The following is a 266296-nucleotide window of genomic DNA, read 5'->3' as shown; positions in this document are numbered from 1 at the left end:
CAGGAAGAGGCTCGTAAGTCAGCTCCAAGGGCCAGAGACGCACACCCCCGTCCACTGCCAGGAGAACACAAGCGCAGGCTTTCTCCCTCCTGCGGACACGGGAGGCTCAGCACCAGGCCGGGCAGCAGACCCGCTGAACGTCAGCCCCCGTCCGCAGCTCGCTTCCCCGTTCGGCCCCAAAGACGCGGGGGCGGGGGGGTGTGTCTGCAAAATGACGGCCCCCTCCCTCCCTCCCTCCCTGCAGCTGCGACGAGACGAAGGTCTGAGCCAGGAAGGGAGGCCCCAGGCAGGGGTTCGAGGGCAGGGCCAGGTCAGAGTAGCCTGTCCACAGGCAAACCCCGCCGGCCGCGGGAAAGCCACAGCTACCTGGGGCTGGAGTCAGAGGGGCCTGCGACCATGGCTGGGAAGAAAGATTTTTACCGTTGCACTAACCTGAAAGCTAACTACAGACGTGGACAGAGAACCCCAGAGGCACCGGCAGCATCTCTGCCTGCCGCCAGGAGAAACCGCGCATTTTCGCTTCACATTATGATCAACAGGCGTCTTGAAACATCGGTCACGTGCGTCACTTGACTTGAAAGGTCTATGATCTTGTCGTCTGACGTGTTAACAACGAAACCCACGCTGCTCTATCACAATCGTTTAAAATACACGTTTCAATCAGAATCCGCTTCCCTTGCGATTCCGTGTGCTTTAGGAATTTAAAAGCATCTCCGGGAAGGAGTCCGTGGCACGAATGAGGGCAAGAACGCCGAAGTGGACACAGAGAAGGCGTGGAATGGGACCCCAGCTCCGGGGGGAAGTGAGAAGGCGTCAGGAAGACCCGAGAAGGGAGCCGGGGGCACAAGAGGCGCGGGCGCTGGGAGGCAGGCCCCGCAGGGCTGAGAGGAAGGGCATCCACACGGTCGGACCAGAGGGGAGACCACCGCCAGGAGCACACAGAGGCCGTGGACCCCAGGCTGGGGAGGACAGACCCCGTGGGGGCGGGGGCGCCTCGTGCACAAGAGTGAACTTGTGGGGGGGCCGTCGGCTGAGGTATCAGGCACAGGGAGCGACTTCTGGGACGGAGGCCAAGCTTCCCAGCCTCCCCCCATCCGCCCCGGGGCCGGAACCGCGTGAGGTTTCCCACATCACACTTCAGGACTCAGTGACCACCACGCAAGCGCTGTTCTCGCGATCCCGGGGCAGAAGGCCTAGAACCACTCCCCCTGGGACCTGGAGGGCACTTTCCCGCAATGCGGGAGGGTCCGAACACTTCAAACCAAGAACAGCGACCGCCCCCACGTCTCCTGATTCCCCTGCTTCCCCACGGACGACGTTTCCTAGACAGCAGCCGAAGGCCCGACCAGAGCGGCCCTGCCCTCTCGGCCCACTCCTGCTCACGGTCCCCCCCCACCAGACTGCGGCGCAGAGCGGGCTGAGGCCCACGGAAGGCTGCGCCCGTGAGCACGATAAAGCTCAGCTCGCTAACACGGCCCTGACGACCCACAGGACACACCGAAGCAAGGGCTCAGGCGGGACATTCCACCTGAAGAGCGGGCACGGGCGCGCACACAGCCCCAGGGCATGTCCCACGTGTCCCAGTGCACGGAACCACTCGTCACCTTGGCGAGGAGAGGCAGAGCCCCTGCGGGGCTGACTGCACAGCCTCGGAACGCCAGAGGGGCGGCATCCCGGACCGGGAGACCACCGCTGCCCTGGGAGCTTCCAGGGACGAGCCAGAGGACAGACAGACACTCCAATGGCACGTATCCGTTCCTCAGTCCCGGCTGCAAGGTCCTCCAAGTACAAACCGCCCCAGGAGCCTTGTAGATTCCTGCCCGACATGCTGGCAGCCGACGAAACCAAAACCCTCAGCAGAGGGCCGTTCTCCAGAGGACACTCTATTCTCAGCAAAATAAAGGCACACACGCCCTCTAACGACATATGAAGTCCTGTTAGCTCTGGAAAGGGCCCTCAAACTTCTGGCCCAAACTCCAGAAACTTACGGACGAATTCTCCACACTCACAGGGACCATGAAGAGACACCAGTGCAGGAAACATTGGACATCCCAGAGTCCCCGACTATTTGAATCCTGGCCGGGCAGTGACAGTTTCTCCCTGCGTCTCACAGGTGGGGGGCAGGGGGTGCAGGCAGACACAGATACACCCACTCGGAGCTGGACCAACGGAGCCCTGCAGTAACACCTCCCTCCTCTGACCAGAGCGGGCTCTGGCACAAAGACCCAGCCTGCATCATCCGAGCGGTTCATTTACAGAGCATTTTAGAAGAAAGGCAGAGTTGACGGAACTCAGTAAAACTTTCGTTAGAAAAACAAAACAAAAAAACCCTCGTACGGGTCATGACGGAGAGAGTTTAGTCCGGAATACGCGTTAATACAGGGAAGAAGTAAGTCCGAAAGGCTTCCTGGAGGAAACAGCAAGAGCTGTAGGCACCAAGTGAAAGAGGATCAGAGGAAAACGGGCAGGGCAGAAAGGGGAAGGAGCCCCGGCTTCGGCAGCAGACCCGGGTTCCGATCTTTACCGATCTCAGGCAAGTTGGTTTATCTGTGAGCAGGAAAGGCTACGAGGTGGCGCGGTCCCATCTGCGGAGTCAGGTGACCGTGCGCTCAGCGGACAGGGGCTCAGAATCCTCTGCTGCGGGGTCTGAGCTAAGACAGCGAGGGTTACGCGGGTGGAAGAGGACTGTGGGTGCATACTTACTTTGAGAGACCCACAGGCCCGAGGAAAGTAGGTCATGCAGGCCTTCATTCCCTCCAGCGCTGAGAGCTCACACTGTGGGCAAAAGAGAAAGTCAGGCCGAGGCGCAGAGCCCAAAGCCCCCAGCCCCCCGGCGCAGGCCACCACCCCTCACGCACCGTCCTTGGCTCTCCCTCCCTCCCCTCCCCGCTCCCCCCTGCTCCCTGCACTGTAACCCGCTGGAGGGTGGGGGGCCGGGAGGGGTCTCACCTCCGGCCTGAGGCCCAGCAGGGAGGTGAGGAGGCCGGGGAGGTGGTTCATGGAGATGTCCCGGAAGAGCGTGGGCAGCTGGGCCGCGTAGCGGAGCAGGTCCCTCAGGACGGCCACAGCCAGCTCCATCGTGGGGGGCGGGTCCTGGGACTAACGGAAACGACACCCATGCGCCTGAGCTCGCCGTCGCGGTTGCCAAGAGGCAGGGCGGCACGGGAGGCAGGACACACAGGGCTGCTGAGAAACACCAGTTACGTCACCGTTGCCCCAAACCCACTAGGGACACGGGGAACCCCAACGTGGCGTGTTTGTCTACAGAAAGGATGCGGGTCTGCACTTTAGTATCACGGGCATCTGGGGACTTGAAATGTGTTCCGAAAGGAAAGAAACAAAGCCAGGCCTTACAGATCTGACTAATGGGAAGATGTCGAGTTTCTGGCTCCCCCGACTGCGCTTCCCTACTGGGAATGGAGGAGAGCACTTCTTGCCCTGAGGACAGCCTCAGCCACAACAAAACCGCCCCGTGTCGCCAAGCGGGCTTCGGCCTGGCTCACACCTGTCCTGGACTCGTGGAGAAAGAAACAGTCTGGATTTAGGACTTCCCTGGAAAATTAACACGTATTACGGGAAACAGAGTCGGCACCTGTCTCCCACTAGACCCGAGGCCGCAGGTACAAGATGAGTAGGAACACTTAGCAGGAAAGTAAGAACGGGGGCGGGGAGGGGGCAACTGGGTGCCGGGCTTGGAGGAGGGCATGTGATGTGATCAGCACTGGGTGTTACATGCAGCTGATGAACTGCTGAACGCTCCATCTGGAACTCACGATGTACTATATGTTGACTAACTGAATTTAAATTAGAAAAATAAAAAGTAAATTAAAAAAAATAAGAATGGAGGGCCCTCCAACACTGCCCAGTATCCCCCCTGCATTTCGGTCCCGTTAACCAGCCCCTCCACTCACACCTTCTCCCACCGCTGTGACCTTCACAGAAGCCCAGGGACGGGCAGGAGTCCCCGGCCAAGCCTGACACCGCCCCCTCCGTTCTCACCACCCTCCCTCCATCCTGTCACCCAGCGCCTGTCCCGCACGTCCAGCTAGCCCCTCAGAGTCCTCTGCACGCAAGTGCCCCCTCCGTAAACACCCTTCCCGAGCCCCGCCCCCTGTGAGGCCCAACATCTGGATTGTCTGGCTTCCCCACTTCCGTTCGTTCTCCCGAGCTCCGCCGTCTCCTAACCCTTGAGCTGCTAAATCTGAAACAGGATTCCATCCTCACCTCGCTCCACCTCAGACAGGTCCCACCTCTTCCCTCCGCGCACCCACCCCACAGCCCTGCTATCCCGTCTGCGGCGCATCCTCTCAGCTCCCCCTCCCCTACCTGGCCGTGTAAGGGGGCGAGCCGGCACATCCGGTCCACGGAAGTACCCGCGCTGCCACCCCTCCCCTCTGGGCCTGGCCGTCTGGGTGCTCTGAAATCTGGGAGTCATCCTGGACACGCCTATCCCACCATCGGGACCTGCCCACTTTGCCTCTAACCCTCTCCTGAACTCAATCAACTTCTCATCATTTCTGCCTCCAATCTGGCTTTCTAGTCCTTTCTCCACACAGCGGCCAAGGTAGTACTTCCAAACGAAAATGTGATCATGTCATCACCACCACCACCTCCTCCTCCTCCTCACCCCTACTCAAAACGTTCCATGAGGGACGCCTGGGTGGCTCAGTCGGTTAAGCATCTGCCTTCAGCTCAGGTCATGATCCCAGGGTCCTGGGATCGAGTCCCGCATCGGGCTCCTTGCTCGGCAGGGAGCCTGCTTCTCCCTCTCCCTCTGCCTGCCCCTCCACCTTCTTGTGCTTTCTCTCTCTCTAATAAATAAAATCTTAAAAAAAAAAAGACACACCTCCCACGAATTCCAAGTGTTCTAAGAATAAAAACCAAGCTCCCTAACATGCCCAGGCCACCACACGTGGTTTGGTCCCCACTCCAATCACATTTCTCTCCCCCCTACTCCAGTCACATTTCATCGACCCCACTCAGCCACACCAGCTTGCTTATAATTCTCCAAATGGGCCAAACTCCTCCTCTCTCAGGGCTTTTGCACACTTACAACACGTTCTTAGCCCAATCGGCTCGGAAAGGCCCTCCCTGGACCAGTGGCCCAGAGCGGTCCAGTCTGACTCGGGTTCTCTGGTATGTCTTCTCAGGGAACTGCGCTCTTTACCCCCACGGCACCTGCTGCGGTGCCACTTCAACCCACTGCGCCTCCTTCTTCTGTTTGTAAGCAGGCTCCATGCCCGACCTGAGCTGGAAAATCACCACCTGAGGTTGAGAGTTACCGACGGAGCCGGCCAGGCGCCCCACTGTACGTTTATTCTAGTGAAGTCTCTTCTGCTAGAAACGGGATCGGCAAACGGTACAGTCTGTGGGTGCCTGTTTTTGTATGGCCCACAAACTAGAAATGAGTTTTACATTTTTAAAGGGCTAGAAAAGAAAAAAAGAAACAAAATGCAACAGAAACCATATGCGGTTTGCAAAGCCGAAAACATTTCCTATCTGTATCCCGGAGCAGAACACGGAGAACCCTCAAGCCTGAAACTAAGATAACATTGCACGGCCAGCTGCACTTTAACAATAAAAATTTTCCTAAAGAAAAGTTTGGCCAAAGATAGGACAGAAAACTACCTTCAGATTATTTTGTTGCAGGGGAAATAAAAGGAGTCACATGGTCAGCAGCATGATTTAGAGAATTTCTGAATAGACAGAATTCTGAGTATGTTGAGGTGTTCAGCACCTACCTAGTATAACTATCTGAGAAAGTTTCCAGGAGTTTAAAAACTCAGAGGCTGATTAAAACTGAATGGGATCTGAACACTGCCACATACGTTTACAACTATGTAAATAAAGAACAATAAATTGCAAGAGCAATATAGAGAATTAAAATGCTCTGATCGCAGGTGAAAATTAAAACAGAAAAACTACAACAGAGTAACTATGGAAGAAAAACATCTTCCACTCCGATACGTGGATTTATGGATTTCTACGATGGGCTGCCACATAAGTACTATTTTTTTATTTTTGTCAAAGATTTTATTTATTTGACAGAGAGAGACACAGCGAGAGAGGGAACAAAAGCATGGGTAGTGGGAGAGGGAGAAGCAGGCTTCCTGCCGAGCAGGGAGCCCAATGTGGGGCTCGATCCCAGGACCCTGAGACACTGAGACACTAAGACCATGAGACCATGACCCGAGCCGAAGACAGACACTTAACCGACGGAGCCACCCAGGCACCCTATCCTCACATCTTTTAATATCTTTGGTTGATGATTACATCTTAAACTTTTAGGGTAGATATGATTATATAAATGCTTCCAAAGTGTTTGACAGCCAAAGCCTCTCTGAGCTCCAGACCTTCCTTTGTCTTCAGGAACCCAAAATGATGATCTCCCTTGTCCCAAGTCGGCACCTCCTCCAGCGTTTCCCACCCCTTTCTTTCTTTCTTTTTTTTTAAGATTTTATTTATTTATTTGACAGAGAGAGACACAGCGAGAGAGGGAACACAAGCAGGGGGAGTGGGAGAGGGAGAAGCAGGCCTTCCGCCGAGCAGGGAGCCCGATGCGGGGCTCGATCCCAGGACCCTGGGACCATGACCTGAGCCGAAGGCAGACACTTAACGACTGAGCCACCCAGGTGCCCATAAGTACAATTTATTGATCTGATCCAAATACATCCTCTGAAAATGTGAATACCAGCTACTGGAATGAACCATTAGGAGATGGTTTACATGGTGTATTTTCTGAATAAAATCGTTTTTTTTTTAAATTTACTATCTGCAAACATTTACTTCATGGGAAATTCTCCAACCCCCCATGCTGGACTCCGAGCCCACGCCAGTGGGGTCCAGGGTCACCTGACCACTGTCCCCCCAGAGCTTAGCACTCAGCCCCCTGTGCTCAGAATGTGCTTGCTGAAGAGCTACGTGGGGAGATCATCAAAGCATGTAAGAGCTGAAAAATCTGAAAATGTTAAAAGAGAAAGAAGGGAGCAGGGAAAAAAAAAATAAATAAATAAAAATAAAATACCTGGAGAAAGGAACTTTCGAGATGTTGCATGTTAGAAAAGCTAGCGAGGAAGTGAAATCGGTCAGTGGTTGCAGTATGTGAAAGATCGAATGAATTAAAATTACCCCCTGGATAAAAACATCAAAAAGTTTACAGCCGTGTTTGAAGCTCACGCTCTGCTCCCTGCTGTCTGGGCGCTGCCTCGGTCCTCAGGACTCGGTGTCCAGGCCGGGGACGTGCGCGGGCCGGGGACATGTGCGGCCGGGGCCTGAGGCATGGCGGCGGGGCTGGGGGTAAGAACCCTTACCTGCAGGACCTGCTGAATGCTCCGGAGCCAGGACACGCAGTGCTGCTGGAACATCTCCGTGGGGCTCTCCCCCACCAGCAGGGACAGCAGACACAGGCCCTCAAACCTGACAAGGAAGCATCCAGTGACGATCCGCAGCGGCTGCCATGCTCCCGAGAACGCTGGTCACCGCGCTGGGACGCTCACGGGGCCAGAGCAGACGCCACCTCCAGACCCTCGGTGCTTTCTAACTCCCGAAATGCCTGGAGGGCTTGGGGTGAGGTGTGGGCAGCAAGGAAGCAAGGACCGGAGCTGATCCCAGGTGGGACAACCCGGAGGCCGGAACAGGCGGGGCTTACCCCAGGGGGGCCCAGGAAAAGAAGGAAACGCTCCACCCTCTCAACGGAGAAGTCTCTTTGAGCCCACGGGGTGGTGACAATGGATGGACAGACAAATGGACAGCCCGCTTAAGGAAACATCCCCCTGGAGAAAAAAGAGGCTTAAAGACTCACCGGGTTTTGATGGAACCGAGCCGTGCATTACTGAGACCCACCAACGCCCCGACGGCTGACAGGTTCTGGGGGAGCAAACAGGGAAGCGAGTCAGGATTAGGACGCTAACGACAGGGGAGCGCTTCTCTGGGCCCTTCCCTGCCCTCACCTACGAAGCCTCTCCTGACGTCATACCTCCTCTGAGCCCGAGGCCCCATTTTCAGCAGCTGACACACAGAAGCCTGTGCCTCGGGCCTTCCTCCAGGCCCGTCCTGCCTCATCCCTTCTCCCACCTCCCACCCAGCAGGTTAGGGCCCCGCAGGACAGCCCAACTCAGCCCAGCAATGCGCCTCCCTCAGCTCGGTGTCCCTGGACGGCGACCAGTGCAGATCCCACACACGCCTGCTGGATGGACCTCGTCTGTTACCCTCTTCCTTCACCCCAAGCCCTCCTTGTCCCGTTCCCGGCTCCCCGAAAGCCGTTAACCAATGTCAACACAGACCCAGTCAGCCAGAGCCTCCTTCCCTCACATTCCAGGGGCCCTGAGATAGGTTTCCTCCGCAGCCCTCCCCCCAAAAGGCCACGCTCCTCTCGTGGCCCCTGGACCTCCCTAACTGGGCTCATCACTCATTCTCCCGACAGACACGTGGAGTCAGATGAAGGAATCCAGAGCCGGACAAAATAAACAAGGTCGCTCCTCTCATGAGGGGTAATGTTTATTCACTTATTCCGTCAGTGTTTATTCAACGTCGACCTCACCCGGGACATTGCTGTAGGTGCCAGGGAGCTTGTATTCCAGGTAGAGGAGGCAGAAAATAAACAAACGACCAAACACGAAACAGTGTGTGGGATGCGCTAAGTGCCCTGGAGCGGAATACAGCAGACTCAAGAAGGAGCGAGGGCCTGGCGCAGGGGAGGGAGATCGTGTTTCACGCGGAGCAGGCACAGGAACCCTCCCTAAAAACGCCATTTGAGCAAAGTGGAAGCAAGACGCATTCCTATCCGCATACCCTGCTGACGGGGTCGTAAGATGGTGCAGCCACTTTGGAACATTCTGGCAGCTACTCCGAAGGTCACACAGCACACGACCCAGCACTTCCACGCCCGGGGACACGCCCAAGAGACCGGAGAACCTAGTTCTCACCAGAACTTGCACGAGAAGCTCACAGCATCACCCCCAACAGCCCCAAAGTAGAAACAATCCACCAAGTGGTGAATTAATGACAGAATGTGGCATATCCACGACAGAAGAGCTGTGGCCATTAACAAAAAAAATGAAGTTCTGAGACACAGATAAATGTTAAAAACATGATGCTACATGAAAGATGCCAGACCCAAAAGCCACATGTTATAGAATTTATTTATATGAAACGGTTGAGGTAGCCACACCCAGAGACAAAAAGTAGAGTGGCTGCGGGGAAATGGGCAGTGACCCCCATGGGGCACAGGGCTTCCTTCTGGATGGATGACATGTTCTAAACCCAATCGGGGTGGGCACGCCCGGCCAGCGCAGGCGGGGAGCACTCGACCCTTGATCTCGGGGCTGTGAATTAGAGCCCCACGTGGGGTCTAGAGATTACTCAAAAAATAAAATCTATAAAAATAATAAAAAAAATGAATAAATGAAATTGATCATGGTGATGGTTGCTACAGAAGAGCAAGGAGGCGAACTGCGGCGAGGGAAGAGTGAGCAAGAGGCAGAGGTCATCAGAGTGGAAAGTCCCGGGGGCAGGGCAGAGGTCTCAGGGTCGTGCAGGCAACGGGGGATCTGTACTCTGAATAAGCTAAAGGCCACGGCGGGGTGGGGGGGAGGGGGCACAGTGATATTATCTAACCTAAATGTATTTTTTCAAATACATCCGCAACACTTGAGTCGCTTGCTGGGAGGCAGATGCAGACGGGAGGAGGTTGTGGTGAAGATCCAGGGGAGAGGTGACCCCCCTCAACCAGCGCAGTGATGCTGGGGACACGGAGTGTCAAACTCTGGATCTCTTCTGAAGGTAGAACCAACAGGACAGGGTAACAAACTGGACATGGGGGAATACAGAGAAGAGGCAAAGACGATTTCAAGATTTTTAGCTTGAGCAACTGGGCAGATGGAGTGGTGGGTTCCTAAAAGGGGGACTCTGCAGGAGGCGCGGGCTGTGGGGGAGAATCAGAAGTCCGGGCTCAGATACGAGAAATCTGGGACACCCACCTAACATCAGCTCGGACGTGCCAAACAGGTGCATGGCGGGCGGGGCTGGATGAGGAGCGATCGCGGCTGGAGCATGAATTTGGAACTTTGGCCGCGGACGGGGTCAGCTCACCCAGGGAGAGTGTGAAAGAGAGGAAAGCGGTAGGAGCACGGGGCTCTTGGGCAAACACTCAGAGGCCGGAGAGGAGGAGGAACCAGTGAAGGCAGAAAGGACGGACGGGAACGGTGACCGGAGACTCAGGACAGTGGTGTCCCAGAAGCTGAGAGAAGTTTCAAGAAGGAAGGAGGGACCAACTGTAGGAAATGCTGCAGACCCTGGTGGTCTCGGGCGGTCTTCGAGAACTGCCACGTGACTGGGTAAAGGGGTGATTCAGCCAAAGGGTAGGCTGGGAGCCTCAACGGAAGGAGTTGTAGGGGACGGCCACTGTGGGAATGATTCGTTCAGGGCAGAATCTTCCACGGATAAAACACGAGAGCGGAAGGTTGACGAGACACAAGACGTTGCTATACTCTCCCCACAGGACGCTTCTTACAGAAAGAGAAACCACGACTTCACAGTGAAGAAACCTGGCAAATGCCACCTTAACCCAGTGATCGAAGACACACACCAGTAACCGGAGAACCCCGTGTTACACACCACACACCCCCACCCACGCTGACGCACCAAAAACACCTTGCTGCAGTATTCCTGCCAAAAATACAACCTGCGTCAACCACCAGGACACTGCCCTGAGCCCGCACTCAGGGAGAGCCTGAAAAATACTTATCCTCTCTCTCTTCGGAAACGTCGCTCTTCAGACAAAGCCCGAGGAGCAGCTTCGGTTTAAGGACGCCAGAGACAGGGACTCCTGCACCGAGCCCTGTACCCCATTCCCCTCCTTTGGCTAAAAGACACCTTCAGGACAACGGACAAAACTGAAGGAAAATCTGTGGATTAGGTAACTTGTCGTATCAGTGTGGATTTTCTGGCTTTGATGGTGGAAGTGTGGTTAAGGCACATCCTCTCTAAGGCAGAACAACCTTAGAGATGAAAGGGCACCACGCCTGCAACTTACTCTTACAAGGACCCAGAAAAAATGTGCAGAAGATGATAAAACAAACATGCATTTAAAATGCTGACGTTTGGAACACCCCGGGTGGCTCAGCTGGTTAAGGGATCGACTCTGGGTTTCAGCTCAGGTCATGATCTCAGGGCCATGATGTCATCAGGCTCTGCACTCAGCGGGGAGTCTGCTTGTCCCTCTCCCTCCCTCGCCCTCTAAAATACCTCTAAAATACGTAAATAAATCTTTAAAAAATAAATAAATAAGATGTTGATATTTGGGGCATCTGGGTGAAGGGTATACGGGAATTCTTTTAATTATTCTTTCAAATTTTCCACAAACTTTGTCATTTCAAAGCAATGTTATTAAAAAAAAGGAGAAGAAGAAGAATGGGAGAATCGGAGACAGCAAGTACAACAATTCTTTTGAGGAGTCTTGCCATGAAGAGAAATGGGGCAGGAGACGGCGGGGTTGGGGGGTGGGGGAGGGGGGTGTTAAAAGCAGCTCTGAGCGGTGCGCTGACAAAATGCTCCGACAGAGGGAAGATCATCCTGATGAAGTGGGGGGACAGGGGCTAGATCTCATGCACAGAGGGCTGGCCTGAAACAAGGGCATGGACCAGCTCACCCCTCGCCATGGGAGGGAAGGCAGAACGTATGGACACAGATGCAGTGAAGCCGGCAGATAACCCACGGGACTGCCCATCCGACTGCCTCTACCTTCTCGGTGAAACGGGAAGCAAGTCATCAACTAAGAGGGAGGGTGCAGAGAAGGAGTCAGAAGTTGTCTAGGATGGGACGCCTGGGTGGCTCAGTCGGTTAAGCGTCTGCCTTCGGCTCGGGTCATGATCCCGGGGTCCTGGGATCGAGCCCTGCATCGGGCTCCCTGCTCTGCGGGGAGCCTGCTTCTCCCTCTGCCTCTGTCTCTCTCTCTCTGTCTCTAAATAAAATCTTTAAAAAAAAAACAAAAACTTGTCTAGAAAAGCGGAAATGCGGCAGGATTGCTGGGCAATGCTAGGGTCCCCTGGAGGTGATGATGGCCGTGCGTGCTAAGTGAGACCAGTCCGCAAGGAGACCGGTTCTTCTGCAGTCACAGTAAATTCACCACAGCCGTGGTACTGCCAGGCACGTACAACCAAGGGAGAGGGGCAGCACAGGGATTATAATGGAATGTAAACTGGGTAAGAAGGGAAAAGAGAACACGACAGACAATAAACAGGTTAATTTTCAAATGCTGATAAATGCTAGGAAGAAAACAGAATAGGACAGTGTGGCAGAGAATGCCCAGAATGGGACGGACTGGGACGGGGTGGTCAGGAAAGACTCCTGTGAACAGGAGCACAGAGGCTGAGACTTAAGTGAGTTCACCCTCCCATGAGTTTCCCGAGTTTCCCAGCGAAGAGCCAAGGAGCTGGTGAGCAATGTCCTCAGCATACTCTAGAAACGAGGTTAGCCTGGGCAGCTGGAGTACGGTCCAGAAGTTGTACGAGATGAGGTCTGGAGGTTAGCAGAGGACACACGAGGCAGGGCCTCATGCAATGATAAATTACTGTGTGGTTCTGAGCAGGAGAATGTTGTCATCTTATTGATATGAATACATGTTTTTTAAAGTAGGCTCCATGCCCAACATGGGGCTTGAACTAACAACCCTGAGATCAAAAGTTGCATGCTCTACGGACTGAGCCAGTCAGCACCCCTTTTATTGATATTTTTAAACAGATCACTGGCTACCGACTGGGGAATGGAACAGGACAAAGCCCTGGGGATAAAGACAGAGTAAGACAATCCATCCTTCTAAGAACGTGCAGTTTTAGGGGAAATGAGATGTGGGATGTGCTTTAAAATGCTGGGGGAGGGGGCAGAGTTGGGAGGATGGGCATGAAACTATGTTGGTAAGAAGTTCATTGTTAAATTTGGGTGACGGGGAAAGCATAGGGTGGGATGGTTTAAAATACTATTTTTTTTTTTTTGAAGATTTTATTTATTTATAGAGAGAGCACAAGCAGGGGAGAAGCAGACTTCCTGTGGAGCAGGGAGCCCGATACGGGATTCGATCCCAGGACCCTGGCATCATGACCTGAGCTGAAGGCAGACACTTCACTGACTGAGTCACCCAGGCGTCCCTCAAAATACTATTTTCTCTACTTTTGTGTAATCTGAATTAAGTTCCATCTTTTTTAATTACACATAAAAACAAAGCAAATCAAAGCCTAGCTGTTTGGTGTGAAGGAAGAAGGTTGTATATACACATGAAACGAATAAATACATCGTTTCAATACGTTGCAGGAAAGACAGCTAAGGTTTCCCAAAGGCAATGAGAAGCACAGAACTGAGAAGATTTTTGTGGGGAGCAGGGAAGCAGCACAGAGAGGGACCCCAAGCAGAGAACAGTTAAGTGCAAAGGCCTGAAGCCAGGAAAGCCCAGCTAGTGATGGATTTTAAAGCACGGCAAACGGGATCAGAATTTTACTTGAGGAAGCTCACTCCAGCTGCCGTGCGAGAAATGGATGAAATGCCACAAGACTGAGGCAAGAAGACAAGTCAGGAGACTTGCTATAAGCCACACCAGAAACTGTGAACGGATCCAGTCTCACTGTGCAACTACGAGTTCACAGTACCTACAGGAAAGCAAGTTGTGATTCAGCCTAAACGGATGGCCCAATCAATGGATCTCTGTCCTTCCAATAAGCTCCAAGCCTATTTACTTACTTTATTTCTCATCTCAATTAGACTAGAAATTCTCCAAGGGAAAAGACTATGCCTATCTGTCTACCCAGAAACAAGAAACAGTAGCTAACGCATAACAGGTACTCGGTAGTGTTTGAATGAAAACATGGGGAAGCAAAGCAAACCCTCCAGGTGGCGGCACCGCAAACCCTGTGAACCGAGAATCCAATACGAAAGACGAAAGACGTTAGCGAGAAAAATGGCAGGATATGCCCAAAAATGTGGCACTGGCAATATTAAAGGGGGAGTCTAGGTTCCCACATCACCCTTAGCTTTGCTCTAAATTCTACTAGGCTTTAGACACTTGCGGAAAACAAGCAAGACGTTGCGTTTGTGAGCTTGCCTTGAGGGGGGCAGGGAAAGCTTGGGACGATGAAAGAAAGCACACATGTACAGACAGAAGAGACAGTATTTCAGAAATACTTAAACCCACGTGAATTAGAAGACGGAGATCGAGAAGAGAAAACGCGTAATCAGTTCCCACTCCCCAAAGTGGGCTGAGATAGCAGAGATACAGACCTGGCAGCCTCCACAGTGAGGAGTAATGTCAGTATCAGCGATAAGACCGTCCCTGACCAATCTGGGGCTAAGCTCAGAGAACCACCCAAGGTTGTGACAACCCTCTTCCTGGAAGGAAGCATAGTGCTGGGAAGGTCCCAGTAACAAACATGGGACAAAGAAGACCTCATGTATATGGATCTTGAGGGGTGGCTAAAATTGGGGGGGAAGGCGGCTAGGAGAGGACGGAGGGCAGGGGCTTTTAAAGGAGCACCTACCCTCAGACATCACGTTGGACACACTATGCCTTCTTACAATCAGTGCTTTCACCTGGGCGAGAGGACACGGTTCAAGCTAGGACCAGGGCAATGGGAAGGATATGGAAAGGACTGGACAGATCTGAAAGCTACTTAGATAATAAAATCAGGGGTGCCTGGGTGGCTCAGTCGTTGAGCATCTGCCTTCGGCTCAGGTCATGATCCCAGGGTCCTGGGATCGAGCCCCGCGTCGGGCTCCCTGCCCCTCGGGAAGCCTGCTTCTCCCTCTCCCACTCCCCCTGCTTGTGTTCCCTCTCTCGCTGTGTCTCTCTCTGTCAAATAAATAAATAAAATCTTTAAATTAAAAAAAAGATAAAATCGGGGTGCCTGGGTGGCTCAATCGTTAGGCGACTGCCTTCGGCTCAGGTTGTGATCCCAGGGTCCTGGGATCGAGCCCCGCATCGGGCTCCCTGCTCAGCGGGAAGCCTGCTTCTCCCTCTCCCACTCCCCCTGCTTGTGTTCCCTCTCTCGCTGTGTCTCTCTCTGTCAAATAAATAAATAAAATCTTTAAATTTAAAAAAAGATAAAATCGGGGTGCCTGGGTGGCTCAGTCGTTGAGCGTCTGCCTTCGGCTCAGATCATGATCCCGGGGTCCTGGGATCGAGCCCCGCATCGGGCTCCCTGCTCAGCGGGAAGCCTGCTTCTCCCTCTCCCACTCCCCCTGCTTGTGTTCCCTCTCTCGCTGTGTCTCTCTCTGTCAAATAAATAAATAAAATCTTTAAATTAAAAAAAAAGGTAAAAGTGGGGCGCCTGGGTGGCTCAGTCGTTGAGCGTCTGCCTTTGGCTCAGGTCACGATCCCAGGGTCCTGGGATCGAGCCCCACATCAGGCTCCCTGCCCCTCGGGAAACCTGCTTCTCCCTCTCCCACTCCCCCTGCTTGTGTTCCCTCTCTCGCTGTGTCTCTCTCTGTCAAATAAATAAATAAAACCTCTAAATTAAAAAAAGATAAAATCAACAGGACTGCATCATGAGAGAGGTATGGGAGTAAGAACGTGTTTAGGATGACATCTGGGCTTCTAGTTTGCGGAACTGAATGGATGTTAGTACACAATCCTAAGGACCCCTTCTAAGCCAGCCTACAAAGCTCTGCCTGACCTCTGCGTTGGCCCCCCATCAGCCTCACTGCGCCCACCGTCTTCCCCACCACCTCTGAGCCCCCCCACGACGCCCCTCTTTTCACCTCCTTCCTACCACAGGACTTGCCCATTCTCTCCCCCTAGCCAACCCTCCACCCATCGGGGAGGTGCGGGTCTCAGCTTAAACTCCAGCGCCTCAGGAAAAGCTCTGCCATCCTCCAGGTCAGCTTGGAGGTCCCTACTACGCGGTCCTCACAGGGATTCGCGACAGTGTGTTCACGGCCACCGCGGCTGTGAGCGGAGCGCCCGGGGCTCAGCCGCAGTAAGAGCTCGGTCGGTATTCGTCGTCCCCATCCGTTGCCTCCGTCCGGACCACCCCAACCCCAGACGCGCGAGGGAGCGGGGAGACGGGGCATCCAGCCGGCGGCGGGGCCCGCCGAGCGACCGCCAACAGCCCAACGGCGGAGCAGAGGCCCTTCCTGTCCCCCGGGTTTCCGCCGCCCGCACTCCCGCGGGCTCCGGCAGGGGCGCCCCCGCCCCCGCGCCCCCGGCCCCCCAGCTCCCCAGCGGGGCCGCGGGCGCGCGGGCCGCACTCACCTGGGCCCCGCCCACCGTCCCATGCAGCCGCAGGAGGCACATGAGCCCGGGCAAGTGCGGCGCCGAGCGCACCGGGGGATGCGCGGGCGCCACGGCGCTCCCCGCGCGCGGCTGCAGCAAGCCGGACACGCTCTCCAGCAGCAGCAGGCGGAGGCGCGGGCCCGAGCCCGCCGCCGACGGACCCCCGGCCCCGCCGGGCACGCCGGCCGCGGAGCCCGCCGAGGGCCCGCTCAGAACGGCTGCCGCCATCTTCGCCCGGGCTCCGGTGGTGGCGTGGCGCGATGACGCAAACGCACCGCGACGGGCGCCTGGTGGGGAGGGGGCGCGAGGAGGGGGCCGCGGCCCTGCGCGCCGGGCGGCCGGGGGCGGGGCTCTGCGCGCCGCGCGCCAGGGAGCATGCGCGGGCGCGGTGGGCGGGGCGGGCGGGCCACGTGGGCCGGACAAAAGGCGCGGGCGGCCCCGGGCTGAGCCGAGCCGAGCCGCGCGGGGCCCGGACGCGCGGCCGTCCGCGCGCCCTGCGAGACAGGGTCCAGGGGCAGCGGCCTCTGCCCCGGGCCCCCGCCCAGTGCAGCGCCCGCTTTCCGACGCCGCTCCGCGCACGGTCACGCAAACACGCGGTCCGTCTTGCGGGAGCAGCGGCCGCACCCGGCCTGTCCCACGAGGTGCCCCTCGTGGCCGCTCTACGCCGCTCTCCCAGGCTGCAGGCTGCAGTGCAGTGGGCGCGCCGTGATTCGGTTCTGCCGCGTCCCTGCAGCCGCTCCGCTCCCCCCCGCGCGCACCGAACGCTCCCGCACTCCCCTCTGCGTGCCTTTCGTGCGCGGGGTGGCCTAATACTCCGAGGGGAAGTCAAGGCTGAGGGTCGCCTTTACTCCCCTCTTCCTGCCCCTCTGTCCAATCCGTCTTCAAGTCCAGCTCATCGACGCGGAACGGCTGGTTTTGTCTCTTGTTTCTCCATCTCCGGGCCCCTCTGGTCCCAGCCACCATTCTCTTTTTTTTAAGATTTTATTTATTTATTTGAGACAGAGCATGAGAGGGGGGAGGGTCAGAGGGAGAAGCAGGCTCCCCGCCGAGCAGGGAGCCCGACGCGGGACTCGATCCCGGGACTCCAGGATCATGACCTGAGCCGAAGGCAGTCGCTTAGCCAACTGAGCCACCCAGGCGCCCAGTCCTGGAATTTCTTGAATGGAGCCAGCGCAGTGCAGGGGGAAAGCAGTGGGCTTGGAATCAGACGAGGTGGCTCTAGACCCAGGAAGAACAGAATGAATCCAGACTCCCGAGGTGGGTGGGAGGCCCCGAGGACACCTGGGCCTGTGGGAGATGTTCATCTATCCCCGAGGGGGTCCTACAATTTGTCTTATTTTTAATATTTTAATTTTCCTTGGGACACCTGGGTGGCTTAGTCAGTTAAGCATCTGACTCAGGGTTGGCTCAGGTCATGGTCTCAGGGTTCTGGGATCCAGCCCCGTGTCAGGCTCCTTGCTCAGTGGGGAGTCTGTTTCTCCCTCTCCCTCTGCCCCTCCCCCCCCAACAATACATTAAAAAAATATATTTTAACTTTCCTTGGTGCCCAATCCAGGACTTTCTCTACCACATCATCTCTAGGTTTTTATTATGGACAATTTCATATGTACACACATAAAAGACAATATGAACCCTCATGCATCCAAGTGTCCATATTCCAGCCTCAGTGATTATGAACACAGGGTCAGTCTTGTTTCTCTGCACTTCCCATCTTCCAGCCTATCCCTGCCCTCTTCATCTGCTCACTCATTGAGTCAGTATCTCTTTATTTTATTTTTTTAAAGATTTTATGTATTTATTTGAGAGAGAGAGGGAGAGGGAGAGAGCACGAGCAGGGGGAGCAGCAGAGGGAGAGGGAGAAGGAGCACCCCGCTGAGCAGGGAGCCCGATGCGGGGCTCGATCCCAGGACCCTGAGATCATGACCTGAGCCGAAGGCAGACACTTCACCGACTGAGCCACGCAGGCGCCCCCCAGCCACCATTCTCATCGGGCCTCTTACAAAGGCCTCTTCCTGGCTCCCCTCTTGGCCCTGTGTGGTCCCTTCTCCGCAGAGCATCCAGAGTGGTCTTTCTCAAGTCTTAAGCCAGCCCTTGTCACCCTCTGCGTAAAGCCCTTCAGTGGCTTCCAAATAGGTGACTGGCTCCTAGCATCCATATGATCCGACCTCCACACAGACCACAGGTAGCCTTAGTCTCCCTGTCTTTTCCTATCCTTGAGCCAGACTAGCCTTCTCTCTACCCTCCAGCAAGCCCACTCCCACCACATGCTGCTGCTTCTGCGTGGAGAAATTTTTCTTTCAATCTCTGATACCCTCTTGCCATCCTCAAAGAGGGCTTCTTTAAGTAGCCCCCACTCCAAGCCCCTTCACCCTTTACCACATCACCCTGCTAATTTTTTTTTAAATAACTCATAACACTATCTCAAATGTATTTCTTTCTTTCTTTCTTTCTTTCTTTTTAAGGATTTTATTCATTTGAGGGGCACCTGGGTGGCTCAGCCGTTAAGCGTCTGCCTTCGGCTCAGGTCATAATCCCGGGGTCCTGGGATCGAGCCCCACGTCGGGCTCTCTGCTCCACAGGAAGCCTGCCTCTCCCCCTGCTCATGCTCCCTCTCTCTGTATCTCTGTGTCTCAGATGAATAAATAAAATCTTTAAAAAATAAAAATAGAAATAAAATACATGAGAGGGGTCTTCTCTTCCTCACTATGTTAGTCTTATCACCTAGAATAGTGCCCGGCACATAAAAAGGGCTCAACAGGGCGCCTGGGTGGCTCAGTTGGTTAAGCAACTGCCTTCGGCTCAGGTCATGATCCTGGAGTCCCGGGATCGAGTCCCACATCGGGCTCCCTGCTCGGCGAGGAGCCTGCTTCTCCCTCTGACCCTCCCCCCTCTCCTGCTCTCTCTCTCTCAAATAAATAAATAAAATCTTTAAAAAAAAAAATTTAAAAAGGGCTCAACAAATATTTGTTGAGTGAATAAATGAGAGTTGGATGAAAGAAAAAGCCTACTTTTAATTTTGACAGGAACTGGCAAAATGCCATCTAGAAAGGTTGCCTTGACTTAACACCCCTGCCCATCGTATGAAATAGTGCTTTATGCAAAATCCCGATACTAGGTTTATTAGTGGGTAGGAACTCTTCGTAGATGTGGGGAGTTATTCTCCATTGTTACGTGTTGCAGGGTCACAAGAGGCTTCTTCCAATTTGTCATTTTATTTATTTTAATCTCTTAGTCTTCTTGAGGTAGGGTGTTTCGATGAAGGCCACGGACTCTGAACTAGACTGCTGGGTTCGGACACCAGCTTTGCCTCTTGCTAGCTGTATGAACCTGCAAGTCACTTAACTGTGCCTTCACTTCCTCATTTGTAAAGCGGGGATAATTATAAAACCTTAATGCATAGAGCTGTATTAAATGAATTGATATTTGTAAAGTGCTTGGAACAATGTCTGGCACGTGGTTAATACTATAAAGTGTTAGGTGGTATTATTTATAGCCCTGGGGTTTGATGTCTTGTGAGGCTTTTCCTAACTTCCAAGGTTATAAAAATATTTTCCTGTTTTTCTCCTAATACTTTTATAGTTTTAATTCCATGCATTTAGATCTTTAACCCATCCGGAATTTATTTTAAGGTGTGAGATGGAGAGCTATCACTTTTTTTCTCCCAAATGAAGAGCCAACTGTCTCAACCCAGTTTAGTGACTATGCCATTCTTTCTCCATTGACTTGAAACGCTACCATGTGAGTCTGTATCTGGATCCCATATTCTCTTTCACTGCTCTGTTTCGTATTATTGCACCAATAACACAATTTTAATTATTGTAAGTTAATAAATTACCAGGTAAGACAAATGCCTGCTTTACTCTTATTTTTCAGAATTATCCTAGCTAAACTTGTGAGTTGATTCTTCCGATTGTTTGGAATCAAGTTCCCCCCAAAAAAGTCCCACTGTCATCCATTTACTTCTAAAGACTAGTCAAGTGCAGTAGTGAGGAGGGGGGAGGGGATGAGTAGAACAAGGAGTTCGATCTGTAACTGGGAACCATCACTTGAGATAACTCACTACCTTTGGATCAGCCTCCCATTGCTATTTTGATACGGTGTTAAATTTATACACCATTTGCAGAGAAATGACGGCTTTATAGTGATAGGTTTTCCCACCTATATATGGTGCATCTCTTTCATTCTTTCTAGCCTTCTTTAGCATCCTTCTAAATTTTTCTTTATATCAGTACTTTTTAATAGAGTAGATTTCATGCCATACAGACCACTACCTTTCAGTCCCAAAATCATTTTTTAAAAAAGATTTCATTTATTTATTTGACACAAAGCGAGAGAACACAAGGAGGGGGAGCAGCAGAAGGAGAGGGAGAAGCGGAGCAGGGAGCCCGATGTGGGGCTCCATCCCAGGACCCTGGGACCACGACCTGAGCCGAAGGCAGATGCTCAACCGACTGAGCCACCCAGGCGTCCCCCAAAATCACTTTAGATATGTAGCAATGTGGATCTCATTACCTTCTGGTCATGACTCTTCGACTAAAGTGATTCATGAGTCTAAAAGAAATGTATGCTCTCAAGCTTGAAAGGGATGAAGGGTGAGCTTAGAAGGTGGTGACAGAACTGAGGGCTTATGTTTGAACCTTTTTCTTAATAACTTATTTTCTTTAAATTCAATTAGGTAACATATAGTGTATAATTAGTTTCAGAGGTAGAGCTCAGTGATTCATCAGTTGCGTGTAACACCCAGTGCTCACTCCATCACATGCCCTCCTTCATGCCCGTCACCCAGTTACCCCAGCCCTCCACCCCACCCCCTCCAGCAACCCTCAGTTTGTTCCCTATAGCTAAGAGCCTCCTATGGTTTGTCTCCCTCCCTGACTTCGTCTTATTTCCTATCAGGTAAGACATTTGGACCTTAAAGATGATCTCAGAAACCATCTCGCTGTGCGTATTACTTTTTGTTGTGCAGAAAAGTGGAGGGAGAAGTGTGAAGTTAGTTCATTTGAGTGGGAAAGACAGGGGGAGAATGGGAAAAGACATGGAAGAAGGAGAAATATATTAGCTCCTTAAATCCCGAAATGTCAGGCACCCATCATCCTGCCCCAGGTCCAGTCCATTTTGCCCTAGAATAGCTCTTCTGCCTGGCCCCTCTTCTCCTCTTGACTAGTTTTAGTCCAGACAACCTTGCCCCACTCTCTGCACCCTCCACATTGCCCAGAATTATCCTCCTGAAGGAGAAATCTCATTGTGCCAGTCTTTCGCTTAAAAAAAGCCAGTACTGGATCCGAGTGTCCTCCTCCAGGGACGACCTCGGTCTTGTTCTTTCACCTGCTATACAGAATCCTTCACACTCTGTTCCAGTCCTCCTCCTCCACCTCATCTCTCCTGCGGTGGGACCCCACGAACACTTCTTCAGAAGAGGATGTACCTTGCCTTTATCTGTCTTTGCAACACCCTTTCTCAATGTCTGCCCACCCTTCAGAAAGATTGTCCTCGAATGTCTCCTCCTCTGGACAGCGTCACCTCCCTCCACCCTGCCCCAGTCAAGCGCTGGTAGTCGCTTTGTCTTCTGAGTCATACCTCCATTATAGTATTCTTGGGATCATAATACCTGTTTCTGTGTCTCCTGAACTGTGCTAGGAAAGCAGAGGCCATGTGAATCCATTGCCCAGCACAGTGACTGGCACGAAATAGGCATGGATGCATGCATGGATGCATGGATGCATGGATGGATGCATGCATGGATGCATGGATGGATGCATGCATGGATGCATGGATGGACGGATGCATGGATGCATGGATGGGTGCATGGATGCATGGATGGATGGATGCATGGATGGGTGCATGGATGCATGGACGGGTGCATGGATGCATGGATGCATGGATGCATGGATGCATGGATGCATGGATGGGTGCGTGGAGGCATGGATGGATGGATGCATGGTTGCATGGATGGGTGCATGGATGGATGGATGCATGGATGCATGGACGGGTGCATGGATGGATGGATGCATGGATGGGTGCATGGATGCATGGATGCATGGATGGGTGCATGGATGGATGGATGCATGCATGGATGGGTGCATGGATGCATGGATGATGGGTGCATGGATGCATGGATGCATGGATGCATGGATGGGTGCATGGATGCATGGATGGATGGATGGAGGCATGGATGCCTGGATGGATACATGGATGGATGCTGGCTGGGATGCGAGTAGATGGAAGGGATGGGTAGTCCGAGAAACCAGGCAGAGTAACCCCGTGGAAGATGAAAGACAGACACCAGAGGGAGCTGACACACCACAATAAAGAGGCGGGAGGGAGGGCCAAAGAAGGCTGCGAGTACTGGGGTGAGCGGCGCGCCCCGAAGCACAGCATCACGCAACTGGAGCCGCTCACCCACGTGTGCACCCCCTCATCCGTCTTCCCAGACTGTGCCGGAGCTCCTTCCTCCGCCCCCACCGCCTCCCCCGCCTCCACCGCCACTGAGAAAGCAAACAAAGGGGAGGGGACCCCCGCGGCGTCCGGGGCGCAGGGAGCCAATCACGGGGCTCTCACCTCCCGGCAGGCGGGCGCCTTCGTTCCGGGGGGCCCAATCGGCTCCTACGGGGGGGCGGGGGGGCGGAGAGAGGGGCGGGCAGAGCGGGGACAGCGGACCGCGCGCGCCGGAGGGACCCCTCGGGAGCGGCGGGGCGGGGCCGCGGGGGGTGGGCGCGGGGGCGGGGCCAATCACCGCGCGTGCCTGCGCCGAGAGGGCGGGCGGCGCCGCGGCGCGCGCGGTCCGGGCTGACGCATCTGGCCGCGGTTCCCCGGGATCGCAAGGGGGCCGGAGGGGCGGGGGAGACGAGAAGGAGCGGAGGGCGCGCGTGCGCAGTGGCGCGGGGAGGAGCAGGGACCTGGCCGCAGGCTGGGAGGCTGCGAGCGAGTCGCGAACCGGGCGGGCGGCGGGCGGCGGGCGCGCGCACCATGGGGGAGAAACCGGGCACCAGGTAAGGGGGGTGGGGCCGCGCGGCGGGACGTGGGCGGCGGCTCGGGGCGGGTGCCGGGGCGGCCCCGGGACAGGGACACCGGGGAGAGACCCCGGGGGCCGCACGCCTGGGTCCCTAGGGGGCAGCCATCTGGGGCCGCACGCCTAGGTCCTCGAGGATAATGAGGGGGACGCATGCCAGGGCCCTTGCGGAAAGCGAGGGCTGAAGGGGCTCAGGAAGCCGGCGTCTGGGTCCTCGCAGGGATGTGGGGGCCGGACAACTGGGTTCTCCGGTGCAGCCTGCGATGCAGGGGCGGAGGAAGGAGGCGCAGGTGGCCGGCCCCGAGGGGTCGGGTATGGGAAGGCTGGATGCCGGGAGGGTTCTCCACCCACCCCCAGACTCGTGCCGAGCTGCGGGAGAGCCTCCTGTCCAGTACCCCACAGGCAGTCGGGCTGTCCCAAGGGCCAGGTGGCTCTGCTTCCAAACTTCTGCCTTCCCCCGGGTTGCTAGGAGCAACAGCCTCATCTTGGGGGAGCAGAGTGCGTGACGACCCTCCCCGCTTCTGGGCCTTACCCCTCTTCCCAGAGGTGAGGGAGGGCAGTATCTGCCCTGGGCACGCCATCCACTCCCCGGATGTTTTCTGTGCAATCGAGGCTCCTTCCTTCCACTGATACCCCGAGTTCTCTTTTTTGGTCTCTAGCAAAATCCACTTCCTGTTGTGGGCCAACACCCCCAAGGGGATAGTGGGTGCATGCCCGAGTCCCTGGGGAGCAGGAGCAAAAGAGGAAAAGATTGGGGCTGTATGCCTCTATCCAGACGGGATCAGGAATGGGGCCCTGGTCCCAAGACACCACTTGTACTCCAAACATTATCATTTCAGCCCCACCGCTCCCCACCCATAGAGGAGGAGAACCCAGGCTTCCGAGCACCAAGTTGAGTCGTATCAGAGAGATGATCGGAGGGCGGACTGGTGTCCTGGATTAGGGCTTAAACACCCCCAGAGAAGGGGAAGTCGCTGACTCGAGGGAGGCCCCCAGTTTCCGTTCTGTGGTTCAGGGAGGAGGATGGATGGACCAGAGGGGGGCTGCTGACTTGGCACAATTCCTGCCACCCCCATCTAATTCTGGGCCACAGGAAATGGAGAGAACATCTGCTGTCGCTGGCCCCCTCACTGGGCACCTCTGGGCACCCCCACACTCTGCCTCCTTGGCCAGCCTTAGCGTACAAGCAAGCGTACCTTGCTCCCTAGCGTCGCCTCCCAAGGGCAGGTGGCCCTGCAGGTGCTCCAGGGCCATTACCCCAAAAGCACAGTCTGATGGCTTTCTCCCTAATAGGAGGAAACCCTGGGACAAAGAGGAAAACGAAGCGAAGGGGAGGGGGAGCTGGATGATGCCATAGCTGTCTGCCCCCAGGTTGGGTGCTTATTCTAGCTGCCACCATACCAGTGTCTACTCTCCTTTATTGGATGGGGATACCTGGGGGCCACCATACCCTTTGTCTTATGGCCTTTGGACAGTCTGACCTTCTAGGAAGAAGTGGCAAGTGAAGTTGTTAGAGCAAAACTGGGGGGCGGGGGGTGCTGGAGGAAGGATGGGTCGGTCGGCAGGACTTCAGTTTCTACTAGCCGAGGACCTTTCCCAGGGATCGCTGCTGAGGCAGAGCGGATTGGGATGAGGAAGGTCAGACCTGCAAGCGACCAGAGCACAGGAATCACTAGACACCTACTTATGCTCTCAGCAGTGGGGAGAGTCCAGGCTTAGACTGTCTCAGCTCAGGGGAGCGAGTCCCCTGCAATTCAACAAATTTCATGCCAATTGCAGAGACGGGAGAGTATAACGGTTTAGTGATGAAGAGCATGGGCTCAGAGCCAGAGTGCCTCTGTTCATCTGAGTCCCACCAGTTACACCCTCTGGGGCCTTAGGCTAAATCCTTCAGTCCCTGTGCCTCGGTTCCCTCACCTGTAGATTAGGAATACTGGGTCGCTAAGAGTATTAAGTGAGATAACACACACGGAGCCTTTGAAACAGGGCGGAGCGTGGAGCATTCTCCCGACCCATGTCAGCCGGCATGATCGTCTCTCTCGTAGGGCCGGCGCCATGCTGGGGGAGCCTAACTGAACACAGCTCACGGCCATCACACCACCAGTGAAAGAAACATAAGCTAGTGTGACAGGAACCCCCCCCAAAAAAGGAGTAACCGGGGTCCGGGCTGGGTCTGCTTTCTAACTGGGTTTCTTCAAAAACAAATAGGCTTTGAGGCTGCTGAGATCAGGGATGGGGACAGTTGGAGGTTCATGGAGTCGGGTCACCCTTGAGTAGTGCCTATAAGTAGAATCCATTTTAGGGGCCAAAGCCAGGGCCATTGCCCTTCTGGGTACTCCAGCTGTCTTTGGAGCTAGAGACGGGAGACAATGGAGAGAGGGTTTGGTCTTAGAGGCTCCTACAACCTGCCCATTCGGACCCCCCTAGGGCAAGTGCTCTGGAAAGAGCCTGGGTGTTTCCTGTGGCAACCAGGGGCCATTGCCACGGGAGGAGGGGACCTAGTGAGGGTGGAAGGTGGGGGGGGGGGCACCACCGCTGCGTTGGGAATGGGAATATCAAGGACCTGTGGTTGCCCTCCTTCTGGGAGGAAGTGGGAGGGGTAGAGTTGGCAAAGCCCCAGAGCCTGCAGGCAGAGTCCTGGGTGAGCTCTGCTTTCTCGGGCTGGTGTGGGGGGTCCCTGCCGTGCGGTCTGAGGGAGTGGGGTTTCCCTTTCTGTTTTATTAGGGTCTTCAAGAAGTCGAGCCCTAACTGCAAGGTGAGTCTCCCATGCTGCTTCTCCTCCCAGCCCTCTCTGGGCCCCTGCAAGGCCCAGCCTGCCCCTAGCCGATCCCCAACCCCTAGCTCCCCACTTCCTGTGACAGCTAAGAGCCGACTTCCTTCCCTCCTGAAGCCCCTTGCTGCAAAGGCCGCTCAACCTGAGCCAGACACTGGGCTGGGTGGGCACAGGTCCGGGTCCCTAGGCAAGATGAAGGGGTAGGAGCCAGAAGCCCTAGGCTATACCCCTCTTGGGAGCCAGCCCAGGGTTCCTGGGCTGTGAACAGTCAGCAGCCCCCAGGCTATGGCCTGTGTGTCCCAGAGCCCCTTGAGGGGAGCCAGTGAGACCACACCCTGTTCTCTAACTGGCTGGGGGTGGGGGGGCGCGAGTCCTCCCCAAGCCCTCTCCCCACCCCACCCCACCCCACCCCACAGACACTCATACACACACTTGCCTGACTTGTGGGCAGAGGTGCGAAAAGCTTCAAGGGTGGGTAATCTGGGGAACCCCACCACTCTCCGCTTCTGACCCTGCTGGGAGGAACCCCGGGGCTACCCCAGCCTGGGAAAAACCGGGGCGGGACAGTCACTCTGAAGGGCTCTGATGCCCCGCACCCTCGTGCCCCAACTTCCACGTGCCCCTTCCGTATCCTCAGCTCACCGTGTACTTGGGCAAGCGGGACTTTGTAGACCACCTGGACAAAGTGGACCCCGTAGGTAAGTGTGCCCAGAAAGTACTGCTGGGGCCCCCAAGATGGGGAGAGGTTCCCGGGCCCAGGGATGGAGGCGAGGCCCTGACAGGAAGTGAGCTCGTGTGTCCCTTTCCCAGATGGTGTGGTGCTCGTGGACCCTGACTACTTGAAGGACCGCAAAGGTACTGGCCTGAGTGTGGGGGGGCGCCCAGGGGCGGTCAGGGTGGCCCAGTGGGGCGGGCTGGCCCTGACACGGACCCCGGAGAGACAGAGGGCCAAGACAAAGAGGGAAGTCGGGTTCAGGCAGGTTGGATGCTGCTGGGGACTGGGGGGCTGGGGCTGGAGGGGCTCCTGACGGCCCCACCTTGCCCTCCCGCGCAGTGTTTGTGACCCTCACCTGCGCCTTCCGCTATGGCCGCGAGGACCTGGACGTGCTGGGCTTGTCCTTCCGCAAAGACCTGTTCATCGCCAACTACCAGGCCTTCCCCCCCGTACCCAACCCACCGCGGCCCCCCACCCGCCTGCAGGACCGGCTGTTGAGGAAGCTGGGCCGGCATGCCCACCCCTTCTTCTTCACAGTGAGGACGCCCCTCACCCTCTGCAGGGCAAGGGGTCTGGGACTGAGTTGGGGGAGGGGGCTGAGGCACCTGTTCCGGGCAGATCTGGAAGCAACAATGAGGAGGAAGCCCTAGACCACCCCCCCCCCCGCCACCTGCAGGGTCACCCTTGTCTCTGCCTCCTCCCTGGGGCCCCTTCCTTCTTCCTCTCTCACCTCCCGGGACTTCTCATCCAGCCTCTTAGTGGGAATTGGGAGAAAGATTTGGGGGCTCTCTGGAAGAACTGAAGCCTCTCCTTGCCTCCCCACAGATCCCCCAGAATCTGCCCTGCTCTGTCACTCTGCAGCCAGGCCCCGAGGACACGGGGAAGGTACAGCGGGAATGGGTCCGAGGGCTCAGGGGACAGAACGGGCTCCATTAGGAGCCTGGGACACACCGAGAGGGGGGCTGTCAGGGAGAAGCCAGATGGGACATGCCCCCAGTGGAAATATGGTTTATCTGTTCACGGGTGACTCTGGGCATTCACGGGTGAGTATAGGGGCTCACCTTGCAGACAGGACCGACGCTCTGCCAGGTACTGGGTCTTTGGGAGGCAGAGGACGAAGCCCCAGGCCCTGCACTGCTCAGAGCAGACCGCGATGGGGCAAGAGTCCCTGACGAAGGCGAGGGGAGAGGAAAGGAAGGGCGTGGGGGCCGGGCCCTTGTGTAAGATGTGACCTTTTCTCCTCCCGAGGCCTGTGGAGTAGACTTTGAGATTCGAGCCTTCTGTGCCAAATCACTAGAAGAGAAAAGCCACAAAAGGTGAGGGAAGCAAGCTCCCCTGTGCTGTGACTGTCCCCCCCCCCAACTCCCTGGAGCCCCAGGCCCAGGGAAGGCGGTGGTGGGGGTCTGGGTGTCTGAGGACCGTCCCCTCCCACCCCTCCTCCCCACCCCCAGGAACTCTGTGCGTCTGGTGATCCGAAAGGTGCAATTTGCCCCAGAGAAACCCGGCCCCCAGCCTTCAGCAGAAACCACACGCCACTTCCTCATGTCCGACCGGTCCTTGCACCTTGAGGCTTCCCTGGACAAGGAGGTGGGGTGCAGGAGGGTGACGCAGGTGTCCCCGTGCAGGGGGACCCTGGGGGAGGGCTGAAGCCACCTGCCAGGACAGTGTTTTTAAAGAAGGCCGCCTCAGCTGGGCGTGGGCGTGGGCTTGGGTTTAGAGGGAGACCAAGCCTCCGGGTCTGCGCGGGGGGAGGGCGGACGCTAATAATGGGACCAGCGCAAACAGATCGCGTTAACTTGACCCCCTCCCCTCGAAAGCTCTACTACCACGGGGAGCCCCTCAGTGTCAACGTCCACGTCACCAACAACTCCACCAAGACCATCAAGAAGATCAAAGTCTCTGGTAGGAGGTGGGGGACAGAAGGGGTCTTGGGGGCGGGACTTGGTGCCCACGTGGCTCCTGGTGTGATCTCAGCCCAGGGACACCCCCCAGTGCAGGAGGCCACCCCAGAATGTGACACAGCCCCGGGGGGGGCAGCCTGCGCTCCCAGCACGGCTGCTTGACCCCACCCCACCCCACAGTGAGACAATATGCGGACATCTGCCTCTTCAGCACTGCCCAGTACAAGTGTCCCGTGGCTCAGATCGAACAAGAGTGAGTAACACGACAGCCCGGTGCCCACCTCGGGGCAGAGGAGCCGCCCTGGGTGAATGTGAGGTGGGGATCGAACCGTCCCCACCTCCAAGGGCATCCCCTGCATGGGCAGCTGGCTCTGAGCTGCTCATTTTCTTGAGCGGCTTGTTACCTGGGGACCCAAACGGAGCCAGGCTAGCGGCAGGGGAGAAGCCGCTGGGGGCGGGAGCGACCTCCTCACCGGCCCGCCCCCCCAGAGGCTCGTTCTCCTGTCCCCACTCCCCAGTGATCAGGTGTCCCCCAGCTCCACGTTCTGCAAGGTGTATACCATCACCCCGCTGCTCAGCGACAACCGGGAGAAGCGAGGTCTTGCCCTGGATGGGAAGCTCAAGCACGAGGACACCAACCTGGCTTCCAGCACCATGTGAGCGCGGGCTGGATGGGGGCGTGGGGGGCCAGCTGCGTGTCAGGCTCTGTCCTAGGCGCCAGGGCGCCATCGGGGCCAGAACGGACCAGAGATTCTAGAGGGGGAGGACAGACAGATCAACGGTGAAAGGCACAGCATGCCGAGTGATGAGCGTGGAGAAGAAGCAAGGCAGAGGAGGGAGGGGTGCACCGGGGGCGGGCAGCGTGTGTGCACTTTAAAGAGGCCAGCGGGGGGAGGCATCCCCTGGGCCTGAGTTCTGAGGAGGGACCCAGAGTAAGTCGGTGACACGGCCACACGAGGAGCTCTCCGGGCGGAGGGACCTGCAGGCGCAGAGGTGGCCCAGGCCCGGTCTCTGCGAGGACGCGTGGGAGCAAGACGGTGCCGGGCTGTCGGGTCACAAGGACGACGGCCTCTACCGCGAGACAGGAGAAGCCACGGGCGGGGTCCGTGCAGAGCGGCGCCGCGGGGAGCTGGGCCGTGAGAACAGCACAGCCCACGCTGCTGGAGGCCACTGCCCCGGGATGTGGTCCCCAGAACCTCACGGGAGCCGCAGGGGTGGGCCGTGGTCTAGCTCCCGCCTCGTTGCAGCGTGAAGGAGGGCGCCAACAAGGAGGTGCTGGGCATCCTGGTGTCCTACAGGGTCAAAGTGAAGCTGGTGGTGTCTCGCGGCGGGTGAGCGTGCGGGGCAACGTGGGGCGCGGGGGTCTCCTCCGGGTGCGGCGGTGTTGGCCCTTCATGCGCCCCCCCCCCACCGCAGGGACGTCTCTGTGGAGCTGCCGTTTGTTCTTATGCACCCCAAGCCGCACGACCACATCACCCTCCCCAGGCCCCAGACAGGTGAGCGCAGCACCCACCCCAAGCCCCCCGCGAGACGGTCTGAGGCCAGGCCAGGGGAGACATGCTGGTGCGTGAGGCACCCACCCACCCACCCCCTCTCCTCGCCTCAGCTGCTCCTGACACAGATGCCCCTGTGGACACCAACCTCATTGAATTTGATACCAAGTAAGAGACTCCTCCCCCGCCTTCAACCATTGACCTCTGTGGGCAGAGACCCCTGCAGCCCCCGAATCTGCCCTCGCCCCTGGGCAGGGAGGGCTGAAGCACCGAATGCCGACGGCGTAGCCTTCCTCCCGAGGCTGCCCGTCACCTTCTCACCGACGCACCCAGTCCCGATGCAGCTCTTGACACCCCTGTGTCTGGGAGGGGAGCGGGGGGCCGGGATGAGGGTCTGGAGCCCGCACCTCACCCCCCTCCTCCACCGTCAAGCTACGCCACGGACGATGACATCGTGTTCGAGGACTTCGCCCGGCTTCGGCTGAAGGGGATGAAGGACGAGGACTACGAGGACCAGTTCTGCTAGGAGGAGGGGGTGGGCGCTGCTGGGGGAGGGAGGGCCCCCGCCTCTCCACTCCGCAGCTCCCCAGCCCCCCTCCTCCCCTCCCTCCCTTGCCAGTCGCCCCCAGACACGCACTGGACCCATCTCTTGTAGAACATGGGCATTACTCTTTGGACTCCAGCTGTGCCTCTCCCCAAACCCCCCAGAGGGTGGCAAGCTGTGTTCAAACCTAAATTTTGCAAGGGGGTTGCTGAAAAGACAGTAGGGAAACTGGGGAGAAGGAACCCCCGCATTCAACCTCACACCAACAGCTTCCCTTTCCTTCGAGAGGAGACTCTCTTCTGCAGGGGGGCGGGGGGGCAAGGCCATTTCTTTGTTTCTGAGCATAAAGAAGAAATTAAACCTTTTAATAGGCGGAAGTGTCTGTGTCTTCTGTGCGGGGCTGAAGGGGCAGACGGGTGCCCATCCGGGACCGTCCTCTGGGGGCTGAGCACCCGGCCAGCCAGCTCGCCGGGCCCAAAGGTGGTCAATCAATGTCCCAACCACTGGGCTGTCGTCCGCTCCAAGGTAAACACTGGAACTTGATGTGCTCGGTCCAAGCTCAAGGGTAGAGTTTGGGTAAAGCCACAGTCCGCTGACGCATTTACGGGGGAAACAGCCACTCACTTCCCCGTAGGCTGGCCGGCTCTTCCCTCTCGCCGCGGAAACACATGACCGGGTGGTGACCTGCTGTGGCCGGGCGCTCGGCTCGGGCTGCCCGTTCCTGGGGCTCGGTGGGAGCCCGGCGGCGGCCCTCCTGGGACAGAAGCCACGCGATGTTCTGTGGGGCCACAGGGAGTCACGCCTATACGGGCAAGTCCCAGAAGCAAGGTCCCACCGCGGCTTCTCGGACGTTCACAGGCACTCCCGGACACTGGGCTACGGGGTGGGAGCGACCCTCCACGGACCCGGCTTGCCCCCCTCCCCGCACTCCCACTCCTGTCGCCCAGATTTCGTCTCCTGCGTCTCGTAAGGCTCATTCGTTCCCTCCGTGAGCAGCCCGCCCTGGAGTCCCTATCATGTGCCGGGCATCGTGGAGGGACATCGCAGTGACCAAAGCCACCGTTAAATCGTTCCCTAATGACCTCGTGACGGTATCCCTGCTCCAAAGGAGAAGTCCGGGGGCGAGGAGAACGCACGTCAGGGAGTGCTGACCTAGGCTGGGGTTTGGGGAAGATGTCCCGGAGGGAGGGACCTTGGAGCAGAGAACTGGCAGATGAGGAACGGGTTGGAACCTTCTGGGTGATGGCAGCACCACGTGTGAAGGCAGGAACGGGGCAGAGACAGCAAGGCAAAGTAGTTCCAGATGGGGCCGAGGGGGCCTTCGGTCTCTGGCGCCTGACATCTAATTAGACCGCTGTTTACCCACGGATTTAAGCGCTGCCAAAATGCCAGGGACCTTGCTCGCCCCTACCCCACACAACCTGGTCTTTGCCACACGGACGAACTGCCGGTATCCTTCTGATTCCCGTGAGCCTGCTCCTTGACGGCTGAGCTCTCGGCCCACGGAGCTCAGCAGGTTTTCAGGTGAATCAGAACCGCCCCCCCCCCAGCCGAGGGGGGGGCAAGATAAAGACACACCGTCCCAGGCTCTACCTTCCTGGATTCTGATCCAGCAGGTCCCAGGAAGAATCCACGCATCTGGATCTTGAATTAGCACACAGTTTGAGAAACGATGTCTTTTTTTTTTTTTTTTTTAGCTTTTCATAAAGTTTTTAATGTATTTAAGAAGGTAAAACATGCACATGGTGGAAAGAAAAAAAAAAAAATCCAAACCGTATACGACAGTGAAAAGAAGGCTCCCTCCTGCCCCTGATCCCCAGCCTCCCATTTCTCATTCCCAGAGGCGACCACTAGCACCAATCCCGTTATTCTTCTTCCAAAGATACTGGTTGGACTCAGTCATATCTGTACGAGTATATTTCCCCCTTATTTTGAATAGATACTAGCATGCTATGACCACTCTCCTATACCATGCTTTTCCCCTTAATGGTGCATTCTTTTCTGTGTCGACACATACTGAACTTCCTTATTCTTTCAATGAGCTGCATGACTTTGCATTCCCTGGATGGCATTTATTTTTACCAGTCTCCTGCCGAGAGACTTGTGAAGGGGGTCTGCTCTTTTGCTAATGCAAACACCAGTATAATCATTATCCCCAAAGACAGGTCTTTTTTGCACACAGGAACTAGATCTGTAGGACAAATTCTTTTTTTTTTTTTTTTTAAGGATTTTATTTATTTATTTGAGAGAGAGAGAGTATGAGTGTGAGTAGGGGCAGGGTCAGAGGGAAAAGCAGACTCCCCGCTGAGCAGGGAGCCCGATGCGGGGCTCGATCCCAGGACCCTGAGATCATGACCTGAGCCGAAGGCAGACGCTTAACCGACTGAGCCACCCAGGAGCCCCTGTAAAACAAATTCTTAAAAGCAGACTTGCGGAGTCAAAGACCGTGAGCATCTTTAGGATCCCGCCAATCAAGCAGGTGAAATATGGTATCATCTGAGTTTTAATTTGCATTTGTTTGATTATGAGTGAGGATAAAACCTGATTTATTTGGGTACTTTTTTTTTTTTTAATGTACTCTAAGGGCTCTTTATATACTAAAAAAAATGAGCCCTTTGTCATATATTTTGCAAATATTTTTCCTGGTCTGTCATTGTCTTCTGAATTTGTTTCTAGGTTTGTATTTTTGGGGTTTTTTTGTTTTTTGTTTTGGTGTTTTCACAGAGGAAAAAATCACATAACGTAAAATGAACCATTTGAAACTGTTCAGTGGCATTTAATTCATCCACAGTATTGTGCAGCAACCCCCCCAGTTGCCAAGCATTTTGCTCCTGATATTTTTAATAATTCACTTTTTAAATTTTACGGTACACAATCATAATCACTTTTTTAATGGCTTCTTGGTTTGTTTCGTATGTGTGTGTGGCCAAGCTCTTCGCCCATCTGTTCCCTGGCAGTTTGGCGCCTTTCTTTCCAGACTGAACTCGCAGCCCACCTTGCCCACTGCAATCCCATCCTCTAGCTCAACTGCTCCTCCTTTCAAACACCTGCTCTCAGACCCCAGCCTGGGCTCCGTCCCACCACCACCCTGCCGGCCCCGCCTGCCTGGGTTAGCAAGCGCCACCACAGAAAAATCACACAACTGGACATATCTGTTCATTCAACAAGTAATTTTTAACACATCCTAGGTGTCAACACTGGGCGCTGGGTATACATTTGGGGCCGTTGCCCCTAAAGGGTCTCTAACCTCAGCTGGGCCCTCAATTCCTGATGAGCCTTTGTCCCTTGCCATCTTCCTGGCCACCTCCCTCACCACCTTGCAAACCTTCCTGTTTTTCACAGAGATGAGGCTGCGAGGGACGAATGATTTCAACTTCCCACCTCCTACCCACAAACACCAACATGGATCCCAATTCTCTCTACAACCAAGGTCAAGCCGCCTCCTCCCGTTCAAAGCTCGTCCCTCCACCTGTGCTCAGGTCTCTCCCCTCCCACCTCCTCTGAGACCCCGATTCATCCCACCACCCGCCTCTCTTCAACCTCTGCCTCTCTCCACTGGTTCTTCCTCCATGGTGCATAAACCCACGCAAGTCTCTTCTACTCGAGGAAGGAAGGAGACCAAAGAGAAGACACTCCTCCACACCCAGGTCTCTTCCACATGAAGTAAATCTCTACTCGTTTCCTCTCTACCACTCGCTTTTAGTGCGTTGTTATTTTCAAAGTCATATATGCACACGGTGTAAGGGGTCGGACACAATCACAAGGCCTATACCCCACCCCTCTCCAACTCCCTTCTCCTCAGAGGCAGCTACCTTCACCTCCTTCAGATGTTCCTTCTGGTATTGACCTCCATATTCCCAAACAACCTGCTCACTTTGCTACTTTCTGATTTTCGTCTTAAGCATCTCTGGCGTCCTGCTATAGGAGGGGAAGACTGAGCTCCCTTCTGCCCCTCTCCCCCACAGCAGAATACTTTCCCTCCTGCCCCCGGCATCCCATACTCCCAAGAGAATGGTATCAATGGAGGTTAGATCAATATTCAATATTTATACTTTCAAGCCTACGCGTAAGTTATCCAGAGTCGTCCTGATGACCTTTCTCTTCTAGCGCCAGGTGGTCTTCCCTGAATCACTATCATTTTAAGAACCTGTTTATTCTCTGAGTTCATCCCTAATTTTGCCCTATACTCTCCTCGGAAAGTCTATATATGCACTCATTACGTTCCAAACAAAGCAGATGTTCCTCTCTTCCATCTCCGTGAAGAAGAGAAGCCTTCTAAGATCTGCTCCATTCCGATCTCGATGTTCTTCATGCCTGTCACCCTGCATCTCCCTTCACCCCATGTTCTTGTTCACCTCTCTGCAGCACCAAAGCCTTACTCAGTCTCTGGATCCCGCAGCTTTCTCTTCTGGGTCTACATCTAATAACCTCCTGAGAAAGGGAACTCGGCAGAAAAATTTGCCACCTCTGGACATACCAAAATGTCTTTATTCCATCTTCGTTTTGGCTGTTGTGAGAGTCCACGTCTCCCCTAAAATCTCTTCCTCCGTGCTGTGAGGACAGAAGCTGGCCACCTAGGTAAGGACTGGATTTCCCAGAACCCCGGAGTTGGGTGAGACCATACGACTGTTTATTCAGTGGAATGTGAGTAGGAATTATCTGGGCTACTTCCTAGTCAGACCTCTGAGCCAGGGTCTGCCTCCCCCACGTTTCCTCCTCCCCCTCGCTGCCAGCTACGACAGGGCAGACGGCGCTGCCCCAGAGCAGTGTCCCTCAGAGGTTACTGTGCATTCAGATCACCTGCGGAACTTCAAACCCAGATACCGATTCGGAAGATGTGTGCGGGGCCTGCAATTTTGCAGGTCTAGCGAGCTCCTAGGTAATGTCAGTGCTGCTGGCCTCCAGACCACAGGTTGGAGTACAAGACCCTACAGGATGGTAGAGTTGCACTGCTCGTCTTGATCTCTGGATGATCTGTGCAGCATGCTGAATTACCCGTGCTGGGCTGTTCCATGGGGGAAAAAAATTAAGTTCTATGTTGTTGAATTGTTGCATTTTTAGCCTTCATCCTAGCACAGCTGGAGTACAGAATTCCAGATTGGAACAACTCAGTAAATAAACTTTCATTTAATCCCTATTTTCTTTGTTTTTTAAGTTGTTGTGTTGTTGTTTTTTTAAGTTTATGTATCCATTTAAATAATCTCTACACCCAATGTGGGGCTCAAACTCACTACCCGGAGATCAAGAGCCACACACCCTTCCAACTGAGCCAGCCAGGTACCCCTAATCTCTGTTTTCAATACAACTGTGCCCTGGGTGGGCCTTTCACACCAAAGACCCTCTGTTTTCCATCTTCAACAAAGAAACCTCCAGGAATCTGATGGGTTGGGATTGAGTGGTTGCACAGATGTATGCATTAAAGGAGAAGATCGGGGGGGGGGGGGCGGGAAGGGGGGGTCTAACTACTTCAAATAATCCTCCTCATTTTAGGGGCGCCTGGGTGGCTCAGTTGGTTAAGCGACTGCCTTCGGCTCGGGTCATGGTCCCGGAGTCCTGGGATCGAGTCCTGGGATCGAGTCCCACATCGGGCTCCCGGCTCAGCGGGGAGCCTGCTTCTCCCTCTGACCCTCTCCCCTCTCATGCTGTTTCTCTCTCTCTCTCTCTCTCTCTCTCAAATAAATAAATAAATAAAATCTTTAAAAAAAGAAATGAATCCTCCTCATTTTAGTATCACCTACACCCCAGTGTACATGATGCCACTAATTTAAGAGGAAATCAAGTTGCTTTTAAGCTTTCTCCACTGCTGGCTTCATTACCACTTCACTACTAAATCAGTCACCACTCACTCTTCTGTCTTCCAGCTTCTATCTAAAGTTTTGCTATTAATTCCCCCCTCTCTCTCTTTGACCCCTTAATAAAATCCCCTTGTTCTTTGATTAGGATTTTAAACAGGAGTGAAGTTGAATGCCAGGTCCCTCAAGCCGAACTGAAAGTCTCCATTCATTTGCTAACCGTGTGCCAAGTGGCTTCATTCCCCTTCTTCCAGGGGGCGTCCAGATTGACCTCTCCAAAGAAGGTAAACCTGGCCATAACACACTTCCTGAAGACCCTTCAAGGGCTTTCAGAACGAGGTCCACATTACTCCGCTCGCAAGCCTTTTCCTGATCTGGCTCCCACTCCAGCCTCGCCGCCGCCACGCTGCCCTCGCTCCGCTCAGACTTGAATCCCCGGTGGTACCTGGGCGGCGCCAGGCGCCCCCTCCCCGGCCCCACGCCCTTGCCCTTGCCTGCGCCGCTCGCCTTTTCCGCTGCAGCCTCCCGTCCACCTGGCTGACCCGCAAGACTCGGCTCCAGCAGCGCTGCCCCCCAGAACCCTCTCTCTGGGCTCCTGCAGGTGCACCTGCGCACGCCCCGGAGGAAAGGTCGACCTCGCTGTCACCCGAGAGCCCAGCCCATTCGTGCCGCATCCCCAGACCCGGCCGCGTAACCGGCGGCCCGAAAGGGAAGGGGGGAGGCCGCAAGGAGCCAGCTCCGGGGAACACGCTGCTAAGCCTGGGTGTCAGCGGGGCTCCCGCCCGGGAGGAACAATGTAACACTCACCGATCCGCCCGACCCCGGGCCCCGACGGACGGCGGAGCGGGGCGGGCGGCGGAGCACCCCAGGGCTCCCATCACCCTCACCCAGCACCAGCAGCCGCGCGGGCACTTCTCGTAGAAGACACCAAGTCGAGGCCCGGGCGCGTCGCGAAGGCGCGAGGGGCTGAACGACCTCCAGCGCTTCACCACCGCCTCTTCCCACCGGTGGTCGCGACGGGGCGGCGGCGGCGCAGACCGGGGCAGGCGCTCGACACCCTGGGAGTTGTAGTTCCCCAGGCCAGGCAGCGCCGAGCATCCTGGGAACTGTAGTCGCAGCCCCGCGCGCGCCCTGCGCAGGCGCAAGCCGACCGCCGCTTCCGGGCTCAAGCGACGCGCTTCGCGGAGGGAGAAGAACCCCGTGGATTTGGGGGGGGGGCGCGCCCCAGAGCCGCGATGGCCACCTACAGCTTGGCGAACGAGAGGCTGCGCGCCCTGGAGGATATCGAACGGGAAATCGGCGCCATTCTCCAGAACGCAGGTTCGGACCCAACGGCCCGCACCTGCGCTCGCGGCGGTGGGGGGGGCGCCAGGGGCCCGCGGGGGCAGCCCCGGCCCTCTCCGGCCAGCCCGGCCCTCTCTTCGCCCCCGCAGGTACTGTGATCCTGGAACTGTCCAAGGAAAAAACCAACGAGCGGCTCCTGGACCGGCAGGCGGCGGCCTTCACGGCGTCGGTGCAGCACGTGGAGGCGGAGCTGTCGGCTCAGATCCGCTACCTCACCCAGGTGCGTGCGGCGGCAGGTGCTGCGCCCCGCCCCGCGCCCCGCCTTGCCTGGGCCTGCGGCAGCCCTCGGGGCGGGGCTTTGGCCCTGGGGGCCGGCGGGGACACCTTTGCAGAACCCCGCCTTCCAGGGTCGGCCTAACGCTCCGGAGGGAAGATACTGAAGGCGGCCTTGCCGGCTTCGCTGGCGCGCATCCCGGGAGCCGCAGGCGGGGAAGTCCTGGGAAGGGACTGGTGACCAGTGCCAAAGCCGCAAGACCGTGCGCTCAGAACCTTGACCTGACCCCGGGGCCTGGAGCGGCAACGCCCCGAGAAAAGGGACAGGGTTGAGAGGGTTCTCGGGTCTCTTACAACAGCACCCTTCATTAAGTTTTTACAACGTGCCAGACTCTGCTTTATCTAATCCTGCAACAGCTCTAGGAGGTAGTCAGGCGAACCCACGTTTTACAGGTGAGTTAACAAGTTCAGGGATTTACCTTGGGCCACCCAGCCACCTCCCATGTGCCCGAACGGCTTCACATTCGGGGAAGAAACGAGACAAGAGACCTGACGCTCTCTGGGTTGGGGAGCTGGGTAAGGGAAGGGGTGGGTCACTGATCCATGCGAATGTCCTGCAGGTGGCCACGGGGCAGCCCCATGAGGGCTCCAGCTACTCTTCGAGGAAGGACTGTCAGATGGCCCTCAAGCGGGTGGACTACGCTCGCCTCAAGCTCAGCGATGTGGCCCGAATCTGTGAGCAGTTGCTGGAAAACTAGGCCGACCAGGCAGAGCGACAACTTGGAGGAAGGCCACCACACAGCACCCGGGACAAAACCCGGAGACCTGTAGCGTGGGAAGTCAGGGCTGCCACATACCGGCCCTGCTGGGCAGAGCATCTGAGGACAAAGGGGCAGAAGGTGGGGACGGAGACACTTGGAGATCAAGCCGGCCCGCGACGATGCCCTGGCCCTTCCAGCACGTACACACCACGAAAGTGCTGACAAGCTCAGACAGAGAGATTCAGACTCCCAGCACACTTTCTCAAACACCCCGTGTCCCTACCCCGGGCTTCTGCAGACTGGACCAATGAAGACACATTCTTCTTCCCATTGAAAGAGATAAAAGAAGAACTAGGGGTTTTAATAATAAAAACAACAGCCATGAAAACAAGGAGCTCAGACTCTCACTGGAACATATGTGGGTGATACGGGGATTGAGGAAATAAAACCAAACTGCATGGTGCCTACTGAGGAGGGAGGAAGAGGGGGAGGGCCCAGGCCTGCAGTGGGGAGTCGGGGGAGGAACAGCCGGTGTGTGAAAACAGACTGGGTGGGACAAGGGGGCGGTGGGACCCTGGGCGGAGGGGCTGAAGCCAGGAACCATGGTAAGGGGGCAAGGGCATGAAGCCAATGTCTGCAGAAAGAAGAGTCAATAATTATAAAAATAATCTTTAGTAATTAAACACATAATTTGTCTAGGGTATTACAGTAAAAGGTAGATTTCACATTATAGCATAGGAAAAAAACCCAGGAAGGGTCTACAAGAGGGCAGTGGCCAGATGTTTGTATATTAAACATCAAATAGCTATGGAATGCCAATTAGGTGCTAGAGATTATTTGAATATGTTAATTACAGGCATATGGGGCTGAATAAATCTCAGCGTCTACCCTTATGGGTTTCCACTCTCAGCTCAGGCTTTGGAGTCTGATGCTACGGGTATGTAAGGAAGCTGCAAATCTGGAAAAGATAAGGAAATTAAGATATCAGCTCTGAGATTAAGGAAAGTTGGGGGAACGGCTTGAGCTGGGGAATTAGACCCCAAAACATCACCCATACAACCTAGTACAGAGTAGGTGCTCCGTAAAGATCTGTGAATTAAATGAATGGCCCCCACCTCCCTCCACAGGTTCATCTCCCCCCTAGCCTGCTCCAGCTGCCATCTTACGTTGCTCCAAGCCCTGCCTGGCTCTGAAGGTCAAGCACGGGTCCCTGGGCCTGTGACGGCTTCCTTTCCTCCCTCCCTATTCTGTAAATGTCCCTAGCTGACACTTCTCATGGCCTATGGTCCACGGTGCAGACAGCCTGCATAACTGTCTGCCTGGGGCAGGTTTCCAGCCACCCAGGAGCTACTGGGGGCAGGATCCCTGCCAAGGAAGCTCCGAGTCCCCGAGAGAGGGGCCCGGAGGCCCCGCTTACCTGGAGACTGCGGCAGCGAATGGGCCATCCTCTTGCACAGCACGTACAGGAGGACGATGGTGAGAATGAAGATGATGGCCAGGAGGGACAGCACGGGCACCATGGCTGAGGTCCCTGCTGAAGGCCCCACTTTTTCTTCCAGCTGTTTATGCCTTTCCCCAGCCTCAGGCCCAGCCGCCAGACTGCGGCCCTCAGTGGATGTAGCGATTTCATTGGCACGGGTGAGATTTTTGTCCAAGGACCGTGCCCCGGCTGGAAGCGTGGGCTGCACAGTAGACTGCGAGGCGGGTGGCGGGTACGTCTGAGCAGGGGAGCCCGTGTCTGAAGGTGCCCTTTGTGTGGGCTCAGGAACCTGGGTGCTGGGAGGAGGTAAATGCTCCTGGGGGGCCGCACTGCCAGAGTTAGCGTATCCACATTCTGGAGAGGCGAGAAGTAAGGAATCATGGCTATGAGATGAGGGTACCAAGTGAAGAAGCAGTCCAAGAAGAGGGCAGACCGCAACAGGGAAGCACTGGGACAAGCACTGGGAAGGGCATGCCTCCTGAACGGGGAGGTGGAGAGACCTGGGTTGGAAGCCTGGCTCTGCTATGGGGCGGGGGTCGCCGCACGACCTTGTCCCTTGTCTCTTGGCCTCCCTGGGACGCCTTTCTTCCAGCTCTGGAGCAGGGAGGATTTTCCTACCAAGGGCCACAGTAGCTAGGAGGATTAAGGGAAAGCCTGCGTGTAGGTCTCTAGCCCACAGGGCAGTCTGTGCGCCCCGGAAGCTACACCAGACAATTTCTGCTGCGACAGGTTAGAACCTTTTGTGTATTTATTTTAGGAGAAAAATGCAGCCGGCGCATCAGCTTTGTGACTTCACAGACGTTATTGCTTTAGGACAAGTTGCTAGTTAAGTTTTTTAAAAGTGGCATGTGTACACACAACAATTTATTCGTCTTATTGTATGTAAATTTTACCTCAAGAGAGGAAAAGCACAATAAAGTATTGAGCTCAATAATGCACATGCTGGGGCGCCTGGGTGGCTCAGTTGGTTAAGCGACTGCCTTTGGCTCAGGTCATGATCCTGGAGTCCCTGGATCGAGTCCTGCGTTGGGCTCCCTGCTCTGCAGGGAGTCTGCTTCTCCCTCCGACCCTCCCCCCTCTCATGTGCTCTCTCTCATTCTCTCTCTCTCAAATAAATAAATAAAATCTTTTAAAAAAATAAAATAAAATAAAATAATGCACATGCTGAAATGCTTGGGGATGAAGTGTGGTCATGCCTGCAGCTAACTTGGAAATGCATTGCAAAAATAAGGTGGGGGCGCCTGGGTGGCTCAGTCCAGGAAGCATCTGCCTTCAGCTCAGGTCCTGATCTCAGGGTCCTGGGATGGAGCCCCCTTTCGGGCTCCCTGCTCAGCTGGGAGTCTGCTCCTCCCTCTGCCCCTCTTCCCCCACCCCCCGACCCCCGCTCCTGCACTCTTTTCTCTCTCAAAATCTTTTTTTTTTTTAAGATTTTATTTATTTATTTATGAGAGACAGAAACAGAGGGAGAAGCAGGCTCCCAAGGAGCGGGAAGCCCGATGCGGGACTCGATCCCAGGACCCTGGGATCATGACCCGAGCCGAAGGCAGACGCTTAACCATCTGAGCCACCCAGGCGCCCTCTCTCAAAATCTTTTAAAAACAATAAGGTGCATTGATGACGCATAGGATAGACAGATGGGCGTGGACTAAAGCAAATATAGTTAAGGCGCTGTAAAACTTGATATTGTAAAATATAAGTTACATTTGCTGTATTTTGTACCTACCACATAAAAGATGTGAAATACAAATATATAAAAGCCAAATACCGTAGAATCTAGGTGGTGGGCCTATAGATGTTCCCTGAACAATTCTTTCAACTTTTGTGTAAGTCTTTAAATTTCCATAGTAAAATACTGGAAAACAAAAGTAGTGCCTTGCTTTCAAGAAAAAAATAAGAGCACAGGAGGAACTGGCAAAAATCAGGACAGCGATGGTTAGCGACATTGGGTGAATTGGGGTCTAAGGAACTTGGGCTGGCACGAGGTACAATAGGAACGCGAGGTGTCACGGGGAGGGGACAGAGGCAAAGAAGATTGTAAGGGGCAGACCGCTGCCCTGGAGACAGACCCCAGGGAGGAGGGGGAAAGTCGTACCTTTGCGATCAAAGCAGCTCATCAACTGTTGAACCCACGAATCTTTGCTGCCCCCACACACACTCCGGGCCTGTAGCTGGAACCTAGGAAGGAAGAAAGTGGTCTCAGCTCTTTCCTCGTTCCAAAGATGTGAAGTCACTGCCAAGAGCCAGTGAGCCCTGTCTGCCCAGACTGGGAAATTCCCAGGTATGTGGGAAAGGGAAAGCAAGGTATGGAGAATTTCGGGGCGAACGGAATCCTGGGAGGGGGCTAGGTCCCCCCAGGAGTTCCAGGTGGAGCAGCGAGGGTCCTGGAGGCCCCCAGAGGCGTGGCGCTCCCAGGGCTCGGGGAGACTACCTGACGTAGGAATTACAGCGATCGTAGGCTCTCAGGTGTTTTCGGAGATGTGCCATGAACTCCGCCATCGGAGGGCGGCCGGAAGGAATCGCTTTGTGGCAGTAACAACTCCCGATGGCGCTGCCCTCGTTGCCGTCGCCTGGGGTGTGGGGCGCGGGGGCAGACACAGGTGGTCAGCGCAGGTTCCCCGCCCAAAGGGCGCCCCCCCCGCTGGTACTGCGCCTCTTCCTTCGATCCGATCTGACCCCGGGCGCAACCCACACCTCACCCCCCCAAACACGGCCCGAACACGGCCCGGACCCGGGGGGGGGGTCCCCCAGCCTGTGCCCCGCCCCGGCTGCACGGGGACCCCGGCTCGCCACTTACTCAACGCGACCCCGCGGCCCTCGGCGCCCCCGTCCCTCCGCGGACTCGGGGACCCGGGGGCCAGCCCGGCCCCGGACGAACCTGGCGGAGGCAGCTGAGCCAGCACGAAGAGGAGCGCGAGGAGCCGGGCGCGCCAGGGCCGCCTCATCCCGGGGGCCAGGCGGGGCCGGGGCGCCGCGTCCAGCGCCATCGTCCCGGGCCCGCGGGAACGCCGGGCAGCCGCGGCCGTCGGCGGCGAGGCCCAGTCCCGGCCGGGGTGTGGGGGCAGCGCGAGCGGGCGGCGCCCTCCTCCCGCGCTCGCAGCGTCCGAACCGACAGCGCGGTCGGTCCTGCGGGCCCGCGCGCGTCCGCCGCCCGCCGCCGCGGGGAAAGGCCCGGAGGCGGGGCTCCGCGCCCCCGCGCCCCCCGTCGGCCCCGGGCCCCCGCGCCCCCCGCGCCCCCGCGCCCCCCGCGCCCCCGCGCCCCCCGCGCCCCCCGCGCCCCCCGTCGGCCCCCGGCCCCCCGCGCCCCCGCGCCCCCCGTCGGCCCCGGGCCCGCGCCGAGAGGACGCGGCCGGGCAGGTGCCCGCAGAGCGAAAGGCGAGCGCGGCGGCTGGGCGGGGCGCGCGGCGCGGGCGGCGCACCGCCCGACTCAGCCGGGCTCCGGACGCCGTCCGGCCGTCCCCAGCTCAGGCCGCAGGCCCGAGGACTCGCAGGCGCGGCCGCACGGCTCCTTCCACCCCCCGGCGCTTTCGCTTCCCGGCCGGGCGCCGGCGCCTCGGTCACATGCCCGGTGATGCCCCCGGGGAAGTCCGCGAGCGGCCGCAGAGCCGGCCCGGCCCCCTCCGCGCGAGCCGCGGGCGCACCCCCCGGGTCGCGGGCCGCCCGCGGGCTCCGGCCGCCCTGACGTCACGCCCGCCCCGCCAGCCCCGAGGTATTTACCTTCGAAAAGTGGCGGCGGCTGCAGGTACCGGAGTGGTGGAGCGGCCGGGAGGGCTGGGTCCGCGGGGGCTCCCCGCCGAACCGGTCCACGCCGAGCGGATGCCCCGGCTCCGGGTCCCTCCTCCCACACCCTACAGACGGATCCAAAACAATCCCTCCTCACCAAGCCCTTCCCCATAGGATTAGCCCTCCAAATCTAGTCACAAGTCAGACCCTACTTTGGAGGGGTTGAGCCTCAGATTAGGCCCAAATACCATCTCACTCCTGACTACTCGTCTTAAACCCTGCTTGCCCGCTTCCAAGCCCAGCCCCCGTTCTCACCCTGAACTCCCACCCTTAGCCCTGAAAAGTTGTCTCAGCTGGTAACACCCAGAGGCCCCACCGTAAGGGACCCTCAAAGCCACACACCCCCCCCATTTGGGGACCCAGCCCCAAACCCACCCCTACCCTCTCCCTCATCATACATCCCTTCCTCTGCTCAGTCTGGGCCCAGAACCTGCGGCCCTGAAGACATGGAGTTTGTGTCTGGATACCGCGATGAGTTCCTTGATTTCGCTGCCCTCTTGTTTGGCTGGTTCCGAAAGTTCGCGGCAGAGCGTGGGCCTGGGGGGGCCCGCCTTGAGGGCCGCTGGCGCCAGCTGGAGGCTCAGATCAGAAGGCTGCCCCAGGACCCTGCCCTTTGGGTGCTCCATGTCTTGCCCAACCGTAGTGTGGGCATCAGCCTGGGGCAAGGGGCAGAGCCAGGCCCTGCACCAGGCCTGGGGGTTGCCCGGTTCCTGGGAGATGAGCCCCCACTCCACCTGCGAGACCTAAGCCCCTATGTCAGTTTTGTCAGCCTGGAGGAAGGGGAGGAAGCAGAGGAGGAGGAGGAGGAGGAAGAGAATGGAGAGGAGGAGGGTGCAGGCATGGAGAAGGTAGATCCAGAGGAGGACGGGGAGCCAGCCCCCACCAGCAGGGAGTCCCCCCAGGAAGCAAACCCTCCAGGGGAGACAGAGGAGGCTGAGCAGGAGGCAGGAGGCGGCGAGGATGATTGCCGAGAGGACAAGGCAGAGGACGAAGCAGGCCCTGAGAGGAGGAAGGGGCGGAGAAGTGGTAAGAACCCCCGGCTGGGCCTTCTGCCCTTTGGAAGACCCCCTCTACCAGGAAGCCTAGCCAGAAGTCACCAACGGTGGCCTACAGGCCATTCTGGCCGGAAAAGCTGTTTTCATTGACCCACAATGTTTTTCGTTTTGTTGGGGTTTTTTTTGAGCCAACATTTTATACATTGACAGAAAAAAATTCCAGAAAGTTCCAGCAGCAGGTCCACACTTCTGCATGGCCACACACACCCCAGCACTGTGCAGCAGGCGTCCCCTTCCGATGAGGCATCCCCTCTCTACCCTCTCCCCTCGGTTCACTTAGTTGACCCGCCTAGCCCCTGTAGGCATGACGTTCATACTCCTGACCCTGACCATCTTTGCTGCTCCCCGCCCTTGACTTTTCCCTTCTTTCCCAGAGGCTGCCCCCCTGCACCTCTCCTGCCTCTTACTGGTGACCGATGAACATGGCACCCTCTTGGGCATTGACCTGCTAATGGATGGAACCCAGGGGAGCGCAGGCAAGGGCTCAGGGACCGAGAACCTGGTTCCTCGGGCCTATGCTCTCCTCTGCCACAGCATGGCCTGCCCCATGGGCTCCGGAGACCCTCGAAAGCCCCGACAGCTCACCGTGGGAGACGCCCAGCTGCATCGGTACAAAAACCTGGTATCTGAGGTTGGGGAGGCCTAGGGATCTGGACCCCTGAGCCCCCCAGCCTGACAGTCTCCACCCGCATTCAGAGACTTGGAGCGTCTGGTCCCGAGGCTGGGCGTGAAGTTAGCCAAGACGCCGATGCGGACGTGGGGTCCCCGGCCAGGCTTCACGTTTGCCTCCCTCCGGGCTCGAACCTGCCATGTCTGCCATAGGCATAGCTTTGAGGTGAAGCTGACACCTTGGTGAGCAGCCTGAAGGATGGAGTGAGAGGGAGGGAGACCCCCAACACTCGGGCAAGCAGAGAAAGCTGGCAGGGGGGGGTGCAGCAGAGAGAGTGAGGGTCCAGGAAGTCGATGGGGAGAAAAGCAAGCTGTTAGGACCAGAGTGAACAGAAAAGCAGACCGGATGATACATGGGCAGCTGTAGGACACAGAGCAGGCCGAGGACCTGCAGAGATGAACGCTGGGTGCCCACCACCCCCTGTGACCCCAGCCCCCAGTGTAGTGCCGTCTTGTACTGTGGAGAGGCTTGTCTCAGGGCCGACTGGCGCCGATGCCCAGATGACGTGAGCCACCGATTTTGGTGCCCGAGGCTTGCAGGCTTCATGGAGCGGGCCGGGGAGCTGGCAAGTCTGCCTTTTACCTACACTGCAGGTACCACAAGGCCATGGGGCTGGGGGGCGGGCGGGACTGAGACAGGGGTTTGGGACTGGGGCTGGGCGCCTGGGTGCAGGGTCCCGGGCCTGCAGGAGAAGTGCTTGGGGCCGGACCGCAGGAGCGAGGCCTGGATGCTGGGGGTTTAGGGCTGGGGGTCAGAGCCCTGGGGCTGAAGACAGGGTCTGGAGCTGAGGAGTGCGAGGAGCCTGCGTCCCTGAGAGAGCTCAGGGGATTCGGGAACAGGGGTGCATGCACTTGCTGCCCAGCTCTGCCGGTAACTGGGGACCATGAACTAATCACTTGAATTTTTAGACCCTCAGTTTCCTCACCTGTAAAATGAGTATATTAACCAACGCTAAACCCCGGGGAATTGTCACAAGGATCCCGTGGGTTCGGTGGTGTCTGCTCTGCTGTAGATGCTCGGAAATGTTGGTTCTCTCCAGGCCTAGAACCAGCTTCAGACCCAGGGGCCTTGAGAGAAACTGAGAAGAGCTATAGTCTGGGGTCCTAGCCCCCAGGCCCTCACCCCCTCCCCTCCTCCCTCTCCAGAGGTGACCAGTGAAACCTTCAACAAGGAGGCCTTTCTGGCCTCACGGGGCCTCACTCGCGGCTACTGGACCCAGCTCAGCATGCTGATTCCAGGCCCTGGCGCCCCGAGGCGCCCCCAAGGCAGCACGCCAGCCCTGAGCCTTCTTCTTGGTGGTTCGTGGGGCCTCTCTTCAGGCATGGGCCCCTTAGCGCAGAGGGAAGGATGGGGGAGAAAACGGTTGTCCGGGCCCCAGATAACCCCTCCACGTACACACCCAACTCCATTACCACCACCGTGGCCATTTCAGGCCTTTCCCCAATCCTCAAAGTAGTCACCACTGCCCACCCCATTGGGAAGCCCCATCCACAGGCAACCTCCCATTCCTCTTGCTGCAGCTCCAGGGAATACAGCTCCTTTGGAAGGAAGAAGGGGAAGTGCCGGGTGGGGGTCTCCCTGACCCCAGGATCCTCTTCTTCCTTCCATTCTTTCAGGAGATCCCTACCAGCTTCTCCAGGGGGATGGGCCCGCCCTGATGCCTCCTGTGCCCCCAGATCCACCCAGGGGCGTCTTTGGTGAGCTGGAGGGGCTCTGAGGGGGCAAGAGGTAGGGACAGGGACTGGAGTGCCAGCAGTCTGAACGGCTGAGAAAAAGGAGGCTCTTAGACTGGAAGGGGCTGCTGGGGTCCAGACCGGGGCCAGGTCCCAGTAACCCGCTCTCCCCAGGCTCGTGGCAGGATTACTACACGTGGAGGGGCCTCAGCTTGGACTCCCCCATGGCCGTGCTTCTCACCTACCCATTGACTGTGTATTACGTCATCACCCACCTGGTGCCCCAGTCCTGTAAGGAGAGCAGAGCGGCGGGACCGAGGGGGGCAGGGAGCTGGAGGGGGACAAGAGGAAGGGAAGACATCTTCTTAAGCGGCTAACTTCTCACCCAGTCCCTGAGCTCAACATCCAGAACAAGCAATCACTGAAAATCCACGTGGTGGAAGCCGGGAAGGAGTTCGACCTGGTCATGGTGTTTTGGGTAAGTCCCTCCAGGACCCGAGGTTGGGCATTTGGGTGTGGAGCTGGCCGTGGGGTGGGACCCTGATCTGTCCTCTCCGTCCTTCAGGAGCTCCTGGTCTTGCTCCCCCACGTGGCCCTGGAGCTGCAGTTTGTGGGTGACGGCCTGCCCCCTGACAGTGACCAGCAGCATTTTACCCTGCAGAGGGTGAGGGCTGAGGGGGGGGCGGTGTCCTCCTTCCTTCTGCTCTCCCCTTGCCTAGCGCCTCCCAGTGCCCTAACTTCCAGCGGTGTCTCCACTCTGCTCCTGGCTCCCCAGGATGGCCCAGAGGTGTCTGTCCGTCCTGGTTCCGGGGTATCCGCGCGGCTCAGCTCCAGCACTAAGGAGAAGGGGGGCCGCAGGGACCTGCAGATCAAGGTGTCTGCACGGCCCTACCACCTGCTCCAGGGGCCCAAACCCGACCTGGTTATCGGTAAGAGCCTGGGGTAGGAGTGTGGGGACCTGGGAGAAGGCCGAGGGCGACAGCTTCCGCACGCTCTCCCGCTCTCCCTCGGTCTGCAGGATTTAACTCCGGCTTCGGTCTCAAGGACACTTGGCTGAGCTCGCTGCCCCGGCTACAGGTGGGGGATGGGCCAAAAGGGACCTGCTCTCCCCTCCTGCCTCCACCCCACCCCCCTTCTCCGATAGCTGCTTCTTCCCACCCTCTGCTCCAGACCCGGGCGCGCCCAGGGCCCTCCCGACCCTGTCTGTCTGTCTGTCCGCCCGCCTCGTGCCTCCCTCCCTGTCTGTCTGTCTGGGTCCCCGGTTTCCACCCCCGTCTGCGCCCCTGGCGCCTGGGGAGGGGCTGGGCGGAGGCGCCGCTCCCAGAGTCAGAGGCCCGCGCCCACCGCAGTCCCTCCGAGTCCCGGCCTTCTTCACCGAGAGCAGCGAGTACGGCTGTGTGATGGACGACCAGACCATGGCGGTGGCCACGGGAGGGGGCACCAGCCCCCCGCGGCCCAACCCCTTCCGCTCCCCCTTTCGCCTGCGAGCCGCCGACAACTGCATGCCCTGGTAAGGACCCGCGACCCCCGCGGGGTCCTCCGCCCTCCGGGGACCCCCTCCCCGCGACCCCCGCCCCCGCGGGCCTCCACCCCGCGCGCACACGGCGGGCTGGATCCGGCTCCCACTCTCCCATCCCCAGGGGCGTGCTCAGCCCGCGCTGCCCTGCCCCCGACGCCCGCCCCCGCCCCGCCCCGCCCCGCCCCGCCCCGCGGAAGCCCCGCCCCTGAAGGCGCCACGCCCCCTCAGGTACTGCAACGCCTTCATCTTCCACCTGGTCTACAAGCCCCCGCAGGGGAGCGGGGCCCGCCCGGCGCACGGGCCCGCGCCCCCGGTCCCGACCCCCGCCGCGCCCCCCGCCCCCGCCCGCAGGCGCCGAGGGGAGAAGAAGCCCGGGCGGGGGGCCCGCCGGCGCAGGTGAGGGCTCAGGTGTGGCCGCCCAGCCCTCCCCCGCGCACCCCCGGGGAGGGAGAACCGAACCGCTCACGGCCCGGGGGAGGCCGGTTGGCGGAGCTCGCAGAGGTTAATAAAAGTACTTGTTTGGAACCAGCGAGTCACGGACGCTCTGGTTACACACCCATAACCGGGTCGTTAAACGTAGAGGGAGGAAAAGGACTTCGGGATAATTCATTTTCCTCCAGCTTCTTTCAGCCCCTCGACGGCTGTCCCCTCTTCCCTGCGGCTCCGACTCCGACCCTCCTTGGTGATCCCAAACTCCTGATGTCTGTGTGTAAGTCACTGTAGGCCCCAGTGACCCTCAGGGGCCCGCACCAAGGCAAGGCAAGACCCAGGGGCGGAGAGGGGCTTCTCACTAGCGGGCAGGGGACGCACACGAGCTCCTGGGGGCGCACAGGCCTTGGTTTAGGGGCCGCGAAAGGCCCCCAGCCACCCACCCGTGGGCCATCCTTGTCCTTCTCTCATTCCTCATATGCAACGAAGAACCAGCTTGTGCTGAGTCCACTGCGAATGTCACTCAAACCCAGTTCATGTCCGCTCTCACTGCCCACTCGACGAGTCCGGCAGAGAATTCTTTCTAGGACAGTACTTACCTGCTTAAATCCCTCCGGTGACTTTCCTCCACTCTTAAAATCCCCTGAGTGTGGGCTGGGTTTAGTGACTCAGTCATTAAAGTACAGAAAGGGAAGAGTAATGGAGAAACTTGGCAGACACCACCTTGACCAAGTGATGAAGGTTAATGAGCGTAAGTCACGGGGACATCATGTGCTCCCTGACATGTTGCAGTGAGAAAGCCACATCACCTTCCTATTCCTCCCAAAAATCCATAACCTTGGTCTGACCCTGAGAAAACAGCAGACAAATCCACACTGTGGGACAGTCTACAAGATGCCTGGCCGCTCTTCTTCCAAAGTGTTCCAAAGTCATCGAAGGCAAAAAAAGACCCAAGAAACTGACAGACTGGAAGGGAGTACGGAGACGTGACATCTAACTATGATGTGGTCTCCTGGATTGGATCCTGGGGCAGAAAAAGGACATTAGTGGAAAAACTGGAGGAGGAATCCAAATAAAATCTGTAGGGTTTAGCTAACGGTATGGTGTCGATGTTAATTTCTTCCTTTTGATAAACACGCTATATGTCTTACAGGTTCTTCTCTCCCTTTCTGTCATTCTCTTTTATTATAAATATTTTGGGCGTCGAAGTTTCCAAATACACACAAAAGCCCAGAGACTGCATCATGAATCTCTATGTACCGGTCTCTCAGCTTCAACAATTATCAACGTTTTTCTTATTTTATTATTACTTCTTGGGAATCTATGACATAAGAAGACACGTGTATATATTTGGTCTTGTCCAGGTTCCTGGCACAAGAGCTTCTGAAACCCTTGGAATCTCCTTAGTGAAAGGGGTCTTGGGTTATTCATCATAAGCTCTTCCAACCATACCTGTGTTTATGCTAATGAGGTGACCCTAGGTGGACCCCTACTGAACTTCACGATGGAGGCCGCCTGCTAGTAATAGTGTGAGTAGAGTGCTGGAATTTTCACCCCGCTTTTCAACCGCCAAGGAGTGGCGAGGGGGCTGGAGACTGAGTTAACCGCCAGGATTTCATCAATCACGCTTACGTAATAGAACCGCCATAAAAACCCCTAACCAATGGGGTTCAGAGAGCATCCGTGTTGGTGAGCACCCTGAGGTAGGTTCTGAGGGTGGTGCAGCTGGGGAGGGCGTGGGGGCTCCACCCCACCCCACTGCCCACCCCTTGCCCTGTGCATCTCTTCCATGTGCCCGTCCCTCAGTTGGTAATAGGAAACTGTGTTCCTGAGTGCCATGAACCATTTTAGTAAATTAGTGGACCTGCAGAGGGGGTCACGGGAACCCTCAATTTATAATCAGTCGGTCAGAAGTACCGGAGACCGGGACTTGTGCCTGGCATCTAAAGTGGGGACGGCCTTCGGGGATTAAGCTCATTCTGGGTACTTAGTGTGAGACTTGACTAAAGAGAACGACATCCTGGGTGCGAAGCCGCACTGGCCAAGCAATTTCTCGCCCCACAGGCCGCTATCTGGGCAGGTGGAGAATCGGTTGGTGTGGGGAAACATACACACACACACACACACAACTTTGGGTGTCAGAGTGCCGGTAGTAAAAACAGCTAATCGTTAGTGTCAGAAGTGAGCTACACTAGCCTTCGCTCACAGAAACATGTGGTTTGGGAAGAGAAAGGAGGAAGGGTAGGGGATGAGGAGCCCTTACCTTCCTGGGTGGCCACACGCTCACTCCCGCTGCGAACAGCAGAGAGGTCTGCACTCAGTTACCCAGGGTAAACCGACCAGTGGAATTTAGAATTGGACCCAACCCCCAAGGAGCTAGTTCCCTGGTTGCCTAAGGAAATGGAAACTAGTAAGAAAAATGGGAACCACACCATCCCTTGGTGATTATCTGTAATGGCTAAAATAAGATTTGGGGCGCCTGGGTGGCTCAGTCGGTCAAGCGACTGCCTTCGGCTCAGGTCATGATCCTGGAGTCCCTGGATCGAGTCCCGCATGGGGCTCCCTGCTCAGCAAGGAGCCTGCTTCTCCCTCTAACCCTCCCCCCTCTCATGTACTCTCTCTCAAATAAATAAATAAATCTTTAAAAAAATAATAATAAAATAAAATAAAATAAGATTTAAAAAGAGTTCTAGTTTGGGCTTTGGTGCTAGACGGAGCTCAGGTTTTGGTCAGCCTAAGCTTCGGCTGCTAGCCTCAGAGATGGCCACAGAGAGTCACCGAGAAGGCTGTCAATGTGGGGGTGGGGTGCAAAACCACAGAATTACTGAAACCAGACACCAGCGGGTATAGCGTGAAAGAGTTGCCCCATTTTGTAGATTGGTATCATCAACTTCCTGGAGAACCTTTTTAAAAGTGGATTGTGAGGGTGCCTGGGTGGCTCAGTCGGTTAAGCGTCTGCCTTCGGCTCAGGTCATGATCCCAGGGTCCTGGGATCGAGTCCCGCATCGGGCTCCCTGCTCAGTGGGGAGCCTGCTTCTCCCTCTGCCTGCCGCTCCCCCCTGCTTGGCTCTCTCTCTTTCTCTATGTATCAAATAAATAAAATCTTTAAAAAAAAAAAGTGGAGTGTGAAAGAGACTAACTTAAGGGCAATATCCTTGGCTTTAAATGCTGCAGGGTAGAACTGGGTGGACGCAGGACCCACAGCTTCCTCTTAAATCCCACAGGTGGTTGCATGCAATCCAGACACGCAGGACATTATTCCTGGGGAATAATCCCAAAGCCACCCAGCGGCCACCAAGAGTCCCCTCTTTGGCACACACTCAGGGACGGTGGAAAAGGCCTAAGTGTGAGTAACATAAAACCCTCCTCTCTCCCCTATTACTCGGGAAATTCCAAGATTTTGAGAAGCACCGTGCCAGGAACTGGGACAAAGACCAAATACAGATTAGTCTATCGCAAGATCACACCCCCGCCCCCCAGCTTCTTTCCGGAGTGTTTGCGACCACAGTCTAGACATTCATCATCTCATGTGCATCTATAACTAACAAGGGCTCGTCACAGATGTCGTACCCAACAAAATCAGCAAGTACCCTCTAATATCTTACGACACCCAGTTCACATTCAAATGTCTTTGATTATCTCAAAGGCGGCTTTTACAGCTGATTTGTTCCAAGAAATAAACAAGGTCCACAGGTGGCTTTGGCTGTTGTTGTCCCTTCGGTCTCTTTAATCTGTGAGGGAATTCCCTCCCTTTTCTTTCTTTTTGGTTTCCATGTCACCGGTTCGATGGGAAACAGAATCTTCGTCCCGTAGAATCTTCCTCATTCTGCATCTGGCTGATGGCTTCCTCGGGATGTTTTGTGCTGTGTTTTTTTGTTTTGGAGGTTTTTTGTTTTGTTTTTTAATTTCCTCATTTATCTTCCTTCGTTCCTGTAAGCTGGTAATTAGATCTAGATGGGAAGACACTTCTACTGTGGTCTGTGCCAACTTCTGCAGCTGATCTCATGCCACTTGCCACCCCCTCTCTACCCTCCAGCCAGATGCCTCTAAATAGACACAGTGCTCTCTCATCATGGAACTTCCCCATTTTCTTGCTCAACCGATGTCGTCTCAGCCTAAACATCACTTCCTTAGGAAAGGAGAACTTCCCTGACTCCCTGATAAGGGTAGACAACCCCCCGCGCAAAGTTCTCAGAGCGCCCTGTATATCCCCTAAGACCATAAAAGGGAAGCCCAGGTCCCTGGTGAATTGAGAGTAAATAAAACTTTTTACCACTCCCTTGGCCAGAAAATAACCTTTCCCTGCATTCCTGGCATCTACTGCATAAAAAGTAGGAAAGGATATGGTTATCTCTGAGTGGCAGGATTACTGAGGATTTGCTTGCTCTTCTGGTTTATCTGTGTTGCTCATTTTTCTTCCATGAGCACGCAGTACTTGTGTAATAAAAATGTTTAATTTACAAATCGTTGCGTTTAATAATTCACTCACTAAACACTGAGTGAATGCAAGCAAGGCTTTGTGTGGTACTTGAGAGATGTGATGGGGGAAAACAGACAGTGTCTCTGCCTCCGTGAAGCTTACGGTCAGTGGCAGGGGTCCGTAAACCGTGGCCTCTAGCCCGACTCAGCCCTCCGCCTGCTTTTGGATGAGCGGCAAGCTAAGAAACCAAAAGAAGAAGAATCTGTGATGTGAAAATTATATGAAATTCAAATTGCGGTGTCCATCAATTTATATCAAAATAGACCCCACAGCTATTTATTTATGTATTGTCTGGGGCGGCTTTCACGATACAAATAGCAGGGTTTTGAATACGGTACTTGCGACAGAAACCCTATAGCCCTACAGAGCCTAAAATATCCTCTAACAGGCTCTTCATAGAAGAAGTACTCTGACCTCTTTAACCTTTTTTTAAGATTTTATCTTATTTATTCAAGAGAGAGCATGAGCAGGGGGAGCAGCAGAGGGAGAGGGAGAAGCAGACTCCCCGCTGAGCAGGGAGCCCGATGGGATGCAGGGCTTAAAGCCAGGACCGGGAGATCAAGACCTGAGCTGAATGACCTGAAGGCAGATGCTTAACCAACTGAGCCACCCAGGCGCCCCAGGGCAAGATTTTTAAAAATGCAGGGGTGCCTGGCTGGCTTAGTTGGAAAGAACACGTGACTCTTAATCTCAGGGTCTTAGTTCGAGGCCCCCACGTTGGGCATAGAGATTATGTAAATAGATAAGTAAACTTAAAAGAGAAGATTTTCGGGGCGCCTGGGTTAAGCATCTGCCTTCAGCTCAGGTCATGATCTCAGGGTCCTGGGATCGAGCCCCACATTGAGCTCCCTGCTCAGTGGGGATCCTGCTTCTTCCTCTCCCATTCCCCCTGCTTGTGCTCTCTCTCTCTGACAAATAAATAAGGAAAATTTTAAAAAGAAAGATTTTCAAAATGCAGATTTATGAGATTTTGTGTAGGTCATAAAGTCAATTTAGTGGGCCTCAAACAGCATTTTTTTTTTTTTTTAATGAAATAGGATAGAGGGCGCCTGGGTGGCTCAGTTGGTTAAGCGACTGCCTTCGGCTCAGGTCATGATCCTGGAGTCCTGGGATCGAGTCCCACATCGGGCTCCCTGCTCAGCAGGGGGTCTGCTTCTCCCTCTGACCCTCTTCCCTCTCGTGCTCTCTGTCTCTCATTCTCTCTCAAATAAATAAATAAATTTTTAAAATCCTTAAAAAAAAAAAAGACCTCATTAAAAAAAAAAGAAATAGAATAGAATAAAACTATTAGGTGTATCATGTCATGAGAGTGAATATTATTTTGTGAGACATTTGCTTCACTTACATCTACCATATATGCTCAGTGTGCGTGTGTGTTCTGCATCATGATATGAGATGTGTTCTTTACTGTAGACCATGGTCAAACATCTGAAAGTCACAGGCTTGGAGGGAGGCCTGGAAGACACAGAGAAGTCACCAGGAAGTTCTAGTACAGTGTGACTGGTGTGATGATGAGAAGTTCCAGACTCTTAGAGACACAGAGGAGGCACTTAAGACAGCCTTGAGGTATCAGGGAAGGCTTCCTGGAAGAAATGACATCTAAGCAGTAACCTGAAGGACAAGTAGGGGTTAGCCAGGTAAAGAAGAGAAAAGATGGTAATAGCATGTGCAAAGGCCCTGGGGCAAAAGTAAGTAAGGGGTTTGGGAGAAACTACAAGGAGTTCAGTACTGTTAGAGTTTAGAATGAGATGAGGCTTTTTTATCCCCATCCCTCTCCGTCACGTCACACCTCCATTTTCCCTGAGCGCTTATCCCAGTTGCCTTATTATTTATTTACATTATTTATTTATTTACAATTTATCCTTCAACACACTTGAAAAAGTAAATTCCACGAAAGGGGAGACCGGTCTGTCTTCTTTAGAACCATGCCCTCGCACCATGCCCAGGACAGACTAGCCACTCGGCATTTACTAAAGGAATTTTAGGAAGAGATCCCTCCCTGCTGTACTGGGGGGAAAGTGGACCCTGGAGGGTAAGGCTTGTCTAGTTGTTCAACCAACAGCTGGAGGTAGGCCATGAGTCCTGGATTTAGACAGACCTGGTTTGAACCCAGGCAGATTCAGACCAGAACCCTGGAGAATCTCTTCCGAGAGCCATGCTCTGTTGGGCTGGCACAGAAAGTGCAAAGTGCAAATATGCACACAGGGCTTACTCGTGTCTGAGTGTTTTCTGAGCACTTCATTTACATATATGAATAAATGTAATCTTCGTCACAAACCAGTAGGTATTGTTAGTATCCCCCATTTCACAGATGAGGAGACTGAGGCACGGGGAGGTCGTCACTTAACTACGGTGAAGCAAGGGAACCTGGAAACAAATCAGGGAACCCAGCTCTTGAATATGGACTTTGAACCACTACCCCAAACTGATTCTTGGAAAACCACACAACTTCCCAGAACAGACAGGAACGGCTTACGTATGAGAGCCCTTTTCTCCTTCATGATTGGCCATGCAAAGAATCACCAACACTTCTGCCAGTTTTTCTTTGAAATACGTGGAGGGATTTCTGGGAGGCTCCCAGAGTGGATGGGTGAGCTCCCCCAAAAGATCGCCACCCCCACCGGGCACTGCCCGCCTCGCTGAGACAGCGGGACGTGGAACGGAATGCGACAAGAGCCAAGCCTTGGGAGTGAGTACAGTGCCTCTTCTATCGATTACAAATGATAAGATATCTTATCTATAACATTTTATATTGATTACATGTTGGATACATTAGGTTAAATAAAATACCTTCTTCAGGGCACCTGGCTGGCTCCGTCAGAGGACCCTGTGACTCTTGATCTTGGCATCGTGAGTTCGAGCCCCACGGTGGGTGTAGAGCTTACATTAAAAAAATAAATAAGAACAAAATACCGCTGATCCTTAGGCTTCAGAACTCTCTTCCAACATGGCCCAAGACAACTCTCCAAACAAGACCATAACAATGAATCAGAGACGCAGCCACACCAAATTCACAGAAGATCTATTGAAAATCCTCATCAAGGCATTTCACCAAAATCCTTACCCAGGTTACGCTACCCAACAAAGACTCGCTTTAGAAATCAACACTGATGAGTCCAGAATCCAGATTTGGTTTCAGAATCGAAGAGCTAGGCACCATTGCCAGAAACAATCAGAACCCGATGAGGACTTAGAATCAAGTCAAGACCAAGATCACTCTGAAGAGGAGATTCAAAGTAGAGAAGACAGACGGTGTTGTACCAGCTACACTTCTTCACAACTACACACCCTCATCGAGACATTTATGAACAACCCTTATCCTGGCATTGATACCAGAGAGAAACTTGCTAAAGAAATTGGCATTCCAGAGTCAAGAGTCCAAATTTGGTTTCAAAATCGGAGATCCAGATTCCATGTGCAGAGAAGAAGAGAACCTGATGATCAAGACTCAGAACAGAGACAAGACCAGGAACAGGATCTCTGAATGAGAGAGTTCAAGGCGCCACACCCAACGTGACCTCGAACTCATGACCCCAAGATCAAGAGTCACATCTCTACTGACTGAGCTAGCCTGGTGCCCCTGAAGCAGATATTTTAAAAAGTAAAATATCTGGTCAAATAGGGATTTCTACAAGGAGTGTGGTAATTTTAAATATGCTAAAATTTCAAACCCAGTTAATAAAGTTACATTCCATACAAAAAAAAAAAAAGAACAAAGAACAAAATAACCTTCTTAAAATTAAAAAAAAAAAGAAAAAAGAAAAGGTTTAGGTAAGGATCAGATGCCTGAGTTCAAATCCAGGCTCCCCATTTCTTAGCTTAGGATCTTGGGCAAGTTACCCACCCTCTCTGTGCCTGGTTCCCCGCCTGCCAAAGGGGGACAGTAACAGGACGGTCTCGTGCGTGTAAATGCCGAGAAGGGTCTTCGGCGTAGAGAGGATTCGGTAGATGCTCTGCATTGCCATCATTATTATAGCAACGTGCCGTAGAGACCAAGCTGAGACAGCGAGCCCCCCACCTTTCAGAAGGATAGCATGCTTTCTAGCTCTGGGTCCACATGGGCCAGGGCATCCGTTGTCCCCTGGGCTTATCCCCGAGTGACGATCTCCTACCCTCCCCCAACCCTGCCCCAAACCACCCGACTCCGCCCTCCGTATGGCCTCTGCCCTCTTGCTCTCATGGAAACTTGGCTCTGCAACTCTTGGAGGAGACTGTTGTGGTCTCTCCCACATTCCACATATCCTGAGGTGAGGCAGGTGTCTTTCTTCCTCCCTGCTCTGGCTTCCAAAAAATTTCCCTTTCCTTCAAAACCCCAGGCTCTTTGAAGAACACACCAGCAGGCTGAGTGTCATCCATCACCCCGCCCCCCCACCCCCCCCAGCTTGCAAGCATTTTCCGGCGTCTACGCACTTGGTGGAGGGCTCAAGCATTTGGCTGATGTTCACTTCTCCACCGTGAGGCATGTCTTCATCCGTGTAGACCAAGACAGCCACTCCTGCAATCCGCCCATCACCCCACCAGATCCCTGTCCCCTGTGCACCTCTCCCCACCCCAGCCACACACTCCAAAGGCCGAGCCCTAGGGCCCTGGTGTTATCAGGAGCCACGCTACTCCCAGCCTCCTGATTTCAAGCACCCCGCCGCTCTCCATTCTCCCAGCGCCCTCTCTGCTACCCTCAGTTCCACGAGGTCACTGTCCCCCACCCTCTGCGGGTCTTCATGTCTGGCTTCGCCCCGTGTACACCCATCCATCCCGGTGCAGACACTCCCAGTTCTCCTGGCCTCTCCCTCCATCTTGCTTGCAAAACCCCAGGTGTGTCTGAACCAGGCTCCACCCGCTGTGGGGGTTTGCCCGAGTTGCTGCACATGGCTGGAGAGAGACTCCGGGGCCGGATCTCGGGGTGAGTCTGCCGCGCTGAGTCACAGGGAGGCTCTCAGCTCTGCCCGGCTGTCCCTCTGAAGTTATCATTTCATACGGCTTCTCTCCCCAGATGGCAGCACCTCGCCATCCTTGGCCAGCGATCCTAGTTCTCGTGTTTCCGGAAAAGAAACACCCCATCTTGCTACCAGGGTTTCTCATCATGACGGTTGCCTGCAAATTCCTTTTCTTCTATTTGTGTCTCGGTCTTTGATGTTGAATTTGTCCCTCCAATGTCTTGGTCACCCTTTCTCCATTTCATGTCTCCACCACCCCAATGGAAGTGCCCTCATCGAGATAATCTTGCCAGACCCCAGTGGTCAGTTCTCTCCGTCTCGGGAGCATTTAACATGGCCTTGGCCTCCAGGACTGACGCTGTCCTGGTCTTCCTCCCACCTTGCCCGGACACCCTGTGCTGGCCCCTCCTCCTCTTGCCCATCTCTGAGCCTCTCTCCTCTTTTCTCGACTCCCCTCCCTCTCCCAGCCCTGCCCCACTCCTGCCTCCCCCTGCTTCCTCACTTTGATAAACGGCCCCCTCATCCCTTCACCAGGTCCAAATCTTGGGCTCAGCTCCCTCTTCACCTCTTCAGCTCGGACCACTCCACCTCTCTGCTGTGCCTTCCACGGGCCATGCTGGTCTCCGCAGGGCCTTTGCACATGCTGCTGTCTGCACTGCAACACTCTGCTTCCCCAATCCCCCTTCTTTCCGGGCCGCCGCCGCTGCAGAGAGGCCTTCCCTGGCCTCCCTAGTGGAAGTCGTCCTCAACGGCTGTTACTCTAGCTCCTAAACTCATTCTATTTTTCTTCACAACTCATCACTACCTGGATTTGTGCGTTTATCGGCTGACGCGCTCACTGCTTACCTCTCCCAACTGAACCCCCAGCATATTCAACGATGCCTAGTTTAAAGTGAGTACTCCGTACCTCTTTGTTGTGAAGGGAAAAAGGAGAGACGGGAGAAAGGGAGAAATATTACACGGGTATGTGAAAGGCCCCAGAAAGCTGGTTTGGGATAAAGCCAGCTTAACTCTTGGCCCATCCCCTCTGCGTACCGCATCAGTCCCGTCGGTGAGGCAACATGGTGATTACAAGTGCAAGAATTGGAGTCTGACAAGCCCGAGTGCAAGTCCCGGCTTGACCGCTCCCTGCTGTGTGGTCTTAGGCAAGTTACTCAGTCTCTCTGAGCCACATACACTCATTCTGCCCATATTTGCTGAGTGCCTACCTTACAACAGAAGCACCGTGCTGTGCCTATTGTGAGGATTATGTAAGATAAAGTATGACGTGTCTCTGGCACCACGCCTGACTACTCATCAGTACTCAGTCACCTGGTGTTATCAGCGCTTCAGGTTTTGCTGTGGCCCTATTCTCATTGTCTGTTTATAGTCATCTGAAGTTTACAATTTGGATTTTCCCATTGATCAAAAACTTATTTAGGACAGGGGCACCCGGCTGGCTCCGTCAGAAGAGCGAGGGACTCTTGATCTCGGAGTCGTGGGTTCAAGCATCGCGTTCAGTGTAGGGATGACTAAAAAAAATAATAAACTTTGAAAAAAATTTATTTAGGACAGTTTTGGGGTTCTTCAGGGTTGGGTTTTGTTACCTAAACATTGGGAAGTTTCTGGTTTATTGCCTCGTGGTCAGAGAATGTGGCCAGTACAATTTCAGGTTTGAGGAATTTGGTATTTCTTTCAGAGCCTAATATCTGATCCATATTTGTGACTGTTTCCTGGGCATCAGAGAGGGTGTGTTCTCCATTTATGAGATACAAAGGTCAATAAATATCATCTGACTCAAGCTCCAGGATGAAGACTTCATGTTCACTGCTGTATTTCTGGGATCTAGAAATAGGCCTGGGGCACATTATACAGGTTCAATAAATATTTGTTGAATGAGTGGTTAATTAATCAATCAACCTTATAATCACTTAGATTCTCAATACCTTTGTACCTTTGCGTATTTTTTCCTACTTCATCTGCCAAAGGCTGGTGAGTTATGTTACAGTTTCCCATACTGTTATATTTCTGACAACTTCGCAGTTTATTGCTAACTATTTGGGCTTTATATATTTTCACACAATATAACCTAGTGCCTGTAGGTTTATGGATGTTACATAACAATTGTAAATACATGCCCACACCAACATACAATGACCCTTTAACAAAACACGATCCGTACCATACGGTTTAATTGTTACGCATTTGTTATTTCGAAGGAACAACACAATAAAAATTTTTTTTAATTTTTAAATGACAAATGAAAAAATAAAAATAAAAAACCCCCAACACAATAACAAAATCCAAAATGCAGAAAAGTGCCTTTTCATGGACACCAAGAGGAAGTCCCCTCCCCTTCCTGTGTCCCATCACCCTGCCCCTCCCCGAGGCCAACCCCACTAACACAGTTTTGCCAATCAGCTTCATTTGAAAACACTAATGTTTTTCATGAAGGAGTTTAAAATACTTACACGAATTGTTATGTGTTTCACATAATGAGTCACCTTATTTTATGCTTTCTGTTTTTCCTCAATGCTTTATCTTCTACGTGGATTGAGTCTGCTTTGCTTTGATCTCCTCCCGAGCTTTGGAAGGCACACACCCCATTTCATGTGTCTCTAATGTTTTCCTTTAAAATTTTAAAAGCATTTTTAGGGGCGCCTGAGTGGCTCAGTCGTTAAGCATCTGCCTTCGGCTCAGGTCATGATCCCAGGGTCCTGGGATCGAGCCCCGCATCAGGCTCCCCGCTCTGCGGGAAGCAAGCTTCTCCCTCTCCCACTCCCCCTGCTTGTGTTCCCTCTCTCGCTGTGTCTCTCTCTGTCAAATAAATAAAAATAAAATCTTTAAAAAAATAAAAAATAAAATAAAAAAATAAAATTTTAAAAGCATTTTTAAAAAGATTTTACTTATTTATTTGAGAGAGAGAGAAAGCACAAGCAGGGGGAGGGGAAAAGGGAGAGGGAGAAGCAGACTCCCCGCTGAGCAGGGAGCCCAATGTGGGGCCCGATGCCAGGACCCCGGGATCACGACCTGAGTCAAAGGCAGACAGGCAGACACTCAACCAACTGAGCCATCCAGGCTCCCCTGAAAAACATTTTTAACTTGTATTTCTTGGTGCGAAGTCGAGAGTAAAATAATGAACCAAGAGTCTCCTCAATTAAATCAAGAAGTTAAACACATCCCCAGATAATGTTGATGAAATTACTGATACGGGTGGCCGTCATGGCTCGAATCTGGCCCCACGCTCGGCCGGGAGATTTCTGCACCTGTTAGGGTCCAACTGTGGCCCCTGAAAGGTCCTATGTGGAAGTCCTGGCCACCAGGACCTCAGAACGGGGCCGTATCCAGAGGTCGGTCTCCACGTTGGCCTTCGGGCCTCCAGAACAGGGAGAGTACGTTTCCACTGTTCAAGCCCCCACGTCCGGGGTACGTGGTTAGGGCAGCTCCAGTGGATGAATCATCACCCCAAATAACCCGCCAAAGGGGAACCTACGGAGGGGCCTGCGTGGCCCGCCTTCCCAGCCGGGCTGCCATCTGCTGGTGACTTTCTGCGGCTCAGTGGTCCCCAATTTAGGAAGATGGCCCTGGGCAAGGAGTGACCCCGAAACGAATGGACAGTTGACCCTTGGACAACACGGTTTTGAACAGCGCGGGGCCGTTGATACACGGGTTTTTCCAGTCGATACAGCGCGGAGCTCTAAGTGCATTTTCCTTGTGGTTCTCTCAATCACATGTTCTCTTACTTTATTGTAAGAATACAGCACGGAATATAGAAAAGACGTGTTCATCGACTGTGTGTTAGCAGAAGGGCTTCTGGCGACGGTGGGCTATCAGTGGTTAAGCCGTTGGGAGGGTCAGAAGTTGCACATGGGTTTTCGACGGCGAGCCCCCCCACCCCCACGTCACTTGTCACCTGGACTGTGGGACAGCCTCCCAACCCCTGGTCTCCCTGCTTGCACCTCCCCCTTACAATCCCTGGTCCAGACACCACCAAAACGGCCCCTTTAAAACAAATAGAATCGGGGCGCCTGGGTGGCTCAGTCATTGAGCATCTGCCTTCGGCTCAGGTCATGATCCCAGGGTCCTGGGATCGAGCCCCACATCGGGCTCCCTGCTCGGCGGGGAGCCTGCTTCTCCCTCTCCCACTCCCCCTGCTTCTGTTCCCTCTTTCGCTGTGTCTCTCTCTGTCAAATAAATAAAAATAAAATCTTTTAAAAAAATAAAATAGGGGCGCCTGGGTGGCTCAGTCGTTGAGCGTCTGCCTTCGGCTCAGGTCATGATCCCAGGGTCCTGGGATCGAGCCCCGCATCGGGCTCCTTGCTCAGCGGGGAAGCCTGCTTCTCCCTCTCCCACTCCTCCTGCTTGTATTCCCTCTCTCACTGTGTCTCTCTCTGTCAAATAAAAATAAAATCTTAAAAAAAATAAATAAATAAAATAAGACAAATAGAATCATGTCACCCCGTTGCTTAGAACCCTCCAGAGTCCCCTAAACGCCTCTGAAGGCCCCACGAAACCCAGCCCCTGCCTTCCTCTCTGTCCGCACCTCCGACCCCTCACCCCAATCCTAATCACACTAGCCTCCGGGGGCCCCCAGAGCCTCTGCCCAGAGCCTGCCGGCCTCCTGAGCCACGCCAGCCTCCACGACCTCTCCTCCCGTCCTCCGGCCTCCCCTCTCCAAGCAAAAGCGACAGAGAGTCATGGTCAGGAGCTCAGACCCTGGAGCCAGGTTTCCTCGTTCGCAGCACAGGGGTGATGCTAACCCTTCCAGTTCCTCGTGGGTGGTTACGAGAAGGATGGGAGTCAAGATGCATCGAATGCTCAGAGCCTGGCAAACAGCTTCGCCAGGACAACGATGTTAGTTCCTGTTACCATGTCCTGCAGGCCCGCTGCTAACGTCTGTAGGCCCCAGCTCACACGCCTGCACCCAGCTCCCCATCCACTTCCGCTGACACGGAATTGTAATTCCCGCTTGCTCAGCCGGCTACAGAACTTTCAAAAACGTTCTCATGGGCCGGGAGGGGCTCGGCGGTGCAGTATTTGCGAAATGCAGGCCCCTACAGCCTCACTTCCCACAGCACTTTTTTTTTTTTTTTAAGATTTTATTTATTTGCGAGAGAGAGAATGAGAGACAGAGAGCGTGAGAGGGAGGAGGGTCAGAGAGAGAAGCAGACTCCCTGCTGAGCAGGGAGCCCGATGCGGGACTCGATCCCAGGACCCTAGGATCATGACCTGAGCCGAAGGCAGTCGCCCAACCAACTGAGCCACCCAGGCGCCCCTTCCCACAGCACTTTAACGAGGCGCCCCAGGTGGGGAGAGGGGTATGGAGTCAGGCTGGAGGAGCCCTGGGCTAGGAGCGCGGGCCTCCTGCATCCGGCTCTGTGGCTCCGATTCCCTGAGCCCTGGATCCGGAGCCGCGGCCGCCCGCCTCTCTTAGCCCCGGCCTCCGTGTCTGTTCTTCATCAGCCCGAATTCCTAGTAGATCGCCTTCCTCCCCAAGTGCAGGAGGGGCCCTGAGTCTCGCTCAAGCTCAGACACCTGCAACTGCACCACCACCTGTTACTCTGCCTCTCCCGAAGGAGAAATGCGGCCAGTTAAGCCTTAACGCGATGCTTTCTTAACGCTTAAAATGTGTATTTTATGTTAATTTCAAGCCCTTTGAAAAATCACCCTGGCGCATGCCAGGGGAAGAGAGCTACGCGCAAAATAACCTCCAGTTGTCCTATTTCCAACGTGTCTTCAGGCTGACTCCCGAATCGCGTCCTGATCGAGTTACCGATGTCTTGGGCGTTTGCCATCCGATCCTGTGCTCTGTGCGATCGATCATCGATCATCGACCATCAGCGGGGGGCCCTGCTGAGGCAGCATTTCCCAGGAGCCCCCACGACTGTCCCCAGTGGCGCTTCCCAAGCCGCTGCTCCTTTCCTGGTTCTGCAGGTGCTGGCCACAGGGCGGACTCTCGCGCTCACCAAATCTTCGCCCCACTACTTCGTTTCTGTGCCTTTCTCAACGCCTTAGCCTTTTGTCTCCACCTGAAAACACAGTGTAAGCTTTTTGAAGACTTTGTAAGAGGGAGATGTAACCGACATAAGGCTCCATAGGTTTAACGGGGACCACGTAATGATGTGATACATGCATTTACCGTGAACCGATCCCCAACAGAAGTGTACTTGACATCCAGCGCCTCACATTGATGCAATTCTTTTTTTCTTGTGATGAGCACTTTTAAGATCTACTCTCTTGGGGCGCCTGGATGGCTCAGTTGGTTAAGCATCTGCCTTCAGCTCAGGTCATGATCCGAGGGTCCTGGGATCGGGCCCCGCATCGGGCTCCCTCCTTGGCGGGAGGCCTGCTTCTCCCTCTCCCGCTTCCCCTGCTTGTGTTCCCTCTCTCGCTGTGTCTCTCTCTGTCAAATAAATAAATAAAATCTTTAAAAAAAAAAAATCTACTCTCTTAGCTTGGAGACTTTTTTTTTTTCTTTTTTTTAAACCAGACTTCTTTTCTGGAGCAGTTTAGGGCCACTAAATTGAGTGGAAAGTATGGAGTGTGTCCATTACACCCCCAGGGCCCCCCCGCCCCCCGCCACGGTCAACGCCTACCCCCAGCATGGTGTATGTGTTACAGTCAGGGAACCTACACAAACTCATCATTATCACCCAAGGCCACAGTTTATGGTGGGGTTTACTTTCGGTGTTGGACACTCTGTGGGTTTTGACAAACGCGTATCATGACCTGGCTTCACCATGAGAGCATCACACAGAATAATTTCACTGCCCCAAACGTGCACTCTGCTCTGTCCGTCCATCCCTCTCCTCTCCCCAGCCCCCCGCACCCGCGGCCCTTTTTACCGTCCCCAGAGTTTTGCCTTTTCCAACGCATCCTAGGGCTGGAATCACGTGGTACGTGGCCTTTTCAGATTGGCTTCTTTCACTTAGCATTATGCAGTTCAGTCTCATTTATGTCTTTTTGTGGACTGAAAGCTCATTGCTTTTTAGCGCTAAACAATAGCGTACTGTCCTGATGGACCACGGTCTATTTATCCACTCACCTACCACGGGGCATCTTGGGTGCTTCCAAGTTTTAGCAGTCCAGAATAAAGCCGCTATAAACATCGTGTGCAGGTCTTTGTGTGGACCTAGGTTTTTGACTCATTTGGGTAAATACCTAAAAGTCCGATTGTGAGATTGTATGGTGAGCATGTTTGGTTTTATAAGAAACTGCCAGATTTTCTTCCAAAGTGGCTGCACCATGTGGCATTCCCACCAGCAGGGACTGAGAGTTTCTGTCTCCCCACATCTTCATCAGCACTTAGTATTGTCAACATTTTGGATTTTGGCCATTCTTGTAGGTGTGTGTCAGTGTCCCATTGTTATTGGGGTATTTGCAGTTCCTTAATGACATGACGTGGAACTTCTTTTTATATGCTATTTGCCACCTGGACATCCTCTTTGGTGAGGTGTCTATTTGGGTCTTTTGCCCAATTTTTTAATCGGGTTGTTCTTTTTTTTATTGTTGAGTTGTTGCTCTTTTAAAGATTTTATTTATTTATTTGAGAGAGAGAGAGAGCACATGAGCAGGGGGAGGGAGAGGGAGAAGCAGACTCCCCACTGAGCAGGGAGCCTGACGTGGGGGCTCGATCCCAGGACCCCAAGATCATGACCCAAGCGGAAGGCAGACGCTTAACCAACTAAGCCACCCAGGCATCCCCTAAGAATGCTTTGTATGTCCTGGGTAACAGTCTTTGATTAGCTGTGTCTTTTGCAAATACTTCCTCCCAGTCTGTGGCTTGTCTTCTCATTCTCCTGATAGTGTCTCCTGCAGAGCACAAGTTTTTAATATTAATGAAGTCCAGCCTATCGATGACTTCTTTATGAATCATGCTTGAAAGTTAGTTCTACCTTTGGGCGTTTTGATTACCTGAACCAATAGATTCCCTTTTGGTTTCCGTAGAGTTGGGTTTTCTGTTATTTTGTATTTATTTCCTTAAAATGGACTCTGGGCGCAGCATACAATAAACCATGGACATCTTTACAACTGTTAATATAATTTTTAGGATTTATATGTATTTTTCTCTTTAAGAGGTTTTTCTTGGGCGCCTGGGTGGCTCAGTTGGTTAAGCGACTGCCTTCAGCTCAGGTCATGATCCTGGAGTCCCGGGATCGAGTCCCGCATCGGGCTCCCTGCTCGGCAGGGAGTCTGCTTCTCCCTCTGACCCTCTTCCCTCTCGTGCTCTCTGTCTCTCATTCTCTCTGTCTCAAATTAAAAAAAAAAAAAAAAAAAAGGCTTTTCTTTTTGAAACCAACATTCAGCTTCACAACTCAGTTTTACAAAAGTTATTTAGAGTTACGTCAGGAATTCCCCCACTTGGGGAATTTTTCTTTTACTACATCTCTCGGTGACTTCAAATACTTTTAAAAGGAATTAATAAAGGAGAAGAAAGAGACAGAGTTGTATTTCAAACCCAAGCATTCTCAGAAATGTGATTCTACTGTCCTTCCCACACACAAAAAGCACCTTGGATATTCATACGATTGTTGGGACATAATGCTTTGCTTGCTGTCAGAATCATAGACCCCTTTTCTCTGTCTTCCGGCATTTAGGGCCACAGAGAAATCTCGGGCCAGGTCAACTTTTGTTCCTTTCTAGGTGACCTTTAATGCTGCCTACATGGATCCTTTCATGATGTGGTTCTTCAAGATGAATCCAGGTTCGGCTGGCTTTTAACATCTTCCTGGGATGCACTGTGCCTTTTGACCGGCGGACGCAGGTGGACCCATGCCCAGAGCAGCTTGCTCCTCACGCAGACTGTGGACTGAGGCATCTCGGCCACCAGCTCTACTGGGTCATTGGAAACAGCCAGTTTCCTTACCCGGAGGGACATCTCGAGCGTGTCCCCTGCACCCCTCACTCACTCCGTCCCCGTGGCAGTCCTGCTCTCCCGTGTGGGCTTTGATTCTCTCTGCGCATTTTGAGGAATTTGAGCAATTCTCTCTTTTCTCCCCAAAATACATGCTGGCCCCTTCACAGCCCAACCTTTCTATCTTACGATGTTCTGCTCCTGCTTCCAGGAGAATTCTAGTGAAAACCTTTCTGAAAATCCCGCCCAAATCCTACAGTAAGTATTTCTCCAGTGTTCTTTTCTCTCTCTCAGTCTTCAGGATGATGTGCCCCACCCCTCTTTTTGCAGGAAATTTTCAGAATCCCTATGATTTTGGTTTTTTTTTAAGTTTATTATTATTTTTTGAGATTTTTATACATTTATTTGAGAGAGAGTGTGAGAAAGAGAGAGCATGAGCAAGGGAGGTGGGGGACAGAAGGAGAAGCAGACTCCCCACCGAGCAGGGAGCCTGACGTGGGGCTCAATCCCAGGCCCCTGGGATCATGACCTGAGCCGAAGGCAGACGCCCCAACGACTGAGCCACCCAGGTGTCCCAGGAGGAGGGCTTTTTATTTTTTTTAAAGATTTTATTTATTTATTTGACAGAGAGAGACACAGTGAGAGAGGGAACACAAGCAGGGGGAGTGGGAGAGGGAGAAGCAGGCTCCCGCTGAGCCTGGAGCCCGATGTGGGCCTCGATCCCAGGACCCCGGGATCATGACCTGAGCCGAAGGCAGACGCTTAACGATTGAGCCACCCAGGCGCCCGAGGAGGGCTTTTTAAACAAGTACTGACAGCAGAAATGAGCGGATGATGAGGGTCCACCAGTGTCCTCTTAGTTTCCTTCCAGGAAGGCCCTTCCTCGAGGGCCCACTGGGAGCGAGGGGGCCACCGCACGCCTGCTGAGCACAGCCCAGTTTACAAAACGCTCCTCACACGGTCCCATTCCATCCGCATGACCTACCACACAAGACATGGGGTCACTCCAGCCTTCATGCCCTCGAAGCCACGGGGACTCAGGCTTGGGGCCAGGCTGAGTCACAAAGCCAGCGAGGAGCTCACAGGGAGGGGGATGCTGAGAGCTGCAGGTGCATGCAGGAAAGGAGCAAGAATACCCACCGACCTCAGGCCACTTCCTCCGTGTCAAGCTCCCCACCCCCTCCACCGTCACCTCCTCTTTGCCCAGTCTCCTGCCTCCCTCTCTTATCTCTCCCAAACCTTTGTACTTTGCTCCGGGCTTGTTTTTTTTTTTCTGGACCTGGGAACCCCGGGCTCACTTGCACGCAGGGCTCACATCCTCGTGGCTGCCTCACCATGTGCACTGGAAAGTGTTCCCGCTTCGTGGGGCTCTCCCTCATCCCCCTGTCCCTGACCTGCATCGTGGCCAACACCCTCTTGCTGGTGCCTCAGGGCAAGACCACCTGGACCAACACCAGAGACCTCAGCTTGCAAGTCTGGCTCATGGCTGGCTTCCTGGGCGGGGGCCTGATGGTGAGTGGGCTGGACGCCACTGGGCAGTGGGGTCCTGAGCGCGGGCAGAGGGGAGAGGGGTGGGGCCGGGTGCCAGTGGCCTGGCGGGGGCTTGGGGCCTCCCAGCCTGCCCCAGATAGTGAGCACCTGTGAGTTCAGCACCTGAGCTGAACGTGCATGGGAAAAGAGAAGGAAGGAAGGAAGGAGCCTCTAAGCAGCTTCCCTTCTGGGTAGGGAGGGCGTCCTACCTGTCCCTCCCAGCCCTTGCCCTGCAGCAGATGCTAGGGCACCGCTGGGAAGAGCTAGCTGTGGGGCGCTTATCAGGGCAAGATGATAACAGGCATGGAGTGTGGGTGTGGGGATACTGGAGTCAGGAGCGGGGTCACAGCCCCGTCATTCTACCTGTCGCCTCCGTGTCCCCTCACTGGCGGCCCACACTTCTGGATGGCCACCCAGTGCTGCACCAACCCAGAACTCAGGTCAGCGTGGTGGAGAAGGTGCCCCAGGTCTTCCCGGAGACTCGCATCTGTCACAAGTGGGGGCAGGGGAGACGTCTCTCCCAGACCTCCTCGTCCCCATCCTCCAACCCCTCCCTGTTCGGGGGAACTTCTGGAAGGTCAGGGTAGTTTAACAGCATCATGGGATGAAGACAGGAGACCTACCCAGCAGGGTTCCTCACTACTCAGATGAACCCCACCACCCATGGATGAAAGTCCCCGGATGGACGAAGGTCCCTGGGACAAGGGCTCACCTTCCTTTGCCTCTTTCTCTGGCCACAGAGACATTCCTCCCTACACACTCCCCCAGTGTCACACTGCACTCCTCTCCAGCCCGCCATGCCCACCTCCCTGCAATCTAACCAGCCTGCCTGGGGGTGGGGATCCCCATGCCGGGCATGCCCCCCACCCATGCTCATTCCCAGCTGCCCTCTTCCCACCTCCAGGCCTGAGCCGCTCGCCTGCTCAGTCAGTCCCTGCTGCTCCCCGGGGACGCAGGCCGCGTCCCTGCTCTCCCTGGAGCTGGGTTCCCGCTGCAGAGAACGCAGTATCATGGAAGCAGGAATGGGCGCTCCATGAGAGCAAGGACTGCCTGTTTCGCTGGCTCCGTGTGCCAGGTACCTGCCTAGTCCAGTGCCCTGTACTTGACGGGCACTCGATTAATCCTCGGTGAGCAAAGTAAACAAATGAGCAAGATGGTTTCAGACAGGAGTAGGTACGACCAAGGAAACAAAGCAGCATGCTGGGAGTGGGCACTGTTTATAGGATTTTTTTCCCTAAACATCATCTTCTATCCCCTTTGAATTTCACTTGTAGGCAAGAGAGTATACGTTTTTTTTAAAGATTTTATTAACTTATTTGAGAGAGAGAGAGAGTGAGCACAAGCAGGGGGAGGGGCAGAGGGAGAAGCAGGCTCCCCGCTGAGCAGGGAGCCCGATGCAGGGCTCGATCCCAGGACCCTGGGATCATGACCTGAGCCGAAGGCAGATGCTTAAGGACTGAGCCACCCAGGCGCCCCAGCCCAGTGAATTTTTACAGTGGACCCACCATGTACCCAGCACTCAGACCAAGATACAGGTCATTACCAGAATCCCAGACAGGCCTCCCACACCAGGCGCTACACCCACGAGAGTCCCCACTACCCTGATTTCTAGCCCCGCAGGCTAGTTTTGCCTGTTCAGCACTTTATATAAATAGAATCATCCAGTATAACAATTTTGTGTCTGGCTTCTCTAGCTCAATATATGTTTGTGAGGTTCTTCCGTATCATTATGTAGACACATAGTCTATTATTTCTGGTGCATTCCAGTGTGTGAAGAGGCCGCAAATTAATTTAAACATCCTACTGTCGATGGCCTTTTAGATAGGCCGCAGCTTGGGTTTGTTACAAGTAATGCTGCTCTAAACATTCCTGTAAATGTCTTTAGGTGAAGTTCTGTTTGCGTTGCTGTTGGATGGATACTTAGGGGGTGAAACTGTTAATTCTTAAGGTGTGCAAGTATTCAGTGCTGATAGATACTGCCAAAAAGTTTTCTGAAGTTCTTATCCCAAGTTCATTCCCATCAGCAAAACAGGAGAGCTTTAGTTGCTCCATACCCTGCTGGATTTAGAAGGTCCCCCTGGTTGCTGTGTGGAGGAAGAGCTGGAGGGGAACTGGTGACGTAAGAGCAGACGGAGGTCACTGTGGTTGTCCGGGAGAGTTGATAGTGGCTGGGAATGGGCCAGGGGCCAAGGAAGCAGATGGGAGCTATAAACTCAGTGCTTCCTTCCGCGCTTACCGTGACCCTTCTCTTGACAGTAAGACAGGGGATAGCTCAGATGACAAAAGGAACTTAAACACTTTAAGGAAGTAGAAATCTCAAAGAGGTAGCTGGTCATTCGAAACTGGTCAATCCCAAAGGCAATTCTAGGTGTCTCTGGATCCTGGAGCTTCCCAGTTAAGTGTCCTACCCAGAGAGGCGAAGCAAAGGGGCCAGCACTGGTTCTAGACCTGCTGGGGGGCGTGGAAGAGAGGAGAGGGAGCATGCAGCAGAACTCCGCTCAGCTCCCTATGAGGTCACGATGCGTGAGATAACAGAATCAAAACCCTCAGCCCCACCGCTAGGGAAGAATAAAATGCTGCCTGGGGCGCCTGGGTGGCTCAGTTGGTTAAGCGACTGCCTTCGGCTCAGGTCATGATCCTGGAGTCCCTGGATCGAGTCCCGCATCGGGCTCCCTGCTCGGCGGGGAGTCTGCTTCTCCCTCTGACCCTCCCCCCTCTCATGTGCTCTCTATCTCATTCTCTCTCTCATATAAATAAATAAAATCTTTAAAAATAAATAAATAAATAAATAAATAAAATGCTGCCTGGTGCGCTCTGTACCACACCGGCCGCACAGGGAGGCAAAGATCAAGAAGCTGTGGAATTCCAGAGGCGGGCGACAGGCGAAGAACCTGGCGCCATGCGAGACATTAAGGCTAGAGCCAAAGCGAGGAGCCTCAAATGCCTTCCTGGAGCTCAGTCGTTTGTTTGTTTTAAGACTTTATTTATTTATTTATTTATTAGAGAGAGCGTGTGTGTGCACGTGAGTGGGGGGAAGGACGGGGGAGAAGGAAACGAAGAATCCCAAGCAGACTCCACGTTGATCGCGGAGCCCAACGTGGGGCTCAATCCCACGACCCTGAGATCATGACCTGAGCCGAAAACCAAGAGGCGGCCGGTCCACCGACTGAGCCACCCAGAGCGTAGTCTTGATGGGCTACTCTCTGAGGACACCCTGAAGGTTTTGGGCAGAGAAAAGCCCCCGTTGAAAGCTAAGTTCACTGTGGTGGGAGCAATGGAGGATGGAGTGTTCAGCCGCATGGGGGCAAGAGATACAGACGACTCGTAGAGAAGCTGAGAAGGTCATCCTTGTGGGAGGTGATAGGGGAGGGGACCGTGCAGACAAAAGGACAGACAGATTGGAAAACCGTTAAAGGAAAAGTCGAGAAGACTTGAGGGCTGGCTGGGTGTAAAGGATTCCAGTTTTCTAGCGTGGGTGACCTGAAGAATATAAACACCGATGGAGACAAAAAAAAGTCACAGGGAGGTGAATTTCGGGAACTTTGGCAGACCTGCGAGGTCAGTATGTGGCTGGTTGGTTTGAGCCGAGACACTGAAAGAAAAATAACCTTCAGCACGTAGATTTGAATCTGGGGGTGAGTACTGTCCCAGAGGACAGGGATGGGCTCTGGGGGGAGGGCCACAGGAGGAAGAAGGACAAGAAGGACCAGGGTCGGACCTTGGGGGTCCTTACACTTCCCATCAGAGCATTCACTAACATCCTCCTCCCCCCTCCACCTAATCCTAGCTCACCAGACACTCCAACACCACTGACCCTTCCTGCTGCCGAGGGGACTTGTAGTTACCAAGCCAGTCTTGACCTCAGGGCGACCTGTTATTTCATTAAATCCTGAGCACAGCCCTGTGAGGTAGGTCTTGAAGACCCACAGAGATGAATCAATTCATGGAGCGTGAAGTGAGCACAGGTGGGCCTTAACCCCAGGCCCCCTGACTCCGGCTCAGCGGGGCACCTACTAGGTGAAAGGATTTGTGGAGGCTTCCATGACACTGGGCCCTGCGCTCCTGGAGGCTGCAATCTGAACACAGATAAGTAGGCAGGTAGATAATGATAAAGTAGAACCCAAAGGCTCTCGGGGAGTAATGGAGACGAGGTCTTCCTATGGTCCAGAGGGCTGAGGGCATCCCAGGCAGCTCCAGGAGGAAGATGAGCACCCACGCACGATGCACGGAAGGTGTGGAGGATGGGGGGCAGGGGGGCTCGCTGTCACACCGACCCTCCTCCGCAGGTGCTGTGTCCGGGCATCGCAGCGGTTCGGGCAGGGGGCAAAGGCTGTTGCGGTGCGGGCTGCTGTGGAAATCGTTGCAGGGTAAGCCCCAAACGCGGGCAGGACTCGGGGCTGGGTCTCTGAACCGGCCTTCGCAGAGCCACACCTGCCACGGTCCCCCTAGCCACGGGAGCTCCCCCGGCCCAGTCCCAGCTCCGCCTCGCCCCTCCCTCGCCCCCCAACTTCGGCCTCAGGGGGCCTGCAAAGGGCGCCATGACCCCCACGAACCTCCGCGAGGCTCGTAGGGGCGGCTAAGGCCCAGCCCCGGGCTTTGCGGGGAGACGAATCTCTCCCGCGCCTGGAGCCGGGCGAGCTAAGGTGCGCGCACGCGGGAGGACGCGGCCCCGCTCACCTCCCCTTGCCCTGCGCATCCAGATGCTGCGCTCCATCTTCTCCTCGGCCGTCGGGGTGCTGGGGGCCATCTACTGCCTCTCGGTGTCGGGAGCCGGGCTCCGAATTGGACCCAAATGCTTAATGGACCGCCGGTGGGACTACCACTTCAGAGACACCGCGTAAGGCTTCGCGCGCCCCCCTTCCCTGCCTTTCCCACCTGGATGGGGAACTCGGGGAACCGGGAACGGGGCGCGCCTTCGCGGGAGCCACCTCCACGTGGGCCAAACCCCGCTCGGCGCCTGCGCGGGGCTGGAGGGAGGGCACTCCGAGCGCCCTGCCTCTCCCACGAGACCCTGCCCCCCACCCCGCAGAGGCTCTTACTTGCAGAACCGGACTCTGTGGGATTTGTGCGTGGAGCCGCCTGGCGTGGTCTCCTGGCATGTGACGCTCTTCTCGCTGCTGGTGGCCGCCTCGTGCCTGGAGATGGTGCTGTGCGGGGTGCAGCTGGTGAACGCCACCCTCGGGGTCCTCTGCGGCGATTGCAGGAAGAAGGAGGTGGGGCGGCGAGGGCGGGAGCTGGAGCGAGAGGCTCCGTGCTCCCTGGCTGCGTCCTCACCTTCTCTTTTCCGCAGGGCGCCCCTCGCTGAGGCTGCGCTGACCCGCCTGCCCGCTCCTGGACGCGCGCCTGGCCCACCCCGCCCTGGAAATAAACCTTTGAACCCTCGTGCGCGTCTCACACGGTGCCTTCAGGTACAGAGGGCCTGGGGGCGCTCCTGCGTGGGACCCCTGCAAGTGCTAGCAAGGAGGTACTGAGCTGTCGGTGTAAACAAGACAGGCAAGTTCTGTGCGCTCAGAGAATCTAAGAACCCAGGGGTCTAGGATGGGTACCTTTTTTTGAAAAGGCAATAGATTGCTTCACTTTTTACAAAACACGCTGGTAAGGGGATAGGTATTGGCTGCTGGAGGGACCTTTTAAGACAAGGTGAAGTCTGAGAAAGTGAAATTGGAGCCGAAATCTGGTGAATGGGTTAGCCATCTGGGTAGCTGGGCGGTTCCAGGCGGGGAGCAGCAAGGACAAAGGTCCCAGGCGGAAATCCGTCCGTGGAAAAGCCACTCTTTAACTTTTGTAGGGAAAGGAAGGAAACTGTGGAAAAGACAGATCAGCTTAAGCTCTAGAAAATGAAAGCTTAGGAGGTTTTAGCTTTATCGTCACCTAACTTGGTAGGAGTTTCTCAATCTGAGGTCACTGGTAGTTCAGAAAGGAAACAGTCTGAGCTCTTAATGAGGACGAGGAGTCTGCCGACGCCCTCAGGAAGCCAGGGACTTCCTTAACTCGGGCGCAGAACTGTGTTTAAGGGCATTTTCCTGGGTTATGGGTCCGTACCTTTCAGTGGCCTGCCGGGACGCCTGAGCCCAAACCCGACTTTGGGCCTGGCCCAGTGTCGGGCTGGGAGGAAGGCAAGGAGACGCAGTTTCCTACCCCTGAAACAAGCCAGACCAGAGCCAAGACAGAGAAGCTTTAATAGCGAGCGGTGGGACCGGCCCCCGGGCGGGCGCCCTCGTTAACTGCGGCAGCAGAAAAAGCGCACGTCGTTCAGGGCAGTGTCATCCCAGAGGCCCCTCGGCTGCTCCACCTTGGTCTGCAAACCACAAATGCCTTTGGGGCAGGGCTTACTCCATTCTCCAAAGTCGCCCCAGGCCAGGCCGGGCCCCTCCAGCTCCGTGCCGTCTGAGCAGCGGAAGCGAACGTTGTTGGCTGCTGTGTTGTCCCCGTAGGTCTGGGGGGCCTCCACGCGCAGCGAGAAAGCCACGAGGAAGCCCCCGCCGGGACACCACAGGGGCTCACTCCATGCGCCCCACCTGTGAGGGAAGGGGAGAAGTGCTGCCTCTGGGTCCTCCCCACCCCCACTCCGACCCAGCCTTGGGGACTCCTCAGCCAGTGCTGCAGGCCCTGGGTGGGTGGGGTCCGTCACCTGACCTCCACCCAGGGGCGGAGGGGAGGTCTTCCACCCACTCCCCAGCTCTAAACTGCCCCACAGCCCTGGAGGAACCTTTTAACGGGGAGGGTGGGCATGTAACAGAGGGTAAGGGGCATAGCCGCATCCTGGGGGGCCCTTGGCCCCTGTCCCGCACCTTCCAGACTCGGACTCCACCACGTGCGTGTTGTGCTCCACGTTCCCGCGTGAGCAGTGCAGTCGGATTCCGTTCAAAGCAGTGTCGTCGCCAGGAATGCCTTGGGGGGGCTCCTCCTGGGCCAAGAGGAGCAGAGGGACAAGGACCAGTTAAAAGATTGCCAGCCTGTGTCCCCGGGCACAGGGTCGTGCGTCTCCCTCCTCGGAGACCTAGGCCTGAACCCCCACCTTGAGCGAGAACCCGCTGGCAAAGAATGCATCAGGACACATCTCGGGCCAGGCCCAGTCGCCCCAAGGACCCCCATTGGTCACGTTGATGACCGAACCGTAGTCGCTCGGGCTGTTGGCTTGTGCGTGTCCGCAGCAGGTGGCCCACAGCAGGAGGAACAGCTGGGCTCCGGCCCCCCTCTCCATTCTGCAGCCTGTGAGGTGGGCCCCGTTCGCGATTTATACCCCCTCTGCCGCTCTGAAGGCTCTGATTACGGAAGGGCCTCCCGGATTAAGTGACACCTGAAACTAATCCATTCCGGGAACCCTGCAGACTCCATTCTCTGCTCAGGGAGACCGAGGCTCCCAGCGCTGGAGGAGGGGCCGAGAGAGCTGACCAGTTGAATAAACCACCCCCTGCTGAACATTTACCGCAGGCCATGGCTTGTGGTTACTTCCTGCAGGCCTTGTTATTCAATCCTCATAAATGGTATAGGAGGTGGGGATTACCCTTTTATTCTGCAGGTGATGGAACCAGGGCTTAGAAATGGCAAGCAACTTGTCTAAGGTCACGGTCAGCAAGCTGGGAAACTCCCAGCTCCCACACTGGGAAGTGGAGAGCCTAAGTCTAGGGATGGAAGTGATGCTCTGAAATGCTGGACAGGATTGGTCAGCAGCAACCTTAGGGACCTCCAGGATTAGAGGGAGCATTAGAGGGAGAGATAGGGCAAGAATCCAGAAACTGTGGGAGCTAGAAAGGATCTTCTTAGTGGTTGGGGCCCTGACTCCCAGATAATCTGGGGTACCCCTTCCCCGGAGAAGAAAGTATACACAGACAGGAACAATTCTAGGAAGTTTATGGACAGGGGATTGAGAAGCCCCTAGGAACAAGAGATGCTGCTTCTTCTGTCGCTTCCTGGGTCCTTCCCCTGAATGTTTTCCTAGCTTTGACCACCAGGTGGACTCCTAATTCGGGAAGAAAAAACAATGGCTCATCTGTCATGGGGCACACCACCCGATTTGCCTGCTCTCCACACACTTTCCTGTGTTTAGCCAATATATATTTATATAGCAATAATGTATTTGGGCCCAGGCAATATTCTAAGTGCTGCAAATAGAACAGCAACCGGGAAACCCTTGTAAAACAAGGCCCCTGTCTTCATCAGAGCCCACATCCACGTGGGGGAGACAGACGATACATTTTCCAATGGACCTTGAGCTGTGTGAAGGCTCTTTTGTCCCCTTGAGGCCTACTACAGGGCCTGGATGCAGAAACAGTTAATAAAGTTTGGTTTGAAGAATAATGCGGGGGGCGTGCTTGCCTGGCTCAGTCCGTAGAGCATGCAACTCTTGATCTTTGGGCCATGAGTTCATTCCATGTTGGGCATAGAGATTACTTAAAAAAAAAAAAAAAAAAAAAATCACGCACACAAAAAATGAATAACCGCAGAACCAGAACCAATCCGGAGTTTAAAAGGAATTAAACCACAAAAATGTAAACGGTTAAAGCATCCAGGTCAAGACAGGTCGCCTGGAGACGGGATTGTGAATTTAGAAGTGGGTGCTTCCTGGATCCCAGGTGCCCTATGTTTGAACTTCATAGGTTAAGATTTATGGAGCAATTGTGGTCAGCTTTTCCCTGTACAGTGTTTGCACACACATTGTCATTTAATCCTCGGATGAGATCGACAAAGTACCTATTATTTATTGTCCTCAATTTATGGTGGTGGGAATTCAAGCCCAGTTAGGGTAGGGCCCACACCCATTGCTCGGTGGGGGAGCTGGTTCTCACCCCGGCTCCTCTTCCCTCTTACTACAACCTGGCCCTACACGGAAGGCAAACGCAGAGACCAGTGGTTGCTGCCGAACCCCACCCCCCCCCCAACCCCAAGTCCTCTTCATCCTGTCCTTCTCCGCTGGGATGCTGCCCTCTGGAGCAAAGAGCACAGGGGAAGGGGACTTAGTAGGTTAATTATTAACCCTTAACAACTTAGGGCACCGCAGGCTTCTCCCAAGGCGGAGGGACAAGGGCTGGCTTGGGGCTGGAGAGGGGGGCGATGGCCCCAGCAGCAGCCGTGGGTCTCGTGCTGCTTCCGCTGGCCTCGCGGCGCTGGGTCCGCCACGCGATTCCTCTGGCGCTCCTCTTGCTGCTTTATCTCTGCGCTTGGAGCTTTCGTAAGCGGTCCCTTCCCTCATCGGCTCTGGGAGGAACCGGGAAGCCAAGCGCTGGGGACCTAGGCCCCCTCCTCGCGCCCTCACCGCCCGGCCTCGCCCCTCCCCAGGCGCCCTCTCAGGCTGCAGATCCGGGACACCGCCGTGCCTTCCCGAGGGAACATCGCCTGTCCAGGTATGCTCGGCACGGGGCCAGGACCGGGAGCTCCGGGTGGGGCCCCGATCGCGGGGAGCGGGGCCGGGCTGAGGATCTGGTGACGGGCGGGTCCTGCTCCTCGCGTCCCCTCTCCCGTCCGAAGCCGAGTACAGCAGGAGAGACGCCAGCCGTAGGAGTCATTTCTGCAGGGCCCCACTGGGCTGCGGGGCGAAGGAGGCCCAGCAGGCTAGGGGTTCCGCTCCCGCCCCCTTCGCCCGTGTCTCCCCCCAGGTCCCGCGGCAGTCGGGTCCCCTGGAGGCCCCCGAGGGGGAAGAGCCTCGATGTGTGGGCCCCCAGGGGGTGGTGGGCCGCGTGATGTGGCCGTTCCGCGCCAGTCTGGACCCCGAAGGGGATGTGGCGTTGTCGCAGTACCTAGCCGGATGGAGGGCGCTGGTCAGGTGAGCGGTCTCGCGCCCCCCACCCCCCCCGGCGCCCGCCCCCCGGAGTCCCCCGCCCCCTCCCCAACCACCGCGCTCTGCCCGCCACGGAACACGCAGGTTCCTAACTCCCCTCGGCTCCATCTTCGCCTTCGCCACGGGCGAGGCCTTCGCCAAAGTGACAGCTCTCGAGGCTCGGGTGCACGGCCCCGAGGCGGCGCACTACTCCTCGCTGGCGGCCATGGTGGCGTGGGAGCGGCGGGAGGGACTGCTGGAGCGCCCCGGGATCGCCCCCCGAGACACCGCCAGCTCCTCGGGCTCACGGATCCTGCTCTTGCTGCACCGAGCGCTGCGCTGGTCCCAGCTCTGCCTCCACCGGGTGGCGACCGGGGCGCTCGGAGGCCCGGACGCCGGCGCGCAGTGCAGCGACGCGTACCGCACGTCCCTGGGCCCGCACCACCCCTGGCTGGTCCGCCAGGCCGCCCGCCTCGCGTTCCTCGCCTTCCCGGGCCGCGACCGCTGGCTCGAGCTGGCGTGCCCGGGCGCCGGGGAGGCGGAGGCGCGGGCCGCGCTGCTCCGGGCGGCGGGCACCCTGGAGGATGTCTTCAACCGCACCCAGGGCTTGCTGGCCGAGCGCGGCCTCCTCCAGCTGGCCTGAGGCCCCCCCCCCCCGCGGCCGGGACCCGCCGAGACGCGAGCGACCCGCGTCCGGCCGGCCGGCCCCCGGCGCTCGGCCGGGGGGCGGGGCCGCCGGAGCCACGCCTCCGCGCGACGGCTCCGCCTGCAAGGCCCGCCCCCGGCGGGGTGGGTGTAGCGCCCGTCCCGCTCTGCGCAGGCGCGGGGCGAGGGGCGGAGCTGTGGGAACGAGTGTGGTTGGGTAGCCGTGGACTCCGGGCGTCTCGTGTGATGACGGCAGGCGCTTAAGGGAAGCAGGAAACAATGGATTGGGGAGATGTGTCATCCCTGTTCCCGGCAGCCGAGACACGCTCCCGGGGCCCGCTCCCAGCCGCTCCCACGGCCGCGTGCCAAGTCTCCAGCCCAGACCCGCGCCCTGGGCCGGCAAATGCAACACGTCCCACGCGGATCCATCCGCCCCTGCCAGAGCTGCCCCTCTCCGTGTGTCCCCTGTCTCGGCCCATAAGTGGCACCCTCTCCTTTCAGCTACGCGAGCCGAAAACCGGTGCGTCACCACTCACACCGAGCGGGCGCTCGGCTCGATAGGGTCTGTTCATTAAAGACCTCCTTGGCCCCTCCCACAACAATAGGGAACGGGAAGGTGTGTGGCCATTTCACACGCTGGGAACTCTCAGATTGGGAGTCCAGCCCATTCCCCCCCGCGCCCCAGAATCCTATATATACAGCTACTTATTAGATACCTTCACCCGGATTTCTACCAGACCTAACGAACCTAACAGGTCCAAACCTGAGCTTCTGATGCCCTTTCCTCCTCCCCAAGCACTTCCTTCATAGTCTTTGCCAGCTCAGTAAGTGACCACTCCATTCTTCCAGGTCCTTAAGCCAACAACTTGGTAGTCATCCTGACTTCTGTTTCTCTTTCATCACACCCACACCTAATCTGTCAGAATCTGACCGTTTCCCACTATCTCCACTGCCACCACCCTTGTCGAGCCAACTTTATCACCTGGATTATTACAGTAGCCTCCTAATTGTCTCTCTGTCCCATACTCGATTTCCCGAATGTGTATTTTCAATGGAACAGCCAAAGTAATCTCTTAAAATATAGATCATATCCCATCACTTCCAGGCTCAAAACCTTCCAGTGGCTCCCTGTTGCACTCAGATGAAAAAAAAAATTTTTTTTAATTTAAGCGTAAATGTCATATTTTGGATCATATTTTCAGTTGGATCATATTTTCAGTTGAGAATGGATCATATTTTCAGTTGAAAATGATGAAAAGCTTCGTAAAGGTCCTATGTGATCTGACTCTGTACTAGCCAAATTGACCTCTTTGATTTTCATTCAATATTTCAGGCATGATCCTGCCTCAAGATCTTTTTTTTTTTTTTTTAAGATTTTATTTATTTATTTGAGAGAGAGAGAATGAGAGAGAGCACATGAGAGAGGGGAGGGTCAGAAGGAGAAGCAGACTCCCTGCCGAGCAGGAAGCCCGATGCGGGACTCGATCCAGGGACTCCAGGATCATGGCCTGAGCCGAAGGCAGTCGCTTAACCAACTGAGCCACTCAGGCACCCCCTGCCTCAAGATCTTTGTACTTGCTCTTCCCTCTGTCTGGAATGCTTTTCCACCAAATAGAGACATGACTTCCCTCAGTTCCTTCTGGACTTTACTCAAATGTCTCCGCAGGGAGACCTTCCCTGATGATTCTTTCTAAAATTTCAACACACACACACACTTCCTATTTCCCTTCCCTACTCTGTTTTTTTTTTTTCTTAATATGAGTCACTATCTAATAATATGCTGTATGTTGTACTTATTTGTTTTGTTTTGTTTCCATTGAGAAATATAAGCTGTATGGGGCAGCGAATTTCTAGACAGAAATTTGTTCCCTGATGTACCTCCAGTGTCTCAAACAGTGTCTGTCTCCTAGTAGACATTCAACAGCTTTTTGTTAAATGAATGTCTGAGCACGAAAAGATGGCCAGAGCCCAGAGTCCAAAAGAAAAGAGGAGGTTGCACAGTAATGCAAATATACTTAATGCTGCTGAGTCATACATCAAAAATGGTTAAAATGCTGAACTTTACGTTACGTTATTTGTATTTTACTACAATAAAAAATTAAAAAGTAAAGAGGAGATGTGATTCTGGACAGGTAGTCAGGAGCAAGTTCAAGAAGGATGTGACAAACTACCTTACAGAGATAGGACTTTATCTCCAGAGTTCATTTTAAGCAGGGGATTGTTTAGACCATACTTGCAATTCAAAAACCAGCTCCAGCTGTGGTATGTAGAGGACTACAGCAGAGTCATAGGAAGACCGCTCCACACAACAACGGCAAAATACACATTCTTCTCAAGTGCACATATGACATTCTCCAAAAGAGACCATATGTTAGGCTCTCAATAAATTTTAAAAGATTAAAAAATAAAAATAAAGAAAATAAAAAAAGATTAGGGGCGCCTGGTGGCTCGGTCGGTTAAGCGTCCGACTCTTGATTTCAGCTCAGGTCATGATCTCAGGGTGCTAGTGATCGAGCCCCGCATCTGGTTCCCTGCTCAGCAGGAAGCCTGCTTCTCCCTTTCCCACTCCCCCTGCTTGTGTTCCCTCTCTCGCTGTGTCTCTCTCTGTCAAATAAATAAATAAAATCTTAAAAAAAAAAAACTATAAAAGAAGAGCAAACTAAAACTTAAAAAAAAAAAAAAGCAGAAGAAAAAAATAATAAAGATCAGAGTGGAGGGGCACCTGGGTGGCTCAGTCGGTTGAGCGTCTGTCTTCTCTGCTCAGGTCACGATCTCAGGGTCCTGAGATCAAGCCCTGCACCAAGCAGGGAGCCTGCTTCTCCTTCTGCCCCTCCCCTTGCTCATGCTCTCTCAAATACATAAAATATTTTTTAAAATTTTAAATGTTTGCATTGCAAAGAATACCAATGAAGGAAGTGAAAACACAATCTAGAGAATGGGAGAAAATATTTGCAAATCTTATGTCTGCCAAAGGCCTAGTAAATAGAAATAAAAAAGAACACCTAGGATTCAACAATAAAAAGATAATCCAATTTGGGGGGGACCTGGCTGGCTCAGTCGCTGGAGCATGTGATGCTTGATCTTCGCGTTGTGAATCGGAGCCCCACGATGAGTGTAGAGATTACTTAAAAAATAATAATAATGAAATAAAATAAAAATAAAAAGGGCTAAGGATTTGAATAGGCATTTCTCCAAAGAAGATATACAGATGGCCAGCACGTGAAAACATGCTGAACATCACTAATCATTAAGGAAATGGGGCGGGGGGCGGGGAAGAGCAGCTACACAAGATGCCACTTCACGCCCACGAGGACGGCACGGTGACCGTCAGCGAGGATGTGGAGAAATCGCAACGCTCAGGCATGCACACGGGGCTGGTGGGCCATCACATGGGGCAGCTGCTATGGGAAACTGTCATTTCCTCAAAATGCTAAGTCTAGAGTTTCTACATGACCCAGCCATTCCGCTCCTAGTATACGGTCCTGGGTGTATACACCTAAGAGAAACGAGAGCAGCGTGGCCATTCTAATTCAGAGACGCTCAAGCGCATCCCAACACTCTGAACTGCCCCTCCCATCAGATTACGTCACTCCCGCGCAGCCCCATGGGAAACGTAGGCCGTCCACGCTGTCTCGGGCGCTTTTCTGTGTGTCGGCAGGCCACGCTGCCGTCGAGCGCTCACTGTCGCAAAAGAACCCTCCCTGCGCCGTTCCTTTCCCTTCTGCCGTCAACCGTGACTTAGCTTCGCCGGCAGACGGCTTCACCGCGGGACTGAAGAGCGTGACAGAGCGCTTTACGACAGTTGCTTTGGGGCAGTGCTGGAGGAGGAAGATGGCGGCCACCTTAGTAGCCGCTCGAGGAGCGGGGTCCACGCCGGCCTGGGGTCCCGAGGCCATTACCCCGGACTGGGGAAGCCGCGAAGTCTCCACGGGGGTGAGGAGGCGCTCGGGGTTCAGGAGATGTGCCCAAGGCTTGGTGCGATGGGAGGATGAGGCCTGAGTGGGTTGGGAAACGGGAGGGCGGGGGAGGGAGGTGGGCGGATGCGCTGTAGCAGGGAAGAGGTATCCTGAGGATGTTGCAGAGTGGTGGGGAGGGGAGGCTGGGGCGCGGAGTCCCGGGATCTTGCGGGACGAGGGTTTCAGGCCCGGATGGGCCTCTGGGGATCTGAGGATTGGAATTCTGGAATTCAGGAGACTGGATGGCGGATCGGTGGCGCACGACTTGCCTACTCCAGGGACTGCATTGAGGGGTCGGTGAAGTTTGTGAATGCGGGAGAATGGGGAGGAGGGCCAGATTCACCCCTTTCCTTTCTCCCAGACCACTATCATGGCCGTGCAGTTTGAAGGGGGCGTGGTTCTGGGAGCCGACTCCAGAACAACCACTGGGTGAGCCTAGGACAGATACCGGCCGGTCGTCCCGCCTTTGCTTCCCTCCCTCCCTTCCTTCCCTTTCCTTCCTTCCCTTTCCTTCCCTTCCTTGCCTAGCAGTCCGTTCTTACCCTCCGCGGCCCACCGCGGGAAGGGAGGTTTCTCCCCTCCTTGGACTTAAGGATTGGTTCCAGCTCCTACTGCTCCCCAGTTTTCCCTCTCACCCTTTGGTGAAATCTTTGCGAAAAGTCTGTTCTCCAGCTAGCTTTCAGTTTGGGTGAGAACTGATGGGGACTGCTGGAATTCCTATTCCTGAGCCCCAGGAGCGGGTAGTAATGGGGTGGGGGTGGGAGACAAGTGGGATCGCTCCCTCACTGCCCTGCCACCCTGCAGGTCCTACATCGCCAATCGAGTGACTGACAAGCTGACCCCTATCCACGACCGTATTTTCTGCTGCCGCTCAGGCTCAGCGGCCGATACCCAGGCAGTAGCCGATGCGGTCACTTACCAGCTTGGTTTCCACAGGTACTTGCGGGCGGGGGAGGAGCAAGTGTCTGCAGGGAGTTGCAACCCGAGGTGCTAAGTGGCCTGACTCCCGGGTCCTGACGCTGTCTTTCCTGTCACTCGCCTCACCCTCTAGCATTGAGCTGAACGAGCCTCCGCTGGTACATACAGCAGCCAGCCTCTTCAAGGAGATGTGCTATCGGTACCGAGAGGACCTGATGGCGGGAATCATCATTGCGGGCTGGGACCCCCAAGAGGGAGGGCAGGTGAGGCGCCCCCGCCCCACCCCCATCAGAGCCCTGGAGCCAGGCCTTTGAGCCTCTCCGCACCCCAGCCATTTTCTGTTTTTCTTCCCAGCCCCTGCCTCACTTACTGTTAACTCCTCCCAGACCGATCCCACTCAGACCGGTGTATGGACGTGTGTTACCAAAAGTACACCTGGTGACTCTTCTCCTCCTCCCACCCGGCAGGTGTACTCAGTGCCCATGGGGGGCATGATGGTGAGGCAGTCCTTTGCCATTGGGGGCTCTGGGAGCTCCTACATCTACGGCTACGTCGATGCTACCTACCGGGAAGGCATGACCAAGGAAGAGTGTCTCCAGTTCACTGCCAATGGTGAGAACTTGGGTTTCTGGGCCTGTGAGCGCCAACCCGCATGTCCAAGTACTTTCGTATCCATTCCTCATTTCTTTTTTTTTTTTTTAAGATTTTATTTATTTATTTGGCATAGAGATAGCGAGAGCAGGAACACAAGCAGGGGGAGCGGGAGAGGGAGAAGCGGGCTTCCTGCCAAGCAGGGAGCCCGATGTGGGACTCGATCCCAGGACCCCGGGATCATGACCTGAGCCGAAGGCAGACGCTTAACCACTGAGCCACCCAGGCGCCCCCATTCCTCATTTCTTGTAGCGAAGCCAGAATCTCACTGACCCCAGCTTTCTCCTTTTGTTCACAGCTCTTGCCCTGGCCATGGAGCGGGACGGCTCCAGTGGAGGGGTGGTCCGCCTGGCAGCCATCGCGGAATCAGGGGTGGAGCGGCAGGTACTTTTGGGAGACCAGGTTCCCAAATTCACCATTGCCACTTTACCACCCCCCTGATGCCTGGAGTTCTAGGATACAACGAGAGACACCCCATAGTGACGTAAAATTCAATAAACCGTTTGTCCGAGAGGATCTGCTCTGAGGTTCTTTTCTTGACCTCAAGGCTGCACTTGTTTGGCCCATTCCTGTGTGGACAAAGCTCTGCTCTGAGCTGAGAGGGAGACAAGCCTTTGCAAGAATGGTTTTCAAGCCGCTTTCTCCAGCCTGCCTTCCCCCACACTCCCTTTCCTCCACCATACCCAGGTCCTTAGGACACCAAGGTGTGGTTGAAATGGGGCCTCCCACAAATGGCCCACCTCCTTCCCTGCTCAAGCCCAGGGTGGAACTCAGATTCCTGACTGGGACTGGGGTCACCTCCCCTCAGCCTGCCTCCTGCTTGTCATCGTGGCTGGCTACTGACCCAAAGGCTAGAGGACAGCAGATCTCCGGCCCAGACTCATGGTCCCCTCCCTCCACGCTCACCTCTGTCACCTCGTCTTGTCGGGAACAGCAGCGTGACTACATTGGCTTTGGGGACAAAGGTGGACCTTGTTTGCAAATAGCATTTAAGATGGGTGTCGGGCGGGAAAGGGGGCCCCCGGGAGCGCTGTGGGCCAGCCCTGAAAGCCGTCATTCCCACAGGGGTGTGATGCCGAACCTATCTTCAGCCCCTGGCATGAGGCTGAGAGTAGACTCCGGGCCCCCAAGGCTATCCGCACTCAACCCGGGGACCTACAGGAGCTCAGTGTGTGCATTCCGGTGCCTGTGTTTCCTCCACTCTGGGGATAAGGGAACTGTAGGAACCACGGTGGAAAACTTGATTCTAGAATACGGTCCTGCCCTGGAGGATTTTGGAGATTACAAGGGAGGCTTCCTCAAGAGGTGGGAGGTCCTGGATTAAGTAAGAAAGAGCAGAGAAGGACTGCCGATCCCAAACATGTCCCTCAAACTTAAAGTAACCCATAGAGAGGGGCGCCTGGGTGGCTCAGGCAGTTAAGCGTCTGACTCTGGATTGCGGTTCGGGTCCTGATCTCAGGGTCCTGGGGTGGATCCCCGTGTCCCCTCCGTCCTCAGCGGGGAGTCTGCTTCAGGATTCTCTCTCCCTCTGCCCCTCCCTGCCCCCCCCCCCGCCCTGCTTGCTCACACTCTCTTTCTCTAAAAAATAAATAGATCTTAAAAAAAAATTAGTCACCCATAGAGAACTTTTGACTTTTCTCCAAACCTGTTTACCCAGTCCTCCCTCCCTCAAGGCATCTTCACTTCCTCTGTCCCCCGCACTCTGCAGTGAGCCAGACAGTAGGTCCTAAAAACTCCGTCCGCTTCCTGCCGTCTTGCACGCAGCTCTTTCGTAAGTGGTGTGACATCAATTTCAGGGGTACGACATAGTGATTCGACAACCACACTGTGCTCACTGCACGCCCATCATGACTTGCCTGCCGGATGGCAGCGGCCCGGTGCCCTCCTGCAACCTTTTCCGTAGAGCGACCGGAGTGGTCTTTCCATGTAAGTGAGAGCGTGTCGTCCCCTGCTTGACCTTCCTCAATGTCTTACCAGCCCGTCTAGGATAATATTTTAGCTCCTCACCGTGGCCCAGCTGCCCCAACAGGTCCTCCCAACGGTGACACTCTGGTCACTGGCTTTTTTCCTCTTCCCTAGGACCTCAGGGGTTTCACACTCACACTTCCTGTTTTTCCTGCCCGGGACTCATCCTCCCTGATTTTTTTTTTTTAAGATTTTATTTATTTATTTGACAGAGAGCGAGAGCAGGAACACAAGCAGGGGGAGCGGGAGAGGGAGAAGCAGGCTTCCCGCCGAGCAGGGAGCCCAATGCGGGGCTCGATCCCAGGACCCCGGGATCATGACCTGAGCCGAAGGCAGACGCCTAACGACTGAGCCACGCAGGCGCCCCTAAAATAAACTTTTTCAGAGTGGTTTTAGGTTCACGACAGAACTGGGCGGAGGTTTCCCGGCCGCCGTGCGGCCCTCACACGCGCTCAGCCTCCCCCACTGTCAACATCTGTCAGAAACAGCGAATCCGCACGACACAGGGGTTCCCAGTTTTCACTTGGCTCCTTGCCGTTCGGGTCTCAGCTCAAATGCCACCTTAGCAGCAGCTCCTCCCTGACTACCTGGGGTTCCGGAAGCGCCCCCTCCACCCGGCTCTCGCGGTACCGTGTCATTTGCCCCGTAGCAGCGTTCGCCGCGCTCTCTCCCAGCTCCTGTGTTTATTTACTGTCTGAGAAGGGCAGGCTCTCTGCTTGGTCCACCGATGCGCCCTCACTGCCTGCCAGGGAGTAACGAATGTGCGCCCTCGCCTCAGCCCCGGTCCTGTCCGGCCTCCAGCCCCCAACAGCTCACCACCCTCCACTCTGAGCTTGACCTCGGCACACCCCACACCCGCTTCTGCAGGCCCCACCCGGGCTCCCCGTGAGATCAGCTGCGTCATATTCACCTGCCCCACGTCCCCTCCCCTACGTGCCGCCCTCCCTGCCTCGGCCCCAGGACCCAGCCCCTAACCACCGCCACCCCCCCAGCCCCAACATGCACACAACACTGGGCAACTCTGAGTATATTTGACGACAAGGTCATGAGGGACGGGGGTCCGGACGGATCACGGAGAAGACTGGGGAGGGGAGGTTGCCAAGCTTCCTGGAAGTTCAGCCCCTGGTTGTCCCCGTTAAATGGTGGAGTCGTTGGCGGATGCGAAGTCATGCAGCTGGTGACGGAAGGAGAGTCGGGCTTTCCGGCTGAAGTAGGCGCCAGACCCCAAGGACGGCACCCCTCCCTCGGCCGTGATGGGGGCCGGGCTGGGATTTGGATCTGGACGGACAGCGGGATCCAGGCCTGCAAAGGAGACTGGAGGAGGAAGAAGGCTATTGTGGGTCAGCGTTCTCCTTCCTTCCCTGCAGCGAGGAGAGAAGAGGCCAGGGAGGGCCCTGGGGCAGGGAGAGGGGTCGCAGAGAGAGAGCAGTGGTCACCGGGCCTCACACGCGGAGGGCCCCCGTGCTCCCCGGGATGCTCTGCTGTCAATCTTGAAGGTGTTAACTTTTTTTTTTTTTTTTTTTACCAGGGGGCTTCTCTTCCTCATTTTGCATCGGGCAGTCCTATGGAGAAGTCCACCTCCCACCCAGGAAAACAAATGATTCTTTTCCCTTCACTGCCTTGAGCCTTTACCTTTCTCCCCAGAGTGAGCGTGTCCACCCGTTTTCCTCGGTCTCCCCCTCCGTACCTGCTCCTCTTGCAGTCCCCCGCTGTCTCCGGCACCCACACCATGGGAAACACCATGCCCCCTTGAGACCCATCTCAACAGTGGAGGCGACCGGGATGCTGGGAACGGCCAGGAGGGCCCCAGGAGGAGGGGTGTGGCTTCCAAGCCCCCCCAGTGTGGGCCAAACTACCACTTAGCCTCAGACCGCCTGGTGATTACAGGCGCCAGGGGATGGAAGGAGAAGAAGAGGGAGGAGGAAAGAGGTGGACGGGCACCCCATCCAAACACCTATCCTTCTGTGCCCCCTCCACTTGGGGCGCTCTCTGGTCTGCAGGGAGAAGCAGGAGGACGCTGGGAGGGGTGGATGGCAGAGACAGACACCGAGGGGCTGGGACACACGGACACATCGTGGCAAAGCCGGCCGACTCAGTCCCAGCCTGGACACTGCCGGGGGCTCATGTGTATTCTGGAATGAGAATCCAGAACGCCCGAGATCTGAGAGTTTAGAGAACGGTCTATTTTTGTAGAAGGAGACATTGTGCAGGGCAGGGAAACGTTTGGTTCTCGCTGAACGGTCTGGTACCTCTTGTACCCTTCTCGGAAGACGGTTGTTGTTGATTCGCGAGGCTGTCCCGGGCAGATTCAAGGGACTTGTACACGTTACTTTATTTCATCTTGCCCGCGGTCCTCGGAGATGCGCATTATTACCGTCCTGCTTCCACAGCAGAGGAGCTGGAGACATGGAGATCCTTTGGCAACTTGCCGAAGGTCACGCAGGCAGTTAGAGCCGGAACTTCTTACCCCCGCCAGGCTGACCCGTCCACTCTGAACCCCACAGGGCGACCTTCAGGCACTGAGGCCCTCAGCCAGGCCTGGGGGGCCAGAGCGCCCGCGGCAAGGACTCTGAATGCCCCCCAGCCCGGGAGGGCTGTGCGAATGTGATCCCACCCTTCCCTGAGGGTATCCCCTACTGTCCGACTTAGAAATCTGTTTCATATTTCTTTTTTTTTTTTTTTTAAGATTTTATTTATTTATTTGAGACAGAGAGAATGAGAGACCGAGAGCATGAGAGGGAGGAGGATCAGAGGGAGAAGCAGACTCCCTGGCTGAGCAGGGAGCCCGATGCGGGACTCGATCCCGGGACTCCAGGATCATGACCCGAGCAGAAGGCAGTCGCTTAACCGACTGAGCCACCCAGGCGCCCCATGATTTTATTTATTTGAGAGAGAGAGAATGAGAGAGAGCACATGAGAGGGGGGAGGGTCAGAGGGAGAAGCAGACTCCCTGCCGAGCAGGGAGCCCGATGCGGGACTCGATCCCGGGACTCCAGGACCATGACCTGAGCCGAAGGCAGTCGCTTAACCGACTGAGCCACCCGGGCGCCCTGTTTCATATTTCTAAAACAACCTGATGGAAGCACAGATCTCCATGCACGTGAATACACACATCTGCGTACAGTTCTAGGAGTCGTAACAAAGGTATACACCTAGGAGACAACCACCCAGTCAAGATACTGGACGTTTCCGTCACCAACTCCCCTTAACGTGCCTTGCTGTCAACCTTGTCCCCTCCCCCAGCCACAGGCGCCCGCTGATCTCAGTTCAATCCGTAAAGATCAGCTCTGCCGGTTTCAGAACTTTATATAAATGAATCATATCGTGTTAACTTTCTTGTGCCCGTCCGGTTTCTGCCGGCATAATGGTTTTGACATTCACCCAGGTTGTATGTATTTGCAGTTTCCTTGTGCTTTTTGTAATAACCGTTTTATTGATATAAATGACATACCGTAAAATTCACCCTTTAAAAGTATACAAGTCGGTGGTTTTTGCTATATTCACAGCTGTGCAGACATCGCAACTGATTTTATAACATTTTCATCACCCTCAAGAGACCCCGTGCCCCCGGCCAGTCACCCCCCTGTTCTCTTCCTCCCCGGCTGGTGGCCACCACTAACCTACCTTCTGTCTCCACGGATGCCGCATAGATGAACTCCTACACTATGTGGTCCTTTGCGTCTGACTGTGTTCACTGAACATCCTGTTTTCAAGGTTCGTCCCTGTTGTAGCACGTGTTCGTACTTTATTCCTTTTTACGGCTGAGTAGTATTCCGCTGTGCTACGCCACATTTCGGGTATCCATTCGTTAGTTGATGGACACTGGGCTGTTCCTCCGTTTCGGCTATTTGAATACTGCTCCTACGGACGTTCACATACAGGTGTCTGTGTGGACATCTGTTTTCAATTCTCTTGGGTCTACTTTTTTCTTTTATTTTGTTTTAAAGATTTACTTCCTTTAGAGAAAGAGAGAGAGTACAAGCTGGGGAAGGGGAGGGGGAGAGAGAATCTCAAGCAGGTTCCCCACGGAGCTCGGAGCCCTACTCCGGGCTCGACCCCACGACCCTGAGGAGCATGACCTGAGCAGAAACCAAGAGTCAGCCGCCTAACCAACTGAGCCACCCAGGCTCCCCTAACTTTTTTCTTTTAATTGAAGTACAGTTGACACACAATGTTACCTTGGTTTTAGGTGATCGGACAGTGATTGGACAGGTCTGTCCATTATGCTGTGCTCACGAGTGTGACACCCGGCACCAAACGACGCTATTCCAGTACCACTGACTATAATCCCCACGCTGAACCTTTCATCTCCATGGCTTATTCCTTCCATAACCGGAAGCCTGGACCTCCAACTCCCCTCCACGCATTTTGCCCATCCCCTGCCCCCACTCTCTGGCAACCACGTTTTGTACTTAGGTGTCTGTTCATGCTTTGTTTGTCCATTCTGTTTTTGAGAGAGAGAGAATGTGGGGAGCAGAGGGAGAGGGAGAGAGAGAATCTTAAGCAGCCTCTGAGCTGGGCTCGATCTCAGGACCCTGAGATCATGATCTGAGCCGAAATCAAGAGTCAGAGGCTTAACCGATTGAGCCACCCAGACATCCCTGTTCATTTTGGTTTTTTAGATTCTGCTTGTAAGTGAAATCATATATTTGTCTTTCTCTGACTTTTTTAAAAAAGACTATTTATCTATCTGACGGGGAGAGAGAGAGAGAGCACGAGCAGGGAGGGGACAGAGGCAGAGGGAGAAGCAGACTCCCGGTGGAGCAGGGAGCCCAACGCGGGGCTCGATTCCAGGACCCCGGGATCATGACCTGAGCCGAAGGCAGACGCTTAACCATCTGAGCCACCCAGGCGCCCTATTACTATCTTTTTAAAAGATTTTATTTATTTGACAGAGAGAGAGCACGAGCAGCAGAGGGAGAGGGAGAAGCAGACTCCCCGGGGGAGCAAGGAGCCCGATGCGAGAATCGATCCCAGGACCCTCAGACGCTTAACCGACTGGGCCACCCAGGCGTCCCCAAAGCGCCATTATTTTAAACACACATGCCCCATTCAGTGAGGAAGTGTTTGTGATACATGTATCTGATAAAGGATTTTCATCCTAAATATAGGGGCGCCTGGCTGGCTTGGTTGGGAGAGCCTTCCACTCTTGATCTCAGGATCCTGAGTTCAGGCCCCATGTCAGGCGTGGAGCCCACCTAAAAAAATTAGAAAATAAAGTAAAAATACAAAATACATTAAAAACTCATAATTCAATGATAAGACAACATGTTTTTTTAAAAATTAGGCACAGGGGCGCCTGGGTGGCTCAGCCGTTAAGCGTCTGCCTTCGGCTCAGGTCATGATTCCAGGTCCTGGGATCGAGCCCCGCATCGAGCCCCGCATCTGGCTCCCTGCTCCGCGGGAGGCCTGCTTCTCCCTCTCCCACTCCCCCTGCGTTCCCTCTCTCGCTGTGTCTCTCTCTCTGTCAAATAAATAAAATCTTAAAAAAATAAATTAATTAATTAAAAAAATAAAATAAATAAAAATTAGGCACAGACCAGAACAGACACTTTGCAAAAGAAGATATACAAATGGCCAATAAGCACACGAAACACGGTCAACATCATGAAGCATCAGAGAAATGCAGATAAAACTGCAGTGATTTACCACTTTACACTCATTAGAACGGCTCACCCTGGAAAGACGGACAGCGTCATGTGCTGGCCGTGCTGCGGGACAACTGGAACTAACATCCCTCGATATGGGCGATGCAAAACGGAACTACCATTTTGGAAACCAGTTTAGCAGTTTCTTGTAAAGTTAAAATACACTTCTTGCACGACCCAGCAACTCCACTCCTAGCCGTTCAGCCAGGAGCAAGGAAAACGCATCTGCACACAAGGACTTAGGCAGGAATGTTTATGGAAGCTCTATGGCAACAGACTAGAAACAACCCAGATGTCCCTCAGGAGGAGAGAGAAGGAAATCTGCACTTAAAAAAGAGGCCAGGGCGCCTGGGTCGCTCAGTCGGTTAAGCGACTGCCTTCGGCTCAGGTCATGATCCTGGAGTCCCGGGATCGAGTCCCGCATCGGGCTCCCTGCTCGGCGGGGGGTCTGCTTCTCCCTCTGACCCTCCCCCTCTCATGTGCTCTCTCTCTCTCTCTCACTCAAATAAATGAATAAATAAAATTAAAAAAAAAAAAAAGGTCCATTTTGGGCGCCTGGGTGGCTCAGTCAGTTAAGCGACTGCCTTCGGCTCAGGTCATGATCCTGGAGTCCCTGGATCGAGTCCCGCATCGGGCTCCCTGCTCGGCGGGGAGTCTGCTTCTCCCTCTGACCCTCCCCCCTCTCATGTGCTCGCTCTCTCTCATTCTCTCTCTCTCTCAAATAAATAAATAAAATCTTTAAAAAAATAAAAAATAAAAAAAATAAAAAAGAGGGCATATTTTGTCTTTTTTTTTTAAGATTTTATTTATTTATTCATGAGAGACAGAGAGAGAGAAAGAGAGAGAAAGGCAGAGGGAGAAGCAGGCTCCCAAGGAGCAGAGAGCCCGATGCGGGACTCGATCCCAGGACCCTGGGATCATGACCTGAGCTGAAGGCAGACGCTCAACCATCTGAGCCACCCAGGCGCCCTATTACTATCTTTTTAAAAGATTTTATTTATTTGACAGAGAGAGAGCACGAGCAGCAGAGGGAGAGGGAGAAGCAGACTCCCCGGGGGAGCAAGGAGCCCGATGCGAGAATCGATCCCAGGACCCTCAGACGCTCAACCATCTGAGCCACCCAGGCGCCCCCATATTCTGTCTTTTAGAACCCGCACGCTTCCAGGCTCCCCCCGGGACTGTCAGTCCCCGGGAGCGAGGAGCTCGCTCACCGCGGTTCGCGCAGAGTCCGGCCCGGGGCCAGCGCGCGGGACGCGCTGCACCCTCCCGAGCCCGGGGCCGCCCGCCCCCCCCAGGCCTTGCCCGTCTCCGCCGGCTGCGGGGGGACAGCGCGTGCGCTCCGACGGACGGCTCGGGGCGCGCGGGCGGCGGGGGCGGGCGGGGCCGACGGGGCGGGCGCGGAGGTGAGGCCGGGCGGCCCGCCCCCCCGGGGGCCGGCCCCGGGCGCCCGCCCCGCCCCGCCCCGGCCGCCCGGGCGTGGGCCCGGCAGGCTGCGCCGCTCCCTCGGCTGGCGGACCCGCGCGGGCGCCGGCTCGGGCCGCGGGTGAGGGGCCGGGGAGGGGCGCCGCGAGGGCCCGCGCCCGGGGAGACGGGGTGGCGCTCGGGGCACGCCGAGATTTCGGGGTCTCCCTCCCGGGCGGGGCGCGCACACTTCCTCATTCCCGCGGGACCCCCTCTGGGGCCTGGCCTGAGCCCCCGGGGACCCGCTTGGCCCGGCTTCTGCTCCGCCCGGGCTCGGAGCCCTCGCGGGCCTGGCTGAGTTCCTGGGCGCGCCGGGTCTGGGCCGGGAGGCGGGGCCGAGGGACTCTGGATGCGGGACCCGGGTACCGGATGGAAGTCAGAGGCGGGTCCGCGGGGCGTTGCAGACTGACGGGAAGAGGGGCTCCCGTGGGAGGTGGGGGAGCGTGGTGGGGGGGTGCTGCAAGGCCAGCACCTCCCTGAGGCCTCCCGTGCTCCTAGGATGGCGGCGACCCCCTCGAGCCTCTTCCCCTCTGGGGGCGACCTGGACTCTAGCCAGTTGCATATGGAGCCCGATGAGTTGGACACTCTGAGGGAGGGAGAGGACCCAGGTACGCAGGGAGCGCGGCCCTCAGGGAGGAGGGCGGCGGAGAGCTCCCGGGGTCCACACTCTCAACACTTTCTCTCCTCCTAGCTGACCGGATGCACCCCTTTCTGGCCATCTACGACCTGCAGCCTCTGAAAATGCACCCCTTGGTGTTCGCCCCTGGGGTCCCGGTCACAGCCCAAGTGGTGGGCACTGAAAGATACACCAGTGGATCCAAGGTGGCGGGGCGGGCGCGGGGGAGCTGGGCAAAGGGAGGGCTGCGACCCAGCGAGTGGACAACCACTCAGTGCCTCCCACCCCCAGGTGGGGACCTGCACCCTGTATTCTGTCCGCTTGACGCATGGCGCCTTTACCTGGACGACCAAGAAGAAGTTCCGTCATTTCCAGGAGCTGCATCGGGACCTCCTGAGACACAAAGTCTTGATGAGCCTGCTCCCTCTGGCGCGGTAAGGGGACCCGTCTGCTTCCTGTCAAGGGCAGGCGCCCCTGCCCCAGCCCCCATCATTGCTTTCTGCCTGTCCCCCCCCCCCCCCCGCCCCCCAGCCCACACCTCCTGTCCCAGCTACTTTCCTGCCCCAGCTCTGGCTGCCGCGCCCCCTCCCCTGACCCCAGTTACCAGGAAACCTGCCCAGCCCGGCTCTCCCTGTCCGTGGTTCTGTGCCAATAGCTCAGCTGGGCTGGATGCCCAAAATGCCCTTGGCAGCCTCCCTCCTTTTCTTGTCTCTGTTCTCAGGATCGGGGGCCTTCTGCCAGCCTCCAGGCCTCCCCCAGGATCCCATCTCTAGTGCCGCAGGAATCCAGGCTCTTCCTTGACCCCACCTCCCCCCATCTCGTCCACAGCTTTGGCATGGCCCACCCTCCAGCCCGGGACGCCACCAACCGAGAGATACCCTCTCTGCCCCGAGTGGGTCCTGAGGGCTCCGCCAGACATGCGTCCAGCAAACAGGTGCGACCAGACCCTGGGTCCGCCGGGAAGGCATGTGCTGTGCAAAATGGCTCTGGTCCCATCTGTCTTTGTCTCTCATCCCTGCTTCAGAAGTACCTGGAGAATTACCTCAACCGCCTCCTGACCATGTCTTTCTACCGCAACTACCACGCCATGGTGAGGCCCCGGGGGCTTTTTAGGTGGAGCAGGATCAGCAGACCCCCGGGCGGCAGAGGCCCCCGGGTCCACTGAAAGCCAGAGTCTCTCCTCTGAGCCGTTGTCTTCCTCTGCAGACAGAATTCCTGGAAGTCAGTCGAATGTCCTTTATCCCAGACCTTGGCTGCAAAGGCCTGTGAGTGTCCAATGCCCCGTCACCCAGTGGACGCAAACCTGTGGATCTCTCCCTGCAAAGGGTGGATGGGGAAAGAATTGCAGGGAGAGGGCGGGTGGGGGGCGCTGGATTCCTTTTGGGGCATCTCCTCCTGGTTTTCCCCACAGGGAGGGAGTGGTCCGGAAGCGCTCTGGGGGCCACCGAGTTCCTGGCCTCACGTGCTGCGGCCGAGACCAAGTTTGTTACCGCTGGTCCAAGAGGTGGGTTCCAGAGCGGAGCTGCTGAGGCGTTGGGGGGGGGAGGGGGGAGGAAGGAGATCCCAAGGGCCGGGAGGAACGGACGGAGCCCTTCCGCTCCAGGTGGCTGGTGGTGAAGGACTCCTTCCTGCTGTACATGAGCTTGGAGACGGGCACCATCTCCTTTGTTCAGCTCTTCGACCCTGGCTTCGAGGTGCAGGTGGGGAAAAGGAGCACGGAGGCGCGCTACGGGGTCAGGATCGACACCTCCCACAGGTAAGGCCTCCTGGTGTGGACGGACACCGGACACCGGACACCGGACACCGAGGGGAAGGAAAGGAAGGATTTCCAGCCCCTGGAGCTGGCCTTGATTTGGAACCAGGGAACTGGTCTGGCCACATGCCTGCGAGTGCTCTTAGCGCCTGGGCCCGGGCAGGGGGGCTGGGGGGGGAGTAGAAGCCTTGGACAGCGACTCCTGATAGAAAAGAAAAGGCACTGAATTCATTCATCCATTCATTCATTCATCCACCAAACCTGAGAGCCTGGTGCAAGTCTCGGTGCCAGCGCACCAACGGTGCCCTAGGTGCCCCAACTGTGCGTAGGGCAGAGACATGCCTCGCCCGGGGGGGGGGGGGGGGGGGGGGGAGTCGGGAATGAGGGACTAAGGCAGGAAGTGGGAAAGAGGGGACAACCAGAGAGGGGAGGTGTCTGGGCAAGGCCAGGGGCATGAAGGGGAGGGCTGAGGCCCCCCTTGTTCTTCCTGCTCAGGTCCCTGATTCTCAAGTGCGGCAGCTACCGGCAGGCACGGTGGTGGGGCCAGGAGATCACTGAGCTGGCCCAGGGCCCCGGCAGAGACTTCATACATCTGCACCAGCATGACAGCTACGCCCCGCCCCGGCCTGGGACCCTGGCCCGGTGGTGAGACCCTGACGTCCCTTCGGAGCGTGTCTGTGGGCTTCTGGACCCACTCGGTGTTTTCTCAGTCCTCAATCCTCTTCTATCTCCTCGGACCTCTTCTGACTTCAGTACCCCCCCTCTTTGGCTTCTCTGGTCTCCTTGACCATCTGACCTCTAACCACATTGATATCTAATTCCCCTCGGACCTCGCTGACCCCCGCACTCGCTAATCTCCTCTGACCCTGACCTCTCTCTCCTCCTGTGACCTTTTTAACTGCCCTTTTCCCACGCTGTCTCTCTCTGTGCCTTAGGATCTCTTCAAAACTCTCTGGTACATTCATTCATTCAGTAAACATTTTCTAAGCACCTACTATGTGCCAGGCCCAGTGGCAGGAGGAATAAGACAGCCCAGTAGGTGATTCAGTCATGAAGCAATGGCAAGTTGCCATTCTGGAGGAGCCCAGAGAGGGGGGCTCACCCCCACGTGCGGGGACGTCAGGACGGGCTTGCAGGAGACAGCATCCTCGAGGACAAGGATGGCCCCGTGCCCGAAAGCTGGAAGTAGCCTGGCGTGTTGGGGAGCCGCCGGGACCGACCCTTGCGGCAGGGGAGGGGGGAGAAGCAGCTAGAGAAGAGGTGGGGGGGGCGGGGGGGCCTGGCTGGGCTCCCCATACTGAGCGGAGGCAGCTGAACCTCATCACAGGCAGGAGGGAGTCAGGGAAGCATTGTTTTCTTGAAGGTGCCGTGGACATTTATTTTTTACACCAGAACTAACAGCTGATACTTACAGAGTGCTAACTGGGTGCCGGGAACTGTCCAAAGTGTTTTACGTGTGTTATTAAGTCCTCCTATGAACCCTGTGAGGCAGGTACAGTTGTCTCCATTCTACAGATGGGAACACTGAGGCAAGGAGAGGTTGAGGAACTTGCCCAAGGTCACACAGCCTGTAAACCGTGGAGCTGGGATTCAAATCCGGGCAGGCTGGGCCAAGACCCCGCTCTTCACCATCACACTAACTATTAATTGTTAGAAAGTCAAACGGGGCACCTGGCTGGCTGGCTCAGTGGGGGGAGTGTGTGACTCTTGATCTCGCGGTCGTGAGTTCGAGCCCCACGTTGGGTGTAGAGATTGCTACAAAAGAGAAAAATCTCAAAAAAATACATAAATGAAATTAAAAGTCAAACAACGCGGAAGCATATATGTTTTTTAAGATTTTATTTATTTATTTATTTATTTATTATTATTATTATTTTTTAAGATTTTATTTATTTATTCATGACAGACAGAGAGAGAGAGAGGCAGAGGGAGAAGCAGGCTCCCAAGGAGCAGGGAGCCCGATGCGGGACTTGATCCCAGGATCCCTGAGATCACGGCTGAGATCATGACCTGAGCCGAAGGCAGACGCTCAACCATCTGAGCCACCCAGGCGCCCAAGATTTTATTTATTTATTTGAGAAAGCACAAACGAGAGCAAGCATGAGCAGGGGAGGGGCCGAGGGAGAGGGAGAAGCAGACTCCCCACTAAGCAGGGAGCCGGACGTGGGGCTCGATCCCAGGATCCCAGGATCATGACCTGACCCGAAGGCAGACGCTTCACGGACTGAGCCACCCAGGTGCCCCGGTTATTTCTTATCTTAAACGATGCTGCAGTGAACACAGTCTTTGCCTAAGCGTTTAATAGGATGCATTCCTAGAAATAGAACGACTGTGTGCATTTAATGATATTAAAGAGTATGTGTGTTTGATATTCTGATAGATTAGGCCGAACTGTCCTCTAAAAATGCTATAACCAATGTATATTCCCGTAGTCTAGGAGAATACTCACTTCCCCACATGCGAATATTGAAAGTTGCCAGTGATCTTTATTTTTGCTAACCTCGTGGATTAAAGACATGTTATTTCATCTTAATATCACTTTCCTTCTTCACTAGTGAGATTGAACATCTTTTCCTATGGATGACCATTTTAATTTCCTCTGTGAACTGTCAGTCCTTACTCTTTGCTCACTTTTCAGTTTGCTCGTATGTCTTTTTCTTGCTGATTTGTTGGAACTCTTTATGTATGATGTATTAAACCTTCCAATCATTGGTCATCCTCTTTCGTTTATTGTGTCTTTTGTGATTTTTAATTTTATTTAGCTTACAGTGGCAAATTTGTCCCACTTTGATACACCTATAATACCATCTGACTGCTATGATCTTTGACCCTGTTGTCACCTCTGATCCGTGACTGTCCTCTGGTCTTCACTCTCCAGAGCTTTCTGGCTTCTAACTCCCCTGACCTCCTTGACTTGGCCTCCTTCCCAGGTTTGTGAATGGGGCAGGTTACTTTGCTGCCCTGGCAGATGCCATCCTACGAGCTCAAGAGGAGATTTTCATCACAGATTGGTGGTGAGTAAGGGAAAAGCTCAAACAGGAAGGGGCAGGATAGGGCCAGCAGAGGGAGGGGCCGGGCCGGGGAGGAGTGGCTGGTTGCTGGGGCTTAGCTTGCCTCTCACCTCTCCTGCCCTGAATGCCAGGTTGAGTCCTGAGATTTACCTGAAGCGTCCGGCCCATTCAGATGACTGGAGACTTGACATTATGCTCAAGAAGAAGGCGGTAAGGAGAGCGGTCAGGCTGGAGGGGCGGCCTGTGGGGGGAGGTTGGTTAGAAGGGACTGCTGCGTGGGAGAAGGTTGGGAATCTGAGGCTTCCCTCGTCATGCCCCTCCTGTACCTGGTATAGACTTCTGTCCCAGTACCCATTACACTTTGTTGTCTTACATGGGGGTGTACGTGTCTAGTCTTTCTCACTGGACGAATATGGCTAGTTTCAGTACAAGGCACGGTGTCTGCCATGTTGGGGGCATCCGTAGATGTTAGTGGATGGACAGACGGATGATGGCGAGTGGGGGCCAGTGGACGGATGGATGATGGGAAGAGGGACAGATGGAAGGATAGGCAGTCGGAAGGGGGTGCCAGCAGGAGGGGGGGTGGGTGGATGGATGATGGATGGTACGTCAAGGGGTGAGTAAATGGTTGGGAACATGGGTGGATAGATACTGATAGGCAGGTGAGGAGCTGTGTGGATGGATGAGCTGGTGAACAGGTAGCTTGCCCATTGCCGAGTTGGGTGCGAGCATCATAGCAGGGTGTGAGCGTGGAGGCTCTGCAGGCTGAGTGGAGGTCCACACAGGAACCCCAAGCATGGGACAGGGTTCGGGAGGGTAGAAAGGGGCCGTCGGGAGAGATCTGAACCCCTCCCAATAAAAAAATAAATAAATAAATGAACCCCTCCCCACCCTCCCCACCAGGAGGAGGGTGTCCGTGTGTCCATCCTACTGTTTAAGGAAGTGGAGTTGGCCTTGGGCATTAACAGTGGCTACAGCAAGAGAGTTCTGATGCAGCTGCACCCCAACATAAAGGTGACTCGGGCGTCAGAGACCCCCACACTGACCACGGCCCCCCCTCCCCCCCAGGCTTCCCCGCCCCCTCAACCCTCCCTTTCCTTCTCCTCCTTCCATCTTCCTGTCCTCCCTCCCAACGCCTCCTGTCTTCTCTCACTGAAGCCGCTCTCGTGAACCCCCCCCCCACCTGCTGCAGGTCATGCGCCACCCAGACCAGGTGACCCTGTGGGCCCATCACGAGAAGCTCCTGGTCGTGGACCAAGCAGTGGCCTTCCTGGGGGGGCTGGACCTCGCCTACGGCCGCTGGGATGACCTGCACTACCGCCTGACTGACCTCGGGGACCCCTCTGGACCAGTGGCCCCACAGGTAATCCCCTAGGCCTTGCTGAGCTCCCCGAAACAAAGCCTCGACACACACCCCCTAACCCCTCCGGTCATTCCAGGCGCTGCCCACATCGGGGTTCCTCTTTCTGGGGCCCCGGGAAGGTGCTTTGGAGTAGACCCAGTCCTTCCCCCCCCCCCACCCCCCCAGGATAGCGAATGCCGCTGAAGGGGAGGCCCAGGTCCAACTCTCTCCGTCTCACTCTTACTCTCTGTGTCTCTCTGTCTCGCAGTCTTTCGGTGCTCCTCTCTCCTCTCTGGCCCTGGCTCTGTATGGCCCCCCATGACCTCTCCTTGCCCCCGGCTTGGATATGTTCCCCTACAGCCTACCCCCCTGGGCTCCGACACTCCAGGAAGCCCAGACCTCTCGCAAAACCAACTCTTCTGGCTGGGCAAAGACTACAGCAATCTTATCACCAAGGACTGGGTGCAGCTGGACCGGCCTTTTGAGGGTGAGGGTCCCCTCCTCCAAAGCCCCCAAGAGCCGGGAGTAGGGGCAGACGTCCGGGTCGGGGCTGTGAACAGGATGAGCCGGATCAAGGATAACGCGGCCTTCCCTCTGCTCGGCTCCTCGTCCTCCCTGCCCCAAGTGTCCCCACGAGACCATCCCTGACCTCGCCCCTGATTCTCCCGGGACCCCCAGATTTCATTGACAGGGAGACCACACCTCGGATGCCATGGCGGGACGTTGGGGTGGCCGTGCACGGTCTCCCCGCCCGGGACCTGGCTCGGCATTTCATCCAGCGCTGGAACTTCACCAAGGTGCTCACTCCGTCCTGGGGGTGCTGGAGGTGGGAAGGAGCCACCTCCCACTGACTGCGATCCCTCCACCTCAGATGACCAAGGCCAAGTACAAGATACCCATGTACTCCTACCTGCTGCCCAAATCCACCAGCACTGCAGACCAGCTCCCCTTCACGCTCCCAGGGGGGCAGTGCGCCACGGTTCAGGTGAGCCTCCCTGTTTCAACCTGTCCTCACCTCTCCCTCCCTTCAGCCCACTCCCGCAGACCTGAGAGCCCCCCACACCTGAGGTCAGGAGCCACATCACATTCCCTGTCCCCCCACCCTCCCCGCCCCAGGTCTTGCGGTCTGTGGACCGCTGGTCAGCAGGGACTTTGGAGAATTCCATCCTCAATGCCTACCTGCACACCATCAGGGAGAGCCGGCACTTTCTGTATATCGAGGTCTGACGGGGGTGGCGGTGGGGCAGAGAAGGGAGGGGGCGTCCGAGGAGACGGACTGAGGATAGCAGTGGGGTCAGTCCTGCAGGGCTGGTGTGGCTGGGCCTGGGCAAGCCCAGGCCCCAGTCCGGGAGCCTCGGGGTGGGGCTGGCGCCAGAACGGAGGGCAGAGGGTAGGGGGCAGCGGCCTGGCGGCTAATGCCTGTCTTTGGTCCCTGCCCCAGAATCAGTTCTTCATTAGCTGCTCAGATGGGCGGACCGTTCTCAACAAGGTGGGCGATGAGATTGTGGATAGAATCCTGAAGGCCCACAAGTAAGGTGGACTGGCGGGAGGATGGGTTGTGGGCGTGGCTTAAGCCCCGGAGGGGCGGGGCTTGGGGCTGGCCCTGCCTCTGACTCCGCCCCCTTCCCCAGACTTGGGCAGTGCTTCCGAGTCTACGTGCTTTTGCCCCTGCTGCCCGGTTTTGAGGGTGACATCACTACAGGAGGTGGGAACTCCATCCAGGCCATTCTGCACTTCACCTACAGGTGACCTCCCATGGCCATCCACCCGCGCCCCTGTCCTGACTCTGTCCCGATCCCTTCCTGCTGGACTTCTGAGGTCCACCTTTCTCCTGACATCCCCCAACCCCCTCCCCCGGCCTCCACCTCCCTCACCCATTCTTTTCCCTCAGGACCCTGTGCCGTGGGGAGTATTCGATCCTACATCGCCTCAAAGCAGCCAGTGAGTGCTGGGGGCGGGGGGTTCAAGCCCTGGACCCCTGGGCGGGGGAGCCTATCATTCTCTCCGTGTTCTGGGGTTACTGCTCTGAGATCACAGGTAGTCTTCAACTGTAGGGAGAATGTGGAGAATAGGCTCTAGACCTTTTGAAATGGGGAGGTAGCTGGGACAGGGCTCCATCTGCACGTGAGGGCACTGGTCACCTCACCCCCCCCATCTTTCTTACAGTGGGGACAGCGTGGCGAGACTATATGTCCATCTGTGGGCTTCGCACCCATGGCGAGCTGGGCGGGCACCCGGTCTCAGAGCTGATCTATATCCACAGCAAGATGCTCATCGCGGATGACCGGACAGTCATCATTGGTCAGTCCCTCATCTGGACCCCTGGCAGCGAGAGGAGGGTGGGGTAGGGTGATGGAGACCAGCTGGTCCTCTGGTAGAGGGTCCCCTGGGGCTCAGGCAGACACAGCATGTCCTGCACCCGTCCCAGGCTCCGCCAACATCAATGACCGCAGCTTGCTGGGGAAGCGGGACAGTGAGCTGGCCGTGCTGATCGAGGACACCGAGATGGAGCCGTCCCTCATGGACGGCAGGGACTATCAGGCGGGCAGGTTCGCCTTGAGTTTGCGGAAGCATTGCTTCAGGTAGAGACCGGATGGGTGCTGCAGGGGAGGGGGAGGTCGGGAGGGGGCTGGTCTGCCTTCTGGGCAGGTGTGAGGCCTACAGGTAGTATGGAGTCCCCAGTCTGGTTTAGGGTACCAGCAGAGTAGGGCTATCAGAAAAATGAGAAACAAACATTCTAAAAATAATTTGGTAGTTTTTCAAAGTAGTGATCAAAGAAGAGACAGATTAAAGCTCTGTTGGGCTCGTTTACCGTTATTTTACTATTTAACAGTGTGTTTGTTTTGAATCACCTGGGTCGGCACAACATAACTTTTCTAGCAGTCAAGCTCTCCAAGGATCTTTTTTTTTTTTAAGATTTTTAAATTTACTTATTTGTCAGATTGAGAGAGAGAGAGAGAGAGAGAGAGAGAGAGCACAAGCAGGGGGAGTGGCAGGCAGCGGGAGAAGGAGACTCCCCACTGAGCAAGGAGCCCGACGCGGGGCTCGATCCCAGGACCCCGGGATCATGACCTGAGCCCAAGGCAGATGCTTAACCGACTGAGCCACCTAGGCATCCCAGGTTCTCCAAGGATCTTAATCTGACCTTGTGGGGACCCTTTTGTCCTGTAGTGTGATTCTTGGGGCAGATGCCCGGCCAGACCTGGATCTCCGAGACCCTGTGTGTGATGGCTTCTTCCAGCTATGGCAAGACACAGCTGGGAACAACGCCAACATCTATGAGCAGGTGGGCACCGAGGGGGTGCTGGCTGTGGGGAAATCCATGCATTGTCCTGTTCGGGGTAGGACGGAGAGAGTCCCACCACCGAGCCATTCTCAGAAGGGAGAAGAGGGTGTGGGGGGCATATCACGGGGTTCAGTGGCTCGGGGTCAGTGTTGGGGGGATGTGGTGTGGGGACTGGGGGCGTCCAGCCCACTTGGGCTTCTGGACTCTTGGCAGAGTCTCTCCAAGCCTTGCTGGCTTCTGTGCCCCCCGCCCACAGATCTTCCGCTGCCTGCCATCCAATGCCACGCACTCCCTGCGGGCACTCCGCGAGTACGTGGCCGTGGAGCCCCTGGCCACAGTCAGCCCATCTCTGGCCAGGTCTGAGCTCACCCAGGTCCAGGGCCACCTGGTCCACTTTCCCCTCAAGTTCCTGGAGGATGAGTCTTTGCTGCCCACCCTGGGGAGCAAGGAAGGCGTGATGCCCCTCGAAGTGTGGACATAGCGGCGGCTCTGGCCCGGGACAGCTGCCGGGCTCCACCGAGGCTGGCTCCCTGCCCCAGCCCTAAGGATGGAGGGCAGTGCCCTCTGAGACCCAGGGCAGGCAGGCAGGCCTGAAGGGGACTAGAGAAGTCACAGCAGCAGACCCTCCCTTGAGAAGCAGCCAGAAGAGGACGCTCCCGACCCCGGGCTGGGGAGGCGGGAGAGAGTCCCGGAGAAATTCCTTCTCCCTGCTGCCCAGCTGAAACCACTGTTCTGGAGAAGCAAACCTCCGGCTGGCCCTCCCGAAAGCCTGGGGAAGACTGTCCCTGCAGGAGGAGGCCGGCTCTGTCCTGGTTCTTCCATCGTTCCCTTCCTCCTCTTGCCCTCGAACCCCTCCCACCCCACGGCCTCTCCAGGCCCATTACCGCCAAGGTGGAGGGAAGGATGAAGCCTCTTCAGGCTTCAGCCCCCACGGTGGGGAGGGTCGGGTGCACACTAACTATCCCCCCCCCCCAGACAGACACTAGCTTTGTATCCGTTCAATAAGCATTTCATAAATAAAGTCATAGAAGAGGTCCCTGCTTCTTCCTTGGCCAAACCGAGAACTGAGCGCTTGCCTCCCCCTTCCCGCCCACATGAGCACTGGGCCCCCGCACCTTCTCGCCACCCAACTCTTGTCTCCTTTTTGCAGCTTCGTCTCTACTATACTCATCTGTAGTCTCAGGAGCTCGGTCACCCAGCTGCTGGGAAGAGGTGTTCACAGGGCGCCTGGCTAGCAGGAAGGGTAGGGCCAAGCCAGGACACCTGGAGAGCCAGGGAGCTGGTGCTTCCCTGCACGAGAGGGGCTGGAGGGGCTGTCTCTTGGTCCTCGAGTGACAGCAGGGGAAGAGGCTCAGGGAAGCCCCTTGGGGAACGGTTAAGGGCATAGGCTTGAGGGCTGGAAGAACTGGGCCCAGATCCTGGGCTTGTCATGACCGAGGTGACCCTGTCAAGTCCTATCACTTCTCTGGGCCTCAGGGGTCCCAACTGGGAAATAGGAATAATACTTCCATAGAGGGCTTGCTGTAAAGATGGAGTCACCGATTTAAATAGTTATCGAGCATCTACTTTTTGCCAAACACGAGCAGGTGTTCAGTAGCCACTTGTTGCTGGGGGCTTGCTAGCATATCGAACAGCAGGTGTACCCATTTCCACGACTGCACAGAGTTTGCTGGCCAGCGCCTCTCCAGGCGGCAGGGAGGCAGATGCACCCCGGAGATATTGCAGGTCTGGTTGCAGACCCACCGCCGGGAAGGCAACATGGCAGCAAAGTGAGCCGCGTGACTTTGTTGGCTTCCCAGGGCTTGTTAGGGTCACACTCTTCATCAGTTTTACTTTCCTGTGCTTCTGAGAAGCCGTATTCTGTTGGGTAAACATTGTCGTACCCATTATGTTGCATCGCTCTGTATTAAATTTTTTTTTTTTAAGATTTTATTTATTTGTGAGAGAGAGAATGAGGGACAGAGAACATGAGAGGGAGGAGGGTCAGAGGGAGAAGCAGACTCCCCGCCGAGCAGGGAGCCCGATGCGGGACTCGATCCCAGGACTCCAGGATCATGACCTGAGCCGAAGGCAGTCGCCCAACCAACTGAGCCACCCAGGCGCCCATCGCTCTGTATTAGACATCCAGGGGTGCCTGGGTGGCTCAGTTGGTTAAGCAACTGACTTGATTTTGGCTCAGGTCGTGATCTCTGGGTCGGGAGATGGAGCATTGCACTGGGTTCCATGTTCAGTGTGGGGTCTGCCTGAAGTTCCCTCTGTCTCTCTCTCTCTCTCCGCCCCCCCGTCTGCCCCTCCCCCCCGTTTGCATTCTCTTTCTCTAAAATAAATAAAAATTTTTTAAAGATTTTATTTATGGGCGCCTGGGTGGCTCAGATTGTTAAGCATCTGCTTTCGGCTCAGGTCATGATCCCGGGGTCCTGGGATCGAGTCCCGCATCGGGCTCCCTGCTCAGTGCAGAGCCTGCTTCTCCTTCTCCCTCTGCCATTCCTTCTGCTTGTGCTCTTCTATCTCTCTGTCAAATAAATAAATAAAATCTTAAAAAATAAATAAATAAATAAAGATTTTATTTATTTATTTGACAGAGAGAGAGAGAGAACACAAGCAGGGGGAGCTGCAGAGGGAGAGGAAGAAGCAGGCTCTCTGCTGAACAAGGTGCCCCACACAGGGCTCGATCCCAGGACCCATGACCTGCGCCGAAGGTAGATGCTTAACTGACTGAGCCACCCAGGCACCCCTGATTTTATTTTTTAAAGATTTTATTTATTTTAGGGCATCTGGGTGGCTCAGTCTGTTAAGCATTTGCCTTTGGCTCAGGTCGTGATCCCAGGATTCTGGGATCGAGCCCCACGTAGGGCTCCTTGCTCGGAGGGGAGCCTGCTTCTCCCTCTTCTGCCCCCTTGCTTGTGCTCTCTCACTCTGTCTGTCAAATAAATAAATAAAATCTTTAAAAATATATAAAAATAAAAACAAATAAAACAGACATACATGCCAATACATGTAAATACCAACATAATAAAAAAAGTTATGTTACACTATACTGTAGTCTATTAAGTACAATAGCAGTAGGTCTAAAAAAAACCCAATGTATATACCTTAATTTAAGAATATCTTAATTATTGCTTAATTATTAATTACATAAATATTAATATAATATATAAATAATAATATACAGTTATTGTTTATATAAATATTATAATAATATTTAATTATTTAGATAATTGCCGGGGCACCTGGCTGGCTCAGTCGAAGGAGCATGTGACTCTTGATCTCAGGGTTGTGAGTTCGAGCCCCACATCGGGTGTAGAGATAAATAAATAAACTTAAAAAGAATAAAAATAAATTAAAAATATTAAAAAATGCTTAAACATCACTTGAGCTTCCGGTGAGTCATATAACTGACCACGGATCACCATAGCAAATATAACAATAATGAAGTTTGAGACATTGGGAGAATTACCAAAATGTGACATAGAGACACGAAGTGAGCAGATGCTGTTGGAAAAAGGGCGCCAACGGACTTGCCCGACACTGGGTTGCCATAAACCTTCCTTTTGGAAAAACTACAACAAAACTAGGTATGCCTGCAAATGGTGTGGTCTATAAGAGAGTGTAGCACAGAGGGTTGAGGAGGGTGACCTCCCAGCGCAAGCGGAGAGACGGGGATAACAGAGGGGTATACACAGAGAGCTCTTCACCTGAATTGTTGGCATTTATTTAAGCTGAGTGGTGGGTAGATGAACTTATATATATATATATATGGGTCTTTAATGCCATACTTTATGATGCCTCTTCATGGAAGAGGTGATTTAGACATAAATATATATATATATTTGTGTGTGTGTGTGTGTGTAACTGAACTATCTTGCAATTAGGAAAAAGTTGAGTGCAGGTCCTGGCTTTTGCCTATCAGTCCCTCAGCCTGGCTCCCCAGTCTGAGAATTGACCGCAGAAGCAGAGGGAAGTGGAGGGGAGCAGAGGGAGTAGTTCAGGAAGGCTTCCTGGAAGAGGTGTGTGCGGGTGGATGACAATGGGGAGAAGGGGGATGCTGTTGCCTTGCTCCCATCCTTTGAGCCCAGCCCTCCCTTCCTCTGAAGAAGCCGCTTGCACACAAGAAATCCCCCCTCCCACATACAGCGGTCCCCTGGTACTAATTGGCATCCTGCTAATTAGCCTCATTGTCAGCAGTAAGTGCCTCTTTCCCGCGGGGACCGTTACCTCATTAACCATGGAGGGGGGTGGTGGAGGCAGCAGCTGTCCCGAGCTGGGCTGGGGCTGGGTGGGCTTCTGCTTCACACTGTCTGTTTAGTCTATCTGCAAACCTCACCCCCCGACCCCAATTAGTCCTGGAATTTCTTTTTTTTTTTTTTTAAAGATTTTATTTATTTATTTGAGAGAGAGAAAGAGAGAGAGCACATGAGAGGGGGGAGGGTCAGAGGGAGAAGCAGACTCCCTGCCGAGCAGGGAGCCCGACGCGGGACTCGATCCCGGGACTCCAGGATCATGACCTGAGCCGAAGGCAGTCGCTTAGCCAACTGAGCCACCCAGGCGCCCAGTCCTGGAATTTCTTGAATGGAGCCAGCGCAGTGCAGGGGGAAAGCAGTGGGCTTGGAATCAGACGAGGTGGCTCTAGACCCAGGAAGAACAGAATGAATCCAGACTCCCGAGGTGGGTGGGAGGCCCCGAGGACACCTGGGCCTGTGGGAGATGTTCATCTATCCCCGAGGGGGTCCTACAATTTGTCTTATTTTTAATATTTTAATTTTCCTTGGGACACCTGGGTGGCTTAGTCAGTTAAGCATCTGACTCAGGGTTGGCTCAGGTCATGGTCTCAGGGTTCTGGGATCCAGCCCCGTGTCAGGCTCCTTGCTCAGTGGGGAGTCTGTTTCTCCCTCTCCCTCTGCCTCTCCCCCCCCAACAATACATTAAAAAAATATATTTTAACTTTCCTTGGTGCCCAATCCAGGACTTTCTCTACCACATCATCTCTAGGTTTTTATTATGGACAATTTCATATGTACACACATAAAAGACAATATGAACCCTCATGCATCCAAGTGTCCATATTCCAGCCTCAGTGATTATGAACACAGGGTCAGTCTTGTTTCTCTGCACTTCCCATCTTCCAGCCTATCCCTGCCCTCTTCATCTGCTCACTCATTGAGTCAGTATCTCTTTATTTTTTTAAAGATTTTATGTATTTATTTGAGAGAGAGAGGGAGAGGGAGAGAGCACGAGCAGGGGGAGCAGCAGAGGGAGAGGGAGAAGGAGCTCCCCGCTGAGCAGGGAGCCCGATGCGGGGCTCGATCCCAGGACCCTGAGATCATGACCTGAGCTGAAGGCAGACACTTCACCGACTGAGTCACCCAGGCGCCCCCCAGTATCTCTTTATTAAACACTGCCTATGAGTCAGGCATAAGCAAATGTATTGAGGACTTAGTATATGCCAAGTGCTTTACATATCTAATTCTATTTTATCCTCATCTATTATCTCTATTTTATAGATGATAGAATTGAACCTCAGAGAGATTAATGACTTGCCCAAAGGACTAACTTCAAATTCTGTTTTTTTCTACTATCCCGTGGTCTTTATCTTGCATTACCATATATCCCAGTGCCTGCCCAAAGGACAGACGCCTTCATTCACTTAACATGTTACTGAACCTCTAAGGGGCACCAAGACCTGTGCTGAACACGGCTGACATGATTCCCGCCTTTAAGGAGATGCGACAGACATTTACAATTCAAAGTCTCAAGTGTTACCATGGGTTTAAGCCAGGCAGTTAAAACAGAAGAGCTAAACTCAGCCTTAGCAGATCAAGGAAGGCTTCATGGAAGAGGTGATTTAGACATGTAGGGCAAAGCAAGGTGCAGTCAGAGTGGGCGTGGTGAGAATATTCCAGGGAGAAGAAACAGCAGGTGTGCAGGCTGGGGGTAAGCTTCTCTTAGGTTCTGGCCACGTGAGTAGAAGATTTCAGTATGGATAGAACATGTGAGATGGAATGGCAGAGTGTTGAAAACAAGGCAGGAGAAGCGGGCAGAATCTTAAAGGGTCTTTGATGCCATACTTTATTCCAAAGTGGGGGCAGAGTGAAGGGTCTCAAACAGGAGAGTGACATCAGATTTGAGTTTTAGAAAAATCGCCGTGGGTATGGAGAATTGACTTGAGGGGGTCCAGGCAGGGAGACCAGGCAGGTGGCTGATAAAGAGTAATGGAGGTAAGTGGGGATTGTGGCGTGGACAAGGACAATGACAAGGCAAACAGGAGGGGAGGGGAGCAAAACTGGACGTGCATCCAAATGTGCTAAAGAGAAGGGTCTAGAAACGAGGATGTTAACCCCTTTCCAAGGACTTTTCATTCAAACTCTCCTAAGCGATGTTTGCATTAAGACGGGTGTTGCGGTCTTTCAGAGACAATATTGCTGGAAGTGATCTCGGGGGGCAAACAGCCTTCTTCCTCTACTTCGCAGGGAAAGAAAAGCCCAGAGAAGCAAAGCAACTTGCTCAAGGTCACACAGCACGACAGGGGCAGAACATGACTCCTGGTTCTTTTCCTAGCCTCACCCAGCCCCCAGTGAGGCTAATGGCTGGGGGTGCTGTGCCCACACTAGACCTAAGGTGACCCAAGCAAGATCTGGAGGGGTTGGACATGCGTTCGTCCACCTCTCCTCCACCTCCCCCTGCCACCCCTTCCCCCCCACGCGGCTCCAGGGATCGGTCAATGAGTAATTTGTGCAGAGACAAAGGTGTGCGGGAGGATTCCCCGCCCTGCGATCTCAGGGCCCCTCCTCTACACTCCCGACTCCGGCCAGTGGGGGGGTAAAGGGCACTCCCGAGGCCCCCGGCGCCCCCGCCCAACTCCCACGTGGTTTCTCTCGCCAAATTCTCACCCCGAGGCCCCTCCCTCGGCGGCTCCACTGTTGCCATGGCAATTAGGTGGGCGGACAGCCCATCCTATCTAGAGGCCACCCAGTCCTCGCGTGGGGAGTTACCATAACAACCCCCCTAGTAATCGGGGGTTGGGTCCCGCCCCCTTCCCCCGCAAATAGAGGTGGGTGGCTTGATTGGCAGCCGGGCACACGAAAGAGGAGGGAAAGGGAAGGAAGAGCGTCAAAGGAGAGCGAGGAAGGAAATGGGGGAGAGAAAGGGCAAAACGCAGGGGAAGGGAAGGAAACGCGTGTGCGCACGCGCGCCGGCCGGTGGGCGCGCTCCGCGGCCGCCCGGCCGCCGCCCACTTCTGCTCGCCAGGCTCGCGCGGCCGCTCGGTGCTCGCGCGCGCCGGTCGCGCTCGCTCTGTCTCCTGCGCCTGCGCGCAGGTGTCGGCGCCCAGGGGGAGGGGAACCCGGCGCGCTCGCGTCACGTTCCCTCGTCCGCCCTCCCGGCGCGCGGCCACTCCGCGCCTGCGCAGGAGAGGCGGGAGGCTCGGGTTGCGGGCTCCGGGCGCTAGCTCCTGTCAGTCGGTGGGTCGGTCCTCCCGCCGGCCCTCCCCCTCCGCGTCCTCCGGCGGAGGCGCGGCGGAGTCCGCCCCCGGGGTCCCCCGATGGGGGAGAAGCGGCGACGGCGGCAGCGGAATAACCGAGCCGGAGCGTGAGCGGCCCCGGGGCCCGGCTGCCCGCGGAGGCCATGGGCGACCCAGCCCCCGCCCGCAGCCTGGACGACATCGACCTGTCCGCCCTGCGGGTGAGCGCGCCGCCCCCAGCCTCGCCCCGGTTCCTGCCCCCGGGCGCCCCCGCTGCGGGGCCCCCGCCCTCGGCTCCCCTTCTCGGAGCGCGCGCTGCAGATCCCGGGAGCCGGGTCGGTCCCCGCCCTTGCTGCCCCGCCCCCACACCCCCCTGCCCCTCGGCCCGCACGCGGCCGGCCCCCCTCCCCCGCCCGCTCCCCCCCGCCCCAGCCCCGCCACCTGCGGAGTCTCGCCGCCGGTGCCCCTCCCAGCCTCTCCCCAGCCTCGCCCGTACTTGTGTCTCCCTCCCCCTCGCCCTCCCCCCTCGGCGCCTCGGGCTTTGCCTTTGCCGCTGCCTTGACAGCCTCCCCCTCCTCGCCCACCCCCGGACCGCCCCGCGCCCCTGGCCGGAATTTCAGCCTGCCGCTCTGCACCCCGCGCCTCCTGCGGTCGCCCTCGTCCCCGGGCTCCGCTCCGCCTCGGCCTCCTGTCGTGTTCCGAGTGCAGCGGTCCGGAACCGGGCATTTCCGGTCGCAGGGTCCCTGCCTATTGCACGACCAACCCTGCGGCGGTGCGGGGCTGGCGCCGAGGCCAGTGCGGGGGGAGGGGGCGCTGGGTGTCTCCCGAACCCTGGCACGGGCCGCGGAGGGATGTTGCTGTGGACGGACTCACCCAGAACGTGTGGTGGGCGGGGAGGCCCCCCCGGGTGATGGCGATCTCTCAGGGGAGGGGCTCGCTCGGAGAGGGGGTCAGGGGCGGCAGCCACAGCAGGAATTTCTTGGGAATGCCTGTTGATTGTCCCTCTGGGGCACGTGCACGCCCCCATTTGGGAGCTCCCAGGAGCACTTGTGTTGAGCGAGGAGCGCCGGCTTGAGGAGCAACTTAGTGATTTCAAGGTGAACGCTCCACGGCCTGTCCTCCCAGGTGGTGCCCCTCGCGCCTCCTCCACGGGCCGGGGTGTGGGGGGCAGTAGCATGTCCCGGCTCTGGGTTGGCTCTCGATCGGCTTCTCCCGAGGCCCCTGTGTCAACGGTCTGGCTTTGGAGCTAGCCGGGGAACTCGGCCAGTCGTGGGAAAAGGCGGTCAGCCACTTAGGTGCCCCGGATACGCCTGGAGCGGGGAATGGAGGAGAGCAGAGTCATGTCGTTAATTGGGTTTCTCTAGGTGACACAGTTTTCCTTGCCATTCAGGTCATAATTTGTTTGGTGCAGTGTTGGGCTGGGAGACCTGGCTTGCCGGAGATAAGGTGATAGGTTGCTGCGGAGGGAGCCTCAGTGTTGAATTTCATTCTGTGTGTGGGCCCCCGCGCGCGCTGGCAGGCAGAGGTCTGGTGGGCTGTAATACGATGGAATTCCAGGCTCCCCTTACTGTGCTCTGCTCTAGGATGAACCCCCATCTTCCCTTCCCACCTTGGTTGTTGATTAACCCTGGTCACAGGCCCCTGTGGCTCTGGTGGCTGACATACAGTAAAAAAACGGGAGGGTCCAAACCGTGACCTTTGGTTGAAACCCCGCGGAACTCTGCTCTGGCCTCTCCTTTCCTTGAATCCTCCCCTCTCGCCCGGACTTCCCAACCTGGGATTTCCAGCAATTCTGCAAACAGCCTCTGACCTTGGCTGTGGTATTTCCTCTCTGGACTTCTCTGCTAGAAGCCGAGTTAGCCTCCTGCCTCATTCTCCTCTCCCTCCCGTCGGGAGAGGTCTGGAGGGGCCTCAGACCTGCTCCCGGGGCATCTGTCTTTCCTGCCTCCTGCTTCTCAAGGAAGCACTCCCCTTCCCCTCACCCTGCCACCCCATTACCGCAGGGCAGGAGGGAGGGCTGTGCTTTCTTTGAAACCGGGCTAGGGAGGGCCTCCTTTCTCCTTGCTGCTGACCTTTTCTCGGTGCCTGTCCCCTCTGCTCCACCTCCAGAGCCGCTGTGGCCCTGGAGCGGCGGCTCACTCATCTCCTGTTCTGTCCCTGTCTGTTCTCCAGTGGGAACCGGCAGCCTGGAGAATTAGCAGAGCCTGTTTCCCTCTCCTACAGCATCTTGTGTTGGGGGCCCGGGGGCGGGGGGATGAGAGGCGAACATGTTCACTTAGTAGCTGGCCTTGCAGAGCCCACGTTCTTTCTCCTCTTGTTTCGGGAGAAGGTTTGGTTTTCAGCTGGTGATGAGAGTAATAGTCTGACGGGGCCAGATTGAATGGCACTGAGCTCCTAGCTCCGTGTGGAAAGGCCAGTGGGCCTGCCGCTTTGTGAGCACGGGCGCACTTGACCTCTGAGGCTCCATTTCTCCCCCAGCCCAGTAGCGTGGGGCTGCGGACTTCTGCTTTCAAGTCCCGGCTTTGTCACTCACTGTGTAACTGTGTCGGATTCTGCAGAGAGTCCTCCGTCCTGGCTCTGGGGGGGGGGGGATCTCAGAGGGGCTGCAGACTCAGCGAGTCCCGCCGGGGGAGTCTTGGGTCCCGGTGGCTGGCACATGGGGACGTTTTGCTGCTCCTGTCATCAGATGGCAGTCAGAGATGCCTTCCAGCGCCGCTGCATCCGAAATAGCACCGCTTCCCCCGCTTTATTTCTATGGGAGTTTTATATAGCATTCCCTTAGTCTGCTTTCTTTTACTTCATCGTATTTATCACCGGCAGACAGATGTATTTGTTCTTATCAACCTCGACGAGAACGTGAGGCCAGTGGAAGCCAGGATTTTGACCGTCCGGCTCATTTTTGCGTGCCAGTCTGTATCGGGGTTCTGCACGTGGCAGAGGCTCAGTGGTTGTTGAATAAACGTGTCTTGTGACAAGGGAGAGCTCTCAGCACAAAGCTTGCTCAGAGAGAGCATCCAGTAAATGTCATGCTTGCTAGGCGTCCTCTTGCCCCTCTTCTGTGGACACACAAGGATACCTCTTCGGAGTTGGTTTTGGGATGAGACCTTGTCTGGTGGTGAACAGAGTTCTGGAAGCCTCCGTCTGCGTGTGATGCCCTTGAAGTAAACTTAGGACCATCCAAGAGAAAACACGGGCCTCTTGCTTCAGACCTTCTCTGTGTCCAAGCGTGGTGACGTTCCAGAAGAATCTTCTGACCTGTGGCTCTTGGCTTCCCACAAAGGATAAGTCTCGGTCAGCCGGATGGGACAAGGAGGGAGCAGACCCCAGGCTGACCTCTTTCCTTTGGCATCGCTCCTTTCGGCTGACCCACTTCATAAATCAAACACCTTCTTTTTCCTGTCCGATCAGCTGGAAGTTTTAGGCTGTGCTGTCCTTGAAACTGTGGAGCCCTGCTCCGTGTCACCGTGTCGAAGTAATGTCATGGCGCCCAGTCAGGAGGGTCCTGTTGCCGGGTCGTCGTGCAGACAGAGATGTCCCTTTCCAAATGACTTCGTGTTGTTGTGTCTGTTTTTTGGAGAAGCCTCTTGCCCCCTCTCCTGTCCCGTGAGGCCACGGGGCCAGCCCCGCTGGGAGAACCGGCAGCTCTGGGCCTGCGTTTCCGGGCTGCCGAGCACCGTCCGGCCAGTGGGTTCTGATGTGCCTGCTGCCCAGCTGTGGACAGGGAGCCGGGGGGAGGGCAGCGGGGAGCAGGGCTGCTTCCGCAGAACGATGGAAGGGCGGTTGCAGAGGAGTTTGCTAGAACCAGCTGTTCAGCCGTTCGCCCCGCACGCTCTCTCTGCTGGCGGACAGAACGGATCGCCGGGGCCCTTAGTGATACGTGGAGGGGACGGTGTGTGGGAAAGTGGGCTTCCGACAGTGACACAGCAGGTCAGCAAGGTTGCCGGCTGGCCCCAAGAGCCCCGCGGACACCACGCCGTGTGGAACCCTAATGTCAAGCCTGGCCTCCGTCCCTTCGACTTGGGACTGCGTGCCTCAGACGGGGCAGCTCACGCAGCTTGGATACGTAGTGTCCTCCCCTGTCATTTTGGGACAAGATGGCAGGAAGAGTGCAGCCGCTCTTCACAAGCTCGTACTCGGGCCTGGGTCTCTAAGTGAGGAATGTGGAGGTAACCTCTCTACCCAGAAACACAAAACAGGCCTGGGGCCAGAGAGCGTCTCCAGAAGCCTTCTGAGAGCCGGCCTGACCAATCTTGCTGGCTCCGGACAGAGGTGTGCCGGACGAAGTGACGGATGACGCCCCTTCCTGCGTCAGTCACCCAGCACTGGCAGGCGGCTGTTTGGAGAACCAGGTTCTGGGTGCTGTGGGCAGGGTGACTCGTTGGGCTCGGTACTGCATGAAGCTGTGGAATCAGCTCTGGTGCATCCACCTCAGACGTGCTTTTGCAAGCTCAGGCTCCCCCTTTCCTTCTTTCCTTTTTATTTTTTTGAGGTTTATTTATTTCAGAGAGAGTGGGGGGAGCAGAGGGAGAGAATCTTCAAGCAGACCCCCTGCTGAACACGGAGTCCCACTCGGGGCTCCATCCCACAACCCATGATACCGTGACCTGAGCCAAAACCAGGAGTCGGGCGCTTAACTGACTGAGCCACCCAGGCGCCCCGTCAGGCTCCCCCTTTCTTTTTTTTTTTTTTTCCGCTGTTCGCATTTTATTGGCTCAGGGGAGGGGCCTCCTCCATGTCACCGGGGGTGCTCACAAGTTCTTCAGCCACTCCAAGCTTGGGCCCTGGAGGTCCCGGGGGCGGCTCGCACGTCGGGCATGTTCCCATCATCTCGGAGGGGCACTGGATAGTTGTAGGGCGTGGCCTGGTTGATCATGGTGGCGTATTTGGTGAGGGGGCTGAGGGTGGGCAGAATTAGAGCAAGGCCCCCGGTGGTGAAGGACGTGACCAGCACCAGCTCCTAGGCCCAGGCATCCTTAAGGAAGGTGGCGAGTTTCCCGGCCACCTTGGTCGCAGCGGCGGCGGCGGCCAGGCTCCCCCTTTCTTAACTGGTGCTGCTCTCCTCAGTGTCTTGGAATCCTCAAGGTTGGGAAGTTTTTATTCAGTCTGAGTCCCGTGAATTAAAGCGATTTTCTGTTGTCCTGTCTTCAGTCATCTTGAAATCTGATGCCCAGTCCTTTCTCCTCCCCAGGCATCTGCTTTACACCCCCAACTCCCTCCGTCTTTCCTGGGTTGCAGAAGCAGAATGAAAAGTAGTCAGGTTAATAAGTCACCTTTCGAAACGTTTCCTGAATGCCCCCAGAATATAGGGAGATACAAACCTTACTTGGTAGCAGACGTGGGCCCTGGCCACACCCACGTTCATTCTCTCCCCTCTCCTGTTCTTCCTGCCATTCTCCTCCTAACCGGCCCGTCCTTGACTAGAGTCTGGGATTCTTCCATCCACAGGAAGCTCTTCTAGAGGCTAATTGAGAAGGTACTTGAGGCTTTTTGTTCTTTCTCAGGGTAGGGAATGGTACACGGAGGAGAGAAGGAAAGGATGGAATTCCAGTGACCCAAGGAGCCCCTGGAGATTTCAGTCCAGGGGCCAGACAGCCCGAGGATGTGCTTGGTAACTGTGCTAGGCTTCCTGTTTTGTTTATGGAAAGATCTGGAACTAGGCACAGAGGGCACATTGATGTACAAGATAGACTGGGTTTTCCTGCAGTCTAGGAGTGGGGAGAGACATTAACAAAATAATAACCATACGCGTGTATGTATACGGTTACGTATGTAATTGCAAACGTGATAAAGACTGTGCAGAAAACTTTAGTATGCCATGGGCGGGTATAGCAAGAATCATTCTTACTTTTTATAAGACAAAAATATTTGGTTGGTCGATCGAGAGAGAAACAGATTACATGTCTGAAAACTGAGCTGGTGTTGCCACAGAAAGAGCAGGCAGAGGAGAACCAGCGGGTAGTTTGGTGACGGCCGGAATCGGGAGACCCTGGAATGGGGCCATGCTTAGGGTGGAGCGTTTAGTCAACAACCAAGCGCCCGGGGCCTGAGGATGGGGTGGGAACTCCAGGCTTCATGTCCAGAAGGATTTCTTCAGAACCTTCCTGTGGGAGGAACAAAGGAGTTGGTTTTGAAGGGTAAAGGACTGCACATGCGAGGGACGTACGACTAAACCGACCCTCATGTTTACTTACTGGGGGTAGGGTCTCAGCACGGGGTCAGTGTGAACCACGCGTCATCACGCGCAGAGGGTGGGTGGGTTGCTCCTTGTCTGGAGCGGGTGTGTGAGGGACAAGGGTTATCACTGGACACATTATCTTAGGTTTGTAAGAAGGGCGTATGCAGCGAAGGTATGCAGCGTGATGTGCTCGTACTGTATACAGGGAAGTGATTACTACCTTCCGGCCAATTCGCATTCCCGTCTCACACAGTCACCCGCGTGGGGGTGGGGGACGGGGGTGTCACCAGGGGCCGTGAGCCTGAGTGCTGGCTGGCGTTGGAAGGTAGGTGAGTCTCCCAGAAATAAACACAGGCGGGCCCGGCCCTGGGCCTGCTCTTGCTCTCACGGGCTGTGGGAAGTGGGATCCTTCCCAGCGTCTAGGTAGATGCTGTATATAAATAGATGCGGGTCTCAGTTGACATTGTGTGCAAGTAAAGGATGAGTGGGGTGTGCAGGGGGACTGTTCGTGGATTTGCACGTTTGAAGTGAAGCAGAGCTGCGGAAGCCACAGTCCTGGGCTTCTTGGGGGAGCCAGACGCCAGGAGAAGCTTTGGTGTCGGGAGGGTGGGCCGTAGAGTGCTTGGTGGTACAGCCTATGGGAGGAGCCCTCGTGGGCAGAGAGGGATGAATGGAGGACAAGGAGGGGACTCCGCCTAGGAAACGCGGAGTGGCTGGTGAGGGAGGAGGCCAGAAGGCCCTGGACAGCGGAGGTGGTTAGACTGCAGACTCAGCGGGGAAGTGCGTGTCCCCACAGCAGGAGAGTCTGCAGGGCCCACCCGAGAGCCCCCCAGCACCCTGAGCTCCTGGCACTCGGAGCCCCCGGTACCTCGTGTCCCCTGGCATCCGCAGCCCCCAGCACCCTGAGCTCCCGGCACCTGGAGTCAGGGCTGCAGGGAAGCAGGTCCACCTCCTGGCCTGTGGGACGAGAAGGCCCCTGGGAGCAGGCCTGACCTGGGCTGGCCTTCTGGGGGAGAGTGGGGGATCCTCACGCCCTTCTCCACCGGGAACCATCTGGGGAGAGGATTGGAGGGGCTTGTGTTGCTGAACCGCTCCCGGAAGCACCGGTTTGGAGTTTTCCGTGAACAGCGAGCCTTTCAGGGACAGATCGAGGATCAGCAGGGCTGCGGGAAGAGAAGGCCACCTTCTCAAGCCACCTCAACTTCTGCTTTCTGCCAAAGCCTCTCCTGACCGTGCCCACCCTCACCGGTCACCTCCTCCTTCTCACAGACCCCGAAATTCAGCATTTGACTACGTCCTGCCTCATATCGAATGTTGTTTCACGGTCTTGTCTGTCCCAGCGCTTCCTTAGGTAGAGGACCATGACCCTTCCTTCCTGTTGATCCCTCACAGAGCACGTAGCAGGGCCCAGGAACCACTGGCTTAGCGGGAGATGCAGCTCCGAGCATTGCTGCGACCTGTGCTCTCCCGCTAGATCTGACCTGCAGGCAGCGGAGCGCACCCCGCGTACCCTGCCCGGGTCCCTTACTCGGTGGTCCTCGGCCGGGGCGGCGCTGCCCTCCCCCCAGGGGCGTCCGGAAACGCTGTCACTGTGTGTACAGAGCATCGGGGACGTTAATGCCCTGAGTGTGGGCAGCGCAGGGGAGAATCGCTTTTCCACCCAGGTTACCTGGCGTGGGCTCGGGATGGGCCAGGCCAAGTCCCCTGCTCGCCCGAGCTCTGGGTGGACAGAGGGATGCAGGCCGTACATGGCCTTGCGCCCGGCACCCATCTGCCCTGACAGCTTTTGTGTGTCTGCCCGCACACCTCCAAAGGTAAAGTGGGCAGGCTCCAAGCCAGGCTGGAAGGAAGACGATTTTCGTGTTCTCTCTTTACCACCCTCCCACTCTTTCTTTCAAGGCACATTTGTGAGAAGGTGGCTGAAGCGTGTAGTACTTGGTCTTTAATTCTGAGCGGCTTGGGAAGGAGTCTTCAAGAAAACCAGCAGGAGCGCCCCACTGCCCAGCAGGCAGAAGCAGGTGCGCCCCCGGGGTCCGGGACAGGAGGCCAGCGCACTGGTCTTTCCTCTCGGGTCTTTGCACTCCCAGGTTGGCCCCTGGGAGGCAGAGGTGTGGCGAGCGAGCACCATGACTCAGATTGCATAGGGAGGAAGGCAACTTGCCTCGGTACGCTTGGGGGTGGGTGAGGGGCGGGGGGTAGAGCAGCGATGGGGACAAGCTGGTAAAGCCCAGGGACAGGGCTGCCACCTACCTCTCGCTGCCTCTCAACTTGGCGGGCCCCTGGCCTTGTCTCGCCGGGGTGTGGAGGCGCCGCGGTCCTCTGACCCGAACACGGTCCCTCCCTCTGGAAGCCACCTCGGGCCCACGTGTCGAACGAACAACACTGGGTGTGTGGGGGGGGGACAGGCAGCATGTGGCCCCACGGTTTGTCGTTCCTTTGCCCTTTGGACTCCCAGCGAGCCCCTTTTCTCTTCCGTCAGTTTGATCCAAGTCATTTCCGTTTTATTTTATTTATTTTTTTCCAAAGATTTTATTTATTTGAGAGAGAGAGAGACAGCAAGAGCAGGAACACAAGCAGGGGGAATGGGAGAGGGAGAAGCAGGCTTCCCGCGGAGCAGGGAGCCCGATGCGGGGCCGATCCCAGGACCCCGGGATCATGACCTTAGCCGAAGGCAGACGCTTAACGACTGAGCCACCCAGGTGCCCTGTCATTTCCGTTTTAATGTGGGTTCGTCACAGAAGGGCTTTTGGGGTTGGAATAAGAACAATAAGGAACACCTAAGTGTGCAGTAGGTTCTGTGCTTACATAATCTCGCCAGCCCTCACGGTAGCCCTTCAGAGCGGGCGACCTCCTCCCTGTCAAGGCTCAGAGAACGTGGGGAGTCCCAGGACCTTGTCTGGGGTTGGATGGCCAGGACGTGGCAGATCTCGGAGTCAGACTCGGGTCTGACTCACTCTGCACAGCCTGAGCATGTTGGCGCCCCTGCTGCCAGCCTACTCTGGGGGGCAGGGCGGGTGCGCGCGGAGGAGAGGGCACGGCGTGGCTCGCGTCCTACACCGTGTGTGTGGGCAGCGTGGTTTTCTCCTTGCTTCCCTTGGGAATGCCTGTGGTGGCGGGCCGTGTGGGCTCGCGCGGGGACGGCCACTGTCCGTGGGTCTGTGCTCGCGTCGTCTGTGGCCTGCCTCGTGGGTTGGAGACAGCCTGTGTGAGATGTGGTTCCTGCCCTTGAGGAGCCCACGGTCTGGATCTGGGTCTTGGTAGAGGACAGGCTTTATTCAGAAACGTGGGGCATGTTTTGAGAAGAGGGAGTGAGACATTAGCCTGGGTCTTTGAGGACTGCAGGTGGGTTGGCATTGGTGGGCTCGGGCCAGGTATACGAAACTTCACGGGGCCTGTGCCCGGGATGGATAGAGATTTCGGGGTGATGGGCTTCTGGACAGAGCACTCTGATGCCAGGAGGGAAAGACGGGAGACGTACACAAGAATCCAGAAGATTGGGTCATCTTGGGTGGCTGAGTCTATTGAGCGTCCGATTCTTGGTTTCATTCGACTCAGGTTGTGATCTCGGGGTCGTGAGATCGAGCCCCATGTTGCATGGAGCCTGCTTGGGATTCTCTCCCTCTCTCCCTCTGTCCCCCCCAACCCTGTGCTCGCTCTCTTAAGAACGCTCTGCTCTCTCTATGTGTATATTAAATAAATATTTCTTTTTTTAAGATTTTATTTATTTATTTGACAGAGACACAGCGAGAGAGGGAACACAAGCAGGGGGAGTGGGAGAGGGAGAAGCAGGTTCTCCGCAGAGCAGGGAGCCTGATGCGGGGCTCGATCCCAGGACCCCGGGATCAGGACCTGAGCTGAAGACAGACGCTTAACGACTGAGCCACCCAGGCACCCCGATTTTATCTTTTTTTTAATTTAAAGATTTTATTTATTTATTTGACAGAGACACAGCAAGAGAGGGAACACAAGCAGGGGGAGCGGGAGAGGGAGAAGCAGGCTTCCCGCCGAGCAGGGAGCCCAATGCGGGACTCGATCAGACGCTTAACGACTGAGCTACCCAGGCATCCCTTAAATAAATAAATCTTACCAAAAAAAAAAAAGAATCCAGAAGATTTCGTTTGGAAGAGAGTTGAATGATTCAGGAAAGAGGCCTGTTCTTCGGCAGGAAGAGAGGAAGACTGTGTCACTCCTCCCTTTAAAAAAACGTTCTTTACCGTAGTTGCATATACATAACATTTTACCATCTTAGCCAGGTTAAGGGTGCTGAGCAGGCGCACTAAGTACCCTCACGTTGTGTGCCCATCCCAGACAGGAGCTCTGTCCCCGCTCCGCAGCCCCAGCCCCAGGACCCACCACTTGCCACCTGTCCCCCCCGTGCCCCCGTTTTGTGTGTGCAGAGCTGAGCGAGCGGAGGGGGGCCTGACACAGCAGATGCCTAACACTTGCGGGGTCAGGTGAGGTGGCCCGGAGTCCCAGAAGTCGCCCCGAACACGTCCATCCCTCCTGCTGGGCGGCCCACCTGGCCTCTGAGGGGGATTTTAAATGAAGCCAGGCCTGGAAAGAGAAGTTAAGGGGTTCTCGGCCACCCCCCCCCCCGCCCTGTTTCTGGTTCTGCTGTGTTGGCGTTCACCGTTGTGCTCGGCTCAGCTCCGACTTCTCGTCCTGGGGGCCGGTGGGCCCACTAGAGTGGGTTGGAAGGGCCGTTGGGGGGGGGTGGTAACAAACTGCAGCAGCATTTCTGCACTTGTGCGTGGGGGCCAGATGCCCCTCGAAGCGGGAGAAAACCAGCCATTGATGAGTTCTGTGGCCCGGGGGGCTTAGGCCTTCCTGTGTTCCCCGTTCCCGAGGGTCCCCGAGGGTGGCCAGGGGTGCGGCTCTGGCTGGAAGCTGTGGTCAGCGAACGCGTATTTGTGCATGGCTAGGAACCATTCTAGGCCCCAAAAGTTCAGACACAGGCAACATCCTGTCAAGGAGGGAGGTTTTTGGTGCCGGGTGGTGGGTGGCTAGTGCGCCACGATGCGTCTCCTGTGGGATGAAGGGCCACCGGAAAGGCCTAAATACGTATGGGGCGAGGGGGTGGTGAGCTGCTAGAGATGTTTGGGGGAAACCATGGGCAGCCCTGAGGCCCCTTTGACGGCCCGTCCTGGGCCTCCAGCCTGGAGGGTGTGGAGCCGGGTCAGCCTGCCTCTGGGGTGCCCGCGGCCCTGGACAGGCCTGGAGCGTGACCTGGACTTGAGCTGGGTTTCTTAGGATAGAGGTGGTCAGTGCAGTGGCCTGCCCAGCCTCCTGGCCTTCCTCTGGCCACACCATTTGCCATTTCCTCACTGCCCTTCAAGGGGAAGGAGGGAAAAAGGCAGGAGAGGCGGGCTTGGGACTCGAGTCACCCAGGAGGAGAAGGGGGGCAGGAGAGCCCCGTGTTGCAGAGAGGCCTGCCTTCCAGGTGGGAGTGTGCCTGCACTTCAGGGACCGTCTCCCGAGTCCGCTAGCACCCAGGGGCAGGGCAGCACGGCCAGGTGACTGACCTGGGGAGACGGGTCGGGCCTGGGCTGGTGGGGCCTCCCCTGTCGCCACTCGCCCTAAGGGCACCCTTGGAGACAGAGTCGGACTCCCGCCCGAGTTCCAGCACTTACTGGGCGACCATTGGCAAGGTCATCACTACGCCCACGCCTCACTTGTGTCGAATGAGGGCGGCAGGGCCACCGCATGGGGCTGCTGTAACGCGTGGGTGACTGCCAGCTGGGGGTGGGAGCGGGCCAACTGAGCTTAGGCAAGAAAGGGCGTCTCCTGGGGTCTGTGGGCATGCCTGTCCTCCTTGGCGTGGCGTTTGGGAAAGAAGCCCGCCTCGGCTGTGGGTGGTGAGTCACCGAGCCCCCAGGTGGGGGTGTGGCTGGCTTCCCTTTCCCTGCCCTAGAGCCTCCCACCATCCCCTGAAAGGCCTCCCGCTTCCCTGGAAGAGACACCAGCTGCGAAATCTAGGGTCTGAGCTAGAAACTCCTGTCTGTCCTGCCCCCTGAGTCAGGAGGCCCGAGCCCTGCCCTGGGCCTCACCCTGGCCGCCCTGAGGGGGACGCCTGGCTTTGTTAGGGTGTGAGACCCGGGACCTTGGTTCAGAAAGCTGCAAAGTGCTTAGTGAAAGGCTCGATTGTGGACTCCAGGCTGGATGCTGGGGCAGCCGGGCTCCCCCGGGCCGAGAGAGTGAAGGCTTTCCTGCCCCAGAGCCTGGAACCTTCCAGACCCCCAGCAGGCCTTCCCTGGCCCCCTGTGCCGCAGGGACCTCACCTTAGTCCTTCCTTGCTTCCCGCAAGCTCGGTGAAGGAGGGCGCCGCTCAGTTCTGTTCGTCACCATGGTTGGGTGTCCAGCAGGTGCTCGGTGTTGGCTGACCGAACGCATGAACTGGTTCACCAGGCCCCAGCCTGGCGGGAATGCGGCCAGGGAAGGTTCTGAGGAGACCGAGTGAAAAGTTGGGGAGCCTGTCGTCTCCATCCTGCTGGTCAGGAAGTCCTCCTGTGTCATCTGCGTCCCTGCAGCTGTCATTCATTCTGAGTTGGCCCTTGGTGGGGCCTCCACCCTGTGAAGAGCAGCCCTGGTCTTCCTTTCCCAGTCTGGTTCCCTGTGCCTCCCTCCACCTGCTGTGCGGCCTGGCTCAGCTCTGTGCCCTCTGCCCTCCCTGCGCTTCCCGCGGGCTCCTTCGACGCCCCCTTGCCGTTCGGGGGGGCGGGTTCTCTCCCCAGGGTCCCCCTCACCGCCCCTGGTGGGCCTCCCGTCTGGAACCGTTTTTACTTACTTATTTATTATTATTTTTTAAAAGTAACCTCTCTGCCCAGCGTGGGGCTCGAACTCACAAGCCTGAGATTCGAGATTGGAGACTGGTTCTGGCGCTGAGCCAGCCGGGCACCACCCCTGGGATTAGAAGCAGTGTGGGGACAGACAGGCCACACAGGTCCCCTGGTCCCTTCCCTCGGGTCTGTGGACACCTGACTCCCCCGGGAGGAGGTTGGCAATGAGGTATAACGATTTGTTTGTGCTACAGGGGAAAACCCGCATGGGAAGCCTCATTATTATCCAGCCCCTGATTACGGCCGTCCTCCTCCGTGAGCTCCCTGAGCTCCCTGTCTGCCGGGCTGAACGGGCTTCCCCCTCCCATCCCGGGCTTCCCCCTCCCATCCCGGGCTTCCCCCTCCCAGCCCGGCCCGCCCGCCTCCCCCCTGCCGCTGCCTCTTCCTCTCCTCCCCTTCCCCCTCTTCCCCTCCTCCCCCTCCCTCCTCTTCCCTCTCCTCCCCCTCCTCCTCCCCCTCCCCTCCTCTTCCTTCTCTTTCCCCTCCCCCTCCTCCTCTCCCTCCTCCTTTCACAGGGACAACCCTCCTCCCAGCCCCTCTCAGCCCTGCCTCCAGGGCCCTCAATCTGCCCGCCGCCCCCCAATCTTTCACCTGTCCTACACTCGGTTCTGCTTTTGACTGGTTTCTCCTCTCCTGTGTCGGCCACTCTTCACCCCAAATCCCGGAGACACCAACAGTGTTAATAAGTCACCTTTCGGCACAGTTTTCCCTTGCTCTCTGGGAGGCAGTCTCTTCATAATGATTTTGTGCAAATTTGTACACTTGGTGGATTTCAAAATGTTTTCACATCCAAGAATTCTTGTGATGGGATTGGGTAGACAAGGAGATGGGGGTCTCCGAGGTGAAGTGACCTGCTGGTTTGCCCCCTTCACATGGAGGCTTCAGACCGGCGCCAGCCCTTGTGGGTCTCAGTGGGGCATACACACCAGCCCGGTCTCACCCAGCCCAGCCTCTGCCTGCTTCTTTCTCCTTTCGCCTCCAGGACGCTAGCCCTGGATCTCTTCTTGCCTGCTGGCTTCCCACAGTCTTTGGATCCTTATTAACGTTCTCGTTTGGGGGCGCCTGGCTGGCTCAGTTGGTAGAGCGAACATGCAACTCTTAATCTCAAGGTTGTGAGTTCAAGCCCCATGTTGGGTGCGGAGCCTACTTAAAGCAAAAGAATCACGTTCTTGTTTGGGTTTTGCCAACTGTATAAGAGTTCGCTGCTTTAACAAAGTCCACTTTCTAGAGATACATAATCACCACACATATAAATTACAGGGCGCTGATTCACGTGACAAAAAGGGATTAGCTTTTAGCAGCTGCTTTAGTGCATAGCTTTTCAGTGAATATTCATGGATTACTTGGGAAGTATGGAGATAAACCCAAAACTAGTGTTAGAAACCATTGATTGCACTAGGGAGGATGGGAGGCTTTCCCAGAGAACACCAGCTCTCTTGCTTTTCTATATTCATTCAACAGACAGGTTCTGAATGTGGCCCTGACCCCTAAGAACAGCCTAGCAGAGGAGACAGTTAAAGACTTAATCACAAAACATGATTGTGCCGCAGAAGGGTCCTGTGGGAGCAGGTGGTCAGCCAGGGAGGCGTCCTGGAGGATGGGCACGGCCCGCGGGTCCGGGGCGGGAGCGGTGTGCTTGGAGGAGTGAGGTGCAGAGCCTCAGCGGTGAGCAGGGGTGTGGTGAGTTAGAAGAGCCTGGGAAAGTCCAGGCAGGGCCTCTCTGCCTCCACCTCTGCCGCAGCAAGAAACAAATGACCCCGAGGCGGGGCTGGCGAGTCTCCAGATGAGCCACACCTGGGAGATCAGCTGGAAGGCGGTCGGGTCTGAGCCTGAGGAAGAGCCTCTTTGGCCTGCAGATGGCAAATGAAATCTCTGGGGATGGGCAGGGCACTGTGGGGCGGGGGACAGCGTGGCGTGGGCCACCAGAAGCCCCCTGGGATTTGCCGTGAGCGCGGGAGTCCCAGCTGCACCGCAGCAAACATTTAAGTCCTTGGAGCCTTGGTTTTCTCATCTGTGAAATGGGCTGACAAGCCCTGCCTGGCTTCCCTGTAGGTCTGAAGTGCAAATGACGTGGTGACTGTGGAGTGCTGGACGTTTGGGTGCTGGCTGTGGTGGCCCCCCGGTGTGAGGTGACGGAGGGGATTCTGCCGGCCGCGGATGGTTCCGTGGCAGGGCCAAGATCAGAGCGCTCCACAGCTTGTGATACTTGAGAAGCACAGCCCCCGGCCTGCGGGCGAGGCTGAGGGAAGACTCGGGAGGCGGCTCCGGGCAGGGGCGAGGCCGGACGGCCGAGGCCAGGGGCTGTCCTCCGGGGCCTGCCCCCCTGTCTGTCCCCCAGAACGCTCTGGGGGCAGGTGGGACCTCAGACACGAGCTGTTTATCTTTTAGGGTTTGGGTTTATTTTTAAATTTCTGACTGTGCTGATGTTTATTTCTTCTTTTCCCTTTCCCCACTTCTCCAGCTCAGCCGCAGAAAGGGACCATCTGTCCCTTGCCTTGCCTGTGGCCATTTTAGAACCCGCACCAGTGCTGGAGTTCTGGCCCCCTCTTCTCCTCCCCTCCCTCCTGCTGCTGACTTCCCCTGCCCTGCCCCCCAGGCTCCGTCTAGGGCCGCTCCAGCTTGCCTCGCCTCCTGCCCCTCCTGCCCGGACCTGCTCTGAGGGTCTGAGGCCACCGTCGGTCTGTGGGGAACCTGGGCCTGGAGGTGGCGGGGGCCTCCCACCTCCTCGCTGCTCATACTGGTTTCCCATCAGAGTGGTACTTGTGTTCATGCGTGTGTCGTGTCCGGACCTGTTTCTGCCTCTGCGTGCGTGCGAGTCCAGGTCACGTGTGTGTGTCCTTCTGGAGGAGAGATTCAAACACTGTTCCTCCCCCCAGCACAGAAACCTTTCCCGGTTCCTTCTGTCCCCTCAGCTCCTAGCGCCTGCTCTGCTCCCTCCCGCCCTGCGCTCCGTGAGCGCCTGAAAGCAAGGGTAGCCGCCCACTGAGGGCCAGCCCTTCCCGGGAACCGGCATCCCCGGAGGCATCCCGGGAATCCGAGGGCCTGTGCAGCCCCAGCAGCCCCGGCGTGGGAGGCAGGGCTGGGCCCGAGCAGAGTGCAGCCCGAGAACCGAGGGGAGGGAGTTTGTGCAGGTTTTAGTTACTACTGGCCGGGGCAGCCGATGGGGCGTCGGTGCCCCTCTCCTGGGTGGGCTTCCTTCCTCACCGGGAGCATGTCCTCTGTGCTTTGGCTTGGAGCCTGCTTCCCCAGGTAGCAATGGGGCCGGCCCAGTCCCCGCCCCCGCCAGGTCGCCAGGGGCATGGGGGACATCTGGGCTCCTGGGGGCCTGCCTCCTGCGGGGGCAGCCACCTGGTGTCTGCTGGGCCAGGAGGAGGAGGAGGTGATCAGATGAGACTCCTGCCACTTCGTGCGCTGGCCCGCATCCAGTCCCCTCCTCCGCGAGCACCCACACACTTCCCCACACCCGCACACCCGCGGAGCTCTCTTGGGCTTGCAGGCGCACAGGCCTCGGGCTGCTCCCGGCTCATTGGAGGATGGCTAGACGGCCACCCTCCTCCCGGGCTTCTGCCCCCTCTGTGGCTCTGCGTGTCCTCACGTGTCCCCGGGGACCTGGACCGAGACCGGGGAGCTGTCAGCCCCGCCCCTCAGCCTCGCCCCTGCCTGGCCCCGGCTTCGCAGCTTCCCCGAGTCCTGTGGTTGGCGATGGGACTGAGGGCGGGCCCGAAGCTTCCTGTGCTTGGCAGCCACTGTGTTAGCATGTAGGCTGCTGGGGTCGTGGGGGTGGCTCTGAGGCCGCCGGTGCCTCGCTCCACGGAGGCTGAGGGCCCCTCTCCAGCCTGGACCTTGGTACCCCGCGGCCTTTGCCCCTCTTCCCCTCTGTGTGGGCCTTCGGGGTCACAGGGAGAGCTCAGGCAGACGGGCCTGTTGTCTCCCTCTGGGAGGCGGACAGAGGGCCGCTGTGCCCAGCCCAGTCTCAGCACCTGGGCCCTGGCAGCCCGCTCGCCCAGGCTCCCCCGGGCTCCCCCAGGTTCTCCCAGGTCCAAGAGTTGTGTGGCTCAGGGGTCTACTGTGCCGCCCTCGTTGGGACCCTCTGTGGACCACGGCTCCCCACTCTTTCCCTAGAGCCCCTTCCCCGTCTGTCTGTCTGCCACAGGTTCTTCTGCGGAGCTCTTGCCCCACCCCCGCAGCCCCGCTTCCTGTCCAGGGCAGGGTGGCACCTCTGGGCCCTGCCTACAGCAGCGGGACCTGCCAGGGCACATCCCAGTGAGTAATCACTGTGGGCCTGCAGCGCAAGACAGACCAGCCCTCCCCCACCCCTCTCCCCAGGCCTTCCGGGTCTCCTTTCTGCCACTCTGGAGCCTTCTAGAATCTCTTGGGAATTCTGAGTGGATGGACCCTTGCAGCTCTGAAATTCTGTAACTCTAAGACCCCGATGGGGGGAGGGGGGAGGGGGTGCCCGGCCGGCTCCATCGGAAGAGCAGTGACTCTTGATCTGGGGTTGTGACTTCGAGCCCCACGTTGGGCGTAGAGCTTACTTTTAAAAAATAAAATCTAGGGGCGCCTGGGTGGCAAAGTCGTTGGGCGTCTGCCTTTGGCTCAGGTCATGATCCCGGGGTCCTGGGGTCGAGCCCCGCATCGGGCTCCCTGCTCCGCGGGAGGCCTGCTTCTCCCTCTCCCGCTCCCCCTGCTTGTGTTCCCCTCTCCCGCTGTGTCTCTCTCTGTCAAATAAATAAAATCTTAAAAATAAAAATAAAAAAAAGGCCCACAGGTCAGCAGAAAAGTCGGGGGGCCGTTTCCCATGTACCTCCCTGTCCCGCCATTGCACAGATGACCCGTCAGCGCGTTCATCCTCTGCTCTCCATGCTGGCGCCTGACTTAGGAGCTCCCAGGAGGCAGAGCCGGGATTTAAGGAGGCCCCGTGTGACAGGCAGGCAGAAGAGCTGTGCTTAGCATTGGAAATAACAGTTTGCATTGTTAAAGGACTTCACAAAACCCTTTATCCCCCGGGGTTCCATCTGCAGGCAGAGCAGACACGGTGGGAGTGCCTCCCGCTTCCCAGACACAGGAAATGTGAAGGACGCTAGAGGAGGCCTGTTGTCAGTGGAAGGGGACCGGAGACCAGGGGTCAACCCTGCCAGGTCTGGGCCACTTCCAGGAAATGTCACCCCTGCCCTAAGGTGCTTGCCGCCCTTTGCCCATTTGCCACCCACCCCTTTCCTCCCAGACTTCAGGGGACCCGGAGCCCTCCTGTCCCTTTTTTTTTTTTTTTAAAGATTTTATTTATTTATTTGACAGAGACAGTGAGAGAGGGAACACAAGCAGGGGGAGTGTTGAGGGAGAAGCAGGCTCCCAAGGAGCAGGGATCCCGATGTGGGGCTCTATCCCAGGACCCTGGAATCACGACCTGAGCCGAAGGCAGACGCGTAACGACTGAGCCACCCGGGCGCCCCCTTCCTGTCCCTTTCTAGGTCCCTGCACGCTAGTCTGTCCGCCCCTTGCCCTACGGCCCCAGCCCTCTGCCCCTGTGAGCCCAGCTTCAGTTAGTATCTCCACCGCCCCTGCCACCGCATCTCAGCCTGAGCCCGACGTGAACGACCGGTGGTGGTTTTCTCTTGAGAGGTGGTCGCAGCGGTCATACTGAACCTCTCCTCAGCCTGTGCTGCGGCTGCATTAAATGGCTCCAGGCTTTGGGGAAGAGAAGGGAAGGTGTCAGCTGGTGCCGGGCCCCCCGCCCCAGACTGGCTGCCTTGCTGCTCGTCAGAGCTCTGCCCGCCCTTTCCCCCTTGTCCTTGCTCCAGATGGGAGCTGTGGGAGGGCCGGGAGCCCCTCGACGGCCCGCGGAGCAGGGGAGAAAGAGCCAAGGCCGGGGCGCACCCAGCTCTCTCCTGGCCCGCAGAGCCGGTGACCAAGGGGTGAGTCGGCACCTTGGGAAGGACCCCGGCGCTGGGCCCCACTGTCGCTCACTGACGTTTGTCGGGCCCCCGGCCTGCGCCCGAGGCTGGAGGGGTCCTGGGGCTGTAGCTGGGGTCACTGACTCTGCGAAGTCTTTAAAGGGGGATTTAAGGGAGCTGAGGAGCTCGCGCGCACTCAGAGACGTGCCTGGCGCTGGGAGGAGACGGGCCGAGGGGCCGCTGTCCCGCGTGAGCCGCGTCCCGAGTGTGTGCGCGGGGGCGTTGCCCGGGTGTGGGACACATGGCCCTGGCACCACGGCTGTCTCTTCACGGGTGAACGCACGTGCTTACGGGCCGTATGGATGCCATGCAGTGGGGGGCACAGTGCCCGGGAGCCCGGCTGGCAGCAGACCTCCCCGAGGGGGTCTGGTTCTTGTCTCCCAGCCCCGCTCATCGGCCACGGAGTCCAGCGTCTTTTCTCTCCACTGGAGACTTTCTAAAGCTGTAATGTATGCAAACGCTCCGGTCCAGAAGCTCTCGGGAGTGACAGAGAGTGGCACAGACTGTCGCCCTACATGCTCCCTATGCAGCGAAAGTACATGGACCCTTGACCGCCGCGGAGCGGGGGACACCTGTGCCCCGCACCGTCAGAAATCTGCGTGTCATCCTGCGTGTCATCCTGGACTCCCCGAAAACATAAGCAGCCAATGGGTCACTGCATCCCTACCGCAAAGGGAGGCTTTTCTATTCACTGCTGTCTTCCTGACACACGGCACGGCCGTGAGGACGCAGCCCCGAGGTTGGCAGCTTCGTGGGGTGTGGACCGGAGTATTGACAGCCAGACTGAGGGCCGGAAAGTCTTCTCATCTTGTTGAAAGGGAACCCAGGGAGGTTAAGTGACTTGCCCTGAAACACACAGCCTCTTAGCAGCAGAGCCAAAAATAGAAACCAAATTCCCTAACTCTTAATCCTGTAAGTGGCTGTGTATGATCATCTTCTGTGTTTGGCTGAGGGCCTTTTCATATGTGTTAATAGACCAAAAGCACTTTGGGGGCTCCCTTCCATGTTTGTAGGGTCGCTTTCTTGCTATGGAGACTGTCACCAATCAAAATACTTTACTGAGAACTATGGGAGCCACTCTTAGCATTATTTTTCTTTCTTTGATTTTTTTGGTTTTTTTATTAAGTAACCTGTACGCCCGACGTGGGGCTTGAACTCACCCCGAGATCAAGAGTCATATGCTCTTCTGACGGACCCATCCCCGCGCGCCTGGATTATCGTTTTTGATAACAGCCTTATTGATCTGTAATTCACATGGCACACACTTCAGTAGGGTGGACTGTAGTATGCTCACAGACTGACCCACTATCCAGGGTCAGGACATTTTCATCAGCCCCAAACAAAACCCAGTACCCCCTGCAGTCGCTACCATCCCCCCCCCCACTCCCCCCCCCCACCCCAGCGCTGGAAACCACTCTTTCCTGTCTCTGTGGACTTGCCTGCTGTGGGCTTTACACATAAATGGAGCCACACAAAATGGGGTCTTTTTTTTTTTTTTTAAGGTATCTATCTATTTATTTATTAAGATTTTACTTATTCAGGGGCGCCTGGGTGGCTCAGTTGGTTGGGCGACTGCCTTCGGCTCAGGTCATGATCCTGGAGTCCCGGGATCGAGTCCCGCATCGGGCTCCCTGCTCGGCGGGGAGTCTGCTTCTCCCTCTGACCCTCCCCCCTCTCATGCTCTATCTCATTCTCTCTCTCAAATAAATAAATAAAATCTTAAAAAAGAAAAAAAAAAAGATTTTACTTATTCAGTTGAGAGAGACAGAGAGAGCACAAGCACTCTCCCTGCTGAGCAGGACCCTGGGATCATGACCTGAGCCACAGGCAGATACCCAACCGTCTGAGCCACCCAGGCAGCCCTAGATTTTTATTTGAGAGAGAGAGCGTGAGAGAGAGAGCACAAGAGCAGGGAGAGGGAGAAGCAGACTCCCCGCCGAGCAGGGAGCCGGATGCGGGGCTCGATCCCAGGACCCCGAGATCATGACCTGAGCCGAAGGCAGACGCTTAACCGACTGAGCCACCCAGGCGTGCCAACATGTGGCCTTTTGATGGGCTTCTTTCACTTAGCATGTTTTCCAGGTTCATCTGGTGTTCTAGCGTGTGTCCATGCTTCATACGCGTTCATTGCCAAATAATATCCCGTCATGTGGATAGAGCACATTTATGCATCCACCGGTTGATGGACATTTGGGTTTTCGCTGCTCTCGGGCGGCAGTGACTAATGCGGCGGTGAGTGCTGCATGTATGGATTGTGGTGCATACGTATGTTTTCAGTTCTCCTGGGCATCTACTTGCTGCATCACGTGATAACTCTCGGTCCTACATTTTGAGGAACTGCCACACTGTTTCCCAAAGTGGCTGCGCCATCTTACATTCCACCAGCGGTACACAAGGGCTCCGAGATCCCCACCTCCTCCCGGAGCTTGTCCGTGCCCGCGTCCTTGTGACAGTAGCCGTCTTAGTGGCCGTGATGTGGGCTCTTGTGTGGTTTGGGTTTGAATTTCCCTCGTGACTAATGATGTCCACCTTTTCGTGTGCTTATTGGCCACTGTATATCCTCAGAGAGATGTCTATTCAGATCCTTTGCCCATTTTTTAATTAATTGGTTTGTCTTTTTATTGTTATTTTGTCCTTAAGGAGTCCTTTTTATATTCTGGATACGAGTCCCTTATCTGATACATAATTTAAAACGTTTTCTCTCATTATGTGGGTTGTCTTTTCACTTTCTTGTTGGTGTCCTTCGAAGCACAAAAGTTTTAAATTTTGAGGAAATTCAACTTATGTGGTTTTTTTTCTTTTGTGGTTTATGCTTTTGGTGTCCTTTGTAAGGAACCATTGCTTGATCCAAGGTAATGAAGATTTACTTCTGTGCTTTAAGATTTCCATGGTTTTAGGGGGCGGGGCAAAAAAGATTCTATGATTTTAGCCCTTACAGTTTTAGGTCTGTGATCCATTTTGAGTTAAAATTTTATATGGTACAAGGTAGGGATCCAACTTCATTCCTTTGCATGTGGATACTCAGTTGTCCCAGCACCATTTGTTGAAAAGACTTGAATGCCTTGGTACTCTTGTCAAAAATCAATTGACCACAAATTAAAGAGTTGATTTTTGGATTCTCCATTCTAGTCCATTGATCCAGATGTCTGTCATGCCACTCTCACACTGTCTTGATTACTGTCGCTTTGCAGTTAAGTTTTGAAATCAGGAAGTGTGAGTCCTCCACCGTTGTTCTTCTCTTTTGAGATTGTTTGTTTCTCCTGGATCCCTTGCATTTCCATATGATGTTTAGGATAAACTTGTCAATTTCTGCAAAAAATGCCCAATGGGATTTTGACAGAAGTGCACCGAATCTGTAGATACTAACAATATTAAGTCTTCTGATCCATGAACATGGGAAATCTGTCCATGTACTTAGGTCTTTAACTTGTTCCAACAATGTTTCTAGTTTTCGGTGTCCCGGTCTGACACTTTTGTAGTTAAATGTGTTCTTTTGGCTGCTACTGTAAATGGGATTGTTTTCTTAATTTCATTTTTGGATTAGTCATTGTCGTACATAGATACAGGGTTGGGTTTTGTTCATTAATCTTGCATTCTTTTTTTTTTTTTTTAAGATTTTATTTATTTATTTGACAGAGGCACAGCGAGAGAGGGAACACAAGCAGGGGGAGTGGGAGAGGGAGAAGCGGGCTCCCTGCTGCAGGACTGGATCCCAGGACCCTGAGATCATGGCCCTAGCCGAAGGCAGACGCTTATAGACTGAGTCACCCAGGCGCCCCTAATCTTGCATTCTGCAACCTTGCTGAACTCAATTGATTTGTTCTCGCAGATTTTCAGTAGATTTCTTAGGATTTTTCTGTGCACATGCTGATGTCATGTGCAAACAGAGATAGTTCTACTTCTTCTTTTCCTACCCAGATGCCTTTTATTCCTTTTTCTTTCCTGATGATGCTGAGTAGAACCGCCGGTATAACATTGAATAGAAGTGCCAAGAGTCGACAGCTTCGTCTTACTCTCAGATTATTTAAAGAAGAGCACATCTCCACGTGGTCCTATTCTTGAGAAGCTCAATCGCACAGTCTCCATTGTGAGGTTAATACGTGAAACCGAGGTTGGCATTCATGGGTGGGACAGCTTGGGATGGGCTAGGGTAGCTGGGGAAGACTTCCTGAAACAGGATTTGGCTCGGACAGGAACAGGTCATCGTTGGGCGGGGTCGGCGCGGTGTGAGTTGAGTCTGTGGGGCTGGAGGGGCTGTGGGGCTGCTACAGGAGGCAGTAGTTCATCACCGTTCTGCAGAGGCCCACACCCCACCCACCTGTCAGTACCCCCTGAAGTGCACAGTTTCTCAAAGTGGGTCCATCGGCCGGCCCACAGTAGAATCACCCGGGGAAGACGATGGGGGGATCTGTCCCTCACCCCAGACCTGCGTGCTGCCTCGGAATCCCGGGAGCCAGATCCCAGGAGCGTCTTCCCGAGTGATCCTCGTGTATCCTGAGGACATCTCTTCCCCAGCTTTTCGACCTCACTCAGGCCCCCAGTCCCGCGTAGCCGATGATCTTCCCGCCGATGTGGTCCGTGAAGTCAAGGCCTCGTCTTCCTCCTTGGCCTCAACAGACCAGTCCCTCCTGTCCTCTCCCTCCTCCCGTTAGTTGTCTGTAGCCTTGTTCCCGTCCCTTCCCACCTCCCCGCATCCGGCTGGACAGGAACCCGGCAGCTGATGAAAGAGTTCGAGCAGCTGGAGGAAGAGCTGGAGGATGCTTCCAGCACATTGTCACGGCGCTGGGCCTGCATGCAGAGAGCCACCGAGCACGCGGACAGGCACATGTCCGAAGGGCTCATGCGAAGCCGGAGCTGTGCATAAATCTGTGCATTTGAACGGGGCCTTCTGGACCGCCGGTGCACGGACGGGAGAAACCAGACACGCCCCGAATCGCTACCATAACCCCACAGGGGACGCAGTTTATGTTCAGGCTAAGAAGTCAATTCGGCAGGAGTCCTCCGTCTCCTAGCTTTTTGTCTTCCCTTCCACGGGCAGGGGAGACCTTCCTGTTTTGGAAACCCTCTGTCTAACCCCACTGCCCCATCATCTGATTCCCCTCCACTCAGCCTGGCTTCCCCAGAGGCCGCTGTGCCCGTGGGCCCCACTTCCTCCCCGACGAGGCCCTTCCAGCCCCACCCCGGCTGCAGTCTCCTGGGGCCAGTGGTGCTCTCCTCCGTGCAGGTGGTGCTCTCCTCCATGCTGTCTGTCCTGCTGTCTGACCTGCTGTCCAGCATGCAGCACAGGGCTGTTTCCAAGAGGCCAGCTCCTGTGTTCTTCCTTCACTGGACGTCTGTCTCCTGTGTCCACTCTCAGTCTGCCTCCAGACCCTCGTTTCTAACCGCCTGACGTCCCCTAACATCGCAAACGCAACGTCCCGACCAAACTGCCGTCCCCCACCGGGCCCCCCTCGCTCTCACTTTCCTGGTGCTAGCTGACCGCCGACTCAGCCTGTAGAGCCCGGCTCCGTCCGCACTGTCTCCTCCAGGAGCCCACCCGACGTGCCCCACCTGCTTCAGTCTGTCCCCGAAGCCACGAAATGGACCTTCCACCCAGTCCCAGCCCCTCTGTGTGTGTGTGAGCAGGACAAGGCCCCAAACACTTAAATATTTGCTCAGGACACAGCTGATGCCCAAGACCTCCTAGAAGGCTACTCTCCAGGGCCTCCCACTCTGCTTGGCAGCCTCTCGATGCCTCGAGGGCCTTCACTCGCTCTTTCAGCATAAAATCCTGTACCGCCACCTGTCTGCATTGGGGTACTTGGCCTGTAAATCTCAAGGTCCGTCCTGGATCTTCCATGTTTCTCATGTATCGTTGAGCTCTGTTTGCGCCTAATTGAGTTGTCACCCAGTTGGCGCTCGATAAATGTTTACCAGGTAAATGAAAGAAGAGAAAGTTGCCTTACAGATTTCCCTGGATTAGGGCCTAGGCAGGCCCAGTATGGGTGTAGACACTCACTCAGAAAATATTTATTGGTTGGTTAACGATGGGGCAACTTTGAATACCAGCCTGAGGTGTTGGGACTCCTCTGTGAGCCCAGGGGCCAGGCCGGCTCTGGGCACAAGAGGAAGGTCAGGAAGGTGACCTCAGGCCATGGACAGAGGCATGGTAAGGCATGAGCTGGGAGCGGGGACGCCCCGGGATTGAGAGGAAGACAAACGGGGCCATCTGGAGGGAAGAAGGGACGGGCAACAGGTGTGGAAATGGTCCATGTTCTGTGCAGGGGGCCGGGCACCACAACGCCCGTCACAGGCCAGGTCTCGGCTTCGTTCTCTGGAAAGCCCTTCCCAGGAGGTGCGCCGTGCCATCCTGGTTTGCAGGTCAGGAGAGCTGAGCCCGGAGATTGCGTCTGACCCCAAGGATTGCTTTCTTCCCCCAGCATCTCCCACACATCTGAGGAGGAGGCGGGTTCGGATCTGAGATCAGAGAATTAAACCGTCCGTCCTTCCCTGTTAGGTGAGGAGCGCCCCAAAATTCACAACCACAAGTCCCTGTTCCGAGGCGGACGGACACATCTGTGTCCGTCCGCCTCGGAAAGAGCGGAGTAGACGTAAGAAAGGACTGCCCAACAGGCCGGGCTCAGAGGCCCCCGAGAGGCTGAGCCTTTTTGGGGGGGCTAGGTGCCTGCAGGCAGACGAGAACCGGGTCCAGGCTCCCAGCCGCTCCCATCGGTCCCTGTGCAGTGACACTTTCTCCCTTCCCTGCGGGGCCTACTGTTTTGTTAGACCTGATCAAGGTGGTTTTGTCGTCGGCGTGTTTTTGTTGGATAATTTCAGCTGGAGCTTGGCCAGGTCAGCCCAGTGCCCTGGGGAGCACGCGGAGGGAGCCCCTCGGCACCTTCCCTCACGGCTTCCCCAGAGCAGGTGTGGGCTGTTCTCGGGCTACTGCGTGCCGGGCCCGGGCTGGGTGCTGGACACGCTGCTGAGCAGGGAGGGTTCCGGCCCTTTCTTCCGGGAGTTTCCAGGCGAGGAAAGTCACGGTCTTGGTGCGCGGTGGTGCGCGCTCTGAGGGGATGTACAGGGAGGGCGCTGCGTGTCCAGGCCTTCAGGTCCCCTTGCCGGGAAAGCGAGGACAGTGGGGCGTCCAGTGCGGACGCCCTGCAGAAGCCTCGGGCTGGCGTCTCCCCGCCATCCGGCCCGTCCAGGTTAGGTTTCGCTGCTGGTGGCCATGGAGGAGCGGTCAAGGGTTCTTTTGTTCTCCAGAAAGCCTATGCTGGGTTTCAGAATCGGGGAGAAAGGAGTTTCAGGTTATATGCTTTTCAGACCAGCTCAGAGGCCCAGGTGCCTCCTGGGGAGAGTGTTCTGGGTGGTGTCACCCCCGCCTGCCAGGCCTGCAGGTGGCCGAGGGGTGGGTGGCCTCCCCGCGGCCGTGCCGGCTGCTCTTGGTCCCGCAGGCAGTGAGCCTCTGGAGGCTTTGTCTGAGCCCTTCGAGCCTCTCCTCCTGGCACCGCCTGGCTCCAGAAAGCCCCCTGCCCCTCCCAGCGGCCATCTCTGTCCCCTGCTCTCCCGCCCTGGGGCTCAGGACAACCTCAGAAAAGTGAAGAAGCGGGAAAGGGACAGGAGGAGGGGCTTCTGGATTTCCAGTCCCCTGCTAGCTTCCTTCTCCCTGCTTTTAAAAAATCGTAGGGGCACCTGAGTGGCTCAGTCGTTGGGTGTCTGCCTTCGGCTCAGGTCATAATCCCAGGGTCCTGGGATCGAGCCCCGCATCGGGCTCCCTGCTCGGCGGGGAGCCTGCTTCTCCCTCTCCCACTCCCCTTGCTTGTGTTCTTTCTCTCTCCCTGTGTTTCTCTCAAATACACAAAATTTTTCTAAAAATAAAAAAATATTTTACTGAACACATGCACTCTGTGCCAGGCACCGTCTCAAGCTCTTGATGGGCGTTGCCTCGTTTACAGGTGACCCCAGCTCCAGAGGCGCACGCTCGGAGGCCGCAGACGCTCAGTTTGTCACTGCCTGTGGGCTCCCACCGCTGTCATCTCTCCCCTTCTTCGGACTTTTCCTGTAGAGCAGGACCTCTGAGCCAATCCGCGAAAACCACAGCTGGGTCTGCGGTCCCCCGAAGCCCCCTCTAATACACCCATGCTCACTCATCTGACCGGATACTTCTCTCCCCGCTCTGTTCTGAAGTCCCGACACTTGTTCTTTCCCCCTCCCCGCAGGACCCCGCTGGAATCTTCGAGCTGGTGGAAGTGGTCGGCAATGGAACGTACGGACAGGTGTACAAGGTCAGGCTCTAATGGGGCAGGAGTGGGAGGCCCCTCCATGGGGCCCTCGGGACGGGTGGCAGGGGCAGGCCCTAGGTCTGGGGCTGTGGGCGGTGACGGGGGCTGGGAGAGGGGAGGGAGGGCCTGGGAGAGGCAAGGAGGGTGAAAATAGTGGAAGGAAGGTCAGGAAGTGGGGTGTTTTTGCTGGCCAGTGCGTGGAGTCTCCATGAGTCCCGGGTGCAGCAGGAGGAGGTCTGGATCCGGGCGGGGTGTGGGCAGGGGCACAGGAGGGCAGTGGCGAGAGTGTGCATGCGTGCTCACGTGTGTATCCATGTGCGTGCATGTGTGTATCTGCGTGTGCACGTGTGTATCTTTGCGTATCTGCGTGTGCGTGTGTCCATGTGCATGTATGCGTGAGTCTGTGTGCATGTGTGTAGCTGTGCACGTGTGCATCCGTGTGCGTATCTGTGCGCGTGCGCGTCTGTCGGGGCTCACCCGAGAACGCAAAGCAGAGCTCAGGCCACGAGCACAGCTCTGGCTTTTCTTCCAAGACCGCAGCGAGGCCCAGCCTTGGCGCCGGCCGAGCCCCAGGACCTGTCGCAGAGGGGAGGTGGTGTTCTCGAGCTCCTGGGCCGGCCTGCAGCGGGTCTGGAGCCAGAGCTCTGGCCTTCTCCTCCGGGCCGCCCCGGACCGTTGCCTGTCGCTTTGGCCTGGCCCACCCAGCCCGACCACGGGTCCCACTAGGAGGGGGAGGCGGCATGTTAGATGTTCCCCAGAGCTGGGGCCTCCAGGGCGCACACCCGCCTTCTGTGTCTCCTGACACGATGCTAGGCCTTTCCACCAGTCTCTGCATCTCAGGGGCATTTCCTGGGTCACTGGGACCACCCTGTAAGCTTTGGGGAAAGGTGCACCCCTCCCCCATTCCCCCATTGCTAGCCTGGTCGTTGCCGTGGAAATAGTAGCCCTGTGTTCTGCTTCTCTGGGCTCGGGGTCTTGGATGACTGCTGAGGACAAGAATGATCCGTGGGCTGCCCCCCCCCCCCTTCCCCAGGAAGCCTGAACTCCCTGGTCCAAGGCTGGGATGGCTCCTGGAGGAATGTCAGAGGGAGGAGGGGGGAGGAGGGAGAATGGCAGGGACATACTCTAGAAGTTACTTCCCATTAGTGCCGGGGATGGGCCATCGACAGGCCGGTCAGCCTTCTGGGTTTCCCCGAGTTCCCTAAAATCCCAACTCTGTCTATTCTTTCCTGCCAAAAATAATAAAAAGCTTTGGAGGGGGTGATTCTGGGAAAGGCTTCCTGGCAGGGGGAGGGGCGCATGAGGCAGTGGGCATAGAAGGTGTCGGAGAGGCAGAGCCCCTCCCCCGGCCTCCCCCAGCTCTATCCAAGGCTGGAGAGAACCTTTCACTCCCTGCTCTATTTTTCAAACTGTGGGAAGTCCAGAGCAGAGGTGAATCTCCCTCGCCTCCCTAAGCTGTTTTAGGGGAGGAGACCCTTCATCTTGATCCAGCTTAGCGCTTGGAGTCCAGGCTCCATAGTGCTTCTTGGAGGCCTCTGCCTTCCCCTGTGACTGACCCATTAATGAAGTGTCCAGTCACCACGGAGACACTTCCTAAGACAGAAAACAGCCAGAAGGCGTGGCCTGTCCCAGAATCACACCGTCCCTGGACGCAGACTCAGAGCCTCCACGCCCGGCTTTCTGTCCCACAGGGTCGGCACGTCAAGACTGGGCAGCTGGCTGCCATCAAGGTCATGGATGTCACGGAGGTAGGGAGCCATGGGGGCAGACGGCGGGCTGGCACCGAGGCGGGCTGGGGGCTCTCGGGCTCAGCCCTCCCATTCTCCTAGGACGAGGAGGAGGAGATCAAACAGGAGATCAACATGCTGAAGAAATACTCTCACCACCGCAACATCGCCACCTACTACGGGGCCTTCATAAAGAAGAGCCCCCCTGGGAATGACGACCAGCTCTGGGTGAGATGCCCCCCCCCCCCCAGCCCTCGCTGTCTCCAGGCTCACCCACAAGCCAGCCTCGGCCCCCAGCCCTCCCTTAGTCTACAAGACTCCGTGCCTCCCGATCCAGAGTGCCTCCTGACTCACGCGCTGCGGTCTCTTGTCCTCTGAGCGTCTGGGGGGCCCTGGGGTCCTGGGGGTTTGCCCACACCTGTGTCCTCACCAGGAGCTTACACTGTGTGTGGCCCACTCTTCCTAAGTGGTGAGCATCGTCACCGAGCCAGGGCTGGGGCAGGAGGTGAGTCCGTCAGTCCTGCCTTCACGCACAGCTCCGGGGGAAGCCACGGCCCCAAATACCGTGTGCAGAGGCAGGACTCGGACCCTCCGGGCAGAGCACAAGCCCTTCTGGATGATTCCTCTAATCAGAGCTCGATGTGGCTCCTTTGGGCCTCCCCCAAATTCCCTCCTGGCCCAGAACATTCCTGAGAGTCTTTGCCCTCTGGGGCCTGGGCCCATTCCCCAGCCTTGACCTTCCTGCTCTGCAGCCCGGCCCCGGGAGAGTGCCAGGGAGCACGTTGGTGGGCTTGGGGCTCATGCTGGGTCTCCCCTCCCGCTGTTGCCAGACAGGTACTTACTGATCGCCTTGTGTGTACTTTGCACAGATGGGCCGAGTCACGTCCCCATTTCCAAGGCGCTCGCACACACAGACTGTGCCCTAAGCAAGGGCGGCACAACTTCCCCCGGGGCTTACCTGCCGGCTGTGTGTAGTGGGAGAGCCTGAGGACCAGAGGCTAGGCGCTGGCCGGGGCGCCCCCTGCTGGCTGCACTGGACACCCCGCCCCCGGGGCGGAGAGGCCAGGGCCCACACGGGCGGCGTGCAGATGCCCTTTTGCACGTACGAGTGTACACATTCCCTCCTGGCCTTTCTCTGCGTTGGATGTGGGCTTTTGGAAAACGTGCAGTGAGACTCCGTCACAGCCCTCCCGATCCCAGGGCGTCGTGCTGGGGTCTGCCCAGGACCCCTCCCGCAGTTCGCTGCTTGGTCTCCCGCAGGCCTGGAGAATCTTTCTGAGCCCCGTCTTGCCTCTGGGCCAGGGCTTGGCCGACCTTTCCTTGGCCGTGAAGGCCGGGCAGCAGGTGTCTGGGGCTCTGTGGACCCTGCAGTCTGTCCCGGCTTCTCATCGCAGCTGCTGGGCCCTGAAACAGGCACAGGAAGTGCGCCCATGAACGGGGACGGGAGTGTCGCTGGGCCCCCGGAAGCCTTTAGTTAGGACACTCAAACTTGAATTTTATAGGATTCTCAGTGTGATTGTTTTCAGCCATTTATAAATGTAAAGACCAGGCCTCGCTCACCGGCCAAAGTTTGCCAACCCGCGCTCCGGGATGGCAGTTGTGGTTTCGGGCCGTGGTCCCCACGGGGCCCTGACAAAAACCCCGGGCCCGTCCCCAAGGAGGACACGTGCATGCACCTCATTCTGTCTAGTTTCCAGGGTTCCTTGGGCTCCTCCTTAGGACCCAGACCGTCTCCCTCAGCGCCGCCCGCCCTGTCTTTCCCGACTGCATGGCCTTCTGCTTTGCGGCTCACCCCGCTGTGGTCCCAAGGCCTCTGGCCCTCCTTCCAGGGGGCGGCAGGGGAAGGAGGCCCTGCCTGACGGTTGCTTCCCCCCGCCCCCCACACCCCGTGCCTCCCTGGGCCCGTAGCTGGTGATGGAGTTCTGTGGTGCTGGTTCCGTGACAGACCTGGTAAAGAACACGAAAGGGAACGCTCTGAAGGAGGACTGTATCGCCTACATCTGCAGGGAGATTCTCCGGGTGAGCACCGGCCTCTCCCTGGACACGGACCCTCCCTGCCCCGGGGAGGCCCCAGGCGGGTCGGGGATGGGAGACCGAGGCCGGCCCTGGAGAACACTCTGGCAGCTGGGGGGTGGGGACAGGCACCTCTGCCGCTTCACTCCCCCCTGCAGCTGCTGGGCCTTTCCGAGGACGCTCCCCACTGACACGCAGCCTGCGCTTGGGCTCCGGCGTGGGGAGGGGCTGCCCCATCCCCCCCCCTGCTCACTCACCTCCCCGCCCACCCTCCCGCTGCAGGGTCTGGCCCATCTCCATGCCCACAAGGTGATCCATCGGGACATCAAGGGGCAGAACGTGCTGCTGACGGAGAACGCCGAGGTCAAGCTAGGTACGCCCGTCCCCTCGCGGCAGATGGGGCTCTCTGACCTGCAGGACAGAGTGAGAGGCTGGGAGTCTTGCTCCCGCCCTTCCCCCTCTCCTCCCCTGCGAGCCCCCCCCCCCCCCCCGCTGGAAATCAGTCCCGAAGTTCCCTCCCCCCCCCACCTCTGTGTCCCAGGTGCTGTGCAGGTCCCTCCAGCCTGTCCCTTGGCCCTTTCACATTGGTTTTCCCCCAAGATGCGGGGGGGGAGGTGGATGGGGTGGCAGAGGGTCCGGGAATGTCTGCAGAGGCCGGGACCTCCACTGCCCCTGGGGCACGCACCTGCCAGCACAAGACCCTCCATGATAACCCCTCCCTCCGTGTTTTCCCAGTGGATTTTGGGGTGAGTGCTCAGCTGGACCGCACTGTGGGCAGGCGGAACACTTTCATCGGGACCCCCTACTGGATGGCCCCGGAGGTCATCGCCTGTGACGAGAACCCCGATGCCACCTACGATTACAGGGTACGGGGCGGGAGGCAGGGCGCGCGGAGGCAGCCAAGGGCGGGATGGGGATGGGGTGGTGGGTAGACTGAAGACACCGGAGGCCCAGATGGGCCGGGTGACACAGCGAAGGTGTGGTGGTGTGCTGGCAGTGAGGGGTGGGGTCGGCTGGAGCCCAGGAAGTGGCTCTGAAGAGTCCGAGATGGTGGGGGCAGAGGGCCCTCAGGAACATGCTCCGTCCCTCCTCCTCTCCCCTCTGCAGAGTGACATTTGGTCTCTAGGAATCACAGCCATCGAGATGGCAGAGGGGGCCCCCCGTAAGTGTGGAGCGGGGAGTGGAGGGAGCCCCAGAGGGGCTGTGGGGAGGGGGGCCATGGGGGGGTCATGGTGGGAGGGGCTCCTTGAGGCTCTCGGGGGCCAGGAGAGGGACTCATGGTGTCCCCCCCTCATGTGCCAGCTCTGTGTGACATGCATCCCATGCGAGCCCTCTTCCTCATCCCCCGGAACCCACCCCCCAGACTCAAGTCCAAGAAATGGTAGGTCATTGGACCAGGCCCCCCACCTTCACCCCTGTGTCCAGTGCGGGGGTGCACCACAGAGGGGTGGGGGCTGGGGCTGGGGCTGGGATGCGGAGAAGACCCAAGGGAAACCCAGGTGGCTCTTGGACGGATGATTCCCCTCTCCCACCTCTGACCCCCCCCCCCCTTGCGAGGGGCCCTCCCAGCGTGAGCCCCCTTCCCTTCCAGGTCTAAGAAGTTCACCGACTTCATTGACACGTGTCTCATCAAGACCTACCTGAGCCGCCCGCCCACGGAGCAGCTGCTCAAGTTCCCGTTCATCCGCGACCAGCCCACGGAGCGGCAGGTCCGCATCCAGCTCAAGGACCACATCGACCGCTCCCGGAAGAAGCGAGGCGAGAAAGGTCAGCGGGCCAGCAGGGAGGTCCTCCTCGGCAGCCCCGCTCCCCGCTCTGGGGCCTAGTCCTCCCGGGCGGGGGAGCCCTTCTCCCCAAACTTTCAGCCCCAGGGGAATTTGTCCTCGTCCACGCCCCGCCCTCCACCCCCCCCCCCCGATCCCAGGCAACCTCCCCCACCCAGGGCCACCCTGTTACAGCCTGACAGGGGCTCCATGGTGAGCGGGTGCGGGCGTACGTGCGCGGCGGTTGGCCACGGCCTGCCCGCTGTGGGGTCTGGTCCCCCGCTCTGCCCGCTCTGCCCGGGCCCACGTTCCAAGGAGGCCGGCGGGGGCAGGTGCGCGGCCCTCCCCGCGGACCGCATTGGTCAGCCCCATGGAAGGTTCCCGGCCCGGGGTGGGGTCTGGGGCGCCGGGTGAAGGAACAGTGGTGGGCTTCCCCCTGCAGAGGAGACGGAGTACGAGTACAGCGGCAGCGAGGAGGAGGACGACAGCCACGGGGAGGAAGGCGAGCCCAGGTGGGCCACAGCCCCGGCCACGGCCGCTGGTCTGCGGTGGGCGGGGGTGGGGGTGGGGGGGTGCAGAGCCCGGCGTAGGGGCAGCGGTGCTCCCTGCGGTGGGGGCGGGGGCCAGAGCCCCAGCTCGGGGGCAGCCGTGCTCCCTGCCGTGGGGGCCGCCGGCCTGCGGTGGGGGGCGGTGGGGGTTACAGCGGTGGAGCCCACACAGCCGCGGCGGGGGCTGGAGGAGCGGTGGGGGATGGGGGGCGGCCCACCGAGGGCTGCCGGCCCTGAGCCCCGCGCACGCGCTGACCCCCGCGCCGTCCGCCGGCCCCAGCTCCATCATGAACGTGCCCGGGGAGTCGACGCTGCGCCGGGAGTTCCTGCGGCTGCAGCAGGAGAACAAGAGCAACTCGGAGGCGCTGAAGCAGCAGCTGCAGCAGCAGCAGCAGCGCGACCCCGAGGCGCACATCAAGCACCTCCTGCACCAGCGCCAGCGCCGCATCGAGGAGCAGAAGGAGGAGCGGCGGCGCGTGGAGGAGGTGGGGCGGCCCCCGGGCGAGGCGGGGGGGGAGCTCCGCGGCCCCGCAGAGCGGTGCGCAAAGGCGCGCTGCCCCCGCCGGCGCCGGCCGTGCGTGCGGGGCGGCCCCGCGTGCGGGGGGGCGGCGCCCGCAGAGTGGACGCCTTCCGCACGGGCAGGCTGGTCCCGCCCCTCGCGTGCGCGGAGCCGCCGCCGCGTCCGTCCCGCGGCATCTGCGGCGTCCGGGGCGGAAGCCGTGTCTGCAGACCCTCCTGCGCCTTCTGGTTGCGGGGCTTCCATTTGCTGGAGAGCAGTCTGGAGGTGGGGGGAGAAATACCTCTTAATTAATAGTCTTACTTTTAAACAGAGCTTTTAAGTCGCCAACTTAAAAGGCGCGCGTCTGTAGACAGCGTGCTTAGATGCGTTTATTCTGCGGGAGGGACCTGGTGAGGAGGGAGAAGGTGTAAATACGGCCTTCGGCGGGGGGGCTTTGTTGAAGCAATGACACGATTTCAGAGTTCGCGGCGAGCCGGACTTAACAAGAAAGTCGTCCAAGTCCTAGGAGACACCCGTCTGCTGCCCCGCAAAGCAGCCCCTGCCCCTGCTGAGCCGCGCACGGCGGGCGGGGGGGGGCGCGCAGATGCCCGGCAGCGGGCGGACGGACGCAGCGCCGCGCGTGCCACGGCGTCCCCCTCGCGGGGACGGGCAGGGCACTCGGGGCTCCGGGCTGCAGGGGCCCCTCCGCCGCCCCCAGTTTGGACACACTCGCCTGGCCCCGGCGCTTCTGCGCGGGCGCCTGCCGCCCCCTTGTGGCCAGAGGCTGTCCGTGCGGCCCACCCCGCGCCGCTGGCGGCGGGGATGGGGGCGAGCGCCAGGGGCTGGGCGCCTAGCCGTCGGGCACCGTGCCGCCGTGGCTTGGCTTGCTTGGTGGAGGAGCGGACAGAGGAGGCGGCCCCCAGGGGCAGCAGGCCCCCGCAGCCGTTCCCCGCCGCCCCTCCCCGGCAGCGCCGGGGAGAAGGCCTGCCCGCACCGTCCAGTCGGGGTCCCCTTGCCAGCGGGCGCCGGAGGCCGGCCGGGCACCCCTTCCGGGGCCGCGTGTCCGGGCCGGGCCTGAAGAGCACCTCCTCGCACCCACAGCAACAGCGGCGGGAGCGGGAGCAGCGGAAGCTGCAGGAGAAGGAGCAGCAGAGGCTCGGGGACATGCAGGCCCTGCGGCGGGAGGAGGAGCGACGGCAGGCCGAGCGCGAGCAGGTACAGCGCCCCCAGCGCACACCGGACTCACCCCTTCCCTGCCCGGCCTCCCCTCTGCTCCTGCTGCCCGCCTGCCTGCGCCCGGCGCCCTCCCCCGGCTTTCCCGTCCCCCGGCTTCCTCCTATCTTTTCCAGCTTCACTCTCTCTCTGTTTTCTCCCACCCTTCAACCCGCGCCCTGGCTCCTGCCCTCCTCCTGTCTCTGTGCCTTCATTCCCCATCTCTCTGCCCCGTCCTCCACTCCCCACCCCTGCACCTTCCCTCCCGGGACCCCCACCCTGGCTTCCTCCTCATCGCCTGCCCTCCCGGGGCTCATCCCACCCCATCTGCCCTCTCTCTGATTCTGCCCGCTCTCCTCCTCATCCTCACCCCACCGATCCCGTCCTCCAACGCCGCCGCCCCCCCCGCCCTCTGCCCCCCCCGCCCCCCAGGAGTATATACGTCACAGGCTGGAGGAGGAGCAGCGGCAGCTCGAGATCCTCCAGCAACAGTTGCTCCAAGAACAGGCCCTGCTGCTGGTAACGGGGCCCCGGCTTCCTCTGGGAAGGAGCGGACGCAGAGCCTCTGTGCCGCAAAGGGACGGGGACACTTCGGGAAGGGGACCCGGCCAGGCGACCTCCGGGCGGCTGGAGCCAGGGCCTGCCTGCCTCCGCTCGGGGCCGCGCTGAGCCCGCTCTCCCCACCCTTGGGCCCAGGAGTACAAGCGGAAGCAGCTGGAGGAGCAGCGGCAGTCGGAGCGGCTCCAGAGGCAGCTGCAGCAGGAGCACGCCTACCTCAAGTCCCTCCAGCAGCAGCAGGGCCTGCCCGGGGACCGGAAGGCCCTGTACCACTACGGCCGGGCCGCCGGGCCCGCCGACAAGCCGGCCTGGGCCCGCGAGGTACTGGCCGCCGCCCCCGCGGGCCTGGGGGCGGGAGCCGGGGGAGGGGCGGGGCTGTGGGGGCGGGAAGCCAAGCCGCCGCTCGGCCCTCTCGTGCCGCAGGTCGAGGAGAGGACGAGGATGAACAAGCAGCAGAACTCCCCCTTGGCCAAGACCAAGCCCAGCAGCGCAGGGCCCGAGCCCCCCCTCCCCCAGGCCGCCCCAGGGCCCCCGGGCCCCCTTTCCCAGACTCCTCCTATGCAGAGGCCGGTGGAGCCCCAGGAGGGACCGCACAAGGTGAGCCTCTCCCCGGTCCCGTGTGAACGCGCACACGCGGGAGCCTCCCTCTGCAGGGCTGTGGCACAGCCGTGCGCTCGCACGCACTCACACGAGCACACGCACGCACATGCACACACACAATACATGCACGCACACTTGCACGCAAGGCATGCACACACGCACGCACACTATACACGCACGCACACGTGCACACACGTATGCACACCTGCACGCGATGCATGCACACACGCACACGCACAGTACGTGCAGACACGCACACGTGCACACATGCACACACAATACATGCACGCACACTTGCACGCGATGCATGCACACAATACACGCACGCACACGTGCACACACGTATGCACACCTGCACGTGATGCATGCGCACACATTTAGGCACATGATACATGCACAGACGCACGCACACGCGGGAGCCTCTCTCTGCATGCCTTTGGCACAGCCATGTGCTCGCACGCACTCACACGAGCACACACGTACGCACATCTGCACGCGATGCATGCGCGCATGCACGCACAGTATGTGCAGACACGCGCACGCACATGCACACACATACGCACACGCACGCACATAATACATACACACGTTCACACAACACGTGCACACGTACGCACACCTGCATGTGATGCATGCGCACACATTTAGGCACACGATATATGCACAGACGCACGCACACGCGGGAGCCTCCCTCTGCATGCCTGTGGCACAGCCGTGCACTCACGCACACACGCACACGTGCATACATACACAGCATATGCGCACGCACAAGTACACGCACACACAATACATGCACGCACTCGCACGCATGTACGCACACACCCCTCAGCCGGGGGTCACGGATCTCAGGGTGTGGGGGCAAAGGCAGCCACCTGCCTGCCGTGCATGAGTCTGGTCCTGTCCCACCTGTTCTGGGGCTTCCAGAACCCTCTTCTCCGACGGACAGTTGGAAGCCAGAGGCTTTCCTCACCCCCTCCTCCCAGAGCGGGCAGCCCACCCTCCCTGGTCTTTCCCTGCAGAGCCTGGTGGCGCACCGGGTCCCACTGAAGCCATATGCAGCGCCTGTGCCCCGATCCCAGTCCCTGCAGGACCAGCCCACCCGAAACCTGGCTGCCTTCCCAGCCTCCCGTGAGCCTGACCCCGCCGTCCCCACGCCCACTGCCACGCCCGGCGCCCGAGGAGCCGTCATCCGCCAGAATTCAGATCCCACCTCCGAAGGGCCCGGCCCCAGCCCGAACCCCCCAGCCTGGGTCCGGCCCGATCCTGAGGCCCCACCCAAGGTAAGGGCCTTGCCTCAGAACCAGGAAAGAGGAGAGAAACAGGAAGGAAAAGGAGGAGTTGCGGGGGGGTGGGCAAGGTGGAGATGGGGTTCTGGGCTGGAAGGGAAGAGACGGGCCGGGTACCTGCCCTGGGCCCTGTCCCACGAGCTTACAGGCCAGAGGGCGGGCTGCCTGCTCCGGGACTGCGTCCCTGCTCCGGGGGCCCAGTGAGGGAACGGAAGCATGCCCAGGGCTTTTGGGGAGCCCCAGGGGGGCAGACTTGCTGGGCTGGAGTCCCAGCTTTGTGACAGTGGAAAATCCGCGAGCTTCCCTAACCTCGGTTTGCGGGTCCGCGGAAGCCGGGGAGAACACCTGTTGGGGCCGAGGCGAGGATGCATTTGAGGGGCGGCCAGCAGGGCGCTGGCACCATGCGCTGACCCCCCCCGCTTCAGGTGCCTCAGAGGACCTCCTCCATCGCCGCCGCCCTCAACACCAGCGGGGCCGGAGGGGCCCGGCCCACTCAGGCTGTCCGTGCCAGGTAGCCCCCCCGGGGGGGGGTGGTTTGCATGGTGGCCCCGGGGTGGGGGGCGGGGAGGGCTGGGGGGGCACAGGAGAGGTTGCCAGGTTACCCACTTAGGAGTGGGCAAGCCCCACCCCGGTCACCTCAGCGCCCCCTGCCCCGCCCCCCGGCACCCCTGTGCTCCCTCCACAGACCTCGCAGCAACTCCGCCTGGCAAATCTATCTGCAAAGGCGGGCAGAGCGGGGCACCCCCAAGCCTCCAGGGCCCCCCGCTCAGCCCCCTGGCCCGCCCAACGCCTGTAGGTAATGGAGTTGCCCCCCCCCACTCACTCCCGCCCTCGCTTCTGCCACAGGCTTCCCCCCCACCCCTGGTGGCGGCCCCCTCTGTGCCGCAGCTCCATGCTGGAGGGGGGGCACCTGTCCTCCTGACCTGCCTCTGCCCTCCCACAGCAACCCCGACCTCAGGAGGAGCGACCCTGGCTGGGAGCGCCCGGAAGGCGCCCTCCCCTCTCACGGGCACCTGCCGCAGGCTGGCTCACTGGAGCGGAACCGCGTGGGAGGTGCGGCGCGCCCCCTCTGCGGCCTGCGGGCTGGACTGTCCGATGCACCCTGCCCCGGGGGCCGGGCGGGCGGGCAGGGGCCCCAGCTGGCGGTGGGTCACCGAGGGTGAGGTGTCCGTGACCTCCCTTCTCCCACCCTGCCTGATCCAGCCTCCTCCAAACTGGGTAACTCCCCAGTGCTCTCTCCCGGGCACAAGGCCAAGCCTGAGGACCACCGCTCCCGGCCAGGCCGGCCCGCAGTAAGTCATCGGAGGCAGCTGTGGCCCCGTCTGCTCCCGGGGGGTGGGGGGGCTTGGGGCCTCGGAGCCCCCAGGAGCCCGGGCCGGGCCCTCTGTAACCCGGTGCTCAGGGGCCGCAGGCCGCGCTTCTCAGCTACTGACCTTTCTTCACCTCTCTCCTACTCCTCCCGGCTGCCCTTGCACCCCTGCGGCCCCTCCCAGAGCTATAAGCGCGCCATCGGTGAGGTCAGTACGGCCTGCTTGGGGGCCCCCTGTTGCCTGCTCCTTCTCCTCCGGCTCCCTTTGCTCCCGCCCCCTCCCTCCCCACTCTCCCCTCCTCACGTGCCGCCCCCCTCCGCAGGATTTCGTGCTGTTGAAAGAGCGAGCCCTGGACGAGGCCCCGCGGCCTCCCAAGAAGGCCATGGACTACTCGTCGTCCAGCGAGGAGGTGGAGAGCAGCGAAGATGAGGAGGAAAGCAACGGCGAGCCATCCGAGGGGAGCAGAGACACCCCCGGGGCCCGGTATGGGGCGCCCTGGGGGAGGCCAGGCTCCCCCTTTCCTAGGTTGGGGGACCCTGGCTACCACTGCCGGTCAGGCCCCCCTCCCCTTTTCTAGAGAACGGGGTCTGGGCTGGCGTCCCCATGTCGCCTGCTGCCGTGGCAGCTGAGGGTGGGCTGCCCCCTGGGCGCCAGCAGGCGGACCCCCCCCACCCCCGGGCAGGGCAGTGTGAGTGGAGGGGAGGGCACTGGGCCTCCCTCTCTGTCTGCTCCCTGCCACGGGCAGGACCTGGGGGCTGACGACAGTCCTCCCTCCCGTGGCAGTGACGGGGACACTGACAGCGTCCGCACCATGGTGGTCCACGACGTGGAGGAGATAGCTGGGACCCAGACCCCCTATGGGGGCGGCACCATGGTGGTCCAGCGCGTGAGTGGACCCGCCCCGCCCCGCCCCGCCCGGTTGCGAGCGCCTGCCGTGCCCCCTCCTCCGCCCGGCACTGGCGCCCTCCCCTCTGTCCCTCAGACCCCCGAAGAGGAGCGCAGCCTGCTGCACGCGGACAGCAACGGCTACACCAACCTCCCCGACGTAGTCCAGCCCAGCCACTCGCCCACCGAGAGCGGCAAAGGTCACAGCCCCCCCTCGAAGGACGGAGGCGGCGATGTACGTGGGCACAGGCAGCCCCGGAGCCGGAGCGGTGCGGCGGCGGGCGGGGGTGCTGGGGGGCCCTGCCGCAGGGGGGCGCCCGGGTCGCGCGGGTTTGCCTGACCGCAGCGCCCCCCCCCAGCAGTACCAGTCTCGCGGGCTGGTGAAGGCCCCTGGCAAGAGCTCATTCACGATGTTTGTGGACCTAGGCATCTACCAGCCTGGAGGCAGTGGGGACACCATCCCCATCACAGGTGAGGACGGGAGGCCGGGCGGGGCGCGAGGCCCCGGGGAGGGTGCAGGCGGCCGAGGCCTCCACTTGGGCCCGAGCGCCTGCGGGGGGACAGAGGCAGCGGGGGCGCCTGAGGCCCCGTTGGCCCCCAGGAAAGATGCTGCGAGCAGCCCGGGCACCCGAGGGACAGGACGGGGATTTTGCCAGGCCTCCTGCCCTATTTCCACCCTTCCCAGCACTGCCTCCTTTGTCTACCCCTCCCTGGTCCTGCTGAGGCCTCAGAGGAGGCACCCCCACCCCGCCAAATCCAGGGGTGCGATGAGGAGGGACGGGGGAGGGGGCTGCAGCCCTCCTCCTCCTTCCCCTCCCGCTCTCCTCTTTCCGGCAGCCCTGGTTGGGGGGGAGGGCAGCCGGCTGGACCAGCTCCAGTACGACGTGCGGAAAGGCTCCGTGGTCAACGTGAACCCCACCAACACCCGTGCCCACAGCGAGACGCCCGAGATTCGGAAGTACAAGAAGCGCTTCAACTCCGAGATCCTCTGCGCGGCCCTGTGGGGTGAGCCGGGGCGGGGGGAGCGGGGGGAGCGGGCTGCGGCGCGGCCCTGCGCTCCGGCTCGGGCGAGGCCGGGCTGCCGGTGACCGCGCTCCGGCTTCCGCTTCCGCTGCAGGCGTCAACTTGCTGGTGGGCACGGAGAACGGCCTGATGCTGCTGGACCGGAGCGGGCAGGGCAAGGTGTACGGGCTCATCGGGCGGCGGCGCTTCCAGCAGATGGACGTGCTGGAAGGGCTCAACCTGCTCATCACCATCTCAGGCACGCGGGGCGCACGCGGGGTGGGGACCCCCGGGCTCCCTGTCGCCACCTGCAGGCCCGGGGGGGGGGGCTCCCGTGGCGGCCCCCATGGGGTGCGGACGAGCGAGGGCGGCGGGCGCTGGACCCCCGGTGAGGGCTGTGTGTCCGCCCTCAGGGAAAAGGAATAAACTGCGGGTCTATTACCTGTCTTGGCTCCGGAACAAGATTCTGCACAATGACCCAGAAGTGGAGAAGAAGCAGGGCTGGACCACCGTGGGGGACATGGAGGGCTGCGGGCACTACCGCGTGGGTGAGGAGGTCACCGCGGAGGGGCTGAGGAGGAGACGGGAGACCCGGGGGTCTGGGCTGCGTGGCTGGGGCTGGGCGACTGGAGGCGGGGGCGCGCCCGGTGACGCGCCGGCGGGACCCTCTCCTTCCCTGCCCCCCAGTGAAATACGAGCGCATTAAGTTCCTGGTCATCGCCCTCAAGAGCTCCGTGGAGGTGTACGCCTGGGCGCCCAAGCCCTACCACAAGTTCATGGCCTTCAAGGTAGCCCCGGCGCGGCCCCCCCCCGCCCGGCACCCCCGGCCACCGCGGCCACGGCCCCTGAGCCCCTGTCCCCTCCGCAGTCCTTCGCCGACCTCCCTCACCGCCCCCTGCTGGTCGACCTGACAGTGGAAGAGGGTCAGCGGCTCAAGGTCATTTACGGCTCCAGCGCGGGCTTCCACGCCGTGGACGTGGACTCGGGAAACAGCTACGACGTCTACATCCCCGTGCACGTAAGCGGGCGGGGCCGCGGGCGGCCGCCAGACCCCGGGCTCCGGGGGCGCGGCCTACAGCCCGCCCTTGCTCCCCAGATCCAGAGCCAGATCACGCCGCACGCCATCATCTTCCTCCCCAACACGGACGGCATGGAGATGCTGCTTTGCTACGAGGACGAGGGCGTCTACGTCAACACCTACGGGCGGATCATCAAGGACGTGGTGCTGCAGTGGGGAGAGATGCCCACCTCCGTGGGTGAGTGAGGCGCCCGCCCCGCGCCCCCAGCCCCCCGGGCCGGAGCTGCAGCCCGCTCACTGCCCTCACCCCCTTCGCCCCCAGCCTACATCTGCTCCAACCAGATCATGGGCTGGGGCGAGAAAGCCATTGAGATCCGCTCGGTGGAGACGGGCCACCTGGACGGCGTCTTCATGCACAAGCGGGCGCAGAGGCTCAAGTTCCTGTGCGAGCGGAACGACAAGGTGGGAGCCCCTTGTCCTGGCCCGGGCTGGCCGTGGGGTCTTCCTGGAGGGGGTCCTGGGGGCACAGCCTGCAGCGCAGCCTGCCCTTCCCTGGCCTTCAGTTTCTGGGAGCCCCCCTGCTCCCCAGACTCCTTCCCGTGGTCGCCGGCTGCCTCTCCCCACGCATCTCGGACTACGTTCTGCAGTTTCTAGCTGTCCCCCCTCCTGCTCCCAGTTAACCGAGACGCCCCCCCCCGCCCCCCAGCCCTCAGTGCCGACTTGTCCTGCCCCACAGGTGTTTTTCGCCTCAGTGCGCTCCGGGGGCAGCAGCCAGGTTTACTTCATGACGCTGAACCGTAACTGCATCATGAACTGGTGACGGCTTGGCCGCCCCCACAGCCAGACCCCCCAGGCCGCCCTTCTTTCCCTTCCCTGGGCTTTTGCTTTTGACTGGTTTGATTCACTGGAGCCTGCTGGGAACGTGACCTCTGACCCCTGATGCTTTTGTGATCACGTGACCATCCTGTCTCTCTCTCTCTCTCTCTCTCTCTCTCTCCCGCCCCCCCCTCCCCATACGTTCTCTCCCCAAAACTGTGCCTGTCCCAATTCCGGGGAGAGGTACAGCTTCCCCTTCCCCGGAATCGGGAGGGCCGAGCCCCACCCCCCCTTTTCTCCGCTTCAGAGGAGAGTGCTTGGGGCGTGGACCCCAGACCCCAGTGCTGCTGACCGGGCAGGGCCCTGGGCCCCTTCATTTGCACGTCAGGGGAGCCGGCTCCCCCCTTGAATGTACCAGACCCTGGGGGGGGTCACTGGGCCCTAGGTTTCAGGGGGGTCGCCCGCCACTCCAGGGGCAGGGACCATTTCCTCATTTTCTGAAAGCACTTTAATGATTCCCCTCCCCCCAAACCCCAGGGACTGGAGGGGGGACCCCGCCAGCCAAAACATTTCCCCCTTTCCAACCCCATTTCTTTCTAGCTTTTGTCCTTCCCTGGTTCCTTGGTGGGGGGAGGGAGCAGGGAGCTCTCGCCCCCCGCCCCTGCACCCCCCTGCTTGCCTCTGTATATAGTGTGAGCAGCAAGTAGCCCCATCCCGCCCCGCCCCTCCTCAATGTAGTGGCCTTGGATATTCCGTTTGTTAATAAAGACAATTCAACCAGCTCCTACTATCTCGGGCCGTTTACTGTTTTGTTTCCCAGTTCTGGATACCGACCGGCGAAGCCAGCAGGGCTGGGAGGGAGGGAGGGAGGGAGGGAGGGAGGAAGGAGGCGGCCGAGGGGGCCTTATCCCTGAGGCCTCGGGGGGACCGAGGGCATTTGTCTCCCCCAGGGAGGGGCCTGGCTTCCTGGTTCCAGCCGCCTCAGGTGAAGTCCCGTAGAGGGGCCCCTTCAGTTTTCAACCCAGAAAAACGCAGCAACTTCTAGGGCGAGAGGGTCACGGGGGCCGGGGGACCTCAGAACTGGGGGGTCAGCAAGGCTGGATGGAGGAGTGATGAGTGGTTTCTGGAGGACTGTCCTCTGCTTCCGATTTCCCGACCGGTGGCCAGACCTACACAAGCAAGCGCACACAACCCCACGTGTGCGTAGACACGCCCCCCCACGTGCGCAGACACGACCCCACGTGCGCGCAGACAACCCCACGTGCTCGCGCACAACCCCACGGGCGCGCACACCCCACGGGCGCTCAGACACGACCCCACGTGCTCGCAGACACGCCCCCCACGGGCGCGCAGACACGACCCCACGTGTGCACACACCCCCTACGGGCGCGCAGACACGCCCCCCACGGGCGCGCAGACACCCCACGTGTGCACACCCCCCCACGGGCGCGCAGACACGCCCCCCACGGGCGCGCAGACACCCCCCACGGGCGCACAGACACGCCCCCCACGGGCGCGCAGACACGACCCCAAGTGCTCGCAGACACGACCCCACGGGCGCGCAGACACGACCCCACGTGTGCACACCCCCCCACGGGCGCGCAGACACCCCCCACGGGCGCGCAGACCCGACCCCACGTGCGCGCAGACACGACCCCACGTGCTCGCAGACACGCCCCCCACGGGCGCGCAGACACGCCCCCAAGTGCTCGCAGACACGACCCCACGGGCGCGCAGACACGACCCCACGTGTGCACACACCCCCACGGGCGCGCAGACAACCCCACGTGCGGGCGCGCACAGCTCCTCTTGCGAGGTTGGCAGAGCGCGGATTTATTACGGCAGCGGGTAAAGGATCACAACAGCATGGGCCAGCAGCATGCTCTTGAAAATCGGTTTCCTCCCGGAAATGGGGGCGGGGGGAGAAGCCGTCTACAGACACGGCGGGTAGGGCAGCTCGGGCACTTGGTTGAAGTAGCCCCCGAGGAAGATGAGGCTGGACCCCACGCCGAAGAGCACCAGGGCGGCCCAGAAGCAGATGTTGTCCAGGGCCTTCCCCATGCGCACCCAGTCGGACACCTCCTGGGGAGGGGCGGACTCAGCTGCGTCTCCCGCGGCGCCAGGGACTGCAGGCCTCCGGGTGACCACCCGCCCCCGCCCCCGCCCCCCGGGGCCTGTCCCACCTCGCCGGAGGCCTCCTGGTCCCGCGTGCTCTCGGCCACGAAGTTCACGGCGTCCACGCAGCAGCGGACCTCGGGGGCGGCGGCGCCCAGGCTCTGGCAGAGGGCGGCTGGTGGGGCGCCCGGGAGGGGAGGGGAGGGTCACCGGGGCGCCCGCCCCGCCGCAGCCGTCCGCGCCAGCCCGCCCGGGCCCTTCCGCTCACCGGTCCAGGCCCCGTGCCGGTGCCTCTGCCCCTCAAACACTAGCTCGCTCCGCGGCTTCTTCAGTATCAGCTCCTCGGCGCGGAGCAGCAGGCCCACGGACGACGCGCGCCTGGGCGGTGAGGTGGTCTGGGGAGCCTCGCGGGGCGCGCCAGAGCCCAGGAGGCGCGGCAGCAGCTCCAGCAGGACCTGGCGGCGGGGCGGGCCGAGCTCGAGGCCCCGCCCACCCGGGGGCCGCGCCGAGCTCGAGGCCCCGCCCACCCGGGGCCGCGCCGAGCTCGAGGCCCCGCCCACCCGGGGCCGCGCCGAGCTCGAGGCCCCGCCCACCCGGGGCCGCGCCGAGCTCGAGGCCCCGCCCACCCGGGGCCGCGCCCCGCCCACCCGGCGCTTACGTGGCGCAGCCGAGGCGACACGGTGTGCGTGGTGGGCGTCCGCAGAGACACATTGAGCACGATGACGCAGTTCATGACGATGATCGTGGCAACCACCATGACGAAGAGGAGGTACCTGCGGGGCCCGCCGCGCGTGACCTCACAAACGCCCCTCCCCGCCGGTGACGCTGCTCCTTCCCAGCGGGGCCAGACGGCGCGCGCGGACCGGATGCCCCCTTTTCCGCCGGCGGCCATGAAGGGGACCCCCAGCTCCCTGGAAACCCTGCTGTGGGTCTACCACTTCCACAGCTCCACGGAGGTGAGGCTACGCCAGCGGCCCCGCCCACGGCTGACGGCCCCGTGAGCTCGGCCCGGTGACCCGACGGCCCCGACGCCCCCGCTCCTTGTGCAGGTGGCCCTGCAGCCCCCGCTCCTGTCCTCCCTGGAACTCGCTGTGGCCGCAGCCCACGAGTATCTGGAGCAGAGGTTCCGCGAGCTCGAGTCCCGCGAGCCGCGGGAGCCTCAGGGGCCGCCCGCCCCGAAGCCCACCCTGGGGCTGGTGCTGAGAGAGGCCGCGGCCAGCGTCATGAGCTTCGGCGCCACCTTGTTCGAGGTGGGGCGCGGGGGGCTGCCGAGGGGCGGGAAGGGGCTTAGAGACCCCTGCATCCCCCGCCAACTCCTGCACCCCCCACCGCAGATCTCAGCCCTGTGGCTGCAGCAGGAGGTGCGGAGACTGGACGGCGGCGCCGGCAGCCCGGGCCCAGCCCCAGGCGCCGGGGACCCGGGCGGAGCGCTGGCCCGGGTAGCCCAGGCCGCGGGGCACGGGGCTCGGCGAGCGGGGGCTGCGGCGGGCGCGGGTGCCCGGCTGGTGCTGCAGGGGGCGTGGCTGTGCCTGTGCGGGCGGGGCCTGCAGGGGTCCGCCTCCCTCCTGCAGCAGTGGGGGCGTCAGCTGGGCCTCGGGACCGCCGGGGGACCGGTGAGTTCAGGACGGAGCTGGAGGGGGGAGGAGCTGGGGGACGGAGGCGGCGGGGCGCGGCGGGGCGCGGCGGGGGGTGGGACACTGAGCCGGCCCGCCCCCGACAGAGATACTCAGGGGACCTCAAGGTGGTGTCCAGCAGCCGCGCGGAGGACGGGGGACTGGAGAACCCCCCGCCGCCCCAGCCCCGCCCCACGCTCGAATAAAGCCCAGGCGGGCCGGGACCCCGGAGCTGCTTCCCGTGTCGCGCGGCTGCGCGCGTGGGCCCCCTCGGGGACCCTCCGCCGTCACCTGCCCAGCATCGGCACGCTCAGCGACGTCTCGGGGATTTTCTGAGCAATCAGGAACAGGAAGACGGTCTGGGCGAGCAGGACGTTGATGGAGACGGTGCACTTCTGGCCGCCGGCTGGTGGGAGCGCCCGGTGAGAGCAGGCCTCGCCGCCAGCAGCGCGCCCGGGGTTAGGGCCTCGGCCGCCCCTTACCCTGCGCCGGCAGGAAGTAGGCGAGGAGCACCAGGCCCGAGATGAGCACGCAGGGCACGATGATGTTGATGACGTAGAAGAGCGGTTTCCGGCGAATGATGAGCGTGTAGATAACGTCGACCACCCCCGGACCGCCAGCGGAGGCGCCGTCGGGGCGACGGATCAGCCCGGGGCAGAAGTCGATGGCCCACTCGCCGTTCTCTGCCGGGCGGGAGGCGCGGTCAGCCGGCCCGAGGGCCCGCACACCTGGGGCTCCGGGCGGAGGAGAGGGTGTGGCCGGCCTGCCCTGGCTGGTGGGGCCACGGGAGGTCTGGGCCGTCGGGGCGAAGGCGGTTCGGGCGGGGAGGGGCGCTCGGGCGCGACCGTCGAGAGTGCTTTCGGGGGAGGGGCAAGGTTAAGGCCGGCTGACGGTGTCCAGCCCCGGCCTCGATGGCCTGGGGCCCCCCACTCTGCGAATCCCCTCCCTGGACCCCGTCTAGGGGCGGGGGTTCGGAGCAGGAGGAGGCCTCACCAGTGTAGGCCTCGGTATCGATGTCGATCTTGCTGATGGTCTCGCCGTCGTCGTCCACGGCGAAGACGAAGTCCACCTCTTCGGCGTTGTAGGTCTGCGAGCTGCGGAGCCAGGGCCGGCCCGCACGGGGGAAGCTCGGACCCGGCCCGTCCCCCGCCCCACCGCGCCGAAGTCACCCCCCACCCCCACCCCCACCCCCGCGCCGCTCGTCCCACCGGAAGACGAGAGAGCAGTTCTGCCAGTCGAAGGGGAAGTAGGTGACCTCCACGGCGCAGCTGCTCCGGTAGATGGCGGGGGGCAGCCAGCTCACGTAGCCGCCCTCGTAGACCAGCACGTTGGCGTCGTAGGCCACGCCGAACTGGCCGTCAATGCTGTGGGCCGCGGGAGAGGCGGCGTCCGCCCGGGCCCGCGACCCCCTCGCCCTCCCAGCGAGCCCAGCGCCCTCCCGCCAGGTGCAGCCCAGCCCCCAGTCCTCGGCTTGCGCCCCCCCCCCCCCCCCCCCCCGCCCCGGTGCTCACTTGTTTTCCAGAACGATCTCCGGGAGCCAGACGAGTTCCGAAGGGACCCGCAGGATCTCCACACCCCCGAAGTCGTCCTTGCTGTAGTTGAGTCGGTAATCCTGCCAGTCCTAAGGAGTGGGGATGGTCGCGCCAGTGCCCTGCATCTCCCATCTGGTGACCCCAGGAGACTGGGAGAAAGGGGCCAAGACCTCCCGCTGTTCCCCAGACTGGACTCACGATTCCAATCCAGACGCTGGTGGTGAGGGTCTCCTCTTTCTCGTTCTGCACACAAGGGTCAGGATGGTGGAAGTGGGATTCCAGAGCCAGGAGTGCAATTTCAGGCTCGGGGGTGGGGGCGGGGGTACCTTACCAGGGAGATGAGGTTGGTCAGGGTGACCTTGAGGGTGATGGTGACATTCTTTTCAGGCTCCTTCACTGGCCGGCGCTCTGGGTCATAGTTGTCGAAGAGATGGTGGTAAAGACGCAGCTCCTCGTTCTTCGCCTCACCTCCACCTGGGGATGGGGTCAAGCGGTGGGCTCGCTGCAGAGGAAGGGCTGGGGGGAGGGGCTCTCTGCTGCCTCCGGGTCTGCACAGGGCTCTGCTGCTGTGTCCCTGAGCTCTGTGCTCTTCCCTGTCTGCTGAGCCAGACACCGAGCCTGCTTCTCGGTTTCCCGTCTTTGCCCCGTCCCTGGGCGTCCCTATCCCCGTGCGTGTGGCCGACCCTTGTCCCTACCGAGGAGCTGCAAGAGGAGCAGGGTGCCCAGCAGAGCCCCCGCCATCGCGCTGTCGGGTCCTCGGGGTTATTCTGAGCCCTGGCAGGCTTTAAGGGGGCAGGCCAGGGTGTGGGAGGGAGGGAGGGGGGGTGTTAGTTCCGGGCTGGGTTAGGGGACGGTCACCTAATCCTCTTCCCACCGCTACTGCAGCCAGAGACATTTGGCTGCTCCCAGAGGCAGCTGCCCCATCCCAGCATCTTTTGCCCGCTGCTTGGCCGGCGCCGCGGCCACAGACCCGACCCTCTTATGGCCGGAGCAACCGGGTGCAGGTGCAGGTCCTTGAGGAGCACCTGGAACCACAAGCCTGGCGGTGGGGGAGGGGTGGCCCTGCTCTGAACATGCGCTGGTGTCCCTCGAGTAAGCCGCCCTGTGCAGGTGACACCCCTTGCCTCCTGTCACTCACGTGAACACGTTACCACCACCCCCGGCCCAGCCAAGGCCACAGCAATGCGGTTTCCGCCCGTGGAGTCTGGCGAGGTCTCCATAAAGAACTGGTACTAGGACAGGCGGCCGCAGGGGCTCACTCGGCAGGAACGCACCACCTGGCAAGGAGACCCTGCGGCAATAGGGCCGTCTTCCCCCCCCCCAGCCTAAATCCCAGGTGGGCCTCCCCGCGGCCCCTCCTGGCACCTGCCCCAGACGCCCGGTTCTCCTGGCCTCCCTGCTGCCACCGTGCGGCCACACGTGGTGATCCCGCCTGCCCGCCCCAAGCACACTTGAACTGATTCTTTTCGTTTTTATCTTAAAGTGTCCTTGGACCACCCTAGTCCATCATCTGAGGTGCTTGCTTACAATTCCTGTTCCTAGGCTCCGTCCCCAAAGAGCCCTGAGTTAGGAGGATGCCAGAGTTGGGGTGCCAGGGATCTGGTTTTTTCTTTAAGAAGCTGCCCGTGTTTGCGCTTGCACTTCCGTGCCTTGCCCATTGCGTCCTCACGCTAATCTGGGGAGGCGGTTACCGTTGTCCCGAAAGTACGAAGGAGGACTCTGGTCAGGCCCCCGGTCCCTAGAGCGGGTGGGCAGTGACGCAGGAGCTTCGGCAGTCAGCTTTACTGATCATGTACCTCGTGTTCCTTTCACACTTGACAAAACGCTTGCATGTCGGTCCTTTTGGGGTGTCCTTCCTCTACCTGTGAGGTCCCTCATCCTCGCCCCTGTGTTACAAGCAAGGACCCCAAAGGCCAGAGGGTCCACACAGCTTGTCCCATTTCCCAGGCGGCCTTGAAGCTGCTCGGTGGGCCAGATAATCTGAATATAAAATGAAATCAAGAAAGTCCTACATAAAGCCAGCAGCAGCGTATTCCTTATCTTGAAGGGAAGAAGGCCTCTTTCTTCACTCCCCTGCAGCCCCAAATCAGAGACCATAAAGAAAAACCACAAAATACTTCTGTAAGGTCCAAACCATAAACCAAAGGCAAGCAAATGACAAACCCAGAGCTGCCGACTCATCTCCTCTGTTCCTGAAAACCATCCAAGGCTCATGAGGTGGTGGGGCACCTGGGCCGCTGGGCGCCTCCCCAAGGGTAACAGCACCGATGGGGAGCGGGGAGAGACGCTTGGAGGGGGGCAGTGCTCCTGGTGTCGGAGGGGAACGCAGACCCGAACAGGAGGGCCACTGGTTCCTCAGGAGAGAGATGAAAACAGGAAGACTCCATACTAAGACTCTTCCACAGGGAGGGGCCGAAACGAGAGAGACAGAGATGGGGGAGGTAGAGGTGAGAGGGAAGGCAGAGGAGGGGGGATCTGGGGCGGCCGATGCAGCCAGGGGTTCCCCCGGCCCACACCCTCCCCAGGACGTGACCTCTTTACTCACGTGGCTACAAAGTCTGGGGGACTCACGGGTGCAGGAGAGGAGGAATGCACTCTGGCCACCTGATTCCAGGTCTCCTGTAAGTTCTCCTCTGAGAACAGACGGTGCATTCCAGGGAACCTTCCAGAACGTCGTGGGCTTGGCTCCAGAGAGAGAGGGCCATTTGGAGCATGACTGCTGCCACGCAGATCCTGCCGAGGATTCTGGAAGCCCAGGAGAACACGGTTCAGAGTCTGAGAAGAGCAACCACTAGGAATGCCCGGTTCCTCCCCAACCCCAAGAGGGGGCCATCCTCACAGGGAAAAGGCGCGAGAAGCCTCGGTGGACTCTTACCCACTGGGGATCCTCTTCCATGAACATGCAGTATCTACTCGTATTTGAAGTAAGTGGAACTCAACTATTTTTAAAAAGCCACGGGTGCGCTTCTCTGTGTATAAATTATGACTCCATTTCTAAAAGTTGAAAAAAAAATAATAAAAATAAGACCTGGGGCACCTGGGTGGCTCAGTCGTTAAGCGTCTGCCTTCGGCTCGGGTCATGGTCCCAGGGTCCTGGGATCGAGCCCCACATCGGGCTCCCTGCTCCGCGGGAAGCCTGCTTCTCCCGCTCCCACTCCCCCTGCTTGTGTTCCTGCTCTCGATATCCCTCTCTCTGTCAAATAAATAAATAAAATCTTTAAAAAAAAAACCACACACACACAATTCCTATTTTCCTTCCATGTTCACATCCTCACCTTCCCCTCCTTACAATTATGGGCACACACTTCTGACACACAGGCCATGTTCTTGGGAAGGTTTTTGTCTTGCCCGACCGTATTTTCCTTCCAAAAGTCCCCTCGGTCCCGTGATGAGATCACGAAAAAGACCCTTCGTTTGATATTCTTTGTTAGGAGAGAACTAGTCATCAAGAACGTTTCTCCTGTCAATACTCTACTCCACATCAGCGATGGCAAACAGCGGGCCTATAGTCGACTGTGAAGGATTCAGTTCTACTCGGGGCGCCTGGGTGGCTCAGCCGGTGAAGCGTCTGCCTTCGGCTCAGGTCAGGATCTCAGGGTTCTGGGATCAAGTCCCACGTCAGGCTCCATGCTCAGCAGGGAACCTCCTTCTCCTTCTCCCTCTGCTACTCCCCCTGCTTGTGCTCGCTCGCTCTCTCTGTCAAATAAATAAATAAAATCTTTAAAAAAAAATTCAATTCTACTCATTTGAACGGAAGCAACATAAAGGGAGATCCATTCACACCCATCAGGACTGACCACTGTCATGCCTTTGAAAGCTGTCTCTGTATTAAATGAATTAGATAACATGTCACATTTTGATTAAATGTGACCAGTTTTTACAGAAGACATTTGTTTTACTGATCATTTGATCCTTTCTCTTTTTTTAGTTTATTTTTAAAAGATTTTATTTATTTATTTGAGAGAGACAGAGAGAGCACAAGCAGGGGGAGTGGCAGGCAGAGGGAGAGGGAGAAGCAGGCTCCCGGCTGAGCAGGGAACCCTGATGTGGGGCTCGATCCCAGGACCCTGAGATCATGACCTGAGCTGAAGGCAGATGCTCAACCAACTGGGCCACCCAGGCATCTCCTAAGATTTTAGAGAGAGGGAGGAGAGGGAGAGGGAGAATCTTAAGCAGGCTTCACACCCAGCACGGAGCCTGACGTGGGGCTCGATCTCATGACCCTGAGATCATGACCTGAGCCAAAATCAAGAGTCAGGAGCTTAACCAACTGAGCCACCCACGCACACCCTAAAGATTTTATTTTTAAGGAATCTCTACCCCCCGTGTGGGCTCAAACTCATGACCACGAGATCAAGGGTCACACGCTCCACCTACGGAGCCAGCCAGGCGCCCCCTTGTTTGATCCTTTCTATTTAATAGCATGTAAAACTGATTTTTAAAGGGAAGATATGATCAAAGTTACACTGATTTTCTCCCTGTGGCCTAAAAGCAGAGAACACATATTCCTGCATTTGACTGTTAATTTTTTCAGCCACATCATTGTAAACATGGGGAGAGCCTTTGTTGGACAAGAATCTGAAACAGGAGATTCTCACCGCTTTATCCCAAGGCTGGGTTTTTAAATTCATTTTATTCATTCGTTACTAAAAATAAGTGCCACTTTATATGTGGAAGGTGGGGAGGGGTGATATCAGTAAAAGTAGAAAGAAGCAGTTACAAAGCTCAGCTAGTGATGTCCATGTAACAAAAGACCCCCCCCCCCACCTACTGATGCCCCGGAGGCTTTATAGGTGATTTCTACCAAACGTTCCTTCGGATCATCTAATTTCCCACAAGTTCTTCCCCAAAACAGAAAAAGAAGGCAAGCCAACTCATTTTAGGAAGTTCCGACTTCAGCGAAGGACACCACAGGTCTCATTCACTTATGAACATAAACATGAACATCCTACATACAATACGGGCCAACCACATCCAAAAGTTGATTGCAAAAGAAACCGTCCAGCCTGATTACATCCAGCATGTCCCACAAATGCAGGGGTGACATGCATTCTTTCCTCCCAGTGGAACCCCATCTTGTTGAGGGCAGCTGCGCGTGCCCAGCCAGAAGCACCGTGACCCATTTCTGACCAAGGTCTCTAGAAGTCTGCAAGGGGCCAGGGCTGCCAGCAAAGTCTGTCCTTTGCTGGTAAAAGGAGAGTCACCTAAGGTAAAGTGTTTTTGTGCTTTTGCTCCTGCTCCTTCCCTTCCACCACTGGATTCATGCCTTTGAGGTGGCAGCCATGTTGCCACCATGAGGTGACTGGGCTGAGGACAGAAGGCCAGTGTGCCAGAAATGGCCCATTAGAAGGATGGGCTCCTTCCTACTGAATGACGCCATTGAGCTACCAGACCAGCCTGGGAGGGCCCATCTCTCTGCTGGTTGAGAAGTTAATGGCCGTGGGGGGGACCAGCATCTGGCTCAGTCAGAGGAGCATGCAGCTCTTGATCTCGGGGTCGTGAGTTTGAGCCCCACGTTGAGCATAGCGATTACTTAAATAAATAAACTTAAAAAAAAAAAGTTAATGCCCTTGGGTTTTCACAAAGCTTTGCTGGTATTCTGTGACACGCAGCTGAGACCATTTCTACCAATTCAAATGGTTTATCATCAGAAAGTCTACCCATATTATTAACTGCGCTAGTGGATTCACAGAGAAAGACCCCCACGCTTCTTTGATTAGAAACAGGAAAACCCACAGAGTGTAGTGTATAATGTCAGCTTTTAAAAACTTCAGAAAACAACATCCTGAACTTAAGCAAACCACTGGAACCAAGAGGAGAGCCAGGGACTTTGCCGGATGCTAGAAACACTTATAAATGCCACTCGCTCTCCTCAGTACTGGCAATAATCAGCTTGAAGCTATAGAAAACAAACTATCACAACAGTAACAGAATCTATAAAGTATTCAGAACTAAACCTCGCTTATTTTTTTAGAGATTTATATATTCCTTTGAGAGAGAGGAGGAGAGAGAGAGAGAAAGAACAGGGGGACAGAGAGAGAATCTCAAGCAGACTCCAAGCTGAGCGCAGAGCCTGACATCAGGCTCGATCCCACGACCCTGAGATCACGACCTGAGCCGAAACCAAGAGTCGGACGCTTAACTGACTGAGCCACCCAGGCACCCGAGAACCAAAATTTATTAAGGATGTTCTTCACATTTATGTAAAACCTTTATGGAAAAAAACGTAAAACCGTTAAAGGCCATAAAAGTTCAGTGTAAATGGGGAGATAAACCCTTGGTTTGGATGCGCCGACTCAACATTATAAAGATGACAGTTCTCCCCCAAATAATCTGCAAGTTAAATGCTTAGGAACTTGAGGAGGAACTCATTCTAAAATGTTCCTGACAGTCTAGAGGCACCTGGCCGGCTCATTCGGCAGAGCGTGTGACTCTTGATCTCAGGGTTGTGAGTTCGAGCCCCACGCTGGGTGTAGAGATTCCTTAAATAAATAAACTTTTCTTTATATAAAAAGATGGAATGTTTATGATAGTAAAAAGGTCCATGAATAGCCAAAGAAAAGGGGAAGGACTCACCCTGCCGGATATTAAAACACACCACGGAAGTCAGAGCAAACAAGTAACAACAAACTCATACACGAAATACACAAAGACACAGCTATGGCGTATTTCTTCGTTGCTGACAAACTGTGGGAAGCCAGTAGGAGCCGCCCATGCCCACACGCAAGAGCGGTTATGGGCCAACAGTGGAGTGACATCAGGAAGGACAGGTTGGATCGGCAGACAGGGCAAGCAGCTCCCTCCCTCTAGGGAGGAAAAAAAAAGAAAGAAAGCTGTATCCCTAAGTCCCACCACACGCAAAAGTAAACTCCAGGTGGAGGAAAGACTTTAAAACAACGGGAAACCTGGGCGCCTGGGTGGCTCAGATGGTTAAGCGTCTGCCTTCGGCTCAGGTCATGATCCCAGGGTCCTGGGATCGAGTCCCGCATCAGGCTCCCTGCTCACCGGGGAGCCTGCTTCTCCCTCTGCCTCTCTCTCTGTGTCTCTCATGAATAAATAAATAAAATCTTAAAAATAAAAAAATAAAAATAATAAAATAAAACAACGGGAAACCTAAGGCCAACAGAGGAGAATGGGGACGAGTATTTTTGTGACCTTGGGTGGGATTCTCTGAAACAAGATACCAAGACCACGAACCATAAAAGGAAATGTTGATGGCCTGAATACATTACAGTTAAGAATTTCTGCTCAACAAAGGACATCACACCCTCCCCCTGGAGCCTGCTGACTGCCAAGCTTGGGACCAGGGACCAGCGACCAGCTCGGTTGAGCGAGGGAATGGGGAGGGGGTATGTTCTCCAGCAGTGGTGTCTTTCAGCAAGCGTGCAGGTAGGACTTTGGCGGGCTCACTGGTAAAGCATATCAATGTGAGGCAGGAGACACAGGGAGAGAAGCCAAAGGAGGCATCTTACTGGGTGCGGTCATTCCTCTTCAGTCCACGGAACAGTGTCCACCCCTTCAGTTTGCCCAAGTTTGCCACCTGGAGGGGTGGACGGATGTTAAAACAAAGCATCACGATCGCTTTGGCAGGGCTGTAGGCATTTACAATACAGCAACTAATCCAGCCTAGAGAGCTCAAAGACCAATCCCCCTCCTGGAATTCCCAGAGCTGGAGCCATCATATCCACCATGGCCCCACTGAGGGGCCCATCCTTAGAGCCCAAGAGACCCCTGGAGGCGGCCCAGTTAGTGGCTTCCCCAGGCCAACACCGGGTGGAAACTCTGTCCCACCTGATGACACCCGGGATCCGTTCCGTGAATCCCCGCTTCTGATTCTAATGTTTTTGTTTTAGTCGGGTTCTTCCGGCTACAGGGGAAAGGAATACATTTAAATCACCTAAAAAGAGGGGCGCCTGGGTGGCTCAGATGGTTAAGCGTCTGCCTTCAGCTCAGGTCATGATCCCAGGGTCCTGGGATCGAGCCCCACATGGGGCTCCTGGCTCAGCGAGGAGCCTGCTTCTTCCTCTCCCTCTGCCTCTCTCCCTGCTCATGCTTTCTCTCTCTCTGTATCTCTGTGTCTCAAATGAATAAATAAATAAAAAATAATAAATTTAAATAAATAAATAAATAAATAAATCACCTAAAAAGAGTTTCTCAACCTTCCCGGCGATAATCGAATCCTGCAAGGGTCATTGATGGGTGCTGCAATTTATAGGCCACGGTTTAATTGGGAACAGGATATTTACATGGCATCAAAATATCTCCCCACAAAAGTGCTTCTTAGCGACAAAAGGAAACACAGGATCTGGACCATGGGAAAGCACGGTGGATTCCACCTTAACCACGTAGCAGAGTGATCATGGCCAGAACTAGGTCAGATTGATACGAAGTGTTTCCGGATATGATTGTCCCGAGAAAGCCACCTCACTTCTGTGATACTGAAACACACCAACCACGAGAAACGTCACACAGACGGAGGGAAATTCTACATAATCGAGGGACATTCTGTGCAGTTACTGGACTGTGGTTTTCAAAAATGTCAAAGTGCAAAGAATAAAGGCAGTTTAAGGAACTATAGGAAACCAAAGAGCTGTGGTCCCGGGTGGGACCCTGGGACATTTTTTGGACAGTGAGCAAAATGGGAACACGAACTGTAGACTGGATAATACTCGTGCATCCATACTGAATCTCCCGAAATTCATAAGCAAACTGCAGTTATGTAAGAAAATGTCTTTGTTTTTAGGAAATCCACATGGAAGTGTGAGAGGCAAAGGGGCACGATGTCTCCACGTTCGTCTCAGTTCAGGTAGTAACACTTGAGAAAGAGTGATAAAGCAAACAAGACAAAATGTTAACAAATGGTGAGTCTGGCTCAGGTTGATACATAAAATTAACCCTCACATGGTATGTTTGTTGCCAACTGTGAGAAATTGAGTAGTTACCAGTAAAAAGTAGCCAAAGCCACCAGGGAGATTTCTGCTTCTGGGAAGATGGGGTGGATGTGCTTTTCCCCTGTTCGGCCCATTAAGTCCAACTAAACTCCGGAACATTCTATATAAACATAAGAGGTGAAGGAGTCAGCAATTAGAACCGAATAGACAAAATAATAATAGACAAAATAATAATGATAATAATACCCCAACAAAAGCCTGCTCTCTCTAGCCAAAGGACCAGGGGAGGGGTAGCCTAACAAGGCAGAACTTGGAAAATACAGGGAGCCTGGGTGGCTCAGTCGGTTAAGCGTCTGCCTTCGGCTCACCTCATGATCTCAGGGTCGCCGGATGGAGCCCCACATTGGGCTCCCTGCTTGGCGGGGAGTCTGCTTCTCCCTCTCCTTCTGCCTGCCACTCGCCCTGCTTGTGCCCGTTCTCCGACAAATAACTAAACAAACTCTTAAAAAAAAAAAAAACAAAACTCGGAAAATCACCACTCTATTCCAGACAAATACCACAAACTGTGGCCACACCCACACCTGCAAAGGCCAAAGGGTGAGCCCAGATTTCCACCCTCCTCAGGCTTGTCATGAGTCGCCCCAACATCCCTGCCGGGGAGGGGGGCTCTCTGGGAAGGCCAAGCAGGGGAGCGGGGACTCTGCCCGAGCCAGCGGGGAACCACAGGGGGGACTTGAACTTCGAACGCCGCCTGGCGGCGCCTTTCCTCACCAGGGCGGTGTTAGAAAAAGCCAGCTAGAACAGAAGGTTTTAGACCCAGACTCTCATCAAATAATACAAAAATGGCCATGTTTCCATTAAAAAAAAAAAATCATTACTCATACCAAGAACCGCAAAGACCTTGAGATGAATAACAAAGACAACCAGCGGCTGCCAACAGCCAAAGGACAGAGGTGTGAGGATTCTCTGGAAAATATTTTAAAGCAGCCACGATAAAAATGCTTTAACAAGACGTTATGGATACGCTTGAGACAGATGCAGACCTGACTTCAGCAAAAGCATAGAAGATCTAAAGAAGGACCAGAGGGAGACTGTAGAGCTGAAAGGCAGGACAGCTGAAATTAAAGCTCAGGGAGTGGGCCCCGCAACACAATGGAGAGAACAGAGAAAAGAATCAGTGGGCTGGAAGATACAACTATAGAAATCACCCTTTCGGAACAACAGAGAGAAAACAGACTCCTAAAGGCGGGGGGCGCCCGGGTGGCTCAGTCGGTGAAGCATCTGGCTCTTGATTTCAGCTCAGGTCAGGACCTCAGGGTCCTGGGATCAAGTCCACATGGGGACTCTACTTGTCCCTCTACCCTCTGGTCCTATCCCCTTTTCCACTTGTGCTCTCACTCTGTCTCTAAAATAAATAAATCTTAAAAAAGGAAGTCTCAGGAAGCTCTGGGACTCTAATAAAACATCTGCCATGTTGAGCTGGGAGCCCCATGCAGGACTCGATCCCAGGACCTGGAGATCATGACCTGAGCCAAAAGCACACACTTAACCATCTGAGCCACCCAGGTGTCCTGAGAGACTACCCAAATTTGTAAAGAAACATAAACAGACATGCAAGAAGTCGAGCAAACCCCAAATAGAACAAACCCAAAGAATAACACAAAAAGAGGCACCTGGGTGGCTCGGTCGGTTCAGCATCTGACTCTTGATTTTGGCTCAGGTCATGATCTCAGGGTTGTGAGATTGAGCCCCGCATCAGGCTCCACTCTCAGTGAGGAGTCTGCTTGAGATTCTATCCCTACCCTTCCCCCTGCTCATGCTCACTCTCTCTCTCTAATAAATAAATAAAAAATAAATTAAAAAAAAAAAAAGAATAACCCAAAGATAAACTCCCCAAAACAAACACACAACTACCATATGACCCAGAAATTGTACCCCTGGACATTTTCCCAGGGAAATGAAGACTGATGTTCACACAAAAATCTGTACACTAATGTTTAAGGCAGATTTATTTATAACAGCTAACAACTGGAATCAGCCCAGATGGCCTTCAGTTATTGAATGGTTAAACTGTGCTACATCCATGCAATGGAATACTACCCAGCAATGAAAAGAAATGAACTACCAACACACGCTACAAACTATGAATCTCCACAAAGTATGCTGAGTGAAAAAAAGCCCACTCCCAAAGGTCATATTCTGTATGATCCCATTTATAGAACATTTTCTTAAAGATTTTATTTATTTATTTGACAGAGAGAGACACACAGAGAGAGGGAACACAAACAGGGGGAGTGGGAGAGGGAGAAGCAGGCTCCCTGCAGAGCAGGTAGCCCGATGCGGGACTCGAACCCAGGACCCCGGGATCATGACCTGAGCTGAAGGCAGACGCCCAACGACTGAGCCACCCAGGTGCCCCTATAGCACATTCTTGATGCAACAAGATTATAGAAATGAAGAACAGAGCAGTGGTTGTGGATAAAGGGTACACAGGATCTCTCTCTTATTTCTTACAATTGCACGTGAATCTAATGTTTAAAAATTCACCTGAAATTTAAAAAATACCTTTGCAGACAACTCTACTTAAAAAAAAAAAAAAAGAAAAATGGAAAATATAATCTTTACCTCTTTTTTTTTTTTTAAGATTTTATTTATTTATTTGAGAGAGAGAGAATGAGAGACAGAGAGCATGAGAGGGAGGAGCGTCAGAGGGAGAAGCAGACTCCCCGCTGAGCAGGGAGCCCGATGCGGGACTCGATCCCGGGACTCCAGGATCATGACCTGAGCCGAAGGCAGTCGCTCAACCAACTGAGCCACCCAGGTGCCCTAGTCTTTACCTCTTAAAGCTCATTATGTTGCAAGTAAATATCCCAGTACCAATTGTTTTTTTTAAAGAAATAAGCAGATTTTTGGCTCACAGAACTTCACAATTGGTTTGATACAGCATCTCAGTGATGCCAATGGTTTCTTCCCATTTTCTTTTTATGCCTTCTCTGACATTAGCTTCATCCTAAGACCACAGCCCTTGTGATCACAAGGTGGATGCCTACAGCTCATCTGGGGTTACATATTTCCTGTCCACATCCAGAGAAAGTATGCTTTCTTCAACCATCCCACGAAGTCTTGGGCTTTGTTATGGAAAGGACCCACTGACTTTGTTTCTGTCCCTGGGCCAGTCTCACTCTGACCACGGGATACTCTGACCAGCTTATATCAGGCTACTTGTCTGGGACCTAGTGGTTGGCTGAGGTCCACTTATGCAGCTGGGATAGAATCATTCCCACCAAGAATCCCAAGGATGGAGTAGGAGTAATTTTCCAAAAGAAAAAAAAAAAAAAGAAAAGTTGAATGGATCCTCCAACTAATGTCTCCTGCACCAACTCTTTAAAAATGAACCACAGGTAGAACATTGAATTGGACTCTTTGGATGAGATCAACTCTGCCTGACTTACTGCAATAGAGACTTGTTGGAAAGATGCGGGACTCACTGGGTACAAGTGAACGTGGACAGTCCAGGATTGCCTGGGAATCAGGTAGCAATGGGGCCTTTGTAGGAGGAACCACTCTACACTTTTCCTGAACACTTTCTTTTTTTTTTTTTTAAAGATTTTATTTATTTATTTGACAGAGAGAGACACAGAGAGAGAGGGAACACAAGCAGGGGAGTGGGAGAGGGAGAAGTAGGCTTCCCGCCAAGCAGGGAGCCCGATGCGGGGCTCGATCCCAGGACCCAGTGATCATGACCTGAGCCGAAGGCAGATGCTTAACTGACTGAGCCACCCAGGTGCCCCTCCTGAACACTTTCTTGAAATGAATGCTGTCCAGTTCTATTTTCTCTTTTCTTGTCACCACATTCACCATTTGAAATCCTAGGACAAGGGGAACAGTTGTCCATGATTAGGTTACATCCCGGAGCTAAACTCAGGTGGAGACAGGAAGTACCCGGTGGAAGGAACTTCCAAAGACATTTGGGTTTCCAAAGTGAGAGGGCAGCGTGCCTACTTCTATACTCCTATCAAGTCTGTACTCGTCTGAGGAGATGAAGTCTCCCAAAAGGAAACTGGGGTCCTCTTATCCGAGAGGAATGGATGCTGGATAAAAAAAAATTACACATATTCCCCTTAGGTATTACATGATAAAACATGTTAAGTGGCACAAAGCAGTACTAAGATGAAAAGTATGAATTAAGTGGATTTACCTGAAAAGCAAGAAAGATTGAAAATAAGTGAACTAAGACTTCAACTCAAGAAGGTAGGAAGAGAACGTGAAAATAAGCTCAAAGTAAGATTAAAGGTGGAAGCAGACATTTATCATCAAAGAGGAAAAAAAAAGCAATTGACTAGTAAAACTAATAAATCTGGTTCTTTGGGGCACCTGGGTGGCTCAGTCAGTTGAGTGTCTGCCTTCAGCTTAGGTCATGATCTCAGGGTCCTGGGATTGAGTCCCGCATCAAGCTCCTTGCTCAGCAGGGAGTCTGCTTCTCCCTCTCCTTCTGCCTACCCCTCCCCTGCTTGTGCTCTCTCACTATCTCTATTAAATAAATAAGTAAAATCTTTTTTAAAAAAACTGGTTCTGGGGCACCTGGGTGGCTCAGTCATTAACCGTCTGCCTTCGGCTCGGGTCGTGATTCCAGGGTCCTGGGATCGAGCCCTGCATCGGGCTCCCTGCTCAGCGGGAAGCCTGCTTCTCCCTCTCCCACTCCCCCTGCTTATGTTCCCTCTCGCTCTGTGTCTCTCTCTGTCAAATAAATAAATAAAATCTTAAAAAAAAAATCTGGTTCTTTGACTAGTCCAGTAAAATAGAATAATCTTTGGCAAGTCCAGTGAGGAAAAAAAGAGGGGTGGGGAGAAAGAGAGAGAGAAAAGACAAACAACATTAGGGCTCATGACTACAGAAATGGAGATTTTAACAAATGATAAAAGTATGTGTTCAAACCTGCAATAATAAATTTGAATAGCCACATGAAATATTTTATGAGAAACCATCAATTACCAAGATTGACTCAAGATCAAAATTGACCCAAGAAACCTCAACAGACCAAAAATTATAGTAGAAATTGGAAAGGTATTCCAGAAGCTATCCCCCAAATGGCATCAAGTCCAGATGGTTTTATAGGTGAATTCCACCAACCCTGCATTGAACGGAAAATCCCTATGATCTCTAATTTTTCCAGAGAATATAAAATTTTCCAACTCAATTTCTAAAGCCAGCATAACTCTGGTAACAAAACCAAACAAACAAATAGAAAAAGACAAAGCCCCTCAAAAGCAATCTACAAGCCACTTCTATTTTCTAACTTAGATGTAAAAGGTCTAAGTAAAATGTGAGCAAACCAACGTGGAATGATATTAAAAGAATAATTAATAATGGTCAAGTAATGTTAATCCCAAGCACTCAAAGATGTGAAATGAGAAAAAAAAAATTCAGAATATTAACATGTGAAGAAAGTGAAACATAGGATCATTTCAGTAGGTTCCAAAGCATATGAATCCCTTTTCTGTGTCTGGAAAAGCCTTCAATTTAGGAATATTTGGAGAAGCAGAATTGGCCTCCTATTACAAAACCTGACACCACCAGATTTGCTCTCCCAGACTTCCTTGCAGCTGGGTCACAGAAGTATGACTAAGCCAACCGATACCCAGACTTTGAATCAGGAGCTGGTACCACAAAGGAGGAGGGGATGGTCCAGGATCCTCTCTCTGCGCAGGGAGGTTGTGGTAACACCGAGTCTCTGGCTCAGCAGCTGGAGCAGTGCAGGCTTCAGTGATCTGGTCTTGGAGCGGGAGCGGAGTTTTGCTCATCAGACTGGTTCTGCAGCTTGATTCTGTTCCGGGCTACATAGTTCCAAAAGTCTGGTTCTCTGGCCTTTACTGGGAAGTCTGTAAAGTGGCCAATGTATGTTTAACAAATTCCCTTTCATCCTAAACTCGCCAGGATGTTTTTTGCTGCTTACAACGAAAAACCCTGATACCAATACACCCAACAATCAGCAGCTCCAGGGGCCCCACTCCACCTCACGGCCTCTCTCTCTCTCACACACTTCCTGATGCTTGATTCCTTGTTTTCTCCATGTTCTCAAGTACTTTTTGCAGTGGGCAAATTATATAAATGGCAAATGTACGGATTAACTGCATTGGGCTCGTGGTGAAAGGAGTAGATGGGCAGACTCGTGTGGTTGCATGACGCCCCTGCTGGGGGACAGCTGTTGGGGCATTTTGATCATTAGAAGGGGTGGTGGACCAACAGACATGGTAGTTGACTCTCCGAAATACACACCTCATTTGGTCTTGGGAAGTTCTGTTTTGAAGTAATCTCTATGCCCAACGTGGGGCTCGAACTCATGACCCCAAGATCAAGAATTACATGCTCCACCGACTGAGCCAGCCAGGTGCCCCAAGTCTTGGGAAGTCTTAAAAGGCTTTCCAGAGGAAGACATTCTGGGCTGGGACTCTCCAGATAAGTAAGAGTTGGGCAGAAGGGGGTGCGGGGTGAGAAGAGAGCCCAGGCACGAGAAAGAAATAAAATGATCTACTAGAGTGAAAGGTGGAGTGCTGAGAGATGGGGCTGGACAGGTAGGCAAGGGTCAGATCATGCAGGACCCTCTAGGCCACGTCAGGGATCTCAGAGCTATAGGGAGCCCCTGATGAGTCTCAAACAGTGGAAGGATATGAACAAATCTGCAGTTCTGGAAGACCACTCCAGTGGGGGATGGGGAGAAAGGAGGTCAGGGCATCAGGAGACCAGCTGGGAGGCTGTTGCAGTGAAGCCCTAGAGAAGAGCTGGTGTCCTGGAGTGGGAATGGTGGCAGTGGGGATGGAAAGTGGATTTCAGGAGAGATTAGGAGGTAAAATCAGCAGGACTTGGTGACAGGTTGGATGGGGGAGGAGGAGGGAAAGAGTTAAGGATGACCACTGGGGTTTCTGTTTGTATTGACTGAGTGGCTAAATGGGCGGATGATGGCCCCATTCACTGGGCTGGACAACACAGGAGGGTGAGCTATTTGGAGAGAGATGATGAGCTTAGTTTTGAACATATTGTTTTAATGCTTGTGGGACATCCAAGGAATCCAAAAGGCAGTGGGACCTAGGTGTTTGGGTCTCTGGAGAGGGGTCTGGGTCTGAGTAGAGGTGAGTCACTGGGGTGGGTGTATGGTGCTTGACAGCAAGGAAATGAATGAGGGTAATGTGAGGTGTTTGTGTAGCAGAAGAAAAGGAGAGGACCAAAGACCAAACTCCGGGGGCAGGCTGACTTTCCATGAAGGACAGAGGAAGAGGAGTCTACAAAGGCTGAGAAAGGTCAGCCAGAGAGGTAAGAGGGAGGTGGTGGCATGAGTCCCAAGACGGGAGAGGCCGTGGGTACGTAGGCTGCAGAAAACAGGATCCTAATGGAGATGTGTCCGGTGGGTGTAGAGGGGTGGGGGACACTGGTGACCTTGGCCACAACGGAGCCAGTGGGTGGGGGGAACCATGCTAGAGAGGGAGAAAGGCAGAGGGCGGTAAGGGTTAAAATTGGCAAGTGGGAAGGGCGAGTGAGTGGCAGCTGGGGAGGTTTAGAAGCCGGGGGACAGTGGTGGTTGGAGGAGTCCACTCCCAATCCGTCCTGTGTAGATGGAAAGTGGGAGAAGAGAGCCACAAGGAGGGCTGGGGACGGTTGTGGAAGGAGGTGATAAGGGCCTGTGTCCGGGAGGAACACTGCTCCCAGGTCACAGGAGGGAATCTCTATCAGGCTGGCACTTCCTCCCCATCCCCATCCCCTTCCTGCCCCTGCCCAGGCCCTCCCTGGAGCTGGAGAGAGAGGACAGAGTCACACCCTGCGAGCAGCTCTGTGCCCTCGGAGGTCCTCCTGCCTGCCTGTAAGCTGGAGTTGGGGCTGGGGGACAGGGCCGCTGAGGGAGGGAGAAGAACCTAGGACGTGGGGCTAGCAGTTTAGGCTTCTGGGGGCAAGGGCGGGAGAGGGCAGTGGGGAGGACAGGAGTCCGGGGGCTGCGTTTCTGGAGGGATCCCCGAGGCTGCAGCAGGGGCTAGAGTCTGGAGGAATAACGCCCAGTGCCCACGAGGTGCCCACGCGTGTCCCCGTGACCCCCAGGTCCCCATGCCTCTCCTCCTGTTGCTGCTTCTGCTGCCGTGCCCCTCACACCCCCAGTTGGTCTGCGAGGTCTCCAGGGTGACCAGCCAGCTGGAAGTGAACTGTGACAACAGGGGGCTGAAGGTGCTGCCTCCAGATCTGCCCAGAGACATGGCCATCCTTCACCTGGGCGAGAACCCCCTGGGCACCTTCTCCACAGCATCCGTGGCGTCTATGACCCAGCTTGCAGAGCTGTACCTGCGTCGAAGCCAGCTGACCAAACTGCAGACGGACGGGGCGCTGCCACGGCTGGAGACCCTGGACGTCTCCCACAATAAGCTGAAGAGCCTGCCCTTTCTAGGACGGGCACTGCCAGCCCTCACCACCCTGGACGTCTCCTACAACGAGCTGACTGCACTGCCTCCTGGTGCTCTGGATGGCCTGAGCCGGCTCCATGAGCTCTACCTACGCGGCAACAAGCTCAAGACTCTGCCCCCGGGGCTCCTGAGGCCCGTGGCCCAGCTGAGGAAGCTCAATCTGGCCGACAACAAGTTGAACGAGCTGCCCCCGGGGCTCCTGGATGGCTTGGGGGAGCTCGACACCCTCTACCTCCAAGGGAACTGGCTGCGCACCATCCCAAAGGGCTTCTTCGGGGACCTCCTCCTGCCTTTCGCTTTTCTCCACAACAACCCCTGGGCCTGTGACTGTGAGATCCTCTATTTCAGCCGCTGGCTGCAGGACAACTCCAATAACGTCTACTTATGGAAGGAGGGAGTGGACGTCAAGGCCATGACTCCCAACGTGGCGAGCGTGCGATGCGTCAACTTGCACAACACACCCGTCCACACCTACCCGGGGAAGGGCTGCTCCATTCTCGGGGATGGGGTTGACCTAGGCTATGACGACTACGACGAAGAGGAGGAAGTGGGAAAAGTACCCGCCACCAGGGCCGTGGTCAGCTTCTCCACCAACACCAGAGCCCACACAACCCACCGGGCCCCCCTCCACTCAGCACCCACTGCTTCTCCAGACCACCAGATGCCCCATCTGTCTTACACCCTCGAGTCCACGAAGAAACAGAGCAGATTCCCAACCGCCCCAGAGCCCAGCACGTCCCATCCCCCGTCCTCCAGCATGCCCCACTCCACAACATCCACCATGACCATGACCACCCCAGAGCTCAGGCTCCCCACCAGCCTGGAACCCACGACCCCCACCACTCCGGAGCCCACCACGACCCCCACCACCCAGGAGCCCACCACGACCCCCACCACCCCCGAGCCCACCACGACCCCCACCACCCCCGAGCCCACCACGACCCCCACCACGACCCCCACCACCCCCGAGCCCACCACGACCCCCACCACCCCCGAGCCCACCACGACCCCCACCACCCCCGAGCCCACCACGACCCCCACCACCCCCGAGCCCACCACGACCCCCACCACGACCCCCACCACCCCCGAGCCCACCACGACCCCCACCACCCCCGAGCCCACCACGACCCCCACCACCCCCGAGCCCACCACGACCCCCACCACCCCCGAGCCCACCACGACCCCCACCACCCAGGAGCCCACCACAACCCTAATCCTCTCTGAACTGACCACATCTGAGATCCCAGAATCAACCTCATTCCCTACTACTTTGGAATACCCAACCACCACCTCCTCTGTCTACCTCCCAGAGGCCCACGAGGTGGTTCAAGGGAATTTGGAGAGCTCCAAAAATGACCCTTTGCTCAACCCTGACTTCTGCTGTCTCCTCCCCCTGGGCTTCTATGTTTTGGGTCTCCTCTGGCTTCTGTTTGCCTCTGTGGTCCTTATCCTGCTGCTGGCTCGGGCCCGGCCCGCGGGGCCACAGGCCCTGGCCACAGCCACACACACCGCCCATCTGGAGCTGCAGAGGGGAAAGCAAGTGACCCTGCCCCGGGCCTGGCTGCTTTTCCTTCAAGGCTCACTCCCCACTTTCCGCTCCAGCCTCTTCCTGTGGGTACGGGCTGATGGCCACGTGGGGCCCCTGCGGGCAGGACGGTGGCCCTCTGCCCTGAGTTTGGGTCGGGGTCAGGACCTGCTGGGAACAGTGGGCGTCAGGTATGCTGGCCACAGCCTCTGAGGGGGGTGGTTTGGGGACCTGCAGAGGCCGTGACGGGCTTCCGTACTGGGATCTAGCTGGGGGTGGGCGGGCAAGGAGCACAAGGTCAGGGGAGACGTAGTCACTTTTCCTTTATCAGAAGCCTCTTGGTACCACACGCACAACCTCGGCGAAGCAGCAGGGGTGGAGAGGAGCAGGGCGGGTCATAGAACAAAGCTCCCTCTGCTGCAGGAGGGGTTCACAAACCACTAGGTCGTTACCATCACCTTGGGGGAAGTTTGAGGAAAAGCGAAGGGAACAGAGCAGGATTCTCAGACGCGTGTACCGGAGGGAACCAGCAAAGAGCTGTATCAAGATGTGAGCCCTGATCGTCCCTGCGGAGCACAAACATGGTGGTTTCCTTTTCTTTTCCTCCGTTGAGCATTTTCTAGTTTTCCACCGTTGTATATTATTTGTAGAATAAAAAGGTAACTTCAAAAAAACTGAGTTTCCTTTGGAGACGAAGAGCGTCCAGGGCACTTGTCATTCGCACGTCTGAAGCCCCACCTGCCCCCACCCGAGTTGGATCACTCGCCCACAAACGCTCACCAGCCTGCACCCCCGGCCTGGGGTGCCCCCTCTCCTCCTGCGCCACCGCTCACCAGGCCACCGCAAGCCCCAGGACCAGATCCAACCCACAGGGTTCCCTGGAGCAGCCCCTGCCGCGGCGTGCCTGCCCGGGCCGCCTAGGAGCCAAGGTGGGCACCTGCCCGCACCTGCGGCCTCCTGCCCTGCCCAGGCCAGCGGCCCAGTGGGTGGGCCTGACGGCGTGGGCCATCGTGGTGGGTTCTACTCATCGCCGAGCCGTCCCAGTCAGGTGTCCTGCTCGCATACTAGAACCTGCTTCTCCCCTGCTCCCCTAGACTCTGCCATTTCCCCTCACCGCACCGAGTGGTCTGTCTTTCCTGTGGTGTCTCCAGCCCAAACCAAGGCTGGGGCCACAGAGAACGGGAGTGAAAGCTGAGCCTCCCCGGCTCTAGAACCCCCTTCTCCAGGTGGCCGGGGCCTCAAAGCCCGACTGCACCTGCCCTGCTTGGAAGTCTCCCCTGGAAAGAGGACAAATCTGGAGCTTGACCATTAAGGGCTTCTATGCACTCACCCGGCTGACGTCCTACAATGGGTTCTCCATGTCCCATGGTCCGCCGCTGCAAGCTTTGAGATCACCTGCCCCTCTCCTCCCCCGCCAACCCCGGGTTTCCCCTCCGAGGCTTCGCTCTCCTGTCCAGCAGGTGTGCCGCCCCATCCATCTGATGGCCACCAGCACGGCTCTCTCCTCCAGGCAGGGCCGGGGGCCCCGCATCACCCTGCAGCGGTCCCTTGCTCCACTCCCGCCCCCACCTGCCCCTGGGCCATCTTTCCCTCTGGATCTGGAACCTCTTAAGGATAAGGCCCAGGCTCCTGGTGTCTCAGAGTGGCCACTGTGGCCCAGGCCGGCAAGCGCCAGGAGTGGGTACGAGGAGGGGCAGAGGTGGGAAGGCCCAGCCGGGGCGCCGGGCTGCCGAGCTCCTCCTCTTCTCCTCCTGAGGAGGCTCTGCCAAGGGGACAGTTCCCACCTGCCGCCTGCCTGTCCCTGGCCAGGCTCACAAGACTTTCGGCCTCACGCTGCCCAGCTCTCCTTCCAGTTGACCTTCCTGTGCCCTTTGACGCTCCAGGAGATTTTTGGAGACACATCACTCTCCGCAGAGTGGGGCTCGGATCAAGTCTCTGGCCGACGTCCCCCCCCCCCCAGTTTCAAGTCTCCTGGCTCTGGGCACCTGCCCCCATGGCTCAGCCTTCCCGTCTCAGACTGTCCCCTCCTCTGCCCAAGTCACCAGGCCGCGGAGGCTTTTCCTGGGGATCCCATGAGATGACCCACGCCCCCGACATTCTTGGGCAAGTGGCTGGGAAGCAACACGCGGGGCGCGCGCATCAGTTTTCCTTACCTGTCAGTTGCTGCCACCACACCAAGACCGACTGACGTAGCGTTTGCGTAAAACGGGCAAGTGCTTTTCCTTTAATACCTTTTCTTTAAAACTCCAGTTCCTGTGTTCCTGGGACCTCTGCCTCCTTGTCCAGCTGCCTCCCCTCCCGCCCCTGCAACTATACAGATCTGGGGGTGCTGTCACCAATCCAATTTATTGATCACGTCGTCAGTGAGGTGGAGAATCACATCCTCCCGCTGCAGGCCTTTTGGCCACCCTGACAGCTTCTGCTGCCTCCTGTCCCCTCAGCCCTGCCTTAGTTTACCCACTGAGAAGGAGGATCTTTCGCGGTCCTACGTGCCCGAAACCAACACCCCAGAGGAGGCCGGAGAGCTTCAGGCAGTTTCCCAGACACTACCCCCACCCCCCAGCCGAGACACAGCCAGGGGCAGAGAGGTCATGAGGATCAGGACAAGGAGGGCAAGGTGGCGCAGGGGTAGGACAGACCATAGTCCTTTACCGCAGAGGAGGGAACCACACCATGGAGGGAAAATAAATAGAGGGGCCCAGGGCAGCAGAGTCCAGGCCCCCGGGGGCACACTGACTGTGGGAGCAGCGGGTAAGGGGGAGCCCTGGCACCCCGGTCCCTCGCCTGCCTCAGCCACTGAGGAAGAGACGCTTGTAGGCCTTGTTCATCTGCTCCAAGAAGATGAAGGTGAGGACGGTGTGGGGGCCCAGGCGGGCATAGTACGGTGTGAAGCCCTTCCACAGGCTGAAGAAGCCCTCGTAGCGGACAACCTTCACCAGCACGTCCTAAACAGGCAGGCAGGGCGCCGGGGCTGGGACCTGGCTTCCAGGGCCATGTCCGGCTTCCCCACGGCCCTCCCTGCCCTCCCAGAGCGTCCCATCCTCCAGCCCAAGCCCTCAGCCCCACTTCCTCACCAGCCCGTTCTTGTATTCCGGCTTCCCGTCAATCATCCTCATGTTCTGGATCCTGCAGGAGAGGAGGCAGGGGCATGAGAGACACAAAGCAGGCCCTCCCGTCCGTTCCTGGGCCCCGGCCCGCACACTCACCGGGTCTTGACGATGTCCACCGGCATGGAAGCAGCGGTGGTGACCAAGCCGCTGATCATGCTGGCACAAAAGTGGCACAGGATGTTGTCAGAGAAGTAGCCTGGGGGAGGCGAAGCAGGGACGGCGGTCAGCGCGGAGTTGGCCCGGGCCCGGCCGGGGGTCCCTGTTCCGGGGCTCACCTGAGTCCAGCAAGAACTGCTTGGATTGGGAGTAGGAAGCGAGCTGGGCCGCGTTGACCACGACAGCGCGAGCCATGGTAGGGATGCAGCCCTGCAGGGGTGGGGATGGGGGGGTGTGCTGTCAGACACGGCCAAGACCTGCCCCTATAAGCCCCCAAAGTCTCCACCCCTTCACTCACCCTCCATAGTGTGGGGACCCCTTCCTCCCGGGCGATTCGAATCAGAGCATTAAACACATTTTTGTAGCCACGGCGCTGGTCAGGAGGAAGCCTGGTGGGAAGGCGGGGAAAGGCCAAGCTCAGGATAGACCACCCTGCCCCACAGGAGCAAAGAAAGGGGGGCCAGAACACAGACATTAATGCTCTGCTCCACACCAGGGACACGCAGTCCTCTGATTCTAAATCCCAGGGAACGGAGCTGGGGCAGGCTCAGACCTGGAACTCACCGGCCATCGGCGGTCATGCGGATAAGAGCCACCTCAGCTGGTGTTCCCACAAAGGCCCCAGTCGCACCTGCAGTCATGCCAATCAGGGCCTTCAGCAAAAAGCCAGGGGGTGTACCGTCAGCCCCAGTCAGACGCTCAAACAGCACCGTGTAGATGCCAAGGCGGGTGGTGGTGTAGGTGGCCTGGCGCAGCAGGCCAGCCGACAGCCTGGGGAGCGAAGGGGTCTGTGCGTCAGGCCGGGGTCTGGAGCTGCCAACCCATCCCCAACCCCACCCCCCGGCCACATCAAGTGGCTGCAGTACCCAGTGTAAATGCCCCTCAGCCCTTCTGCCCTCAGGATGCTGGTGAGGGCATGGAAGCTGGTTTTGTACTCTCGCGTCTTGGCTCCTTCCCCGCTCAGCTGCATCCGGTTCTTCACCAGATCCAGCGGCTGCACAAACACGGTGGCCCCCATCCTGGAGAAAGACAGAAGCAGAGTTCAGGGCCGAGTGTCCCCTGACTACCCTCCAGTGCCCACCGGAACCTGGCAACGAGGAGTCACAAAGCGCCAGGCCTGCCCGGTGATGAACCAAGTGTTCAGGAGGCTAGTGGCTACGTGTGTAAGTCTCCGCCGGGGCCAAGAGTCATCGGTCTGAAAAGTCCAATGGTCCCGCGGGGGGCCGTGCAACGAAAGCGCTCCACGCAACTCCCAGGGGGTCAAGCAGGGATCTAGAACTGCCCGCAGTCCACCCCAGAGAGAGGAAGTGGGCATTCGTGACCTGGGGCCTCACGTAGCCCGACAGGAGCCATGCGAGGACCTGCAACCCCACACGACCCGGGAGAGCTAAGCAATGGGCCTGCACGCGGCCCAGCGGGGGCCCCGCGATGGGTGAAAAGGTCCTGGCAGCGCATCAGGGACCTCGGCAATACGCCTGGGACCGCGCTGACCCCGTGCCGGCTCGGCTCCCTGCACCCGTCCCTTCCTCCTCCCTTCCCAACCCTGGGGCCTGAGCTTACCCGGCCAGGCCCCCAAACAGGAACTTGACGGACTTCGGGGACGTGCGGGGCTTCGCGTCCATCCCGCCGGCCCCGGGACTCGCCGTGGCCGCCATCGCCGCTCAGGGGCCCTCGGCTCCGGGTCCTGTGCGCGCGCGGCCCCACTCGCGCCCAAGGTGACACCGCGCGCGCAACAGGGCCGAGGGCGCGCGCGCACGCCCCTCCGGCTCTCGGGGCCGGCCCCAGCTGGAAGCCGGCGCAGGCGCAGGCGCGCGGCGCAAAGGCGGCCGGGAGGAAGGCGGGGCCGGAGGCGGGGCCTCGAGGAGCGCTGCGGGAAGGGGTGTGGCTGGCTTAGGAAGCCATAGTTTAGACGCACTTTCCGCCGAATTGGATTCGCGAGAAAATAAAGAGGGTGTCAGGAGATCTCGCGAGACAGAGTGAGCAGCGGGGGAAGCCGGGGCGGTTCTCTCGCGATAGGCGCCGCAAGCGCCCGGCCGGTGGGAGGGAAGGTGTGGGGAGGACTCTCGCGAGACCTGAAGGTCCCGCAGCCGCGGCGGCGGCCAGAAAGGGTGGAGAGGTTTGTGAATCGGGCGGCCCCAAGATCCCGGGCGTGAGAGGGGGAGCGACTGGGTCGTTTGCTCGGGCTTCGGCGCTCGCTGCATCTGCAGACGCACTCCCGCCGCCTCTAACCTTTCTTTCAACGGGCCTTTTAGGACCGGAAGTCCTTCCTCCTGAGCGCCCAGGGCTGGAGGCGGCTGGCCCTGCCTTCCCGGAAGCCCTTTCCCCGCAGTGAGGAAGACAGCGCACCTGCCCGGAAGTCCCGCCCCCCCGAGCGCCCCCACCCTCCCAGAAGTTTTTCTGTCACCTGTGCTTGCCGCGGTCCCCGTTCCCGGCTTCGTCCCTGCACCCGAGAAGCATACATTGAGTGCCTCTGTCCCCGCCCCATAGCCGGGCTGGGCCCCCCGCTCCCGGACTCGGGGCTCCTCCCCCGCGCCCCCATGTAGCTGGGAAGTGGGGCCTGGGGGCGGTTGGACCCCTGGGAGCCTGAAGGAGGGGCGGAGAGGGCGCAGCACCCCGCTTCTGCTCCCGCCGGCGGGGCGCGGCCGCCTCGGCCTCTCGCCGCCCGCTGCCATGCACCCCGCGGCCTTCCCGCTTCCCGTGGTGGTGGCCGCCGTGCTGTGGGGCGCGTCCCCCGCGCGGGCGCTCATCCGAGCGGTGAGTCGAGGGGCGGGTGGGGGAAGGGCGCGGGGGGCGGGGCTGCCGGCGCCCGGGGAACACGGGCTCTCTCGTCCGCAGACCTCGGACCACAATACCAGCATGGACTTCGCCGACCTGCCAGCGCTCTTTGGGGCCGCCCTGAGCCAGGAGGGGCTGCAGGTGATTTCCTTCCCTGGTGTCCTCGCTCTCGGGGGCGGGGGGCGGGGGGCGAGGGGCCTCGCGCCTTGCGTGACGCTGGAGGCAGGTTCGGAGCCGCGCGCAGGAGCGCAGGTAGGGCGGGATGCGGAGTCCGAGGGAGAAGACGTAAGGTGTCCTGCTGAGCAAGCCTGGGCCCTCCGGAGGGGCGCTGGCGGGAGACGAAGATGCCCGCGGGGAAAGGGCCGCTTGCCAGCAGGGTCTTAGGACGTCGGGCGAGTTAATTCGCTCGGAGCCGCTGAGCTTGCTGTCCTGTACAATGGGCCGAGGGGAGTTTCCTGAGGGCAGTTGCGAGAGTCACGTTACATAAGCAGTTTTGGAGTACTTCATCACGAGGACGGCCGTTTAGCAAGCGCTCAGGGCCGTAGGTGTCCGTGTAGCTGTCGGAGGGGTGGGTGGGTGGGTCACTGACGTGGTAAAAGAGAGTGTAAGTGCGGGGATTTTCAGGGTCTTACTGGCTTTAGTCAACAGTTCATGAAGCGGGAAGCATCCCGTGTAGCAGATAGAGAGGAGCTTCGAAGAGCTGTACGGAAATGAGAAGCTCTGGTAGGCTCGAGGTGGCAGGACAAGTAAGTTATGGTAGCGGTTAGAGCGATGGTGGCAAGATCGTCTCTCTTCAAGGGAGGGCAGGGGTCTGTGGGGCAGATGACCTCGCGAGTTCTGGCCGGCTACTTCCGGATGGGCTGGTTTACAGCCCCGTTCCTGCGGGAGGCTGGAGCCAATTCAGTTAGGGGGTAAGTCTTGGCTTGGCGCTCTGGGGCTTAGCACCAGGGACTCCATTTTGGGCCTCTTGCCATCGTCTCAACAGAGGGGAGTATGTTTTGTGGCAGTGTGCTGGAGTGCTGGAGCCGGGGATGGGACACGAGCTTGAGAGGGCGCGACACGGTTGAGTGGGGAGTTAGTTGGTTTACGATCTGGGAAACCAGAAGGCAGGAGGATTCGAATGAGCGTGGAGTGTGGGGTGTAGGATCCTCTGGGACAGGGAGAGGGGTGTTGCTCGATGTCCGCACCTCTTCAGGAGGCGGACTTCTGACCGGGGTGGGATGCTCAGGGGTGAGGAAGCGAGGGACAGTGCGTGCAGCTCGGGGCCACCAGTATGCTTGGTGGGACCCTGTGGGGAGCAGAACCTAAGGAGGTGAAATCCAACTGTTGTTTGCTTCTCTTCCCCAGGGCTTCCTTGTGGAGGCTCACCCGGCCAATGCCTGCAGCCCCATTGCCCCTCCACCCCCAGCCCCGGTCAACGGGTCAGTCTTTATTGCACTGCTTCGAAGATTCGACTGCAACTTTGACCTCAAGGTTGCTGAATGTGGAGTGGGAGCTGGGAAGCTGAGGGTGACAAAAGGCACCCGGAATGAAGGGAGGCAAGGGCCACGGTGGCCCCTTATCCCCCGCCTTGTCCCCCTAGGTCCTAAATGCTCAGAAGGCGGGGTATGGCGCAGCTGTGGTACACAACGTGAACTCCAACGAGCTTCTGAACATGGTGTGGAACAGCGGTAAGGTTGGGGCACCTGGACAAGCTGGGTTTCGGTAGAGCTCAGATCGGGGCGGGCGGGGGTGGCTGAGACCTTAGGGCGCACAGGTCAGTCCTCGGGGTGGGATGGAGCGAAAGCCAAGTGCCAGGGTTAACGAAGGAGCGGAGTGGAGGGTTGGGTCCGCAGCGTCATGCACTGATCCCTGCAGAGGAAATCCAGCAGCAGATCTGGATCCCGTCTGTGTTTATTGGGGAGAGGAGCTCCGAGTACCTGCGTGCCCTCTTTGTCTACGAGAAGGGGTAGGACGCATCCCTCCTTCCCACTCTGCCTTCACTCCTTCCATGCCAGCCTGGAGCCCACGCCTCCGCGCCCTGGCCGTTCAGCCTTAGGTCCTTCTCACTCTGCCTCGAGACTTTCCTCCCACCTCCTTCCCCGTCCGTGGGCCTCGTCCAACACCAGTTACTCTGTTCCTCTGCCTTTCCTGCTCCTCTGATCCTGGTCTTCCTTTTCCCAGGGCTCGGGTGCTTCTGGTCCCAGACAATAGCTTCCCTCTGGGGTATTACCTCATCCCCTTCACAGGCATCGTGGGCCTGCTGGTTCTGGCCATGGGAGCAGTGATGGTGAGTAGCTCAGGGAGGGTGATGGGAAGAGCTGGGGCCTTTAAAGCCAGACTGGGTCTGTGCGTGGGAGGTTGGGGAGCCGGGGGGTGTCATACTGGATTTGCCCAGCTTTGTTCCCTAACTCGGATCCGTCCGTGCCCCCTTCCCCCAGGTAGTCCGTTGTATCCAGCACCGGAAGCGGCTCCAGCGGAACCGACTGACCAAAGAGCAACTAAAACAGATTCCTACACATGACTATCAGAAGGGTGAGGGGCCTGGGGAGAGACGGGGGCCTTTCCCACAGCTCACCTGGTGCTGAAGAAGTGGAGCTCAGGAGACAAGGGGCAGAGATGGGAGGTGTCAGCCTGGGATGCCAGCTCTCCTTCTTACCTTATGTACGGTGCGGTCCGGACAGGAATAGAGTGGGAGGTAGAAAGCACAGATGGTTAAACGGAAGGGTTGGGGGGAGAGCTGGAGGACTGATCTTGCCCGTAAGGGTGGTGAAAGAGCAGCGAAATGGAAGGAAGGAGTCGGGAGGAGTTGGTGTGAGAAGGAGGAAACAGGTAAGGAGGGGCTGGGTCTCTAGGCCCTGGAGCCTTCAGTGCCCATATAAGGGCTACAGCAGAAGCCCTGCCCCCCACTTCTGCCCCTCCCACTGTCTCCCCACCAGAAACCCACTTCCCTCCTAACCCCAGATTCTTCATGTTCTGCTCTGGCCTCACCCTGCCCGGTGAAATCCAGGGAGGGTAACTGGCAGGGTTCAGCTCCACAGCTCCCAGAGTCCTTGGGGGCCTTGGGCCAGGATGGCTCAGTGAGAGGACTTCCTTCCTGCCCCAGGAGACCAGTATGATGTGTGTGCCATTTGCCTGGATGAGTATGAGGATGGGGACAAGCTGAGAGTGCTGCCCTGTGCTCATGGTGAGGCCCTCACTTCCTGGCCCCCACCCCCAGCTTCCCCACCCCCGCGGGCGCCAGGTGCCTCACCTCCTGCCTCTCGCAGCCTACCACAGCCGCTGCGTGGACCCCTGGCTCACCCAGACCCGGAAGACCTGTCCCATCTGCAAGCAGCCTGTCCACCAGGGTCCGGGAGACGAGGATGAGGATGAAACTCAGGGACAAGAGGGTGATGAGGAAGGGGAGCCAGGGGACCAACCTGCCTCAGAACGGACCCCACTTCTGGGCTCCAGCCCCACACTCCCCACCTCCTTTGGCTCCCTAGCTCCAACCCCTCTTGTTTTCCCGGGGTCTTCGACAGATCCCCCACCCTCACCCCCTTCCTCTTCAGCTGCCATCCTGGTCTAATAGTCCCCTTACCCCCCCATGCACACCTCCCGTGACCTCTTTGCACAGCCCCTTGTCCTCTCTCCAGTCGTCTGTGTTGAGGGATGGGGGACATTTCTGCCCCAGGTTTCTCCCTTTCTCAATCCCTTTTGAGGGGGTTGGGGGTGGGAAGGGACTGGGTCTTCACTTACTGGGTTAATAAAATTGTTTTTGTGAACTAAGAAAGGGTGAGATCATTCTCACATAGGTGAACTCCTTATCCTTTTGGGGAACTGACCCCCCCTTTTTTTTTTGCCATGAAGGGGCAGCGGAGTGCTGGGAGAGAATAACCTGTAGCCATGGGGACAAACCCAGCAGGCATTTACTGTGACTCAGAGAGGGGGAGCCCCACCTACACAGGGATGACTCAACCGGCCCTGCCTTGCCCGCAGGCCTGGGCCCATTCTCTGGTCTAGAAGACTCGTCCATTACCTACCAACTCAGCTAGCACCTGAGGACCTAGGGCTGGGCCACCTGGCCAGATGGGTCTCAGGCAGGTGCTTACCCCAAGGCAGGACTCAGGAAGCTCAAATTCCTAGACTCTGTACAGCCCTCAACCCTCTTTTAACCCAAAGCTAAACTAAAGGGGGCTGGTCACGGGGACTGTCCATCCTGACGCCCAGGCCAAACCACACAGCACCTCGTTAGTAGAATCTTTTTTATTCAGAAAAAAAAAAAAACCCAAAAAACAAAAAAGTTTTTCCAACCACACACAGGAGGGGTTTGGGTAGGGGGAGGTGTCTGTCCATCCAGCCCCAGCCCCCAGCCCATGTGGTTTTGGCAGCAATAAGGGGTGTCGGGTAATGGCCCAAAAAATAAAAATGGTGGATGTGTGTGTCTGGGAAGGAGAGGGGTGCAAAAGCCGTGGGGAGTGGTGGGGGGAAGGGACGGACGAGGTCAGTACTGGGAACGCCGCAGGTGGGAGGCCATTTCATAGCATTTCTTGTTGATTATACCACCGTGGACACCTTCTTTGCCCATCAGCAGGACTAGCGCTGGAGAAAAGAGAGCAGGCTAGGACCCAGGTGTCACAATTCCCCCCCTACCAGCTGTTGAGCAGCTGTCCAGCCCTGGGGGCTGTAACCCAACCTCCTCTCTCCCAAACCCCCCCCCCCCCCACACAGGCAGGCTGTCAGTCACTCTGAAACAATAGGGCTTTTCAAGAGGGGGAAATCAAGCTTCCAGCTGGAGGGGGCTATGCTAAAATTCAGGGCCCAAAGGCTGGCAGACCGGTGACTGGGATTCAGGCTAGAAATAACCCTGGTGGAGCCTGCCACGTTTTAACAAAAGAGTTCAAAAGACAGAGCTCAGTGCCAACTTCTGACCACCCATCTACCTCTCCCAAGAAAATAGGATTTCCCCTCTGAAAAGGCTCAGGGGCAGAAAGAAACTTAAGAGGTAATACAGTTCATCTTTATGTTACAAGAGGAACTGAGACAGAACTGCAGGAACTATCCAGAGTCCCAGTGTCCAGTAGGCTGGTGTGAGCCCCCTCATACTGGAACCAGGCAGAAAAAGAACCCGGAAGGCTAATGGGAGGTACACGAGGGATCTCAGAGCTGGAGAAAAGGTGCAGAGTCGGAAACTCACTCTTGGCACTCATGGTGACAGTGATGTTGAAAGTGGGGGCTCCCCCGGTGCTCTTGGTACGAAGATCCATGGTAAAGTCCCCATCGTGCAGCAGTGAGTCCCGGATAACAGAACATTTCTGGCCCCCAAGTGTCAGCCCAGTCACGAAAAAACTTGACCGGTCTTTGCCAAGCAGGACACCGACCTCAGCTGGCTGGAAAGGGAAGGGAGAACAGCCATCCAAGTCAGCACACCGAGGTTCCCGCCTGCTTCAAGGACCCACCTGCCCTCCACACCTCCCCCTAGAAGGGGTGGAGGTCCTGCGCTTTGGCACATCTATGGGATTTGAGAAACTTGCTGACAGACTGGGCACAAGATCACGGTCCTCCAGCCTAGAAAATGGTCCTAGAAAAGGACTACACGTTCCTCGGGACACTTCGGTCTCATTTATTAGGGAAAGCGAACCCAAGAAATAAAGGGAGCCAAAAGCCAGGGAGGAGAGCGGCGTGGCCTGGAATGGGGAGCCTCTGGATGCACACCACTCTCCTTCAGGAAAAGCAGAAGCGAAGAGGGGAAGGGAGGGGGCGGGCGAAGCAGGAGAAGCAACTTTGCCCTTATTTGGTCAAAGGTTCTGCAGGAGTTGTTAGGGGCCCGGACGCCTGGGTCTCCGAGTGACTTAGGGTCCAGGTCCAGGTGGCTGTGCCCCGAGAGGATGAAGCAGATGCCTGGGGGCTTTCCGGGGAAGTTGGCAAACTTGGGAAGAGGGCGCGCGGGCCCAGAGCCGGCCACCCAGCTCTCAGGTCCAGATACCCCAGGGAACCTCCCCCCCTCCCCCTAACACCCCAAACCCCCACATCCGGTCCCCTCCCGCCCGGAAATCCCCTTCCCCCCCTCCCGAACTTCCGCTCCCCCTCCCCACTTCCGGGCAGTGCGGACCGGGGAGGTGGTGATGGGGACAGCGGCAGTCATCCCTCATTCCTTCACTCGCGCTGCCCTACAACTTCTCCCAAAGTTCCCCCGCTCCGGGCCCCGCCGGATGGCGGGAAGGGAGGGCGAGGGGACTTCCGGCACGGGCCTCCCAGGAATGCGGGGCGCACAGCGTGCCGACCCGGGGGGGCGTGGGGCGGCCTCGCCCTCTCTAACGGAGCCGGGAGGGCGGGGAACCCCGGACCCCCGGCGCCGCCTCCCGCAGCCGGGAGCAGGAACAATGGTGGCGGGGCGCGCGCCGGCCGCCGGAAGCGGGGCCGGGGGTCCCCCCGCGCCCGCCCGGTGTCCGTGCCCGGCCGAGCCCGCCGCGCGTGCCCGCCCCGCCCTGGACGAGGCGGAAGTGGGCCTCGGCACCGGGCGGCGCGCCCCTCCCCGCCCCGTGCCCCGGATGTAACGCCCCGTCGCGGGGAGCGGCGCGGCGGGAGGGATGGGCGCCGCCGCCCCGGGGCGCGGGGTCGCGGGCGCGGCGGGCGCCCGCTCACGTGCGGCCGCCATCCGCGCCGCCCGCAGGGGCGAGGACCCGGCCGCGGCCCCTCGCCGCCCTCCCCGGGCCGCGCCCCCGCCCCGCGCTCTCCGCGTCCGCGCGGGCCTCGCAGTACCGTGATGTTGACGAAGGCTTTCCCGGGCACGGCGGCCCAGACGGACGGCGAGTCCTTATAGCCCACGATGGCCGCGTCCTGACAGGTCCCGTCCGCCATGAGGTTGTCGATGTAGGCGTTCCACCCGGCCATGGCGCTGCTGCTGGGGCTGCTCTCGGCGCTGCTGCTGGGGCCGCGGCTGGGCTCGGGGGCCTCGGGCTGGCGGGCGGGCGCAGGCGGGGAGCTCGGGGCGCGCGCTGCCGTCCGGACCGCGGCTCCGCTCGCTGTGCGGCAGCCCTCGCACCGCCACTTCCTGCTCCTCCCCCCGCTGGCTTTTTATTTGCGAAGGGCGGCGGGGGGCGGGGCCTGCCCGCCGTTCGCGCCCTGCCCCCTCGCCTGCCCGGACGCCGAACTTCGCAAGGCGATTTTAAAAATCCCTCCCCCTGTTGCAAAATGTGCAGAGTTGGGTGGAAGGCCCTGCGGAGGGCCGGGGGGCGGCGGCGGCCGGGGAGGCTGGGGGCAGGCTCGCCCCGCTTCGCCTTGAATACCAGCGAGACTTGGCGGTCGGGCAAGGGAGCGAGCCCGAGGGAGGGAGGAGAGTGAAAGGAAGGCGACTGGCGGGCCGCGAGCGAGCCAGCCGAGGAGGGTGCGGGGCGCTCGGGGTCAAACGGAACGGCTCCCCCTCCCCCCACCTCCGCCGAGGGCAGGAGCGGCGGCGGCGGCGCGTGCGCCCGCGCCTGCGCCGGGCCGGGCCGGGCGGGAGGGCGCGGGGCGGTTAGGGCCGGCGGCCGGCTGCGCGGGCGCGCAGGGCGCGCGCGGCGGGACCCCCCGCGCGGGCGGGCCGGGGACGTGTCTGCCGCCGGGCGGAAGGGGCGGGGGCGCGGCGCGCGCGGGCCGCGGCTCCCCCTCGGCCCTTCCCGGTCGCGAAATGCGGGAGCCCAGGGGGAGCTGGCCGAATACCCCGGCTGTCTTCAGAGCTGAAGGCGCCCGCCGCGGGGACACTCGTGTCCCCAGGACCTGCCCGAGGGGCACAAGCGGGGTCAGCTCCAGCCCCCAGGCGGGCCTCCGCGCCCCACGCCCCGGCCCCGCCCGGCCTCCCCCGAACCACCAACACACACACCCCGCCAGCAGTTCGGGTCACCGGCCGGGCCCCTGGGCCCGGCGCGGCAGAGGTCACTGGGCGCGGGACTACTTTCCCGGGCGGAAGGACACCGGGGGTTTGCAAGCTCTGCAACTTCTCCAAGAAGGGAAAAGTCCCCTCCTGCTCGGGCCCCTCGGGTTCTTTTTTCTTCTTTTCGGTAAAACTTAGGCTGAGAAGTCGTGCGCGCCGCGCTCGCCCGCCGCCCGGCGGGAACGGGCGGCCGGGGTCCCCGCGGCGGCCCAGGTGAAGGCGCCGGGCCGCCGCGGGGCTGGGCCGCTTCCGGTCCTGGGGGAGGGGCGCCCCGCCGGCCACCGGGGCGGCCGCCCCCAGCCCCCGACGGCCCCGGAGCCCGTTCCTCGACAGCCGCGCGGCTGAGTCACCGGGCCGCCCGGGCGGGGCCGCGCTCGGGCACGTGGCGGCGCCCTGGCCGGCCGGCTCCTGACCTCTGGCCCGCCGCACCCCCGACCCCGGGGTGGAAAAGTCCGGAGGGCGCGGCCGGAGCCGGGGACGGGGCGGGGGAGAGGACGAGCCTCCGGGTGCCCGCGCGTCCCGGCTGGGGCTGCGGCGGAGGTCGGGGCGCGGCCCCCCAGAGCCGCCCCGCCGCGCTCAGACGCGCGTGGGGGCCACCCCTCCTCCCGCCATTCATTTTGTGCCCTGCTGAGGAACCGCATTCACTGGTGGGCTGGGGCTGGGGCCGCGGCCCGAGGCGCCCGCGGTCGGCGGGGAAGGGCTCCCGGCTGCCGATCTGCACCCTGGGCGACAAGTGCTGGCCCGGCGCAATCAGCGGGGAGCCGCGCCAAGTCTGAGGGCCCGTCTAAATTCGGCTCCCTGCCCCCTCCCCCACCCCCTTGCTGGCCCGGGGCGGGGGAGGGGAGGGGCCCAGAGAGGCCGCCCTGAGGACCCTGAGAGGTGAGACCCTCTCGCCTTCCGAGTGGAGGATTCCATTTGAGGCCTCCGAGCGTGCGCGGGACCCCGGCCCCTCCTCCGACTGAGGGCAGAGGCAGCCGGGCGCCTGCCAAGTGAGCTGAGCACGTGTGGATGTCAATCCTGCAGCCCCTCTTCCAGGCCCCCTCCCCAGCCCTGCAGGGCTCATGTTACCGCTGGCCTTTGCTAAAGGGCACTAGTCCCTCTTTAACCTTTGCAAAAGGGGACTATAATTCTGGCGAAGGGAGAGACCCCCGATCTGAAGGCCCTCCCCTGCCCCTCCCCAGAGCTGGAATTAAAAGTAGGGGCTTTTATTGGGGGACAGAGAGGAAGGAGGGGTAGTCATTGACCTTTGGGAAGGGGGCAGGTGCCCAGGGACAAAAGCTGCTGCTTTCGGCTGTAGTGGGCACTTGGCTGCCAGCCCAGTGTGGAGGGGGAGGATGGAGAGGGAGAGAGGCGGGACTGGCTGGGGTGCGGGGTGGCTAGGGGATAAATGCCCAGCCTGAGAGGGGGTGAGCTGACACTGTCCCAGCTGCCACCTAGACTCGGAGCTCACCCCGAACCCCTAGCGAAGACATCCCAGGTCTGGTGAACCCTCCAGTCCCAGAGGATGGGGCTGGTGAAGGGGTGAAGGGTGAGGGTGGTGCTGGTTTGGACAGAGTGGGGGGAGCTCTCAGCTTTTTCTTCCTCCCGGGACTGGGGCTGCTTGAGAAAGACGTGGAAGGGTTGGAGCAAGCAGGATGGGGGGTACCCAGGGCAGAGAACCAGACCGTGAAGAAAGGCAGGCAGAGGTGGATGGAGAAGGGGAGTGAGAGTTGCAGCCAGGTGGGGAACTTGGGGTCCCCACGGATTTGGAGGAGACGGAGGAGCAGGAAGAGGAGAACCGGCAGAGCAGGAGAGGGTCTGAGGGCCAGTAAGCAGAAGGGCGAGGGAGAGGGCCTCAGGGCAGCTCTGCGGGCTGTGGGGCAGGGGCCAGGGAGCCGTGCAGAGGGTGCAGTTAAAGGAGAGGTCCCTGGATCCTTAGGATGGGGGTGCAATAGGAGCTGTTCTGAGTGGGGGAGGGGGCTGCGCCAGCCTCTTTGGTCTGTGACCTTTTTGTGGGATATTTTTAGCTCCCGCACCTGCCTTCTTGGGGTGGGGAAGACTCTTAAAGGGCAAGGGATTTCGGGTTCCTTCAGGGATCAACTGTCCACACTCAGTCACATCTCTTGCCTTATAGCCATGGCCATGCAGAAGATCTTTGCCCGGGAAATCCTGGACTCCAGGGGCAACCCCACAGTAGAGGTGGACCTGCACACGGCCAAGGGTAACACAGGCCTCTGGAGTGGCCTCGCCTTGGAAGACCCCAGCCCCGTGTGTCCTTGCCCCCTCCCCCCCAGTTCTGCCCCACATGCTCTCCTTTCTCAGGGATCCCCTTCCCCAGAGTTCTTCCCCTTCCATCCTGGCTCCCTGGTCCAGAGAAGCAGGAGTCTCCCTCTGCACTGGCCCCCGGCCTGGGCTCAGCATACTTCGGCCCTTTGGGGATGCAGGGGACTCTGTGACGTTCCCTTTCAACCTACCCAGGCCGATTCCGAGCAGCTGTGCCCAGCGGAGCTTCCACGGGTATCTATGAGGCCCTGGAACTGAGAGATGGGGACAAATCCCGCTACATGGGGAAAGGTGAGGGAAGACGGTGGCCGGACGAGCCTGTGTGTGGGGGGGGCGTCAGGACCTGGGCCCTCAGCAGCCTCGTGGGGTGTAGAGGACTGGAACCCAATGCTCTTAAGGAGCCTGATCAAATCAGATTTCTGAACCACACCCCCCCCCCCCCGGCTTCTCTAGGGGTCCTGAAGGCCGTGGAACACATCAACAAGACCCTAGGCCCCGCTCTGCTGGAAAAGGCAAGAGGGAGCCTGCTCCCTGCCCCCATGTCCTTGTCACCTCACCCCCAGCAGCTCTCGCCTGGGAGAGGCCTTGCTTGGCCCGCCAGCCTGTCTCCCCCAAATACCTGCACTTCCTCCCGCACATGCCCTGACTCCTGAGAAATGTGACCTCTGCTCTCCCCCCCCCCCCCCGCCCCAACCTCTCCTTCCAGAAACTAAGCGTCGTGGATCAAGAAAAAGTTGACAAATTTATGATCGAGCTGGACGGGACTGAGAACAAGTGTGAGTGCAAGGCCAGGGGGAGGGACCCTGGGTCGGAGCTCTGGTTAGGATTACTTCTGCGTCCCACAGTTTGGGGCACACAGTGGCTGGCTGGGCTTGTATTCGCTCCACAGGCATTTCCTGGTGCCTGTCCTCCGCCGGGCCGGGCCGGGCCGGGCCGTGGACACAGACTTGAGGCTGACACATTCCCCTGGGGCGGGGGCTCCTGGGGGAGACGGCCATTAGCACACCCTTCATGCCCAGTGGTCTGGCGCTGCGGATGCTTCCTGGGGTGACCCAAGCCCTGCGGGAGAAGCCCTCATCCTTTCTTTGTGCCTGCCTCCTCCAGCCAAGTTTGGGGCCAACGCCATCCTGGGCGTCTCCCTGGCCGTGTGCAAGGCTGGCGCAGCAGAGAAGGGGGTCCCGCTCTACCGGCACATCGCGGACCTCGCCGGGAACCCGGACTTGGTCCTCCCGGTCCCTGTGAGTGCAGCCGCCCTTGCCCCGTGCCACAGTGACTGAGCCGCCCCGCCAGTGAGCCGCGCTCGAGCGGCCCCTGGAAAGTCTACCTTCCAGACCCAGCTCCAAAGACACGGTTTCCTGGAGTGGAACTTCTCCAGCGGCGGCCGGCCCCTCCCTCTTTCCCACAATCCAAGCCGCCCCGCTGCTTCCCTTGGCCTAACCCCGCGCTCCTTCCCATTCGGGCGCTAGGCCCAGTCCCGAGTCAGATCGGGAGCTGCTTCGTGGCGAGGGTCTGGCCTCTCTCTGTATCTCCGCGAATCCTCATCAGGCCCAAGCCCCTGTCGCGCGTCGGGAGGAACGTGACCCCTTACTGCGCCCTAACTGGGCGGACCGCGTTCGCGCGGAGCTCGGGGCGCGGCTGGCCTGCCTGTCTGCTGGGGTGTGATCTTAGGCGAGTCCGCACATCCGCTCTCTGCCCCCGTTTCCTTGTCTGTGAAGTGGGGATGGTAACAGGACCGGGCTAACGGGTGCCGGGGGCAGGGAGGGAGCTCGGGGACCCCACGGAAGGCTCCCAGGCAGCACCTGGCCTGCTGTAAGTGCCGTCCCCTAGCTGTCGCAGGTGAGGCACACGCGGGGCCTGATTTTCAGTCCGTTTGTCTGACTTTCAGCGTAAGATCCCGCGGGACAGCGGGTGGTATCCCCATCTTACAGAAACGAGACGAGAGACCCTGAGGAGTGACAGGACTCCCTCTAGACCCGCGGCTGCTAATTCGGGAAGCCAGGGTTCCGCCTGGACCCTCCCAGCTGGCGGGGTCTGAGCCGCCCCTCCCCCACCCTCCCCCTCACCAGGCCTTCAACGTGATCAATGGGGGCTCCCATGCTGGAAACAAGCTGGCCATGCAGGAGTTCATGATCCTGCCCGTGGGAGCCAGCTCCTTCAAGGAAGCTATGCGCATCGGCGCCGAGGTCTACCACCACCTCAAGGGGGTCATCAAGGGCAAGTACGGGAAGGACGCCACCAACGTGGGCGACGAGGGTGGCTTTGCACCCAACATCCTGGAGAACAACGAGGGTCAGTGTGAGCGCTCTGAGGGCCGGGGCCCCCCGCGTCCCCGTGGAGGGCGGGCTGCAGAGACCGCGGGCCCTGGAGCCTCAGGTGCCCTGTCGCCCCTCCCCCAGCCCTGGAGCTGCTGAAGACCGCCATCCAGGCAGCCGGCTACCCCGACAAGGTGGTCATCGGCATGGACGTGGCAGCGTCCGAGTTCTATCGCAATGGGAAGTACGACCTCGACTTCAAGTCCCCTGACGACCCCGCGCGGCACATCACTGGGGAGAAGCTGGGGGAGCTGTACAAGAACTTCATCGAGAACTACCCTGGTGAGACCCCCAGCTGGTCCGTCGCTCCTGCCCGAGACCCTGGCGGCGGCCGCCCAACACGGTGACTGCCACCGCCGCGGCCCTCGCGGTCCTCAGCCCCGCGGAAATCCCCACCCCGACTCTTCCGGCCTGTTGCCCCGTGAGGCCCCTCTGACCTTTACCGGGGCTCCTGCCTCATCCCCTCCAGTGGTTTCCATCGAGGACCCCTTCGACCAGGATGACTGGGCCACCTGGACCTCATTCCTCTCGGGGGTGAACATCCAGATCGTGGGGGACGACCTCACGGTCACCAACCCCAAGAGGATTGCCCAGGCCGTTGAGAAGAAAGCCTGCAACTGCCTGCTGCTGAAGGTCAACCAGATTGGCTCAGTGACCGAGTCCATCCAGGCGTGAGTGCCTGCTGGCCCTGGGGCGGCCGCAGCCTCCCTCCGCCCCAGCTCTGCCCGGCCTGCCGCGTCTGACTTGCCCCGGCTCCTGCCCCATCCCCACCCTCCTGACCCCAGGGCTTTGCCCCGGTGACCCTGCCGTGCCCCACGCCCAGCCCACGCGGTTCCTCTCTCCCTGGTTCTGCCCTTCCTTCCCACCGGCATCTCAGGAGCCCACATTCAAAATCAACTCTCCCCTTCTCTCCTGCTTCCCAAAGAACTTAGTTCTCTCCCCGCAAAGAGCCCACTCCCCCAAACCGAAGGGAAAAGCCGCACCCAGCCCTTGGCTTTCCCTCGGAGGCCCCGGCCCACCTTACTGAGTGTCCTTTCTGCCCAGCTGCAAACTGGCTCAGTCTAACGGCTGGGGGGTGATGGTGAGCCACCGCTCCGGGGAGACTGAGGACACGTTCATCGCCGACCTCGTCGTGGGGCTCTGCACGGGACAGGTACCCACGGGCCTCCTTGGGGTCCCTGGATTCCTGCCACCACAGGCCGCTCCCACCTCCAGCCTCATGCAACCATGGGAACTCCCCTTTCCTCCCCAGATCAAGACGGGTGCTCCCTGCCGCTCAGAGCGTCTGGCCAAGTACAACCAGCTCATGAGGTACGGGGGCTGCGGTGGGCCCGGATGAGGGGAGCCCGGCGCTGTTGGGTTGAAGGGCACAACTCTGATTTTGCCTGCCTTCTAGGATCGAGGAGGCTCTCGGGGACAAGGCTGTCTTTGCGGGACGCAAGTTCCGTAACCCGAAGGCCAAGTGAGAAGCTGCAGGCCCCAAGACCTCACAGGACCCATCTAGGCCTTCAGGCCCTTCCCTGGGGGAATAAACACTGGTGGCAAGCAAGACGGTGGTGTGCTCCTTGGTGGGACGGAGGGGATGCCGGTCTCCGGGCAAGACAAGAGGTGGAGAGGTGGGGGCAGGAAGGGAGGAACGCTCGGGTGACCTGCTGGGACACGGAGGGAAGGGGAGGGACGGCTTCACACTTCGGAAGGAGGCTGAGGGGGAGCCGGGGGGTGGGGGCAGGGGTCTGAGCGCCCCACGCTCACGAAGCTTTCAGGATCCGGAACCCTTGCAGACACTTGACGTACCGACCTGTGCTCTCTGTGAGCCGGCGCCATCAGAGAGTGACCGTTTTCTCCCCATTTTATGTGTGGGGAAACCAAGGCAGAGAAAGTCTCCCTTACCGGCGGAGCCAGGAGCCAAAGCCGGGCCGTTTGTCTCTAGCGAGTGTGCTCTTTGAATGCTATCTCCTATAGGCCCCAGGAAAGTGCCAGTATTTGGCCATCCTTGACCAGCACAACCATCGTAGACTGTTCGACCTAAAATTCTCTTCCTCCCCGGGACCCACCTTTCTCTGTCCAAACAAACCGGGATGTTGGGTCAACAGTGTTTATTGAATGTAAAGTCATCCCAGCCCACGGGGAAGGAAATTCCAAGGAGAAAGGAGAATGATACACGTTAAATACCCACCTGCGCATTCGCACACACGCACACACGCACGCACACGGCCAGGCTCCGACAGTGACGCGGAGACCACCGGCCCCCAGCCCGAGAGAGGCCGGCGGGAGGTGCTGCGGAGGTGGGGCTCCAGGATGGGTCTAGTAGCAGCAGCCTGTCCCCCCCGCCCCCTGCCCCGCCCCCTGCCCTGCCCCGGGAGCCGCGGTGCCTAGGAGGTAGGCGGCAACTCTTCCCCGTTCTGCCGCAGGCGCTTCTTGGCCCGGATCTCGTTCATGGCCTCTTCGATGGAGCGAGTGTCCCTCTTGTTGGCCACGGGCACTGGGGGGTGGGGGTGGGAGAGGAGTGTGGGCAGGGCCTGGGAGCCCTGCATCCCCGCCCCCCGCCCCCGCCCCCCGACGGGGCCTCACCGCAGCCGTAGGTCTTGTTGGCCTGCAGCATGTGGGCCGCGTCCTTGGCTGCGCCCTTGCCGATGAGGTGGCTGTACTTGTCCTTGTAGTCGCTAGCGGGGCTCACCACCACGGGGCCCTGCTGGGCCGCCGCCTCCTCCTGCCGCTGGGCCAGCTCCTAGGGGTGCAGAGGCCAGGCACCAGCGCTCGGGGGCCTGTCCCCACCCCTCCCGGGGGTGGGCTGCCAGGCGGAGCTCACCTTCAGCTTCCGTTTCTCCTCCGCCTTCTGGGGGTCCCACTCCTCCCCGCGACGGTAGGAGTCCAGCTCTTCATCAGAGGGTGCAAACTCCTGGGGACAAAGGAACCATGGGGTCAAGGTTCCACACACGGGCTTCATGCAGGCCTCTCCCCCGGGGGCGGGGGGGGGGGGCGCAGGCTGAAAAGGAGAGAGGAGGGCGGGGGGCTTGGGCCTTTCACCTTTTTGAAGATCATGACGTAGCGACACTCATCATCTTCCCCGAAGGAGAAGGACGTCAGGCCGGCCACTTCCACCACATCGTGTCTGGGTAGGGAGGCCGGAGGGGAGAGTATGTAGGGCTGCCAGGGGCCCAGCACCCCCTTCTTAGGGGTCCCCTGCTGGCCCTTTCACATCTCCCCTAGCCCAGAGACACTCACAGGATGCTCCTCTCTATCTTGTTCATCGGCTGAAACTTTTTCTTGATCTGCCCACTGTCTTGGATGAAATCTGACACCTCTTTCTCCATCTTGGGAGACAGAAGAGGAAGACATGAGGTGACTGCTCCACCCCAGAACCCCTCTCCCGAGCCGGGCCAGCGGGCCTTGCCCCCCACACCTTCCCCAGCCTCCATGCCACTGGCCTCCAGGCTTCTCACGGGAGACATTTGGGAAAACCTGAGTCCTCAACCTTCCAACTCTTAACTTCTTGGAAGTCCTTCCTGAGGCTGCCTTTGCCATCTCCAGTGGGCTCACCCTTTTACGAAATTCCACTTTCTGTTGTTTCTCTTGCTCCTGCAGTTTCTTCAGGCGGGCAGCCTGCTCTGGGGGTGAGAAATGGCAGCATGAGGCCGGGGCTGGAGGCAGGGGTGGGGAGAGTCTGTCAGGCTTCTTACGAGGTCTGGCGTGCCCTGGGAGAGCAGATCAGTGCCTGTTCTCCAAGCATCGGCGCATACTCATTGTGTGCCTGGTACTGTGCTAGACAGAGCATTCCCTTCAAGAGCTCCCACTTTAGTGGGAGTGGTGAGGAGGAGAACCATGCTTGGCCCCGTGATTCACAAGCACGTATTCCGTGCCCACAATGCAGAGGCCTGGGACCGCTGGGGAGCTGAGAGCAGATTCAGCCTTGGCCTCCAAGAGCTTACTGTCACACTGTCTACACAGGAAAGGGGAAATTACTTAACTTCCTATATTCTGTAACACCCCCACTTCTCGTTCCCACAGACAGGAGGGCGCTGAAGTGACTGATCCGACACCCTGCTCCTTGGGGACTGCAGGTGCCCAAGGCGAGCTGTGAGGGTGCTCCCCCAGCTCAGGTCTTGGCGCCCCCTCCCCTCTGTCAGGCCACTTCGAATCCCCCTGTCCTTCCGGCCCACTTGCACTGATTGGGGTCCTCCAGCTGCACTGGACCTCTTCCCGTTTCCCTAACCACTTTGCACCACCTAGGGTTCCTCCTCCTGCAAACCTAGACCCACCGAGAGTCAGAGTTGCTCACTGCCTCCCCTGGGGGCCAAGCACTTGGGGTTCCCAGACTCACTCTAGCGTGCGCTGAGAACCAACAGAGTGTAACTCCTTATCTGTCTCCCTGCAGACTGGGAGCTGCTAGCAGGCAAGGGAGCCTGTCCACCTCCTCTCCAGTTACTCCCCGCGGACCCCGGCGGGCAGCTTGGGGGCTCTCCTCTGTCTGATCTCAGGGGCTTTACCACCAGTGTGTCTTATCTTGACCACTGATGTTCTCTAACTGGTCTGTGAATCTCCCCTCCGCATCTGAGGAGGTGGCACGAGGTTAAGGTTAAGAACGTAGGCCACACAGAAGAAAAAAAAAAAAAAAGAGCGCAGGTTTACCGATCACAGGCCGGTTTAAAGCCCTGCCACTCAGTAACCCTGTGACCTCAGGCAAGTGACTGAACCCTGAACCTCAGCTTCCTGGTCCAGCCACGGCCGCTACCGTTCCCACGTGTCGCCTCCCTCCCGGGAAGTCTCGAACACACGTCTGCCCACAGGGGCAGGGGCTCCCGTCTCGCTGAAGGGCCCCCCGCCAGCCGTCAGCCCCCTGCAGGGCGGGTCTGGACTCCGGACAATGCCTTTCGGGGGCGCATCCAGGGGGCTGTCAAACTTGGGTGTGACCCTTCCGTGCGCGGCCCAGACTGCGGGCTCCCGGACGGTGGGCGCGGCCCCCAGCCCGCCGCCCCGGCCCGCCCCGACCCCGCGCAGGGACCTGAGCCCGCCCGCCGGGGAGGGCGCCAATCGGACGGCCGGGGCGCCCCCGTGCCTCCAATCGGCAGTGCGGCCGGGACTGGGCGGCTGCCCACGAGGGAAGGGCGGCGGGGACGCGGAAGGGACCGGGGAAAGCAGGTAGGAGGGGCGCAGGGCGCAGAGCAGGCCCGGCCACCAATCCGAGGCGCCGAGGGTGGGGTGGGCCCGAGGAAGGCCGGACCAGACGCCGTAGGCAGAACCCGAAATGGAGGGGGCCAATGGGGGCGAAGGGCTTGCGGACGGGCGTGCCCCGGGGCCAATCGGAATGCGGATAGGGCGCGGGGGGGGTGCTCGCGAGCTGGACACGCCCCCTTCGGACCGGCAGGCGGGCCCGGGCGTGGGGGAGGGGGGCGAAGAACGCCAAGGGGCTGGAGGCAGCCAGCCAATCAGAGCACGACAGCGGCGGACGGGCGGGGCCGCCGGCGAATTGGAAACAAGGACTGAGGAAGGCCAGTAGGCAAAAGGCGGGAGGCTGGAGCTCGGCTCCAGGCAGCCAATCACCGGCCGCTAAGAGCAGCGGGCGGGCCGGCAGCCCTTTTACGGACTCTGGGGGTCTCCGTAGGGGCCTGTGAGGGGGTCTTTCAAGGTTGAGGAGGCGGCATCGTCCGAAGGGGGAAGAGTGCGGTCCTGAGACCCGGGCGAAGGAAGGCGGTTGTGGATTTGGGGTCCTCACCTCGGGCCTTGCGCCGAGACTCCTGGTCCCCGAGGCTGGGTGGCTTCTCCATGGAGCTCAGGATGGAGCCCAGTAGGTCCGCCATCTTGGGAGTGACTGAGAAGGGGCGGCGCGTCTTAAAGGGAAGGGCGAAATGCCTTTAAGGCCGGAAACACGTCGGAGGCGGAAAGCTCCGCGCCCGCCCCGCCCGCCGCCCCCCCGCCGGCCGAGGCCCCGCCCGCCAGCCCGCCCGCCAGCGCCGCGCAGACAGAGGCCGGAGGCTGGCTGGTGCAGCGATGTTTAATGGCAACTCGTAGAAACCAAGCCCATGCACAAGTAGAAAGTGCTCGTGGAGCCGGCCGGGGGCCCCCGCCGCGCCGTGCAGCCCTCCCCGCGGCGCCTTAAATAGATTCTTCACTATACTCTGTATGTTACAGTATGTACAGGCCCCCTCCCCTCGGGGGACGGGGGGGACGGGGCGGGCTCCGCGGCGCGCGCCCCCGCACAGCCCCTCCGGCCCGGGCACCGCGGGCCGCCGGCGGGCGACAGGGGAGGCGGGCCGCAGCGGGAGGGGGCACACGCCAACATGCGGAGTCGGGTGGGGGCGCGGTCGGCCCTGCGACACGAGGGGCGCGCGGCGGAGGGGGGACCGAGGCGGATACATTCAGAGACGCGTCCAACAAATAAATAAGGCAAGTCAGGAAGGGTCGAGACGGGTGCAGGCAGAGAGGAGGCCGTGGAGAAGGGGCAGGCAGGGCTCCGGAGGTCACGGCGGAAGATGCAGGGAGGTGGGGTTCGCGGGTCGGGGGGCCGAAAGAGTGGGGGCACGACCCAGGGGGTTGAGGTGGGGCAGGGCGGAGACCTAGGGAGGGGGACAGCTGCCGACAGGGGGCTCCCCTCCCCCGGAGAGCCCTCTCCCTGTTAAGACTGCCAGAAGCGGCCCCCAGGGCAGTGAGGAAAGCGGGGCGCAGGTCAGGTGGCCAGTCCGGGCTGGGGGAGCCCTTCCAGCTCCTGGTTCTGCTTCAGTTCCCTCATCCTGCAGAGAGACGGGGACGGAGTCAGGAGACCAGCTGATGGGGCCGCCGCGAGGCTGGGGCGGGGGTGTGCAGGTGCCCTGGGGGACCCGGCCCGGGAAGGGAGCACCTGTGTCTGCAGCGCCGCAGGAATCTCATGATCTTCCGGGCTGCCTGGTCCTGCTTCTTGGTGAGAAAGGAGCCTCTGGTGGAAGAAGAAAGGATGAGGAGCTGCGGCACACCAGCGCCCTTGCCCTCAGCCCCGGGGCCGGCAGGGAGAGGCAGGGGCAGGATGCTGGGCTCAGACCCCCGGGACCCGCAGGGAGAGGCAGGGGCAGGATGCTGGGCTCAGCCCCCCGGGACCGGCAGGGAGAGGCAGGGGCAGGATGCTGGGCTCAGCCCCCCGGGACCGGCAGGGAGAGGCAGGGGCAGGATGCTGGGCTCAGACCCCCGGGACCGGCAGGGAGAGGCAGGGGCAGGATGCTGGGCTCAGACCCCCGGGACCGGCAGGGAGAGGCAGGGGCAGGATGCTGGGCTCAGACCCCCGGGACCGGCAGGGAGAGGCAGGGGCAGGATGCTGGGCTCAGACCCCCGGGACCCGCAGGGAGAGGCAGGGCAGGATGCTGGGCTCAGACCCCCGGGACCGGCAGGGAGAGGCAGGGGCAGGATGCTGGGCTCAGACCCCTAGGACCCGCAGAGAGAGGCAGGGCAGGATGCTGGGCTCAGACCCCCAGGACCCGCAGGGAGAGTCAGGGGCAGGATGCTGGGCTCAGCCCCCAGGGACCGGCAGGGAGAGGCAGGGGCAGGATGCTGGGCTCAGCCCCCCGGGACCCGCAGGGAGAGGCAGGGCAGGATGCTGGGCTTGGAGTTGGGCTCGGGGCCTCGGGCCTGGACGTGGAGGGCTGCGGGCGGCCGTACTTGCTGCGGGCGGGCAGGCTGCCCGTGGGCCGGTGGGGAGGCCCCGGCCGGCGGCGGTAGGAGCGGTAGTGCTGCTGGATGAGTACAGCCGCCCGGCGGCTCTGCTGAAACCGCTTCTGTTCATAGTAGCTTCGGAACTTGCTCTGGATCAGGATGGCCGCCTGGGTCATCTTCTTATAGAGTGCAAACTGCAGACACGGGGGGAGGGGACGGGGGCTGAACTGCAGGGACAGAGACCCGGACCCCTGCGGGTCACCCCCAGGTTCAGCTGGTGCAAGTCTCTAATCCACACGCTCACGGGAAGGCCGAATCATCACGGACAACCTCCCACCCAGACCTCGTGCCTGATACCTTAAGCGCAATCCAGGTCAGCTTGTGGAGAGAGAGGGGGAGTTAGGGCTTCAGCCGCGCTCTGGAGTGAGGATGCGCATGCGCGCGCGGGTGCGGGTGCAGGTGCGTGGGGGGCACGTGTGTGCGGGTGCGCGCGCACGTGCGCCGTCCAGAGCCCAGGCTCTCACCTGCTTGTACTTGCGGTAGCAGCGCTGGATCACGGCCGCAGCCACCTCCTCCTGCTCCTTCAGCCTCCGGCCCTGCGGCAAGACACGGAAGTCAGCCCCCAGGGGCCCACCTGGCCGACTCCCGACCTGCCCTTCGGCTGGCCGCGAGCCCCCGATCTCCGCAGCCCTCCGACCTTGTACTTGCGGAAGGCTGTCTGGATGACGCGAGCCGCCTCGTACAGTTCCCGCTGCTCGTGATCCGACAGCGTCAGCAGGGCGAAATCACTCTCCATCTTGCCGCCGGCGGAGGCAGACAGAAACTCTGCCCAGGAGGGTGCTGGAGGGACGGCCAGGCGCCCACGCTCAAAGGGCAGTTCGCTGGAGGGGAACAGGGAGAAGGGAGGTCACGGGGCGCGTGAGGTCCCTCCTCCTCTGCCCAGGGACCGCGGCGAAGGGAGAGCTCCCCAGCCAGTTCATCCTTCCCTCAAAGGCCCTGGGGCCCGAGCCGCAGTGGACTCTGGCTGTGGGAGAGGCTCCTTCCCCGCTCCCATGTGCCGTGGACGCGTCTGGATGCTCTGTCCTGAGCTGGTCACCTGGGAGGGGCTGAGCTGGGGAAATGGTCCACGTTCTCCAGGTAGCTGGCCAGCCACGACATGGTCTCACTGAGCCCCAGGGCCCCTGTGCGCTCCCTCATGGGCGCTCCGGCCTCGGGCAGCCCCGAGAAGTCCTCTCGTTTAATCCGCTCCGGCGTGGCTTCGATGATCTGCTTGGCCAGTGAGATCATGTCCACCTGCATGAAGGAGAAGCTGCCGAGTCCGGAGCCGCCCCGACTGCCAGGTGCTCCTGCCCCGCCACAGTGTAGCCACCGTCCACGTCCTGTCCCGTCACTCCCCTCACCACCAGACACCGAGGCCTCGCGAAGGGCTGTCCCTGCTCCCCACGTTCCAATTCTTGCATTTACACCCCCTGGGCTCCCACATGGGTGTACAGCCCTCTGTGTGGAGACGTGGAAAATGGGACGGGAAGGACCTGCTCCAGATGGGGATTCAGGAACTGAGCGAATGGAGCACTTGCCCTTCGGGAGGCTGGGCCTGCAACCCCAGCATCCTCGAGCCCTCCTCCACGCCCCCCTGTGCACTCCGGGCCGGCCACACGCAGCACGGTACTCTGTCTGGACTTCTGCGCTGCGCAGTGAGTCCGGTGGCCTCTCTGAGGCAGGCAGGTCCCGGGTTTGGGCAGAGCAGTGCCCTGCTGCTCTCCCAGACTCCTCGTTGTTATCCCCGTGCCGGCCTCCCAGCTCCTCACTCCATCACGCCGCCCCGCTTCCCCGAGAATCCTGTGTCCTCATGGATCAGTGGGGAACCCCTACAACCCAGCTCCAGCTGAGGCCGCTCCCCAGGATGTTCAACCTCTGATGCCTCATGATTTCTGAGTCCCAATCTCTGTCAGGACCTAAGCAAAGGGTTCCCATGCCCGTCCCCAAAACAAAGGTAACCGGCCCCTTCTTCCCAAACTGAAGCCAGACCCTACTTCTGCTTTGTGGGACGCTCAGTGTCTGCGCCGCGCCCCCCCACCCCGCCCCTCACAGCTCTGCGGCGGGCTGTGTACCGGGATCACGTCCACAGCCGGCGGGCCATCCGTGTCCTCTGGGGCAGCCCCACCGTCCGGGGCTGGTGGGAGAGGAGGCGGTGAGGGGGCTGGCCCCTGGGGGTTGGTGGCTTCACAGTCCATGAGGAATAGGGGGGCCTCAGGGGCACCCGAGGAGACCTGGCCAGGGACAATGTCCTGCATGGCAATCTCGGAGGCCGGCCGAGGCGCAGGTGGAGGACTGCCGTCTGGGGCACTGGAGTAGGCCGACGTGACGGAGAAGGTGCCGTCCGACAGCTCCGAGGGCGAGGAGACGCTGCTCAGCCCTGCGAGGGGAGGGGAGCCAGGGTAGCGGGAGCCCTGGCCGTCCTCCTCCCACCCACGGCCTCCTCAGGAAGACTGGGGACGGCCCTCACCAGTGTCGGGGCTGGAGGAGGGGGGCGACAGGGCGAGCGGGGGCTCGGCTGAAGCTTCCTGTCTCTGCAGCTCCTGCAGGCAGCGGGCGAGACGCACGTGACCCCGGGAGTGCGCCACGGACAGGGGCAGCCGGCCCAGAGAGTCGGGGATGCTCAGCGCCTGCCTGTTCCAGCGGAAGAGGAGCACCGCGGCCTCCAGGTGGCCCAGGGCGCAGGCCCACATCTGCGGGCGGTGGGGGGGGGGGGGGGTAAGGCCTGGGGCCGCCCTGCGCATCCCCCCAAGACCCCCCCTCCCGGCAGCACGCCTGGCCCCCCGCCACCCTGTGTGTGCTCACCAGAGGGGTACAAGAGAAGTGGTCCACGTTGAGCGGGTCAGCCTCCTGCTCTAGGTCCAAGCTCCCAGTCCCCACGCTCCTGGAGGATTTGGGGCAGGGATACCAGAGTCTGGTCAGGGTAAGGGCAGGCGCTGCGGGAGCATCAGAATTGAAGGAGCCGGGAAGCAATTAGTCTAGAAGCACTAAGGTCAGGGGGCGAGGCCCTCGAAGAGACGCAGAGCCTGAGGAGCTCGGAAAGTCAGCGTCCCAAGTCGGGGGGCGTTAAAATTCGCCGAGTGTGAGTCCTCTCCCAGCCCCTCTTCCCACAGTGAGCACAGCTCCCTCCTCGGTGCCCCCTCCCCGCAGCCCTGCTCACCGCCACTGGCTCAGGGTCTCGATGAGGCGCGCATAGCCCTGGGCAGCGGCCAGGTGCAGGAGGCTCATGCCCCGGAAGGGGCTTCCGTGCGCCAGACGTTCAGGACCCCTCCAGGTGGAGCGTGGGATCATGCTCTCTACCAAGACCACCACACGTGCCTCAAAGCCGGGCCCCTGGCCTTCATCCTGTGGAACAGACCCCCTTATGCAGGGACCTGAGAGCCTGGCCCCCTGCCTTGGGATGGCCTTGGTCACCTCCACCTGTCCTCTCCCCACACCTCCCTTCCAGGTTCCTACCACCCAGACCTCCGTGGGCCTTCAGCTCTCCCAGCTCAGGCTCCCGGGCGTCCCCCACTCCCACGGCTGGCTTCCTCCAACCGTTCTGGCAGCCGGACCCCACACGGCCTTGCCCGTGTGCGCCCGCACACCGGCTCTGGTCAGCGCCATGCCCACAGATGACCCTGCGTCCTCTCCCTGTTCCTGTCCTCAGAGCCCGGGGGCCCATGAGTGCCGGCCCCCAGGCTCCCCATCCCCTCCCCCACCCCCGCCTTCACCCCCACCCGCTTCAGATCAGAAATAGTCTGAAGCCCTGTCATGCCAAGAGGGTGCCCAGAATAGCCACTCCTGCCACAGGGTGACGTCAGGGAGGAGGAGGCTGGGGACACAAGGGACAGGAGAGTCTCAGCACAGCCATTTTCTCTGGGAGGACCCTCCTCGGCTCCCCACCCAGACCTCCCCCCTCGCGGAGCTACCTGGATTGGAGGTGCGTCAGGACCGTGGCAGGAAGCCTGCCCGGCTGCTGCCATGTCCGCCATTCGCTTCTCCATCTGCTCTAGTCGCTCCAGAATGGACATTCGGAACTGGTTGTCTGAAGGGGAAGAGGTACGGGAGGCTGAGCGGCGGGCGGGGTCTGGGAGATGCCCCCAACACCACAACTGGCCCTGTGCCACCACCTGGGAGGGGAGGCCCCCTTTGACCCCTCACCCTACATGCAGCCCACCCAGGACGCAGTCCTTAAACTAGAGCTTTTAACACTTCCCGCTGACCTGGGACCAGAATCCGGAACTAAAATCATGTCCTTCAGGACACAGATATGGTAGGGATTCCAGTGTGCGGCCCCGTGCTGCCCCAGATCGCTCACGCTCACGCTCACACCCGCTCACGCTCACACTCACACACCCCTGGCCCTCTAGGTGAGCCCTCCGCCAGCTCTCCTTGCCCCAGACACTACCTCTATCCCCCATGCTGGGGCTGAAGGACTCCAGGGCCCCTCCTCTCTGTTATCCACTGCCCAAGAGAGCTCGGGGGCTGTGATTTAAGAAGCACCACCCCCTCCACCCAGCCCCCCGCAGCTGTCCACAAAGAGGATGGCGGGGCTGGAAGGTGACAGAGATGGATCACCATGTCCATTCCTCCTCCTCTTCCCCCCACCCCGTGCACAAGAACGCACATGCACACGCACACGCACACACGCACACGCCAAGCTCTATCTGTGCCCTCCTGAGATCACACGAGGACAAGGAGGGGAGGCGGCAGGGGATCGGAGCCACGGGAAAACAGGCACGAAGCAGGGTGGAGGTTGTGGATGTCCTGCTTGAGATGCCAGGGCGGAAGGGGCTCAGGGCCTAGAGGGGACGGTGGGGAGGAGGGCAGACACCGAGCAGAAGGGTCAACAAGGTGAAGGAGAGGAGAGACAGGACCGCAGGGAGATGAGCCAAACAAGCAACACAGAAGGGAAGGAGGCACAGTGGAACCAGGAAGCAGGGCGAGGGAGGAGCCCCCGCGTCCAGACAGCAGGGCTTTGGGAGGGGCCCCCCAAGGGATGAAACAGCAGGGGCATGATGGAGGGAGCGAGGGAGGCGGGCTCAGCAGGGACGGCAGCGCAAGGGAGAGAAACCCAGAGGAGGAGACCCCGAGCTGGACGCAGGGGCCGTGGGGACACCGCACTGGGAGGCACGGGAAGGAGAACCAGCAAAGGAACGCACAGTTCTCAATTTAAGTACACATACGTGTGCACGCGCGCCTGTTTGTATAGGAAAGTGTGTTGAAGTGTATTAAAGGTGAATGTCACTGAGGAACGATACGGTCAATTTTCTACTTTATGCTTCTCTGTTATTCCCAAATTTCTTAGAGCAAACACCTGACCTCAAAAGTAGAGGGAAAAGCAGCAAGGAAATTGCAACACGCCCATCAGTACACACGTGTGCTTGTGAAGCACCCACGTACACCCCACGTACGCTGCTCCCGCCTCCTGGCCCCGCCTGCCTACAGTCCATCTTTGGGACAGGACAGGCCAAGGGCTGGGCCAGAGACGGCTCCCAAGATTTCTGGGGGAGAGGACGGGAGGGACAGTCGCTGCCGCCTTTAGAACTGACCCATGAAGCAGCAGCTGGGGAAAGGGTGGTAAATTGGGGGCAGGGCGGTGACCGCCTGAGTCCTGGGGGGTCTAGAAGCACGTCCCACTCCAATGCTGGGCCCAACATGGGGTACTCACCGTCCAGTGACAACCAGTCGAGCTGAGTACTAGGCAGTGACAGGAACCGGCGGGCTCGATACTCAAAGAGCACAGAGGCAGAAAGGGGCCCCTCCCGCCCCGCCACCTGCAAAGACACCAGCCCCACCTCATGGGCTGGGGGGGGCAGGGTCAGCGACAGGGGCTCTCTCCCTGGCTCCTCCTCTGGCCCCACGTGAGGGCCACACACGACGTTTCAAAGCTGGCGCGATTCCGATTGTTCAAGGACCTAATACCTACTGGGGGCTGGGCCTGAGACACCTGGGGTTGTAGACCCTGCGGTGAAGTCGGCACCAGGCCTGGGAGCGGAGCGTCCACAAACACCTCTGCTTGGGAAGCAGCCTGATCCCCCAAGGTCTGGGCACAGAGGGCACGAGCCGGTCACCGAGGTCGGGGAAGGAGAAGCAGCTGCTCACCGCAGGGTCCAGTGAGAGCTGTGTCCCGGGCTCTCCGTGTCTCTGGCCTTGAGAACGAATCCACCAGGCCCCGGTCCCCAGACTACAGGCTGAGACGAATCCCAGCACCCAGCCTCCCTGGTCTGCCCTTGCCGCTCACGCACCCCCGGACCAGGCTGCTGCGATGGGGCGTGCTCACAGCCAGTCCGTCGCCCCGTCACTCTGGTGGTCCCCGCGGTCCCACAGCAGCTGACTGCTGGGTGCAGGTAAGGAGCAAGGTCGGAGGCAGAGGGCAGAGGGGAGCCTCGGCACTGAGCTCTAGGCTGTGCTGTCTGACGGAGCTTCCTCAGTGCCAGACGCGTCCGGGATCGGCACCGTCCAGCAGGGTGGCTACTGAACCCTCAGCGTGTGCTTGCTGGGAGGGAGGTGCCGAGTCCTACGTTTTAGTTCGTTCTAATGAACTTCCATGGGCCCACGTGGCTAACGGCTACCTTACCAGACGGCCCAGGTCTAGGAGGCAACGTCCTTTAGTCCAAGACTGGCCGAGAGAGACCAACGTGTCTCTCTCCTCATGCTCCTGAGAGCTCCCTGGACTGGAACCAGAGACTGACTGCAACCAAGCCAGAGGGCCTGCACGGACAGTGGAGGCCCGCTGGGTCAAATGCCTGACCTCCCAGGACGGGGGGCCGCAGACCCGGAAGGCCGCCAGTCAGCTAAGGACTAGATCGCTTACGCCGGAGCCTAGACCTTCTGAGACATGCACCCAGACTCATGTGCCTGCTGGGGGAGCACGGAGCTCACCAGCCCACGAGCCGGCCCCTCCCCTGAGCACGCCCCACCCCCATACCAGGACAGTAGCAGCGTAAGACCCCAGGCTGGACAAGCGAGGCTGGCACGGCGATGTGATCGAAGACACAGGAGTAATGCTCGGCGGCCTCTGTCCAGGGACCTGTGATGAGCACCTTGACCCCACCCTGCAGAGACGAAGCCCAGAGTCATGCCACTGGAACTCGGTTGGGTGTTCATTCGCTCATTCACTCATCATGAATTCAGACCCTGAGGGAGCACGTGCGGTACGGCAGGCCCTGGGCTAGATTCTGGGGTACAGGGATGGGGCAGGACCCAGCGGGGTGAGGTCAGCTAGCCTGGCCCTCCTCCCAACACTCCTGCCAGCAACAGGGAACTCACTGCTTCCCCCAAGGCTGCCAACTGATTGGCAGACAGCGGTCATGGGCCGAAGCCCTTGCCTTGGGCTCCCACTGTCCTCCCACTGAGGTTCCTCCTCTCGTTCTCTGGGGCAGCAGAGAGCAGAACTTCATTGCAGGGAACAAACCCTCGGCTTCCCCAAGTCTGCAACAAGGGCACCTGGGGGACTCACACGACCACACCCAGCCCGCGGGGGTGGGGGAGGGAGGGACAGAGGCTACCTGCAGAGACGAGGGAAGCAGCTATGCTCTGCTCTGCATACAGAGAGGGACGGGACAAGAGCGAAGCTGCCACGCAGTCAGGGGAGAGCAGGGGGCAGCACTGGCTGAGTGGGATGGAGGAGGGTCTGGGGCCCGAGGCTCACCTCCGGGTAGGACCACTCTGGGGAGAAGTCCGTGATGGTGCTAAGAGCAGGAGAGAGCTGGGCGGCTGGGGCAGGGGCGCCTGGAGCCTCATCGCTGATGAGCTCTCCCATGAGGTCTGGGAATGATGCAAGACTGAAGGGCTCCAGTTCGCTGGCCCCAGCAGCTCCTCCAAACAAGGCCTCCCCTCTGCCTCCCCTGCCTGCCGGCTCCAGGGGGGCAGGTGAGGGTGGGGGTGAAGGAGGGGGTGAAGGTGCAGGGGGAGTGGCCCCCTGGGCCTTGAGCTCCTCCCCACTGCCATCGTCTTGGATGAAGAAGCGATTTCCTCTTCTCCCACCTGCTCCTGGCGGAGGAGGGGGACCCCGAGCAGCCTGGGGCTCTAGGGCAGCAGCGGGCTCCAGGGCAGGGCAGGGGGTGTGGGCGGCCTCTGCCTCGGGGAAGTCTGGGCTTACCCCCTGCCCCCCTCCGTACGTCTGGCCCCTCTGGGGGCTGTTGAGAAAACGATCCGGGTCAAAGGCAGGGCTGGGAGGAGCTGGTGGGGCAGAGGCCTCAGAGCCTACGACCACAGCCAAGCTCATGGAAGGCCTAGGATCAGCCTGGGGAGCCAAGTGCCTGGTGGGCGTCAAGCCCCCGGTCCGCTGCTCCAGTCCCGTCAGGAGGAGGATTGCGGTGCCTCCTCTGGATGAGCCCCCTCGGGAGGTGGGAGGGCTAGGTCTGATCTCTAGGGGTTCTGCAAAGCCGGAGGAAGAGGAGGACGAGGAGGAAGAAGAGGAAGGGGAAGTGTGTGCCTTGGGGAGCTCCGGGGGAAGAGGGGCTATCAGCGGAGGGGGCTCCGGGGGGTGGGGGTGGGGGACAGAGGTCAGCGTTAAAGCTCGGGGCTCCACTTTGGGAGAGATGATGCGGTGTTTCGTGCTGCCGCACTTGTGGGTGAGGCTCCCGGAACCTGCGGTGGGAAGGGGCGGGAGGATCGCGGTTCTCCACCATCCCTTCCCCGCGGCGTCACCAGCTTCCCGCACCCGGCCCCGGACGACAGCCGTACTATCGGCTGCGGCCACTGGGAGGCAGGCGTGCACCCCCAAATTAAACAGGACTGGAGGGGCTCTGCGGGGACCGCAGCTGAGACAAGCAGGTAAAGGCAAAGAGAAGGGATGTGAGAACACAACCGAGGGGGTGCCAACTAGCCGTAAGGCTGGGGCTGGGTGTGAACGGTCACGCTGGGGTGGCCCAGAGCCGCTAAGGGCAGCAGACAGACGGAGAGCCTGGGCCGGGCCAGCGTGCCCCGGCGGGAAGGCGGGAAGGCCTCTTCAACCGGCCCTCTTTCTGGGATATGCAAAAGACGTGCAAGTCAGCATGCAAACGCTAGCAGGACAGAGAGGCCCGAGGAAGCGAGGAAGGTGGGGCGCTGGCGGGAAGACAGCTCCGGGGCCAGGGGTCACGCACCGAGGCCCCCGCTGCACAGACAGGCGTGGGTTCGCGGCGCGGGCTTGGCCGGGTGGCTGTCCAGGATCTGCTGCACCAGCTGCTCCACTGAGAACTCCTCTGTCCCGCTCCCGCAGCTCCACTTGATGCCATGAACTGGAAGAGCGTCGGGGTGGGGGGGTGCTGGGGATCCCACAGGACAGGCCCCGAGACTCCCGGCCAGCAGCCGCAAAGCTCACAAACCTCCTTCGGCCCCTTCTCCGCAATGGCAAGAGCTCAGAACGCGCCAGAATCCTCGCGCCCCCTCAGGCGAGCACCGCCTGGCTCGCAGGGAGCCGCTCACCCCACGCTGGGGGTACAGACCCCCCCCGCCCCCCCCCCCCCGGGAGGCGCCTGTCTCCTCGCCCCCTGGGAGCGCCTTACACATGGGCTTCAGCTGCCCCAGCAGCTCCTCCCGGGACCACTTGAGCCACTCGCGACGGTCGCTGCTGACGGAACAAAAGATGGGGCTGCAGCCCTTCCCACAATCCTCCAGGGCTGGGACGTTCAGGTAGTGCACAAGCACGATGTCGGGGTTCTGAGAGCACAAGGGCACACACAGAGCGCCGTGGGGGCCCGCTCTCCTCCCAGGCCTGGCGCCTCCGTCCCCCACCCCCCTCCCCTCTTCCCAGGCTCCTCCTCCCACTCGGAGGAACCCAGTGGGTCATCTCAGACCCCACCTCCCTTACCTGCAGCAGCCAGTAACAGCGTCGATGGAATGTGGGGACGATGGAAGAGTGAACGTAGCAGCCATACAGACACTGCCAGGAGACAGGCTGGGGTGGGGGGAGGGCTAGTCTGCTCCCCAACTCTTCCTCTGTTCAGCCCCTTTGCAGGAATCCCAGTCTTTCCACCAGTTCCTCATCAGCCCTCGCCCACCCCCACCTACTCCCCATCCCGGCACCCCGCGCACGGGGACACTGGGGCCGGGGCCTCACAAGGCGGAGCAGACGGGACATACGGGAGGGACTGTCTAGAGATCAGAGGGCAGGGCGAGGGCACATCCGAGATGAGGAGCAGTGATTCGAGGGAGGGAAACCCGTGCTCAGAGGTTCAGGACTTGGACCCCTAAGGGGAATGGGCCTGGGCGGCCTCGGGGGGCGCCTGAGTCCTAGAGAGCTGGGTCACGGAGGGACGTGGGAGGCGGCCAGTGGGCTGAGCCACGGCAGTGAGAAGGGGAGTGGCCGGGAGGGTGGGAGGAGGTGGGCCAGAGCCCCGCTGAGGACGGAGGAGGGCAGCCGGGGCTGACGGCCGGGGCTGACGGCTGGACACCTGCCTCACCTCCATGCCCTGGACCTTCAGCTTCATGTGGTCCTCTCGCGTGGTCTTCCCATCCTTCCGCTTCTTCCACAGGTACCCGTCCTTCCGGTACTTCACCTTCTTGCGGTTGTAGAGGATGATGGAGCCGTTCTGAGGCCTGACGAGGGGAGGGCTGGCCTTGAGTTCTGCGGCGGGAATCCAGGAGCCCCGCCGCTGCCCGCCTTCATGAACCCGCTCACCTTGTCTTTGGGGCACAGGACAGCCACTCGTCATGCTTCTCAAAGGTGATCAAGTAGGATGCGATCTCCTGTAGGACAAGGGGCACTCAGCTGGGGGTCCCCGCGTAGACTCTAGGGCTGGCCTCCTGCTCCGCTGAGCTCTGGCGGCTACTGGAGGCTCCCAGCAAGAACCGCTGCCCTCCTGGGTCCCAGGCTCCATCTCAGACCCGGGTCTAATCTCTCCTTCCCTCTTCCTCAGCCAGGGCCAAGTCCAAACTCTCCATCCTCCATGCTTCGTGCCGCCTCTGATTTTACTTTCCAAATCCCATTTGTGCCACTTCCTGACTCAGAAAACCTCAATGGCTCGACACTGCCAGGATTTCCGAATTCCTCAACCTGACTCCGAGCTTCTCTCAGACCAGGGATAAAACCGCTCCCACCATTTACCTATGTTCCACCTACGATCCCTGCCAGACCAGCCATGGATTCTCCTCTGAACGTGCCCTGAGCCCTGAGCTCCTGAATGTTAGTGTCCCCCCTCAGGCCTGAATGCCATGCACCCATTTCTCTCAGCCTGGACACCCTAGTCATCCCACAGATCACATCCCTTCCCAGATCTCCACCAAGCCCCGCTCCCTGCCCTGGCCCTTCCTGCATTTACAGTAATCACACACGCATATGTCCTCTCGCTGACGATTCTCATCTAATGAAATAATCAGGCGCTGAGTACACACAAACCATTGTGTGTGCGTGTGGGGAGGGGGGAGGACACGGAAGGTGTATAACACGAGGACCATGCCTCCAGAAGGAGCCAGCGTCAGCGGTGGTTAAAAGCAAAAGCTCCAGAGTTAAATAAACTACACAAGGTAGACCCATTTCCTCCCCTATAGCATGGGGAGAACAACTGTGTCTGCTCCACAGGGCCGGTAAAGGACTGAAGGAGGTAACTGAGCTCAGGTGCTGAGCACATCGCTCAGTTTGTAAGAAGTATTTTGTTGCTGCTTGCTGTTACTTTTCCCCGGGTGGATGTGCCCAGGAGTGAGCGCCTATAAGATGCAGGTCTCTACACCTCCTCTGGGGCCCCCAAAGAGCTTAGAGCAGTGCTCTGCACTTAGGAGGACCCCCATCCACCATCCTCCAACCCACCTTGCCAGGCCCTACCCAAGGCTCCCCCAGAAAACCTCATTTGTATTCCACCGAAGTCGCTCTGGCGGCAGCAGTTGACAGCGAGGAAGACACTCCAGCAGCTTCTTGGGGAGAAAGATCTTCAGGTGGTGGCTGTTCTCTAGAGGGAATCAGAAGGGAGGGTTCAGTGTGCTTCCTCTGACCCGTCCGGCAGCCCAGGGCAAAGGGGCTGAATCCAAAGCACTGGTGGGGGGACTGAACCATGACAAGGGGAGCAGGGACGCAAGAACTCGAGGGTCACCACAGCCGGGAGAAAGAAAGGCTGGGAACCTGGGCTGTGAACTCACCGGCAACCTCGGTGGTGTCCTTGGAATTCATGGTGAGGGCTCCAGGGGGCAAGGTCACCCCCGGCCTGAGGGGCCGGGGGGAGGGGGAGTCTGTGCTGGGAAGGGAGAGAACAAGGTCATGGCAGAAACCCCCCACATTAACCCAGGATGAGGAGGAGGAGCTGGGAGAGGGGTGTGGAACTGTGTCGTGGTAGCCGGGAAAGATGAGGAGGCAGGGAGAAGGGGCCAGACTGAGATGTGAGTAGAGCTGGGCATGGAGGAGAGGGAGAATCCAGACCCGGTGCCAGGAACCAGCACGGGTGGGGAGACACCACCGACAGAGTCATCAGGAAGAGACCAGTGGGCGGGGGAGGGGGGAGGCTGGCCCGGCTGGCGCTTCCCAGGCCCTACGGCAGGGGCTGTCGCCGTGGAAGCTGGGGCTGCGCAGGGGTCAGGGCCTGGGGGCTGGCACTTCGGGGACCTGGTCCTTGAGGACGGTTCGGCAAATGGGAGCCTAGACGCTGGGGGGAGGGCTGGAGGTCTAAGTCCGCCGGAGAGCTGGGCCTTACAAGACACACCCTGGGTTCCTTCTCGATTTGATACTTGCAAGGGGAAGGGCCGATCTGACGACTGATCGTAACCTCCTCCCTCCCCTCCAGGTCCGTCAGGGCCCGGTCGATCTGGGCCGGGTATCCAGGCCTCGGCTTCCCAGCCCCAGGACGACCCATCCTCCACTCTGAGGCTCCCGGCCCTCCCCACCCCTCCTCCACCAGCGCTCTCCCCGAACGCCTCCGCTTCCCCTGGCCTCCAGGCCCGCCGTACCCCATCTACCGCTCTGGCTCCAGCCTGAGCCCCCACCCTCCCGAGGGAACAGATGGAAGCGGGAGGATGCTCCCAGCGCGGGCTCCGGGCGGCGGGCTCCGCCAGGTGTCCGCGGTGGAGAGGGGAGGAGGCCCGTCCGCGCTAGCTGTGTGCAGGGCAGCCGGTCGGGGTGAGGACTCCGCCCCAGGGCGCAGGTGCGCAGTCCCGGCCCGGCAGCCTGCCAGGGAGCCGAGCGGCCCGGGGCGGGGGTCCCCGGAGACGCCCCGACGTGGGAGCGCCCGCCGCCCGGCCGCCCGCTGGGGCGCTCCGAGACGACGCGGCGCAGAGCCCGCGGGCGCACGGCGGCGAGGGCCGGGCCGGGCCGGGCCGGGGCCCGGGGCGCGGGGTCCCCCGGCGCTGCCGGCGCGTTGCGGCGCCCCCTGGCGCGGGGGAGGAGGACGGGAGCCGGCTTGGGGGCGAGCCGGGAGGAGGGGCGGGGGTCCCCGCGGCGCGCGCCCGCGGCCCGGCCCCGCAGCGGCGCCCCCTGGCGCGGGGGCGGAGAGGCGGGCGAGAGGCCCCGGCTCTTACCTCCCGGGGTCCCGCGGGTGACGGCAGCAGCGGCCATTCTACCCCTCGCCGACCCCCCCCCGGCGCCCGCTGACAGCGGCGTCCGACGTCACCGCGCACGGGGCGGGGCCTCCCCGTTAAGGGGATGGGGGCGGCCGGGCAGCGCGGGGCGGGGGCCGCGGGGCGGGGCGGGCGGCCGGGGCCCCGCGGGACCCAGCCCGACTTCCCTTCAGCTGGTCCCGCAGGAGGGGACGGCGCCCTCCCTCCCCGCGAGCCTCTCCGTCACTGCTCCTCGGGCAGAAAGACGCTCTGGGCTCGCCTTGCTTGCTTTTTAATGTCAGAACAGAGGCCGGGGATCGGGCCTGGCGGGGTGTGGGGTGGGGGGGCGGGGGGCAGCCGGCCCCGGGGAGCCCCGCGAAGAGCGGATTGACCAGGGAGGCCAAGGGGGCTGTTAGCGCCCAGTGCTGGGGGTGCGGGCAGCTGGGAGAGGCTGAGGAGGGGGAAACGCCTCGCTGTCACAAGTGGGGGAGGCTCCAGGGCCGCCAACCAGCCTGGGGCCCGCTGGGCGGGGGCAGCAGAGGGCGTCTGGGGCATCGGGGGCATGGGGTCCGTCCTCACTCCTCAGACTGCACCTCCATCCCCCAGGGCTTGCAGAGGAGCTTCCTGCTGGCTGTGACAGCGCTGAAGGAGGCCAGGGAGCCCAGCGGCCTGGGGAGGCAAGATGCCCCGTGGCCCGGGGGGCTCCAGGGAGACCAGAGCAGCTGTAAGGATGAGATCGGGAAGGGCGGTCTCTCTGGGCTTCCTAGCCCCCAAGCCCAGGCACCCCCCAGCCTCTCTGTGTTTTGTTCCTCTCCAGGCCAGCCACCCAACCTGGGGCTCTGGCCTCCCGCTGTCCCTCCTCCCAAGACCAGGCAGCCCCCGCACCCTCCTCCAACCCACCAGGTTCCTCCCGCAGACCTGGGGCCGGCCAGCGGTGAGAAGGTGGCCGTCCTCCTGTGGATAGGCAGCCCTGTCCTCTTCCAGACCCCAGTGTTTGGCGGCACTGGGGACTCCACGGTGGTCATCGGCAAGCGCCAGGGGCTCAGATGCAGCCCCAGAGCTGCCCCACTGGGCCTTCTTCTGTCTGTGGTGACGTGAGGCTTAGGAACGCAGAGCCTGGAGGCCAGGCTTCCTGTCTCTCCACTCTTCACCTCTCTGCCCTGAAATACTTCCTGCTGGGACCCAGGGGTGTTATCACTGGACTTCCAATCGTCCACCCCCAGCTTCCTGCTCCCCTCAGACTGGAGCACCCTCAGTCCAGGGACTCAGAGGTGACCTGTGGCGACTCACGACCCTCCAGTTCTGTGGACGGCTTTCCTGTCATCGGTGACCCTGTTTCCACTCCTCGCAGCTCCTGTGGTTCATCCTCCACCCCCAGTTCCCTCCCCATCTCCGTACAGCCTCCAATCCCTTCAAAGCTCTCAACCCCTTCCTTAGTTCAAACTCTCCTGCCCCCAAACCCTGCTTGGCCCCCAGAGCCCAGATGTCTCTTTCCTTACTCATTGATGAGTCTCTGTCGCCTCCTTAGATCCTCCAGGTGATAAGTGACTGCCCTCACCCGGGCTGGGATGCCCGCAGGTCCCTGCTGCATTCCTGCCAAATATGGCCTTCTTCTCTTTCTTCTGCAAAGCACCTCTGGTGGTGGGAGCCCCTCAGGGGGGTACAGGCCAGGCTGGGAGCATCCAGTGGCTCTCTGTGCCCGAGAATGGGGGGAAAGGGGCCAGAGGGCAGAACTGGGCCTCTCAAGGAGGGCTTGGACTAAAACAGGGAGTCAGGGGTCTTGGGAAGCCCAGATCATGGAAACAGGGTGACTGATGCAAAGAAAGGAGGGTGTGGCCCGTGCACTGGTTGGGGGACGGCAGAGGGAAGAGGTGGTAAGGTTAGCTGAGGATAGGATAGCAGTGGGTACGATTTTAACCAAGGGGTGCTGGAGGGCACAACGTTCGTCATACCAGCAGGGGTGGGGTGTACTGTTCTTCCGTCCCGGTGGGGCTGTAAAGCACAAAAGGGGAGCTATGTGCAGAGGACACCCCTATCTGTACTGTTTCTTGGACCGCCTCTCCCAAGCACCTGTCCGTCTGGCAGTAGGAGCTACGGTGTCCATCAGCCAGTGGCCCCCAGACGAGGGCTTATTGCTGTAAGGCTTAGTGCAAAACTCCACAGCCTTACTTCCGCCTCCTTTTCTCTGTCTACCCACCTGGGCCTTTGGCTAAGGTTCTCCCAGAAGAGGGCTCCGTATCGCTGGGGCAGCAGTCCGAGGCTCTGGGGAGGCGAGCTGGGGGGTGCTGAGCGGCGGACCACTCTGGAACACCTAAGAGGACAAGGGAGGCTTGGGGCTGGCTCACTCCAGGGATTCAGGGGTCCCGTCTTTCCATAGGACCCTCCGGCCACGTGCTCTCCTAGCCATTTCAGCTGAGGAGGTAGTGAGATCTCTGATTTGCAAGACTGGAGACTGCAGTTGTTTGAGCCTCGGATCTCATGCCAAATCTCAAACGTCTGTGCCCCGGAACCAGGGAACACCGCATTCAGCTGTTACAGAGGAAGGCCCCAGCGGCCCCGCTGATGTGACAGGCGGGTTCCGGCTGGTCAGCGCAAGTGCCCAGCCGAGCAGAACCTCTGCTCACTCCTGCTTTGTCTCCCTTAACAAAGATAAACTGCTATCCTTCTAAGTAGCAAGGGGTATGCAGAGGACAGGGCTCAGCAAGGGGTATTTGAGGACAGGGCTCAGCACTTCCAAAGTCTCCAGACTACATGCAGACTGGCCTCCTGCTCTCCAGGGGAATGTCCTAGGGGTTGGCCTGGACCCTCTCTCTTCTCATCTCCACCTCTCCTTATGGGATCTCACTCAGGCGCATGACTTTAAATACTACCAATGTGCTAAGGACTCCCAAATCCCTATCCCCCCTGGACTCCACACATGGAGTCCACATCTCCTCCCCAGCCTTCCCCACCTCATGGGAAGGCACCCCAGATGCCCAGTTTCCAGAGCCCACAAACCTGGTACGCCTCACTTTCCCTCAACTCCCATATCCAGTCTATCAGCAAGTCGTGTCAGTCCTACATCGAAAATATACCCAGATACTACTTAAAATGAAAAAATTAAAAAATAAAGTTTCACTTAAACTAAAAAAGGCGGGGGGGTGGGGGTGGGCTTGGCTGGCTCAGTAGGTAGAGCATGCTACCCTTGATCTCAGGGTTGTGAGTTCAAGCCCCAGGTTGGGCGGTGTGGAGCCTACTTACATTAAAAAGTATATATATTTTTTGATTTTTTAAAAAAAGTTTCACTTATATTTTAAAAAAATAAAATACACCCGATTTGACCACTCCTCACCCTTTCCACTTCCACCGCCACTGTTCGGCTCATCTACCCCTGCCCGGACTATTGCAGTGGGTTCCTCCTGCTCTCCCTGCTTCCATCCTAACCTCCCAATCATCTCTTCTGCCCAGAGCAGTGTGAGTAACCGTTTAAACATGGTTGTGTGAAATGCAGCCAGGTTGAGATTTACTTCAAAATAATCTGAGTAGGAGGAGGCTGGACGGTCGCACAGATGAAATGATCGTCCCTGGAATGATAATTTTTGAAAAGCTGCCAGCAAGGGCACACTGGCTTCATGATGAGTATTTTCTCTACTTAGGTATTTGTTTGACATTTTTCACAATAAAGAAATTGGGGAGAAAGAAAAAAGTCTGCTCGTGCCATTTCCCTGCTGAAAACCTTCCACTGATTTCCACTGCCCTTTGGATAAAATCCACAACCTTTCCAACGGCTTGTAAGGTCCTGTATGAGCTGGCTTCTGCCTGACTGTCCGACTTTACTCTCTACTTTTCCCATGATTGTGAAGTTTCAGTTTCACTGGCCTGCTTCCTGGTCCTACAAGATACTGAGTTTATTTCTTTCTTGGGGCTTACCCCCCCTCACTATCCCTTCTTCTCCCCTCACACCCCCCCCCCCCCCCGCAACCCGGGCTATTATTAGACCAGCTGCTTCTCAATCTTTAAGATCTCAATTCAAACTCAGCTCCCCAGAATCGTCTTCCACAATCACCCTATCTAAACTTGTGTCTCCAGAATATTCTATTTTGCATTATATTATGCTCCTGTTTTATTTTTTTATACTTCTCACTAATTGAAATTATATTTACATTTGGACATTCTGTGTCCTCCCTCCAGAAAGTAAGTTCTATCTGTTTATGTTTATTCTTTATCTTCCTCATTGTTGAATCCTTGGTGCTGAATATCATGTCTAGAACGTTGTAGTTCTAGACAAAACCTATTTGTGGGACAAATTAATGAATCATTGGTCCCCCGAGACCAGGCACTGAGCTTCTTGTTCCTTATTTGCTACTCCTGTTGGGGAAGAAGCCAGGCGTGCCATCTTCCCTCCATCCCGTCCCCACTGGGTGGGGAGGACTCACTTGGCAAAGGGGATGAGGTTGTCTCCATCTTCCTGCACGACTGGACTGGGCTGGGTGGCTGGACCAGGCTGGGTGGCTGGACAGAGTCTCCTCATTGGTGCTGGGAGGATAATGGAAAATGAATCATTCACTCATGTCATGGCTGTAGGGACGAGGCCGGCCGAAGATCTAGAGATTGTGAAGGGGGTTTGTGGTTCGGGAGAAAGGAAGGAGAGCTTCAGGGGTATTTCTAGTGCTGGCCATGTTTAGGAGCTGAACATACACACAGTTTAAAGACAGCGAGCAGGGGCGCCTGGGTGGCTCAGTCGGTTAAGCGACTGCCTTCAGCTTGGGTCGTGGTCCCGGGGTCCTGGGATCGAGCCCCGCATCCCTCTCCCGCTCCCCCTGCTTGTGTTCCCTCTCTGTGTCTGTCAAATAAATAAATAAAATCTTAAAAAATAATAAAAAAGAGGGGCGCCTGGGTGGCTCAGTCGGTTAAGCGACTGCCTTCAGCTCGGGTCATGATCCCAGGGTCCTGGGATCGAGCCCCGCATCCGGCTCCCTGCTCGGTGGGAAGCCTGCTCCTCCCTCTCCCGCTCCCCCTGCTTGTGTTCCCTCTCTCACTGTGTCTGTCAAATAAATAAATAAAATCTTAAAAAAAAAAAAAAGAGAGCGAGCATAGGGAATGTGGACGTTCAAAGATAAGTCAGGAAATTAGTTTTCTGGAGCCAAACGTAGAGGAAGTGAGACCTGCAGGTGGTAACTTGGGATGATGGAAGGACAGACAGGCGGGGACTGGGTAGGGCAGAGGGGATCGGGGTCGTTGGTACAGAATCGTCGTTTGGGGGCAGTTAGACAACTGAGGGCTGTTAAGTAAACCAGATACGAGGGCTCACGAGAGTCACGTGGGCACAGGGCAGCGCGGTCCCTCGGCTCCGGGGAGGGAGGGAGGGAAGGAGGGGAGGGGGCGGTCAGGACCGCGTGCAGGTCAAGGGGAGCAGGCAGGCGAGCGGCCCAGGGCCAGACTCCGGGGCGGCCGGGCGCGCTAGAGGAGGGGTCCGCGCGGGGTGCCCCGCGCCCAAGGCGGGCGGGCCGAGCTCAGGGGTCTAAGCGGGCGCACCCCTCGCCCCCCGCTCCCCGGGGCGGGGTGCCGCTGAAGGAAGCGGGACGGGAGGTGGCCCAGGCCTCGCGGGGCGGGGGTCCTGGGCAGGGGCGCCGGGCCGGGCCGGGGGAGCGGCGGCCTGAGGGCGGAACCCGGCCTGTGTGTCGGGGCAGGCCGGGCCCGAGACGGCACCCAGGCTGAGGCTGCGGCCGGGCTGCCGGGCTTGCGCCACCTGCGGGCCCGCACCTGAGGCGGCGGCGCGGCGGGTTCCAGAACGCCAGGCCGGGCGCCGCGCGGGGAGGCGCTGACGGGAGCGCAGCCGCGGAGCCGGCGCGCCGCGCGCCGGGGGCGGGGCCTGGGCGGGGCCGCCGCTGGGCGGGGCGCGCCGGCGGCTCCGCCCCCGGGCGCGCCTCCGACGGCGGCGACGTGCGCGGGTCCGGGGCCTGGGTCCCCTCCAGGGCCCGCCCCGGCCCCCTGCCCCCCGCCCGCCGGCCACCCTCCACCCCGCCGCCCGGCCCGGTTCCTCGGGCGCCGCAGCCCTCCCGCCAGCCAGCGTCCTGCGCGCCTTTCTGCGCCCGCAGCTCGGTTCCCCGTCCGCGCCCGGTGGGCCCCACAATCCGAGCGCATCGCCCCTTTAACGGCAGTTCCCGGGGCGCTCCCGGGCCCGAGTCGGGCCGGCGCGCGCCCGCCCGCCCGCGTGCGCGCGCGCGCCGGTCCCCCGCCCCTCGCTCCCGCCCCAGCTCGCGCTGCCCGGGCGGGCGCCGGCCGCTGGCGCCCCTGCTGCTGCCGCCCCCGGGGCGCGAGTCCGCCGCCCGCCGCCCGGGGACCCGGCGAGGGGCGGGGGCAGCCCCGAGCCCGCTCCGGATCTGCCGGCCGCCGTCTCACGCCCCCCCCGCCCCGGAAGGTCGCCCCCGTGCCCTCAGCCGAGCCGCTCGGGGAGCCCCGCCGCGACGAGGTGAGCGCTGGGGGGGGGGGAGGAGGGCGCGGGAGGGCGGGGGACGCCCGCCGAGGAATGTGCCGGTGGGGGGCGGGGAGCCGGGGTCCCGGCCGGCCGCGGGAGCCGGGGTCATGTGCTGTTTGTCCCGCGGAGGCGCAGAGAGGTGCCAGGCCCGGGGCGGCCGTCGGGCGGCCGGCCGGGAGGGAACACCGGGTCCGCATGGCCGCCGGCACAGGCCGGGACCGGGGTCCGCGCCGGGATCACCGGGCGGGCTGGGGGCAGGTGCCCCCGGCCGCGCCTCGGCCGCGCCAGCCTCTTCCGTGCCCCGTGAGCCGCGACGGCGTGACCACGGCGTTTCCCCGTCGTGGCCCCTGCCCAGGGCAGGGTCTGGGGGGTCGGCGCTGTGCTTCCTGACACAGCCTCTGTGATCTGAGCTCCTCCCTTCCTGTCCTGGGACGCACCAGCCCTGTCCCCTTCCCGTGCCCTGCCCAGGAAGGCTGCGGAGGTGAGGCCCAGCAGGACAGGCCCTTTGGTCCTGTGGGGCCACAGAAGGGGCCCCAGCATCCCCGTCCGCCTTCGCTGGCCTCCACCCTCCTGCCCGTGGGCGTGGGCTGCTCAGCCTCTCCTCCCAGGGTGTGAGCACTGGGGCACCCACATTCCTGGGCTCCAGCCTGGCACCTTCCCCCCGGGCAGTGGACGCCATAGTGCTGGCCCAGGCTGGGGCTGGGACCTGCCTGCTTCCTTTTGGGGCGACCCCGGTGCTTTCCCGCCCCCCAGTGAAGTCACAGGTATTTCGCAGGGAGCTCCCAACAGAGGAGCCCTGGGGGTTGGTGTGATGGATACAGGATGACCCCACCCTCCCCTGCCCATTGTCCAGGATCCTGAGGAGGAAGTGCTGGGGGCTGGGCGAGGGGTTTGGGGCCCACGGGCTGCCCGTGGATCCCAGGCCTGGGCTGTCCCCCCAGCCCTTGAACTTTGCCACGGGCGGTTCCTCCCTGTGTGGAGGCTGTGGGCTCTAGATTTCTACTTCTTGGCTGGCACTGTGGGGGAATTTTAGGGCAGGTTTTATGTTTGGGGTTTTCTCTCCTGTCTGTCCTGGGCTCCCACTTTGTGCTGTCGCCCCAGAGCTGCCCTCCCTGTCTACGATTTCTGTGTCTGCGATCTTCTGTGTCTCCTTCCTCTTCTCCTTCCCTCGTTTCTTCCATAGCATGACCTGGATCTTGCCTCCTCCTGTCTTGGATCTCTCTCTTTCTCAGTGTCTGTGACTTTCTGTCGTTCTTCTGCCCCTCTTCCTGTCACCGCCAGTGTCTCTACCTCTGCGTTCCTCTCTCTGAACTGTCCTGTGTCCAGCCTCTCTCTCTTTTCTCTATCTGGGTGTCCAGTACACTCATGAGTGACGAGGAATAAAAATATCACGGTCCCTGTCCTTGGATTCACATTGCTTTCAGCCACTTGGGAGGGACCGCAGTCCTCCCCTCTCCTAACCTTGCCCCCTGCCCCTGCCCTCCAGCTGCAGAACCCCGACCCACCTCTGGAGCCCCAGGTGCCTCCTAACCACTCTTCCCCCACAACCAGGGTTTCCCCCACAGCCCCAGCTGGCGTGTCCAGGCCCCAAGGGTAGGATGGGGCTTCCCCTACGAGGGCCGGTGGCAGCCAGAGCTGATACAGCCCCCCTGGTCTGGGGCCAGGACGCCAGGTAACTGGGATGATGGCCCAGGTCCCTGCGAGCTGGGATGTGGCCGGGGAGAGAGGCAGGAACACCACTGGGAGTCGCTAAGGAGAGTGACATTTGGGAGGAAGGCCAGAGGGCCAGGAGCTAGGTCCTGGAGGGGCTGGGGAGCTGGGGAAGGGGGTGGAGATGCTGGATCCTGGGAGAAGACACGAGGCAATGTCTGGGTCCCCCCAGCGGGCTCTGACCACCTCTTCTGTCTCTGTCCTTCAGCTGAGGAGGCTGAGAGTCTCGGGAGCCATGGCTGGTGCCTCAGTGAAAGTGGCCGTGAGGGTTCGGCCCTTCAACGCCCGTGAGACCAGCCAGGATGCCAAGTGTGTGGTCAGCATGCAGGGCAGCACCACCTGTGAGTGAGTCCCAGGGGCCTGGCTGGGCACAGGCGGGGCAGGCAGGCCCACCACGCTGGCCTGGCCGGCTGGGCCGAACCAGGAGGAGGACTGAGCTGGGTGCGGAGCAGGTGCTAGTCAGAAGGGTGGGGGCAGGGTGGGGGCAGGCTGGCCTTTCCACGTTCCCAGTCCCTGGGAGGGGGAATGTTGGCCTGGAGCCCTCCATTGCCCAATCGGGGAGGCAGCCTGGTGGGGGGGGCGGGTCCTGAGAAGCCAAAATTAGCCGAGTGGCTGGAGGGGGTGGGGAGTATTAAAGGGGAGAGATGAACTAGGACAGAGGTGGGGAGTGGGATGCCTGGATTCCCACAACGGGGGGGAATGGGCAGAGGTCGGGAGTACCTGACCTTGGCCTTCCTGTCTTTCCTTCTCCTGCCCCGTCAGCCATCGTCAACCCCAAACAGAGCAAAGATGCCCCCAAAAGCTTTACCTTTGACTACTCGTACTGGTCACACACTTCGGTGAGGTTGCTGGGGTGAAGGGAGAGCTCAGCAACGAGGAACAGGGGTTTAGGCACTGGGGAGGGGACATTGCTGGGATATAGGGCAGGTTTTATATTTGGGGTAATAGGGACCGGGATGGGAGGACCAGGACCCCAGGGTGGGGGTGAGTAGGACCCTTAGGGCATGTGACTGGGACCAGGATGCAGGGAGGGAGAATCCTTCGGGGTGATTAGGTCTGGCAGGAGACCGTATAGGATCCTGTCTCGGGAGAGTAGAACCATGCGTGGGGTTTGCTCAGGGCACATAGGACTTTTGGGTGATCAGCAGTGATGGGGACAAGACTCTCGGGACCCAGACCCTGAGGATGGAGTCACGTAGGGCTCCTGCTCTGTCTCTGCTTCACTAGGCCGAGGACCCCCAGTTTGCATCTCAGCAGCAGGTGTATCAGGACATCGGAGAAGAGATGTTGCTCCATGCCTTCGAAGGCTACAACGTGTGCATCTTTGCGTACGGGCAGACCGGGGCTGGGAAGTCGTACACCATGATGGGGCGTCAGGAGCCAGGGCAGCAGGGCATCGTGCCCCAGGTACACGCCCGTGACCTGGCGGGGCGGCCGGGGCAGAGCAGCTCAGCTGCTCCCCGGGGCAGGAAGGGCCCACGGGCTATGGAGCAGAGACCTGGGTCTCTGAGGCTGTGCTGGTGGGGAATGTGAGGGGGGAGGGGCGGGCAGCTACGTGGGGCCCCGTGGGGAGGGGTCTCTGCCCCCACCGGAAGCAGCAAAGCTGGAGCCAGAGCCTTGCTGCTGGAGAATCCTGGGTCTGAACCCTGGTGCTGCCGCTTGTTGCGGTTTTACCTCGTCTGTGAGGGCGGCTCCCCGCAGACATGCCTACCGTAGTCAGGGTGCGGACCGTAGAGAAAGCAGATGTGGATAACCGGGAGCTGACCGTAATTCTCCCTGACCGTGCCGCACAGTGGCCTTGCCCATGGGCTCTGATGTCAGGGTGCCGGCGTTTGCTTCCCGGCTCACCACGTGGTAGTTGGTGACGCTGGGCAAGCATGAACCCCTGGGAGGTTGCTTCCCCATCTGTGAAATGGGAACACCCGCCCCCTCAGGGCTGTGGTGGGGGTTAAACAGAGCCACTCGGGCCGGGGCCCAGCAGGGGCGCCGGGAACAGCTGCTTCTCTGTGTCCCCTTCTAGCTCTGCGAGGACCTCTTCTCTCGCGTTAATAAGAACGAGAGTGCTCAGCTCTCCTATTCCGTGGAGGTGAGCCTGGGTCCTGGTGGGGCCCCGGGCAGGGGAGGGGCAGCAGGGACAAGACTACGGGCATCTCGGGACTCAGGCAGCCTCGGGCCTGCCCGCGGCTCTGCCCCGTTACTCACAGAGACTTTGGGCAGCTGATTTCATCTCCCTGCTCTTGAGTTTGTTCACTCCTGAAAGGATAGTGACCGGTCCCCCTCCTAGGGCTGTTGGGTCAGTGAGCCCGCATGGGCGAAGTGCTCGGCACCGCGCCTGGGGCGACGTGCGTGCTCGGTGTCCGCAACATGCCGTCACCCACGTTCCATCCAGGGAGCTGGGTGCAAGTTTCGTTATCCGTACGTCTCTGACACCTGTCGCTTCTTATTTGCTTCTCCTGCTCAGGTGAGCTACATGGAGATCTATTGTGAGCGGGTGCGAGACCTCCTGAACCCCAAGAGTCGGGGCTCTCTGCGGGTCCGGGAGCACCCCATCCTGGGCCCCTACGTGCAGGACCTGTCGAAGCTGGCCGTGACCTCCTACGCAGACATTGCCGACCTCATGGACTGTGGAAACAAGGCTCGGTGAGGCCGGCGGCTGGAGCGCAGGGAGAGGGAACCAGGCCAGGCAGGTGAGAGGCCGGATGCAGTGACCGCTCCTTCCCCCCAGGACTGTGGCCGCCACCAACATGAACGAGACCAGCAGCCGCTCACATGCTGTCTTCACCATTGTCTTCACGCAACGCTGCCATGATCAGCTCACCGGGCTGGACTCGGAGAAGGTGGGGTTCCTCCAGCCCTGGCTACCTACCCCGTTCCCTTGCCGGGCGTCCCCCTGATCTGCCCGCCCCTCCCGCCTCCCACACCCCGTTACCTCCTGCCCTTTCCTCCGACCCCAGGTCAGCAAGATCAGTTTGGTGGACCTTGCTGGCAGTGAGCGGGCTGACTCCTCGGGGGCCCGGGGCATGCGCCTGAAGGTAGGGGGCTTTGGAGGGATGGGTAAGGTCAGTGCTGGGCTGCAGGTGGTGGTCTCTGGCTGGGGGGAGGCAGAGCGGAGTCGGGGAGGGGGCCCCCGTTGCCCATATTCCTCATCCCTTTCCAGGAAGGTGCCAACATCAATAAGTCCCTGACGACTCTTGGGAAGGTGATCTCAGCCCTGGCGGATCTGGTAAGACCGGGGGCTGGGAAGAGGAGCGGCTCTGGGATGGGGCGGGGGCAGAGGGGTGGCTCATCCTGACCCCCTTCCCCTTCCATTCTCAGCAATCAAAGAAGCGGAAGTCGGATTTTATCCCTTACAGGGACTCTGTGCTCACCTGGCTGCTCAAGGAGAATCTGGGTGAGGAGCTCCTCCTCTCTCTCTTTACGGACCCTGCCGCCCTCCCCGCTTTGATACGTCTGATGGATCCCCTTGCCACTCCTAGAATCTCAAATTCCACCAGTCATCCCCCAGCTGTCCCCTGACTGCCCCCCGACCGTCCCCATCCCAGGGGACATCCTTGGAAGATGTCCCGATGCTGAGGCGAGCCACGGGCCCTCTCTGACCCTGTGCCCACCGCTGGCTTTGTCCTCCTCTCACTGGTCTGTCCTGAAGACGTCAGAGGTGTACGTGACCTCACCTGTCCCGTCTGACTGCCAGCGTCTGTGGGGAGTTCTATGACTCGTAGCTTCACCCCATCTCAGACGGTGACCCTGTCAGACCCCTGACCCCAAGACCCAGCCTGACTGCTCTTAGGCCCTAGCTCACCTGAGCTTTCCCCACTCCTCTCGCAGGTGGGAACTCACGCACGGCCATGATCGCGGCGCTGAGCCCCGCAGACATCAACTACGAGGAGACTCTCAGCACCCTCAGGTGGGGCTCCGGCGGGAGCGGGGCGGCCGGGAAGGGGCCAGGAGCTCAGAGGCCAGCAGCTCTAGACCCTGGCCGGGAGACAGGCCGAGTCTCAGCCGGACCCAGGATCTAACAATCTGCAAGAGGGAGGGGACAGGCCGCAGACCCAGGGGCATCCGGGCCGCACCCACCCAAATCCCCTCCTCCCCAGGTACGCTGACCGCACCAAGCAGATCCGCTGTAATGCGGTCATCAACGAGGACCCCAACGCCCGGCTGATCCGAGAGCTGCAGGAGGAGGTGGCCCGGCTGCGGGAGCTGCTGCTGGCTCAGGGGCTGTCGGCCTCCGCTCTGGGAGGTAGGGCTCCAGGGGAGGGCCGCTCAGGGATGCCGCTCAGGGACGCCCCTCTGCCCGCCTTGTGCCCCGGCTGCCCGCGCCTGGTCCTGAGGCTGGAGACGGCTTGCCGACCACGAAGCTCTTCATGTGCCTGGCAGCGCGGACGCGGCTACGCAGAGGGTACATCACAGGCCTTCAGCCGTTCCAGAGCCAGGAGCATGGATTCTCCGGGGGGGTGAGGGTTCAGGGGGCCCCGGGAACTGCTGCAGCGAAGGAGCTGGAGAGGATGGCAAGCCCTGTGTTTGTGGTTCAAGCAGTAAATCACGTAGGAGAGGTCACCTGCCTCAGCAGACGGTCTTGTGGCGTGGACTGTCGCGGGTCCCCCTGGCCGTAAGCGTGATGATAGTCAGCAGTGGAGTGGTTTCTACAATGGGACGTTCAGCCTCGCGAGCGCCAGATGGTGCCCTGGTTAGAGGCTGCATGGCCCGTGCTGGCCACATCACGGCTGGACTCTGCATCCAGTCCCGGGGGCCGAGGGGCCCGGGAGCGAAGAATGGGGGGTCCGTTCTCGGGAGGAGCAGGGTGAGGTAGACACGACACCCCCCTCCTGCCTGTGGAGGGAGCCTCGCAGAAGGGAAAGCAGTAGCCCTGCTCCCCACAGAAGGCACCCTTGACGCGCGGCAGGTCGCGGCAGGTCGCGGCCAAGAACCTGATGGTGGGAGTCCCCTCGCGGCCTTGTTCAGTAGTGAGCCCTCCGTGCCTGGAGGGGAACAAGCAGACACCGGGTGCCCACGTGTCAAGGCCGCAGCAGGGGAGCGCTCTGCTTGGCGAAGGTTGACCGGATGTCTTCCGGAGTCCTTGCAGGCTGGTCCCCGTGACACCTTCTCTGCGTCTCTGATGGGCTCCACGTTTTCTCAGCCTCCTGTGGCCTCCTTCTCCCTGGCAGGCCCGAAGGTGGACGAGGGGAGTTCCGGAGGTGCCCTGCCCACTGTGTCGTCCCCCCCCACCCCAGCTTCACCCTCACATCCCCCCGCACACAACGGCGAGCTGGAGCCCTCATTCTCCCCCAGTGCTGAACCCCAGATTGGGCCTGAGGAGGCCATGGAGAGGCTGCAGGTGGGCAGCTTGAGCTGGCGAGGGGAGGGAGGCTGGGAGCTGCTGGGAGTCTAGTTCTCCAAGGCCAGAGTTCAGGAGGAAGGAGGAACCCCGGGGGCAGGACCCCGGCCTCACTGAGCCCCGCTTGTCATGTGCCCCCAGGAGACGGAGAAGATCATCGCCGAGCTGAACGAGACGTGGGAGGAGAAGCTACGCAAGACGGAAGCTCTGAGGATGGAGAGGTGCGGGGGGCGGGCTGACAGCTGGGACTCTGGACGGGTGTGGCGGGGAGGGGAGGTCGGGCCCTGCAGGGAAGGAGCTCACGGGTCCCCATAAGACCATCTGTCTTTCTGCCTCCAGAGAAGCATTGCTGGCCGAGATGGGGGTGGCCGTCCGGGAGGACGGAGGAACGGTGGGCGTCTTCTCTCCGAAGAAGGTGAGTGAGGGTCCGCTGAGGCCTAGGAGACCCTGGAAGGGTTAGAGCAGAGGGTCAGGGGGCATGGGGTGAGCCCCAACTCCGATGCCTGCTTTTGTCCCATGCCCGTCGCCTCCTCCCGGCGGTCAGCCCGTGGCCAGTCTTGCTAGGGGCCCGTGGTGGGGGCTCTAGAGGCCACAGACGTATGCCAGGGTCCCTGCCCTTTTGGGGAGGGGGTTCTAGGGCTGCTCGGGGTCCACATGTTAACAGGTGTATGTGTGTATGTGGGTGCACGCGGCATTCGTCTGATTCCCAAGAAACGGGCTTTAGGGGTTACCCCGGGGGTGGGGGGGACGCGGGAGCCTGGGGGCGGGCTGGGATGGCCGCGTGTTCACTGTGCGCTCTTCCGTGTCGGGTTTTGTGCCCCATGCGTGTGTTAGCTGCTCAGACATGCAGTCAGACACGCGTTCCTGAGAGGCACCGGCAGATGCCGTGAGGGCAGGGGCGCGGGCGCTGAACTGTCGGATGCGAGGGTCCGTCCAGCTGGAGACGCGTGGAAACTGGCGTCCCGGGGATGCGGCTTGGAGGCCGCACTGGACATGGGTGACGGGAGCCGGGTGGGCGCCGGGCTGAGCGCCACGGCCCTGTCGGCCGAGCCGGGCACACCACCCCTGTCGCCCGCCTGCCCACCTGCTGTGGGGTGTGTGTCCAGGGGACGCAGGGAGGTGGTCAGGCTCGCCCGGAGGCAGGCGAGGCCCTCGGTCTTCACCGGCCAGCACAGCACAGGGACAGGCCAGTCAGGACGCAGGCTGCAGGCCGCCGGCGGGGCTGGGGGTCGTGGAGCGCGTCCTGGAGGCCTGCTGGGGCAGAGTGGGAACTTCGGTCCTTCTGGGGGGCCAGCCTCGCCTGTCTGGTCCCCCGCACGAAGCTCGCGGGATCAGGCCCTGGTCGGGTGCTGTGCTCAGAGCCGGACGGGGCTGCCTGGAAGAGGTGGGCGGTTGTTGGCAGGAGGACCCCCCGATCTCAAGGTCGGGGTCATCTAGGAAACAACACGCAGGCATCGTCGAACGGGGATCCCCGAAGAGGAGAGGGGTCTGCCCTGCCCAGCCTGAGGCACAGCCAGGGAGTAAGTGGGCATGGTGGGGGTGACTGGGGTCTGGTCCGGGGCTGGGCACTCGGACTTTGAGGTCCGTCTGTGGTCTGCATCTCGGGCAGGGGGCCCACAGATGGCTCTCCGTGTGGCTTGCAGCCGGGCAGGGGTGCTGGGCGCCCCTGATGGGGGTGTTTCTTTCCTGGAGGGCGTCACGCTTCACAAGGATGGGTGCCACCCCCTGAGGCCAGGGGACCAGCGACGGGTTAGGTTGGGTTTGGTTTTGAATTGGTCCAGTAAGGGGAACGTGCACGTGGTACGAGAGATCGGTACGGTGGGAGGGAGATCTTCCTTCCCCTCTGCGGGCCTCGCCGTTTTCCATTCCTGACGCATTCATCCAGGGCTGGTCTGTGCGTGGACAGGCGTGAGCCAAGCACACTTGTCCCCGTGTCCACGCACACCGCCTGTCTCTGGACCAGCGGTGGGTCCCTCCCTACGCTTCTCCAGGGGACAGGGTGTCAGCGTTCCGTCTGTTCTTTCTCGTGGTGTCTGAATACTCGAGCGGATATGGGATCGTGTTGAACCAGCCTCCTGCCAGCGGGCACTTAGGTTGTCTTGCGTCCTTTGACGCTGTAAGCCACGTTCCGCTGCCTGGTCTTACGGGTGGGTTTATCATCTCAAGAACAAATTCCAAGAAGTGGGGGTTTGGGGTTAAACAGTCGCCATGTAAGATTTTGGCGTATTTTGCTAAAGTGCCCTCCAGAGATCGTAACCGTGCCCCTTTACGCTCCCTGGAGCGCCACAGGGAAGCCCACGTTCCCTCACCCTCTTTGGCCTTCCGGTCTTTGCTGGTCTCGCTGGTGAAGACGGTGTGTTAGGGTAACTCACTGTCACGTCTGCTCAGGGTGGCGAGACTGCACGCGTTCTCACGGGAAACGGCGAGCATACTGCGGGGTGGAGAGCGGCTAGGCTCTGGGTTTGGTGGGGCTGGCTCCAGCCTGGAACGCTCTGGCAGGGATCGGGTCCTGCGAGAAAAGCTAGTTTGTCTCCGAGAGAGCAGAGAGTCTTCCAGGGACTCCCACCACCGGCCCCAAGGACGTCTTAAATCACTGATTTTCCGACCTGGCCTGGGACCTCCTTCCCAGGGGCTGCGGGGGGTGGACAGGGCCAGACTCTGGGTCCCCTGTCCCCAGCTTTGGCCCCAGCATCTCCCTGCTTTTATCTGCCTGACGTATTAGGCTCCCAGGTATAGTTTCATCCGAACAAAGGGTTCCAGGGCCGAACGAAGATGGAAAAGCACTGCCCTAAATCGTGTCTCCTCTCTCGAGGGATAGATCGCTTTCTGCTTCCGGAGCCCGTCCGTGTCTGCCGTTCCCAGAGCAGGCCTGAGGCTGCGGTGAGGGAGGGCATGAGTGTCCTCGGGCCGGGAGGAGGGTGGTAGTGACTGTTGGGTGCCCGGGCTGGGGCAGACACACGGACACGCATCGTATGCACCGTGGACGATGCGCTGTGGGCTGCCTGTTCACGGTGCTCCCGGAGAGCCACGGGCCAGGACCGTGGCTGTTTCCCAGCCAGTCCTTCCACCCTGTGCTCTCCTGCCTCGGGGCCCTTGTCCTGACTCTTCCTTCTACCGTCCTCGTGCCCCTCGTCCTCAAGGACCAGCTGCCATGCTGTCCTCCCAACGCCCTGAGCTCCAGGCGTCCTTCACGGCTCTTTTCCGTGAGCGCCTCCCTGGGGACAAAGGGACGATGAACGAGGGAGCTGAGGGAGGGCGTGAAAAGGTCAGAAGCTTCCGTGGGGCGTCCCTTTCCCACGTGTCGTGGGCTCCACCCCAAGGTGACTCTGTTTCCCCTGCTGAGGGGCCGGCAGCGTCTGGCTGGGGCTAATCTGCGGGTCCCCGGCACCTCCTGGGGTCTGGCAGGTAGAAAGGCCGCAGTAAATCCTCGCAGAACGCGGGCAGGGCATCTCGTGTTCGGGTGGGCGGCTTTGGGAAGCTTCGTGGAGGAAGTGGCATTTGAGACAGACCTTGAGGGACAGGAAGTGAATGATTTTGACGGGTTGGGGTGGGGCCTGGAGGGAGGCTGTTCCAGGCCAGGGAACCTGGGAGCAGCTCCCGAGGGCGGTCAGGGATGCAGGAGGCCTGCTTCTGGGGCGGACACTCTGCAGCCCACGGGGCAGGAGCACAGAAGGCGAGGGGGGCCCTGGGACGGGGCTGGGATACGTGGGCTGAGGCCCTGCCCTGGGGGCCCTGACCTGGAGGCCCGGGGGTACCCCCATCAAAAGCAGGCTCGAGTCAGATGGCCACGGGGTGCCGGCCGGAGAGGTCTGGGTGGAGAAGGGCCCCACTGGGCAGTGCTGTGTGCGGGCGAGGGCAGGCTCGGGGCGGGGAGGGCCGAAGGGGCAGCGGACGGAAGGGAGGGAGACTTCCCCGGGCTTGGCGGTCAGGGCCGCGGCCCAGAGTTCCGTGCCGGGGGGGCGGCGGTGTTGGCCGAGATACTGCAGTCGGGAAGGGTGCTTCTGGGGAGGGGCACGGGCTGGGTTTCCGGTGCAGAACAGCGTCCTGCTCAGCCAGCCAGGTGTGCAGGATGGGTCGGTCGGGGAGGCCCCAGGTGAGGCAGCCTGGGGCGGCGGTGGCCGGGGAGAGCGGGGAGTCTGCTGTGAGCAGCGGGTCTGTTGGTTTCCTTTGCTGTCGTATCGAGCTGACGTTTCTTGTTCTTCAATTATAAAAGTCGGCTGTGTCCCTAAGAAACTCGAGCTGGAAAGAGAGGTGGGAAGTGGGGTCCCCTCACCCCGCGCCCGCTCGCACTCTCCACGTGAGGCAAGAGGCATGCCGAAGGGAAATGAGACGGGCACGGAGGGGGACGGAGAGGGGCACGGGGAGAGCAGGGGCGAGGGCCGGGGCGTCCTGAGGTCTCTGTCAGGACACGGGTGGGTCGGCCTGCCTGGAGACTTGGGGCCGTCAGGGGGCCGGACGGGTGGGGTGGGTCTGTAGACCCCTGTGTGTGTGGAGAGGTGTGTAAGTGGGGCTCGGGGGGGTGGGAGAGCTCCCGGGGGGGGATGCGGCCGGCAGGGCGGACACCCCCCGACGCCCCTGACCCCTCCCCTCCTCCCTCAGACCCCCCACCTGGTGAACCTGAACGAAGACCCCCTCATGTCGGAATGTCTGCTCTACCACATCAAAGATGGCATCACCAGGTAGCGTGTACCCCCGTCTGTGGGGCAACCTCTCCCCGGGGGGTGTGGCTGCAGACAAACGGCCGCGCCAGTGACCCCCTTTCCGGTGACCTTCCTGGAGACCCCCCTGCCCGCACGGCCCAGCTCGCCCTCTGGCTTCCTGAGAAGTTGTGAGCCTGGCCGCGCATCAGCCATCCCCTCCACCCACCACTTTGGGGTGGGTGAGACACCTCTGGGGACCAGCCTGGCTCGTAGGGATAGCTCCCCGAATTACCGGGGCAGAGGGGTGGCGGGAAACTCAGACTCCCACGTCCATAGCCTTGGCATCTGTCGGTGCAGTGAGGCCCCCGCTTCACGGTGGGGCGCAGTGCTTGCAGGGCGGTGGCTTTGCCAGCTAACGCCAGCGATACCCTGGGGCTCGGGGCCTCCGAGGTCGCCTCCCGGAGCCGAAGGGGTGAGGGTGCCCCTTCTCCCACCACGAGCACGTGTAGCTGTGCTGGGTGACGATCTGGGGCTAGGAGGGAGCCCTCGGGCTGGGGGAGCCCGCCCGCTGCAGGCTCCCTTTCCCCACGTAGTGTAACACGGGGAGTCAGACGCGGGCTCCCGAGTCAGGCAGGTCTGGGCTCGGATCCCAGCCTCACCAGCGCGGGGCTGTGTGACCTTGGCCCGGTTACTCTTCTGAGCCTCCGCTCCCTGATCCGTGAGGTGGGAATAACCGGCTTACGGCGCTGGGTGAACTTGCGCTGGGAAGGGGCTTGGCCGGTGTCTGGCCCGTGCTCAGAAAAGGTCGGCCGTTGCTTCCGAACCCAGGGTCGGCCAGGTAGATGTGGACATCAAGCTGACCGGGCAGTTCATTCGGGAGCAGCACTGTGTGTTCCAGAGCATCCCGCAGCCGGACGGAGAAGGTAACGTTTGAGGGGTGAGTGGCGTGGCCACCGAACGCAGTCCCGTCCCACGCTGGATGCAGAAGCCGGCGGGGTCTGCAGCCTGGGAGCGCAGCCGTGTCCCTGGCCTCAGCGGGGCTTCGCGCTCAGGTGAAGCTCTAGCTGTCTGCGCCTGTCCTGGGAACGCGGTCCGCCACGGCGGGCAGGGGGGGCGGCGTCCCCGAGGCCGACCCACAGCACCGGGGCATGCGTGCGGGGCGGGGGGGTTGGTGAGGAGGAGGTCGTACCCTCTGCCTAGATTTTTAGCCTCAAATAGCGCCCTGGTCATTTCCCGTGAAAAGCTGGGTTTGTTTTGGTGGGAATCGGAGTTTATCTCTGTAAAACCCGCTTGTATCCAGACCGCAGAGGCTTCCAGCCCCCATATCCCTCTGGTTCCGAGACTCTCGGGGATTTTTAGCCCTAATTTGGCCAAAGTAGCGAAAGCGTTTAGGAATCACGAGACCTAACGGCGAAGGTGGTAGTCTGTCTGATACAGCGACAAAACGATACTTGTGTAGTTCGGGGTCGTCATTGGTTTTTTTTAACGTAATGTTTTTTTGAGAGAGAGTGAGTGTGTACAGGCATGCGTGCAAGTGCAGGGGGAGGGGCAGAGGGAGGGGGCCTCTAGCAGACTCTGCCGAGCGCGGAGCCCGACGTGGGGCTCAATCGCACGACCCCGAGATACGACCTCAGCCGAGATTGAGAGTCAGACGCTTAACTGACTGTGCCGTCCAGGCGCCCCCAGGCTGTGTGTTGAGGTCACCATTTTGTCCCGGTTCAGTCACTGGTTTTTTGTTTGTTTTTTTTAAAGATTTTATGTATTTATTTGACAGAGAGAGACACAACTAGAGAGGGAACACAAGCAGGGGGAGTGGGAGAGGGAGAAGCAGGCTTCCTGCCGAGCAGGGAGCCCGATGTGGGGCTCGATCCCAGGACCCCGGGATCATGACCTGAACGGAAGGCAGACGCTTAACGACTGAGCCACCCAGGCGCCTCTCAGTCACTGTTTTAAGAAATGGAACAATTTGGGGGCGCCTGGGTGGCTCAGTTGATTAAGCGACTGCCTTCGGCCCAGGTCATGATCCTGGAGTCCCGGGATCGAGTCCCGCATCGGGCTCCCTGCTCAGCGGGGAGTCTGCTTCTCCCTCTGACCCTCCTCCCTCTCATGCTCTCTGTCTCATTTTCTCAAATAAATAAAAATAAAAATCTTTAAAAAAAAAAAAAAAGAAAGAAATGGAACAATTTGGGTTTACTCAGGCCCCAGTGGAGTCGAGCCCTGGGAAGTGCATGGGGCGGGGAGGCAGGGCGCTGTCCATGGGCGTGCTCCCTCCGCTGAGCCTGCGCACGGGCCTCAGAGGCGGAAGGGGGGGGACGGGGAGATGGGGCACCGGTGGTCAGCACGTTTGTAAGATCGGGGAAGGCCCCGTCGTGTGGCTTGCCGCTGAGGTGGACGCACGCCTGGCGCACTTTGGTGGGGTTCGGGTCGGTGGCTGAACGCAGCGGGCTGCCAGCTCGGATCAGGTCAGCCCTGGGGGCTTCTGCCGAGTTCCTGTTCTGCGGTCACCTCAAGCCACGTGCCAGGGGACAGCCAAAACCACACAGGGCCTGCAGAGCGAGCCTCCCCCCCGGAGCGCAGAGCGTGTCTGGGGAGACAGGCAGGCCTGAACGGTTCCTCGGCCGTGAAGGCAGCCGCGGATTCTGGGCCCCAGAGGGAGGGGGCAGAAAGGGTTTGGTCGCATGCAGCAGATTGGAGATGGGAGGCCCGCAGAGCGGACGGCGAAGAATAGCGACCCTCCGGCTCATGCTGCCGCCCGTTCTCACGCAGCCCCCGGGAGAGGGAACCGAGGCTCGGGGGGCTTGGGGCATTCGCCCGAGAGCATGCAGCCAGACGCCGGCAGGTGTGGGTCCGCACGCCCCGTGGCCGGCTCGGGGGCTGCTCTCAGCTCTGCCTCAGTACAGAGGGCTGTGGGCTTGTGGACGGACGGGCACAAGGCCACCCTGGCCGGGCGGGAGCAAAGCCCTCTCCCCGCCAGGCCCTGCTTCCCTCCCTCAGGCCCGTCCCTGCGCTGCCGCTAGATTATCTACTGGTTGACTTGTCTGGTCTGACCAGCTAAGTCAGCTCTGTGAGAGCCGGGACTTGGGGCTTTATCTCCAGGGTATTTCCAGGACCTACGATAGCGCCTGGCACGTGGTAGGGGGGCAGAGTACTTGCGGAGTGAGTGAATGAATTTGGGGGCGTGGTGGGACAGGGTGGGGGAGACCGGTACCCCACAGCCACCCCCGCCCTCTCCTCTGCCGTCGCCTTCCTCCTGCCCGGCCCTCGAGGTGACCCGGTGATGGATGCGAGCCTGCCTTCGAGCTTGCGCCCCGAGGTCCCCCCCCATCCTGTCACCAGCCCTCCTCGGCCCGAAGCTGCATTCTGTGCTTTTCTCTCCCGCGGCCTCTCATCACGTCCATCCTGCTTGGTCTGTTACTTGCCGTGGCCACGGGAACTCGGTTCACCTAGTGCTTTCTTTGAGCCTTTCAAGTGTTTTGTAAGGAAGGACTTACTCATGGCGGCTTATAGAAGCCACGGAGGTCAGACAGCTTGCCCAGCAGCCCCCTGCTCAGGAGCTGCCCAGGGTCCGTGACAGTGGGGCGCCGCTCCTGGAGGGCGGGGAGCTGCCCCGTGCCCCGTGTCCAGCGAGCAGCAGGCTCCGGGGGGTTTAGGGACTGAGGAGCACCTCGGTAGACGTCTGAGTCGGGTTGGCTCTGTCTTGTCCGTGGCTTGAGAAGGGCAGGCAGGGGGACAGTCTGACCGCAGTGGGCTGGGGCTGCAGCAGGAGCCCGGGCTGGGCCAGCGCTCGCGGGAAAGGAAGGAGTGTGCGTCTGGGGGGGCAGAAGTCGCAGCCTGCCGGACACGGGAGACCCAGCCCTCGGAGAGAGACGGCTTTGCTGAGCCCCTGCTGGGGAGGATGGGGGGGCAGCAGGGAGCCCCTGCAGAGGCTTCTGGAATTGTAGCTGGGGCTCTAACCTTCCTTCTGCTCTTCCTTTCCTGTGCTGCCACCAGAGGGGCCGTGGCACCCCTGACAGGTACTGGGGGTGGGCCTGGGGGTGCATGCATGTGTCTTGGGGGTACTGCAAGATGGGCGTCTGTGAACATCACTCCCTCCCCCAGGGTCTAAGGGCCCCCTTTCCTCTCTCCCTCTGGCAGTGGTGGTCACCTTGGAGCCTTGTGAAGGAGCCGAGACCTACGTCAACGGGAGACTGGTGACTGAGCCCCTGGTGCTGAAGTCAGGTAGGGGAGGGGGATGCCAGAGCCAGTGTGGGGATGTGACGGAGGAAGGGGCCAGGAAGGGGAGATGAGGGACTCGGCTCTTGAGGTCTCTTGTGGGCCTGGGGAAGCAGGAAGAGGGTGCCAGGCTCCCCCGAGTCCCTTTGGCCATCAGGGACGAGGATCAGCAGGGGACTGACTGCCCCCAGACTTGGGCTGGTGGGAGAGATGGTGTCGGGGCTCCTGGGCTTGTGGGCAGGGCCCTGGACCTGTGGGCGTGGGGATGGGCTTGCTGCTGTGGGGGAGCGCGCCCACCTTTCTCTGCTCCCCCCTGCAGGGAATAGGATCGTGATGGGCAAGAACCACGTTTTCCGCTTCAATCACCCGGAGCAGGCACGGCTGGAGCGGGAGCGAGGCGTGCCCCCGCCCCCCGGGCCGCCCTCCGAGCCCGTCGACTGGAACTTCGCCCAGAAGGAACTGTTGGAACAGCAGGGCATTGACATCAAGCTGGAGATGGAGAAGAGGTACGGGGAGCGGGTGCTCTCTGGAGTTGTCGGGCACCCCACTGAGGGGGCTCCAGAGCCCCCAGCAGCTCCTCCGCCCTCCCTCCCCAACCCCAGGCTGCAGGACCTGGAGAATCAGTACCGGAAGGAGAAGGAGGAGGCCGATCTTCTGCTTGAGCAGCAGCGACTGGTGAGGGCTGGGCAGGGGAGTGGGGGTGGGGGGCGCACGCGCAGAGGGACCGGAGGGGGGCGCAGGAGGGGCAGGGGGTGCATATGCAGAAGGACCAGAGGGGGGCGTGGGAGGGGCATAGGGCTCACGCATAGAGGGACTGGATTGGGGGGAGCAGGTGGGGCAGGGGGCACATGCTCAGAAGGACCAGAGGGGGCACAGGAGGGGCGGAGAGTGCAGGAGGGCCAGGGGCACTCGTGCAGATGCAGAGGGACTGCATTGGGGGGCAGGGCATGAGGGGACACACAGAGGGACTGGATGGGCAGTGGGGGTTGTGCAGAGGGCATGCAGAGTGGCGTGATGAGGGCGCGGGGGCTGCACAGAGAGGCCCGGGCCTGGAGAGGCGGGAGATAGGCTGGCGGTGCTTCAGCTCAACTGTGCTTTTGGTTCATGCTGAGCCAGAGTGGGGAGTGGGCATGGGGTCAAGGGGTGGCTGTGGCGTTTAGGAGGGGACAGGACGGTGACTCGGGGGGCAGACTGGGTTCAGGGAGTACCGCCCGCCCCACTTGAGTAGGGCTTCCTGGACTCGACCGTTCTGGTTTTTACGGTATCCGAGTACCGGCCTGTGCTGTCATTGACTTAAGATTGTCGTGTAAGCGGATTGGTCTTTGGTGTGTAGTCTGGTCCTGAGCGCTGATCTCTGCAGGCCATGCGGACTCGATGTAGCCCCCGCTCCTGCTTGAGGGTCGCGTCTGCCAGCCGCTGTCCACGCGCCTAGCACCCTTAAATCCTCCGCGAGTGTCCGCGAGGGAGGCTTGTTCCTTCCCTCGCGCCGCGGGGCGGGGGTCGGGCGCGCGGGGCCGCGGGGCGCGTCTCTGGTGCTCCGTCTCCGCAGCTCCGGGCGGTCCTGACCCCCCGCCCCCTTCTCTCTGTGGCCCCAGTACGCGGACTCGGACAGCGGGGATGACTCGGACAAGCGCTCCTGTGAGGAGAGCTGGCGGCTCATCTCCTCGTTGCGAGAGCAGCTGCCCCCGACCACCGTGCAGACCATCGTCAAGCGCTGTGGCCTGCCCAGCAGTGGCAAGCGCAGGGCCCCTCGGAGGGTCTATCAGATCCCCCAGCGGCGGCGGCTGCAGGGCAAGGACCCGCGCTGGGCCACCATGGCCGACCTGAAGATGCAGGCGGTGAAGGAGATCTGCTACGAGGTGGCCCTGGCCGACTTCCGCCACGGGCGGGCAGAGATCGAGGCCCTGGCCGCGCTCAAGATGCGGGAGCTGTGTCGCACCTACGGCAAGCCCGAGGGCCCCGGGGACGCCTGGAGGGCCGTGGCCCGGGATGTCTGGGACACGGTGGGCGAGGAGGAAGGCGGCGGAAGTGGAGGTGGCGGCGGCGAGGAGGGGGCCCGCGGGGCGGAGGTGGAGGACCTGCGGGCGCACATCGACAAGCTGACGGGGATCCTGCAGGAGGTGAAGCTCCAGAACAGCTGCAAGGACCGCGAGCTGCAGGCCCTGAGGGACCGCATGCTGCGTATGGAGAGGGTCATCCCGCTGACCCAGGTGGGGAGGGCCCCGGGCCGCGCGCGTGCTCCTCCACTCCCTGCTTCCGCTCCTCCCCTGGGCTAGCGGGGCTCCCCCCACCGCCAAGCAGGCCTCCCCTGCTCCCTGTAAAGACGCCGCTTTGCTCAGTGTAGGCTGGGAGTCCCGGCCTCGCCATCCCCAGGGCGTGGACCGCACATGCAGATCTCTGAGCTGCACCCCACACCTGCTCCGTCCGAGTCTGGGGAGGAGTCTGCATTTGCATCGGGTTCCCGGGGGTCTCAGAAGTACAGCAGGGCTTGAGAAGCCCCGTAGGAAGCGCACAGTTCTTAACTTGCGGCTGGACGCAGGTTCACGTGCACGTGCGTCCCGGGGGACCGTCCCCCCACCCCCACGGGAACCGCCGTGCTGGGCGCTCCTCCCGCACCCGCTCGTCTAACCCGACAACAGCCCTTGCGGGGCGTGTGATCGCTCAACCCTGGCGTGCACGGGTTCACTGAACAGGCAGACACCTGAGCGCTGCTGTGCGCCAGGTGGGGCGCTGGCCGCTGGGGTTACTTACAGCAGACGCTTCGTGCCGTGTTCCCGCTTGCCTTCCCTGACGCATGGCGGGAAGGGGTCACTGACGGCTTACCTTCTCCTGCCCGGCTTGCTTGCTGCTCCAGGATCTCGCTGGGCACCTGCTGCCTCGAGCCTTTGCGCCTAGAGTGCCTTCCCCCCACTTCGGTGTCTACTGCCGTGACAGCCTCCCTGGACCCTGGTGGCGGCCACCTTCACCCTGGCCCCCTCCCCTTCCCTGCTCTTCACCTGAATGTACACTTTTTTTTCTTTAAGATCATTTGTTTATTTGAGAGAGAGAGCACGAGTGGGGGGAGGAGCAGAGGGAGAAGCAGACCCCGCCCCCAGCAGGGAGCCCCATGCAGGACTCGATCCCAGGACCCTGAGATCATGACCTGAATCAAAGGCAGCCGCTTAACCGACTGAGCCACCCAGGTGCCCCCAAATGTGCACGTTTCTATAAAGCACATCATATCCTATGTTACAGATGCTTCTGTTAATGTAAATAATATATATTAAATGATATAGGTATGCATTTCTACTTAACTTTTCACGGAAGGATAGGATACGTACCCTACCGTGTATTTTTCTCATTCACTGATCAGCTGTGTCTCTCCCCTTAAACGATGGCAGGTGTTTCTCTTACCTTCTGGCTACTCCATGTCCCGGGCACGTTATTTAGTCAGCAGGATTATGGGGTCCCTGCTCCCGCCCCGACCCTGAGCTACACGCTTTACGGGGTTAACAGTTAATTCTCCCACCAGCCCAGTGCATTAAGTACTGTGGCCAAGCACACGAGGATCTGGGCACCGGGAGGTTACTGGCCAGGGCGCAGACCACAGCGACAGGAAGTGGCAGGCCAGGATCAGCTCAGACCACTGTCCCAGGCCCCTTGTCTCCAAGCCCCTCTGCGACCCCCTGCCCTCGGCTGCTCAGCGCTCGGCTCTCCTCACGGCCCTTCTCTGTCGCCCTCTTCCCCCGCCCCCCCCCCCCCAGGATCACGAGGATGAGAACGAAGAGGCCGGGGAGGCCGCCTGGGCCGCGCCCCCGGGGTCGGAGGCCGCGGAGGAGGAAGCCCCCGGCGAGCGCGCGCCCCCGGCCCCAGCGCGGCCCCCGTCGCCGCCCCTGTCCAGCTGGGAGCGGGTGTCCCGGCTCATGGAGGAGGACCCCGCCTTCCGCCGGGGTCGCCTGCGCTGGCTCAAGCAGGAGCAGTTGCGGCTGCAGGGACTGCAGGGCGCGGGGGGCCGGGGCGGGGGGCTGCGCCGGCCCCCCGCCCGCTTCGTGCCCCCTCACGACTGCAAGCTGCGCTTCCCCTTCAAGAGCAACCCCCAGCACCGGGAGTCGTGGCCGGGGGCGGCGGCCGGGGAGGCCCCCACGGCGCCCCAACCCCCCGAGGAGGTCGCGCCCCCTCCGGCCGCCCCCGCGCGCCGGCCCCCGAGTCCCCGGAGGTCCCACCGGCCCCGCAGGAACTCCCTGGACGGAGGCGGCCGGTCCCGGGGAGGCGGGTCCGCTCAGCCCGAACCCCAGCACTTCCAGCCCAAAAAGCACAACTATTACCCCCAGCAGCCCCAACCGTACCCGGCGCAGCGGCCCCCGGGGCCCCGCTACCCGCCCTACACCACTCCCCCGCGTATGAGGCGCCAGCGCTCGGCCCCCGACCTCAAGGAGAGCGGGGCGGCCGTGTGAGCCCGGCCCGGGGGCGGGGGGCCGCAGGGGGGAGCCGGGAGCGGAGCAGCCCCCGGAGCCGCTGCTGCCCCAGGAGCCCGGGGCAGGGAGGCGACAGGTGGGCGAGAAGGTCCGAGTAGGTGCTGGACGGCGTGGGAGAGGCTGGGCCGGAGGCTGGAGGAAGGAAGCGCGCACGGAGCTGCCCGGAGCAAACCAAAGTGAAGGAAGAGGATGGGAGCTGCCTCGGGGCGCCCCTCGCGGGGGGGGGCGGTCCCACAAATGCTGCTAGGGGTGGGGTGGGGGGCTGGGGTGCTGCGTAGCCAGTGTGTGACTCTCTTTTCAAGTGGGGCAAAGGGGAGAGGACCTGGAGTGAGGCGAGTTCTCTTCCGGGCCCCTGTCTGTCTGTCTGTCCGTATGTGGTGGGCTTCTGTTTCCAGGGAGGTGGGGCGTGGGGGGATCGCAAGTCATTCCCCTCCCCTTCCAGGCTTCCTGCTATATTTGGGGGACCTGTCTGGATTCTGGTTTTGCTGGGGTCTCATGAGGATGTGGGGCCCTTTAATAAAGGATAGCAAACACAGGGAGCTTGTTGCTGATGGTGGTTTGGTTTGGGTTTTAACTGAGGTGTAGATTATCAAAGTAAAATGCACAGATCCTATGCGTGCGGCTCAGTGAATTTTTATACAGGTGTGCACCCTCGAAATCAGATCAAGATGTGAGACCGCTTCCGTCTTGGTTTCTTGAACATTCCACATGGTGACTCCCACTTCATAGTGCCTGAGTCCTTTATTTCCCTTTGTTTTAGCTTACCCAGCGCTCCACCCCTGCCCCCAGCTCCGCCCTTGGTCCTGCACAAAGGAGAGAGGGAGGGATGGGGGGGGGGCAGCGGGAGACCCACCCGTCCGTGCCCAACCTGTTGTTCCTAACGGCACATGGAGGATTTGGGGGGCAAGGTGGGGTTCAGCTCCACCCAATCACCTCACTGTCAGGAAGGCTCCCAAGTAGCCAGAATTCTGTTGGCTATTGAACAGTGAACGCATTGGTCAAGCTTCCTGCACCTGTCTGATTATTTTTGTCCTGTTCATGTCCCCTGCTTTTCGGCAGGGTGTGTTCAGCATTCCAAGCAGTATTTTGTTTTAAGACTGTCCAGGAAGGATGCTCCTGGCTTGCTTTAATGGTTTTTTTTTAAGATTTTATTTATTTGAGAGAGTGAGAGAGAGAGAGAGCATGAGAGTGGGGAGGGTCAGAGGGAGAAGCAGACTCCCTGCCGCGCAGGGAGCCCGATGCGGGACTCGATCCCGGGACTCCAGGATCATGACCTGAGCCGAAGGCAGACGCTTAACGACTGAGCCACCCAGGCGCCCTTGCTTTAATGTTCTGATTTGGAGGGACGAGCCCACAGCCATGCCCTATGGGAAAGGTTTTGGAGGTGACATTGTACCCCTGCCCTGCCCGCACCTTGCCGCACTCCGGAATCCCCCTGTGTTCATCCTGTTCTCAGGAAAACAGTTGCACCCATTTGAAAAAGTGAGCTGCTTGCCCACAGCTTCCTGACGTCAGTCTTGAGGCACCCAAAACCATGGACGTTATCCCAGCTGCAGCCAAACCACCACTCCGGGCAAGGGTATGATATGTTTACTCTTGGTTTCCACACCCTGATGCTGGTTACCTTTCTTTTGGCAGCTGCGACTGCCAGGTCTTCAGGGACCCGTTGGCAGTGACCGAAGCTCTGGAATGTAATGGATAGTTTGGCGACACTGTTTCCTTGAGCAGTTTGTAATCTGGTCGAGGAGACTAAATGTGAGCAAGAAAATGATAGAATGCAGCATTCCCTGCAGGTCAGCAAGCCGAGTGGTACGCACAAATACTGTGGTGCTTGAGATGCGAAAGCTCACTTTTTTTTTTTTTTTTAAGATTTATTTATTTATTTCAGGGGGAGAGAGCACAGGCGAGGGGAGGGGCAGAGGGAGAGAGAATCTCAAGCCGACTCTCCGCTGAGCGCTGAGATCATGATCTGAGCCGAAATCAAGAGTCGGACACAAAACCGACTGAACCACCCAGGCGCCCTGACAGCTCGTTATTTTATTTATTATTTTTAAAAATATTTTATTTATTTGAGAGAGAGAAAGAGAGGGAGCATGAGCTGGGGGAGGGGCAGAGGGACAAGCAGGCTTCCTACTGAGCACAGAGCCCGAAGACTGGGGTCTCGATCCCAGGACCTGAGCCCAGAACCTGAGCCGAAAGCAGACGCTTAACCCACTGAGCCACTCAGGTGCCCCGAGCTCACTATTTTAAAATACAGTTGGGTTAGTTTCACCTGAAGACTGCCCTATATAAATGTGTAGTATCTACCAATTTTATCCACTTCGTCCTTCCAAATCAATCTTTTAAAATGTGATGAACTTTAGATTTTATTTAGAGAAGTGTCGGGCGCCTGGGTGGCTCAGTTGGTTAAGTGACTGCCTTCGGCTCAGGTCATGATCCCGGAGTCCCTGGATCGAGTCCCGTGTCGGGCTCCCCGCTCGGCAGGGAGTCTGCTTCTCCCTCTGACCCTCCCCCCTCTCATGTGCTCTCTCTCATTCTCTCTCTCACAAATAAATAAATAAAATCTTAAAAAAAAAAAAAAGAGAAGTGCCCACTGATCCTACTTGCTGCACGTGCCCGCATTCCGCATGCATGCCGTCCTTAAGATGACCCTGTAAAGTCGGTCTGTTTCATGTCCATTTTTCAGATGGGAAGACTGAGGTCTGAATAGATTAATGGATTGCCCAGGGTCATACAGTTCTTAAGGGACAAAGTTAGGGCTCCAACCCTGGTGACCTGACTCACACCAGGATGTCACATGTCACTTTTCCTTCCAGAAGCCACCATGTCCTCCCACCTTAGGTGTGCTCACGTATTTCCTGAGTCTGCCTCCTGCTTCTGGCCTCCACCAAAGCTGCCCCCTGAAGACACGGGAGCCGCTATCTGTGGGCCTCCCCCCGGAATCACAGGCCGAAGCCGCCCAGACAGTTGGCCATCTTTCTTGCCTGCTCAGTTTGGACATTTCTTCAATTTCATCCTCGGTTTCCTTGGAAATTTCGTTTGCTTGTCTTCATTGACTCTCCTTGGAGGGGCTTCCTTCCTTTCGTTAGTTATTCATTGGGACTTTCTGTTTTTTTTCACCTGGAGTTTGGGGATCTTGAATACATTTGGGGATCCCAAAACTTTAAGAAAACCTTTTTCAAAGCTCTCTATAATTCCTAGCTTCTACTTTGGTTCCTTTGAAATCGTTCTTTACCCTTTTAAAGATTTAATGTCAGTGGCTCCGTGATGACGTTTTGGTTAGGGGTGGACGTTGGGCGGCTTCTATTCGCCATTCCCCGGAGATCACCATCCCAGCTTGCACCATTGCGCCCCCTCATGTGGAGTCTGAGACCCTGGGGGGCACCGGGGTCCTGCTTCCCGTACCGGTAGAGTTTTAGGGGATGCTACCCAAGGCAGGCTGGCTTTAAGCATCCCACCTAACCTAACTTGGCTCGCAGGCTCTCCCTTATGGCCCGCATGCTCTGTGCCGCTTCGTTAACATACCCGGCCACCCCTTAAGGGTTGCTCAGTGTTTGCCTCCCTCCAGGCCCAAGGCCAGCAGCTTCTGCCTCATTGTGCACGTTCTTGGAAGGCAGGAGGAGACTGGCATCTGGATAGGAAGTCTGGTCACGAGATGGGTGTTGTAGCAACAGCTTCTCTCACCCCGACCCAAGTCCACCCAAGCTGCCATTAACCCGCACTGTCCCTGCCTCATGAGTGAGCACGTGCACCTCGGCTCCCCCCACTGCCCCTGGAATCCCTGGAGGGGGAACATGTTTCCAGATACCTGGGAAGGTCATGCCCTGGGCTCCTGTGGCTGCGAGCTGGTGCCCCAGGCACATGGACTAGCTGAAAAGTTCTCTTTTTTAAAGATTTTATTTATTCATTTGTCAGAGAGAAAGCGAGAGAGAGCACACAAGCGGGGGGGTGGGGGTGGTGGCAGGGAGCCCGATGCGGGGCTGGATCCCGGGACCCTGGGATCACGACCTGAGCCAAAGGCAGACGCTTAACCGACTGAGCCACCCAGGTGTCCCAAGCCTGGAAAGTTCTCAGGCTTAACCAGCAAAGCTTCCTTAGAAATGTCCATGAAAAGCGGTCTCCTTCTTGCAGCGCGTTCTCAGCTCCAAAGGAGAAGCAGCTCCCCTTTCTCCAAGGTCAGGGCTGGGTCCCCACCAGGGAGGGCACACACGCGTCACGCCTTAGCTGTGTCGAGCCTCCGCTGCTTCTCTGTACACGGGACTAACGCCCAATGACGCCCTTGGCAGGATTTAATGAGATAATACACGTAAAGGGCCTGGCACCTATGGGGAGCCCACGGTTGCTGCCTTCCCTTTTCCCTTGTTCCGAATTGGAAATGAAGCCTTGGGAGAGAAGGGGGTGCGCCGCACAACGAGGTCAGCTCCGGGGTGACTGATGGCAGAGCTCTTCTCCAGCTCAGTCCTCCGCAGAGCTTGGCAAAACCCACCAAAACGGCTCCCTCTGGTCCTGCTGTTGTTCCGCTGCTGCCCGCCAGGGGGAGACAAGGCGCAGGCTCCCCAGCGGGCTGCAGTCGCTTGCGCGTTCACAGAGCCTCGAGAGCGCGCGGCGGAGGCGGGACCCCGCGGCCATGCGCGCCCGCGAGACTCCCAGGGGCGGGGCGGGGCGGGGCGCGCACGCGCAGAAGGCTGCGCTTCCCGCGTGGCCGGACCCAGTAGGGTTGAGGCTTGGGGCCTCGCGGGTCAGAGGCGCGGGGCTTGCGGGGGTCTCCTCTTCGTCCGGGACCGGTTTTCCGCTTGGATTTGCAGAAGGGACGACCTGACCCCCTTCAGAGTTAGGGGCTCAGCCCGCCCTAACCCTACAGCAGCATTCCCCCCGCACCCCCCCCCCAACAGGCATCCTGGGGGAATAGCCCTCAGATAGGGAGGGAGCTGGGGGGGCCTAGGGCTGTTCTCATCCTGCAGTCAACAAAGATGGATGGCTCCTCACGCTCCCTCACACTGCCCAGTCCACGGGGTGGGGACCGTGGTCAGGATTCCCCGTGTCCAGGTCCTGATTTTGCACTTCCCCTGATGCCTTCACCTGGTAGCCAGAAAGCACCCAGAACCCTCGACAATTGCTAGGAGTCCTATTTGGAAGACCTCACAACCTCTCTGAATTCTCATGTTGGCGGTGGCTAGGAGGGTGGACACGGAATCCCGGCACCCCCCTGAGGACTGGGCTGGCCCTGGGCAGGCACCGCGAACGCCCTCAGTTCTTCCCCTGCTCTGCCTGGGAGAAACCCTCCCTGATTTCGGAGGCCTCCCGCAGCGGAAGGTCAACAGGGATGAGTTTTCTATCTTCCAGCACTTGCCTTCTGCGCACCTGGGCAGCTCAGTCCGCTGAGCCTCCGACTCTCGGTTTCGGCTCAGGTCGTGATCTTGGGGTCGTGGGATCGAGCCCTGAGTGGGGCTCCATGCTCAGGGCGGAGTCTGCTTGTCCCTCTCCTTCTGCCCCTACCCCTGCTCACGCGCTCTCTCTCTAAAATAATAATAATAAAAAAAAGAAACTCAAAATGTTTAGAACTCAGACATAGAGGCCTTGAGAGTAGCTCTAATTTGCAAGGACAGAAGGAACTTGAGAGAGCTTTTAACCCATCGCCTTACTGTATTTCTTTTAAAATATATTTAGGGAGGGCCTACTGCATAAGATGCATTTTGCTGTGTACTTTGGACGACACCGAGATGTTAAATATCTACATAAAATCCTACAGGGCCCAGCCCTGTCCTCGGTCTCCCGTCTTCCTTCCGGCCCTCGGTGCCTCCCACCAAATTGCTTACAGTTGTTTGCAGACACAGTGTTTCCTGCCTCTGTGTCTTCTCTCCTCCAGCCTCGCTGCCCCTTTGACTGGCTGCATCCTACTTACCTCCAGTGAGTCTCCGCCTAGCTGCCGTGTGTCGGGGAACCTTGGCTCCCTCAGTCTGGGTCAGGGACCCTCTTCTTTCCAAGCTTCCCCAGGATACACCTCTGTGATGACACTTACCATGTGATAATGCAGTTGTGAATTTCGGGGCTTGTCATCCCCACCCCCCACCCCCACCCCCACCGTCTCTGGGCTTTTTGGGATTCCCGGCTGAGCTTCCTTCACCCTTTGAATTGGACCCAGATTCTCCTCTGGGTAGCAGGAGAGAGAAACCACCCTGAGGCCGCTATCAGGGTGGGTGTGATAAATATGGGAAGAGTAGTACAGATGGGAAACTGAGGCTGTTACTCGCGTAAATCACTCTTCCTGGCAGCCGGCCAGAGCTAGAGGCATCCCCAGCTGATGGAAGTAAACTGGGGAGGAGCCTGAGACCCAGCCAGCCTTCAGCCTCAGAGCCAAAGGCCTTGGGTGTCCTGGAGGAGCCCAAAGCCTTTGGAGGTGTCCCTAATGAGAACCCACTGGCCAAATGGGACCCCCCAACCTGTCCCACCCCTTCCTCCGCCTGGAGTGGCTTCTGTCCTTCCCCAAGTGTCTCCTGGTCAAAATGTTGCTCTTCCTTAAGATATGACTCAAATCCGGACACCTGGGTGGCCTAGTTGGTTAAACGTCTGACTCTTGATTTCAGCTCAGGTCATGATCTCAGGGTCGTGGGATCGAGCCCCATGTCGGGCTCTGCTCTGGGTGTGGAGTCGGCTTGGGATTCTCTCCCTCTCCCTCTGCCCCTCTTTCCCCCACCCCCCAAAAATTAAACTCACATCCTATTTCCTGAGTGAAACCTTCTTCATCTTCCCAACTGGATGTGAGGGGAGGCTTTCTCTTCTCTCCTCTGAAACCCACCCCCCAAAGACGTATATACCTTGTTAGGATACTTAATCTTCTTCTGTGTTATTATTGACTTATGTGCTTCTCTTGTTTCTCCTGCTAAATTACCCCATCCAATTTCTCCTTCCTTATTACCTAATTTATGGTGGATGCTCAAATGTTTGTTGACCGAAAGAACTGACTCCCTTTTATCAGTAAAACGCCCCTGGCCAGTGGCATGGACTCTGAGCCACCCATTAGCTGTGTGACTTTGGGCAAGTCACGTGACCTTTCTGTGCCTCGGTTTCCCCAGCAGTAAGTGGGAAGAAGAGTACGTGGCCTCTGGAGGCTGTGTTGAGTCAGGGACCACTTAGCCCTATGCCCCACACACCGTAAGGAGACCAGCCCACGTCTCCTCCAGCGTGTGTCACGCCAGGAACATGACTTGAAATGCTGTCAGGTAATGAGACTTGCTCCCTCCCTCACTTAGCAGCTTCCTCCCCAGCCCCCAGATCTACTGGGACCGAACCACTGGTGACTTGTGAAATCCTCCCAGAGAGCTGTTATCGTCCCGGATATTTGCGTGAATTACTTGGTTTGGGTTGAGTTTGGAAAACTGAGATTCTGTATTGTGTTTTCTGCTTCATCTTAGAGATTTACTTATTATGTGTGTTTGTTTTTCCAAGAAGGGATGCCTTGAGATGGGTTCCTGAGAGGTCACGGAGCTTTTTATATTGCTGGGGTTAGAGGCAGATTGGCGATGTCCTAGAGTGTTGATGACGGCCAGGTCCCCGAGTCAGGTCAGCGTCTTATTATTATTATTTTTTTAAAGATTTATTTATTTGAGAGGAGGGGGAGGGTCAGAGGGAGAGGGAGAGAGAATCCTCAAGCCGACTCCACACTGAGCATGGAACCTGACATGGGGCTCGATCCCACGACCCTGTGATCACAACCTGAGCCGAAACCAAGTCAGGTGTTCAACCGATTGCGGTACCCAGGCGCCCCATGGTCATCATCTTAGGATCACAGTTCACAGCCTACCGGGACAGAGTCTTCTCCACCAGACGCTCAAACAAATGTAGATTCCTACAACATTCAGACTTGGAGGTAACAAATAAAAAAGTTTTGGGGCGCCGGGCTGGCTCAGTCAGAGGAGCGTGCAACTCTTGATCTCGGGGTCGTGAGTTCGAGCCCCACATTGGGTGTAGAGCTTACTTAAAAAGAAAAATCTTAGGGCGCCTGGGTGGCTCAGTTGGTTAAGCGACTGCCTTCGGCTCAGGTCATGATCCTGGAGTCCCAGGATCCAGTCCCGCATCGGGCTCCCTGCTCCGCAGGGAGCCTGCTTCTCCCTCTGACCCTCCCCCCTCTCAGGTGCTCTCTGTCTCTCTCATTCTCTCTGTCTCAGATAAATAAATAAAATCTTAAAAAAAAAAAAAAGAAAAATCTTAAAAAAAAAAGGCACAGGTCTTAGAATTACGAAAACAACTCTTCCAACGTTAATGTCGTCGATACTTCTGGAAAGCGGAAACAAATAGAAACTCAGTTTCGCAGCACGAGATACAAAGTACAGATTTCCCTTACATTTTATGGCCGCGAGGATGTAAGTGTTCTTGGCCTTATTTCTGATCCTTCGCAAAAGCCCAGGCTCATGGGGAGAGCTTTCACCCTCCAAGCATCACCTCCTGCATCAAAGGCATTTGGTCTAGAGGAGTTTCCTTCCACAGGCTGACACGGATTTTTGTGAACGGTATTGAGGTGCTGAACGGGGTGGGTGGGTGGGGAGCAGGAAATTAAGGTCAACGTTGGAGGACGGTCGGGGCTGCCGGGGAAAGAGACTCGCTGGCCGGATCCTGTTTCGTGCCCTAACAGCGGCCGAGCCGAGTGCCCACCGACCTGCGGCCCCCGCTCCCACCCTGCACCGCGGAGAACCGCTGTCCTAGAAGCTTTCCTGATCGAAGGTCCCAGGTTGGAGCCTCTCTTTACCCGGTGCGGGAGGGCGTGTGCGGGGGCCGGGGAGCCTCCCCCAGCCCTGCTTTCTTTCAAGGACGGGACAGACCACAGACACCCGTCTTGGGGTCTTGGGAGTCTTCCCAGGCGAGGGCCCGAGTTTGTGCTCCTGTCTCGCACGCTGGAGCCGGAGCGGGTAGGAGGAGGCTGCCTGGGGAGCATCGTCCTCCCTGATCCTCCCCTTGCTATAGCTCCTCTCCTTTTAAGGGCATTGCTTTTGTTTCTGTTCTGACAAACAAATAATAAGGTTTTCCGTGCGGAGGCCTGGAGAGTCCCAGGAGCTGGGAGGCGGGAGACCTGTCCCTGCTTTCCGTGCAGCCTAGTAAGGGGGACGGGGAGGAGAAGGAAAAGGGTGTGGCTGGGGAAACTGGTTGGTGCATCCCTGAGCCGGGCTCGTATTTCCCTTAAATGAACGTTGCTGTTTACCTCCATCAGCAGGAGCACCACCCACAGCTGAGGAGCGCGGAACAGGGACCGTGGGGGCTCAGGGGGGACTACGTGGCACCAGGGAGGGGCACCGCGCATCCGCCTGTGAACACAGCCGGAGGAGGTGCAGAGCGCAGACTTTCTTTGAGCGTCTGACATCTGACTAAATCATTGAGGCGCTGGGTTTGTGCAAGACCCAAGGAAGCAATCCCAGCATAGGGTATGGTCCCATTTACATGGAGTGTTCCAAACAGGCAGATTTCTGGACACAGAGCAGATGAGTGGTGGCCTGGGGCTGCGACGGGTGGGGATGGCGGGCAAGTGACTGCTAACGGGTACAAATGTTCTAAAATCAGATTATGGTGGTAAAACCATTGACTGGTACATTTTTTTAAAGATTTTATTTATTTGAGAGAGAGAGAGCGCGCACGAGCAGGGGGAGCAGCAGTCGAGGGAGAAGCAGACCCGCCCTCCCCGCTGAGAAGGGAGCCCAACGCGGGGCTCAATCCCAGGACCCCGGGACCATGACCTGAGCCGAAGGGAGACGCTTCACTGACTGAGCCACCCAGGTGCCCTGAATTGTACATTTTAAGGGGTGAAATTTATGGTATGTGGATTATATCTCAATAAAGTTATTAAAGAAAAGTCTCCCCTCCCCCCCAGAAAAGCAGAGTCCAGCCCTGCTGCCATCAGGGAGGAAACGCTCCCCCCGGGTTTGGGTTATCAGTGAAATAAGGTCGGCCGTGAGCTGATAGTCTCTGGATGGGGGTGATGAATACTGGGGGTCCCTTGTATTAGCCTCCCAACTCCGGTGTATGTTTGAAAATTCAAATAATAACAAGTTAAATGAATATTTAAAAACACCCAAACCACCTGAAAACGCTGTGAGAAATGAAAAGACAGAAAACGGGTGGTGGGAGAAGCTGGGTCATCCCTCGTGTTGGGGCAGGTGACAAAGGGTGCGAAGCTGGCCCTCCCACACAGAGAAGTCTGTGGCCCAGTGATATCCATGCCAATTTTCCTTTTCTTCATTCCGGTATTTATTGTTTTATTGTTTAGATGGGCAGGAGAATGGAGAGGTGAGAATGATCTCTGCCCAATCAATAAAGAAATTAAATGAAGGGAAATAAAGAGACTAGAACAATTGTTCTGAAAATAACATGGTAAAAAAATCACTTTATATGAAAGGATATATATATATATATGCAGTGAAAAGTGGGTCTCCCCACTACAGTGGACCCCAAGTTTGATCCCCCAGAGACAGTCACCATCACCATCAACAATTCTAATAAATGCAGAATATATGTGTGTGCACATGTGTTTACTCATATATACAAACTCATCTGTTTTCCTTACATACACACCCATATATTCCCATATACACACATCCATATACCCGTATGCACACACCCACCATATACACATACATATACCCATTTACATATAAAATACTTTTTTATGTACACAGACACACATGTATACACATATATATGTGTATATATGTATATAAAACACTCTTGCATTTGCTTTCTTTTCCAATTTTTAAATTTAATTTAATTTAATTTTAATTTTTTTAATTTTTTAATTTTTATTTTTTTTAAGATTTTATTTATTTATTTGAGAGAGAGAGAATGAGAGACAGAGAGCATGAGAAGGAGGAAGGTCAGAGGGAGAAGCAGACTCCCTGCTGAGCAGGGAGCCCGATGCGGGACTCGATCCCGGGACTCCAGGACCATGACCTGAGCCGAAGGCAGTCGCTTAACCAACTGAGCCACCCAGGCGCCCATCAATTTTTTTATTTTAAAGGGAATTTATTTATTTAGAAAGAGAGAGTGTGTAAGCAGTGGGGAGGGGCAGAGGGAGGGGGAGAGAGAATCTTAAGCAGACTCTGCACCCAGCACAGGGCCGATTTGGGGTTCTACCTCATGACCCCGAGATCATGACCTGAGCTGAAATCAAGACTCGGTCACTTAACCGACTGAGCCACCCAGGCGCCCCACTTTTTTTTTTTTAAGATTTTATTTTTAAGTGATCTCCACACCCAACATGGGGCTCGAACCCATGACCCTGAGATCAAGAGTCACACACTCTACTGACTGAGCCAGCCAGGCGCCCCTTAAAGGTAATGTAATGGTCAGTTTTCAAATACCACAAAAATACACCCAACAATTAATAGACAACAAATATTTTGAAATAATTTTAAAAGAAAACATTTCAAGTAAACATTTAAAGATAAATCTTGGGCCCCAAGCCTTAGAGTTCATGGATCATAAAATGAAGAAAGACAGCGTTGGGAACCGCCATGCCACCATAGGGGCCCGTCTGTCAACACAGGGTGTCCCTGGGGCTCCCGCAGACCAGACAGGCTGTCCTCGCCCCATTCCTGTGCGGCAAGCAAACTCCCAGCTCCAGGCGCCTCTCCCGCGAGCTCGGGAAGTTAGGAAGAGAGAAGAGGTACTTTAGAGATGGACCCATAACTGTGAGGTTGATAAGGGTCATATTATGGGACAGTGGGAATGGGGAGGGTGGGAGGAAGCGCAAGTGGCCAATGCACGTGCACAAGGCTCCTGAGCTGGACAACGGCCGGTGTCTGTCCCGAACGTGAGCCTGAGCTCCCCCCACGTTAGTGCAGGAGAGTGTCCAGGCCAGCGTAGGTACATTTAGGCAAACTCTGGTGGGGGTATCAGACCCGGAGAAGGGGGCGGGGGTCGGGGTCCTGGTCTGGGCTCGGACACTTACTGGAGGAGCCGAGAGCAGAGCGCCAGGCTTTGTGCCTCGTTTTATGCAGCGGCCGAATCTGACACTTGGAGGAGCTGATTTGTAAGGTCTCTTGTGGCATTCATATCTGGTAACTGTATATGAACTGGGGTTTTTTGCAGCTTTCCAAAGTTCGGTACATTTAATGGGCAAAGAGCTGACATTTATGGGTCACTGGGAGCCACGGGAATGGGTACCCGGTGGAGGGAGTTCTGAGCAGGGAGAGGTGCGTGGAGGATCTGGTATCAGTCCACGGGGGACGGGACTTGTCCACGGGTCCATGAAAGACATCCTCTGGGGACCCCCCCAGCTACCTGGGGACATTTGCCTGGATTTGTGGGTCTATGATGGGAGGTGGGGGCAAGAGTCAGGGAGATACGTATTATGTCAACGTGCCCCAAACCTAACTCACCCATCAGCGATGCCACGTGGCCTTGTCATCCCCATGGCTCACACTTCAGTAGCACCTCTAACTACTGGCTGCTTTGAGTTGGTCACAGCGACAGCCAGCAAGCCCGGACGGCTTCTTCATTCAGCAGACACTCTCGCGCTTCCCCCTACTCAGCCCACACTCGTTTCCCTTCTCTGACTTTGTCTAGTTCGGCTAACACCGGCTTGGCGCTTGATTGCACCGTTTGCTTAGCCCGTGTGTGCTTCTGAGTGTGCCTGGCCTGTCCCTCCCGCTGGGCAAGGACTGTTCTCATGCCTCGGGGCATCTCCCCCACCTCGCCCCCGCTCACTGCAGACACTCACTCACCCACTCGTGTGTGTCCGGACCGAGATGGGACGCTTCTGGGTGTGGGGACAGAGCAGTGAGAAAAAAGCAGGCAATCATCCCTACTTTATGAAGCCCACATCTTAGAGGAGGGGACAAAGTAGTCATTAAAGTAAGTAAACAAATATACTGTACCTTACATGATACCTGTTGAGAAAAAGGCAAAGCAGGAGAGGGGGGTATAAAGTGTGTGAATGGAGGGAGGGAGGATGCGGACGGACTGGGTAAGGCGCCCAGACTTTTGGGTAAAACACAAGGTGGTGAGAGAGTTAGTTAGTTAGGTTAAGACCCCTGGAGGAAGAGCGCTCCAGGAAGAGGGACTAGGCTGTGCAAAGGTCCTGAGGCAGGGGCGTGTCTGGTACCAGCCAGGAGCACCGAGCTGACCACGAGGCCGAAACCGAGTGGAAGTGGAAGGATGAACAGTTGAGTTGAAGGCGTCAGGAACGCCTCCCTGCAAGACAGGCTTACACAGGGTGGCCCTTAACCCACTCTGTCTCTGTCCCCACTGAGTCCCCTGGGGGCTCAGAGGCCTCACAACGCTCTTCCAGCACCTTTTCCAGTCGGAAACCTAGACTGGACCCGTCTCTGTTCTGGGCGACCCCAGCAGCGACAGACGAGGGGGCGCCTCTGTGCAAAGGGGAGGCAGAGCTCCTGTCCCACCATCCGGGCTCTGAAAGGTACCATTTAATCTGAAATCTGATACTCAGTGAATGTTCTAATGGAGGGAGAAGGCAATGAACATTCCAGTTCATTCCAGACAGATTTTGCTCAGGGTTTTTTTTTGTTTGTTTGTTTGTTTGTGTTTCTTTTATTGTTTTTTCCTGTTTGGGTTCACAAACTTGCTTCCTGTAATTAAAAAAAAAAAAATCGAGCTACCATGGGTGATTGTATTTGCTTAGGTTTTTCTCTTGGCATCCAGGTAGGCTCGCTGTCGTATTACTGTTTAATGCAATTTTCTGAAGTCCTGGCCAATGCACGAAGACTGGAAACAAAGATCCAGCAGTCCAACTTTCGGATATATGTCCGTAAGAAATGAAAACAGAATCTTGAAGGGATATCTGCACTCCCATGGTCATTGTGGCGTGATTCATGGCAGCCCAGATACGGAAACAATCTAAGTGCTCCTCCGTGCATGAATGGATAAGGAAGGTGTGGCTTAGGTATAGAAGGGAATATTCTTCAGCCATGAGAAAGAAGGAAATCCTGCCATTTGTGACCGCTTGCGTGGACCTGGAGGGCATTATGCCAAGGAAAATAAGTCAGACAGAGAAAGACAAATATTGTATGGTCTCCCTTATATGCGGAATCTGAGAATGCTGGGTGCCTGGCTGGCTCGGTCAGTAGAGTGCATGGGGTCCTGAGTTCGAGGCCTGTGTTGAGCATGGAGCCTGCTTTAAAAAAAAAAAAAAAAGTAGAATTAAATTAGAATTAAAAAATAGAAATAAAAATGCGGAACTTCTAAAAACAGAGAGTAGAGTGGTGGTTACCAGGGGCCAGGGGTGGGGGAAATGGGGTCCAAGGGTATAAACTTCCAGTTATAAGGTGAATAACTTCTGGGAGCTAAGGTACAGCATGATGATTATAGTTAATAATGTGGGGTCCTCACTGCAGGGCTGGTGTCCTTATGAGCTCTCTTATGGGGGGACACGGAGAGAAGGTGATTGCTTCCCAGACAGGAAGAGGTCCTCACCAGGAACCGAATCTGCCGGCACCTTGATCTTGGACTTCCCGGCCCCCAGCCCATGAGCAACAAACACGTATTGTTACGCCGCTCAGTCTGTGATAGGAGCCTGAGCTAAGACACACAGCGTTCTTGGGAACTGCCTGTTTAATAGTGGTCACCGTGAGGAGTGCGGCCGAGGTCGTAGCAATATGGGTGTTTGGTTGAGGCTACAGTGGTTGGGGGCGCCCAAGGCTCTTGATCTTGGGTCATGAGTTCGAGCCCCATGTTGGGCATAGAGATTACTTACAAATAAAAAAAATAAAATAAATCTTTTAAAAAATGATAAAAAAGCAAGATGTGGTGGCTGATTAGCTGAGAAGCTAAGACCCACCACTGAAGACAGTTAGACCTAACAGTTAGGTCTAACCTAGCTCTACTCTTAGTCAACCGATGTCTAGGGCATTCTTGTTCTGGGCCAGGCACTGTCCTCGTCCCTAAATATATGGCGGGGAGGGGGAGGGGGGGGACGAGAAAAATCCCTGCTCTCAGTGAATGTTCTAATGGAGGGAGAAAGCAATGAACAAAGCAAAGCAGTAAAGTATGAGGTGTGTCAGATGGCGAGAAGTTTTATGGAGAAAAACAAAGCAGGGAAATAGAACAGGGGAGAGTACAACTTTTTAATTACAATGTTGTAAAAAGACTTATTATTATTATTTTTAAAGACTTTACTTGAGAGAGAGAGCACGAGCAGGGGGGAAGGGCAGAGGAAGAGGGAGAGGCAGGCTCCTGGCTGAGCAGGGAGCCCGATGCCAGACTTGATCCCAGGACCCTGAAATCATGACCTGAGCCGAAGGCAGACGCTTCACTTACTGAGCCACCCAGGCGCCCCTGTGTCCATTTCTGATGGAGGAGCTGAAGTCTCCAACTATAAGAGTGGATTCATCTATATCTGTTGTTCTGAACCTTGATTTTATTTTTCATATAGTTTCATATTGCTGTATAAAAAGCTTCCTCATTCTTAGTCATGGCAGCAAGGTATCTCATCTTGTAGATGTATCATAATTTTTTTTAAAGATTTTATTTATTTATTTGAGAGAGAGAGAATGAGAGAGAGCACATGAGAGGGGGGAGGGTCAGAGGGAGAAGCAGACTCCCCGCCGAGCAGGGAGCCCAATGCGGGACTCGATCCCGGGACTCCAGGATCATGACCTGAGCCGAAGGCAGTCGCTTAACCAACTGAGCCACCCAGGCGCCCCGATGTATCATAATTTATTTAACCACTTTCCTATGGATACATTTGTTTTTATGAACAATGTTGCACTGAAAAACCTTGTACACTTACAATTTTACACACGATAAGGTCTCTGTAGGATACATTCTTAGAAGTGGAATTGTGCAGTCAAAAGGTAAATGCGTTTTTCCTTTGGAACAATTTGCTCTCCTCAGGATTTGTACCAATTTGCATTCCTCCAACAAGGAACAATTGCTCATGTTCCCCACCAACACATTTTTATCATAATTTTTTTTTTTATCTTTACCAGTGAGCTAGGTGAAAATGTCATGTGTGGCCAAAATAATTTATATCATACTCCATTTAGGATAATTCATATGGAGAACATTCATGTAAACATAATGAATGCCAGAGCGTTTTCCAAGGGAAGCTAGAGTTCATTTGATATTTTTGAACTCATAGTGGGGAAAAAAACTTATGAATATAATTGGGGTACCTGGCTGGCTCAGTTGTGGAGTGTGCGACTCTAGGTCTCAGGGTTGTGAGTTTGAGCCCCACGTTGGGTGTAGAGATTACTTAAATATAATAAAATCTTGGGGCTCCTGGGTGGCTCAGTCGTTAAGCGTCTGCCTTTGGCTCAGGTCGTGATCCCAGGGTCCTGGGATTGAGCCCCACATCGGGCTCCCTGCTCAGTGGGGAGCCTGCTTCTCCCTCTCCCACTCCCCCTGCTTGTGTTCCCTCTCTTTCTCTGTCTCAAATAAATAAATAAAATCTTTAAAAATAAAATAAAATCTTTGAAAAAAAAAGAATACAAGACACGTGAGAGAACTTTTCAGGTGGCAATGTTGACTTGCTCGCCATCAGAGAATTCACGGGGGGAGAAACGCCATTGGGATGCAATGAGTTTGGGAAAACCTCTGGAGGAATTCGTACATGGCTGGACATCAGAGAATTCGACTGGGAGGAACCCACGTGAGTGCACTGAGTGTGGAAGTACTGTCAGCCGCATCTGCGAGTTCACCCTGGGAGAAACCCTATGAACGTAAAGAGTACGGGGTGGGGGGTGTCTCACCATCCACAGGTGTCATGCTCGAAGGGAAGCCTTTGGGCTGTAACGACTGGGGGAAAGCCCTTCCTCAGAGCCCACATCTTTCTCCGCATCACTGAGCCTGCTCAGCAGAGAAACCCTGTCATTACCAAGACCTTTCATCAGAGCCCGAGTCTTACTCAACATCGAAGAATGCATTCTGCAGACAAGCCCATGGATGTCATAGGTGTTGGAAGACCTTCAATTACACGTCACACCTTATTCGGTCTCAGAGGATCCGTACAGGAGAGGATCTGCTTGAAACAATACGTGTGGGAATGTTCCCAGGCTTCAGTCAGGTTTTACAGCATCGAAGAAGAATCCCATGAATGTCCTGGAGGTGAAAATATCCTCAGCCAGACTTGCACCTGAGAATCTCCTTTGCGGAAAAAGGGAGGATAGAAACTCGAGCAATTCGAATGTATGGGTGTATTTATTTTGTGATGCAAAGCTGTTCACTGATCCTTGTGGGTGCCTCCTTGGTTAGTACATTTCTTTCTTTTTTTTTTTTTTTGGTAATGTATTTTATTTTATTTATTTATGTATTTGTCAGAGAGTGAGAGAGAACAAGCAGGGGGCAAGAGCAGAGGGAGAGGGAGAAGCTGGTTTCTCACTGAGCAGGGAGCCCAGACGTGGGGCTCGATCCCAGGACCCGAGATTATGACCTGAGCCGAAGGCAGCCGCTTCACTGATTGAGCCCCCTGGGCGTCACTGGTCCGTACATTTCTTATGTGAATCATGGTCTCTGGACCAGAGACGAGGCAAAGGGCCTTGCTGTTTGTTGTTGGCTGGTTTGGAGGAAGCCATCTACCCCCGTCTTAACTCTCAAAGTATCCCTTTTCCTGGAGGCAGACATTAGTCCTAAACACGTAGGTGTCCTGTATTCTCCCAAACTCCTTATTGGCATGCCAGGAAGTCTCAGTAAATCCAACTGGTACCCCGTATAAGAAGAACCCCAGTTTTGTTTTTAAAGAACCGGGTTTATTTTTCTCGCACGTGAAAGGACAGAAGTAGAACAATTCAGGGTTTCCATGGCGCCCCCTGGGGAACCAGGCTGCTCCTGGCCCCCCACTCGGCCATCCCCAGGCTGCAGCCCCAGCCTTCGGGGACCAGGTGGAGGTCCTGTCGTCAAAACGGACGTTCAGGCCCGGGACCCCGGGCCTGCATCCGGCTCTTGGCGAGACTTCCCACCAGCTCCAGGCCCAGGCTTAGCCCCCTGGCCACAGCCGTGGGACCAGCGACGCCTCTGGGATTCCAAGAGGGCCGGTGATGTCCTGAGAGTTCCCCACACTGTTCTCGTTTCTGTCTGCACCGAGGACCAGGTTTCGCTTCCGTATTTGCCAACGCAAGCGGCTTGTCTGGTTTGGGATGTTGGTTATGACATTTTTATTTTATTCATTTATTCTTTTACAAAGATTTTTACTTATTTGTTTATTTGAGAGAGAGAGGGAACACAAGCAGGGGGAAGGGACAGAGGCCGAGGGAGAAGCAGGCTCCCCGCTGAGCAGGGAGCCCGACGTGGGGCTCGATCCCAGGGACCCTGAGATCATGACCTGAGCCGAGGGCAGACACTTCACCGACTGAGCCCCCCAGGCGTCCCTGGTTATGACATTTTTAATAACAAGCAGCACATTTACATACGGCTATCACGTTCAGTGTACATGTTTTAACGTGTCCCTTGATACAGAAATAATTAGGAAAAGCCTAGATGGGGCGTTTGGTCTGTGTATTGAACGTGATGGGTTCAGGGACATAAGGACCCACAGGGGCTGACATAGGGCACCCCCTTACGCAAACCAGGTTGACAAATGCTCTGAGACTCAACTTTTTCCTTCCATCTCATCTTTCCTGGCCACATGTGGGCTTTGGTTCACAGGCTCATGGCGCCCCCTGACGCCCGCGGGGGACATTGTGTCTTCGTCCTGGTGCAGGGAGATCTCCTGCCCCAGCTGGAGTGCAGGGCTGTCTCTGAAGCCTGTGGTCCTCAACCCTGGAAAGCTCCTTTCAAGTGTCAGTGCTTAGCTCTCCCCCTCCCCCAATTTAAATTTAATTGATCTCTTACAAAAAAAGGGGGGCGCCTGGGTGGCTCAGTGGGTGAAGCGTCTGCCTTCGGCTCAGGTCATGATTCCAGGGTCCTGGGATCGAGCCCCGCGTCGGGCTCCCTGCTCAGCAGGGGTCTGCTTTCCCTCTCCCTCTGCCGCTCCCCCTGTTCATGCTCTCTCTCTCTCTAATAAATAAATAAAATCTTTTAAAAAGTACATTTAATTGACCTGGAGAGAGGCATGGTGTTATGGACTGAATTGTGTCTCACCCAGATTCACCTATTCAAGTCCTAACCTCCAGGGGGACTGTATTAGGCGATAGGGCCTTTAAGGAGGTTAATTAAGGTTAAGGGAGGTCATAAGGGTGGGGCCCTGATCTCATAGGACTAGTGTCCTTAGGAGAAGAGACACCAGGGATGAGCTTGCTTAGAGAAAAGGCTGCCCCACGCATTAGGTCTCTTAACAGAATTCCTGTAGGGGCGCCTGGGTGGCTCAGTTGGTTAAGCGTCTGCCTTCGGCTCAGGTCATGATCTCAGGGTCCTGGGGTCGAGCCCCACATCGGGCTCCCTGCTCCGCGGGAAGCCTGTTTCTCCCTCTCCCGCTCCCCTTGCTTGTGTTCCTTCTCTTGCTGTGTCTCTCTCTGTCAAATAAATAAATAAAATCTTAAAAAAAAAATAGAATTCCTGTAGTTATCTCAGTAGCTCCGCTTGCCCCTCGTTCTCTTTTATTTTCATTCTATTTACACAACGTCAGCACTCCAAATAAATATTTATTTATATTCCCTTTGCTTTATTTATTTATTTACTTATTTATTTATAAATCCCAGTGTAATTAACATACAATGTTGTCTTAGTTTCAGGTGTACAATGTAGTGATTTAACAATTCTGTACATTCCTCAGTGCTCATCAGGATATGTGGACTCTTCATCCCCCACCCACCTCCTTTCTGGAAGGTATCAGGGTGTTCTCTGTATTTAAGAGTCTTTTTTTTTTAATTTATTTTTTATTTATTTTTTATTCTTATGTTAATCCCCATACATTACATCATTAGTTTTAGATGAAGTGTTCCATGATTCATTGTTTGTGCACAACACCCAGTGCTCCATGCCCAATGTGCCCTCCTCAATACCCACCACCAGGCTAACCCATCCTCCCACCCCCCTCCCAAAAGTCTTTTTTTTTAATCTCTTTTTTTTCTTTGCTCATTTGTTTTGTTTCTTAAATTACATATGAGCGAAACCACATGGCTATTTGTCTCTGATTGACTTATCTCATTTAGCATTATACTCAGCTCCATGAATGTTGTTGCAAATGGCAAGATTTCGTTCTTTTTCATGGCCGAATAATATTCCATTATCTATATACCACCTCCTCTTTATCCATTCATCAGTGGATGAACACTTCTGCTTCTACAGTTTGGCTATGGTAATTACTGTTGCTGTAAACACAGGGGTGCATATACTTTTTCAGGTTACTGTTTTGTATTCTTTGGGTAAATACCCAGCAGTGGAATTATTGGATCATGGGGTAGTTCTATTTTTAATTTTTGGGGGAACCTCCATACTGTTTCCACAGTGGCTGCACCAGTTTGCATTCTCACCAACAGTGCACGAGGTTCCCCTTTCTCCACATCCTCACCAACACCTGCTATTTCTTCTGTTTTTGATTTTAGCCATTCTGACAGGTGGGAGGTAATATCTCATTGTGGTTTTGATTTGCACTTCCCTGATGGTGAAGTGATGTTAAGCATCTTTTCATGTGTCTGTTGGCCATCTGGATGTGTTCTTTGGAGAAATGTCTCTTCCTGTCTTTTGCCCATTTTTAATTGGATTATTTACTTTTTTTGGCATTGAGTTGTATCAGTTCTTTATATATTTTGGATAGTAACCCCTTATTAATCTGTCATTTGCAAATACCTTCTCCCATCCCTTTGTTTTGTTTTATGACTACTCTTAATACAGCATGGTTTTATTTATTTTTTTATTTTTATTTCTTTAAAGATTTTATTTATTTATTTGAGAGAGAGAGAATGAGAGAGAGCACTTGAGAGGGGGGAGGGTCAGAGGGAGAAGCAGACTCCCTGCCGAGCAGGGAGCCCGATGCGGGACTCGATCCCGGGACTCCAGGATCATGACCTGAGCCGAAGGCAGTCGCTTAATCAACTGAGCCACCCAGGCGCCCCGAGATGATGTGATTTTAAAGTGTAAGAAAGCTCCCAGTGCTGGGAGCTCTCCTCACATTCTCCACGGATAGAAGAGAAGGGGACGCGGGTGAACACGACCGACCGGCGTGTCTTTTATTTTCCACGTATCTGTCCCTGAGTGAATTCAAGAGGGTGGCCAAGGTTCCTACCTGCCATTTTTTCAAGAGGAGCGAAACTGCTCCCCCTCATCTATAAAAAATTTCAGTGCAAGTCCTAAGCCTGTTGGGAGACCATGAAACACCAGTCCTACCCAGCCGTATACATCCTCATACACACTGGAAATGGGGATGGTATTTGCGGGCCATTTGCCTCGGTCTCCTTCCCTCAGTGAATTTCCGTTGCTCCAGATGGCCCCTGAATTGGCCAGTATAACAAAGCAGATGGTGGGCCGGGGCGAAGCCAGGAAGATGCAACTTATCCTTTTTTCTGTCCACCCCACGTGTGAGGGTTGATTGAAGGAAGCGCAGCCGACATCTGGGCCAGTCGACAGGGAAACATTAGTGGGCATCAGACCCCCTGAAGGGCCTGTTAGAGCAGATTGCTAAACCCTAACCCCAGAGTTTCTGATGCAGAAGGTGTGTGAATGGGGCCCGAGGATTTGCATTTCCAACAAGTTCCCAGGAGATGCTGATGCTGCCAATTCGGACCACGCTTTGAGAGTCGTTGACCTGGGTTGCTGGTTTTCAACTTTGTTGGCTGCATGTTCGAATCACCTGGAAGGCTAAACATCGCCGCAAAGTCTG

At 58.2% G+C, this 266296-nt stretch overlaps 22 protein-coding genes and 3 long non-coding RNA genes across 75 annotated transcripts in view; 13 read left to right on the top strand and 12 right to left on the bottom strand.

Moving 5' to 3' along the window:
* The window catches only part of PELP1 (proline, glutamate and leucine rich protein 1), a 21517-nt gene extending 4940 nt beyond the window's left edge, over positions 1 to 16577 (bottom strand). Inside the window, exons 1-5 of the mRNA XM_064582556.1 lie at positions 16235 to 16577; positions 7802 to 7866; positions 7311 to 7416; positions 2950 to 3099; positions 2704 to 2775 (exon numbers count right to left, since the gene is read on the bottom strand). Of these exons, the coding sequence (XP_064438626.1) occupies positions 2704 to 2775; positions 2950 to 3099; positions 7311 to 7416; positions 7802 to 7866; positions 16235 to 16483 (642 nt within the window). The 5' untranslated portion in view covers positions 16484 to 16577. The remainder of the gene's footprint in view (positions 1 to 2703; positions 2776 to 2949; positions 3100 to 7310; positions 7417 to 7801; positions 7867 to 16234) is intronic.
* A 6445-nt stretch (positions 16578 to 23022) lies between these two features.
* ARRB2 (arrestin beta 2) lies at positions 23023 to 31063 on the top strand. Its single transcript, XM_045890052.3, has 15 exons — positions 23023 to 23244; positions 25989 to 26019; positions 26675 to 26735; positions 26848 to 26892; positions 27092 to 27288; positions 27578 to 27637; positions 28001 to 28068; positions 28204 to 28339; positions 28570 to 28654; positions 28834 to 28906; positions 29172 to 29309; positions 29901 to 29984; positions 30070 to 30149; positions 30260 to 30314; positions 30579 to 31063. Exons 1-15 carry the CDS (start codon positions 23222 to 23224, stop codon positions 30670 to 30672), a joined length of 1230 nt encoding a protein of 409 aa, XP_045746008.1. The 5' UTR covers positions 23023 to 23221; the 3' UTR covers positions 30673 to 31063.
* On the bottom strand, positions 27745 to 29904 carry LOC135362963 (uncharacterized). The gene is made up of 2 exons (XR_010408518.1): positions 29293 to 29904; positions 27745 to 28045 (listed from the first exon to the last, which is right to left on the bottom strand). It is a non-coding gene; the product is annotated as an uncharacterized LOC135362963 (long non-coding RNA).
* A 6541-nt stretch (positions 31064 to 37604) lies between the features above and the next one.
* Positions 37605 to 39194, top strand: MED11 (mediator complex subunit 11). Its single transcript, XM_045890130.2, has 3 exons — positions 37605 to 37802; positions 37916 to 38046; positions 38660 to 39194. Exons 1-3 carry the CDS (start codon positions 37718 to 37720, stop codon positions 38795 to 38797), a joined length of 354 nt encoding a protein of 117 aa, XP_045746086.1. The 5' UTR covers positions 37605 to 37717; the 3' UTR covers positions 38798 to 39194.
* CXCL16 (C-X-C motif chemokine ligand 16) lies at positions 39131 to 44187 on the bottom strand. Of its 4 annotated transcripts, XR_010408513.1 has the most exons (6): positions 43075 to 43493; positions 42709 to 42847; positions 42373 to 42455; positions 40218 to 40634; positions 39655 to 39758; positions 39131 to 39434 (listed from the first exon to the last, which is right to left on the bottom strand). XR_010408513.1 is itself a non-coding variant. In XM_064582631.1 (5 exons), exons 1-5 carry the CDS (start codon positions 44170 to 44172, stop codon positions 39712 to 39714), a joined length of 864 nt encoding a protein of 287 aa, XP_064438701.1. In that variant the 5' UTR covers positions 44173 to 44187; the 3' UTR covers positions 39131 to 39711. The 4 variants fall into 4 exon arrangements, 3 of the variants coding, with proteins under 3 accessions (XP_064438701.1, XP_064438700.1, XP_045746039.1); XM_064582631.1 differs by lacking the exon at positions 43075 to 43493 and adding an exon at positions 43995 to 44187 and having other exon boundaries at positions 39131 to 39758; XM_064582630.1 differs by having other exon boundaries at positions 39131 to 39758; positions 43075 to 43492.
* An 83-nt stretch (positions 44188 to 44270) lies between these two features.
* ZMYND15 (zinc finger MYND-type containing 15) lies at positions 44271 to 50820 on the top strand. Of its 3 annotated transcripts, none has more exons than XM_064582579.1 (13): positions 44271 to 45086; positions 45490 to 45724; positions 45812 to 45967; positions 46218 to 46378; positions 46931 to 47083; positions 47402 to 47482; positions 47633 to 47749; positions 47848 to 47936; positions 48024 to 48387; positions 48477 to 48535; positions 48808 to 48968; positions 49206 to 49373; positions 49598 to 50820. In XM_064582579.1, exons 1-13 carry the CDS (start codon positions 44507 to 44509, stop codon positions 49698 to 49700), a joined length of 2427 nt encoding a protein of 808 aa, XP_064438649.1. In that variant the 5' UTR covers positions 44271 to 44506; the 3' UTR covers positions 49701 to 50820. The 3 variants fall into 3 exon arrangements, with proteins under 3 accessions (XP_064438649.1, XP_045744143.1, XP_054367107.1); XM_045888187.3 differs by lacking the exon at positions 49598 to 50820 and having other exon boundaries at positions 48024 to 48122; positions 48234 to 48387; positions 49206 to 49587; XM_054511132.2 differs by lacking the exon at positions 49598 to 50820 and having other exon boundaries at positions 48024 to 48122; positions 48234 to 48387; positions 48441 to 48535; positions 49206 to 49587.
* A 6013-nt stretch (positions 50821 to 56833) lies between these two features.
* Positions 56834 to 57370, top strand: LOC123853615 (double homeobox protein A-like). The gene has a single exon (XM_045888188.1). The coding sequence runs from the start codon at positions 56834 to 56836 to the stop codon at positions 57368 to 57370; it is 537 nt and encodes a 178-aa protein (XP_045744144.1).
* Positions 57371 to 68988: 11618 nt separating this feature from the next.
* Positions 68989 to 75364, top strand: TM4SF5 (transmembrane 4 L six family member 5). Its single transcript, XM_064583346.1, has 5 exons — positions 68989 to 69165; positions 73470 to 73550; positions 73884 to 74020; positions 74213 to 74591; positions 75233 to 75364. The coding sequence occupies exons 1-5, from the start codon at positions 68989 to 68991 to the stop codon at positions 75362 to 75364; spliced, it is 906 nt and encodes a 301-aa protein (XP_064439416.1).
* On the bottom strand, positions 73582 to 77886 carry VMO1 (vitelline membrane outer layer 1 homolog). Its single transcript, XM_045890116.3, has 3 exons — positions 76202 to 77886; positions 75975 to 76090; positions 73582 to 75701 (listed from the first exon to the last, which is right to left on the bottom strand). Exons 1-3 carry the CDS (start codon positions 76385 to 76387, stop codon positions 75404 to 75406), a joined length of 600 nt encoding a protein of 199 aa, XP_045746072.1. The 5' UTR covers positions 76388 to 77886; the 3' UTR covers positions 73582 to 75403.
* A 167-nt stretch (positions 77887 to 78053) lies between these two features.
* On the top strand, positions 78054 to 82822 carry GLTPD2 (glycolipid transfer protein domain containing 2). Its single transcript, XM_064582647.1, has 2 exons — positions 78054 to 78946; positions 79046 to 82822. The coding sequence occupies exons 1-2, from the start codon at positions 78864 to 78866 to the stop codon at positions 79581 to 79583; spliced, it is 621 nt and encodes a 206-aa protein (XP_064438717.1). The 5' UTR covers positions 78054 to 78863; the 3' UTR covers positions 79584 to 82822.
* A 395-nt stretch (positions 82823 to 83217) lies between these two features.
* Positions 83218 to 85653, top strand: PSMB6 (proteasome 20S subunit beta 6). Of its 5 annotated transcripts, none has more exons than XM_064582642.1 (6): positions 83218 to 83518; positions 83903 to 83970; positions 84346 to 84477; positions 84593 to 84722; positions 84927 to 85071; positions 85389 to 85653. In XM_064582642.1, the coding sequence occupies exons 1-6, from the start codon at positions 83417 to 83419 to the stop codon at positions 85634 to 85636; spliced, it is 825 nt and encodes a 274-aa protein (XP_064438712.1). In that variant the 5' UTR covers positions 83218 to 83416; the 3' UTR covers positions 85637 to 85653. The 5 variants fall into 5 exon arrangements, with proteins under 5 accessions (XP_064438712.1, XP_064438710.1, XP_064438711.1 ...); XM_064582640.1 differs by lacking the exon at positions 83903 to 83970 and adding an exon at positions 83776 to 83834 and having other exon boundaries at positions 83219 to 83560; positions 85409 to 85626; XM_064582641.1 differs by lacking the exon at positions 83903 to 83970 and adding an exon at positions 83776 to 83834 and having other exon boundaries at positions 83220 to 83518; positions 85409 to 85626.
* A 2443-nt stretch (positions 85654 to 88096) lies between these two features.
* CUNH17orf114 (chromosome unknown C17orf114 homolog) lies at positions 88097 to 88835 on the bottom strand. The gene is made up of 2 exons (XM_045890137.3): positions 88763 to 88835; positions 88097 to 88377 (listed from the first exon to the last, which is right to left on the bottom strand). Exons 1-2 carry the CDS (start codon positions 88833 to 88835, stop codon positions 88211 to 88213), a joined length of 240 nt encoding a protein of 79 aa, XP_045746093.1. The 3' UTR covers positions 88097 to 88210.
* Positions 88836 to 94165: 5330 nt separating this feature from the next.
* On the top strand, positions 94166 to 105226 carry PLD2 (phospholipase D2). The gene is made up of 25 exons (XM_064582562.1): positions 94166 to 94266; positions 94683 to 94792; positions 94876 to 95006; positions 95092 to 95234; positions 95629 to 95734; positions 95825 to 95890; positions 96007 to 96065; positions 96212 to 96304; positions 96404 to 96556; positions 97049 to 97198; positions 99484 to 99567; positions 99696 to 99774; positions 100468 to 100578; positions 100757 to 100927; positions 101267 to 101393; positions 101585 to 101703; positions 101778 to 101891; positions 102023 to 102127; positions 102348 to 102436; positions 102538 to 102651; positions 102798 to 102847; positions 103073 to 103207; positions 103335 to 103488; positions 104078 to 104192; positions 104449 to 105226. Exons 2-25 carry the CDS (start codon positions 94684 to 94686, stop codon positions 104671 to 104673), a joined length of 2802 nt encoding a protein of 933 aa, XP_064438632.1. The 5' UTR covers positions 94166 to 94266; position 94683; the 3' UTR covers positions 104674 to 105226.
* A 6330-nt stretch (positions 105227 to 111556) lies between these two features.
* MINK1 (misshapen like kinase 1) lies at positions 111557 to 154898 on the top strand. Of its 19 annotated transcripts, none has more exons than XM_045889952.3 (34): positions 111566 to 111869; positions 138809 to 138874; positions 140563 to 140619; positions 140701 to 140826; positions 142507 to 142617; positions 142894 to 142984; positions 143347 to 143477; positions 143719 to 143773; positions 143914 to 143992; positions 144203 to 144378; positions 144817 to 144886; positions 145203 to 145407; positions 146523 to 146636; positions 147066 to 147152; positions 147330 to 147512; positions 147615 to 147788; positions 148811 to 149071; positions 149503 to 149588; positions 149763 to 149873; positions 150021 to 150130; positions 150281 to 150369; positions 150571 to 150594; positions 150710 to 150870; positions 151171 to 151273; positions 151370 to 151507; positions 151635 to 151743; positions 152110 to 152277; positions 152390 to 152533; positions 152688 to 152822; positions 152962 to 153062; positions 153143 to 153292; positions 153371 to 153530; positions 153615 to 153754; positions 154029 to 154898. In XM_045889952.3, the coding sequence occupies exons 1-34, from the start codon at positions 111813 to 111815 to the stop codon at positions 154110 to 154112; spliced, it is 4056 nt and encodes a 1351-aa protein (XP_045745908.1). In that variant the 5' UTR covers positions 111566 to 111812; the 3' UTR covers positions 154113 to 154898. The 19 variants fall into 19 exon arrangements, with proteins under 19 accessions (XP_064438623.1, XP_045745906.1, XP_045745911.1 ...); XM_045889951.3 differs by having other exon boundaries at positions 151632 to 151743; XM_045889950.3 differs by having other exon boundaries at positions 111559 to 111869; positions 148871 to 149071; positions 151632 to 151743; positions 153143 to 153530.
* LOC135362961 (uncharacterized) lies at positions 136199 to 142512 on the bottom strand. The gene is made up of 3 exons (XR_010408516.1): positions 140953 to 142512; positions 138481 to 140696; positions 136199 to 137862 (listed from the first exon to the last, which is right to left on the bottom strand). It is a non-coding gene; the product is annotated as an uncharacterized LOC135362961 (long non-coding RNA).
* An 843-nt stretch (positions 154899 to 155741) lies between the features above and the next one.
* CHRNE (cholinergic receptor nicotinic epsilon subunit) lies at positions 155742 to 160635 on the bottom strand. Its single transcript, XM_064582650.1, has 12 exons — positions 160507 to 160635; positions 159700 to 159842; positions 159567 to 159611; positions 159348 to 159457; positions 159045 to 159200; positions 158830 to 158930; positions 158319 to 158519; positions 158128 to 158242; positions 156882 to 156996; positions 156492 to 156678; positions 156292 to 156398; positions 155742 to 156190 (listed from the first exon to the last, which is right to left on the bottom strand). The coding sequence occupies exons 1-12, from the start codon at positions 160586 to 160588 to the stop codon at positions 156041 to 156043; spliced, it is 1512 nt and encodes a 503-aa protein (XP_064438720.1). The 5' UTR covers positions 160589 to 160635; the 3' UTR covers positions 155742 to 156040.
* Positions 160636 to 161975: 1340 nt separating this feature from the next.
* Positions 161976 to 176346, bottom strand: LOC129046262 (uncharacterized). 5 transcript variants are annotated; one of them, XR_010408523.1, is made up of 5 exons: positions 173924 to 176346; positions 168311 to 168419; positions 162644 to 163064; positions 162244 to 162362; positions 161976 to 162113 (listed from the first exon to the last, which is right to left on the bottom strand). It is a non-coding gene; the product is annotated as an uncharacterized LOC129046262 (long non-coding RNA). The 5 variants fall into 5 exon arrangements; XR_010408524.1 differs by lacking the exon at positions 173924 to 176346 and adding an exon at positions 168628 to 173917; XR_010408526.1 differs by lacking the exon at positions 162644 to 163064.
* A 4-nt stretch (positions 176347 to 176350) lies between these two features.
* GP1BA (glycoprotein Ib platelet subunit alpha) lies at positions 176351 to 178445 on the top strand. The gene has a single exon (XM_045890021.3). It carries the CDS (start codon positions 176351 to 176353, stop codon positions 178436 to 178438), a length of 2088 nt encoding a protein of 695 aa, XP_045745977.2. The 3' UTR covers positions 178439 to 178445.
* A 2107-nt stretch (positions 178446 to 180552) lies between these two features.
* Positions 180553 to 183294, bottom strand: SLC25A11 (solute carrier family 25 member 11). Its single transcript, XM_045890069.3, has 8 exons — positions 183052 to 183294; positions 182358 to 182510; positions 182056 to 182262; positions 181790 to 181880; positions 181611 to 181701; positions 181432 to 181531; positions 181300 to 181351; positions 180553 to 181170 (listed from the first exon to the last, which is right to left on the bottom strand). Exons 1-8 carry the CDS (start codon positions 183144 to 183146, stop codon positions 181015 to 181017), a joined length of 945 nt encoding a protein of 314 aa, XP_045746025.1. The 5' UTR covers positions 183147 to 183294; the 3' UTR covers positions 180553 to 181014.
* A 37-nt stretch (positions 183295 to 183331) lies between these two features.
* RNF167 (ring finger protein 167) lies at positions 183332 to 188004 on the top strand. 3 transcript variants are annotated; one of them, XM_045890059.3, is made up of 10 exons: positions 183332 to 183467; positions 183744 to 184245; positions 184327 to 184407; positions 185614 to 185739; positions 185849 to 185936; positions 186124 to 186214; positions 186430 to 186535; positions 186687 to 186780; positions 187352 to 187432; positions 187515 to 188004. In XM_045890059.3, the coding sequence occupies exons 2-10, from the start codon at positions 184162 to 184164 to the stop codon at positions 187814 to 187816; spliced, it is 1053 nt and encodes a 350-aa protein (XP_045746015.1). In that variant the 5' UTR covers positions 183332 to 183467; positions 183744 to 184161; the 3' UTR covers positions 187817 to 188004. The 3 variants fall into 3 exon arrangements, with proteins under 3 accessions (XP_045746015.1, XP_045746014.1, XP_064438686.1); XM_045890058.3 differs by lacking the exon at positions 183332 to 183467 and adding an exon at positions 183468 to 183607; XM_064582616.1 differs by lacking the exons at positions 183332 to 183467; positions 185614 to 185739 and adding an exon at positions 183468 to 183607.
* Positions 188005 to 188475: 471 nt separating this feature from the next.
* Positions 188476 to 191277, bottom strand: PFN1 (profilin 1). The gene is made up of 3 exons (XM_045890125.3): positions 190990 to 191277; positions 189425 to 189617; positions 188476 to 188829 (listed from the first exon to the last, which is right to left on the bottom strand). The coding sequence occupies exons 1-3, from the start codon at positions 191119 to 191121 to the stop codon at positions 188732 to 188734; spliced, it is 423 nt and encodes a 140-aa protein (XP_045746081.1). The 5' UTR covers positions 191122 to 191277; the 3' UTR covers positions 188476 to 188731.
* Positions 191278 to 192993: 1716 nt separating this feature from the next.
* On the top strand, positions 192994 to 198262 carry ENO3 (enolase 3). 2 transcript variants are annotated; one of them, XM_054511129.1, is made up of 12 exons: positions 192994 to 193018; positions 194253 to 194339; positions 194597 to 194692; positions 194855 to 194913; positions 195108 to 195177; positions 195506 to 195639; positions 196468 to 196690; positions 196798 to 196995; positions 197183 to 197384; positions 197758 to 197866; positions 197966 to 198024; positions 198110 to 198262. In XM_054511129.1, the coding sequence occupies exons 2-12, from the start codon at positions 194255 to 194257 to the stop codon at positions 198177 to 198179; spliced, it is 1305 nt and encodes a 434-aa protein (XP_054367104.1). In that variant the 5' UTR covers positions 192994 to 193018; positions 194253 to 194254; the 3' UTR covers positions 198180 to 198262. The 2 variants fall into 2 exon arrangements, with proteins under 2 accessions (XP_054367104.1, XP_045746005.1); XM_045890049.3 differs by lacking the exon at positions 192994 to 193018 and adding an exon at positions 193138 to 193616.
* A 532-nt stretch (positions 198263 to 198794) lies between these two features.
* Positions 198795 to 202584, bottom strand: SPAG7 (sperm associated antigen 7). Its single transcript, XM_045890101.3, has 7 exons — positions 202427 to 202584; positions 200254 to 200321; positions 199939 to 200027; positions 199741 to 199825; positions 199523 to 199612; positions 199285 to 199441; positions 198795 to 199195 (listed from the first exon to the last, which is right to left on the bottom strand). Exons 1-7 carry the CDS (start codon positions 202509 to 202511, stop codon positions 199086 to 199088), a joined length of 684 nt encoding a protein of 227 aa, XP_045746057.1. The 5' UTR covers positions 202512 to 202584; the 3' UTR covers positions 198795 to 199085.
* A 107-nt stretch (positions 202585 to 202691) lies between these two features.
* CAMTA2 (calmodulin binding transcription activator 2) lies at positions 202692 to 223643 on the bottom strand. 12 transcript variants are annotated; one of them, XM_064582544.1, is made up of 28 exons: positions 223537 to 223643; positions 222210 to 222309; positions 219992 to 220105; positions 219747 to 219786; positions 219294 to 219487; positions 218695 to 218878; positions 218374 to 218516; positions 216409 to 216503; positions 216118 to 216221; positions 214958 to 215025; positions 214740 to 214875; positions 214148 to 214234; positions 213843 to 213996; positions 213441 to 213575; positions 212003 to 212943; positions 211280 to 211406; positions 210020 to 210154; positions 208278 to 208393; positions 207527 to 207711; positions 207172 to 207250; positions 206837 to 207059; positions 206442 to 206746; positions 205427 to 205623; positions 205028 to 205211; positions 204855 to 204926; positions 204337 to 204524; positions 203549 to 203623; positions 202692 to 203441 (listed from the first exon to the last, which is right to left on the bottom strand). In XM_064582544.1, exons 2-28 carry the CDS (start codon positions 222302 to 222304, stop codon positions 203378 to 203380), a joined length of 4440 nt encoding a protein of 1479 aa, XP_064438614.1. In that variant the 5' UTR covers positions 222305 to 222309; positions 223537 to 223643; the 3' UTR covers positions 202692 to 203377. The 12 variants fall into 12 exon arrangements, with proteins under 12 accessions (XP_064438614.1, XP_064438613.1, XP_064438616.1 ...); XM_064582543.1 differs by lacking the exon at positions 223537 to 223643 and adding an exon at positions 222472 to 223482; XM_064582546.1 differs by lacking the exon at positions 223537 to 223643 and adding an exon at positions 222472 to 223482 and having other exon boundaries at positions 218713 to 218878.
* Positions 223644 to 224009: 366 nt separating this feature from the next.
* KIF1C (kinesin family member 1C) lies at positions 224010 to 245215 on the top strand. Of its 6 annotated transcripts, none has more exons than XM_054511135.2 (23): positions 224010 to 224245; positions 225803 to 225923; positions 226170 to 226306; positions 226724 to 226800; positions 227189 to 227368; positions 227982 to 228047; positions 228423 to 228601; positions 228687 to 228798; positions 228916 to 228993; positions 229119 to 229184; positions 229277 to 229352; positions 229787 to 229865; positions 230056 to 230201; positions 231127 to 231296; positions 231438 to 231517; positions 231636 to 231711; positions 235896 to 235975; positions 236765 to 236859; positions 240071 to 240154; positions 240468 to 240654; positions 240751 to 240823; positions 241744 to 242358; positions 243892 to 245215. In XM_054511135.2, the coding sequence occupies exons 3-23, from the start codon at positions 226264 to 226266 to the stop codon at positions 244579 to 244581; spliced, it is 3252 nt and encodes a 1083-aa protein (XP_054367110.1). In that variant the 5' UTR covers positions 224010 to 224245; positions 225803 to 225923; positions 226170 to 226263; the 3' UTR covers positions 244582 to 245215. The 6 variants fall into 6 exon arrangements, with proteins under 6 accessions (XP_054367110.1, XP_045745932.1, XP_064438627.1 ...); XM_045889972.3 differs by having other exon boundaries at positions 224012 to 224245; positions 226170 to 226302; XM_045889976.3 differs by lacking the exon at positions 225803 to 225923.
* The last annotated feature ends 21081 nt before the right edge of the window (positions 245216 to 266296 follow it).

Source organism: Mirounga angustirostris, unplaced genomic scaffold, assembly GCF_029215605.1.
Source record: "Mirounga angustirostris isolate CCGP_5_RB_7025 unplaced genomic scaffold, mMirAng1.0.hap1 SCAF_17, whole genome shotgun sequence".
Lineage (NCBI taxonomy): Eukaryota > Metazoa > Chordata > Mammalia > Carnivora > Phocidae > Mirounga > Mirounga angustirostris.
Note: the sequence above shows the minus strand (reverse complement) of the source record. Positions and strands in the feature narration are given on the sequence as shown.

Bases quoted from the DNA above. Each gene is read 5' to 3' on its own strand.
- ARRB2 (XM_045890052.3), top strand. From the start codon at position 23,222: ATGGGGGAGAAACCGGGCACCAG. The intron at 23,245-25,988 runs GTAAGGGGGGTG...CTGTTTTATTAG, and splicing joins GGGGAGAAACCGGGCACCAG to GGTCTTCAAGAAGTCGAGCC. The intron at 26,020-26,674 runs GTGAGTCTCCCA...CCGTATCCTCAG, and splicing joins AGTCGAGCCCTAACTGCAAG to CTCACCGTGTACTTGGGCAA.
- MED11 (XM_045890130.2), top strand. From the start codon at position 37,718: ATGGCCACCTACAGCTTGGCGAACGAGAGGCTGCGCGCCCTGGAGGAT. The intron at 37,803-37,915 runs GTTCGGACCCAA...TCGCCCCCGCAG, and splicing joins CGCCATTCTCCAGAACGCAG to GTACTGTGATCCTGGAACTG. The intron at 38,047-38,659 runs GTGCGTGCGGCG...AATGTCCTGCAG, and splicing joins AGATCCGCTACCTCACCCAG to GTGGCCACGGGGCAGCCCCA.
- CXCL16 (XM_064582630.1), bottom strand. From the start codon at position 43,264: ATGGCGCTGGACGCGGCGCCCCGGCCCCGCCTGGCCCCCGGGATGAGG. The intron at 42,848-43,074 runs GTAAGTGGCGAG...CCCACACCCCAG, and splicing joins GGGCCGCGGGGTCGCGTTGA to GCGACGGCAACGAGGGCAGC. The intron at 42,456-42,708 runs GTAGTCTCCCCG...CTTCCTTCCTAG, and splicing joins CGCTGTAATTCCTACGTCAG to GTTCCAGCTACAGGCCCGGA.
- ZMYND15 (XM_064582579.1), top strand. From the start codon at position 44,507: ATGGAGTTTGTGTCTGGATACCGCGATGAGTTCCTTGATTTCGCTGCC. The intron at 48,388-48,476 runs GTAAGAGCCTGG...CTCGGTCTGCAG, and splicing joins CAAACCCGACCTGGTTATCG to GATTTAACTCCGGCTTCGGT. The intron at 48,969-49,205 runs GTAAGGACCCGC...ACGCCCCCTCAG, and splicing joins GCCGACAACTGCATGCCCTG to GTACTGCAACGCCTTCATCT.
- LOC123853615 (XM_045888188.1), top strand. From the start codon at position 56,834: ATGGCCCAAGACAACTCTCCAAACAAGACCATAACAATGAATCAGAGA.
- TM4SF5 (XM_064583346.1), top strand. From the start codon at position 68,989: ATGTGCACTGGAAAGTGTTCCCGCTTCGTGGGGCTCTCCCTCATCCCC. The intron at 69,166-73,469 runs GTGAGTGGGCTG...CCTCCTCCGCAG, and splicing joins TCCTGGGCGGGGGCCTGATG to GTGCTGTGTCCGGGCATCGC. The intron at 74,021-74,212 runs GTAAGGCTTCGC...CCCACCCCGCAG, and splicing joins TACCACTTCAGAGACACCGC to AGGCTCTTACTTGCAGAACC.
- VMO1 (XM_045890116.3), bottom strand. From the start codon at position 76,387: ATGGAGAGGGGGGCCGGAGCCCAGCTGTTCCTCCTGCTGTGGGCCACC. The intron at 76,091-76,201 runs GTGGGGGTTCAG...CTCTTGGCCCAG, and splicing joins CCAGCGGGTTCTCGCTCAAG to GAGGAGCCCCCCCAAGGCAT. The intron at 75,702-75,974 runs GTGCGGGACAGG...CTTCCCTCACAG, and splicing joins GTGGAGTCCGAGTCTGGAAG to GTGGGGCGCATGGAGTGAGC.
- GLTPD2 (XM_064582647.1), top strand. From the start codon at position 78,864: ATGTGGCCGTTCCGCGCCAGTCTGGACCCCGAAGGGGATGTGGCGTTG. The intron at 78,947-79,045 runs GTGAGCGGTCTC...CGGAACACGCAG, and splicing joins GGATGGAGGGCGCTGGTCAG to GTTCCTAACTCCCCTCGGCT.
- PSMB6 (XM_064582642.1), top strand. From the start codon at position 83,417: ATGGCGGCCACCTTAGTAGCCGCTCGAGGAGCGGGGTCCACGCCGGCC. The intron at 83,519-83,902 runs GTGAGGAGGCGC...CCTTTCTCCCAG, and splicing joins GCCGCGAAGTCTCCACGGGG to ACCACTATCATGGCCGTGCA. The intron at 84,478-84,592 runs GTACTTGCGGGC...CTCACCCTCTAG, and splicing joins TACCAGCTTGGTTTCCACAG to CATTGAGCTGAACGAGCCTC.
- CUNH17orf114 (XM_045890137.3), bottom strand. From the start codon at position 88,835: ATGGGTCTCAAGGGGGCATGGTGTTTCCCATGGTGTGGGTGCCGGAGA. The intron at 88,378-88,762 runs GTACGGAGGGGG...TCTCCTTTGCAG, and splicing joins GGGGACTGCAAGAGGAGCAG to GCCTGGATCCCGCTGTCCGT.
- PLD2 (XM_064582562.1), top strand. From the start codon at position 94,684: ATGGCGGCGACCCCCTCGAGCCTCTTCCCCTCTGGGGGCGACCTGGAC. The intron at 101,704-101,777 runs GTGCTCACTCCG...CCTCCACCTCAG, and splicing joins AGCGCTGGAACTTCACCAAG to ATGACCAAGGCCAAGTACAA. The intron at 103,208-103,334 runs GTCAGTCCCTCA...CACCCGTCCCAG, and splicing joins TGACCGGACAGTCATCATTG to GCTCCGCCAACATCAATGAC.
- MINK1 (XM_045889946.3), top strand. From the start codon at position 111,813: ATGGGCGACCCAGCCCCCGCCCGCAGCCTGGACGACATCGACCTGTCC. The intron at 151,508-151,631 runs GTACGTGGGCAC...GCCCCCCCCCAG, and splicing joins CGAAGGACGGAGGCGGCGAT to CAGTACCAGTCTCGCGGGCT. The intron at 152,534-152,687 runs GCACGCGGGGCG...GTCCGCCCTCAG, and splicing joins CCTGCTCATCACCATCTCAG to GGAAAAGGAATAAACTGCGG.
- CHRNE (XM_064582650.1), bottom strand. From the start codon at position 160,588: ATGGAGACCTCGCCAGACTCCACGGGCGGAAACCGCATTGCTGTGGCC. The intron at 159,843-160,506 runs GTGAGTGACAGG...CCCCATCCCCAG, and splicing joins GGTGGTGGTAACGTGTTCAC to GTGGAGGTGAGGCGAAGAAC. The intron at 159,612-159,699 runs GTAAGGTACCCC...CCTTGTGTGCAG, and splicing joins TGACCAACCTCATCTCCCTG to AACGAGAAAGAGGAGACCCT.
- GP1BA (XM_045890021.3), top strand. From the start codon at position 176,351: ATGCCTCTCCTCCTGTTGCTGCTTCTGCTGCCGTGCCCCTCACACCCC.
- SLC25A11 (XM_045890069.3), bottom strand. From the start codon at position 183,146: ATGGCGGCCACGGCGAGTCCCGGGGCCGGCGGGATGGACGCGAAGCCC. The intron at 182,263-182,357 runs GTACTGCAGCCA...TTCGCTCCCCAG, and splicing joins CTGAGGGGCATTTACACTGG to GCTGTCGGCTGGCCTGCTGC. The intron at 181,532-181,610 runs GTGAGCCCCGGA...CGCCTCCCCCAG, and splicing joins GCAGTTCTTGCTGGACTCAG to GCTACTTCTCTGACAACATC.
- RNF167 (XM_045890059.3), top strand. From the start codon at position 184,162: ATGCACCCCGCGGCCTTCCCGCTTCCCGTGGTGGTGGCCGCCGTGCTG. The intron at 185,937-186,123 runs GTAAGGTTGGGG...TGATCCCTGCAG, and splicing joins GAACATGGTGTGGAACAGCG to AGGAAATCCAGCAGCAGATC. The intron at 187,433-187,514 runs GTGAGGCCCTCA...TGCCTCTCGCAG, and splicing joins AGTGCTGCCCTGTGCTCATG to CCTACCACAGCCGCTGCGTG.
- PFN1 (XM_045890125.3), bottom strand. From the start codon at position 191,121: ATGGCCGGGTGGAACGCCTACATCGACAACCTCATGGCGGACGGGACC. The intron at 189,618-190,989 runs GTACTGCGAGGC...TTCCCTTTCCAG, and splicing joins AAGCCTTCGTCAACATCACG to CCAGCTGAGGTCGGTGTCCT. The intron at 188,830-189,424 runs GTGAGTTTCCGA...TCTTTTCTCCAG, and splicing joins TGTCACCATGAGTGCCAAGA to CGCTAGTCCTGCTGATGGGC.
- ENO3 (XM_054511129.1), top strand. From the start codon at position 194,255: ATGGCCATGCAGAAGATCTTTGCCCGGGAAATCCTGGACTCCAGGGGC. The intron at 196,691-196,797 runs GTCAGTGTGAGC...CCCCTCCCCCAG, and splicing joins CATCCTGGAGAACAACGAGG to CCCTGGAGCTGCTGAAGACC. The intron at 196,996-197,182 runs GTGAGACCCCCA...CATCCCCTCCAG, and splicing joins CTTCATCGAGAACTACCCTG to TGGTTTCCATCGAGGACCCC.
- SPAG7 (XM_045890101.3), bottom strand. From the start codon at position 202,511: ATGGCGGACCTACTGGGCTCCATCCTGAGCTCCATGGAGAAGCCACCC. The intron at 199,613-199,740 runs GTGAAAGGCCCA...CTTTGTCCCCAG, and splicing joins ACGTCATGATCTTCAAAAAG to GAGTTTGCACCCTCTGATGA. The intron at 199,442-199,522 runs GTGAGCTCCGCC...CTGCACCCCTAG, and splicing joins AGGAGAAACGGAAGCTGAAG to GAGCTGGCCCAGCGGCAGGA.
- CAMTA2 (XM_064582544.1), bottom strand. From the start codon at position 222,304: ATGAGGAGACTCTGTCCAGCCACCCAGCCTGGTCCAGCCACCCAGCCC. The intron at 205,212-205,426 runs GTGACCAGCTCA...GTTCCCCTCCAG, and splicing joins CCCAGCTCAGCCCCTCCCAG to CGAACTGCCCTTTGAGCGTG. The intron at 204,927-205,027 runs GTCGGAGGGCTG...GTCTTGCCGCAG, and splicing joins CAGCCTTCCGCAAGTACAAG to GGCCGGAGGCTGAAGGAGCA.
- KIF1C (XM_045889975.3), top strand. From the start codon at position 226,197: ATGGCTGGTGCCTCAGTGAAAGTGGCCGTGAGGGTTCGGCCCTTCAAC. The intron at 226,801-227,188 runs GTGAGGTTGCTG...CTGCTTCACTAG, and splicing joins CGTACTGGTCACACACTTCG to GCCGAGGACCCCCAGTTTGC. The intron at 229,353-229,786 runs GTGAGGAGCTCC...CTCCTCTCGCAG, and splicing joins GCTGCTCAAGGAGAATCTGG to GTGGGAACTCACGCACGGCC.